The sequence below is a fragment of the Podarcis gaigeae genome (genome assembly GCF_964106915.1).
Source record: "Podarcis gaigeae genome assembly, chromosome: 5".
In the NCBI taxonomy this organism is placed as follows: domain Eukaryota; kingdom Metazoa; phylum Chordata; class Lepidosauria; order Squamata; family Lacertidae; genus Podarcis; species Podarcis gaigeae.
In genome coordinates, this window is record NC_139681.1 from 11,331,105 (window position 1) to 11,619,462 (window position 288,358).

Genomic DNA, 288,358 nt, shown 5'->3' on the forward strand with positions numbered 1-288,358 from the left:
GTACAGTACTTTTAGGAAGCCAAAACAACGTCTTCTTTCCGTCGACTGATAATCTTCTGGGCTGAGGGGAACAGGACCTGAAGTCTATAGTGCAGGATGCCAGCAGCCTAGGAAGTCGCCCCAGGGGTCCCATCTCCAAGCCATGCCAGGGAACGCGCGCTTTGGGTACTTAAGGGGGACCCGGAGTTTTGTGGTTTGGCGGTTCAAAGCAGGGGAGTGAAACCTCCCCCTGGGCCTGGGCTCCCCTTCTGGGGGTCCTCTGGGCGCTTCCCAGCGCTACCCGCAGGCCCCCGCTCCCGGGCCCCCTGGATGGCTCTGGACGCGCGCGATGAGACCCCCAAAACAATGAGACCCTCCTTCCTGCCGCGAAGGAGGAAGCTCCTGGTGTCGCCCCCCCCGCCAGCCCCCTCCCTCTCCCCGCCAGCATTATCCTAAATTGCAGCGGCAGAGCAATCAACAAATAGGTCCCGGGGCTCAAAGGCGACGCCACCCACCTTCAGGCCGCGTCCCAAGGCCTCTGCCGCGCTCAGGTTTCGCCTTTCCAAACAGAGCCTCCGGCCAGCGGGCCTCCCCGGTTGCCCCTCCGATGGCTTGGACGAGCTGACCTCACACCCGGGCCCCGCTTCTGCTTCTTCTTTACCTGCCACTCCCCGAACTTTCAAGGCCGCAAGTTGAGGACAAGGAGTGAGAGTAAGGCGTGCAGAGGGTGGGACTAATAATAATAATAATAATAATAATAATAATAATAATAATTTTGAAGTAGTTTTATCTTGCCCACGGTAACCCAAAGTGACTTACAACCAACCAACCGACCATTCCTTGCTTTGCGTAAAGGGGGCATTCACAGTAATTTTTCTGAGGGGGGCGAAGGAAGTAAAAACTAAAAATAAATAGACAAAGCTAACTTGCATCAGAGAGCAGGTCTTCAGCGGTGAGGCCTGGACAGATCTGGTCTCTGATAAGCTGGTTCTCCAGGTCTGCTGCCCACCTACAGGTGAACATGGCGTCCAGACCAATCTCTGTCCGTTTTCACCACTGACCACCGGAATTATTTCCCTGACTCCATTTACTTCCTCCCAGCCTTTATTAATTGCATTGCTCTGACAATCAACTTCACAGCCTACTGCATTTATCTTTAAAACAAAACGCAACAAAAGCACTCGACCCAAATACCAGGTTAACAACATGGGGCTATGCTTTAGGGCTGTCCTAAAGTACTTCAGCAAAATGGGTATAACGACACTAGGTTACTTTGCAGCGCTGGCGAGACCCCTCAATTTCTTAGGCACCCTCCTGTCCCCTGCAATATGGCAGAAACGTGGAGGATTTTATGCGCATTGGTATTAACAGAATGAAGAAAATCACAATTTTTTGGGTATGAAATAAGACCCAAGTTAGAAATATTATGAGCTCCCGTCTTGGCTGTTACCTTGGCTGACACGCTTTTATTATGAATAAATTTATCGGTAAACAATACTACCCCAATCAAAGCTAAACCAAAACTCCAGACCCCCGAATTGTTTTCCTGCAATCTTGTTTTTTTTTCCCCTACCAGCGAAGACCAGCAGAAAAGGTTTTATAAAAGACCAAGCAAGAGTCTCGTCTTCTGTTTGTTTCATTGGCTAGCTCTGCTTTTCTAAATCTCGGTCCCTGATACAACTTAATTCTTAAAGCACCGAGAGCAGGGCGGGCAGGGAGGCAAGTTTCTCACGAAACAAATGAGAATGGCTACTAGAAACTTTCTCTTTTAAATGAAAAGTGGGAATCTGGAGTAAGGCGGGGAAAAGAGAGACGGCCCCCTCCCCGGTGCGGACACCAATGCCCACCATCAGGATCACGAATAATGGAAAAGTGGCTAAGTAGACGCGCCTCGCTATTGAACTACACATTTCTGACCCCTACTAGGGCAGAACCGCAGGTCCACGTATGTTTGCAGAACTGTAGTCTGAGGAACTTATGTGGGGAGGGATAGGGTGAGCAAACTAGAGCCGAGAGACTTCGGTTGTGCGGGTGGCGAAATGTGCCCCAGGCGGAATGGCTGGCAAAGGAATGTCTCCTCCTTTCCCGTGTTCGACGGGCTGCGCCTGGCGTGTTGTCCTGGGAGCAAGGACCCGGTCCGGCTCCGCGCCGGCCACCCCGGGCCCAGCCGGTCTGTATGTGTGCTTTGTGCGTGGAGGGGTAGGGGAGAGGACGGCCGCAGGAGCCCGCCCGGCTCACTCTCTTTCGCTTGTATGTGCAGAGACCAGCGAGCTGTACCGGAGCGAGGAGGCCGAGCTGGATCCGAGCAAGCGGAGGAGCCCCTGCGCGGGCAGCGAAGCCCCCGACGAAGAGGAGGACGAGGAGGAAGAGGACGAGGAGGAAGAGGAGCTGTGCAGCGAGGAGAGCAGCAGCCACAGCGAGGGGGGCGCCCTCGAGGCGGGAGGCGGCGGCAGCCTCGCAGCGGACGACCTCGGGGCTCACCCGCCGCCCCCGGCGCCACAGCAGCCCGGAGGCGCCTCCGGAGGGCAGCCGCCGCAGCCTCAGGCCCAGGCGCAGGGCCAGCAAGCAGCGGCGGCGGCGTCCGCGCCGTCGGGGAAAGCCAAGCGCAAGCGCCCGGGCTCGGATTCCAAGTCCGGAAAGCCCCGCAGGGCGCGGACAGCGTTCACGTACGAGCAGTTGGTGGCTCTGGAGAACAAGTTCAAGGCTACGCGGTACCTGTCGGTGTGCGAGCGACTCAACTTGGCGCTGTCCCTCAGCCTCACCGAGACGCAGGTCAAGATCTGGTTCCAGAACCGGCGCACCAAGTGGAAGAAGCAGAACCCCGGCGCAGACACCAGCGCCCCGACGGGCGGCGGCGGCGTGGGGGGCGGCGGTGGAGGCCTGCCCGGGGCGCTCAGCCCCCTCAGCCATTCGCCCCCCATGGGGGGCCACGGCCTGGCCATGCACGGCCCGCCGGGCGCCTACGGCAGCCACCCGGCCGGCGGGCTGGTGTGCGCAGCCCAGCTGCCCTTCCTGCCCAGCCCCGCCGTCCTCTCGCCCTTCGTGCTGGGCTCGCAAACCTACGGCGCGCCCGCCTTCTACACGCCGCACCTCTGAGGGACCGACGGGGCCCCCGCTGCTGCCACCAGCCCTTGCGGAGCAGGAGACTTGCGCGGCGCCGGGCCGAGGCAGCCTCACTCCTCGGCCTACGGTCCCCGCGTCCACCCGACGGAGAGAAAAGGATAGGTGCCCTGGCGCCTGGTCCACGGACGATTCTCGCCTGCGGGCAGCCGTCGCGTTGCTCTGAGCTGCGGGACAAACTGGGCAGAGGCCGAAGGAGGCCGCCTCGAACTCTCCATGTAAATAATGCGCGCTGCCCCGTCTTTGCCTGGGTCCCCTTTCTCCTCCTCCACCGCCCCTTGTCCAAGATGCCTCTGCCCCGCAGACTCTCAGGGTGAATCGGGGCGCGGCGTCCCTTCCAGGCGCCGTCGAAGAAATGAGGCGCTCTCCGCCCTCGGGACGCTGCGCTTTTACGCACTTCAGCGTTGCTGTTTTTAAAAAAGGACGAGGAACTGGGAGGAGGGAGTTTAAAAATGGAAAACCGAGGGGACTGTCTTACCGGAAATGCGCTTAAAAAAAACAAACGAGGGAGAAAGAGACAAGCTTTTTTGTAACATCAGTCAACTATGTATATTTCTGGATGTTATACAAATTTTAACTTTATAATTTGTGTGTAAAGTGCGCAGGAAACATTGATCCAAAAGGTATAGAAAGCACTTTGCTGGAAATCTAAATCAATAAAGAATTGATTTAGTCGACTTTGTTCTGCCTGAGCGACTGTTTTTAACCTTTTTTAAAAAAAAAAAGAAAGAAAAAGAGAAAAAACACTGCGGTCATCGCCAGAGTTAGTTGGCGCTGACGGAAGAAGCAAATAATTTAGGTCACTCACGATCCAGCCAAAGTTAAGCAGTTCTTAGTCCCCCGCCCCTTGTGATTGCCGGAAGATTTCAAGGCGCGCGCTCCGCTTTCCCATTGCAACTGTGCAGGCCGCTTAACCGTACATGGATCCGGCTGCCTTTAATGTTTCTAGTTTTCAAATAAGCCCAAAGCCCCACCGAGAAGGCTGCCGCGTCTTCCCCAACACCTCCAGCGTTTCTGGTTTGGAGAGAAGCATATTCCGCATGTAGACTTTTTTCTGTGTGGACGTTATTTCCCGTCGTTTATTCCCCGGCCCCTCTCCAATAATTCGTGTGTGCGTGTAAAGGTTCTTCTCTTGGTAGTTTCCAAAGACAGCGAATATAATGTGTTGGGATTAAATAAGTGTAACAAACCGGTCGTGGTTGTATTTTTTTAAATGTACCAATACTGCCATTATTTGTGTACATAAAATATGTAATCGGCTTCTTAGCCAATATTTGGTTCCCCCCTCCTTAAAACAAGCTGCGTTTCGGGAGCTTTTTCGTTTCCCATTCTTACCCCCACCACGCCAAAAACAAAAAACAAAAAACTCCGCTTTCCCTCTCAGTAGCCGGTGTAATTTAAAAGTCAAACGAGATGATGCATATTATCAATAATAATGATTTGTCATTTAAGCTATTTATGAAAAGCCAGAAAATATTTGGCTTATCTTCCGAAGCTCTGTGGCGCATCGGGAGGCGCGCAGGACGGAGTTCAACCCAGGTCAGTAGGTTTTGCAGCCAGGCCGAGGGGGGCACTTTGCATTCCCTTCCCGATCCCCACAGTTTGGCAATGTTAGCCTTTGGACTTGCGAGGTGCGGTTGTTTTTAGCTTGCAGTGGGGGGAAACGTCTCTCGCAGGCTGCATTCCTGCGCCCTCCAGCTGCCGGCGCGTTTTCGACGGCGCGCAAGATTCCGGCTGGCGAGGCGCAAAACCCCGCCGCGTTATGCAGGGGGCCGGCTGGGCAGCGTTAGTCCTGCTGGCCCCGGGGCCGGAGGGAGCGGGCGAGGGGTCCCTGCTGGCTCCTGGCGTTCAGGTGACAGGGCCTTCCTTTGGGGACGGACGGTCCTTCCTTGGCGCGCGGTGACAGAATTAAACGACTTCTTTCTAATCCCATTAGCTCCTTCCTCTCGTTTGCTTCCTCCGCTGAGCATTTCTGACAGCCTCTTGCTGCCACCGCTGACACTTGAGGAGCGAGGAAGTTATAATTTCTGACAGAGAAATTACAGCTTCGCGCAGACGGCCTCGACGGCTGAGAATGGAAACGGAGCAAGAGGGAGAAGAAGGAGGGGCGCGCAGCTGGCTGGGTCTGCGCTGGGCGCGCTGGGCCGCCAGAGGGAGCAGGAGGAGCGCGTGACGGGGCGAGGGGACCAAGAGGGCTAAGGCCGAAGGAAGGCAAAGAATTCCGCTAATAAAACGCAGAATTCTGCTACTGACATATTCAGACGCGGCTGGCTAGGGAACAAAAAACTATATACAAAGTTGCATCGGCCCCAGGCCGGGCAGCGTGGCCATTGATTAGGGAGGATGGCAGCAGGACTGGATAATGGAAGGAGGAATTCCACCAAGGGCTATGTCGTCAGCGCTGGGTGGGAACTGTTTGTTTGTGATTTTAAAGGTAAAGGTAAAGGGACCCCTGACCATCAGGTCCAGTCGTGGCCGACTCTGGGGATGCGGCGCTCATCTTGCTTTATTGGCCAAGGGAGCCGGCGTACAGTTTCCAGGTTATGTGGCCAGCATGACTAAGCCGCTTCTGGCGAACCAGAGCAGCGCACGGAAACACCGTTTACCTTCCCGCCAGAGAGGTACCTATTTATCTACTTGCACTTTGACGTGCTTTCGAACTGCTAGGTTGGCAGGAGCAGGGACCGAGCAACGGGAGCTCATCCCGTTGTGGGGATTCGAACCGCCAACCTTCTGATCTGCAAGTCTTAGGCTCTGTGGTTTAACCCACAGCGCCACCCGCGTTTATGTTGCCCAAAACAACCCAAAGCAACCTACAAACAGACGCATCAATGCATTGAAACCAAGGGGGCATGCCTTGAAATTTTATTATTTATTAAATTTCTTAGCCGCTTTATCTTGCCCAAGGCAATAATAATAATAATAATAATAATAATAATAATAATAATAATACCCCTCCCCCTTGCAGTGTTCTGGGGTTCTCCCACCCCCCTGCAGCCAATTGGGGGGGGATTGGGGAAGGAGAGGGGGCGCTGCTGCCCCAGCAGGACCCGTTGAGCCGCTGACAAGACTCCTTAGCTGAATCCCACCCTTTACGTGGCTACTCAGAAGTAAGCCCCCCCCAGTTCAAGTGTGTGTGTGTGCGTATTTGTATCCTCAGCAACTCCTAGGTCCAAACTGACTGCCCCCCCTCTCTACGCCCTGTAGCAGCTATGAGAGCCAAGGCAGAAAAGAGGGGCTGGTAAATGTTCTTCATCTGCTCATAATACCAGCACCCAACTGTTTTTATTTATTATGTTTCTATACCACCCTTTATCTGAGGATCCCAAGTCCCACAGAAGAAAGAGCTTTAGAGGGATAGATTTGGGCTGGGTTCTTATGATTTGACTTGCTGCACAGTGTCCCCATCTGCTGCTTGGGAATTTAAACCTCCTTTCTGGTGTTACCTTTAGCTGTGGGCAAGTGCCTGCAACACGTGCAAGCCCCAGAGGATCTGCAACACCAAGGGGATCCCTGCCAGGCTACCACCTCCAATCCTAGATCTGCAGTGGCTCCTTTCCTACTAAGGCTCAGATCTCATCAATATTAGTGGGTTTTGTTGTTGTTTGTTTTTTGCAGTAATGCTACTTATTGGTTGCTCCTGAGCCACATGGTGAATTCATCACCCTGTAGTTATTCAGCTGCTTCTGCCCTTTAATTTTAGGATTTTCCTCGTTTTATTATTCCCCTGCACTCTTTTGGTTACTCTTGCGACAGATTTCCATGTGAACCAACTACTATTCACTATTGTTGGCGCTGGTGCCTTTCCACCGCAGAACCGGTTTGCCACTTTCCTCTCACCTGTATTGAACCTTCGACCTCGGATAGGTGGAATGGAATCCTTAGGAAGGAAGAGCTACCTTCTTTTTTACTCCCCAAAACTGACAGAACCATATTTATTTTATATTATTTATTTTAATGCTCATTTTCAATACACACTTTCCCCAAAACCTTCACTTTTCACTGCAGGGGAGATAAAAGTTTGTGGTTATCCTACATTTCCCTGCACCTTTTGCAGAAGTGTGTGTGTGTGTGTTTTCTCAATGGACCTTTGCAATGCTGTGCAACAGTTATCCGCAGCCACACACCCCTAATAGAAAACATTGCCAGTGCCACAGAAAATGTAGCTGGTGAGTGTCCATCAAAGTGCAACTGTAAAGTGTGGAAATGTTCAGGGAGGCAAGAGAGGATATATTGTTTAATTATATCCTTCCCAACTTGTGTTAACAAGTTCTATAATTTAGCAGAGTAACATTCCCCTTTTTAAACTTGTACAGTGGATAACGTCTTGCCAGGCTTGTTTAAGCCTCTAAAATAAGTTTCCTGGTAATTCCCCTTTATTCCGTCTTAAAAAGATTAGACATGACACCTTGTATAAAAGTATAAAAGAGTTTACTCACACACATTCTGTTCACAGATGGATCCCAGAAAGCAGACTTGGGTTACAAAATATATACACCTGGAATCTATCCCATAAGGAGATAGTTCCTTTTTCCTCTCTTGGCTGGAAGCCTCTCAGACTAAGATGTTGCTTCTTCGAGGAATGGAGTCAGAGAGAAAGTTGTTCTTTTGTTACCTGCATAGGTGAGGTCATGCCCACCTGGGCAGAGGAGGAAACAGGAAGTTCCGACTGGCTGGTCCAGACCCCCCCCCTTTTACTGTATGTCCACTCTAGGAATGTTGTATTTGACTGCTCTGTGTTTCACATCCCACATAACACACCCTTTCAGCTGTACATCTTAACTTGGTAATCTTAGTGTGTTCAGGGTGTTGGTGGCTTGTGAGAATCAGCTGATACTTCACCACACCTCAACCAGTGTGATGCGTCAGCAAAGGATGTGGAGCCCCAGCAGAGACTTCAGAGATTTCCTGCTCCCGGCAGACTGCTTCTTCTAGAGTCCCCAGTTAAGGGGAAAACGGCTCTCCCACACAGTTCAAAGTGACGAAGTAACAAAGTGTTTATTGCTTCCAGACACAAGGCAAAAACTGAACACGATATACAGTTCCTCAGGACTTTGAAGTAAAGATACAGAGAGATCTGCTAACACTGTCACCCTGCTAGTTTATGCTGCTGTGTAAAACCCACAGCCTGGTCCTCTGACTTTCACAGATTCAGAGTCAGACCCTGAGAAGCCAACAGTGCAGTGGCAGGACATAGATATGCAACAGGACATAATAAAAGATTATTATACCTGCCTCTACATTCCTGAGCCAATGGGGATGTGAAGGACTCAGCGAGTCATGCCTTGCTCTGTTGCTATGGTAACCCAGTGCACCTGGTACCCTTATCTCAGAACATCCAGACTTGGGGGATGTGCTACTCCAGACACGAGACCAAGCACTGTGTAATTCAACCCATTGTTCACATTGCACCAACAAGGGGGACTTGCTCTTGAATAAGTGTGCCTAAAGCTCTAGCCACGGTGTTCCTTTAGTCAGCTGACCTTGAAAATGTGCAGTAGTGATAAAAGGGTAAGTAACAACATTTAGCAAAAGCAGTTACTAATCATGATTCCCCCCCCCCCCGATTTCCAGGTAACCAAAGGGCAACAGACGCCAATCTTTTTGTTAGTTGTCCAAAGAGGGCATTTTAGCAGGTACAACTTTTATTACTCCGGCGTGAAAATGTGTACCGTATTTTTCGCTCTATAAGACGCACCAGACCACAAGACACACCAAGTTTTGGGAGGAGGAAAACAAGAAAAAAAATATTCTGAATCTCAGAAGCCAGAACAGCCTGCAATCGCTCCATAAGACGCACACACATTTCCCCTTACTTTTTAGGAGGGAAAAAGTGAGTCTTCTAGAGCAAAAAATACGGTACTTGCCCACAGCCCCTTCATTATCAAGATGAGGCCTCCCCCTCCCCCTCTTCTAGATACTATATTAGATTTAGATATATAGTCAATTGATCCCATTTATGGAGAATTCTGTTGGCTTGCTCAGTATTGACTTCTGCTTCCTGCCAAATCCCCTCCCATGAAGATGTCCACTATTGGATAGTTTGAGTGACAAGAGCCTGCTCCCTGCTATTGATTCATAGCCTATAATCTGAACTATTCAGAGACTAGCAAAATTCATAATGTGCAGGGAGAGAAGGCTAATACATGGAGTTTCCTGCGCGTGGTAAGTTAGGCTGCTGGGAAGTTCAAATGAAATTAAAAATAGCTATAACAACATCCCACATCAGCTAGAACCCATGGCTTGCATGCACCTTAGATTCTTAAATCACAAGCATCTTACATTAGCAGAGGGTGCTAAAAACCTGGAGAGCTGTTGCCAGTCAGAATAGGCAATAGCTCAACACAATATACAGCAGCTTCACATCCTTTATTTTTCTTTTTTTAAAATTAATTTATATTTTATTAAGTACAAATTAGAAAACATACATACTTACAACAAAAGAATATACAAAGGAAAAAGAAAATACATATAACCAAGGGGGAAAAAATAGAGAATACTTTGCCTCTTTTCAAATTTAGCGTTATTTATACCTCTATAAAATGTTATTCACAATAAAGGAGTGAAATGAAAGATAAGATATCAGAAAAAAAGAACAAATAAAAAATAAAGAAGTAAAAGAAAAGGACCATAGGTGAAAATTTTAAAAAGTAGATAAGTATTCACTATACATAGCCGTTTCCCATCCTTATCTACCTTAAAAAGTGTTGTTGCTTTTTAAAAGACTTCCACCGTTTGCCTCACACATTTTTAATAATCCATTCATCAAATCCTCTGTTCTTCATATTTTCCCTTTGGATTTCCTTAATGTCTCACTTTGCATTTTTTATATTATGCACAAGATTATTCTAAACACAACCAGATTTTTATAGTCGAGCCCTGGTTTTGTAAATAATCATTTAAACACTCCCATTGCTTCACAACCATAGTTTTGGATTTTCTCCTTGTTATATCCGTCAGTTTTGCTAGTGCCAGGTCATCGCAAAGTTTCCCCAAACATTCTCTTTTTGTTGGGATGCTGTCTTCTTTCCAATAGCTAGCAATCAAAATTCTTGCCGCTGTTGTCGCGTATAGAAATTAGTTAGTTTTATCTTTTGGCAACTTCACATCCTTACAGAATCCCCCAGAAAACGACCATAGCAACTTTTGAAAAAAATGAATTGAGAATAGACAGGCATTTGAAACCCTGGATTTTGTTACAGGGAACTATATTGTCACACACCACCCCAGTCTCCATGTGGTGTGAAATTGCAGGGGTTCCAGGCACTTACTCAATATTTGGTTTCCTTGGAATGTGGGACAGCAGAGACTGTAGTGTCTTTAGGATACATGGTTTATTTACACTGTGTACATTACAACCTGAGCCTAGGATGGAGCGGCTCACAGCATTAGCTCCCGAAAAGGTCTTGCTTCTCCCATTGCCATGGCTTTGAATTCCAACATAACTTCCAGCTTCTGCCTGCTTTTGGCTCAGCTCACACACACTCCGCTTTTTGTCTTCAAAGTCTTCTTTCTTCTTTGGCGGTCACTCGTAGCTGAGTAAGATTGTTTTCCATTAATGTGGACTTAACAGTGAGTTCGTAGGTGACTGTGGAAGCTAATTCTGGATCCACACATCCTTCCATAGTGGGGACATTTCCAGGCAGGAGTTGATCGCAGTGTGGATTTGCCAAGCGTGCCTTCCTCCTAGCACGTTTCTCCCTTGCGTCCTGGGTTTGAGTGTCTTCAAAGCCCATGACACCTTTGGTAAATGCTGTCCTCCAACTGGAGCCCTTGCAGGCCAGTGTTTCCCAGTTGTCAGTGTTTATACAACATTTTTAAAGATTTGCCTTGAGACAGTCTTTAAACCTCTTTTGTTGACCACCAGCATTACGCTTTCCATTTTTAAGTTCGGAATACAGTGTTACCTCTGGTTACGTACTTAATTCGTTCCGGAGGTCCGTTCTTAACCTGAAACTATTCTTAACCTGAAGCTCCACTTTAGCTAATGGGGCCTCCTGCTGTCGCCGCGCCGCTGTGCACAATTTCTGTTCTCATCCTGAAGCAAAGTTCTTAACCTGAGGTACTATTTCTGGGTTAGTGGAGTCTGTAACCTGAAGCATATGTAACCTAAAGCGTATGTAACCCGAGGTACCACTGTAGAGTAGTAGCTTTGGAAGACAATAGTCAGGTATCCACACATCATGACCAGTCCAACAAAGTTGATGTTGAAGAATCATTGCTTTGACACTGGTGATCTTTGCTTCTTCCAGTACACTGGCATTAGTTCACCTCTCTTCCCAAATGATGTGTAATTTTTTTCAGAGACACCATTGATGGAATCTTTTGAGGAGTTGGAGATGGCATTTATAAGCAGCATCCAGGTGAGGGAGGCAGCCCACCCAATTGCACTTTGGCACAGATCAACTTCTATAGTAATGCTAACAACAGTACTTAGGCCACTTAGTACTTTGTCTCGCAAAGAAATTGGACTAACTAGTTTAATAATGGGATCCTCCATTAGATTTTAACACTTGCTGAATCCAGGAGTCCAGGAATGAGAAGGGACTCGGGTATTGTGCAAACGAACTCCTCAACCAAACTCACAACAAATAATTTCTGTCTTTTGCTTTTCTTTTTATGACAGTTATGGCATCTACAGTTATACTAGCTGTTGATGTGTTCAGAAAGGAAGTTGCAATACAGGAACAACCATTTACCAAATGTGGTCCTGCAAGAATTTGAAGGGTGTTTGTGTGTGTGTGTGTGGAGATTAGTTCAAATCGGAACCTTGGAATGTGCTTGGAAAGTTTTAATATTTCGGTTATATAATATCCCTAGTGGCCCCCAGCATCCATTGGGCAAATGGCATAAAACTAGGCAACAAAACACTTCCAATAAAAAAGATATATATATATAGACTGCAGGAATGTTGTGGGTAGCAGGAGAGGATATATTGATTAAATACTATCCTTTCTAACTCATGCTAGTGAGTTTATTCATACAGCAGAGTGCATTCCCCCTTTTACACAGCAGGCAGCTAGTTGCAGATTCGTTAGAAGAAGAGTTTGGATTTGATATCCCACTTTATCACTACCAGAAGGAGTCTCAAAGCGGCCAACATTCTCCTTTCCCTTCCTCCCCCACAACAAACACTCTGTGAGGTGAGTGGGGCTGAGAGACTTCAGAGAAGTGTGACTGGCCCAAGGTCACCCAGCAGCTGCATGTGGAGGAGCAGGGAAGCGAACATGGTTCCCCAGATTACAAGTCTACCGCTCTTAACCACTACACCACACTGGCTTTCTTAGACTCTCTAAAGTTATATTATTCCCAGTAAGACCCCTTTGATTCCCTAATAAATTAATAAAGACACAACAGTCTTGTTCATTAGTAACAATAAGAAGTTTACTCACCATCAGAGCACAGTGTGATCCCTAAAGGCGGGCTTTAGGCTTGAAGTTACAAGCAAGTAGAAGGAGTGGATGTACCCCATGTGGGTATATCCCTGTGTTGCTGTCCAAGAGAAGAAAAGGCTTCAAGAGAGGGAGATGGCTGTGTGACTGGACCTTCTGTGGGGTCTGAAAGGGTCACGCCCACCTACCTGGTCACATGCAAAGGAAGGATGCTCCAGACCAGGTGTAACAGGAAGTTCAAATGGCTGGACCAACATTCTCCTGCATGTCCACTCTAGGCAAACAGGAAATGTTGTATTTGACTGCTTATGTTACCTCCCACACAGACAACTGCCCACTAGCACACCATCTACCCGTGCGTGACTGCACATATGTGCGGCGCTGGGAACCCAGAAGCGGGGAGCACCCCCCTGGCTCATGAGGAGACTCTATCAACAGCCCAGAGAGGACATCCTCACTGAGCTCCAGGGAGGATTTCCTTGCAAGCCAGAGGCACTTTATTTGCCATGGTTCACCTTGGGACAATCTTGAGATGGACAGTAGGAGACACCTAGCCGATGAAATTAATTCTAAACAATTTACCAACTTGCTGTATGTTTGACTGTATTCTTCACTGTTATGTACTGAAGTTCTCACCCTGGGCCAGCAGGGGGATACTGTAGATAGTTTTCACTCAGGTCCACATATGCAAATAAGGGATTGAAAGTGACGTTCAGTGATTGGATAGTTACAGAAAATGGTTACTGTTGGTTTTTTTGCTTTCGTTTGAGTAAGTCAATGTAGTTGAGGAAGTTTTAGCCATTTCAAGAAAGATAATGGAAAAGAGGGCTTGTAAAGAAAGCAACAGGCTTCTGGGAAATGATACATAATGAATTTAAAAGGATTCCCCAGATGCCTGAAGCTTTTCTTTGGGGGATTATAAGGGCAGAGGTCCTAAAAAAAATGGTTGAATTGTTTATGCATGCCAGAATCATGCCAGCTTATGCAGCCAGAATCCCGTATACGCAGAAGTGGAAAGAAGAATAAGTTCAAACTAAAGAAGAATGGATTTTAAAGTTATCAAACTATGCAGAGATGGAGAAGCTGACAGCAAAAATAAGAGATCCAAAAGATGAACATTTTGTCGAAGAGTGATGATTCTTTTCAGACTGTTTAAGAAAAAAATACAGTCCAATGAAATTGCGACTAGGATTTGAACTATAGGCAATGGAAGGAGAATAAATAAATGATTGTTATGTAAGTCACAATATAATAGAAAATAAATGGTAGTGATGGCAGCAGATAAAGGATTACAACAGGAGTGTCACGGACAAAAGGATGGAAGTCAAAATGTAAGAAATGATTATATTGAAGGTGAATTGAACAATGTTAAACTGTGTGTAAAAAAACCTAATAAAAATTATTATAAAAAAAGAAATATATGGAAAAGTCGGAGGGAAGGGATGTAGTTTGGGCAGGCTAATCAAACTGCTACCCCGTTTGTCTGCCAGAACCTGGGGTCTCCAATCTGGGGACCTTGGTTGGTTGTGTCTGCGCTCCTCTCCCTCTCAGACCATATTGCTTTCTAGATGTGCCAGTTCAGCTGTTCTAATGTCGCAGCCTGCAACATTAGGAAGGCTACACAGGCTACGCTGACTGACAACTTTCACTCAATTAAACAGCTGTGGTATATTTGCACCAAGGGCTAGCACCTTCATGGCTGGTGGAGATAGGATGAGCGTTCTTAAAGGCTCTTGGTGAACAGGGACCAATTTCCCTAGTGGCTAGTGATTATAAGGTAGGATTCACCCTAAATGAGCTTTTTCCCAGCGACAGCAGGTGAAGAAGGGCTGATGACGGCTGATGAACTGATGAGCTCAAGGGGATTAGTAATGAGACCCGGAGACTTTCAGCTTAGTTTTCACTGGTGTGAACATCACTTGTTCCAGCAGCGACTTGAGGTCATTACCAGTTGATAGCTGTTTAGTGAAGTCTCAGAGAGACACTGGTAATACTTTAATCCCTTTATTAAATGACACCGTCAAAATGCAAGGGGAAGACCAAACAGTTAAATATTAAACTAATTATGGAAGCCAGTTGGACTGAAATATTAGTGCAGGGCGGTATATTAAGTCCATCGGGACAGCATGGTTCACACAGACCAGCAAAGAAATATCAGCACAAGTGAGGAAAAAACCTCAACCTGATAAAAGTGATGTTAGCAGTTTAAACCCAGATGTCTGGGGCTTTAATTCAACTGCTGTGAACACTGTAGGGCCTTATCCACACTTAACATTTCCTCCACTCTTTCAAAGCACTTTAAAGCTCGGTTTCCAAGCGCCTCCATTTTAAAAATGACGATTCCGGAGCTTTCCCTGCAAAAAGGAGCAGGTTTCATGGGGAAAACTCAGGGCAAACACCGGGACAGGGAGCTTTTAAGTGCAGAACCATGCCTGGGAAGAGGAGGGCAAATTAAGAAAGAACCTATACACGTGATGCTGACACAAAGACTCTGCACATACACTATGCAAAAGAATGAAAGATCATTATCCCTGACTCCTCTCTCCCCACTTCTCTCTCTGAGGTCCTTCTGGCGGTTTCCTCCCTGCGAGAAGTGAGGTTACAGGGAACCAGGCAGAGGGCCTTCTCGGTGGTGGCGCCCACCCTGTGGAACGCCCTCCTATCAGATGTCAAGGAAATAGCTATCTGACTTTTAGAAGACATCTGAAGGCAGCCCTGTTTAAGGAAGTTTTTAATGTTTGATGTTTTATCGTGTTTTTAATATTCTGTTGGGAGCTGCCCAGAGTGGCTGGGGTATGTATGTATGTATGTATGTATGTATGTATGTATGTATAATAATAATAATCTCCCCTCCAACCTCACAATGCCTTCCACAAAAGTGTCTCACACTGAATGTAACTGACCTGTAGAAAGGACTCTTACGAATTGAAAACAGAGGTGTTATATGCACTTTTGTCATCCATGAAAATGTTTCAATAACATTTTTTTTAAAGAAAGTTAAGTGTGTATAAGCCCTTAGACTGCTGTTGTTGCAGCTAAGCATCAGATGAACAGGAAGAAAACCTGCTCAGAAAGTCATTTATTGCCTGCCATCTTAGAACTATTTTTTCTCCACTAATTTAGATGGCCAATAGCGTCCCTCCATGTCTTTGGGTTTAAGTTTGAGTTAGGGGGTGGGTGCAGTCCTACTTGGACAGACGTTTCCAGAGGGCGATATTTGGGGAATGTTCTTCAGCCCCGTGGAGCCTTCAACATGGGGTTCCTCAGGATTCAATTTTAGCCCCTATGCTGTTAGCATCTACATGAAACCACTGAGTGGAGTTATCCAAAGGTTTGGAGTACGTAGTCAGCAATATGCTGATGATACTCAGCTCTATTTCTCCTTTACATCTGCAGGTGAGGCAGTGGGAGTACTGGAACATTTTCTTGCCTCAGTGGACTGGATGAGAGCCGATGAACTGAAGCTCAATCCCGATAAGAATGTGAGCCCTAGAGCAGATGGATGGGATGTTGCCTGCTCTTTATGCGGTTACACACCCTCTGAAGGAACGGCTTTGTAGCTTATTTGAGGCTCAGGTGGTCTCAGTGGTGCAGAGTTCCTTCCATCAGCTTTGACTGGTGGCCCAGCCATGCCCCTATCTGGAGAAAGCCTAACTTTTAAATTAGACTACTCCAACGCATTATATATGAGGTTGCCTCTGAAGGCAGCAACGTTGGCTGTTGCAGAATTCAGTGGCCAGGCTGTTCACCAGGGCAAGTCAGTTTGAACATACATACAAACTGTGGGACAAGGACAGCCGTGATTTATTTATTTTTAATAATATATTTATTAACAATTTTTTAATTTAGTTACAGTTCCAATAAACGATACAATATAACATATCTTTTAGCATAATCTTCTTAACTTCTTTGGACTCCCTCACATCTCCCGCTCCTGCGTTCCTAGCCAAGAATTTTTTTCCAGCAAATTTATCCCCTGATTTCCATTCTTATTATCTAATTTTCCAATATTATATCTCTAATTTTTGATATCCTTTATTCAAATCTTTAAAAAATTAAATATAACTTAAAGAATTTTCCAAAAATTTGTCTTTTCTTAAATTTAACTTATCTTCATATATCACTTCCTCTATCTTAATGGTGCCCAATTGTTTATATTCTAGCATCCTTCTTAACATTCAAATAGTTTACAATATTTTTGTAGATAAATCTTAAATTTCTTCCAGTCTTCTTCCAGCGTCTCTTCTCCCAGGTCTAAGGACAGCCGTGACTTTAAGGAAGAATGGGAACTTTTTACAAATCATCTAAAAAGACAACAAAATGAACAAGACTCCTTGGCAGGTTTTCAATAAACATACACAAATTTATTGGTTGATAACATGATAGATAGACAATGTAAGGATACGTATAATTTTATAACGTGCAGAGAAAAATATGTGCAGAGAAATCAGAGAGGAGCTGAGGGAAGCCCCTGGTGGGAGGGGGAGGGAGGGATGGAAGGGGGCAGTGGCGTAGTGTGGGGGGTGCAGGGGGGGCCGGCCGCACCGGGCACAACATCTGGGGGGTTAGGGTTAGGGGCCGCAAATCCACGGGTTAGGGGGTGCAAATCCACGGGTTAGGGGGTGCAAATCCACGGGTTAGGGGGCACAAATTACTTGCCTTGCCCCGGGTGCTGACAACCCACGCTACGCTACTGGAAGGGGGGTGGGGAAAAAGGGGGCGGGATAATGTATGTGATTATATGATTTGATAATTTGTTATATTGAAATTCCTTAAGAAAAATTGAAATGTATTCATAAGACAGTTTGAGCATATAATAACAGCATTTGTACGCCATCCATCTCATTGGGTTGCCCCAATGACTCTAGGCATCTGACACTTATCCTGGCCCAGCTGCACTAGGTAAAGGGACCCCTGACCATTAGGTCCAGTCGTGACCGACTCTGGGGTTGTGGCGCTCATCTCGCTTTATTGGCCGAGGGAGCCAGCGTACAGCTTCCGGGTCATGTGACCAGCATGACTAAGCCGCTTCTGGCGAACCAGAGCAGCGCACCGAAACGCCGTTTACCCTCCCGCCAGAGCGGTACCTATTTATCTACTTGCACTTTGATGTGCTTTCAAACTGCTAGGTTGGCAGGAGCAGGGACCGAGCAACGGGAGCTCACCCTGTTGCGGGGATTCGAACCACCGACCTTCTGATCAGCAAGTCCTAGGCTCTGTGGTTTAACCCACAGCGCCACCCGCACTGCACTGGCTGCCAATTAATTTCCGGGCCCAATTCAAAGTGCTGCTTTTGACCTATAAAGCCTTAAAACGGCTCAGGACAGCAATACCTCAAACACTGCTTCTCCCCATATGAACCAACACAGACCTTGGCCTGGGATCATAATCTGAAGCTTTTATTCAAGTGCCTCCTCCATGAGAGGTCAGGCCTCTTAAATGTGCTTGTGGGAGGGGGGGTATAGGTTTTTCTTTGTTTTTATTATGTTATGTATTCAGCAGTTTCATTTTATATTTTTGTGCTACAAACCACCCTTGGATCTTCAGATCAAGAGCAGCATATAAAATAAAGATATAAATAAGCACCTTCTAATCTTGCAGTTCCTTCGAGGATCTCAGGGTAATAAACAAGATCTCTCCTTCACCCATTTAATCCTCTTAATAGTCTCTGTGAGCCATGTCTGTCTGAGAGAATGCAACCGCCCAAGGTCACTCACCTGATAAATACTGAAAATACTGAGAATTGCATGTACATGTTACTGTCTTTTCCAACCAGGGGAGCAACGCGCTCAAGGCAAAAAGCGGGTTTTGCCCATAGCTCTCTGCTGCCATATTCCAGGATTTGTAACTTACTGTGCTATGTCTATTTCCCCAAATCCTTTGACTGTGTCGAACACAGCAAACTATGGCTTCAGAGCAGTACCTGGCTTGAGAGCAGTACATGTGAAAAGGATCTAGGAGTCTTGGTTGACCAAAAACTTGACATGAGCCAACAGTGTGACGCGGCAGCTAAAAAAGCCAATTCAATTCTGGGCTGCATCAATAGGAGTATAGCATCTAGATCAAGGGAAGTAATAGTGCCACTGTATTCTGCTCTGGTCAGACCTCACCTGAAGTACTGTGTCCAGTTCTGGGCACCATAGTTCAAGAAGGACACTGACAAACTGGAACGTGTCCAGAGGAGGGAGAAGGGTTGTTTTCTGCTGCTCCAGAGAAGCGGACACGGAGCAATGGATCCAAACTACCGTACAAGAAAGAAGATTCCACCTAAACATTAGGAAGAACTTCCTGACAGTAAGAGCTGTTCGACAGTGGAATTTGCTGCCAAGGAGTGTGGTGGAGTCTCCTTCTTTGGAGGTCTTTAAGCAGAGGCTTGACAACCATATGTCAGGAGTGCTCTGATGGTGTTCCTGCTTGGCAGGGGGTTGGACTCGATGGCCCTTGTGGTCTCTTCCAACTCTATGATTCTATAGTCAAAACAAAAAAATTTCTTCCAGTAGCACCTTAAAGACCAACTAAGTCAGTTCTTGGTATGAGCTTTCTTGTGCATGCACACAGTGTGCATGCACACGAAAGCTCATACCAAGAACTGACTTAGTTGGTCTTTAAGGTGCTACTGGAAGAAATTTTTTTGTTTTGACTATGGCAGACCAACACAGCTACCTATCTGTATCTATGATTCTATGATACTATGGCAAGTTCTTAAAGAAATGGGAGTGCCTGATCACCTCATCTGTCTCCTGAGAAATCTCTATGTGGTACAAGAAGCTACAGTTAGAACTGGATATGAAACAACCGATAGCGTCAAAATTGGGAAAGGAGTATATTGTCTCCCTGCTTATTTAACTTATTTGCAGAATTCATCATGCGAAAGGCTGGGCTGGATGAATCTCATGCCGGAATTAAGATTGCCGGAAGAAATATCAACAACCTCAGATATGCAGATGACACAACATTGATGGCAGAAAGTGAGGAGGAATTAAAGATCCTTTTAATGAGGGTGAAAGAGGAGAGCGCAAAATATGGTTTGAAGCTCAACATAAAAAAAACGAAGATCATGGCCACTGGTCCCATCACCTCCTGGCAAATAATAATAATAATAATAATTTTTTATTTATACCCTGCCCTCCCCAGCCAAGGCCGGGCTCAGAGCGGCTTACAAGCAATAATAAAAACAAGATGAATGATTACAAACTTAAAAACAAAAATAAAACACAACAATTAAAATAATGGAACATTAAAATATTAAAATGTAGCCTCATCGCAGGAGGAGAAGGAAAAGAAGGGGAAAAAAGAGAGGGGGGGAGGGGAATAGAAATAGAAATATTTCTAATATTTATATAATATATAATAATATATAATATATAATATATAATAATATATAATAATAAATATAGAAATAGAAGGGGAAGAAATGGAGGCAGTGAGAGATTTTACTTTCTTGGGCTCCATGATCACTGCAGATGGTGACAGCAGCCACAAAATTAAAAGACGCCTGCTTCTTGGGAGAAAAGCAATGACAAACCTAGACAGCATCTTAAAAAGCAGAGACATCCCCTTGCCAACAAAGGTCCATATAGTAAAAGCTATGGTTTTCCCAGTAGTGATGTATGGAAGTGAGAGCTGGACCATAAAGAAGGCTGATCGTCGAAGAATTGATGCTTTTGAATTATGGTGCTGGAGGAGACTCTTGAGAGTCCCATGGACTGCCAGAAGATCAAACCTCTCCATTCTTAGGGAAATCAGCCCTGAGTGCTCACTGGAAGGACAGATCCTGAAGCTGAGGCTCCAAGACTTTGGCCACCTCATGAGAAGAGAAGACTCCCTGGAAAAGACCCTGATGTTGGGAAAGATGGAGGGCACAAGGAGAAGGGGACGACAGAAGACAAGATGGTTGGGCAGTGTTCTCGAAGCTACCAGCATGAGTTTGACCAAACTGCGGGAGGCAGTGGAATACAGGAGTGCCTGGCGTGCTCTGGTCCTTGGGGTCACAAAGAGTCGGAAACGACTCAACGACTAAACAACAAACATGTCTATTTACTTCTGAAGCTTCCAGCAGATGAAAGCTCCTTAAAAAACCCCATAGTGTGAGACTGATGCTTTCTATATAACATTTAACAGTTTGCAAGGATGTGAGCTCTACAGCAGCATTAGAAATAAAGGAAATGGATGGAGGTTACATTAGCATCATCACACCCCCATGAATATTGAGACTGGGGCAGGAATGGTTGTTAAAGCAGCAGATGAAGTGGACACCTAGCATCGTTTGCTGTCTCGAGGCGTTGTTAACTCAAAATTTAAACAATTTTAACAACCCTGGAGTACTCCGATTTTTCAAGCTCACACTGGGAGTTTATTAGTCCTGGGAACTGACTTGCAGCTTTTTAATAAAGCAGTTGCGAAAGAGATACTTCCAGAGGAAAGAGGACCTGCTAGTCCTGCATTAAGCTCCAGTCTCCGTAGGCAGAGTTGCTCATCTGAATGTCTTCTCCTCCTGCTTACCGTATTTTTTGCTCCATAAGACTCGTCTGACTATAAGACACACCTAGTTTTTATAGGAGGAAAACAAGAAAACAAATATTCTGAATGAAACAGTGGATGTATGCTTTTTGTGGTTCATGCTGTGGCCACAGACATTTGACAGTGAGTTTGGGGTAGCCCAATGCAAAAATCCTGAGGATCCATGTGGATCCGTGCTTTGTAACCACGTTTTTGCACCATTGCAGCCCCACGAAAGTGGATATGTGATATTTTTGGTGCAGGCTGCAGCCATGGACATGCTATGTGAGCTGATAGTGAATTTGGGGTGACCCACTGCAAAAATCCTGAGGATTCATGGGCTTTTACCTCCCCCTCCCAGGCAGCCTCCTTTATCTCTAGCGTCCCTTATCTCTCTCCCCAATCAGCAAATGATCAGTGACTTTGTTTCAACACCCACTTCCTTCTTTCAAAAAAAAAAAAAAAAAAGCATGATCTGCTTTTTGCCCATGGGCAATTTGGCTCCAGGGACCACACATTTGCTCCATAAGACGCACAGACATTTGCCCTTACTTTTTAGGGAAAAAAAAGTATGTCTTATGGAGCGAAAAATACGGTAAGTGGAGCAGGGGGGTCCTGAATCACGAAAGAGTTGCATGGAATCCTGCCAAACTGTGCAGGGCTTAACCCCCAATCCCCAGCTAACAAGCAGGGGGCGGATCCTGCTCTTATGGCTGAATGCCCATTTCCTGCTGGAAACACAAGATTTCTTGTGCATCAGAATACAAGTGATGTCAGCTGATGGGCAAGTGGGCGTAGTTTGGGGAAAATGGGTCTTGTGGGGCAACTTGGAACTCCCTGTTGGGCCAAGACTAATTCATGAGACTGAAGTTCCCCCCATCCCCACTCCAAGGAAATGCAGCTCTTTCTGAGGAAAAAAAACTGTTCTATTCCTGATAGATGTGCTTTGCATTTTTAAAAAGTCATTCACCAAGATAATCAAAATTTTCAGCTGTCTTCTGAATTTTCAGCACCTTGCTTCTGAAGACATTCATGAACTGAACACTCAGTATAGAATTATGTGCCACTTCTCAATTTATGCAGCACAGACAGGCAGCCCTACACCACGCTCAGCTGCCCTCAGGCTGGTTAGATACAGTGATACCTCGCAAGACGAATGCCTCGTAAGACGAAAAATTCGCAAGACGAAAGAGTTTTTCGTTTTTTGAGTTGTTTTGCAAGACAAATTTCCCTATGGGCTTGCTTCGCAAGACGAAAACGTCTTGCGAGTTTGTTTCCTTTTTCTTTTTCAATGCATTCCTATGGGAATCCGTGCTTCGCAAGACGAAAGAGTTTTTCGTTTTTTGAGTTGTTTTGCAAGACAAATTTCCCTATGGGCTTGCTTCGCAAGACGAAAACGTCTTGCGAGTTTGTTTCCTTTTTCTTTTTCAATGCATTCCTATGGGAATCCGTGCTTCGCAAGACGAAAAATTCGCAAGACGAAAATTAATTTCGTCTTGCGAGGTACCACTGTAGCTATGTTTTAGCCATTCCCCCTCCTGATCAGCATCCTGAATAAATCAGCCTTACCCAGAGTGTTGGGGTGGGGGAGAGAAAGGGGACCCACTTTGGAAAATAAAACAGCAAAAACTGCTACCAGAAAAGAGTAAGAAAAAAGTATCCACCCACACTAAGTAGAATAGAAGCGTAACCACTAACCACCCGACCCCATCCCACTCACCATTCCCTTCCCTCTTTCTTTTTCTCTCTCTTTCTGTCTGTCAGTCTGTCTGTCTGACTTTTTCTTCTATCTAAACCAATTCATGAACCAAGAACCTGTACATTGACCACTAATAATGAAACACATGTTGTAGATATTTCCCCACATTTATTATCCTTTTTTTGTGATACGCAAATGACATGAGAAAACTTGGTATACTTGTTTGTATAACCTTCTTCTTGTTTATAAAACCCAATCATAATTTTTTAAAAAAGTATCCAAAGCAAAACACACTATTTATAAGTGCAATATCCATAAACATTTTCGCAGTCTTTTTTTTGTTACCAGGCCCTCCTTCTCCTACAATAAATACATATTTTGATTTTAAATATTCATTTTCATTTTACATATTATTTCCTTTATATAACCTCTTCAACTCTTTTGTCATTACAAGGCCTTTTATTAATGTCATTTAAAAGAGAATTTACACAGTACGGTCCTGCCTGCTGCGTTGACCCTACCACTCTCCCTCCTGCGAAGGTGCACTCGCCCGGCCGTGGGTCAGGTGTGCTTGTGGTGAATGAGCAAACTCGGCCAATGCATTTTCCTAACTGGCAGTGTAAGTGAGGAGCGAACAGTGAGCTTCCTGCTCAACACTAGCCTTTCACTCTGCTGCTTTTCATGCGTCCAGCTTGATGCTCAATTCTTGCACCCAGAGCCTCAGTAGTCTTGAGCTTTCTTTCAACAGTCTTGCACTAGTGCTCTGCCCTCAGCGGCCGCTGTCCTTTCCATGTGCCCATAGATATTTTTTTCTTTTTTTTGGAGGTGGAATAGGGGAGGGTTTAACTTCAAAAAACCAATATTTCAGTGTCTACTCATGCTCTCTCCACTGGCCCCATTTTGCAAGTCTGCAGATCCCCAGGCAGGAATTAACTTTATTACTATTATTATTATTATTAGAATTTATATACCGCCCTATAACCGGAGGTCTCAGGGCGGTTCACAGAACATAGTTGTTCCTCTTTAGGAGTTATTAACAAATTTACATGCAAATTCTTACAACAAAAATGAAGAGATCTACAACCATCATGAACAAGAGCATTTAAAATGGTACACAAGTAATAAATTTCTCCTTGCCTTGTTCATGTGATGCTAGTCCATAAGGCACGACTTCCCCGTGAAATGAAAATTGTGAGCAAGGCTGACCTCATCCACGAAACCTAGACAATGGCTGTGTGATCATGTGCACTCGAGGGCCAAGGCATGCTTTTAAAAGGAAGCCGTTCCAGCAAAACCTTATGCCCCCAGTTATGGCCACAGAGAATGTTTCTGGCAAAGCACTGCAAAGCGCTTGTATTCTCAGTTAGCTACAAGTGTGCTGACTACAGAAGAACACCTTCTCACCCACAGACAACTGGACAATTGCCGAATCGCAGGAATGAACTCACACATCCAGAATGACATAAAAGCTGCTCAAGGGGAGTTTGTCCTTTGTTGCCAGATGTTATTCTTTCAGGAAAAGTAAATGCAGGTGTTGGAAAAGGAATGTACCAAAAGAAAAAAGAGGGGAGTGTGGGCCCTGTAGCAGAGGGTGGGGAACATGTGGGGTGCTAGACTACAACTCCCATCATCTGTGACCATTGAGTCAAGGTATTAAAAGCTGAAAATGTGCAGTCCACCAAAAAGTAAAAAATCTAGAGTGGTGTTAGAATATAAACAAACCACAAGTCTTCTGTTTAAAATGAGATCAGAACAGTTATCAATATAAGCACACACAAAATTATGTGTACAATTCATCTTCATTGTAAAATGTATTAGATTACGCCAGTTGATCCAAAGTAAACTAGTCCAATAAAATGCTTTGCTCTACAGAGTGGCAGTACTGGCAAACGTCCTTGCAGTTTTGCCATTGACGGCAACTCAGTTTAGTGCATAGTTAAACTGGTTTGCAAACTTTTCGTGTTTTCTTTGATCCATTTGATTCATCGCTTTCACCACCCGCTTCATGGCTGTTCTGTAAGAAGAAAACAAGACAAGATGAAAAGGAGAGAACGAAACTGAGGTTACGCACAAATGTGAGCAGCATTTATGAACATGTGAGCAAATATAAGGAAGTGGGATGTGAATAATTGCTAATCAAGCCTCCACAACACTGCACTGATGACGAAGCCGAGCAAATTTATAATCTTAATTAAATTAGCTACAGAAATAAGTTTTAATTTAGCAATGGGCTCATTAAGAGAAATAAACAAAGCAAAGTCCTTCACTGTAATGATCGCACACCACACCTTTTATGGCCACATTCATTTTTACACAACTGCTTTAGTGAAATTTTAAACACCGAAGTGGGAATATACGGAACATGTACCTCTAGGGGGCAATGTTTATGATCTTCTGCTGTGAGCAGAAAGCATTTTGCACATTAAAAAGGAATTAACCAGAGCAATATAAACAAACAGCAACTATTTTGAAACTATCAAATTAGTTTAACGGAGCCCCTAAACCACAAGGTCTTAACAACAGGCACTGTGCATGCATGCGTCCATTCAATTCATCCCACAAACCTGCAAATAGCTGTTTTTAACAGAACTCAAAGCATCTGCATAAAATCATTTCTGGAAACAAATTTTGTTTCACCCCCCGCCCCCAAGCATAAACTGAAAAGAGTTGCTCAGATCAGAGGGAAGGGCTTTAGCAGCCCTGAGCCCGACTCTGGCCAGGGAGAGTGTGGTACAAATAAAAATGTATTATTTATTTTTATTATTATTCTACAGACCACACAAAGGGAAGGATCTCAATCCATTTCAATAAACTGAAGCCACTGAATCTTATTGCCATACTTATTCTCTATGTGTTAAACTACACAAATTACAGACCGGGTGTGGTCTAGCAGTTAGAGGGACAAAAATCCCACTCAGTCCTAAAGCTCACTTGATGAACTAGGGCAAATCACACTCTCTCAGTCAAATCGACTTCACAAAACTCCTGGCTCCTACATTTCATGTGGTTTTTTTCAAGTATAGGCTCGAAGATAAAAATTACTGTATATATGTCAACCCTTCACCAAGTCAGCTTTAGAATTTCTGGAAATCTCTAGTTTTTGAGACAGGTGCCTAGTTTTCCTACTTGCCTGAAACAGGATGCCCCTAAAGTTTAGCTTCTCCAATCTGCAAATAAGGTAACTGAGACAATTTTTCTATGAACCTGTATTGTAATATTCCAACACAACCATCCCCTCCAGTTGCAAGATGCCTGGCAGCTGTATGGGCGTAGACACCATATGCCCAAGTGTGCTGTTCACATGCATCTTGGCTGAATTCTCACACCCAACTAACTGATGGCACCAATTAGCCATCAGTCACTGACGACAGTCAATCTGCAGATGCCCCAAACTTTGCACACTTCGTTATTCATAGAATCACAGAACTGTAGAATTTGAAGTGATCCCAAGGGTGATCTAGTCCAATCCCCTGCAATGCAGGAATCTCAACTAAAGCATCCCTGACAGATGCTTAAAAAGCTCCCTGTTAGATACCACCAGCTACTGAGCTTGCCATCATATTTCCTGGAAACTAGGACAACAATGGAGATAGCTTTGGGCACGTTTTTGCTTTAAACCTTTTAAAGTTGTCTAAGGGCAGAGGACGCATGGAGCAAATACAACAGATTAAAAGAGGTGCCCCTTTAAGCGAAACTCCTCTGGCTTGAGGAGTTTACAGGAGGCACTGCTATAAAAGAACGACAACTATGTGGTCATGGTTTTGGAGCGGGAATGATATTTAATTGGCAGGAGAAAAGTGAGTCTTTAGCACGGCACAATGGCCTTGGCACTTTCATGTCATGTAGGTTTTACATTAGCAGCACTAGCTTGTGAGATACTGTAAATGAAATGAGATCCCACTCTGATGATCTGTGTGCAATTTCACTTAACTTTATTGGCAGACTAGAGCCTGGGTTTATCACCTGTACATTTCAAGTAATTTGGGACTGTTATATAAAGCCAAGGTTATCATCTTGTTTAGTGCTGCAAACTATGAAACCTATTAAAACATGACAGATTGAATTCCCACGCCTGGCACTAACACACATTCAAAATCATTAGCACGAAGCACAGTAAACTAAAAACAACTTTTAAAATTTATTTTCTAAAGCTGATGTGAAATTCTGCTTATTAGAACTTTATGGCTTATTGACTCCTCAAAATAAGACCAGATAATACAAGATTGTCATGGACAATGTGTTGTTCTGCGAGGAGAAGAAAAGCAAGGCGAGTTTTCATTACTCATAACAACCATTACATCAAGACAAGGAAAGCAACACCATTTTAAAATAATGAACATCCCTCAAAACTGGCTCATTCGGGCTTTTGAAGTTATATAATATTGTAAACACTAGTATTTTTGTTGCAAACAAAAAGTGTTTTGCTTCTCGATTTCATAGCATTTGTTTTGCTCCACTTGGATTGATCACACTTGCTGTTGTTCTGTCACACGGAGGTTGGCTTCAAACAGTCACTGTGGCACAGCTGGAACATGCACTGGTTGCAACATGCAACCAAGGCAGATCTGTACGTCTGGGAATGAAGCTTTCATGTCACCAGCCCACATTTGTGGTAGTGGCTGGCACAGCTGTGGAATGAGATGTGGATACAGCCACAAGGATGTCATTTCAAATCACAGACACTGTGGATGTGTGTGTTGTTTGAAAACAGCCGATGTTTACATATTGGTGCTACTTTAATGTTTGTTGCGCTGGACTCCTTTTAGGAATAAGAGTGGGATAAATAGTAATAGGAAGATGCTGAAACATTAGCGATACATTTTGAATGTATGAATAAATTGTGTTAAAACAACAGGTCAGACAAATGATACATTGCGCACCAGGGCTTCGTTGCAGAAAATGCAATGCCAGATTCCTTGAACAAGAGTGAGCTGGAGAAGAGGGAAATCCCATTTGAGAAAATGTCTGGTGTGCACTGCTCATGCAACTAGATATTTCACACATAATGGACCCAATTCAAAGGGTATGAAAAGTCTCAAAGTTTCCTAACTTTTTTACTCTGAAGAAAGATGGATAGAAGGCCTTTCCTTACTCCATCTCATGTGCAGAGCACTCTAGAACGTTCTTGGCTTTGGCCTGTATATGCCTGTTCCCAAAATATAGGGAAGAAGCAAGAATGGGAAAAAATGGAATATGAGTGAAGTCCCAACTAAAGAAGAATGGCAATTCAAACTGATGGAATATGCGCAGCTTGCGGACCTATAATATAGAATAAGAGAACAAGAAGAATAGATGTTTAAAGAAGATTGGAAAATGTTTGCTGAATATATGGAGGGAAATATTTGAAAACGTGGGCAGCATTAAGATTAAATTCAACAGTGTAAGTAAGTTTTGATGGATGTAATAATGGAATACTGAATGGTTTAGTTTATATAAAATATGCAGGGATTTATGTTATGCAAAATGAACCATGGAAAAAGAAGAAGGGGTCACTGATATTTTAAGGTTGTTTAAATGAATATTCTAAAATATAAAACAGAAAATTTAATAAAAATTATAGAAAACAAAACAAAAGAAGGAGAAAGAATTCTTATTTAGTGACAGACATGAAGCATATATTTTCTGCACAAACATGCTACAGTTTCAGACTTGTTGCTGCCTATTTCTTGGGACCAGATTTCTAAATGATCAGCACCCAGGCACTGAGCAGGTAGTTGCCCTTGTGTATAGTCAGATTTGCAGAGGGGTTCAACATACTGGCTTGCACAGGATTACAGTTTTGAATTGGGAGCGCTTAGCTATTTCGTAAGCATAGATTCCTGTGATCTAAAGAACAGACTCCTCACACAAAGAAGCAATCTATACAACCAGCAAAGCTGTTAGCTGACCAGTTTGGGAATAAGGAAGAGACGGTGGAATCCAACCCTAACACTTAATAGCTCTCTTGGGTATAAATGAAAATAGAAATATGAGCATGTGCCATATTATTCTTAATACCTCTTATGCTCCATCCCATTTTCCTTTAAAAAAGTAGAATGTTTTATGTAATCAATGAATGCTATTGTATTTATTATGTATCGTATGCAACTGAATATCAGATGTATGCATAAGCTGCTACTTTCTTCTGTAACATTGTCAAGGAAACCCAGCACTTCCACAGTATTTTGCAGTAGAAATAATGCTTGATAAAAATGTGTATTAAAAACAGATATCCATTACTTTAAGGCAAACACAAAGCACAGAGATATGGAATACATACAATGTGAAATAAAGTCCAATCACCACTGTTCAAATGATGACAATGATGTTACCAGTAACATACCTAATATGGACAGCACAAAAACTAGCTGTTCTTATGTAGCAATATTCTATGAATCAACACAAATAATTTTGAAATAAATATTATCGTTAACAGTTTTAATACTGTGTGTAACTTCATATTTTTGACTCAAGTGACATAATTTCAGATTTCCAGCAACAGCGTTTCTGGTACCAAAACCTGTATTTTCCTTGAGATTGTATATAAAAGGCACACTCTAAAGAAGTAATTGCATTGCAGGGGGTTGGACTAGATGACCCTTGGTGTCCCTTCCAATTCTATGATAAAAACAAAACTAAATTAGCAGAGCAACAAACAAGATAGGCATTATAAGCAAAGTAGCCTCTTACTTATCAAAAACTTTCTTTTCCAGGCGGGAGCGAGAAGTGTTTGCCTGCTGCTTCAGGTCTGTAAGGTTTGCATATTTCTTTTTCTTCCCTTTCTTTTTTCCTCCTTTTCCACTGTACCGAGAGGATCCCAGATCAGCCCCAGTGGCTGCTTCAACTTCTCTCATGAACTCTGGGTCTTGCCACTCTAGACAAAGGCAAAAACACCAACAAGCGTTTTATTGCTGAATTTTCAGAATGGCAGAACCGAATTCAAAATGGAGGCCGAGTCAGAAAAAAATCAAACCATTCCACACTGAAGAGATGTCATCTAGAGCAGCTTCCCTCAACGTGTTGCCCTCCAGGTGTTTTTGGTGAATGACTTCCATCAGCGCAGCTGGTGTGAGCTACATCCCAAACATCTGGAGGGCACCAGGTTGGGGAGCGCAGATGAACCTTTGCATTAAGTGCAAATGGAGCTCTAGAAAAATTCCAAGGCAAGAAGCCTAGAAGGGCAAAATTAAAGCACTCACTTGCAGCAGATGGATGACACAGTTTACTTTTTTTGAAGTAAAGGAATACAAAGCAGAACAATTCAGATACAGGAACTATTAATCCAAGATTAACAAAAACTAAACAGTTTATCTCCCAGTAAATAAGAAGGCAGCACAGACACACAGTTTAGGAACCCTGTGAATGGAGCGATTGTTTAAACACAACAAAAAAACGCTGGCGTTCAGTAGAGATGAAATGAGCATTTGAGTAAAATGAAGGAGCAATTTAAAAGCCTTTGAGAAAAATCGATAGCGTGCCAGGAAGAGCAGCCTTTTTGAGCACTGATGGGCCCCTAAAGCTCTTCATACATTGTTACTGGTTTAGCAGCAGGGAAAAGAAAATTACACAGTTTGCAAGGGGTAGGGCGGAATCAATACTGTAGTTAGTAAAGAGATACTATTTCACATCTGACTGGCCAGGGGCTGCCTTCACTACCTTGTCCTGATACCTGTTTGTTAACAAGTCACTAAGGGTTGGAAAACCAGATATTCTTCAGGGCTGACACAAAAAATAGGCACTTAATTTGCTCCTCTGTGTGAACTATTGTAAAAGGATGAACACTGCAGATTAGCAGGTCAGCCTAATCCCTCATGATTCGTCGTTTCAGGAGAGCCTGAAGCTCCGTGGACACTTGGGCTAGGATGTAATATTTTTAAAGAGTCAAGAAACAGAAATCAAGGCTTCATCACTATTAGACTGCAGCATGAGAATCGCTTTTGCTTTCAGTTACCTGGACAGGAAGATATAAAGGGCACAAGAGGGGCCTCAGAATGCTTCGCCTTTTACTTTGCCTTACGTCCTAGCTCTCTATTTCTAGTACTGCAAACATGGTAGATGCCATTATTTTCAGGGGACCCAGATTCTGAAAAAAGGGGATATGCTTTCTGAACCCTTGAGGCCAGTGTCCATTTGAGGTAGGGTCAGGTGTCTTAACAGGTGGAGCAGAGCCAGCTGATTCTATTTTGCTAGACATTCTCCTCCCTTGCAAAGACACCAAGGACCACGTAGAACAATTGCTGCCTTATTCTTGCTAAACCATCCCTTTAATTGGCCCGATTGCACTGGCTGCCAATTAGTTTCAGGGGCCCATTTCCAAGTGTTGGTTTTGACCGATAAAGCCTCAAGGGGCTCATGACCTCACTACTTCAAGGACTGCCTCTCAATCAATCGACGTATGAACTGACCTGGCCCCTGAGATCCATCTTCAGAGGCCCTTCTTTGTGTGCCCTCGCCACAAGAGGTCCGGAGGGTGGCAATACGATGATGGGCCTTTTTTTGCAGCGGCTCCACATTTGTGAAATTCTCTCCCCAGGGAGGCTTGCCTGGCGCCTTCCTTACACACCTTCAGGAACCAGGCGAAAACATTCCTCTTCAACCGGGCCTTGGGCTGACTAACATCCTATATCCTTCTAAATGTGTTTGTCGGAGGGGTTTGATTTTGTTCTTGCTTTTATTATGCATTTTGTGTTTTTATCTTTACGCTCAGAACCACCCGAGATACAAGGATGAAAGGCAGTAAAGGTAAAGGGACCCCTGACCATTAGGTCCAGTCGTGACCGACTCTGGGGTTGCGGCGCTCATCTCGCTTTACTGGCCAAGGGAGCTGGCGTACAGCTTCCAGGTCATGTGGCCAGCAGGACTAAGCCGCTTCTGGCGAACCAGAGCAGTGCACGGAAACGCCGTTTACCTTCCCGCCGGACCTATTTATCTACTTGCACTTTGACGTGCTTTCGAACTGCTAGGTGGGCAGGAGCTGGGACCGAGCAACGGGAGCCCACCCCGTCGCGGGGATTCGAACCGCCAACCTTCTGATCGGCAAGTCCTAGGCTCTGTGGTTTAACCCACAGCGCCACTCGTGTCCCTTGAAAGGCGGTAGGCAATTTTTTAAAAAAACAGAGAAACAATCCAGGAGTGGGAAACCTTTTTGGCTCCGTGGGTGACATTCCTATCAAGAACTGCCTCATAGGCCAAATTTGACAGGTGGCGTCACCACAGAGCACCTCTCAATCAATTGACATCACAAATGATTTCAGGGGATTTGGTAGTGGTCACCACGGCAGTGCTGAAGGGAAGTTTCTTTCCTTCCTTTCAAGGGGAAAAAACCTTCCCGTTGGCAATGTCTTGCTTTATTTCTGCAATGTGTGCAGCCAAACAGATCAGTCTGGGTGCACAGGGGGAAAAAAATCAGATTAAAAAAAAAGGGATTTTTTTTTATTTAAATAGGATTTTAAAAGTAAAATGCTTTTGGAAGAATAATCTTTCTAAAGATAGTTTTCTATTTAGGATACATTATAGTCCAAAGGCTATTCATCAGGGAATAAGGATTTGTTTTAAGCTTTTCATGTGTGCTAAAACTCAGTCTAAGTTTTTTTTTTTTTTAAAGTTAACCACATCAGTTAATAAACATGGATACATATGCCATAATGTTATTGCTTTAGCTAAATAAATTGTTTAAACTGTTATTAAGGAAATGATTGTTTTTTCTCCTTCCAATAAAGTACAGCAGAAAAGTTGTCCAAATATAAACAGTTAACATATTAAACCTCACAATAATTTCATAATTATCTGTCTATGTATTTCTAATGGTATAAGCAAATCAGTAATTTTTGATAGAACTGTAAAAACTGCTCTGAAAATTTTATTATTCCAAAAATGAAACTATCATCTGGTTGTAAATATTAAGATTATAGAGCAAGAATGAATCTTTCCGTAAAAAAATACATGATTTAAATCAAGTCTTACTGACTAGTGATTTAAATCAACACTATGGTCCAGCTCCGAGGGCCTTCTGGCGGTTCCCTCACTGCGAGAGGCCAAGTTACAGGGAACCAGGCAGAGGGTCTTCTCGGTAGTGGCGCCCGCCCTGTGGAATGCCCTCCCATCAGATGTCAAAGCGATAAACAACTACCTGACATTCAGAAGACATCTGGAGGCAGCCCTGTTCAGGGAAGTTTTTAATATGTGACATTTTAGTGTATTTTTCATCTCTGCTGGAAGCCGCCCAGAGTGGCTGGGGAAACCCAGCCAGATGGGCGGGGTACAAATAATAATTATTATTATTATTATTATTATTATTATTATTATTATTAACCCTCTCCTCCAGCCCAATCAGCTAACACAGGCATAGGCAAACTCAGCCCTCCAGATGTTTTGGGACTACAACTCCCATGATCCCTGGCTAACAGGACCAGTGGTCAGGGATGATGGGAATTGTAGTCCCCAAAAAAAAATATCTGGAGGGCCAAGTTTGGGGATGCCTGAGCTAATGTCAGTAGCGATGAGAAGTTGGGTGTGGTTTGGGGGAAATAGCCTCACGGGCCAAACTAGACCTTCTGGCAGGCCAAAACTGGCCTGGGGGGCCAGAGGTTTCCCACTCCTACTTTAATCCAGATCTGAATGGCATTTGTGCTGCAAGGCCTCAGGCACAGGGACCCTTTCAGTTCTGCTACTGAGGATCTGATAATTTAGTTTCTTTCTTGTTCCAATTATGACTTTGACGGTAGCTATACTTAGGCTATGAAGTGTAGGAAGGCAACATTTCACCTGAAATTAATTTGTTGACGTTTGTGCACTATTATCTGAAAGCAGCAAAATAGTCATTTCCTTTGGAATTTAGAAAATGGCTTATTGCTACACAAAATATAGAGCTTTCATTTATGAAAAGCATTTTGGGTACAACCAAAAGGCTGTCAAAAAAGGTATCAGTAAAGATTACTTGTCCTTTCTAGCACCAGGAATAATCTATTTTTTCTCTAAATTTCCACCAAGGATAAATTCATGCTTTAATTTATAAATTAATATTGTCTGGCTTCTTCTCCTTACTCCCCATGGTTATAGTCATATTCAAAGGTAACTTTGCACATATTTTAAACTCAATAATCACAGACATACAAACCTGGTTGCTTTTCTTTTTTCTCAAACTCTTGCTTTGCTTCTCTCTCTCTGTCTTCTTGATCAATAGGAGTCCCAGAATCATCCCGGGGGATTATTTTTCCATGAAATGGGCACTTCAGAAAGAAACAATGATATTTGTGCTGTTACACACACATTCTCTCTCTCTATATATATATATATTTATAACAAGTTAGGCCTGATTAGGAACATTTTTTGTAACTTATGGACAGAACAGAGAAGCTGCAAGTGGGTTTATTTGAGATACACGGCTGTGCTGACTGATTCATATCATTCTGGATATGGGAATATCCCAACAGCAGGTGGTCATGAAATCCAGGGAACTTTGCTCTGCTATCACTGGAACCACAGTTCACCTCAGTTCTGAAAACTCCTATTTGTAGTTCTCTGAAATGTTTATTTGAGCCTAGGGTTTGGTACAAATTCTCCGCACTCAACATACATGTAATGCACTCCAAGCTTTTTCAACCACCTGCAAATTCCCAATATACAAAAACCACTAAGAAAGTGAAAGTGAAATGAAAGGGTTTTTTTTGAGTATCTTTGGAAGATAGAGAGGTAGCTTTGAGAGATATGAATTTGTGGATTCACTTAATTTCCTTCCTTCCTTCCTTCCTTCCTTCCTTCCTTCCTTCTTTCCTTCTTTCCTTCTTTCTTTTCTTTCCTTCTTTCTTTTCTTTCCTTCTTTCTTTCTCTTACTCATATGTGCATTTTCTTTGGAGTATGTTGCCTGCCTTAACACAAAGTACTTTCTGCTTGAAAATGTAAGAATGGTCTTAGTGGATCAGGCCAAATATCCAGCCTACAACCTATAAATGTGTCTGTTCCTTCTGGGGAAAAAATCTGGTCATCCCGACTTGAAGGGCAAGGCTAAAGCATTTGCTCTACAAAGAAAGGCCTTAAATTATTTGTGTTCTTAGTTTTGGGGTGGGGGAAAGGATGTTTAAAATGAGATTATACTGCAATGACCATCAATGTGGAAAATCTGAATACAAACTATTATCATAGTAAATGTGCAATCATGTGCATGCCTACTCAGAAGAAAGTTCAACCAAGTTCAATAGGATTTAGTCCCAGGCAAACAAGTACAGGATTGCAGCTGTAGTCTTTAAGAAGTGATCGGACCCTTCATTGTTTTGCTGCTGCAGAGCATAGCTATCCTCCCAGAATAGTTTTTTATTTTAAAAAACTACCTTGCTTTTCCTTCTGCAAGAATGCTAAAAGTACCTACATTTCAAAAAAACAAACACCCCACAAAAACTAAACTCATCAACAAAACGCAACACCAAACTCCAAGATTAAAACAACTACAGTGGTGCCCCGCAAGACGAATGCCTCGCAAGACGAAAAACCCGCTAGACAAAAGGGTTCACGTTTTTCGATGCGCTTCGCAAGACGAATTTCCCTATGGGCTTGCTTCGCAAGACGAAAACGTCTTGCGAGTCTTGCGATTTTTTCCCGCTTCCCCCCCTTTTTCTAAGCTGCTAAGCCGCTAATAGCCTTTTAGCCGCTAAGCCGCTAACCCTTTAATAGCCGCTAAGCCGCTAATAGTGCTAATCCGCTAATAGGGTTGCTTCGCAAGACGAAAAAACCGCTAGACGAAGAGACTCACGGAACGGATTATTTTCGTCTTGCGAGGCACCACTGTAATGGAATTCCTTCACTCTTTCAGAGCAGTAGAACTTGAGGTCATTCCCTCTTTTAGGAAAACAGAGAAGCATTTCTTCAAACAGTTCTTTTATGGCTGGATTTAAGTTTAATATACCAAACTGAGGACTTGAAATTCTTCATATTCAAAGTCCATTTTGGCATTCTCAGTGATCTTACACCACAAATCTTATGGTCAGAAATATCCTGAGTAGACATTATAGTGGTACTGAATTATTCAGCATCAAACTGTTAAAACGCTGTGCCCAGGTCCCCAGTCCTTTCCAGTCTGCAAGTCTAATTTTGCTCCATGCTGGTCTGGCAGCAACAAGATTATTTTCCATCATTTAATCATGAATTACGAAGGCAGGCTTTTAGAGAAAGGAGACCTAATTCAATTCCAAGTAATGCAACAGGTGTACTATGTGGGACTTCATTTTGGATTACATTCAATTCTTCCTTTCTGGAGTTTCCCTCAAACTGCTGCCTCATATCTCTGGCAAAGCACATTAAAGTTAAAGGTAAAGGGACCCCTGACCATTAGGTCCAGTCGTGACTGACCCTGGGGTTGCAGCGCTCATCTAGCTTTATTGGCCGAGGGAGCCGGTGTACAGCTTCCGGGTCATGTGGCCAGCATGACTAAGCCGCTTCTGGTGAATCAGAGCAGCGCACGGAAACGCCGTTTATCTTCCCGCCGGAGTGGTACCTATTTATCTACTTGAACTTTTGAACTGCTTTTGAACTGCTAGGTTGGCAGGAGCAGGGACTGAGCAACGGGAGCTCAGCCTGTCGCGGGGATTCGAACCACCAACCTTCTGATCGGCAAGTCCTAGGCTCTGTGGTTTAACCCACGGCGCCACCTGTGTCCCCTGCCAAGCACATTACAGTATTAATATTTTAAAGAAATGGCAAAATAGGACCAAGTGGAATGCTCTAGAGGTGTTATTAAGCACCCACCTTAAATCTATCCTGCCTTTCACAAAGTCCTCCATTAGGCATTGGTGCCCGGCATTTGTGTTTCACTGGCTCAAACTTGCCAGCAAATGTTATACACCTGCTCTTCAGCATCTCTGCAACTTCTTTGTTTTCCACTTCCTCTTCCATTTCGCTGGGTGCCCAGAAGCGATGCTGAGAAGAACATCTAGAAAACAGAACAGTTACATCAGTGTTTTGCCATGAATATAAACATAAATTCTAGAGAGACATTTTAACACCTTCTCCTGATATATGACATACGCTTTTAAAATATCTAAACACTGCTTGGGCTCAAATTCCTAAACAACTTTGATTTTTTAAAACATCGAATATATTTAATTCAGCTGCAAGCTAAAAAATATATAATGAAACTACTATCTCAAGAGGACTGCAAGTGATTCACTTCTCCATAAGCAGCTTCATCACATATTTTGTAAGGTTAATTTATCATTTTGTGTTTTTACGTTGTAAATAGCCTTGTGATCTTTGGATGAAGCATGGTGTATAAATTAAATAAAATGAATTCTAGAAATGGATCAGGTTATGTCAGAAACACTGTCTGTCATCAGGCGGCTCACAAAATTTGCAAGTGTGCAGAAAGTTTTTACATTTCAAGGTTTCAGTAAAAATGAGCAGATAAGGCTTGATGCGTCACAATTTAAGAGAGGATTTTTTTTTTACATATTTTAAAAGAAAACATGCAGTATATTTACTTAATAATCTTCCCAGAACCTGGTTGCTCTTGGCCCCAGTAGAAAAGATCTAACCCAAACGGTACGACCGGAGCCTTGGCTTTTTCTTCTTCAGACGTATTGTTGGGTGCCGCTGGTTCAGAATTTCTAGATTTGTAGGATAAAATACAAATGATGAAGAGACAACAGTTACTATCCAGAATCATGTAGGCTGTTTATGTTGGCCAGATTTAACATGTTTCCCTCGGCGGTAGTGAGAGGAAGATATTTAGCTATCCCAGAATCAGAGCGTCTCTGCAAATGCAGTAAAAAGGAACTAGATACTTTAGAACATATATTCCTCTCCTGTGATTTTGGCAGCTATGCCAGAATACAATTGTATGAGGCCCTAAAATTCAATAAACAGACTTTTACTCAACCAACTGTTCAGGACATGCTGGCGGACAGCGATGATCAAATTACTTTAATAGCGGCCGAATTTTTAAGAGCTGCCCATGAAGAAAGAATGGGCCATGATAAGGAGACTTAGTGGTTGTTAATGGTAGGTGATGATGTTGCGTTGTATTATTATTTTATATTATATTGTATTATGTTATTTATATGTGGTGTGTTATGCCTAATAAAGGATTTTGATTTGATTTGATTACTATCCAGAACGACAAGAAACATTCAACAATTGGCATCCACTTCACGTTAGACCTACTTCAACTTTTAGCAGGTCAAAATGCTGTGAAAAGCAAATACTTTACTATGACAAGGAATTAACGATTCACGAGAAGACGTGCATAACTCTTAGATGATTTTCCAAGGTACTTGAACAAGAAAAGCTAGGAACAATACAACACAAACCAAGCAAGAACCGCGATGCTGATTAAATATTGCCTTTGTCTTTAGAAGTCTAAAACAGTGTTATACCACTTTAAGCAGCCATGAGTTCCCCCAAAGAGTTATGGGAACTGTAGTTTGTTAACAGGGCTGGGAGTTGTTCAGAGACTCCTACTCCCCTCATGGAGCTACAATTCCCAGAGTTCCCTGGAAAGAGGAATTGACTTTTAAATCACTCTGCGAATTGTAGTGCTTTGAGGGGAATACAACCAGTGTTAGAAACTGAGATATGAAAGCTAGGAGCTGAATGGCACCTTAAAACTGAGTTATGGGTGCAATAATGGAATGTCAAGGTCTTGTCCAAGTCTTGTCCAAATGAAGAGAACAAAAAGAAACATAACCTTTGGCAAAAAGAAAAGTGGAAGCCGACAGTAAAGGTAAAGGGACCCCTGACCATTAGGTCCAGTCGTGGCCGACTCTGGGGCTGCGGCGCTCATCTCGCTTTACTGGCCGAGGGAGCCGGCGTACAGCTTCCGGGTCATGTGGCCAGCATGACTAAGCTGCTTCTGGAAACCAGAGCAGCGCACAGAAACGCTGTTTACCTTCCCGCCAGAGTGGTATCTATTTATCTACTTGCACTTTTTAAAGTTCTTTCGAACTGCTAGGTTGGCAGGAGCTGGGACCGAGCAACGGGAGCTCAGCCCGTTACGGGGATTCGAACCGCCGACCTTCTGATCGGCAAGTCCTAGGCTCTGTGGTTTAACCCACAGCACCATCCGCGTCCCTTAGACAGTAAGGGATGCTAAAGAATAATTTGAGGAACAAATTGCTAAAAACATTGAGACCATCAACAGTAAGTTCTTTAAATATACAGTGGTACCTCAGGTTAAGTACTTAATTCATTCCGGAGGTCCATACTTAACCTGAAACTGTTCTTAACCTGAAGAACCACTTTAGCTAATGGAGCCTCCTGCTGCTGCTGTGCCGCCTGAGCCTGATTTCTGTTCTCATCCTGAAGCAAAGTTCTTAACCTGAAGCACTATTTCTGGGTTAGCGGAGTCTGTAACCTGAAGTGTATGTAACCTGAGGTACCACAGTATTAGTAGGGGTGTGTGTGGAGCAGTTGGACCTTAGGATGACAAGAGAGTCAAAGGTGTGCTAGATGAGGTTAGGGAGATTGCAGAACTGAATGAATTCTTTGTGTCTGCCTTTACTATTGGAGCCAGAGTATATCCTAGTGCTTGAACTAACTTTTGTAGAAGAGTCCGAGAAATTAAGTTCTGGAACTAACAGGCAAAATAAAAGCATTCACCTGGACGTTCTCGGAGAACTCAAATGTATAACAGTTCATCTTCTAACAAAAACATGTAACTTGTCCCTCAGACCAGCCCCCATACCCAAGGACTGGAAAGTAGCCAATGTAACACAGTTAACACATAGTTAAACCATTGAACTTGCTCCAAAAAGAGGCAGTAAAGAATACATTACTGGAAACCAGAGGAGGGGCAGAGTGCTCTCGTGCTCAGCCTTTGCTCAAGGGTTTCCCAGAAGCATATGGGTAGACCCTTTGAGAACAGCATGCTGGACTAGGTAGGCTACAGGCCTGATCCAGCAGGCTCTTACGTTTTTAAAATACAGGTAAGGGTATGTGTGATGCTGTACAAGGACTGCAAACTTAAACAGAAAGTTGTATGTGCTACTCAGATGGTATGGCATGAGGCCTCGAAGGGGGCAGGAGATTCAACAGCGTATGCATTCCATGCTGGAAATTGCGGCAGAGCTGAGGAGAATTGGGGAGGAACCCAAAGACAAACATGTTGCAGCCCTACTGCTGTGCTGCCTCTATGAATCATGCAATGCCCTAAACGGCCTCAGCCCAGTATACCTGAAGGAGCGTCACCACACCCATCGTTCAGCCCAGACACTGAGGTCTAGCGCCGAGGGCCTTCTGGCAGTTGCCTCACTGCAAGAAGCAAAGCTACAGAGAACCAGGCAGAGGGCCTTCTTGGTGGTGGTGCCCGCCCTGTGGAACGCCCTCCCATCAGATGTCAAAGAGATAAACAACTACCTGACATTTAGAAGACATCTGAAGGCAGCCCTGTTCAGGAAAGTTTTTAATGTGTGACATTTTAATGTATTTTTAATCTTTGTTGGAAGCCGCCCAGAGAGGCTGGGGAAACCCAGCCAGATGGATGGGATACAAATAATTATTATTATTATTATTATTATTATTATTATTATTATTATTATTATACCTGTGAAACCAGACCTGACCCAAGAATACGTTCAAGGCAGGCTGATTGATGAGTACAGCCACAGGAGGGAAAACAGGGCAGGCAAGAAGACTGAGGGACTAGAGACAGTTCAGAGGATCCCCTTCCCGACTTCCGGTCGGCGCCAGCGTTTAATGGCGGTCTTAGCCTCGAGCTCCGAGGCAAGACTGCTCTGTAAGTTCGGGTCTGACCCGCTACGGCGAGCGGGGGACCCCTAAAATCACAGGCGCTGAAGCTTGTGAACAAGGAGATTCGGTGGGCACCTTTGCGCCCCCCGGTATCGTGAAGGAGCCTTTTTAAAGGCTCCGGAGCGGCATCGGGTGTGAGCGCGGTGCTGAGGATCGCAACCCAGCTTACGGAGTGAAGCCGCGTCGCCATTGACGGAGAGCGCCGATTCCTTTCTGAAACAACCGATTGGCAACATTACCCGTGAGTAAGATCTGCAACTAAACGGGATTCTAAAAGCAATTTAAGAAAATTCGGCTGAAAACGGGAGAGGTAGAAAATAAGGAAGCCAGCCCTCCCGGAACTGCACGACCGATCGAGCAATGGAAAAACAAGCTATTTTTAAAGGGAACCTTTCTATTTAAGAAACCTTATTGAACTCTTGATATTGGAAGAAATCCCCCCCCCCCACAGGCAGGTGAAGGGGGGAAGAGGACTGTGTAAATCTAATCTGCCAGAGGACAGGGGGTTGGAAAAAAAAAAGTCTTCCGCTGCCGAAGCCTCTGATCAGGCTGCCGGGGGAAAAAAACAAGCGCCAGGAAAGTGAGCTGTCAGAAAATGAGCTGTTAAAAAGCTGGTGGATATAGAGGCTAAACTTAATTGAAATAAAATAACGGGACTTTAGGTAATTGAACTTATAAGATATTGGATTTGAAACAAATAAGACTTTTGGCTGGACTTTTGCTTGGTGGAACTTTGCATTGGCTACTTGTTTCCCTGTCTTTTGTGTTGCTATTGTCGCCATTACTTGGATACAATTTCCCCCTCTAGAGGACTAAAAGAGAGAAACAGTTGCACTGTGATAGAGACAGAGAAGTGGGATTTTCCACTTGCAACTTTCCTGTGGGAACGACCTTGAGTTATGAGCACTCCACAGGAGGAAATAACAACAAGAAGCAAATCAAAACAAACTCAAAAGCAGACCCAAAGAAGAGGCTCCACATCAGGAGCTACAGCTGTACAGGAAAAAGGAACAACAGCATCAATGGAATCTATGACACAGGCACTGCTTAGAATAAACAAGTCTTTAGAAGCACTTACCAAGCAGTCCACAGAGAACTCTAGGAAATTGACAGATAATTCTAAGAAATTGACAGAGCTGACAACAAGACTAGATCTGAACACGACGGCAATTGCAAATAATACAGATTCTATAAACCGTCTTGTGCAAGAATCTACAGAAACGAGAAAAATAGCCGAGAGCGCAAGGAGCACAGCCGAGGACACCAGGGGAAAGTTTGTACCCATTGCAAAGAAAGTCAACGAACATGATTCAGCTTTGGCCTTTTTGGAACTAGAGAGGAAAAATAAGAATTTGAAATTAAGATCAGTACCAGAGGAAGAACAGGGTAACCTGGGAGACTTCCTGACAGATAAATTCCAAGAATTTTGGATTGATGAATTAGGAGGGGAAGAGGAGCAGGAATTTGCAATCACTTCAGCCTTCCGGATTGGCAGAAAACAAGGCAAGAAACCAAGGGATTGTTTAATCACCTTAAGATCCAAAGAAGAAAGGGATAAAATACTGAACCTACATTTCCAGAAGGCCCTGATTGTTAAGAATTCCCAGGTACAGATCTTCAAGGATATTCCTAAGCACTTCCTAGAGGTGAGGTCTCAATTTAAGACTTTAGCAGATTTGCTGAAAAAATACAATATCCCATTTAGGTGGGAATTTCCACAAGGATTGTCCTTCAACTTCAAAGGGAAGAAAATTAAGATCAAAACAACTCAAGATAAAGACCAATTTTTGGAGAAATACTTTGAGGACTTTGAGAAAGGAACTGTAGAAGAGAGGGAAATACCAGATATAGCAAATCTATCATTTGGACTTGCCCCAGCACCTGCTGACGAGGAACAAGAACTTGGAGCAGTCGGCGGAAAAGCAGCCCAATAACAGAAATGTCTCTGCAATTTTTGAGTTGGAACTGTCACGGCCTGAACCATCCCCGAAGAAGAGGACAGGTGTTTCATATATTAAAGAAAGAACATCTAGATATAATATGTTTGCAAGAAACCCATATTGCCAGGATAAACAGAAAACTTTTGATAAATAAAAGATTGGGACAAGAATTCATTTCTTCTGACAAAGTTAAGAAAAGGGGAGTTGTGATTTATGTGAAGGAAAAATTAGAACCAAAATTAATTTTCAAGGATGAACAAGGAAGATTTCTGGCAGTGGAAATTCAAATTCAAGGAGAAAAAATTCTGATTGTAGGAGTTTATGCACCTAATGAAGGGAAGGCCGAGTTCTTCAAGAAGTTGCATGAGACGTTAATGGATTTTATGGACTTTAAAATAATACTTATGGGCGATATGAACGGAGTAGTCTCCACAAACATGGATAAAGCGCAGAGACAAACTATTTCCAAGGATGGGAGACTGCCAAAGACCTTTTTTGAACTGACACCATGGACTTGATTGATATCTGGAGAACAAGGAACCCTCTAGAAAGAGAGGGGACCTTCTTCTCTGAAGCAAAAATGACATGGACCAGGATTGACCAAATATGGATTTCCAGCAATCTGGCACCAAGGATTAAAAAGACAGAAATCTGCCCAAAAACTTGTTCCGATCACAATGCAGTAAAGATGGAAATGAAGCTGACAACAACTGGAACCTTCAGATGGAGAATGAATGACACCCTGTTTAAAGATGAAACAATCTACAAAAAGGCCCAAAAGACATTGAAGGACTATTTCGAGATAAATTTAAGATCAGAGGTGGAAAGAAGAATAATATGGGATGCAAGCAAGGCCGTGATGCGAGGTTTCCTGATTCAGCAAAACTCCATAAAGAAGAAACAACAGAATGAGAAGAAGGAAAAAATCTGGAATCAAATAAAAGAAGGAGAGAAGAAATTGAGGTCTAAACCTAAATCTCAGGAGATTCTAAGAGAAATAAAGTACTATCAGACTCAATATATGGAACTGGTGAACGAGGAGATAGAATGGAAAATAAAACAAATGAGGCAAAAATCATTTGAATCAGCAGATAAATGTGGGAAATTGCTATCATGGCAACTGAAAAAGAGACAAAAGCTGAACACCGTGACATCCCTAGAAGTGGATGGTAAATTTATCAATAAACCAAACGAGATTAGCAATTGTTTCCAAAGTTATTTTAAAAAGTTATATGCTCAAGGGCCAAAGAAAGAACAAGAGATTTAAGAATTCATTAAAAAATATGGACTCTCAAAGATTTCTGAAAAAAGCAAGAGGACTTTAAATGAGAAAATTACAGACCAAGAAATAGAGGGTGCCATTCAAAAAATGCAACTGGGAAAATCACCAGGTCCAGATGGACTGACGGCCAGATACTACAAAGCATTGAAGGAATGGTTAATACAACCATTGAAGGAAGTATGCAACCAAATCTTAGAGGGGAAAAAGGCTCCCGAATCGTGGAAAGAGGCATTCATCTCACTTATACCAAAGACAGAAACTGAGAAACACCAAGTTAAGAACTACCGCCCTATATCTTTGCAGAAATTTTAGCAAAAAGATTTAAAAAAGTGTTATCAGAGGAGATTCATAAAGACCAAACAGGCTTTCTCCCAGGGAGATATATGTCAGACAATGTGAGAAATATTATAGATATATTAGAACTCCTGGAGATGGAGATAAACAGAAAAGCAGTGTTGATCTTTGTGGATGCGGAGAAAGCCTTTGACAATATTTGTTGGACCTTTTTAAAGAGGAATCTCCATGGGATGGGGGTAGGCCATAACTTTGAAAATGGTATAAGTGCAATATACTCTGAACAAAAGGCTAAATTAATTGTGAACGGTATGGTTATGGATGAGATTCCAATAGAAAAAGGGACACGACAGGGATGCCCAATATCCCCTCTATTATTTATATCTGTCCTGGAGGTATTATTGAATATGATCAGAAGGGACCAGCTGGTAGAAGGGATAAGACTCGGAACTAAACATTATAAGTTAAGAGCTTTTGCAGATGATCTAGTTTTAACTCTCCAACAACCAGAAGCCAGTACGAAAAGAGCTTTAGAACTTATTGAAATATTTGGTCAAGTGGCAGGTTTTAAATTAAACAAACAAAAGACGAAGGTGCTGGGGAAAAATCTAACGAACGAGGAAAAAGATAGCTTTCAAAGAGAAACCGGTTTAGAAATAACAAAAAAGGTGAAATACCTGGGGGTGAACTTAACATCAAAAAATGTGAACCTATTTAAAGATAACTATGAGAAATGTTGGTTGGAGGTGAAGAAAGATCTCGACATATGGTCTAGGTTAAGACTCTCCTTGTTAGGCCGAATTGCTGTTATTAAGATGAATGTATTGCCGAGAGTGTTGTTTTTATTTCAGACATTACAAATTTTGGACAAAATGGACTGTTTCAAGAAGTGGCAGAAAGATATATCTAATTTTGTCTGGCAGGGCAAAAAGCCCAGAATAAAATTTAAGATTCTAACTGATGCAAAGGATAGAGGGGGCTTTGCCCTGCCGGACTTAAGACTTTATTATGAAGCAGCAGCTTTTTGCTGGCTGAAGCAATGGCTACTTCTTGAGAATACAGACATTTTAGATCTAGAAGGATATGATAACAACTTCGGTTGGCATGCATATTTATGGTATGACAAGGTAAAAGTGCATAGAGGCTTTAAAAACCATATTGTCAGGAAAGCTTTGTTTAATGTATGGAATCGTTATAAAGATTTGTTGGAAAATAAAACCCCCAGGTGGTTGTCACCCCTGGAAGCTAAAGCGGTAAAAAAACTTAATATGGATTCAGACTGGCCAAAATACAGTGAAATTTTGGAATATGATGGTGAAAAGCTCAAATTACAGAGCTTGGAGAAATTAAAACCTAAAGTCAGAGACTGGCTACATCACCAGCAGATTAATGAAACGTTTAAGCAAGACAGGAAAGTAGGATTTCAGAAGGAGAGGTCAAAGTTAGAAACGGAACTATTGGAGCCCAATACTAAGAATTTGTCTAGAATGTATAATTTGCTGCTGAAATGGAACACCCAAGATGAAACAGTTAAATCAGCAATGATTAAATGGGCACAAGATATTGGTCATGACATCATGTTTGCGGACTGGGAAAGGTTATGGACCACAGGCATTAAATTTACGGCATGTACTGCCTTAAAAGAGAATATAATGAAAATGATCTATAGGTGGTACATGACCCCAGCCAGGCTAGCAAAGATATATCATTTGCCCAATAATAATTGCTGGAAGTGTAATGAATGTGAAGGAACTTTTTATCACCTTTGGTGGACCTGCCCAAAGATTAAGGCCTACTGGGAAATGATCTATAATGAAATGAAGAAAATTCTTAAGCGGACATTTGCTAAAAAACCAGAGGCTTTTCTCTTGGGCATGGTCGACCAAATGGTACCAAAGGAAGACAGAACATTCTTCATGTATGCAACCACAGCAGCAAGAATTCTACTAGCAAAATATTGGAAGAAGCAAGAACTACCCACTCTGGAAGAATGGCAGACCAAGGTGACAGAATTTATGGGACTGGCAGAGATGACCGGCAGAATCCGTGACCAGAGGAGAGAGACGGTGGAAGAGGACTGGAGAAAATTTAAAGTTTATCTTAGGAACTGTTGTAAAATTTCGGAATGCTAAAATGTCAAGGGATATAAGATAGAGAATTATAGCTGTTAAATCTTAAATTTAAATAAAATATAAAGAGAATCAGTTATGAATTGGAATGAAGGATTGCTAGAAATGCTGTTTTTAAAAAAAAAATAAGGGTGCAGTGAAGGGAAGGCTTGGGGAAGTCGTGTTATGTATGTTATTGTATGTTATGTTTTAGTATGTTATGTTATATCATTGTATGTAATGTTATGTTTTTATTTTGTTATATTTGTGAAAATGAATAATTTTTTTTTTAAAAAAAAAAACAGAGGATCCCCTTCCCCTCAAAAAAGGGAGACAGACAGGACTGCCTCCTCCCTGGATCAACAGCATCTTCTCCACAGCTTTACCCAAAGTCTCCTCCTCTGCCATGAGGGTGAACTTAGTTTAGCAGCTCAAACTTGACCTTGCCCTTTTGGTGGTGGCAATCACTAGCTCCCGGAGGCATCCTAGTTGGTGGGGGCAACCAGGGCAAAAATCCCAAACACTAAATAAAACCTCTTCTCTGCAGGAGAGGAGCAAGGTCAATGCTCTGTAAGTATTAAGGCCTTTGTTTTGGACGTGAAATGCAAAGGGTAAGATTGCCAACGGAATATTGGTCTCCTTACAAGCTGGCAGCTGGAAGATGTAATCCAGGCAGTTTATCTTGGATCATTTTCCATGTTGCAGCTGCACAGGTTGGGTCAAGTTCCTCATCGTTTCTTTTAGGTTGGGAGGTTGCTGCAGATGCTCTTCCTGTCGCAAAGGGTTTTGAAGGTGGTACTGGTTCCAACCCTACAAAAGAAAAGAAAAATAAGGGTAAGCACACATTTGCTGACACATACTGTATGAAGGAAACCTATGTCTCTGAAAAGTAACATCTGGTCAGTTTGTACAGCACGTTTCAGAAATGGAATACTGATTAAGGCAAAATTCTGGTCTTCACCAAAATACTAACTCTAGCTGTATAGGACAAAATTTCATTTGTACCCCAATTTCTTTAGAAAGTCCAAGAAAAAGCACCACTGCCCAATTTAGACTCCACATTAACAAATGTCTCCAACCAAATACTTTTCCCTCTCTGTCAGCAGCAGAAAATACAGAAATACAGCGTCTGATCTAGCATATCTGAGAACTTGTGACACTGTAAGAGGAATGGAAATAGAATTGGAAGAGGCCAACCCAGGGGACACTCCTAACAGAACCCTCTTGTTATACAGTGATGGGACAACAGTTAGTGTTCCAAGACCTGTATTTGCCACTGTGGTTGCAGCTCCAATAATAAGGAAGCCAAATGACAGCGCCAAGGAGTCCTGAACTTTGTCTTCTGCCAGTTATGGAACTGGTCTGGCCACCATATTATGTTGGCTATTGTTACTAGGTTAAGCATTTTGTGATTTTCTATGCCAGGCATAGGCAAACTCGGCCCTCCAGATGTTCTGGGACTACCACACCCATCATCCCTGACCACTGGTCCTGTTAGCTAGGGATGATGGGAGTTCTAGTCCCTACACATCTGGAGGGCCAAGTTTGCCTATGCCTGTTCTATCCAATCCTTGTTTCACTGCATATAGTGAGACTGCCCACAACAATATCCCTTTTGTTGCTTTGGTAGGAGAGTCCCATGGACTGCAAGAAGATCAAACCTATTCATTCTGAAGGAAATCAGCCCTGAGTGCTCACTGGAAGGACAGATTCTGAAGCTGAGGCTCCAATACTTTGGTCACCTCCTGAGAAGAGAAGACTCCCTGGAAAAGACCCTGATGTTGGGAAAGATGGAGGCCACAAGGAAAAGGGGACAACAGAGGACGAGATGGTTGGACAGTGTTCTCGAAGCTACCAACATGAGTCTGACCAAACTGCGGGAGGCAGTGGAAGACAGGAGTGCCTGGCGTGCTCTGGTCCAGAGGGTCACGAAGAGTCGGACACGACTAAAAGACTAAACAACAACAAACCAAACTCTCTTCAAAACAATGGGCTCTTCTTTGCTACCTACTATCATTTCCCCACCCCCCAACTTTTCAACTTCTGCTAAGTTTGAAAGTGTTGTTTATGCAATGAGATGGGGTGGGAGACGCTGACATGCAACTCTTTTCTCTCCAAGGATGACCCACCCACCCCCAACCACCTGCTACTGTTCAGGACACACTACAATCCCACATATGGGATCTACTCATGAGTAGGTCAAGTCACTGGATCTTCTAGAGCTTGGAGCCCCCGCTCCCTTTGACTGATGATGGCTTTGGTATCAGAGACCTCAGCTGAAGGGCCAGGTCACCACCCCACAGACACCACTAAAGTCAATTTCAAATGAGAGAAGCTTCTATGGGGAGGAAGGCAAATGGGCTGCAGAAAGACTTTCAAAGACCAGCAAGTTACATGTAAGTGCAATAATTGTCTCTTTCATGGGCTTTGGCAGTCTCCTATTTTTTGGGGGAGGGAGGAGACTAGAGAACTTTTAGCTAATGGAGGGGTAGAGGCTCGGTCAGTTGAAGATAATCTGTTTCCAGTAAATTAAACCAAATTCCTTCTAATAATTAGGCATCAAATTAATTTTGATTACATAGAGTAAAAACAAATACTCAAAGAAAAACACTCTTTTGGGGCAGAAAGCATGTCTGTACCAGAAACAGAACAAAGCTCGATAGCTAAAGCTAATCCCCCATCCAAACCCCTCCGTTTTCAAATATCCTTTATATTATCACTACTACAATACCCTGGTTCAAATTTATTGCAATACTTGGTTTTAGGAAGATTTTTTTTTTAAGTCCAATCTCCTGGTGGTGTTTGTTGTTGTTTAAATTGACCAAATGGCACCTATTTGCCTGAAGCAATAAAGTAGACAGCGTTAAAGAGATAAATCAATAGTAGGAAATAGAGAGGCTGGGATTTCAGCTGAAAGTTAGGCTGCTGAATGCTGACATTATTGATTTTAGCTAGTTCAGCTGGCCTTGTAATTAAAATGTAAATTTGAGAAAGAGATTGTGTCCTGACAGAAATGGTGGGATTAAGGGGAGATAAAAGCTCCTCAATGAGAATTCAGAGAAAGTAAAAGAACAGGTTTCATCAGCCATTTGGACTTAGGAGAATCAGAAGTAGGTAGCAGTATATATTTAATTGAAAAGGGGGGGGGGGGAATCCCACCGAACTAGAATGTAAATAATATGAACAAAAAGATTTGAAGAACAGGTTTTGCTCCCTTTCTTCCATTCTGTTCTGCGCATAGCCCTTGCTAATCCAAAATACATGTCTATCAACACAACATGGCACACAAATGACTACTTCAGGCATGCCGAAGGGCAAGCGTGTGCTGAAGAGAATTTTTATTACCTTTTTCCTTTTAACATAAACATGTATGCACATACATGCACACACACTCCTGACCAGAAATGGATTTTCATACTTCCCATGAAGCTAGTTACATTTTTCTTTGGCTCTTGCCCACTGTTGTCATTTTACCATTTATCCTAAACGATTTGGGTGCTGAGTTATGATGACTGTGTTACCAAAACAGGGCTACTGAGGCAAGAAAGGGATATCACTATGTCAGGGAAGTCCCAATGCATTACTACTACTACTAGGTAAAGGTAAAGGGACCCCTGACCATTAGGTCCATTCGTGACCGACTCTGGGGTTGCAGCGCTCATCTCGTTTTATTGGCCAAGGGAGCCAGCGTACAGCTTCCGGGTCATGTGGCCAGCATGACGAAGCCGCTTCTGGCGAACCAGAGCAGTGCACAGAAACACTGTTTACCTTCCCGCCAGAGCGGTACCTATTTATCTACTTGCACTTTGACGTGCTTTTGAAATGGCATGTTGGCAGGAGCAGGGACCGAGCAACGGGAGCTCACCCCGTCATGGGGATTCGAACTGCCAACCTTCTGATCAGCAAGTTCTAGGCTCTGCGGTTTAACCCACAGCGCCACCCGCGTCCCACTACTACTACTACTACTACTACTACTACTACTGCTTGCTGAAATAGGGGGGAAATAGGAAGAACAAAACTAAAGGAGGAAACCAGCCCCCCGCACCCCCCGTCCCCAAAAAATCCCTGTATAATGGTGATTGGGTATTCTATGGCCACAGAATGCTGAGTATCTGGTGAGGGACAGGAGGAACAGAACAGAGTGGACTTTCTCCAAAAAGGCATGGGTGGCCGGCTGACGCTCTCAACAGAAGCACTCCACACTGTAACCGTTCCTTGCAGCTCCCGCAATAGTTTGGTTAAAAATGTTCTGTTGGGAAAATCTTGTTTGTATGTGCATGCACGAACACACCATGTGGTATTATATTTACTGAAATCATCATTCCTAGTGAGGGGCAGATGGGGCTCGACCATCTTGAAGGTGGCCCATCTTGGAGAAGGAAAACTGTGATCCTAAACCTCTGCTATGAGGGAGGCAGGTGGCGCTGTGGTCTAAACCACTGAGCCTAGGGCTTGCCAATCAGAAGGTCGGCGGTTCAAATGCCCACAACAGGTTGAGCTTCCGTTGCTCAGTCCCAGCTCCTGCCCACCTAGCAGTTCGAAAGCACGTCAAGTGCAAGTAGATAAATAGGTACCGCTCCGGCAGGAAGGTAAACGGCGTTTCCGTGCGCTGCTCTGGTTTTGCCAGAAACAGCTTAATCATGCTGGCCACATGACCTGGAAGCTGTCTGCGGACAAATGCCGGCTCCCTCGGCCTATAGAGCGAGATGAGCGCGCAACCCCAGAGTCGTCCATGACTGGAGCTAACCTCTGCTGTCTTGCATGATATCTTCAGGAGAAGGAAAGGCTAAGGTAAGGGTAGGCAACCTAAGGCCCGTGGGCTGGATGCGGCCCAATCACCTTCTCAATCACTAAAGCAGAACCAGTAGGGCTCCTGTCTCACTAACCTATTTGAAGTATTTGTCAAGAAGCAGTTAGATAGAGGTGATCTGGCTGATAAAGTATACTTGGACTTTTAAAAAGCATTTGACAAAATACATCACCATATATTTCATCCGACTCCTGAATTAGCTTAGTAGTCATGGAATAAGAGGAGAGAGTTTCTTGTGTATCAGTGAAGAACCAGGAAACAAAGAGTATGAATAAATGGATAAGTCTCCCATTGGTGGGATGCAGAAAGTTGAGTTCCTCTGGATTTAGGTTTGATGAGGCCCTAAGCTGCTGAAGGTAATGGGGCCCTTTATATGTCCAGCTGTCCTTTGTCAACAACAAATTGTCGCTCTTTTTTTGTGTTGAACATATGCTATATAGTAATTTATGGACCTAATAGGTATCTAAAGCCATTTGCACATATCAAAGTAATTTGTTTTTTTATCTTATATTTTGGAAATGGACATTCAGTTTTTGTTTTCCTTTGAATTTTTGGGGGGACCCCAAGAGAGTGGGGACCTAAGCTGTAGCTTGTTTAGCTTATATGTAAATCCAGCACTGCCCTCAAGGATTCATATTGGGACCTATGCTTTTGCATAAATGATCTAGTTAAAGGTGCCAAGGCACCCAAATTTGAAGCTAATAATGCATTGTTCAGGGTGGTTAAAACAAAAAGGGTCTGTGAGGAGCTCCAAACAGATCCCTCCAAACTGGGTGAATGGGAAGTAACACGGCATATGCAATTCAATACAAGCAAGTTTAAAATGACGTACACTGTGACATAAAATCCTATTGTCACATATATACACTAATGGTGCCTGAAAGAGAAGTAACTGACCAGGAAACAGATGTGGTGATTGTATTGGATAGCTTTGATGAAAATGCCAATCTAGTGTGTGGCAGCTGTCAAAGAGGTGCAGCACTGACAATGAAGTGGATGTTGGTTTCTGCTTCCTTCACTGAGCAGCGAAGTGCTTGTCACAAGACAATGTTTACATTCCACAGTCAAGTGCTGTTGGGTTTTCTCACGGGAAAGGAGACTGGATGTGACGGACACTGGTTTCCTGTTTTTCACTGTTCTTTGCAGTTCAGTGTGATTCTCTCCGTGCTTTAGAGGAGAGAGGATGCCTTTCTCTGCTCCGGCAGAGGGAAGATGTTTTTCTGTAAATTACCAGCTTTGAAGTGTAAATAAAGTAATATAGAGCATGTTGGCACGTACTTTTCATCATTCCGCTGTGCACTGGACACTGCTTATCACCAACAGTGGAGACATCAGGATCATACTCCATCCAAACAGTTTTTGGCAACAATACATGTTTAATGGATAGTGCACTCTGAGCACGCAATTGGTCCACCATGCAGAAATTATTTATCAAGTAGCACCTGAATGAGTCCCGTCCCCCCTTATACGTGGTTCTCTTGTAATTTCCAGCCTATTTGTTTTAATTACTTTGACAGAAGTTTTATTCTTTATACAATGTCCTTAATCATATGTTCTCCTTTGTATGTCTACAAAACCGTGTCTGTACATCACATTGTTTTGTAGCTATACAAAGGAGTATACATGTTTAGGGAAGTTTTTAATATTTAATGCTGTATTGTTTTTAACACTTGATTGGAACACTCTCCTGCGTGTGAGTGTCTGAGGGCCCTGCTCCTTCTTGCCACTCACCATCTGGCCTGGGGCGGGGCCTGAAGCCTCATAAGGACTGCTGTGCTCTGCTGCCCAGGAGGACTCTCCTGCATGTGAGTGTATGGGGCCCTGCTCCTTCCTGCCACTTACCACCTGGCCCAGGGCAGGGCCTGACGGGCCTCACTAGGACAGTTGCTGTTACTGCTGGAGGGGTGCAGAGTGCTTTTAAAATGTTTTAAAATTTTTATTTTGAATTTTTTGTATGTGGGGGGGTGGCGTGGGGTGGATGTTTATTGGGCCTGGGAATTTGTTTGATTTTATGTTTTTGTAATTTTTGTAATTTTTATTGTTTTTTGTTTGTACTGTTTTATTTGTATTGGTTTTTTTGTTTTTTTTAAAAAAAGGGGTTATTTTGTTCTTAAGGGGAGGGGTCAGGGCTGCCGGGGAATGGGCCCCAGCCCACAAAATGGCTGGGATATGTTTCACAGGGGGGAATGCACTGGGACAACCGATCTCAGGGATCACGGGTAGGAGGAGGAGTTACGCTAAGACCAGACCATGTCATTACAGAGGAGGCAGGTTTAGTCGTTGTCTGAGGACTATTCCTGCCTCCAGGTCTGGTCCTGACCGGATGGATACTAGAATCAGCAAGGGATACCCACATGACCTGAAAGTGTTGCTGTGCAACGCCAGGTCAATGATTCATAAGACCACTGCCATCCATGACTTGATCATGGATGGAGGATTTGACCTGGCATGTGTAACAGAGACTTGGTTGGATGAAGCAGATGGGCCTGTCCTTGCCGCTGCTTGTCCACCAGGTTTCTCTTACACACAGCAACCCAGGTCATGTGGACGGGGAGGGGGGGTTGCAGTGATTTTTAGGAAGTCATTAGTTTGCACCAGGCGTCCTATTGGGAAGACCCAGTTTTCTGAGTGCATGTTCTGGAAGTTGGGCAATAGGGGCAGTACAGGATTCCTTTTGGTGTACCAACCTCCCCGCTGCACCAAGGATTCCCTGTCTGAGCTGCTTCAGGTCGTGGCGGATGTTCTCCTGGAGACACCTAGCTTGGTCGTCCTAGGGGATTTTAACATCCATGCCAACACGACCTTACAAGGGGCAGCTCGGGACTTCGTGGAAAGCATGGCCTCCATGGGGCTGTCCCTGAATAAGTCTGGCCCAACCCATAGCCGCGGACATGCCTTGGACCTGGTGTTTACCTCTACGGATGTTGGTGATCTGACACTAAGTAAAAGTGAAATGAAAGAAGTGCCATGGTCAGACCACTTCCTGGTGCAACTGGACTTCTCTGCGACCCATCCCCTCTGCAGGGAGGTGGGACCGATTCGGATGGTCCGCCCCCGCCACTTAATGGATCCAAATGGTTTCCAGAGAGTGGTAGGGGATGCTTTATCCCATGTTGATGGCCTTTCAGCCGATTCCCTGGTGGCCCGCTGGAATGTGGAGTTAACCAGGGCTATTGACTGTTTGGCTCCGAAGCGCCCTCTCCGATTGCATGGAGCCCGGAGAGCCCCGTGGTTTTCCACGGATCTGAGGGCAATGAAACAATCGTTGAGACGGCTAGAGCGCCGGTGGCGGATAACTCATTCCGAATCTGACCGGACACAGGTTAGAGCTCAACGTCGAGCCTACCAAGTGGCGATAGCGACGGCGAAGAAGACTTTCTTCACCGCCTCTATTGCATCTGCAGAAAACAGCAGCAGGAGACTCTTTCAGGTGGTTCACAATTTAGCGGAACCACCTGTAACATCGGGGCCCAGTACGGGCCACATGTTCTCCTGCAATGATTTTGCAAATTTTTTTGCAGATAAAATCGCTCAGATTCGGGAAGAAGTAGACTCCACCGTGGGAGCAGGGCCGGGGCGGGAGAGTGCTAGAGTCCTGTCTGGTCAAGTTGTGTGGGATCAATTCCAATCTGTTACCTCCGAGGATGTGGACAGGCTGCTTGGACGAGTGAAGCCAACCACCTGTCTCCTGGATCCTTGCCCATCCTGGCTTATAAAAGCTAGCCGGGAAGGACTGGGCGATGGGCTTCGTGGGGAGCCTTCCCAGACCTGCTGAAAGAGGCGGTTATTAAACCGCTTCTTAAAAAACCATCTTTAGATGCGGCCACGATGGCCAATTATCGCCCAGTCTCAAACCTTCCATTCTTGGGCAAGATGATTGAGCGAGTGGTTGCTGAACAACTCCAGGCACGCCTAGAAGAAGCGGACCATTTGGATCCCTTCCAGTCGGGATTCAGGCCTCATCATGGGACTGAAACTGCCTTGGTCGCACTGGTGAGAGCTGGTCGCACTGGTGAGAGCTGTTGGTCGCAAAGGTGAGAGCTGTTTCCTAGTTCTGCTGGATCTCTCAGCGGCGTTTGATACCATCGACCATGACATCCTTCTGGACCGTCTTGAGGGGCTGGGAGCTGGGGGCACTGTCATACAGTGGTTCCGCTCCTTCCTCCTGGGCCGTGTTCAGAAAGTGGTGGGGGGGGATGAGTGTTCAGACCCCTGGGCTCTCACTTGTGAGGTGCCCCAGGGTTCTGTCCTCTCCCCCATGCTTTTCAACATTTACATGCAGCCGCTGGGAGAGATCATCAGGAGGTTTGGGCTGGGTGTTCATCAGTATGCAGATGATACCCAGCTCTACCTCACTTTTAAATCAGAACCAGTGAAGGCGGTGAAGGTCCTGTGTGAGTGTCTGGAAGCGGTTGGAGGATGGATGGCGGCTAACAGATTGAGGTTGAATCCTGACAAGTCAGAAGTACTGTTTTTGGGGGACCGGAGACGGGCAGGTGTGGAGGATTCCCTGGTCCTGAATGGGGTAACTGTGCCCTGAAGGACCAGGTGCGCAGCCTGGGAGTCATTTTGGACTCACAGCTGTCCATGGAGGCACAGGTCAAATCTGTATCCAGGGCAGCTGTTTACCAGCTCCATCTGTTACGTAGGCTGAGACCCTATCTGCCTGCAGACTGTCTCGCCAGAGTGGTACATGCTCTGGTTATCTCCCGCTTGGACTACTGCAATGCGCTCTACGTGGGGCTACCTTTGAAGGTGACCCGGAAACTACAACTAATCCAGAATGCGGCAGCTAGACTGGTGACTGGGAGCGGCCGCCGAGACCATATAACACCGGTCTTGAAAGATCTACATTGGCTCCCAGTACGTTTCCGAGCACAATTCAAAGTGTTGGTGCTGACCTTTAAAGCCCTAAATGGCCTCGGTCCAGTATATCTGAAGGAGCGTCTCCTCCCCCATCGTTCTGCCCGGACACTGAGGTCCAGCTCCGAGGGCCTTCTGGCAGTTCCCTCACTGCGAGAGGCCAAGTTACAGGGAACCAGGCAGAGGGCCTTCTCGGTAGTGGTGCCCGCCCTGTGGAATGCCCTCCCATCAGATGTCAAAGCGATAAACAACTACCTGACATTCAGAAGACATCTGAAGGCAGCCCTGTTCAGGGAAGTTTTTAATATGTGACATTTTAGTGTATTTTTCATCTCTGTTGGAAGCCGCCCAGAGTGGCTGGGGAAACCCAGCCAGATGGGCGGGGTACAAATAATAAATTATTATTATTATTATTATTATTATTATTATTATTATTATTATTGGAAGCCGCCCAGAGTGGCTTGGGAAACTCAGCCAGATGGGTGGGGTATAAATAATAAATTATTATTATTATTATTATTATTATTTGATTAAGGACATTGTATAAAGAATAAAACTTTTGCCAATGTAATTAAAACAAATAGGCTGTAAATTACAATTCCAACAGAACCGCATGTAAGGGGGGGGGAGTGGGATCTGCAAGAAAATGTTGCAATGGATCTTCTCCTCTCATAGGAATATGAGGGAGTTGCCCTGCTAGGTTTATTATTTAGTGAATTTCTGCAACCCTAGAAATTTCTCCAGGCATTCTGACCTTTCAGTCTTGCTTATCAGTGGCCCCTTTTTGGTTCCATTTCTGCCTTCACCTGTCACCTGAGTTTGCTAGTAAGAAGAAGTGATAGTCTGCACCCTGGAAAATTATTGATCTACTATTGCATATTCAGTATTGCATTACATACAGAGGTACATAATTTTTTTTACACACAACAGTTTTTTGCCTGAGAACATATCTATCTATTGTTGTTACAACTGTTGCCTGCATGCTCTTTAAACCCACTCTTTCACAAGTCAAATCTCTCTTGGTGTCCATTTACGTATGCATTCCAGACAGAGGAAGACTGGGGTGTCAGCTCATATGATACAGGCATACAAAACAACAAGCAAACTGCAACACTTAAAAATGGTGCAAGTGTAAATTAGGTGCAAGTGTAAATAAGGATTATACAAATGAGAGGTCATTAAAAACCCTGGTAATGTTAATTTGGCATGACACCCCTTAATGGGTTATGTCTTCACACTTCAGTTGTCTAATCACCTAAATTCTTTTACAAATTTACATTTTATCTTGCACATGGAAACTCACTCCTCCTCTCTCTCTTATTATAATATCTATTCAAACTCTCAATTCTTGCCTTAAATTGCTGTTAGAATGTACTTTTTGACATATTAAAAACTATGTAACTTTTTACCTTAGTGGGGGGGAAAACCCCAGTGCAAAGCAAAAAATAACTAACTCAAAACATATATTTTGTCCTTTAAATTAAGACTCTGACTTGACGTATTTGAACACTGACTCACCAAGAAAGTATTGCATAGGTCTGTGGGTTTGTGCATGTGTGAATCGGGATTGGTTAGTACAGGGATTGTGAACTGATGGCTTTAGACACCAACACACTCCCCACCCAACCATTGCACAAAGAGCCCAACCATTTTTAATTCATTTATTTTTTAAATGGTTTAAGTTGTAAATAAAACTTGCCTGCTTGGTATCTCATCTTGAGTCTTTTCTAATGCTTGGGCAACAATAAGTACCGTATTTGAAGCAGGGGTGGAAAGCCTGTCTCTGCTCCATACGCTGCTGGATTGCAACTCGCATTAGTCCTGAGCACTGAACATGCTGGGTGGCAATGGCGGGAGCTTCAGTCCAGCAGGTATGGAGGGCCATCCCTTATTTAACGTACTGAGCCAATAACTCTATATTCCCTGGCTAATAAAACTTGTTTCCCCATGGTTCAGGAGCCCTGCCCAATTAAGTTAAGGTAAAGGTAAAGGAACCCCTGACCATTAGGTCCAGTCGTGACCGACTCTGGGGTTGCGGCTTTATTGGCCGAGAGAGCCGGCGTACAGCTTCCGGGTTATGTGACCAGCATGACTAAGCTGCTTCTGGTGAACCAGAGCAGTGCATGGAAACGCTGTTTACCTTCCCACCGGAGCGATACCTATTTATCTACTTGCACTTTGACGTGCTTTCGAACTGCTAGGTTGGCAGGAGCAGGGACTGAGCAACGGGAGCTCACCCCGTCGCGGGGACTCAAACCGCCAATCTTCTGATTGGCAAGCCCTAGGCTCTGTGGTTTAACCCACAGCGCCATCCGCGTCCCCAAGCACCACCTGCGTCCCCTTCCCTCTTATTTGTGTTCCCTTAAAGAAGTCCTAAGCACATTCTTTCTTAAAATATTCCATGTTCTATTCAAGGATTAAAAGAATGAATTTCGAAGAATCCTGTTTCAATATGGATTGTGGTCATATAATGCTAGTCCTTGGAATCATAATACAGTGGTACCTCGGGTTAAGTACAAAATTCGTTCCGGAGGTCCATTCTTAACCTGAAACTGTTCTTAACCTGAAGCACCACTTTAGCTAATGGGGCTTCCTGCAGCTGCCGTGCCGCCACATGATTTGTGTTCTCATCCTGAAGCCAAGTTCTTAACCTGAGGTACTATTTCTAGGTTAGCGGAGTCTGTAACTTGAAGCGTATGTAACCTGAGGTACCACTGTACATGTACTTTAATATTCTATCTTTTATTGTAATTTGGGACATCACCTTCTTCTGATCAGTTTACTGGGGTATTCAGATGAGACTTTGGTTATGAACTGTTTACCATACAAGGTCCTATATATTACTGAGCAAATGGCTTTTTTTATTATTGCTATGTGTACTGAGCTCATTTTCTTTGGATAAACTGCAGGGTCCACTTGCCTACTTTGTTGTTGTTTATTTGCATTATGTGTTCCAATCTGAAGACCATGATGAAGATATTTCATTCATTTAGAAAATAGTCCATACTTTATTGTACATGTCACATGTCTTGTTTATAACTCTCATGTGCGTACACAGTGTGCAATGCTGTGCATGACTACATTCGGTCCTAATTAATGCTTGATGGCGGTAACTTTATTAAAACAGTCAGTTTGCGCAACACATTTCCAACACCCATACCAATGAAAACTCAATATATCTCAATGGAGGGTGTAACTGAAAAACTAGAGAGAGAGAGAAAATAAAAAGAATAAATCAACATATCAGCCATCTAGACAGGAAGCAGAATTCACTGATTGAAAAATCACAATGAAACAAAGACTAACACTGATTTAAATCAAGTTTCCCATTATTATTGTTTACTGAATTTATATACTGCCCTATACCCGGAGGTCTCAGGGCGGTTCCTATAGGGTGGCATTCACTGTGAGTAGAAGCCCTTCAGAAGAACTACCACCTGAGCTTTGCCCCCTTTCCCCACGCTCTCTGAAACTGGCTCGAGGGGGTGGGGGTTGAAGAACCCCCAGATCACTGTTGGGAGGGGGTGGGAAGGACAGGGAGACAGTTTCATCTGGCAAGCTCAGTGGTAAAGTCTGCTTTTGATGAACAAATTCCTATTCCCCACAAATAACCCAGAGACGCATTTTAAATAAAAGCACACATTCTACACATGTAAAAACACCAGGCAGGCCCCACAAATAACCCAGCGGTGTATTTTAAATAAAAGGACACTTACTACTCGTGTAAACACACGCTGATTCCCGGACCGTCCGCGTGCTGGATTTAGAGGGCGATTGGGCCGGATCTGGCCCCTGGGCCTTAGTTTGCCGACCCATGGTCCACTTGATGGAGTACTCTAGAAATAATCACTGTCACTTGAAGTCCAGGTGATCTCAATGGCTAGGAGTGCCTACATCTGCTTCGGTTGGTGAGTCACCTATGGTCCTTTCTGAACACAGATAGCCTAGCTACACATCCATTATTTATTATTTATTTATTTCATAAAATTTAGGGAAGCTTTTAATGTTTAATAGGTTATTGTATTTTAGTGTTCTGTTGGAAGCCGCCCAGAGTGGCTGAGGAAAACCCACCCAGATGGGCGGGGTATAAATAATTATTATTATTATTATTATTATACACTGCTTGATTGGAAGAAACCTCTATGTGGTTTACAAAAGCAGTTTCTACTGAACTGCTTTCAACAGAAGTACAAAAACCAAGACTATCGAGATTTCATGTATGTGTGCATATGTTTCAGTCACTATCATGTGCCACTTCGACGCACAAGCCACTTGTTAAAAATCAGCACACATAAGTGAATACGAGTCTTATTTTGGTTAATGTGTCCTTGGAAAACAGCCCTATTTCTTCAAATGGGCTTAGACTGCTAGATATATAAAGCACAGGGGATGTCAGCCAGAATCTTGACTAAGCTCTAAGAACAGGAAAGGGCTGATGAGTGTGAAAGCAAAGATTTCATGGAGGTAGAAAGCTCTAAATGTCATTGTTAAATTAGGGCTGCAGGCTTTAATTGATTAATTGGTGTCATCAATCAATGAAAGCCTTAAGCACACCTTAAAAATGTCCTCAGATTAATCAGTGAAGCTGAGAATAAAGATTATGGACTCTTCAAGGGCCTGCCATATTGCTGTCTTCCTCATACCACTACCAAATTTGATGAAAGAAAATAAATTAATTAAAAGCAGCCTTTTTCTTCAAGTCTGTATCCAAAGTAATCGGGAATATTATCCAATTAAGTGATTAAGTATTAAATATCACCTTTAATCCCAAAAATCTTTTGCGCAATACACTGCAAGTTTTCACCCTTAAGAGAAATCTCAATTTCTTCTAGAATCTTCAAAACAAACCTTAATTGAAAAAAAATCTCAGTGTGTATACTCATTTAAATGTGATTCATTAATCAACTGGTTGGAAACAAAGGCAAGAAAGCATTTAAAAGTTCTTTATGCAGCTGATATCCACATATTAAATATGAACACTTATCAGAACAAGAATATTGGAGCTTAACTCCAATATTGGCGCTTACTCCAATCCTATGCACACTTACCTGGAATTAAGTATCACTGAATAGAGTGGGATGGAAGTGAGAGCTGGACCTTAAAGAAGGCTGATCTCCGAAGAATGGATGCTTTTGAATTATGGTGCTGGAGGAGACTCTTGAGAGTCCCATGGACTGCAAGAAGAACAAACCGATCCATTCTGAAGGAAATCAGCCCTGAGTGCTCACTGGAAGGACAGATCCTGAAGCTGAGGCTCCAATACTTTGGCCACCTCATGAGAAGAGAAGACTCCCTGGAAAAGACCCTGATGTTGGGAAAGATGGAGGGCACAAGGAGAAGGGGACGACAGAGGACGAGATGGTTGGATAGTGTCTTCGAAGCTACAAACATGAGTCTGACCAAACTGCGGGAGGCGGTGGAAGACAGAAGTGCCTGGCGTGCTCTGGTCCAGGGGGTCACGAAGAGTCGGACACGACTAAACGACTAAACAACAACAACAACGAATAGAGTGGGACTTACTTCTGAGTAAATGTGCACAAAAATGTGCTCTGAAGATTCCACAAGGGAACAATAAGAAAGATTGAAATTTTACAAAGAAGAGTAGCAAACATTCCAGAGAGCAGAGAGAGCCGGCTAGGCTTTGGAACGAGTGACAAATTTAAACTGAATTTATCATTTTTACTATTCTAAAATTGCAGTCACAAAAACTGAATGCCATGTGATTAATAGAACTCAGGTCACTAAGAAGCTTTTCGAGACCATATAGTTGGAATAAAGACAGAGGAGTTAAGGTTATTTTGGAAGTTAATTTTAGACAGATAAAGAATCAAGTATATAGAATTTTAAGGATCATTAATAAACATGCACATCTTAATGGCAATTCCATTCTGACTGGAATCTGAAGACATGCATGAGAGCCAAAGAAGCTGTATTAACTCACATTTCACATTGGGGTGGGATAATTAACTCCTTGGGTTTGGGGGGCTATGACATCTAGAGATTTTCCTGAGCCAAATAATTTGAGCAAATGTGGTGCCAAACTCTGGCACATTAAAGATTGACAAAACATGGCTTGCTTATGCATGACCAGTCTTGAGATGCTGAATAGATGCTTAGGTGACAAACAGTCAAAGATTGCTGCTGCTCACAATGTCACTATGAAATGTTGCAGCCTGTCCTTTCTGCAGTTATGTTACAAACATCCCTGAAAAAACACTCATTACTGGAAGAAGTTGTTTCAGTTTATCATAGCATTGTTTCAGCAAGTCCCACGGTATTCTAAAATATGAACCAAAAACACGCTCAGCAGTCAAAGCTCTAACTGTTTCCAGATTAAAACATTTTCTTCCTCTGTGATATACCAAAAGCTGCTAAGCTCTGAAAAGCCACAGACCCACGGAAAAAGAAGATTACAAATAACTGGAGATAAACACAAACAGTGGCCTTATACAATGAGGGATGTGATCTAAAATGCATGTGACTTAAAAAAAAACAAGGCTTTAAAATAAAAGCCAGGAGAATATTTTTTTTCTCAACCTTTGTATGAAGTTTTGTACAGACACCCTGGTTTATTGGTCCCCTGAAAAAGTGGCATGACCTGCAACAAGTAATACAAATTCTACACTGCTCAATCAGATGGTTGTATCCTGTTCTGTGCACCTGAGTAAACAATTATCCTGTGCATGGACACACACACACAGGTGCACACACGTACGTACGCTGCAATTCTTGGTTCAAAGCTACAGTGAAATATGAGTGAATAAAATAAGCCTCCTGGCCTGACCAAAGTTGACTCCTAGAGGATTTCTGTTTTTGTAAAGTCAGTCTTGCTCCCCCTATCTATGTACTGATTTCCTCACGGCAGTCGGAAAGATTACCCACCCCACTGATCGCTTTATTACCTTGTAATGGCTGTTTATTTGCTTTAGCGCAGTAGTAACATGCAGTGATGAAGCTTTTCACAGCTGAGCAAACTCACCGTATTCATTACGAAGGTGGTCTGGAATGTAGGGCTCATAGCCCTCCTTTTCAGGCACGTCGACAAACTCATCCTCCTCGTCACTGTCATCTGTTGCTTTCATCTATGAAGAAGAGTCAAAAGCACTGAAGAAACACGGAAAACACCCAGCGGCCACCCCATGTGAACATCCCTCACATAAACGCTTCGGCTACAACAGGCACCTCTGAAGATCTGCCATCCGGTTTTATTTTCAGCGTTAACCAGAACACTGTATGGAACATACAAAGCACTGTTAAAAAGAACATTTCAAGTACAGTATTTACTGCCTTCTCCTGGAAGGGGATGAAATCTTCCATCCTACTTACGCATGAACTTTACTGCTGCTTCGTGTTTTGTCAGGAACTGGGTTTCCTCAATAAGCAATGTAACATAAACAAAGCCTGAGGTGAAGGTACCCCATACCGTTTGGTCCAGTCGCGGACGACTCTGGGGCTGCGTGCTCATCTCGCTCTATAGGCCAAGGGAGCCAGCGTTTGTCCGCAGACAGTTTTCCCGGGACATGTGGCCAGCATGACAAAGACGCTTCTGGCGAACCAGAACAGCGCACGAAAATGCTGTTTACCTTCCCGCCAGAGCAGTACCTATTTATCTACTTGCACTTTGATGTGCTTTTGAACTGCTAGGTGGGCAGGAGCTTCTTATCGGCAAGCCCTAGGCTCTGTGGTTTAGATCACAGCACCACCCGCGTCCCTCAAACAAAGCCTGAACCATCAATTTGATTGTGTGGGGCTTTGTGCACCTACCTTGCAGAAGCAGCCTTAGGAAATCATTTACAAGCAACATTTTACTCCCGTGTATTCCCATTACATCTTTTAACTACAAAAAATTACTTAAGCACTGCAAAGGAACGCATGCCTGCAAGGAGTTTCTGACTCTGAGATTTCATTTTTTAAAAGTCTGTCTATTGGCTTCCTAGAAATAAAGTGAGGAAGAAGCAGGTAAATTAGCTCGGCTGCTCCTGCCTTTCACTGATTTTAGCCAATGAGAGAAGTCAAAGTCGTGATTGACAAGTTAGCTGTTTCAGTATCAGGCGATAGGAAACCCCAATTTCTGAAGAGCTGCTATTTCCCCCTCCTTTTTTGTGCAGTTTCTATCTCTGTTTTTGGCACATGGAATCTCTGTAGTTTGCCCAAGCCCAGCACATCTGTCAGCCAGGTCAGGGAAAACTATGTACATTTGTAATTAATATAGTACAACTTTATTTATTCTAAAGGTTTTGGGTATCACTCCACAGAAAAGCAATATAATAAATGGGGAGAAAGTTTGGAGGTGGGAGAACAGGAGAGAGGCACAAATACAAGATGGGTGACACCTGGCTTGAGAGCAGTACATGTGAAAAGGATCTAGGAGTCTTGGTTGACCACAAACGTGATATGAGCATCAGTGTGACGCGGCAGCTAAAAAAGCCAATGCAATTCTGGGCTGCATCAATAGGAGTATAGCATCTAGATCAAGGGAAGTAATAGTGCCACTGTATTCTGCTCTGGTCAGACCTCACCTGGAGTATTGTGTCCAGTTCTGGGCACCACAGTTCAAGAAGGACACTGACAAACTGGAACGTGTCCAGAGGAGGGCAACCAAAATGGTCAAAGGCCTGGAAACGATGCCTTATGAGGAACGGCTAAGGGAGCTGGGCATGTTTAGCCTGGAGAAGAGGAGGTTAAGGGGTGATATGATAGCCATGTTCAAATATATGAAAGGATGTCACATAGAGGAGGGAGAAAGGTTGTTTTCTGCTGCTCCAGAGAAGCGGACACGGAGCAATGGATCCAAACTACCGTACAAGAAAGAAGATTCCACCTAAACATTAGGAAGAACTTCCTGACAGTAAGAGCTGTTCGACAGTGGAATTTGCTGCCAAGGAGTGTGGTGGAGTCTCCTTCTTTGGAGGTCTTTAAGCAGAGGCTTGACAACCATATGTCAGGAGTGCTCTGATGGTGTTTCCTGCTTGGCAGGGGGTTGGACTCGATGGCCCTTGTGGTCTCTTCCAACTCTATGATTCTATGATTCTAAGTGATTTTGAGTATTCTGGGCAAGCAAAGTTTAAGAGTTTGGCTAAGTATAATCTGGACAGAGTTAGGCTTTGCCTCTTAACTTTGTATTGGGCTTCTAAGAAAAGTGATAAAAGTGAGAAGTGTGTAGAAAACAGAGGGTTATTTCCAAAACATTTAAGGTTTTCATTATTATGATTTTCTTGTGACTAATCTCTGGAAGCCTTTTCTGGCTGAAGAGTGGTATAAAAATGTTTTATTTTTCTGCTAGTTGTGTAGTATGCCAAAAATATTGCTGCTTGAGCACAGTGGAGTTTGCTTGGGTTCTTGAGGCAATGAGATGTATTCACAGGTTCGTAAAAAATTGGACTCATGAAACCAAAAACAATAAATCTTATTTAAAAAAAAATAGGTGGGGCAGCGCTGGGAAAGTCTCCCTTTGAATATAAGAGCAACCTAACTGGATCAAGCCAAAGGTCCATCTGCTCTAACATCTTGCTTTGTACAATGGCAGCCAGAAGCACCAGGAAACCCTGTTATCTGTCTCTCCTACTTCAGCATACTCAGATAGACTGCCCCCAAACCTGAAGTATAAAAGGTGTCCATCAAATGGATATTTAGCAAATGTTGCTACATAGAACCTCAAGGTTCACAAGCAGTCTACTACTGAATAAGCTGAAGCTGTTGAGGCTAATGGCAGGAAAATGCACAGTGTAAAGAATTATTTTCTCTTAATCTACTGCTCCTTTTCATTGGAGGATCCAGAGTTCTAACATTGCAGAAATTAAGAAAACTTAAAGAGTACCATTAAAACATTTGCACAAGGTAGTGTTTAGAAAGATATCCAAAATGTAATCTCATATATACCCAAATCTGTGCCATGCAAACCTTTGTATGTTTACTCGGAATTCAGACCCACTAAGTTCAATGTGGGAGTTTGCTTCATATTACAGTGGTACCTCTTGTTGCGGACGGGATCCGGAGTTCCGGTCAGATCCTGAGGTTTCTGCAACCAGAGGTGCACATTCTGCGCATGCACGCTGCGTGCAGAGCGCTTCTGCGCATGTGGCGAAACCCAGAAAAATACTTCTGGGTTTGCCGTTTTTGCAACCCGAAGTTTACGTTACCCAAGCGTAACATAAGCCGAGGTGCTACTGTAATTGTGTTTGGAATGTACGGTTGAATCTGGATAGTTTGAAGGATATCAACACAAATTCAGCACAATCAATGGATCAATGCAAGTTCACAGTTTTGTATACACTTTGGTTCAAGCCCCACTAATACTTGATTAACAAAAACCTAGAGCTGCCTCCAAGTTTCCCCCTCCTTTCATCCTAGCAGCCATGAGGCATCTTTCCTGTGGTGGGTTCACCTGATATCAGGTACTCCCTACAACTTATTTTCTGCAAACTATTACATAGATTAAAAAATTAAAACATTGTCCAGTAGCACCTTAGAGACCGAAGCCTCTCCTCCTCCCAGGAGGGAAGGAATTGTGAGCGGGAGACGATTCCCGCGTCATGCAGGGGCCTCTCCGCCTCCTGCTTCAACTCCAGGGCTGGCGTGCCACGCCCCTCCCCGGTTGGGCACCCAATAGGGAAGCTCAGCGGGGGCGTGGCTTGCTGCTCAAACGCAGCCGCGCCAGCCATCCCCGCCATTGCACACACATTTTCTTCGAGTCACCCACCCTCCACTCCCTTTAGATTAGCTGTTCCTGAGACTTTGCTATGGACCTCTGGTTGGTCGCCCTGTTTAACCAGGGGGCCTGGTAGGAGTTTTTTTCTAATTGGCTAAATTGGCCCAGCCTCTTGGTTTTTTTCGCCTACCTCGTAGCAACCGTTACAACTTTTTCGTGATATTTGGCGGTTAGGCATTGGAATGTGTTGTTGGTGTATTCTGCTAAAGGAATCCGGCGGTCGTGGATCCTGTCCGATGCCCGTGTGGCGGGGGGCCATGGCACGACCCTCGGTGAGATCAGGAGAGAGCCTATAGTTGGATTAGCATCAACAGGCTCCCCCTCTTGGTGGTTAACCCCTCCTCAGACTCACCCCTCTTCGAGTGGGTGGAGTCTAATGTTCCGTGGTCCAATGCCTAAGCCAATACCTTCTCACATGCTGTAATCAATAAAGTTGTGGCCTTTACCTTACCCATTAACCTTACATTCTGTGTCCACGTGTCTTTATTCCCCAAGCATGGATCGGGTCCTCGAATCACAACTAAATTTGTTCTAGGTATAAGCTTTCGTGTGCATGCACACTTCTTCAGATACTCTCTTATTACACAGTAAGTGCAAATACAAAATGTGAACGCTTTCCAAAAAGGCAAAGGCATGTCTCAGCATAGGCATGCTGTGCAGGAACTAAAGTCCAGGCACTCATTAAGAATTTACTGTATAGTTAACTTAAAGTACAACTCTATACATTTTTACTCAAAAGTAAGTCCCTTTGTGTTTAATGGAGCTTACTCTCAGGTAAGTGTATCTGAAGAAGTGTGCATGCACACGAAAGCTCATACCTAGAACTAACTTAGTTGGTCTTTAAGGTGCTACTGGAAGGAATTTTTTTATTCAGGTAAGTGGGTACAAGATTGCAGCCTTGACTTTCTTGTGAGGAAGAAGAACTTAAATACTGGCAGTCCACCGCATTTAATGTCATTTTATAACAGAGGAGTATAAAAACCAAAAGTTGACACACTAAATTAAATTATTATCATTAAAATAAAATATATTTTATAACATTTTAAAACCCTGTTAATATAATTCAGTGATTTTGCTGCTGGGGCAGAAACTGGAAAGTGGCAGTAAGCTTTACTTTTTTACTGAGCTATTAAGGAAAATACTAACTGTATGCTTTTCCTTACTACTTTACCTGTCAAGGTAAAAAAGTGAAACACAAATAAATAAAACTTAAGCAATTTTAAATGAAAGCATGTCATTCTGCTTTCTGCAGTCCCTCACCCCCAGTGGTAACAGGCCTAAAGTAACTCCTTAAGAATTTCCAACCACCATAGTATAGTCTTGCAGGAAGAATATATACAAGAGGCATACTGTACATTGATTAAACTGAATTGGGGGGAAATGTAGCTAATAGGTAAATCTTATATCCACTATCACTTTGTGAACTCACTGCGTCTCACTGGGAAACATCCAGTGCAAAAACAGAAAGAAACATACAGTAGTGCCTTTTAAGTCTCTAACCCAGAGAATTCTAAGCAATATGAAAGTTCAGGAATTATGCAGTTTAATAAATATATAAACTAGGGGCAGCCTCCCATCGGCTGCCAAGTCCCCACCTCTCCCTTAACACTTCACCTAAGTCCACATTCCTTCATAGCTCCTCTGTATCCCTCAACCCATGACTTACTCCAACTTTTGCTGTCGTTTAAAACCTGCCTTCTCTTTTGCTCCCCCGCCCCCTACTAAATAGTAGGCTGCTAAACTCTCAGGCTAACATTCATGCCAACTGTTAGTCCTTAAATTGCAAGAGGAATACGGGATTTCCCACTGCTGCAGGATCTGAGACCACTGAGGCTGAACTATGATACCTAGTCGATGTGGGACTGCCCTTGAAGAATATTCAGGAACAACAGTTGGTTCCAATGGTTGCTGCTGGGCTGTTGATAAGGGCCTGTTATTTCATCGATATTTGATATGCATTTACTCCCAGTAGGTTTCCAAGTCCATATCAAAGCTCGAGTTATTGCTTTTATCCTCTCCCTCCCTTTTTTTTTTTAAAAAAACCAACCCAGTTATGTTTATTTGACTTACAGCATACAAGGAAAGCTAAAAATTGCACATGGAAGCTTAAGCCCTTGCTCTGAGGCACAAATATGCCTTTGTAGACTTGGCTTACAGTTGTAGAGGACTCTTTACTTCTGTATCTAATAAAGGTAAAGGGACCCCTGACCATTAGGTCCAGTCGCAGACGACTATGGGATTGCGGTGCTCTTCTCGCTTTACTGGCCAAGGGAGCTGGTGTTTGTACGCAGACAGTTTTCCCGGGACATGTGGCCAGCATGACTAAGCCACTTCTGGCAAAACAGAGCAGCGAAAGGAAACGCCATTTACCTTCCCGCAGGAGCGGTACCTATTTATCTACTTGCACTTTGACATGTTTTCAAACTGCTAGGTTGGCAGGAGCAGGGACCAAGCAACGGGAGCTCACCCCCTCGCGGGGATTCGAACCGCCGACCTTCTGATCAGCAAGCCTTAGGCTCTGTGGTTTAGACCACAGAGCCACCCACGTTCCTTCCATATCTAATAAATGGTAGTAATTGATTGTGACTAGTCTCTCCTCTGCATAGACTGTGGTGCAGAGTTACTTTTTCAGACAGTGATCTGCCATATTCTAGCTGTCCAGCCTAGGAATGCATCTAATTGTGCATGCAGAGGCAGCCTTACTTACACACACACACACACACACACACACCCCCCTACCTTTCATTTCCTACACTGGATCAAGCCCCTGAGCTGCTGCATTACTCATGAACCAACAACTAACCCACACTTTTATAAAACATACTGTGTTTTTAGAGAGAGAGATGAAGATTTTTGGGAAGAGGATGTTTGGAGACTTTTATATAACAGTAACTTAAGACAAAAAGTAAGGCGTGGTTTAACACTAAATTCAGAAGGCGTTCTTTCCTACTCTCTTTTAAACATTTTAACTTTTACCTGGTGATGAGAGAAAGGCAATTCACCTATAACAGTTATCAAAGTTTCTCCTAGCTTAACTAATTATAGGATCGACATTAAACTCCAGTGCTGAGTACATTACTTTTTCCAAACTAGCTGAGAAGACTATATATCGAGATGTAACAGCTTCTGTCAAATAAATTAGAAAATAGAACTCTGAGGGGCATAATTACTAGGCAATTCTTTTATAGAGAATTTTTTTTGTGTGTGTATTTCATAGGAAAAGTTTTAACTCAGAAGTATAAAAAACCCCTTTCAAACCAAAAGCAAAAACAGTCAAATTCTCCTTTATTAAGGACCACTGACAAGCAAAGCATCCATGTATGATGGCAGAATACAAATAATTTAAATTGTGTACGGTTTTGGGGAATACGGCAAATGTCTTTCTTAAGGTTGCCTGTTCTGTAATTGGTGGGCAAATGTGAAAAAGTCAACACAACGTTTCTAAAGACGTTCCCAGATTTTATTTCACATGGACACACAGAGAAGCCAGGCTAAAGAGGCCTCAGTCAAATTCCTAGTGCAAGAACCTGAACGGAAACCAGAGGCGTCAACACTGCTGCACACCTGCAGGTTCCCAAACTTTGAGACCCTCGCAGAGCTCTGCTGAGAAGAGAAATAATAAGATGCAAAGTCACTTTGTTTAGGCACAATCCATGAGCAGTGCATTTAGGCACTATAGGAAGCATTAATCATAGGAAACTGTAATTTTTGTTATCAGTCCAACACTAATCAAAAGGGAAACCTGTCACTAGCACTGACCTGTGAAACGTCCCAATTATACTCTTTGGAAATGACAGGAGCACTTAACTTCCTCACTGAGTAAATGACGACAATCAATCACGTTTGAATAACAATGAGCCACGGAGCTGAAAATTATTTTTTGTATAGAATCTACCCAGGAATTTATGAAAGGTGAAAAGCAACCCAAGGTTTTAGGGCCATTATAGCTTTCAGCTAGTGCAGTGCATATCAAACACTAAACAGAATTTATGTGTTTTAATTTTCTAAAAGGTAGATGTGGACTTGGTGCTACAATGCATAACATATAATGCCAGGTTTTAAATATGAGGGTCATTTTCATAAAATATTATGCTTATTGTCTGCACCCTTGAATTCACTGAGGAATTTATTAAATTCATATTTCCTCTAAAAAATATTTAACTGCTTAGCTAACTATGAGAAATTAAGCCTCAGCTCCTAGATAGGAAAAGATTCGTTTTTGTATCCTTTTAAAACAAGTCACATTTTTCTTCATTTGTAAGTAAGCAAAGATAAGTGCTTAAAAGAGGCACGTAAAAGGAGGTAGTAATGAACAAAGCTACTTTACTATTTCAGTTTGCAGCATCGAGTTCCCTTTCTTTCCATAAAAATCTGCTTACTTGATGCAAAATCCTGTACTGTGTAGCCAGAAAAACCTAATGCCTAGGATTCCACCCCTAAACAGCAGGTTTGTGTCAACAAACACTCATAGGGCTTCAGTTTCCCTCTGCTAACTCACTGTACTTCAGCCAGCCCAGCACTCCAGTTCTGACTCTCTTTACCGAAAGCACACACTTGGCAGCCACCCTTGAGGGCCAGTAAATCCTTAGCAATAGTCCCTTAAAAAGTAGTCCCCAAATCCATTAAGAAGCACTAAGTAATGAAGTAAGTAAAGCTCACACTCCATCCAGCTAAGATGAATAAGCAGGATTTAGCTGGTGCATCCCTTGCGGTACAACAAACATGGCTGAAGCTCATCCAATGCACATCAGAATCCACATCCAGCTGTCAATTCTGCCAATCCACACAGCATTCTTTTCAAGAGGAAGTGCGCCCCCACCTTGAGGCAGCTAGTTAACACATAAATGCCTTTTTAAGAGCAACTACAGTGGTACCTCGGGTTACAGACGCTTCAGGTTACAGACTCTGCTAACCCAGAAATAGTACCTCGGGTTAAGAGCTTTGCTTCAGAATGAGAACAGAAATCGCACAGCAGTGGCGCGGGAGGCCCCATTAGCTAAAGTGGTACCTCAGGTTAAGAACAGTTTCAGGTTAAGAATGGACCTCCAGAACGAATTAAGTTCGTAACCCGAGGTACTACTGTATTGTGGAGCACTGGGACAGTCACTTTAAAAAGCCCCTACTGTACATTTACTTTCAAATATAAACCAATAAAAATTATGGTTCAGGTGACACTCATTTAGTTTCAAACCATTATGCTTGCCAGTATAAGGTTCAATTTGGCCACTTGCAATTTTTAGCTTTTACAAACAAGTGTGTGTGTGTGTGTGTGTGTGTGTGTGTACATACACATATCTCCTGGGTTTTGTCCTACTCCTAGAAAAACACAACTGTTTAAGGAATTATTTCCACTCCTTAAAACCACTATCCAGAATGAGGATGGAAAGCAAATCACAACTCACATAGAGACTAAACTGGTTGTTCTCATCACATTACTTGTGAACAAAACAAGCAGCTGGGATCCAACGAAACAGTTCAGTTAGTGCATGGACTACTGGCTGTGCAACTGAACTCGCCCCAGGTCTGTTCTGGGGTTTTCCCCAACCTCCCAAATCAGATTTGGAGAGGGCCTGGTGGCAGGTGGTAGAAGAGAGAGAGAAATTTCCATAGCACAGTCAGAATTCCTTGCACTAATGGAACTGCTTCGTCGAATACAGCCCTTTATAATTTTTAGTGGAGAGCTATTTAAATATGAAATACAGTTCTCCTATATATTTAGCAACATTTCTTTTCAAATATCCACAACCTAGCTCAAACCTTACTGTTTTCTGCTAATCAAGCTTCGGAGGTTTTCTAGCCCACCAACTTATTATTGTATCCTCCTTTGGAATCTTAATAATATTTCCCCAAATGTTAATATAATCTCATTATGTGTTCTTCCCACTGAATAACCAGGCACCTCCTACAATTATTTCCTGTGATCTTCCCCCACCCTCCATGGCAGCTGGTGCTACTGGGGGGCATGTCCAATGAGAGGTGGCAGGGCCGTGGCCAAGTTCTTCTGGTTTTCTCCCCATCCTCCTTTGCAAAAATACTGTGAATATAACATTACAGTTTTGCAAACAGCAGTTAACTGAACTACAGGGTTTTACTTTGCTTCAGAAGAGGGTCTCCAATGACACAATCTTCCAGTGTGGTTTCATGCCACAATAACTGTACATTGCTCAGACGTAAGCCACACTGAATTCAATGGGGACCGCTCATAAGTATGTAAAAGATTGCAGCCTGAATTGGTTAGTCTTAATGGCGCTACACATGGGGCGTGGGTGGCGCTGTGGGTTAAATCACAGAGCCTAGGACTTGCCGATCAGAAGGTCGGCTGTTCGAATCCCCGCGACGGAGTGACCTCCCGTTGCTCAGTCCCTGCTCCTGCCAACCTAGCAGTTCGAAAGCACATCAAAGTGCAAGTAGATAAATAGGTACCACTCCAGCGGGAAGGTAAACAGCGTTTCCGTGCGCTCCTCTGGTTCGCCAGAAGCGGCTTAGTCATGCTGGCCACACGCCCCGGAAGCTGTACACCGGTTCCCTCGGCCAATAAAGCGAGATGAGCGCTGCAACCCCGGAGTCGGTCATGACTGGACCTATAATGGCGCTACACAAGATGGTTAACAAGGGGCCTAATAAATTTCTAGACTTATGGGGGCAATATTATGCCCCTTCCCTAGCTTATTAACTTTTTCCATAATGTGAAATAAAATGGAGAGGTATTAAGTACACTAGAACCGGAACACCACGGTTAAAATCAGCTATGCCCCCGAGCACAGCTGAAACCAACCACCGCCTGATGGCAAACAGAGTCTCTCTCCCTTCCTAGTTCTTCCTCTGAAAATAGCTCCCTCATGAAGAGACTAGGGCTAGAGGGTGGAGCCTATGATCAATCTTTTGATCAATGTGCAGTGGCCATATTGCCAGAGACATAGCATTTCTATATTCACTTTTCTTTCTACTGCAAATAACTCTGCTTCTGGAGCCGACTCTGGAAAAAACTGTATTATACAAGCAAAAGCAATGGCCAAGAATTCACAGATCTGGTGAGGTGCATGTGTATATAACAAGAAGCTACAGCTAATTGTTCACTGCATCTGGGCTCATTAACATTTTGTTGCCAGATTTCTTGTTCTGCCTTTCTGAGCACTTTTCATTCCTTTCCCCCCAGCCCGAGAAATCTCTTTCTTTCAGGTATGGCTATGTGGCAGGCTTGGTTTTCCTTCCTCTAACATGATGTAAGGCCTCCTCAGATAAGTGAACTCTAAACTTCATTTGTCTTTCAGCAGGCTTGATGACTATGCATTTAAAAACCCATTTTATCTTATAAACTAAAAATTAAATGTACTCAGCTGTGATGGTCATCATTGCATCTGCTATTTATATGCTAATACCCTCACTGGAAGATCTTGCAAATTATTCCACCTACCAATATTTCATGTGCATCTACTCACAGTCAACTAAATATTTTTTCCAAGAGGAGAGAGGATTTTTTTTTACCAAGGAATTAATACTTACTGCAGTGGAACCAATTTATATGGGCAACTTTATGTGAATGCATTTTGAATTCAGCCATGATGTAAAATATAGTCAAGTCATCTTAAATGAAGGAAAACTACAATTTGTGTAACCAAATCACGTAGTGTTCATTAGCAGAGTATAAAAGCCTTTTGGAATGACTGACAATATAGGGCAAAACAAGGTACCTTGCTGGAAATGAGATTTTTACAACTTCTACACCTGTTAAATCATAAATGTAAATGTCACATTAACCAATCTGTAAACAATTTGCTTTTCTCTTTCTTAAAACTGCAGTAAAACACTGGGCTAGGAATTCACTGTGAATTCAGAATACTACCTACTGTATTTGTATGCTGCTTTTCTTGTACAAAATTAAAAGACTGCTCTCTTAAAGAGCTCTTTATCTGCATAGGCAACCCCCAATTTGCACCTGGGTTGTATTCCAGGTCATCGCGCACAATAGCGAAACACCCATAAGCTGGTTCCACCTCCTTTTCCAGCCACTTCCAAGTTTCTGCGATGCACACATGTGCAGTCGTGCATCAATTGGAGGCACGTATATCTGTTGTTGCCTGTAGTATATATCAACAATGTATGGAGAAGGGTGGTGATGGTTGCAGAACTTCCAGGTCGGCTTTATGGTACTAGAGCTTGTTCCTCTCAATGGGCAATCAGTGTCTGACCATTACAGTGGTACCTCCGGTTGCGGGTGGGATCCATTCCGGACATCCAGCCGGATCCTGAGGTTTTCGCAACCGAAGAGACCGCTTCTGCGCACGCGGTAGTAGAGCGCTTCTGCACATGCGCGCGTGTGGCAAAAACCCGGAAATATACTTCTGGGTTTGCTGCTTACGTATCCTGAAGTTTACGTAACCGGAGGGCTACATAAGCAGAGGTACGATGGTATTTCCCTTTCCCCTTCCCTTCCCTATTAAGCCTATTAAGTAGCTCCAAATTTGTCCAACAAGATCCTGTTGGGAACAATTTTATTGCTTACTGAGATAAAGGAGTATTGTATGCACTGCCTTGCTTAAACACAAAGCGCTAAAAAGTATTGTTACTCCTCCTCCTTTTTGCTATGAGTTAGTTCTATGGTGGGGTTCTAATTTTTATCAGACAAAAAATATATAACTTTCTTGATCATCCATGTAACCAGGAAAAATGAGGTTGTATCCAATTAAGTTCTACTCAAGAGAAGGCCCACTGAAATTAATGAACCTAAGTCAGTCATGCCCATTAATTTCAATAGGTCTATTTTGAGTAGGACTAGCATGGAAGACCGGGCACGATCCAGCAAAAAGTGACCCACTTATACCCATGTTGAGATGAGCAAGATGTTTAAGCAACATCCTGAAATTCTGTTGCTTTGCCTAATTATTTCCCTAGGCATGTTATGTTGCATAAATGTTTTGATTTGGCAAGCTTTAATTACCAACAACATCGTTTAAGTCAGAAAGAGAAGACTGCCTAGAACTGGAATGTAGGCAACTTTGGTTAATGTGAAACAGACAAGAGGCTGGTTTTGAGATCTGAGCTAGAAGGAGGATAGGAATGTTGGGACCTCTATAATGTACTTTAAATTATTCCGTCAACCCCTGCCGTTTACTCCTATGAAAAAAAGTGTAGCAGTTGAGGACACCACTGTAATAGACAAGATCTCTCCCCTCGTCTCTACTGAGAACATACCTGGACTGTTTCTTTAATCTATCCATCACAGAGACAAGCATCTTAATAATTTTCTTTAAAAGTAGGCTGCAGTGGGAATCATCTGCTGTAAAAGGCAGTTAGGGCTATGATCTGCCCCCTGAATATTAGTTCCCTAAAATGGACCGCGAAGTTGAGCAGTGTAATGGGGTACTGTAAGTTCTCCCATCCACCCAACTTGATTCAGGTTGCCCAAGATGGCAACTCCTCCCTGGGCCAACACTCTCCTCACTGAAGAAAAACCACCTGCAGCCAAAAGAAAAAGGAAGGGGGGGGGGCAGTCAAAATAAACCTGCTTCCTTCACAGAGGAGGAGCTTCTAGAGACTGGTAGGTAGAGAGAAACAGGTTTCAGCAGCGACCCAAGCAAGGAGAAAAGTCATCAACCCCAGAAAGCTACGGACTGAGATGGCACCAAGATGCAAATCTCCCTCCTTTGGGAAAGAGCAAGGTAAAAGGTAAAGGTACCCCTGCCCGTACGGGCCAGTCTTGACAGACTCTGGGGTTGTGCGCCCATCTCACTTAAGAGGCCAGGGGCCAGCGCTGTCCGGAGACACTTCCGGGTCACGTGGCCAGCGTGACATCGCTGCTCTGGCGAGCCAGAGCCGCACACGGAAACGCCGTTTACCTTCCCGCTGGTAGGCGGTCCCTATTTATCTACTTGTACCCGGGGGTGCTTTCGAACTGCTAGGTTGGCAGGCGCTGGGACCGAGCAACGGGAGTGCACCCCGCCGCAGGGATTCGAACCGCCGACCTTTCGATCGGCAAGCCCTAGGCGCTGAGGCTTTTACCCACAGCGCCACCCGCGTCCCACAAGGCAAAAGGGCAGAGACCACAAGGCAAAAGGGCAGAGGGAGCAAGACTCTAACCTAGGAATAAAGAAACTTCCATTCCTCCCCCTCCCAATTTTTTTTTAAAAAATGCTTTATTTTTCTTGCCTTTGCCTACCCTCTAGTGGACACTGCCACAGTAACTCCAAGTTCTTTTATAGCCAAGGGTTATTTTTTTGGATTAAACAGCCTTTGCCTGCTGCTCCCTTTCTCTGGAGAATGAGGGAAGACCACCCCTTGTTTTCCTCTTGCTGCATTATTAAATGCTGTGCACCACTGGCTTAAGAGTCAAACAAAGGCTAGCCTTCTGGAGCCAAGAGCCCAGCAGAGCCCTACAGAGCTATCTGCTCTGGCCCTTCCTGTGACCTCTGACCCTTCAGAGGTAGCATGCTACATAAAAAATGGGTGGAGAATGTCAGCAAAACCACACAACCAGTTCGCGGAAACAAAGGTGCAAGGCACACCTAGAACCATCCTCTACCACAAATGCAAACCCATCCACACGACGCAATTATTCACCGGTGAAATACAAGCCATGATGTGCTACAAGCAGACAAATAATTCTAGTTCACTGATACAACACAGCCAAATCACAGGCTTCAAAAGAAGGTACCCACACATACAGACAGTCTAAACTTGCCAAGCGCTTAGACAAGCTTTGAAGACAGATGCTTCTTAGGAACTACAAACCTGGGCAGAATGCCACCTTCATGCATCTATTTAGCTGTGCCACATTTTCTTCCAAGGAAAAGCCTTGCGCACCCGGCGGGAGGTCTCATATTATAGCCTATGTTATGCAGAGAATTCACAGAAAATTATTTACTTGTGTTTTTATGTTGCATTTTATTCTGAGAACCACCCTGAGATTTTTCGATGAAGGTGGTATATAAATTTAAATAACAACAACAATTATTACAGTCAGCACGGGGGGGGGGAAGCTTCTGCATGTGGTTTTTTTTTTTTTTTTAGACTAGGACTTGCCAATCATAAGGTCGGAGGTTCGAATCCCCACAACGGGGTGAGCTCCAGTTGCTCGGTCCCTGCTCCTGCCCACCTAGCAGTTCGAAAGCACGTCAAAGTGCAAGTAGATAAATAGGTACCGCTCTGGCGGGAAGGTAAACGGTGTTTCCGTGCGCTGCTCTGGTTCGCCAGAAGGGGCTTAGTCATGCTGGCCACATGACCCGGAAGCTGAACGCCGGCTCCATCGGCCAATAAAGTGAGATGAGCACCGCAACCCTAGAGTCGGTCACAACTGGACCTAATGGTCAGGGGTCCCTTTACCTTATGAGATATTTTGCATTTAACACTTTAGCCTTATGAAAATCTTTGGGAAAAGATTCATGCTATACATACAGATAAAAACATTAGTTAAGAACAACTAATTTAAGGTACTGTCTAGAAATGAGTGCATTTTCAATTTAAATATTGATGGGAGCTATAATATTCTATTCACCACAAACAAACACATTCAAATCATGTGGGCAGAAGCAACTCCCAGCATGCTGGATGTGCTCCCTCTACTGGCCACCTGAAATAATTTTAGCTACATCCTAAACCTAAAAAATATTCAGATAGAAGCTGCATTGATTTCAACAGGATCTACTACTGTGCTCTGAATTGCCTTAGAAGCAAACAAAAACAAAAATCCAGTTCCCAGAAAAATTGAGAGGGAGAAAAAAGCACAATGAACTTTGGGGTGGGGGAAGGATTCAAGTCTAATTTAAAACATCTTCAAAAACACAGCTCTCAGCAAATGCTAATATTTATTTTCACTAAAAGAGTATATGAATTCATGCCAGTGTTCACATGTGCCCAGATAGAGACTTGAAATCTAGTGCTGGCCTGACCTGGTCATCCTTTGCAGAATCTTATTGTATGTAAGTCTAAGGGCCTAGAGCCAACACAGTTTTGGCATATGCAGTGCCAATTTAAAAAGATAGGTAAGGTTCAATTCCTACATTTCAACAGATAACGGGTAAGAAAATTTAACCATGGCTTAGCATAGGGCCCAAATTGACAACCTAAAATTATGAGCATCGCTTCATCTGCCAGGACATTTTACCGCCCAGAGTGCCTGGGGAGGCCCGGCCAGATGGGCGGGGTAGAAGTAATAAATTATTATTATTATTATTATTATTATTATTATTATTATTATTATTATTATTATTATTATTATTACCACTACTACTGAGACCTTTGTGAATCCTGAACTTAGTGCTCTGTTTACAACATATGGACTTGTCAACTGTGTTCTTATAAAGATCTCTGTGGCAAGAATGATCCACCATCACATACATTCTGTTTTCACCACTGTCATAACCGCACCCCTTCATTCTGCAGTTTCTTGCAGTGAACAAATAGTAGTATTGCCCTGCATGTGAAGAGGGGTTCCTCAGTCGAATTCCCTTTTGCTGGAGACTCAAATGTCTGAACATTTTTTGGGTAGATCATAACTTCTTTCATACGTCAGTGAGAACTTAGTGATTTCTATACAGTATTTTCTTAGACTTGCTGATCAGAAGGTTGGTGGTTCGAATCCCTGCAATGGGGTGAGCTCCCGTTGCTCAGTCCCAGCTCCTGCCAACCTAGCAGTTCGAAAGCACGTCAAAGTGCAAGTAGATAAATAGGTACCGCTCCAGTAGGAAGGTAAATGGCATTTCTGGTTCGCCAGAAGTGGCTTAGCCTTGCTGGCCACATGACCTGGAAGCTGTATGCCGGCTCCCTCGGCCAATAAAGCGAGATGAGCGCCGCAACCCCAGAGTCGGTCACGATTGGACCTAATGGTCAGGGGTCCCTTTACCTTTACACAGTACCTCTCTATGCGTATACCAAACAGGTGGGAAGAGGGAAGTAGGACTGCAGCTACTGGCCTCAAACCCACCCACCCCATACCCACATGTTCAATATGTAAGCGCATAGGCTCTCCTTTCCTACGCCCTGTCTAATCTGTGTTACTGAGAAGTGACTTCAAATTTATTTTAGACATAGAGGACTAGTGTGTCAACGGCTCCTCAATTTTAGGACCAAGCTCAATTGGTCCTAAATTGGCTGCCCATAGCCCTCTTTAGGCATTGCGGCCCCTCATATAATGACAGGTAGAGTGTGGGTACAAAAATGTGGAAGCAAAAGTAGAAGTTATTAAAATGTAGTTTTAATAATCATGGAACATTATTCTTTAAGAGTTCACACTATGGGAAACCCTTCACTAAAAGACTAACTAAATTGCGTGTTGACTAGGACTAATGCATGGCTGATTTTATGATATGTGAAATTACCCAATACAGCAGCTTTAGGGGACAAGTGAAATCAGTTACCCTAAGAAAAGCAATTTGATAAAAAGATGAGACCACTTTGATTTTTCTACAGCAATCTCTCACCCCATCTCAGTTACCACTGTGTTCAGTATATATTGCTCTGTGTTCAGTATATATTGTTCAGTATATAAATGCTCTGTTATTTAAAGACACAGCAAGTTATGAAGCTCAGAGAGAAATCTAGATAATTAATACAAAGCAGGTTCAAAGATATTAAGTTTTATGAAAAGTTTAAAGAGATTTTAAAAAACAATTTGCATGTTAAATTTATAATCCCACCTTTTATTGCAGCGTGATTCTGGCATGAGTTACAAACAGTTCAAGACAATGAAAGATCCTGGTCTCTAGAAAGGAACCCCTCCCCCCCCATAACCAAGGTATATATACAAGACTACGATATGCCATATTGAGGCCATATTGCGACATTATGTTCTAAATTCAGGTCACGTATTCCTCAAAATATACCAGAAATATTTAACTTAACTCACCATTGTCATCTTCCCGTCTTTAAAACCAATATTCATTTCCTTACATTTCACTGTGGCACGCTCCAATTTGTTTTTAAGATCAATGGCTTGTCTTAGATGTTCATCATTTATTCCAGCCCTTGTGAACAACTATAAAATAAAAACTGCAACATTAGCTGACTTGGCATTCACATACATGCCAAAATGTCATGCACATTTGGCATGCCATGGGAATTTGTAATACAGATAACTCGCAACTTATGCACATTTAATTTATGCTGCTTAATAAAAAGTAAAGGTAGCCACCGTCACCACCAAACTCATATTAGGGAAATACATTTATTAGATGAGATGGTAAATAATGTGGGGGGGGGGGGTAGGATCTGGTTGTTTATAATGTTGTGAGCTTAGATGAAAATATTGGCGGGATGCTCATCCAATGTGCAGATGACTCCTAACTGGGACAGAACTGGGATTCAAGATGACCTTAACTGATTGGAGAACTGGGCCCAAACTCACAAAATGAATTTCAGTAGGGACAAATGTAAGGTTCTGCACTTAGGCAGGAAGAACCAGCTGTAGAAATATAGGATGGGGGACACCTGGCTTGCCAGTAGTACATGTGAAAAGGATCTAGGGATCTTAATAGACCACAAGTTGAACGTAAGTCAACAGTGTGATGCAGCAGGGGGAAAGCTAATGTTATACTAGGCTGCATCAACAGAAGTCTAGTGTCCAGGTCAAGGGAAGTACAGTGGTGCCTCGCAAGACGAAATTAATCCATTCCGCGAGTCTCTTCGTCTTGCGAAGCACGGCTATTAGCGGCTTAGCGGCTACAGGTATAAACTCGTTCCCGCAACTGCAAGCCTCGACCCCTAGGGAGCATCTGGCCATTGCATAAGCCTCGTCCGGCCTCTTAAGCAGTCCCTCCTGACGTGCTTACATAACACAAGCCCTGACCGCCGCCATCCCAGCAACCCCGGAAGATAAGATCTGCAGCAAGCACCCCGCACCTCCGATCCCGGGGCGCGCTCAGCCAAAGCGTCCCCGGACAGGGAGAGAGCAAGGCCCAGAGGGAGGAGTCTCCGGCAATGCCATCAACGGCTCCGCCACAGCTCCAGGTCCTGGAGCCCTCCGGCTGCCGACTGCCTTTACTGTATTTTGCTGCAGGAGCCTCCACTGCACCAGGATCCTCGCGCGCTCCCTCCATCTCTCCATGCCTTTTAGGTGAGTGGCATGCTTGGGCTGACTTTGGACGACCCACAGCGGGGCTTCCCTTGGCCGCGCGACCGGAGCTCGCCTTTGCGGTCACTTTGACAGGCGATGGCGCCACCCTCAGCCTCGGTTCGGGGGCACCGGCTGCTGGCAAATGGGTGCCCCCTTCTTCCCTTGACAGGGATCATCTCCCCCCGCTTCCTTGGAGATGGGCAGGCAAAACTTTTCATGTCCCCCCCCCCCGCCCAGTCTGCCGTCCTCGGGATCTAGCGGTCGCTGCTTTTAAAGCCCCCGGGAAGGCAGGCGGGGGGACGCTTCTGAAGGCCGGCGGGGGGCGAAAGTCTTTGCTCCCCCCGCCTGCCTTCAAAAGCCGTCCGGGATAGCGGGAAGCTATCAAAATACAACAGAGTAGGAGCCAAGTAACTCTGTCTTACCACCAGTGCTTACTTTTCCCAATCCAAAAGAACAATGACTGGCTAGATTTTCCTGTTGCATCTGATTAAGATCCTAGTACCCAGGATTACAATAAATGTCCATTTTCTGCCTTAACTAGCATTACTGTACTTGTTAGGGAAATTATAACGCTGACTGCACCATTAAGAAAGCACACACACACAGAATCTTCTCTCCACTGGGTTAACTTTTTGAATAGAAATTTATGAAAGCTTTTTAAAGCGTGAGATTATGAAAGTTTTGGTTGAAATCAGAGGAGATGGAAATAAAGGAATGTGTGACACCTCCCTCAAATACTGAACACAGCTCAGAAATAAAACATCAGTATAAGTTTGCAAGGCTCCAAGTTCACAAAAAACAATGCTAAATGTGCTTTCAATTCAAGAATATTGAAGTTAGTGTAGAGCCCAGGGGAACTAAAACACCACATGAGCATATTAGCATTTTGACACACAGAGAATAAACAAAATACAGAATTTATTTTTATTCTCAATGGAAGAGTTTTTCCTCACCTGAATCCATGACTGAACAGAAGGCATGAATTTGTTACTGATGAGCTTATAAGCATCTGTAGCGTTATTTATTATAGCTGTATTGTCTTCATTCTCCTGCAATTTCACATCTAGCAGGGGAAAAACAGACAATGAGCAAATGCATATCAGATTCACAGAATGTTTTGGTACTGTATTAATTTATTTACTTATTTATTACATTTATATCTCACCTACCCTCTAACCTCAAGGTGGCATACATTGGTTCTCTTCTCTTAGCAGCCTCCAACTTAGTAGGTTCGCCTAAAAGCAATAGGATATTTCTCCACACAATCTCTCCTCCCACCAATCTGGTTTTACAATTCAGTGGTTGCCACCACAAGAGTTTGGTGAGTAACTAGACGCTTAAATAACTATTAGTAATACTAATACATCACCTTCCACACATTTCTCAAGGCAATGCACAAAGTACAGTAAACAACAAAAAACAACAAAGAAAACAGCAGCAGATATTTTTTTAAAAAGCAATATGAAGTAGACACTCATGCTATGGTGCTATGCTATGACCTATTCTGCTATGGCTAGACACTTGAAATAAGGAAGATACTGAAAAACAGTAGAAAAAAGGCCGGAGGATCTCTTGATAGGTCTTAACTTGAAATCTGTGACTTCCAACCTTTTTTTCAAGCCCTACTCGCAAAAACCAACAGTCAGAGGAAAGCAGGCCAGGAGAAATATATTTTCCACCCAGGAACAGCAACATGCAGTGGTACCTCTGGATACGAACGGGATCCGTTCTGGAGCCCCGTTCGCCTCCTGAAGTAAACGTAACAAGTGACTGCGCGTCTCCAAGCATGACATCATTTTGAGTGTCTGCGCATGCGGCAAAACCCAGAAGTAACATGCTCCGTTACTTTCAGGTCGCCGCAGAGCGCAACCCAAAAATACTTAACTTGAAGCTACTTCAACCTGAGGTATGACTGTACTTATAACAGATTCTAAATACGTGGTTATTAGCTGACAAGTGAAGATGATCATTTAAACTTTAATTAAAAGCAGTGTATTGTAATTAATGATTACGTTCCACAGAATCCCAATACCTGTGGCTATTTCAAGATTGAGACTGTATTTATGAGATCCAAGACCGTGGCTCCGAACAAAGGTGGCATAGTCATCTTCTCCACTGGCGGCAGCAGAAGTCAATTCGGAATTTAAAGAGTCTTCCATGCCTCCATTCTCCTTCATTTCGCTATTCAAGTCTTTTTTGTTACCAGCTTTCGGAACCAGAGAGATGGAAGGAAGGTCCTTGCTGCAGCAAGGCTGCTCATTATCGTCAAGGAAATGTGCCTGTTGAGCTGCTCTCTCCACAGAAGAGCAGGAAACAGTTTTGTCCAGTTCAGCCGTCCTCCAATTGACTGTTTCCGTGTCATTTGCCATGAAGTCAAAGGGATCTGGCATCAGAAGCTGAAAACAATTCTCCATCTCGGTCAGCACAGCTTCGATTTCTTGTGACATATCTGTCAAGTGGTGGTAGTTTTAAAATACTGCCATAAAAATACAGAAATATCACATACACCAAAATAAGTTTGTTCCCACAGAAGTCATTTTTGGACAGAGTTTAGTCTACTTTTTGCCTATGAAACTCTTTCATAACGCTATTAAATGTTTTCATATGTATTTTTTTTTATCTTGTATTTTTATTATGTGAACCGCCCTGATATCTACGGATGAAGGGCGATATACCAATTTAATACATAATAATATAAATAAATAACTACTTTCCTTATTAAAATTACTAGTACAGTCGAACCTCGAAAGTCGAACGCCTTGCGAGACGAACATTTTGGCTCCCGAATAGTTTGTGCTTCCTGCAGCCAATCGGAAGCAGCACCTTGGTTCCTGAACATTTCGGAAGTCGAACAGACTTCCGGAATGGATTGCATTCGACTTCCAAGGTACGACTGTATTGACATCTTCAAATGAAATTAGGACTAATGAACCACCCATTAAGGCACTAAACTCCACTCACCTGCCATTTCCCTCTCAGCTTTTTTGGCTTTTTCTTTGTAAATATTATCCAACCTTTTTTGTTTCTCTTCATCTCTCTTCCTTTCTGCTAGAGTTCTGGCATTTGTATCTTGAAAATCTACCTACAGAATTGTAGAATAAATTTTATTATTTTTGCCGTTGCTGAAAACGTATCGTGCATGTCAAGACAAATTTTCTTCAGTGGTCAACATCTGAAAGGAACCGACTGCACAAAATAATACTTTCAGATATTTCTAAAGCATCTGTTTTTGAGCTAACAATAAAAGCTTCTTCTCAGAAGCTTAGGGCAAATCTCACAGCAAGTCCTTACTAGAAGTAGCACAAGGTGATACTAATACAGCTTGTGTTCTATGTGCATGGGAAGGCACAAAGATTTTCTTAAGCCATTCCGGTTTAAGAATACTTACCTTTTTTGTTTCAAATACTTAAACGATGCAAACTTTCAGTAGAAACACACATCTGATGCAGGAAATTCATTTTTCAGTGTCGTGTTTGTTAAATAATGAGTATTTTAGTATTACCAATCAGTCTATGTGCAGCAGCACTTTAAAGTAATATAATATGGGTCTTTCGTCTACTTATTTATAAAGAACCATATATTTTTTTTGTTCACATTTAATATATTTACGTCTGCTAGCAATGAACTAAACATTTCCAACACTTTATTCGTATAAAGCCACTAAGCATTCAATCAAGAAAGTGAATATTTAAGTACCTTCTTATTCTGTTTTAGGAAATGGAATCCTAGTGAAAGTTTCTTGTAGGCCTCTCCATATTTCTCATGCCACTCCTGTACAGATTTAATGGCAGCTCTTTTTAGCTTTTGTGCCACTTCAACCGGTGGGGGAAGTGGCTGATCATAGTCTGTTTCCACTGTGAGCTCCAAGAACTCTTGGAAGTTTGAAATGATTAAAGTCCTAAACTGATGGGAACGGGTAAAGAGTTCATCCACAACTTGAAATGCTGACAGCCGTATCTCTGCGTGCTCTTGATTCAACTGTGTCATCAGCAAGTGATAAACATGAGTAATATGCTCATCCGAGGACCTTTGGGAAAGTAACCAGCATGATTAGCAGAAAAGCAAATACAGTACCGTCAACAGTGAAGTTTTTGTTTTTTTAAAAGTAACACCCAGGACAAGAAGAAAACTAATTCTCCCCAATTGCTTAACTTACTTCTGAACAAGCATGCACAAGATTGCACCCCCCGCTCCAAATAATAATATAAAGAACAGCAGACAGCCACCATGGAAACGTTTGTTTTTAAAATAAAGATTCCCAGATTTGCTTTTTATCATATTCTTTTTGAAAGAAAGGTTCCCAAATTTGCTTTTTACAGCAGCTGGGATTTTTTATGCACAAAAACAGAAAGATGAAGAAGTTCCCACCAAAGGAGGACGGATAAGTAAAGAGAAGGACTATGTGGAATCAACAAATTTAACAGCTAAAATAAGAGAACTCAACAACGATTGCTTTATGAAAGAACAGAAGCCCTTTTTGGACCATTTAAAGAAATATTATAGTATAATGAATTCGTGAGCAGGGTTTGAACCATAAGTAACAGAACTGGATGAGAAATTGTTGCGTTATTGTGATGATAATAAAAGAGGGGAGACAAGGTGCAGTAAAGAGGAGGAATAAAACACACCATGGAAAAATTACGGTAGATGGGAAGCAGAGAACAAGAAAATAAGCGTATTGGAATGATGTGAACTTTTTGGAAATTTAATAAAAATGTATCCAAAAAGGAAAAAAGAAAGAAGAGGAAGGAAAGGTTCCCAGATGAAAATGATGGACTTTGCAAAACTGGCCAAACTGACAGGAAAAATCCCAAACCAGCATGATCAAGTATTCCAAAAGGACTGGAGTAAATTGTAATTAACCATTGTAAGCAATTAACATCGCTAGTAGGGGTTGTCTGAAGGTTTGTAATGAGGATTTTCCTACCATGCTATATTTAAATTTTGAGTTATTCTGCAATGAGTGCAATTAGAACTGGGAAACGTACAAAAGGCAAGGATTATAGTGTAAAGGTTGATTTTGAAAGCCATGAGGCGGGAGGCTCTAAAGAGCCAGGGAAGTAAAGTGGATAATAATGATGTGAATGTATATTATTAAATGGAAATATAAAACAAAAATAAATAAAATAAAGGGGGGGATATTCTACATTAAGAGGTTCCTACTTGCACATCTTCTTCAGCTCCTTGAGCTTGGCGGGGTCCAGGCGCGGCTCCCCCGACGTCGTGAGCTCCTCCACCAGCTGAGGCAGCTTGCCGTCCATTTCTGAAGGGGAAACCCGGCTGCCCGAAGGGACGAGGGCGAAGAGAGGGGCGCCTTTGCTAAGGCAACGAAGCCGCGGTTCTCTGCTGCCCTGCGGGGCGGGCGTCGCCGGCGCCTCGCCCGGAGCCCATTCCTTTCTGCGCTGGGAGACGCAGGCCGCGGAAGGAGCCGGAGGAAGGCCTCGGCCTCTCCCAGCCGCCGAGCCCGCCCCCTTCGCTCGCCTGCCCGCTTCGTCAGGCTGCCGGGAGAGGAAGGCGGGGCGGAGTCCGGAGGGGAAGGGAAGAAGGGAAGGGCTGCCCCCGCCCTCCGGTCGAGCCGCGGCGGCCTCAAAGCAGCCGGGAGCTGCTGGAGGGCGAGCGCCGGGAAGGACGGGGGGCTGCTGCTTCTTCTTCTGCCGGCTGGCTTCACCTCAGCTTCGTACGGCTCGCCGGCTGCGGCTGTTGCCGGGCGGAGATAGTCGTGTCCCTTTATCGGCAACCTTGAGGCTGGATTACAGCCGCACGTTCTGTTTGGGCTGCCCTTGCTGCAGAAATTCCAGTTCCAGGAGGTTGGAAGCTAAGGCTGGTGCCCCCTAATCCATAATTCTGTTGCTAAGGCTGGTGCCCCCTAATCCATAATTCTGTTGCTAAGGCTGGTGCCCCCTAATCCATAATTCTGTTGCTAAGGCTGATGCCCCTTAATCCATAATTCTGTTGCTAAAGATGATGTCCCACAATCAATAATTCTGTTGCTAAGGCAGATGCTCCCCTAATCAATAATTCTATTGTTAAGGCTGATGCCTCCCTAATCAATAATTCTATTGCTAAGGCTGGTGCCCCCCTAATGCATAATTCTATTGCTAAGGCTGTTGCCCCCAATCAATAATTCTGTTGCTAAGGCTGTTGCCCCCAATCAATAATTCTGTTGCTAAGGCTGGTGCCCCCTAATCAATAATTTTGTTGCTAAGGCTGGTGCCCCCTAATCCATAATTCTGTTGCTAAAGCTGATGTCCCACAATCAATAATTCTGTTGCTAAGGCAGATGCCCCCCTAATCAATAATTCTATTGTTAAGGCTGATGCCTCCCTAATCAATAATTCTATTGCTAAGGCTGGTGCCCCCCTAATCCATAATTCTATTGCTAAGGCTGTTGCCCCCAATCAATAATTCTGTTGCTAAGGCTGTTGCCCCCAATCAATAATTCTGTTGCTAAGGCTGGTGCCCCCTAATCAATAATTCTGTTGCTAAGGCTGATGCCCCACAATCCATAATTCTGTTGCTAAGACTGGTGCCCCCTAATCAATAATTCTGTTGCTAAAGCTGTTGCCCCACAATCAATAATTTTGTTGCTAAGGCTGATGCCCCCCTAATCAATAATTCTGTTGCTAAGGCTGATGCCCCACAATCCCCAATTCTGTTGCTAAGGCTGTTGTCCCCCTAATCAATAATTCTATTGCTAAAGCTGACGCCCCACAATCAATAATGATGCAGGCCTGCCAAGTGTCCCTATTTTCCAGGGGCAGTCCCAGATTTGCAGAATCCATCCCGGTTTCTGATTTGATCCTGGAATGCCCTGCTTTTCCTTAGGACGTCCCTATTTTCATCAGAGGACGTTTGGAGGGTTTGGTGGGATGTCCCTATTTTCATTGGAGAAATGTTGGAGGGAACATCTATATTCATCAAGGAAATGTTGGAGGGTATAAACCAGGTTGCGCAATGTCATAAATCATGCTTGCTCTCAACTTACCCTCCATGCTGCTCCCACACTTCCCCTCAGTCCTTCAGGCCAAATCCCAATGGGGAGAATGGGGTGCCTGGACCAGCAATAAAGCCTCATGTTGTACTGGCCCTATATTGCCTTATTGCTAGAGAAATCCTCTTGTGTTGACTCATGCTTGTTTGCAGGCTAGTTAAACCAGACTTTCTTGTCCTTGATGTTCTCCATTGTGTTAAGACTGTGGCTCCCATGCCAGCTGCGGATGATGGGAGTTGTTATCCAATATTTCTGGAGAGCAGTAGCATTGAGAAAGTCTTCACTAAACAGCGTTCTACCAGGCCGGAGCCAGAGTTGAAAAGGCCTTGGCTCTGGTTGAAGACCACTTTGTTGTTGTTTAGTCGTTTAGTCGTGTCCGACTCTTCGTGACCCCATGGACCAGAGCACATCAGGCACTTCTGTCTTCCACTGCCTCCCGCAGTTTGGTCAAACTCATGCTGGTAGTTTCAAGAACACTGCCCAACCATCTCGTCCTCTGTCGTCCCCTTCTCCTTGTGCCCTCCATCTTTCCCAACATCAGGGTCTTTTCCAGGGAGTCTTCTCATGAGGTGGCCAAAGTATTGGAGTCTCAGCTTCACGATCTGTTCTTCCAGTGAGCACCCAGGGCTGATTTCCTTCAGAATGGAGAGGTTTGATCTTCTTGCAGTCCATGGGACTCTCAAGAGTCTCCTCCAGCACCAGAATTCAAAAGCATCAATTCTTCGGCGCTCAGACTTCTTTATGGTCCAGCTTTCACTTCCATACATCGCTACTGGGAAAACTATAGCTTTTATTATACAGTCCATTCCCAGGACCACTAGGGTGTTGCTATTTATGGACCTTGAGGCTCTCCGTGGGGCATACCGGGAGAGGCGGTCCCGTAGGTACAAGGGTCCTAGGCCGTGAAGGGCTTTAAAGGTCAAAACCAGCTGGAAAAGCACTGGGTGAATATGCTCCCATGGCAGATACCCCGTGAGGAGCCTTGCTGCAGCATTCTGCACCCGCTGGAGTTTCTGGGACAGCTTCAAGGGCAGCCCTGCATAGAGCGAATTACAGTAGTCAAGCCTGGAGGTGCCTGTCGCATGGATCACTGTGGCCAGGTCGGGGCGGGAAAGGTAAGGGACCAACTGCTTGATGCGGCGAAGGTGGAAAAATGTTGCCTTGGCTTTTGCTGTAACCTGCGCCTCCATGGAAAGGGAGGCGTCAAGGATTACACCCAAACTCTTAACGGAAGGCAATCGCACTAATTGGGCCCCTGCAAGAGAAGGGAGTTGGTCTCTCATCCCCATGCCATTCCTACCCAGCCATAGGACCTCTGTCTTCGAAGGATTTAGTTTCAATTGGCTCCCACAAAACCATCCAGCCACAGCTTCCAAGCATCTGGTCAGTGTGTCCGGGGCCGAGTCGGTGTGGCCATCCATCAGCCATCCACTGATGAAGTAGGGAGTGCTAATGACATGGGATGTGGGGGTTGTAAACACAATTGTGACTTATGATGGTTCCAGTATTGAAAAACGTCAAAGCAAGTTTCGAAAATAATAATCCTGTTGCACAGATTTTGAAAAGGCACCCTGGGCTCCTTTAGGAGGAAGGGTGGAATATCGATTTAAATAAACTTAAAGGGTACATCTCAACAGTGTACGGTGAGGAGCATACCGATTCTGAGCAGGAATGGGCTGCTAAATTATTTGTATTTCAGTGCATATCGAAGGTCAGTGCTGCTTCCCCTTTAAACGATGCTCACCTGGATTTCAGTGGAATATAAAGCAGAGTTCACAAATCTTCACCAACTTTTTTCCCACTGCAAATTGGCACTGAGTGGACACAATTTGAAGCAAAGAGCAATCTTGAACCGTCTATTCATCACTTCTTTTCAACTACAACACCATGCCACCCAGCCTGTTTTATCCCCAACAAACATCTCAGGTTCCAAAGTAACCACAGATGTCTTGCAGCATACCTGCTGGGGGAAATTTCAACATGTCAGTGAATGAGTATTGTCTCCTTAATCATGCTGCAATTCCAAACTCGTAAGAAGAAACTTGAACTTTTAAGTTATTCAGTCTTACTCTGGTGACACACAAAAACCTCCCCTGTGCTGCACCAGTATTAAAGATGGCGAATGGCTCCTGTCTCCCAGTTTAACCTACTCCAAATGCATGCAGTGGAACTGAATAGCGCCAACTGTTCTAAGAAATAGCTGCTATGTTTTATACTTACATGGCACTGAGGTTAACAGCAGACCTTTAACTTGCAGTTTTTCCTTATGTCCTTGGTGCATGATTAATCTAAAATTCCTGACCCTTCAGGCCAAGGAACACAATGTGCCTTCACTAAAATGCTTTAATTCTTTAAAAAATAGCAAAAACTTTTGAAGGCAGAGTTAGGGAGCCCATAGATCATAGATGTCAACTTTCCTTTTTTTAAAGGGAAATTTCCTTATTCCGAATAGGATTCCTCGCAAGAAAAGGGAAAAGTTGACAGCTATGCCATAGACAGCCCTCCAGATATTTTTAGACCTCAGGGATAATGAGAGCTCTAATCCAGGAACAACTGGAGGGAAACAGGTTCCCTCACCTGAAAGTACTTTGTACATGGTCTTGCAAGCTTATGACAGAAATAACGGTGATTAAAAATGGCCTATAATCTTCACGGGTTCGTTCAAAAGCCCTGTTAAGTCATTCAGTAGTCCTTTACTCAGAGGGGTGTGTCTGCAAAGCTGGGTGTTTTAAAAACAAGAATTTAGCCAACTGTTCTCTCTCGATTTGTTATAACAGATAAATCTCAAGAGATGCAGAGCAATTGAGCTAAGCCAGGCTGCAAGATAAGTGAAATTGTGGAATTTCGCCCCCTTTCACAGGTAGATGTACCTGGAGCAGTGCCCCTTCTCATTCTGTAAAATATTACATAGCTACAGTCCGTTCCCTCCAGCAGCAAATGTTGTTTCCCCCTGTGGGGAAACAATGTTTATCAGAGATGCTTCACTGCCAGAGAAACACCAGTTGAGCTACTTGTTTTTAATTAACAGGTTTAAAATGGGAACTTTTAAAATCTTGAAACTTTAAAAGTGTTGAAATTATGAACTTTCACCAAAACAGCCAAAAGCATAGCATTGCGATACTGTGACTTCAACCATCTGAACTGCCAAAAAGAAAGATTTCAGCTAAGTTTTGGGTGACCAGCATTTGTAAACATAAGACTTGGGCCTTCCAATGCAAAAAAAAAATCAAAACTGTTTAACTCAGCCATTCTTCATGAGAGTTTTCTGGCTTAGGGTTACATTCAGATCTGGGCTTGTGGCTTATCTGACTTGAGACAAATCACAAGCTGTAGCCAAATATTAAAGCTAAAGATCAAAGCTGCATCAAGTGTGTTCTATTTGTTTAAATCACTGCTTGTCTATGATAATTAGAAAATCAAGACTCCCTACATTAGTCTTTCACTTAGAAACATAGATTCTGTATTTAATTTTGTGATCATGTGAGTATCCCAATTCCACATCTAAATGTATCTCCTAGCCCTTCCCAGAATTTTGAAGGTGTACTGGATCAAGTGTTTAGAAGAGATGAGCACATCTCTCCCTTTACTTATTGATAGCTGTTCAGATTTCAAAAATACAGTATCTGTATAATCCAATAATCAGACAAGTATCCAGAAAATACTGAGTTGTCACCAGTATTAGGTAAAATATCTGTAATGTGACCATTTTAGTAGTGAAGGTTAACTCCCCGCACCAATTCCTAGTTTCAAGAACAAATTAACATTCCACTGTCAACTAAGGAAAAGAAACAATGATTATAAAAGGGTTTGTGTTTACAGTCTTTATTAGCTAATCAACATCAACATGCAAAAATAAATGCTAAATACAAACTTCTACCATATGTTTTTTTCCAACTACAATGGTTTTATTTGGAGAGTGATAAGGATGTGATTTGCAGCTGTTAAAACTGAACTAATCTCTTGTGTAATGAATACCCTAAAATTACATAATTAATCCTGCAAGGCATCTTCAAAATTTGCCCAACACTTAAGGTTACCAGCTGATCTTTATGTGAGTACATTCTCAAAGTAAGAAATAAGGCAGTAGCACTAATGGTTTGATATTGAATCCTATGCACATAGTAACTAATAAATGAAGAATTTTAACACTATGGTCAACTGGAAGAAGGACAGACATACAAGCAGTGCATTGTGCCTGTAATGTTTTCAGTTACTTCGTATTTATGCAGTCTTCCCAAGATGGTCAATGTGTGGAGGGTTTTTGGAAGAGAATAAACCCTTGCAGTACTTTTCAAAGAACTCCTAACTGATCCAGTTAAATCAGCCTTGTGTTAGTGTTGTCGTCAAGCATCTACTATGGCCCATGGGATCATTTCAAAGGCAGAATGGAAGAGGATTTCAAACAAAAGGGTCTTAGCCAATTGCTAACACAGAAAAAGGAAGCACACAGACCTACATCACACTTTGACATTGCAAATCTATTTCCAGTTTATGTGTCTCATGCTGACAACCACATTTGAAGGGGAGATGCACGTGTGTGCGTGCACACACTTGAGGCCACAAGGTCGACACACATTCAGAGGCCGTGACTGGCCCCAGTTCCCTGGTGCATGTATCACAGTTTTGCATATTTGGCCCCTTCAAATAATAAGTTCTTCCATACATGGGCACATATTGGTGATGTTGAAAACAGGTCTGGAAGTGTGAAATGGCCCTTTGAGGTTCACTGTAACTTTTTTCTCATGTGAAACTGTCCATTTTTTGAGCTGAGTTTTTGCTGGATGATTATTTGAGAAAAGTCCAATTACTGTAACAAAATCCAAACATTCAATATTTGTTCCCTCCAAGTACAACCTTTTAGTCACACTTCCTCAGTTTCTAAGAGTGTATATTGTTGTTCATTGATCTTTGGTCGCAATAAAAAAATGCCACCAACCAATCTGATTCCCACCCCAGCTCTCTTAGCCACACTCAAGATCTTTCTCTACAAGTCATGCCAAAATATATTATGTCAAATTCCAGCGGCACTTCATTGTATGTACGAGGGAATTACATAATGTAGACCTTCTCAGCTTGTGAGAAGTTGAAGACTTCTTTGGTTCTTGGGCAAACTACTTTATCATCTTGACGAACAGAAAGCAAAGACTGAAACAAAAAGAAGAAAGATTAATTATGATAGTCCCAGAGTGAAATAATGTGTTTATCCATTCTTCAGTTTCTGTTATCTTAACTGCAAAGTTTTAAGAGCTGACACAATCCAAGACTCCACACTGCTATATACATACACTAGCCAATGTCTGTTCAGCCTTTTCGTAATCCTATTTTGACTGATTTTTTATTATTATATACAATATTTATATATTGCCTAATCAAATTTTATTTGGGTGGTTTAAAGGTTTAAAACAAGAGACGTGCTAACACAGAATAAAACTAGGAAATGCATAAAACCCATGTAAAAATTTGCAACAAGTTAACATTAACATAAGAATCTAAAAAGCAATAAAATATAAATATTTAAAAGCTCGGGAATATTTTTAAAAGGTTTCACAATGTAGGCACCAGGCAAGTTTCTCTATGGAGGGCATCCCACAACTGCAAAGGTCCTGAGTTTCCTTTGATGGGAATCTAGGGAAGGGCATTGAAATATGATTTTAAGTTCTGGAATAGGTACATGTAGGAAAAGGTGATCTTTCTGGTAAACTGTCAGCCAAAGCCAATCAGAGCTTAAAACGGTTCATAACAACCCTTTGAACTGGACCTGAAAATGGACTATAAAGCTGGTGAAGTTGGTGAAGCACTGGTATATGAGCATTATCAATCTGTCTCAGTTGCTTGCTGCTCTGTGTTGGAGCAACTGAAGATGCAAGACAAACTGAAGTTTATGGACCATCTTCAAAAAAATCCCCCTGTACAATGCATTCAGCAATCCAAACAGGAGGTTAACAGGTATCAAAAGTTGTAGCAAAGCTATCTTTGTCCACAACCGATACATCAGCTTAAACTAATAAAAGGTATTCTGAGCTACGGAGTCTACTTATGCCTCTAGTGACAATGAAAGAGTAGACCAAAACTACATGTGAGCCCTTAAGGCAGGCATGGCCAAACTTGGGCCTCCAGTTGTTTTGGGACTACAAATCCCATCATCCTTAGCTAACAGGACCAGTGGTCAGGGATGATGGGAACTGTAGTCCCAAAACAGCTGGAGGGCCAAGTTTAGCCATGCCTGCCTTAAGGGGAATGTAACCACCTGTAGTCCACATGAGCACCACTCAGCCAGGCAGACAAACCACCCTATCACAGCATTCAGTGTTGGCTAGATTGAGTCTGAGGTCTCAGGGCCCATTACTGTGCTCAAAACCAAAAAGACAACTAGATGCAGGAGAAAACCCAGAGAGAATAAATTCTCAAAGTGCCAAAATGTTTTTATTATGCTCAACATATTCACTAAGAAGTTATTTCATCTGGAGCGTCTTAAACTTTTTAAAATTAACCCGCAAAGATAATTTTCTGAAGCTTTGTCCTCTGCTGAATTCAACTAAAGGCCTAAGCAAATTATTGAAGGCTTTTGTAGAATTCAGCAAAGCAGAAAGCTGTACAAGTTAAAGTTGGAAGGTTCAGTAAGTTCCTACATTGGCTCCCAGTTGTTTCCGAGCACAGTTCAAAGTGTTGGTGTTGACCTTTAAAGCCCTAAAGGGCCTCAGCCCAGTATACCTGAAGGAGCGTCTCCACACCCATCGTTCAGCCTGGACACTGAGGTCTAGCGCCGAGGGCCTTCTGGCAGTTCCCTCACTGCAAGAAGCAAAGCTACAGGGAACCAGGCAGAGGGCCTTCTCGGGAGTGGCACCCGCCCTGTGGAACGCCCTCCCATCAGATGTCAAAGAGATAAACAACTACCTGACATTTAGAAGACATCTGAAGGCAGCCCTGTTCAGGGAAGTTTTTAATGTGTGATATTTTAATGTATTTTTAATCTTTATTGGAAGCCGCCCAGAGAGGCTGGGGAAACCCAGCCAGATGGGCAGGGTACAAATAAATAATAATAATAATAATAATAATAATAATAATAATAATAATAATTATTATTATTATTATTATTATTATTATTATTATTTCCAACCCAATTTAACGCCATTATCTGTTTTAGGAAGCTACATATATCACAATAGTTTAAAACATCTATGGAAATACACTTACATTGTATCCATACACATATCCATTTGGAAGCATCATGGGAGGATTATTTTCATTCATCACATCTCCTGAAATCTTGCAGACTAGTCGGGAGTTGGCACAATGTGCCATTGGCAGAGGCTGAGCCAGCTTATTTAGGGATTTGCTACAAACAGGGCAGTCAGGGTTTTTGGAACTGCCATCCTCTTTATAACATTGTCTATTTAAAAGTGAGTTAAAGGATAATAGATAAATTACATATTTGAATAATAAACACCAAACAGAGAACTTTTTTGCTACAGAAGACGGCTTTTAGGCTTATATGAAGAAAGTGGATCTGCAGGTGCAGATGTTCGTTTTATTTTTGTATACAGTGGTGCCTCGCAAGACGAAATTAATCCGTTCTGCGAGTTTCTTCGTCTTGCGGATTTTTTCGTCTTGCGAAGCACGGATGCACCCTGGTACTGTATTATGAACATTATTACAGTACAGTACAGTACTCCTTTTATAATGGGATAGCGGGCAAAGCAAAAAGCGGGTCGCTCCCCAGCAGGAGTTGTTTCCCCAGCCTGGAGGATCTGTTGCCGGGAAGAGGCAAAGACACCCCCTCCCACCTCCCCACGAAAACAGCCCCCCTTCCTCTGTCGCCAAGCCTTGCCACGTCTTCGCTCCGCCAAACCGCGTCCCACATCAAAGCCCCAGCCCGCTCCTCTCCCTCTCTCTCCACGAGGTGCCAAAGGAAGTTCGAGCCCAGGAACCGAGGGCGGACGCACGAAGCTCCTGGCGCGGACTCTCCCTTGCTCCCCCGTTACCTTGCGCCACGCCGCCGGGCTCCCCACAGTCTCGGCAGCTGCTCCCGGCTTCTTCCCACCCCCGCAAAGGCGCCTTCGCGGTGGCCCAAGCGCAGTGGATGCCTCCTCCTCCTCCTCCTTGGTCCCCTCCTCCTGCCTTTGCGCAGTTAGGGCAAACTGGAGCAGCCACGTGGGGAGGGGGAGAGAGAGAAAGAGGCAGAGGCAGCGCAGAGACCCAGCCAGATCCGCTGGATCCCAGCCCATCTGCCTCCTCTGTGCCCTCTCCAGAAGAGGATCCCTCTGGAAAAGGTAGGTCGCTCCCTCGCTTGCTCCCTGCCAGCCCAGTTCCCGCTTTAAACTTGGTACAGTATTAACGGTTTTAAGAAAAAGGAAACAAACTCGCAAGACGTTTCGTCTTACGAAGCAACTCAAAAAACGAAAAACTCTTTCGTCTTGCGAGTTTTTCGTCTTCCGAGGCATTCGTCTTGCGAGGTACCACTGTACTTCTGAGCCTCCTAAACCTGTTAAATTTTCAGCTCACTAAAAGCGGCCAAGACACCCGATGGCTCAGGGCTTGCTCAATTTTTTTTACCGAGCGTGTAAAAATGCATGAGTCTTTTCTGATTCAGATATTACAAATTTTTTTTAAATAAAATCCCAATTTATATCAAGATTAAGAGCCTGTGTGTCATGCAATCTGCATTTTGGAGAACACAAACAATGAAAGATGGCTGCTCTGTTGTTTTTTTAAAAAGTATTCAAGGCATAAACATATGTCTTAAATTTGGGCATAAATTTGCCAAACGCAGATTGTCTACAAAAAACCGAATTTTTAAGGACCAAGTTTCAGCATCCCACTCTGATGCACTGAAGGATACGGTGTTTTTATAGCTGAAAGCCCGGCCTGGAGTGTTATAGTAAAGACAGAGTTGTTCCCCAGCTGATGCAGCCTGTAGTTATCATATCTAAACTGCTGGATTAGCATCCTCCACCGGGCAGGGTCCAGAAGATCCTGTGGGGGGAACACAGAGACACAAAAGTGCAAAAGGCAGACTGTGATATTTCAATAGTTTCAAAGTATTGGGAATGTAATTATGTACTGCAACCAGTTGAACCTGGAATTTTTTTGTGCATCTCAGTTTTAATACTTTCAAATAGGCCAGCGGGGAATCACAACCGTTCCCAGCTGTCAATATCGAGAAGCAGATTAACAGAACATTTTGCCAATAGCAACAAGCAGGTTAAATGCATGCTTGAAATCCTCAATATTTAACAATGGGCATCAATTTAGAGTCAGTAAGCATTAGCGCATCAGTACACTGCAAAAAAGAAAAAAGAAAAAAAATCCTCTGCCCATCTTTTTAGCTTAATTAAATTGACACATACCTTGTAAGGAGAGATATGAGTATCTGAAGGGAAGGCCAACATTCCCATCACCTGTCGTACCTCGTCCAGTTGATTTCCTTCAGCCTGGCTGAAATGCTTCCTTGCATGTCTGAAATTCAGAACGCAAAATTACTCTGCTTGCATCTCAACGTTTGCTTTATGTTCTTTTTAAGAAGTACCAACCCTTACCTGCAAAGAGAAACATTTTTCGAAGCAAATCTTACAACCCCAGGAAGTTTTCTCACTTATCTATGAAAGTACTACATTTCTGAGCCACAAAGTTTATTCCAGAAGAGAATCCAATGAACCATGATCATCCACCAAAACACATTTTTTGTTGCAAGTCCTGGGGAGTGTCTGATGCATTGTCAAGAGACTGAGGGGTGTGTACACCCCCCCATCTACAATGTCACCACCATAGCAAGAATGGTGTGGAAACACTTTTGACTTTCATGTAGCAGTGTTAGGGCTGATGAAAACCAACATGCTGTCAGGTCCGCTGTTGCAAGAACAGCAAGAATTGCTGTTGTGGCAACAATCAGATGCCAGAAGAAGAGTTCTGGCATTCTGAACATCAGCTGGTCCGTTCAGTGCAATCATCTCACAACCCCTGCTTTTGATTCTGCATGACCAATACAGCTAGTATGTCACCAGTCTTCTTCCTTGCAGCACCCCTTGTCCTGGGATAAGACGGTGTTGAGTAAGAAAAACAAAAATTTGCTGAATACAGGTCACTCACAACATAGGCGCAATTAACTTGCACACATTCGACTTTATTGGCATTTTAAAAATATTTTTAAAGAGGGCAGAAAGAGGGTGGGAATCTGGGAAGAAAGACTTTGGCAATCCCAACTGCAATTGAATAAAACGTGTGTAATGGTTATAGGGGTTGCTCGTGCGTAAGTTGCCGCCACTCCTGGCTAGGTTACCTGGTTGAACCCTTTCTGTCTGGACAGCCCTTCACTTCGTGGCTGTCTCAGTCGCTGGCAGAATCCGTCAGTGGGCGTTTCTTGAACTTCTTCCAGCAAAGAAGTTCTTTGATGCCATGTCTCTGCCTACTCTCCCTGCGCGGAAGTCTTCTGCGCAGGGTGGGTGTGGGCAGCGGAGGACCCGTGCTCTCCCCGCTGGTCTCCGGCGAGGAGTCCTGGAGCCCCCTCGCCGATTCCCCCATCTGCCCCCCTTCACCCCTGGTGTTACGCTGATTTCCTTCCCCAGCAGATGGGCTGCCTTTCTCCCTGCTAGGACCCTCTCCAGCATCGCTCTGGAGCCTTGCCTCCGCCTCTAGTTCCGATGGCAGTTCCCTGACAACGTGTTTTGGTTTTTACACACTATCCCTGGAACATACCCCCATGTACCGTAAGTTGTGAGTTGCCTGTATTTTAAGGCATTAGTTTAGAGACACAACATGTCAGTTTGACAAAGCAGTAACGGTGCTGTACAACAGCTCTAAAATGGTCTAAAGGAAAAAAAAAATCTAAGAACACAGAGTTACACTAATACACAGTGAGTCGTTTATCTAACTCCAAAAAGCAGGACTCCCTCAATACAAGGCCCGATAATAGGTGTTTAGCTAAGGTTATCTGAGCAAATTCATTCTACCTGCTGGCTTGCAGCTAGAAAAGTCACATATTCTAATGGCTCCTCCTAATAGTCTACTGTATTGTGCCGATTCGATGACTCATCATGCAAACTGAGCTCTACACATTCATATCAAAGTTCCAAGGGTTATATCGCACAACACCAACAAATGGCAAAGAGGGAAGAGTGATGAGAGACTGGATCAATTCTCAATGGTTCCCACAGTTTACTTTTATCGTATTTAAATCAATCTGCAACCTGAGATACAATTGAGAAGGGGAAAATATTGATCCTCATCACAGTTTGAGTAACTTGGGATAGTTAATTACTAGCCCAATGGTGTTCAAGTGTAGTAGCTGACACCTTCTTTGACATCATGTTCTATGATGGAACTTATTTCTACCTCATCGCCTTTACATTATCCTACCATCTACAACACTACTAACACCAACACTGTCCCTAGCAGAAAAATATGATGGCAAGTCTTAACGTATCATGCAGCAAAGGCCTTTCTAGCTGTCTAATATTTCCAGTTTAGGTTTGGAAAAGTTTAGCTTCTTGGACCATGGTCTCTGCTTCCTTAAGGAAGGATTTCTGGAAAGAGATGTGTTGCACCTCAAAGTGGTTGGCAAGAATATGTTTGCTAAGTCTCACAAACCTGATCAGGAGTGCTTTAAACTAAATCTTGTGGGAAAAGAGGACAATAGTTGGTTGATGGGAACACTTGGTACTGGGGATAATAGCTTCACTGACGCACATGAAACTTAGGTTGTGCTCCAGAAACCTGCTAAAGGGCAGGAAACTACAAGGAGGAAGCAGCTGGAGGGAATGACTTGTATCTATATAAACGCACAGGGTATAGGAACCAAGCAAAACAATTTTGAGCAAATATGGTCTAATAGGCATCACTGAAACCTAGTGGGATGAGACTCATGACTGGAATGTAGAAATTGAGGATTATAACCAGTACAAAATTCTGCAAATCCTATTTCCATACCTGACAGCATCCAGTCTCTTGTTCTGTCGAATAAGTTCAATGAACTCCTGAATCCTTAGGCTGAACTCCAGACAGCTCTAAGATTAAAGAAAAGACAGGATCTTAGATGTGGCCACATTTAAGCTGTGATCTTAGACATACTTACTTTACATTATGTTACAGTGAAATCAATAGGAATTTTGAATTGATATATTTAGGATTAAGGTATATGCAGTTCTATTCGTTGGTGTTTATATCAATAATGATGTGCCACTAGATTATAATATAATATAATAATATAGGTTTGAGTTGCATAAAAACAAATCTATTTGCACCTCAGAATTGAATGCTATTAAAAATCCTGTTACTATGACTAAGGTCTCATTTCTAGCCAGTGTTACCTCTCTGCATTTTAAATTTGAATTTTGTGCCATAACTGAAAATACTTTCTGAGAAGCAACAATCAGAAATAGGAGGATCTGCATCTTTCAGTGAGACCTCTTTGAACAGGAATAAGTTATTATTCCACACTACTTAATTAAGTTTAAAGAAAACCAAAAGGCATTTGTTCATTGGGGGGGGGGGGGATTAGATGGACTGAGGTCATCCGCAGGTTAAATGTTTACAGTACTTGGTGATAACAGATCAAATTACTTCGTACTGAAGTTCCCTTAACATTTGTTCATTGTAATGCGAAGGGCTTGTATTAAAACTAACCTTCACTTAAAACTGATCCTAATGTTCTCTTTTTATATACAATCATTAATCAATTGCACTGCAATATTATCCATGTGGCTAAAGTTTTTTAAAATATCAGTAAATGGGGGCGGGGTGCTTTTTTAAAAAAAGTTTCTTTCAGTTTAAAAATGCAGTCTGCTTACATCAAGGCAGAGTTAAAATACCCTTCCCCCTCTGCATGTTCTGGACTACAACCTGTACCAGCCCTATCTGTTGACTATGCTATATGGAGCTGATAGGAGTTAGTTGCAGTCGAAAGGATCTGAAGGGCACCAAGTTGCAGAAGCAAGAGTTAAGGAACACAATGCAATGTGTGTATTTATGCATAAATGCTACAACTTGCACTGGACCAGACATTATCACATGTCTGTACTGCTATGGCAGCTCTCCTCCTTCACACTGCGGCAAGTTAAAGTTTCAGGATCACATATCCTGCAATTTTATAGTTAACTGCACTATAGTTAACTGCATACTGCACTATAAAGAGGTCCCCTCCCCCTATGAATTTAAAGGACACTACACATTCATATTCTGCTCTCTTCTGCTTATCTTGTAGTAAACCTTTTCCAATAAAACATTATGTAACGATTGTATGCCGCTGAAATCCTATACGCCAAAGTCGACAGGACCTTGGGCAGTAAGGTTTCTGCATGCAACTAGACTGCACCGAGAATTTGCAAAACAAAGAGCTGGTGTGGCAAAGCAAATGTTGGCACTTACCATGGCAAGTTCCTTCTCTGGAGGGAGAAAGGGGATCCTGTGTGGGTTATCACTGCCCACTTCTCCACTGGCAGGAACTCACCCTTTTGAGAGGGCACGCCTGGTGGGCGGGAAAACCCCCTCACCAGTTCAATTTGTGCTTAAGAAAGTAACTGTATAGCCAAAAATTAAACAACTTAACAGGACAGGGAGGGAAAGGAACACAACTTGTCAGGAGAAAGGAACTCAGCTGTCCCACAGTGGGATATACCACTCTGTTCCTGAGGCCCAAGAAGAAGAAGAAGGAGTTTGGATTTGATATCCCGCTTTATCACTACCCTAGGGAGTCTCAAAGCGGCTAACATTCTCCTTTCCCTTCCTCCCCCACAACAAACACTCTGTGAGGTGAGCGAGGCTGAGAGCTTTCAGAGAAGTGTGACTAGCCCAAGGTCACCCAGCAGCTGCATGTGGAGGAGCAGGGAATCAAACCTGGTTCACCAGATTATGAGTCCACTGCTCTTGTAAGGCAGCCCAGGTGAAGAAGAGAAGAATGGTATGGGCTAAAGAATAAGCGAAGGGAAAACCGGGGTGGAGGGAGAGGGAGAGAGAAGAGGCCCCGGAACATTGGTGGTGGGGGGCCCCAAACCCCCGTTGATCCTCAGCTCAGTGACAGTGGTCACTTGGGAAGACTGGATCCCCTTCCTCCCTACAGAGAAGGAACTTAACACGGTTAAGTACCTGAACTAGATCCTGATGGGCCTGCACACATCTAGAGAGTATCATTCCTTCTCCCTAGCAGACCTGGGCTTTGAGCAGAAGGAAGGGAGGACCACCTCTTGAGCCTTGTGGAGGTTGGAGTTAACCATTGGGATGAAGGTCTAATCACAGCGTGACAGACTCCTTCGGAATAATACATAACTCCTTGTGGACAGAAAGGGCTGCAATCTACAATACCTGCCGGGCTGAGGTGATAGCTGCTAGGAAGAGAACCTTCCAGCTCAGGAACTTCAGAGGTACCATCTGCAGGTGCTCAAAGGGGTGGGGGAGACCAGTGAGCACCTTCAGTACCATATGGAGGTCCTAGGTGGGGAACCTGTGCACTTTAGTAGTACAGTGGTACCTCTGGTTACGTACTTACCGTATTTTCGCTCTATAAGACGCACCAGACCACAAGACGCACCTAGTTTTTGGAGGAGGAAAACAAGAAAAAAAAAATTCTGAATCTCAGAAGCCAGAACAGCAAGAGGGATCGCTGCGCAGTGAAAGCAGCAATCCCTCTTGCTGTTCTGGCTTCTGTGATAGCTGTGCAGCCTGCATTCGCTCCATAAGACGCACACACATTTCCCCTTACTTTTTAGGAGGGAAAAAGTGAGTCTTATAGAGCAAAAAATACGGTAGTTCGAGGTCCGTTCTTAACCTGAGGTACGCCGTTCTCATCCTGTTCTCTTCCTTAAGCAGAGTCTGTAACATGAAGTGTATGTAACCCGAGGTACCACTGTAGTAGTAGGAGGAGGAGGAGGAGGAGGAGGAGGAGGAGTATACCACCCTTCATCCAAAGATCCCAGGGCAATATTAGCAGCACTGCCAAGAAGCATTTGACCAAGGAGAAGGAACTCAGAGGGGCTCCTCCTGACCTAAACACTGAGGCCAAGGCTGCTACTTGTCTGCTAAGGGTGGAAGAGTCCTCTTCCAGGCTACAATGTCCATTGTCTGCCCTGCCCGGGTTCCCAACGACTCTTCTGATGAGTCCACAGAGAGCTTCATCCTCCTAAGCAGCTCTCCTCCTGGGCAAAAAACCCTTCCATCACTTTTCACCGCTTTCTGAAACCTTCTCCCCATCATGGAAGGTCCAGAAGCCTCCAAGGGCTGTAGGCCTGAAAGGAAAAGAAAAGGGATACCCGAAGGAAGAAGAGGAGAGATCGATGGTGCTAGGAGTAAGCGAAAAAGAGGCAGGCAGAAGAGGAGCGGGAGTAGAAAGATGATCCAGGAACAAAGCAAACAAAAGATCAAAGGGAAATGCCTTTCAAAATGGTGTTCCCACCTTCTCTCTTTTGCAGTGCCTGGAGCTCCCGGCAGGAGCAACCTTCAGTGGAGCTAGCAGGAAGTTGAATTGACTGGGGGGGGGGTGCCCTGCCTGCCCACCAGGTGTACCCCTCAAAAATTTGACTTTCTGCCAGTGGAGAGGTGGGCGGTGACAACCCACACAGGATCCTTTTCCTCCTCTACAGAGGAAGAACTTATCATGGCAAGTACCAATGTTTGCTTTACACCACACCAGCATGTGGTGGGGCAGAGCCGCCCTGCTAACTTAGCACTGCTACTTTTTACCTAGATGGTGCTGGGACGGAGTGGAGGCTGTGTGTGAACACCAGCAGCCTCACTGGTAAAACTGCCTTGCCACATTCCCATCCAGGTAAAGAACAGGGGTGCCGGTACTGGGATCTTGGCTCTGCAGCACCACAAACACCACTTCTGGCTAAGACACAGCCATGGATCAAGAGGTACCTGGTTTCAATCATCGTCTCTGCCAAGAACTCCTTAGGTGGCCTTAGGGAGCTGAAGTAGACAGTGGCTTGCCTATCTGCAATGTGTAGATAATGTTGACTTACCTTAGAGGAATGCTGTAAAAACAAGGATTACCTATGTTAAGTGCACTCAACACTTTTTAAAGCACTATAATTATTTTAAAGCAAGGAAATGTAACTGCATGTGGTTATGCTGCCCAGAAACGAACTTCTACCAAAGACACCTTTCCCCAATATGAAATTACATCTGTTCGCACCCTTCAATTTTCCTACTATAAAATTTGAGCTTCGCTTACAGAAAGCTTCTCAGTAGAATACAAAATTGTAGCTATGTAAGCCCTGTACTTCTCCATATACTTGCCCAAGTTATTTTTACACACAGGATTTATAAAACTTGTTTTGTTACGTAAAGGTAATTTAGTAAGTATACTTTAATCAACTGGAAACAAATTTTGCCCATGATACGGCTTCATCACATGGGACAACTTCTAAGAATCAAGCTAGATTACATTAAATGCATTTTTTACCAATACAGTTCCTGGTGGTAGTGATTATTGTTTATCCATTCACCTCTGCTCATTCAGGCATAATTTTTTTGCAACCTATAAAGGTTACATTAAATTAAAGCATCATCCAGTTTGCATACCTTCATCTTCCTGAGCCTAGATTTGTTATCATGACACCAAGCTAAGCAAGTCATTGTTTCTTGTCTTTCCAAGGATTCTTCTACTTCTTTGGCAGTCAGGAACATCTCAATATTTACCAGATCCTAAACAGAGATAGGAGTGTGGGAGAGAGAAAGAAAAAGTGAGACGACGTAGTTACTCACCAGAGCCAGAAGAATGACACCATATACAGCTTTCGTTAATATAACTAACAAGCTTTTCAAGATGACCCAAACATTGAGGTTTTTCCTTTTTGTGGGGACAAGGGAGGGATTTGCAGAGCACCAACATAAAGACAGTCAAACTCCTTTTCCTTAATGAAGAAAGATTTTTATCCAAATTCTAGTCAATGTCTATGAAATAAAAAAATAAAAAAATTATACTGGGCAAAATCTGAAGAGCTATTTTAAGTACACTCAAGGGCTTGGATGTGTCTAGGGAATCTTAGCTTTTTCCCTTTGAGGAATAGACCCCAATAATCTGTCACAAACTGCTTTTCAAAACTTCTTCAGTGTCAAAGAATGTTTGCCATGTACAGTGGGGGGGGGGGGCTGCTGTTCAAGAAGCATAGCTAAAGTTCCCTGAACATGTGGAACTAGCTTTGGTTCCAAGCTTTTAAGTATTTCCTTTTAAAATAACCTGATTTAAAATACTGGAATTCAATACATACGGAAGTCTACATCCAAACAAAATGAACCCCTGCCTCTCTATCAAACACGTTCAGTTAGTCTGCTTTCCTATACAAAAGAACAGAGGCAAAGATGTGCGACTTGGAAGTCAAGCACTGCAAATTACACAATACAATGTGCATTTCTTAATGCCAAAAGCTATTTTCATTGCATGGAAAAATAACCCTGCTTCTGGCAAGTTTGGGGCACTTTACCTTCAAGTCCTGACCTGTGTCTAGAGGACCATACAAAATCTTAATTCCACAACTGTTCACCAAAGAAGAGAAATTTTGTAAATTGGAAGCATGTGAATCAGAAGATTAAAGACTTTGGATTTTTCTCCAGAGTGTCTTCAGCAGCAGAAGGTTTGAAATAATTAAGCTATAAGATACTACAGGTGCAACAAACAAGTTATTAATACAAGTACTGTAATATAGTTACTGCTTAAAGAAAAATTAAAGAAAAACAATAATGAGGTTTAGAGATCTCTTCTTTGAGAGCACTTTTCAACTCTTCCCCTTCTTTAACCTTGGGGCTGTCGACACTGTATAGGCCAATGAGAATTTTTATATATACTGTATATTTTGGAAACTTGTTTGTTTTCTAGGCATTTGGACTCCTCTTATGATATTGAAACCAAATTTTTGCATGATGATCCTGAGACCAAGAAGCAGGTTTTTGTCTAAGTGGATACAATTGGATTCCATACTGAATCAAGATGGCAGAATGAGCCTTTCAAAGAGGAGCAAAGGAGTGGCAAGGCTGCCTGGAGTCCCATCCGCACCTTTTTAGAGGTGTGAAATCCTGAAAGATTCAAAGGGTGTTGCCCCTTCTGACTGATATGCTCTGCATTCCTAGTCAGCAAAGATGACTGTGACCCTACATACCAATGTGGGAGAAATTAAAAGAGACCTATTCTGTGGAAAAAGCACCTAAGGCTTGTGAAAATTTTCTGGCACTCTGCACTAGTAACTACTACAACAGCTGTTTTTTTCACTGGAATATCAAAGGATTTATGGTGCAGACCAAAGATCCAACAGGTTCTGGAAAAGGAGGAACTCTGTTAATAACCAAAATCAAGACCTTGTACCAACCACTCAATATTCTCAGTGGAAAGGTTACGTTAAGTAATTTGTTTGAATGTTGAATTTGTCTGGAGACAATGGATAAAACTGACACCATTAGATATACTGCTGGATAAGTGTTGAATGGATATTGTATTTGTATAAAAACCATTAAAAATTTGTTTCAAAGAAAAGGAAGAAAGAGCTTTTGGGGCATAAGATTTGAAGATGAATAGAGTGAATACTTAAAACACAGTATTCATGGAATTGTTTCCATGGCAAATAATGGTCCAAATACAAATGGATCCCAATTCTTCATCACCTATGACAAACAGCCACACCTGGACAAGAAATACACTATTTGGGAAGGTAATCAAATTGCCAGTGAGCAAGAATACTTTCCACCCCCTTAACGACATGTTAAAGATGTTACAATTCATGCTAATTCCTCTGCTCAATAGCTAAAAATGCCAATGTAGATTTCTGAAGGACTGGCTTGAAAAACTGCTGGTAAGTCTTTGAAGACAGATGGAGCTTGTGCATTTTCTCTTGGGATTATGGACTTCCCAAGCTTTTCGAATTTCAACATTTCACAGGACAAAAAGCCACTTTTTGATGTGTGAAATTGTACACACTTAAGAAAGCTGGGTTCACTTTTTAAAAAATAATAAAAAAAGAAAGAAAGGAAAAAAACGAGCCTTTCAAAACTGCCGATTCTTTTTGGTTTCTTAGAATTCCCAATGCCCAAGTAAGAAGCTGCTACTATTCTATATCTGATACAGTCAGATACAGCATTGGTACTTAAAATGGTATATGAACTGCAGTTTCAAGCAGCAAGCCAGGAAAATGTACAATTTCTCTCCAGTATAAAACCTTCCTGTACTTGGAAACCGAAGGACAGAGAGGAAGACGCAAGCTTATTACTCTCTTTGATATGCTGTAGTCTTCCATTTGTTGGTTATGTTTGGTTTTTGATAGCTGATCCCGTCAGGCATAGGGTCAAATACGGAGTGAAGAATGGGGGAAGAGGCATGATTGCAGGATTGCAGAGTTGGAAGCGACCCTGTGGGTCCTCTAGTCCAACCCCCAGCAATATAGGAATAACACAAGGCAGTGAACATAGTTTGCTTCCGCCTTGTGGTTTACCATGCTTTACCATGCCTGACCCTGACAGGAAGCTGCCTCCATAACATCACCCCCTCCCCCAAAATCAGGATCTAGTCTCCCAGGCTTAAAGACTCAGCAGGCACCCCAGCACTGAACGATTGCCTTTGAGGTCTCCACGACAACCTTTCATTTCTCAAGGAAAGTGATGTCTTCCAGATAAGCAGTAGTAATAACAATCTAATAACTGGAAGTAGCCGGGGGGGAGCAGATAGCTATCTAGATTCCAGACAGTAGCAAATAAAGCAGCCTTTTGTACTTCATCACAGCAAATACCAACCTCAATACCGCTTTGCCTGGCCAGCTTCACAGCTGTATTGTAATAGCCACATCGCAAGAGATGCTCCACCATCATACGATCCATGCGTTTTTTCTTCCACATGTTAGCAGCAGCTGGTTGGTCACTGCTGTGCTCCTTGAGATGCTCAATCCTGCGCTTGCATAGTTTTGCACTCTCGTCTTCAGCCTGGATTGATTCCACTGCCTATATCAAGAAACCCCTGTTCAGTCAGAAGTTACATTGAACAGGTCGGTACTCCACATTTCACATTTTCTACCATGTAAATGTAGAAAAATATATACAACCTACTAAGAAATACAACACCAAATACAACACCCTCACCCCACCCTGGCAACTGTTAGAATTCCTGCTCCATGATTGCAGTCATGGGATTTTTGTCTATCACATGACGGTGTATGTTTTGACTCCACAGAGTGGGAAGTGACGGAGACAGGATGTTCGTGTCATTGTGTTCCGTGAAGTGGGACTATCATCCTTTGTTCTTTTTCTCTTTGCTGTCTGATGCTATAGAGAGAGAGGGAGCCATGTTGCAGTGCTCCGTGTGTGTTTATATGTAAATAAAGTAGATTAGCCAAAATGCTGAGTTGCTGAGGTCTGTTACGCAAGCTGCGAAGACTCTGCGGATCCCTAAGAGTGCCGATGTCTGTTAGCATTGGTCGCTGTGATGTTCAGGCAGAAGAAAGCTTTTGAAGCTCCCGAATGATCAACCAGGATAGAGAGAACATGCCAGTCGGGCATGTGTCTCTGCCAGGGTCCTACTCGAGAGTAGGATGAGCTCCTGACAGCAACAGTCAAGTCACAGTATTAATGCATAGCTGAAACATATACTATTCTAACCAGGACTATGGGACACACACAAACAGCCATTATAACCATTTACCACTTATTTGTTAACATCCTTGTAGTTAACGAAGATACTGGAGGAATCAACTGTCATACCATGAACGTGCAACTGTTTAACAAAGGAAGATGAGGCTTCTGACAAAGGGCAGAACATGACTTTTCATTAACACACGGTGCTTATCTTGCAGTCATCATACACGTATAGTTAAAATATTGGTGGGACCAGAACCTCGTGAAATGTTCCCATCAAAAATTTACAACCCGAATCTAATGCAAAGGTAGACACATCTCACTTAAATCAATGGGCTTAACTACAGCCACAATTGTGCTGAATTATGGTCCAGAACCTGTGCAACACTATGTACAGTCGACTCACAATCTGCACACATTTAACTTGCACGACTGCAACTTCAGTGCTTGGTGGCCAACCAGCTGATATTGCACAAATTAAGCACACGGAAGGACGAGCTTAAAAGCTCTCAGGCTTGCATACTGGGTTCTGGGAAGGTACCACATGGGCTCTGGAAGGCTCCTGCAAGACCTCGCAGGAGCCCCCCAGAGCCTGGTAAGCAGGCAGAAGAGCTTAAAATCTTTAAAACTCTCCACCTTGCTGGCGTGGGGGTAAGCAGAGCCAATACATGATTTTGGTTTTATATGCAAAAAGGATTTGCATTTTTCCAACCTGGTTTGCTCCTCATTTTTTCTGCATAATGTTACTTCTGCGTTGAGTTCCTTGTTAGGTCATTTGGGGGCTGAAGAATATTAACCTTTTTAAACAAACATTTAGAAGTTAAGTTTTCATCAAAAATAAATCTGTAGCTTCCTAGACCGTTTAAAAGATGACACCACTTAGTAAGTCCTTGTGTTTATGATGTAATCTCTTTCTTGGCATAGCTCCTAAAGAACATAAGAGTAGCCTGCAGGATCAGGCCAATGGCCTCTCTAATCCAGCATCCTGTTCTCACAGTGGGCAACAAGACGTCTTATCCTCCCATGGTTCCCAGCAACTGGGATTCAGAAGCTTTGCTGCTTCTGACTGTAGAGGCAGAGCATAGCCATTGTAGCTTGTAGCAGCTGAGAGCCCTCTGCTTCTCCACGAATTTGTCTAATCCTCTTTTAAAGCCACCCAACTTACCTTCCTTTTCAGAACACTGAGTTTTTCAACTACTCCGTCAAGGAGACTAACCACAGAATCCACAGCTGGGCAGCTGCTCAGCGTCTTCTCCAGCTCTGCTACAACCATAGTTACGTGGCTAGTCTCTCGGTCAATGTTTTTCTGAGCAGCTCGGAAACGTTTGTTCAGCGTTTCGTATGGCACCTTTAAGAAGAAGAGAAATTAAAACAGTGTAAAAAGTGTTTACATCAAAACTCTTGTGCTTTCTATTTCTGTTTAGGAAGACAGGAAGCATCCATTGGCCCACTGAGCTCATTACACCAGCCTTTGCCCAGTACATTTCCGAGCACAATTCAAAGTGTTGGTGCTGACCTTTAAAGCCCTAAACGGCCTCGGTCCAGTATACCTGAAGGAGCGTCTCCACCCCCATCATTCTGCCCGGACGCTGAGGTCCAGCGCCGAGGGCCTTCTGGCGGTTCCCTCATTGCGAGAAGCAAAGCTACAGGGAACCAGGCAGAGGGCCTTCTCGGTAGTGGCGCCCGCCCTGTGGAACGCCCTTCCAGCAGATGTCAAAGTGATAAACAACTACCTGACCTTCAGAAGATATCTTAAGGCAGCCCTGTTCAGGGAAGTTTTTAACGTGTGATATTTTACTGTATTTTTGGTTTCTATGGAAGCCGCCCAGAGTGGCTGGGGAGGCCCAGCCAGATGAGCAGGGTATAAATAATAAATTATTATTATTATTATTACTACTACTACTACTACTACTACTACTACTACTACAGCACATACTCCAAGCTGGAGAAGCCTGGTCTCCACTGATAGACAACAACGTTCCATAGATTTGAAGGTGTGTTTTCCAGTCCTTCTTGGAGATGTTTACTGTATCTTATGTGGAAAACTCTCAACAAAAACTTTTAAATAGATTTTTTAAAAACCCAGTTGGCTCTCCCTCCATAAAGGTGTTCTAATCACTGTATCTCTAGCTGCAGGTCTCACTCAATATGTCAAAGTACTTAAAGCACTCAGGCATTTGATATGTTCTATGTAGTATCCTTTGCTGGATTAGTCTTGATCAAGTATCTAATTAAGCAGATATAAATGTCTGTAAAGCTGCCTTCCAATCCAGAAGCTGCAATCTGAGTTTAAATTTTGTGTTCCACTTACTTCTGATAGTCTAAATTAGGTGTTTATATTCCTCAGCATATGAAATGCTAACATTTAAGACTTATTGTGAAAACCACAGTGCAGGGCTCCTGCAGCACGTCAAGTGGGTCTACCACAGTGAGCACACATCTGAACCAGATTTTGCCTCAAGCTATATGCATTGCTTGAGGACGCGGGTGGCGCTGTGGGTTAAACCACAGAACCTAGGACTTGCCAATCAGAAGGTTGGCGGTTCGAATCCCCGCAACGGGGTGAGCTCCTGTTGCTCGGTCCCTGCTCCTGCCAACCTAGCAGTTTGAAAGCACGTCAAAGTGCAAGCAGATAAATAGGTACCGCTCCGGCGGGAAGGTAAACTGTGTTTCCGTGCGCTGCTCTGGTTCGCCAGAAGCGGCTTAGTCTTGCTGGCCACATGACCCAGAAGCTGTATGCCGGCTCCCTCAGCCAGTAAAGCAAGATGAGCGCCGCAACCCCAGAGTCGGTAACGACTGGACCTAATGGTCAGGGGTCCCTTTATCTTTACATGCATTGCTATGCTGCCTCGGGGCAGGAATTGAATTCCTCCCAAAAGGCTACAATGCTATAAATGCTTTAAATTTATTGCTTTCACTCTGAATTTATGGGAGATTTAGAACAACTTTATATAACATCCACAGGAATGGTTTGCTTGCTAGTTAAACATGAGATGCCACAAATGATTAAACAGGCATGAGCATAAGAGTCAAAATGAAGTTGGACCACAATCAACATCTAGGCTTGTACAGCAGCTTTTGTAGGAGCATAATGTGCAGGGCACCTTAAATGCTTAGAGCCTAGAGCTACTTAGCAGGGATACTAAAAATAGAGACTAGGTAGATAAAACATAGGTACTGCCCTTGTGACCCAACTATGATATATTAGAACAAAAGAGACAAAAGATGCGATAATTTTTTCAGAAGTTGGAATCCTCTTATTTAATAGTGTTTGAAAATAAATTCAGTGCTCTTTATTCAAAGTTTTGATTCAAATTATAAGTAACTGCAACTATAAAACCACAATTAAACAGTACATTTTTTACATTTAATATATTTACATTTACTGTATCTTTTAAATGTATGCATTGATAGAAAACTAATAAACTTCCCCTCCATTCATATTTGAAAAACAATACAGACCATTCTTTCTTTATTTGCTTCCTGAAATCCAACACACTCCAAAGAATTCTTTGTATTTATTTGTCTTGACCTTGTCGCTCAATAATCCCAGCCTTCAGAAATTTGTCTAGCTGAAGGGCAGTATGAACTACGCAAACTATTATGCTAGTACAGAAGTGCCAGCAAATACCTTTTCCTCCAACTGTTATAAAACAGTTGCCTGTGGGTATAACACAGCAGACATAAGAAACCTAACCCCTCCCTCCTAAGTGTTGTTGTAACCAAGTATTTGCCTATATAATCAACTTTTAGCCAGATTTTTGAATAGTGCTTCAGATAAGCACCATTATATATCGAGGAGGAAATGGGATGGGATGGCAATGAGAAGCCATGTCCCTCCAGGGCATCAGCTGGCCACCTTTATGGTGGCTGTGAATTCGGCCTCTGCGTGAAAGGAAGCCTACACATGTAGAATGTTGTCACAGAACTGCCTCCCCTTCATAGACACAAGGCCATGGGAGAGGGGAATGGCTAGTGGGAGCATGAAGAATGGTTTCTGAGCACAATCTCACTATTCCTCCTATGTTCACCCACTGCACAAGGTCACCCATCTAAATATCCCTATTATTCTTTTCAGAGTGGATTAAAATACCATAATACCACTGCTGAGCAAAAAATGGGAGAGAGGATTTCCAGTTCCTCGACACAAACCCAGAAGCTGTTCCAACTGTCTTACAATCCACCTTAGTGCAAATCCCAGAGGATTCAAAAATATTCCACACGCCAAGACAACCAACATCAAGTAGCGCCATCTCTGTTTTCCCAGTACAATGATTTTTGCATCACAATGCAATTGTTTCATATCAATGGGTGTAGCTGAGCCTCTCTCTATCTGCTGTTAAGACAAGACCTCACACAGGCTGGGCAGAACCTCTGCACCCTTAAAATGCTTCTGTCAACTTGAGTAGAGGTTAAACTACAGGGAGCCCACTGAGCAGCATATGCAATCTGAAGGCAGCGGGATCTGGAGAACAGAGAGAATGGACTATGCTGCCATGGGAAATGAGGTAATAGGATCACACAATGAATAGGATCAGCCCTACAAGCTGTTTTATCTATTTATTTAATGTATTTTTTTTTTAACCACCCTTCATCAGAGGATTATACTGCAGTGCACACAGCGTTCGAAACTCCCATTGTTCTAGGCGCATTTTGTGACAGGGAATTACATAAACGCAAGCAGTTTCTGAGCTCTGGGCGCAGTACTGCGCCTAAGATTTCAGATTAAAATTGCCACTGTGACTCAGAAGTAAATCCCAACCAAGTTCAATGGGGCTTCCTCCCAAATAAAACGTGCATGGATTGGGAACCTGAACACTTTCTTTTCTTTTAAACCCAACATGCATTGTTTAGGTTTTAGTTGCCTTGTTTAATGTACTTTAAATGTATGGTGTGCTTTTAATTTGAAATATACTAGCCAGTTAGTTATGATGGTCTAAGTAGTGCATGTTCAAGTGTTATCTACCCTCAGTCACATAAAAGGTAGAGGGACCCCTGACCATTAGGTCCAGTTGTGGCCGACTCTGGGGTTGTGGCGCTCATCTCGCTTTATTGGCCGAGGGAGCCGGTGTACAGCTTCCGGGTCATGTGGCCAGCATGACTAAGCCGCTTCTGGCGAACCAGAGCAGCGCACGGAAACGCCGTTTACCTTCCCGCCGGAGCGGTACCTATTTATCTACTTGCACTTTGAAGTGCTTTCAAACTGCTAGGTTGGCAGGAGCAGGGACTGAGCAACGGGAGCTCACCCCATCGCAGGGATTCGAACCGCCAACCTTCTGATCGGCAAGTCCTAGGCTCTGTGGTTTAACCCACAGCGCCACCCGCGTCCCCTCAGTCACATAGCGATGCTTAAAATCAAAACAAATTTTGGAGCGGGATCATTGAAAGGCCCTTAAGTCTTAGGTTTGTGAACTGGACCCTCAAGGTGGGTGTCTCTGCCATTAGTTGCACAGGCCTTTAATATGTGTTAATTGTGGTGCCAAAAAGATATGTTTATATGCAGTGCTTTTTTTTCTGGGGGGATGCGGGGAGATGCATACCCCTAAACATTTTATGAATCTAAGTTTGGCCTCACTGAGGGGCAGTATTTCAATATGAGTGGGAAAATGAGAGTACCCCTAAACATTTTTTAAGGGGGGAAAAGCACTGTTTATATGAAGGAAAGGGTGTGTGGGGAGAATCGAGGGCTTCTCTGCAGAGTGGAAGAAAAGGAGGGCCTTTTGCTGCCTCCCCACTTCCAGCCACTCTCTGAATACTGCAGAAGGGACCCCCTTAAGAATATGGCGGGGGGCGGCGGCAGGGGAAGCATAACTTTTGAAGATGAGGACTAGACCATGTGAAATGCTGCAGTTCATTCATTTTCAGCTTTGTATTCTTGTTATAAAAAAGGGTGCCTAGACATTCCATTGTTGCACCCATAACCTAGGTTTAAGGTGCCATTTGGCTCCTAGCTTTCATATCTCAGTTTCTAATACAGAGTGCACAGTATGAATAAAAATATTCACACAACCTATGAATACAATTAGTAAAGTGCAGAGGATTCCCCTGCCATAAAGATGGACATTAACAGTTCAAATAAAAATATTGTCATTATAGGAACAAAGATAAAAAAATTATATGATATACACACCCTGAATAAATTTGCTAGCTGTTACTGCTAAATTTCATTTTTAAAAAGCATAACAAATGTTTTTACCTTTTTATTCAGCCATTCTCCAAGACGTTCAGAACAACATACATAGTTGTCTGAGTGATTTTATACCAACAGCATGGTGAGAATGAGAACATGACTGCCCCAACATTACCTAATGAGTTTATTGTCAAACAAGGATTCGAATTTGGGTCTCCTAGACTTGGTTCATTCAACTATACCAGGGAATGAAAATCTGTGGCTCCCAGGATGCTGCTCAACAACATCTCGAGGGCCACAGATTATCCACCCATGAACACATCTTTGCCACTGATAATGTAAAGGGGGTGGGGAGGAGATGAACAAGGCAATTGATTACTCAACTTCCAAGAACTGGGTGAGATGGGAATCAGCTAAAACAACCTAACATCTGGATAGGGTGGTGCCACTCCAGAGCAGTACTACACAGTTAATGGGATATAGGCAACACTAATTTAATTGTATTTCATTATTTTATATGTAAGCTGGCTTCCAGAGCTTACATATAAAGACATGCTTGATCAAATAAATGTAGATACAGCATTCTACCCATAAACCTAGACCAAAAGACCCCCTCATGAAGCAAAATATCTGGTAATAAAACTGAATTTCCTTTGATTAATCTTTTTTTACATAAAAAAATCCAAAAAATGGCATCACAAATATTGCCATTATCAAAGATAAAGTAAAACCTATACATAAGATAAGCAAGAAAGGGAAAACTACAAAGACAATAAAATCAGTGCTATATATGTAAATAAATAAAATTACAGACCAAGTATGACTAATGCTCCAAGCATTCATGCCACTTCTATCAAGAAGAGAGATTGCTGGGTACCAGCTTGGGGGAGTGCAATGACCTACAATGTTTTGCTTCCCTCCACACAACTGGTTTGTCAGAAGGAAACGGTATTGTATTCCTTTCATTGCTTTCTTCAAACCACTAGGCCTGATTGTCCACCACCATTTTCTTAATTTCTGCTCCAGATAGACAGATCAAACTAAGTTTCTAGACATATGTAACATTTTTAAATTTCAATATATCATTACCACTAAACCTTTTACATTTTATACACTGTTGGGCATTTCACTCGTTTCACACAATCCTCTTGAGATTCTGGAACATACTGCAGCATGTCATCAACTGAGATCACTATAGGAACCTAAGGAGCATTGACGAACGTACTAGAACTGTATTTGTCAAGTAACTGACAACACAGATGAAAAACCAGGAAAGATGTAAAATGAACTGAGTTCCTTTATGTGTGGACTGTTCAAAGAAAATGCCCAAAGCGGAGATGTTTCAACTGCTGCTTGCTGGATGGAGCACGAAAAGGATATTGCTTTGCTTTCTGCCTACTTACTCCTCCTTGCCCTTTTCTACCTAACTGTAAAGTATAATTAACAAGAATTAGCTATTGTCTGATTATTTTATCATGTTTGTTGCCTTATTTTAATGCTGGAAACCATTTTGTGATTTCATTTTCAAAACTAAAAAAGCAACGCATCAGTGGAAATATATGTGCATGTGTGTATACACACACACATATATACACTCAGCAATCCCACTGTGTTTTCACTTCTGAATAGTTTTCTAGAATATAACACAGTACTGTAAATAAATAAATGGTGGTATTCATCAGTAGAAAATCTGAACGATATAAACAGCAATTCTAACAGTAACCGATGATAACCACCAAGTAAGCAGGTTTGAATTGTTCAGTTCATTTCCTTAAATGTAAACAGCAGCTTAAACCAGGCCAGGGCAGTCCAACAAACTGCCCAAGGGCTGCATGCAGCTTTCGGCAACATTTGGCACATGCCCCACAGCCCTCGTGCTGCCTTCCCAAAGCCAGGTAAGTAAGGCTCTGGGCTTTGGGCAGGAGGTGAGAGGACTCTAGGACACTGTTAGAGCCCTCTCACCTCTTCCCCAGAGGCCTCTCACCTCCTTCCCAAGCCTAATTAGCAGTTTCCCAGCTTTGGGAATAAGTTGGAAGAGCTCTAGGACACGTTTCCTTCCAAAGATCCCACATCTTGCTTAGCTGGCTTTGGGAAAGCACCATGAGGGCTTGCAGTAAAGGTAAAGGGACCCCTGACCATTAGGTCCAGTCGTGGCTGACTCTGGGGTTGCGGTGCTCATCTCGCTCTATAGGCCGAGGGAGCCAGCATTTGTCTGCAGACAGCTTCGGGTCATGTGGCCAGAATGACTAAGCCGCTTCTGGCGAACCAGAGCAGCGCACGAAAACGCCGTTTACCTTCCCGCCGGAGCGGTACCTATTTATCTACTTGCACTTTGATGTGCTTTCGAACTGCTAGGTTGGCAGGAGAAGGGACCAAACAATGGGAGCTCACTCTGTTGTGGGGATTCGAACCGCCGACCTTCTGATCGGCAAGCCCTAGGCTCTGTGGTTTAACCCATAGCGCCACCCGCATCCCTGAGGGCTTGCAGGGAGGTTATCAAATTTTGGCCTCAGTCCTCCCCCCCCCCCTTTGCATATGACAAGGCCCATGGGTTCTAAGTTGAAGTACTCTTGCAGCCAACTTGGCTTGAAAAGTTGGGTCACCATTAAACTGTTCTCACTAATCCAACACTGCAATAACTGAAAAAAGTGTATTAATTCTGATGTTTAATTCATTAGCTGGAATAGACAACTAAAAATCCTTAGTAAAAGGGGTATTTTAGAAAAGCCTTATGCAAACAAATAAGTATACCTGGTTTTAAATTGACTTCACTCAACATTCATAACCCCACTACGAAATAAAAACACATGTCCTCTGAAGCTATAACACAATGACCAATATCTTTAAAATGGACTGTAGTTCTTCAATTTCCCTTCTGTTCCTAATGGACATGGATTTTAAAAAGTTTGTAAAGCTCAAGCAGGAGATCATGTTGATTCAGCTATATGCTTTAAAAAAGAGGAAAGGTGCAGAAGAAAGGGAAAACAGACAGAAGATGTTATCAATATATGAGAAGTTCAAAGAGAAAAATGAGGCTTGTTTTTTTCCAGTCAATTGTGCAATTTTTACTACACATACCTAAGAGATGAGGCCTTTCCAGTTTTCATTTTCTATCACTAATCATGACGGAACAAAAAAAAATCCTTCCAGTAGCACCTTAAAGACCAACTAAGTCAGTTCTTGGTATGAGCTTTCGTGTGCATGCACACTTCTTCAGATGACGGAATTATTTCCATCCCAGCTATAATCATGACGGAATTATTTCCATCCCAGCTATAAGGCTCCTATATACAATATGATTTACTCACCTTATGACTATACTATGATTCAAGCCAACATACTTTTGACATCACTATTGTGTACTAGGAAGAGCTACACCTTTTATTAATAGCTCTCTTCCATTAAAATGTTTGTACCTTGTTATCAAGATCCTCCATTTAGGCCTTAAGACAAAGGCCATGCCAATGAATCATTTGCCTCTTTTCTGCATCAGTTTAGTTCTAAGGAGCTTTCCCCAGGTAGCCCTTGGCCTCCCTTTCTGTATATCAACACAAGAAACATGCTCTTGGAAGCAACCTTTTATTCCCCCCCTCTAATTTATATTTATTCTTCTTCTAGTCTGTCCCTGCCTCTATGGAACCCTCAAGATTATTCCAAGCATTAGCTGGTCAAAAATAAAGCCTTTGGGAAAAAGGTGCTCATTGAGCAGGTGGTTACACTTGGATTTTGGAATTTTCCATAATCTGATTTCCAGCTGCATTTTGTTACTGAAACAGTATTCAACATCCTGGTGTAGGCAAATAAACGTCCTATTAATGCTTCTGGACCTCCTGGTAGTTTTTGGCAACTATCAAACTGGTATCCTGCTCAATGTTTAAAGTGAGGAGTAGAGGTACTACATCTACATGAGCAATGGGGACCCTGTAACCCTCCATATGTTGTAGGATTTAACTCCTAGCAAGCGTGTCCTATGGTAAGGAACATCAGGAACCACGGTCCAACATCTGGATGGCCATATGTTCCTCCTAATCGTAATGAATGCACTGAAAGTCATCTAGGAGTTTGGGGGCCAGACTCTTTGGGAGCTGGCGTACAGCTTCTGGGTCATGTGGCCAGCATGCCTAAGCCGCTTCTGGTGAACCAGAGCAGTGCACGGAAACGCCGTTTACCTTCCCGCCAGAGCAGTACCTATTTATCTACTCGCACTTTGACATGCTTTCGAACTGCTAGGTTGGCAGGAGCTGGTGACCGAGCAATGGGAGCTCACCCCGTCGTGGGGATTCGAAGCGCCAACCTTCTGATCGGCAAGTCCTAGGCTCTGTGGTTTAACCCACAGTGCCACCCGCATCCCTTGTGTGTGTATATACATACACACATATACACTGCATATACACACACACACACTGTATATCATGTATATATATATATATATATATATATATATATATACACACATTTTTTGTGTATATGTACATGTATATAGTGTATACATATATATAAAGTCATATATATATATATATATATATATATGCTCACACACACATATACAAACACACATTGTATATATACACACACATTGTAATTAGATTATATATATATATGTGCGTGTGTATATATTTGTATATCTGTGTGTGTATATTTGTACATATATACACACATCCGTGTCTAAATACGCATACACACACACCCCCACGATAACAAGAGAGGCGTCTCTCGTTCTCTGGCCCCCCTTTCCCCCGCTCCTCTCGGGAGCGCCTCGGAGGCCCCCGGCCGCGTAGGTGCGAAATGCCGGGAGGCGTCTCCCCCCGCCAGCCAGGGAACGGAGGCCTGGGAGGAAGCGCCTCCGGAGGGGCCTCGCCGCGGAGAGCGGCCCACCCACCTTGAGCGTGGGGTACTCCTGCACCTTCAGAGTCATCGAGAGCTGAGCGGCCGACTCCTGCACCGCCATCTTGGACCGAGCACCAAACGCCGCCGCCGCCTCCGCCCGCGCCGCTCCTTCTCCTCACAGAATCCTGAGGGAGCCTTCGGTACCCCCTCGCGAACTGCACCCTGGGAGAGAAAGCTCTTCCGCCTCCCCCCCCCCCCCTCCGGCCTTCGGATGACAGACGAGTCCAGCCCAAGGGCCCTCGCTCGCTTCCTTCCTTCCTTCCGCTCCCCCCCCTTTCCCCCCCTCAAATGGTTCGAGCCATCAGCGCGACGCGCTGACGCAGGGAAGCAAGGCAGCCAATCAGAGCGCTCCTCCGACACCCGTTCTTCTCTTCTCTTCTCCGTCTCTCTCTGTTTGCGATGTTTTCTGCTTTCCGAGCAGGAATCTGTAAAAGCAGGTTGGGTTGGGGAGGAAGTGACGCGAGGGGAGGGGCTTGACGAATCGAGGCGAGGCTTCGGGTTCGACCTGATTGACATCTTCCGGTCGCTGCGCGCCGTCGGCCAATCCAAGCCGGCGGTGGGCGGGACTTTCTAGACGTGGAGTCTGAGGCGGCGCTTTCGAGTTCAGTTTGGCGGTGGCCGCTCAGCGAGCGAGGCGGCTCCCTCGATGGTCTCCTTCGTCGAGCAGCAAGGACAGCCGGCCTGGTTTGTTCCACAATTGTTTCTTCCGGTTGGAGCGACGGGAGTGTTTCTGAGCGTGTACAGAGTTGTTTTCTTTCTAGGCTGGGGGAGGGGAGAGTTTCTGTGTGTGTTTAATGGCCTTAATGGGTTTATTAAACTTATATACTGCTTTCTCATAGTGATTGGTGTGTGTGTGTGTGTGTGTGTGTTTGTGTTTGTGTGTGTATAAAATGAAGTCAAATGTTTTATACGGAGGTTTTTTTTTTAAAAAAATACTTTATTAAAACCTTGTCATAGTTCAGTAAGATGAAAGAAACAAATCGAAATAAAATGAAATGAAAACACAGAGAAAGAAGAAACAGCAAAGGGAAGAAAAGAGGAAAAATAAAAAGGACTTCTGATTTTCTGTCTATTGGTTACATAAATGAAATTGTTCCAAATGCTCACTTTAGAATGATATCCAACAGATCTACTTTCTGTTAGGCAATATTTGCCCAGTCTTCCAACCCAAATGACTCAGATTAGTTCATTTTTCTTTTTACACAAAAAATCCAAAAGGGGGTTCTCTATTGTTATTAATACATTTCAACAGTGGTTTTTCTGTAATCAAAATTAATTAATTTGTATACTGCCCTATAGACCTGTAGTTCTCAGTGTGGTTGCAATATAAAATCACAACATAAAAACACAAAATGCATAATATCAAGAGCCCACTGTGAGTGTATATTAAAATAAGATTACACAATTCTCTTATTATTTATTCATTAATTTGAATCCAGTGCCATATCTTCCTGTTGCATTTACTGTGGTTTTCCATCCTGTTTTTTAAAATCCCTTCCATTTATGTTTCTTCCATTTCCCTTCCCCTAAAAAGTGCCAGAGGTTTGATAGCTTTTTCCTCTGAATTCACTCCAAGTCGTGCACAGAGTACTTTCTCTCTCAACTCTGTCTCTGCCAGATCAGTATATCTCTTCCGCTTCCCATCCATGCCTTCTTTCCACCTCTGCAGCATCACAACTCTCATTTCTCTAAGCACCTGTGGGAAGGACTTTTCCACTTCACCTGCTGTTGCCTCCAACTCTACCATTTCATGTTCCTGTTCTGGCACTCCTTTTTCCATATTGAGCTTTGAAGTCTTGGTGTCCTCTTTTCGCCTTCATCCAGGCCTGGGCAATGGATCACAGCTTGTCTGCCTACTTGGCCAATGGCAGGTGCGCTGTGATCTCTGCCCCTGGCTTCACTCTGGTCCTCATCTGCCCCATGGGCTTACTTATGTAACAAAGAGTTAAGTGTAGTGATTACTTTATTTTCCAAGTAAACACACTGATCAGTGGTCAGGTTCGCTGACAGGGCTTAGCAAGCAAGTGTTGGCAAGTGAGTATGTCGTACATTGTCAAGAAGTCCAGCATGCATCAGCAGGAATAGGTTGCGTGTAATGACTTGTTTATGGGACACGGGTGGCGCTGTGGGTTAAACCAAAGAGCCTATGGCTTGCCGATCAGAAGGTCGGTGGTTTGAATCTCTTGACGGGGTGAACTACCGTTGCTCAGTCCCAGCTCCTGCCAACCTAGCAGTTTGAAAGCACGTCAAAGTGCAAGTAGATAAATAAGTACCACTCCGGCGGGAAGGTAAACAGCGTTTCCGTGCGCTGCTCTGGTTCGCCAGAAGCAGCTTAGTCATGCTGGCCACATGACCCGGAAGCTGTACGCTGGCTGCCTCGGCCAATAAAGTGAGATGAGCGCTGCAACCCCAGAGTCGTCCGCGACTGTACCTAATGATTGGGTCCCTTTACCTTTAATGACTTGTTTACAATATAATACTATAAATAGGCAACACACATGAAATCTAATTTAGATTGTTTCTGAATTGTGTGACAAGCAGTTAACAGTTGTGCAAGTGCAATAAATTTTAAAAAATTAATTCATATTTGATACCTTCTATCTTTACGGATTACAGAGCACATACAAATTGTATTATTATTGTCTCAATAAAACAGCAATTTACGCTTGAGTATTTTTATACATTTTCTTACACATCTACCATATCCTTCCCCCGAGACACATCCTAACTATGGAAAGCTCTGCAAAACAAAATATATTACCGTGTGGTCCCATCTCATGTGAGGGTTCTGCCCCAGAAGCAGTACACTTTTGCAAAACCACACATAGCCAAAAACTGCTGGCTCTCAAGGGAGGGAACCACGACCCCAAGGCCCTCCCCGTGTCTCCACTTTCCTCACTCCTCCATAAACAGTTAGCAGCATTGAGAGGACCGTAGCAGATTGATTTTCCTCTTTTCCTCCTGTAAAATTAGCAGCCTCCTACAGCTGTGAGATGAGCAGGGAAGCAGTGCAACGCAGACAGAGGGAGAAAGAAATCTGGCTCTCTTGGCTGCAGTAGGGAGGAGAGAAGCGTGCAGAAGCTACAGCTCCACTGCAGATCCATGGTGTCAAGCTCAGTACCAAGGAAAGCAAGTTATGGGGCCTCAAATATCCAGATAGCTAATCAGGCCTGCAGAACCAAGTGTGCACACTGACAAGGCTATCCAGATAACAGGCCTGGCTAAACCCTCACCACCCATTCAAGGAAAATAAAGTCCTTGAAGGCTGAACAGGAGGCAGAGCAGCTCATGAGCATAGCTCTGTCAATAGTACTGACCTTGAAACAGGACGTCCGACAGGTTCCTGGCTCGTGGGTGCACAGGCAGCAGCTGAGAGGCTGGCTTGATGTCACCTTTTGCCAGCAGCACACCCCTTCTGAACCGCACAACCCCCACTGCCTCCTCAAAGGGCATGTATTTCACAGAGACCATTTCCTGTGCAACCCTGTCCCCTTTAGGGAAGGAAAGAATATGAACGAGGTATATTCCCCAGAGGAACGCGGGTGGCGCTGTGGGTAAAACCTCAGCACCTAGGACTTGCCGATCGTATGGTCGGCGGTTCGAATCCCCGCGGCGGGGTGAGCTCCCGTCGTTCGGTCCCAGCTCCTGCCCACCTAGCAGTTCGAAAGCACACTTAAGTGCAAGTAGATAAATAGGTACCGCTTTATAGCGGGAAGGTAAACGGCATTTCCGTGTGCTGCGCTGGTGCAGGCTCGCCAGAGCAGCTTCGCCACGCTGGCCACGTGACCCAGAAGTGTCTGCAGACAGCGCTGGCCCCCGGCCTCTTAAGTGAGATGGGCGCACAACCCCAGAGTCGGTCACGACTGGCCCGTATGGGCAGGGGTACCTTTACCTTTTATATTCCCCAGGCAGGAGGGAGGAAAAGGGTCCAGAGGTCCAATCCAGGTAAGGACCTTGGCTTCTGTCCCCTATACATGGGAAACCAAGAGGGCACCAAACACAGCCCTGCTTTAATAGTGGGAACAACATTCCCTAGGCAGTCTTGATACAGCCACATGACCATGTGCTCTCTATCACATTTGAATAATTTAGTAATATTTATTTCTGCTTTCAGTAAGCAAAAGCAGCTGCATATTAACTATCATCTGTATGAATACAGAGACTGAAAAGCACCAGTGACAAATGCAAATATTCAAATATTTCCAAACTGGAGTTCCGGGCACGCAAGTTGCAATGGCATCGTTATGTGTGGAAACAATATAATAACATTGAAATCATTTTCTTGATAGCTTATTTGTTCTAATAATGTGGTAAGACATTGAATAGATGGCGCTCTAATAGGAAGAGTAGGAGTTTATAATTAGGCTGTGCGTTCTCATGTTGCTCAAGATAGGATAGTTACTTCATGTTTAGTTAAAATGTACTAATATTGTCAATAAAATATTGTCTTGTTTAGCATATCTAGGACATTATTTTGATTTCCCAACATAAACATAGTGATTGTTTTAAAAAGAGCAGCAGGCTGTTTATACTGGCCGAATCTGACAATATAATTGATGTTTCACATTTATAGCTTGGTATTTGGGGCTCAATAAATCATCTTCAAAATGTTGCCGGTAAGATTGGGAAAATGAGAAACAGAACCTGAAATTGATAGGTTTATCTATCTCTCCCTGTGCCATCCCCAGGTTCCTGACTGGCCACAATTCAAAGTTTTCTGCCCTCTTGGCAATGTGCTCAGTTCCTTGGCTAAGGAGCGGAACCACATGCTGTGCTAAAGTGATACCAACCTCTAAGTTTTGATTACTTAGATCACCTGTCTTTCCATGCCTTCCATTAACTGTTTATTGCCTGCTGTCCACCAATCTCAACATTAAAGGCTTTGGAAAGAATCCTCCTTTGAGTTCTTGTTCTTTTGCAACTGGCAGCCAGGACTTTAACTCAGAACTTGAGATTCTGGCCATGCATGGACCTCCCCCCCACTTTCTCAACCAAGCCTGGAGATTTTTATCCTGACTTTGGGGAGTGGGGAGTGCTTGACCAAATAACAACTATGAGCTGGTTCTTCCTCTAATATCCAGCAGATGGTGCTGGCATAACATAACTCAGGTGACTTAGTTTTTTAAAAGGGCAGGCTCAGCCTTCTTTCAAAATCCACAAACCCCAAAGACTCTGTTTTCCTAGATCATAAAGATTAAGCGGTTGTCAGGGGGGGGGGGCAGCTGAAAGTTTCAGCTGTCAGTGCAGATTTAAAATGTCTAAAATCTAGGCTACTTGAGGTAAAGTGCAAGGTAGTGCACAAACCTATAGGGTAACTGGCACTTTTAAAAGTGTGCCCTTGCCAGTAAATGAAACAGAAATAAAGTAATAATAATAAATTTTATTTATATCCTGCCCTCCCCAGCCAAAGCCGGGCTCAGGGCAGCTAACAACAATAAAACAGTACAACAGTACAACACAACACTCTAAAATCATTCATTATAAAATTAATTCAAATCAAACCAATGGCAACCATAGGGCCAGAGCTCCACGAAAATTGCCAGAGGAGGGAGTCAGGCTGTGCTCTGGCCAAAGGCCTGGTGGAACAGCTCTGTCTTGCAGGCCCTGCGGAAAGATGTCAAGTCCACACACCAAGGAGTGACGCGTTGACAATTTCCCCCAAGTGCCACCCTCTGTCCCTGACCAGAGAGAAACGAGCGCAGCCATTGAAGGAATGTGCCCTGGATCCCCACGTCGGCAAGGCGGTGGTCCAGAAGTTCGTGATCGACCATGTCGAAGGCTGCTGACAGGTCTAGAAGAATCAGCAGCCCCGACCCGCCTCAATCCAGCTGCCTGCGGAGATCATCTGTTAGGGCGACCAGAGCCGTCTCAGTCCCATGACCTGTGCGGAAGCCGGACTGGAATGGATCCAGAGCCGATGTTTCATCCAGAAACACACCAAGCTGTTCAGCAACCACTCTCTCAATCACCTTACCCAGGAACAGAAGATTCAAAACCGGGCGGTAATTGGTTAGATCTAAGGGATCTAATGATGTTTTCTTTAAGAGCGGGCGCTCTTAAAAGCTTTTCAGTAGCATTACTAAGAGTGCTGACCCTCCAAGTGTCCCTGTTTTCCAGAGACAGTCCCAGATTTACAGAAACCACCCCAGTTTCTGATTTGATCCCAGAATGTCCCGCTTTTCCCTATTTTCATCAAAATTTGGTTTTTCTCGATGTTGCAGGGTGTGGAGTTATGTGACCCCCGAGCCAAGGAGATAAGTAACTATACAACCTTTAGAAGACATCTGAAGGCAGCCCTGTTTAGGGACGTTTTTTTCGTGTGTTATGTTTTTTATATGTTGGAAGCCGCCCAGAGTGGCTGGGACAACCCAGTCAGATGGGTGGGGTATAAATAAAAAAGTTGTTGAATAGGATATCCCTATTCAACTGGACACTGAGGTCCAGCACCGATGGCATTCAAGCGGTTCCCTCGCTGCGAGAAGCCAAGTTACAGGGAACCAGGCAGAGGGCCTTCTTGGTAGTGGCACCCGCCCTGTGGAACGTCCTCCCACCAGATGTCAAAGAGAAAGATAACTACCAAACGTTTAGAAGACATCTGAAGGCAGCCCTGTTTAGGGAAGCTTTTAATGTTTAATAGGTTATTGTATTTTAGTGTTTGTTGAAAGCCGCCCAGAGTGGCTGGGGAAACCCAGCCAGATGGGAGGGGTATAAATAATAAATTATTAATATTAATATTATTGTTATTATTTTCATCGGAGAAAAGTTGGAGGGTATGTGAGTGTACAAAACTGGACTCTCAGGAAGAAAAGCAAGTTGATTGAATTTGAGCCACGCCTCTTGGCTCAAATTGGCTCCTACAGAAGCTAGAGTGAATTATAAAGGTAAAGGGACCCCTGACCATTAGGTCCAGTCGTGACCGACTCTGGGGTTGTGGCGCTCATCTCGCTTTACTGGCCGAGGGAGCCGGCGTACAGCTTCCGGGTCATGTGGCCAGCATGCCTAAGCCGCTTCTGGTGAACCAGAGCAGTGCATGGAAACGCCATTTAGCTTCCCGCCGGAGCGGTACCTATTTATCTACTTGCAATTTGACGTGCTTTCGAACTCCTAGGTGGGCAGGAGCAGGGACCAAGCAACAGGAGCTCACCCCGTTGCGGGGATTCGAACCGCCGACCTTCTGATCGGCACATCTTAGGCTCTGTGGTTTAACCCACAGCGCCACCCGCGTCCCTATAGGGTGAATTAGCCAGGCATATAAATTTGGAGCCAGCTGCACCGAGAGCTAGAAGGAGCCCCAGCTGACAGAGCTTCTTGGCACCAGCCGACAATGCGTAAAGCGGGGTAAGCAGTTGTGCGAGTTTGGTAGCAGGGCAAGGAGGTCAGGGCACCCCACTCTGCCCCTTCTTTCTTTGACATTGAGAAAAACCAAACCCTCAATAAAGTCAGTTATACTACAAAAACAATCATGCAGGTAGAAAGCCAGCAAGGGTGTGGGGACTTTCCAGTGTTTTGCATTGTCAGTCACAAGTTGAACTATCACCTTTTTGGCAAACTCCACAGCTGTGCTTAAGAGACAGCAAGTGCCACACTCTCTGGGTACAAGCTTGTTTGCTTGGGGGCTTGGCACTGTCAGATTCACGTATAAGCTAAACAAGCTATAGCTTAGGGCCCCACTCTCTTGGGGGTCCCCAAAAAATTAAAGGAAAAAAACCTGGAAATGTACATTTCCAAAATATAAGATAAAAAACAAATAACATAAAACCTACATACAGCAACAGTGTTTTGTGTTGCGTAGGCTCCTATGATGTAAGTCATGGGCCCCACCTGCTAGCCTGCTCCCTAAAATATCACTGGTTTGCTCATTTCTATATATCTGGTGCCTACATTCTGCATGTGCAGATGGCTTTACGATACGATAATCTTTATTGTCATTGTCCCATGCAGAACAACGAAATTGAAAAATCTACATAAGACATTCAAAACCCCAAAAGCTTGCTATCCCAGCTATCCCAACCTGGTTAGCCCCCTAAAAACTCTGATACCCCATTTTTAAATACAATGTACAGACTCCTTACACTGCCTTTAAAACCAAAATTGCATTTGGGTTTCTCAGGCTGCTAGTCCTAGTTTTTATAACCCTGTACCTTCTTCCAGAAGGCAGAAGCTGATAGCTATTAGGTCCATAAATTACCATATAGCATATATTCAACACAAAAAAACAGTGACAATTTGTTGTTGACAAAGGACAGCTGGACATATAAAGGGCCCCGTTACCTTCAGTAGCTTAGGGCCTCATCAAACCTAAATCTGGCCCTGGGAAAGCTAACACAGGTGTTGAGAAGGCAGGTGATTACCCTGACCTGCCCTCTCCACCCCACCGACTGCTCCTGAAGATGGGAAAGTTGACTTCCATATTCCTGACAGCTTTACATTATTTTTTTTTTTTTGAAGTTGTTTGGGCATAAACAGACATTGAGACTTCTGTTGTGAAGGCCTCTAGCATTTTAAAGTAAATATGGTGCTGGATTTTTCAAAATACCATGATCAAATAAACAATATGGTATGTTAGAGGACGACGACAAGGTGTTGACGGATGAGGAGGATGAGGAGTTAGCAGATGTTCATGGCACTTTTGGCAGCAGAGGGATAGAAAGAAGAACAAATTATTACTCAGGCTTCATGGTAACAGAGACCCTATTCAAGAAACATTGCATAGCTTTCTATGGCTTTAAATGTTCTGAAGGAAGCAGTTTGGATTTGAGCCCTTGGCCTTGATCCTCAGATACTTATGAGATGTTTCATGTAACTCAGACAACAGTAAATAAAAAAATAAGAAGTATAATGACAGAGGCATCAAATTTGTAAATGGATTTGCATCTGTTCTGAATGATGAATGGGAAAGTACAGTGGTACCTCAGGTTACATACGCTCCAGGTTACATACACTTCAGATTACAGACTCCACTAACGCGGAAATAGTATCCCGGGTTAAGAACTTTGCTTCAGGTTGAGAACAGAAATCGTGCTCCGGTGGCACGGCAGCAGCGGGAGGCCCCATTAGCTAAAGTGGTGCTTCAGGCAAAGAACAGTTTCAGGTTAAGAATGGACCTCCAGAACGAATTAAGTACTTAACCCGAGGTACCACTGTACATCATAACCTATCCTGTCTCCATGTACCCTTCTATTCTGCCTTGGTCAGACCACACCTGGAGTCCTGTGTCCAGTTCTGGGCGCCACAATTTAAAAAGGATATGGACAAGCTGGAACATGTGCAGATGAGAATGAACGAGATGGTCAAGGGTCTGGAAACCAAGCCTTATGAGGAACGGTTGAAGGAGCTGGGTAAGTTTAGCCTAGAAAAGAGGAGACTGGGAGGAGATATGATGGTCATCTTCAATTACAGTCATACCTCCGGTTGCGAACGCGATCCGTGCAGGAGGCACGTTCGCAAGCCGCAAAGTTTGTAGTCTGAAGCGCTGCGTCTGTGCATGTACGCGACGCAATTCAGCACTTCTGCGCATGCGTGTGATGTCATTTTGCACTTCTGCGCAATTGTAAGTGCCGAAACCCGGAAGTAACCCGTTCCGGTACTTCCAGGTTCAGCGTGGTCCGCAACCTGAAAACACGCAACCCACAGCGTTCGTAACCCGAGGTATGACTGTATCTCAAGAGCTGCCGCATGGAAGATGGAGCAAGCTTGTTTTCTCCTGCTCTGGAGGGTAGGAACTAAACTAATGGCTTTAAAAGAAAGGAAGATTTTTCTGATGATAAGAGTTGTTTGACAGTAGAACGGACTCCATTGGAAGGTATTGAAGAAGAAGAAGAAGAGTTTGGATTTGATATCCCGCTTTATCACTATCCGAAGGAGTCTCAAAGCGGCTAACATTCTCCTTTCCCTTCCTCCCCCACAACAAACACTCTGTGAGGTGAGTGGGGCTGAGAGACTTCAGAGAAGTGTGACTGGCCCAGGGTCACTCAGCAGCTGCATGTGGAGGAGCGGAGACACGAACCCGGTTCACCAGATTACAAGTCTACCGCTCTTAACCACTACACCACACGGGATTCCTTTCTTGGAGGTTTTTAAGCAGAGGTTGGATATCATCTGTCATGGATGCTGTTATGTACTGAAGTTCTCACCCTGGGCCAGCAGGGGGATACTGTAGATAGTTCAGGTCCACATATGCAAATAAGGGATCGAAAGTGACGTTCAGTGATTGGATAGTTACAGAAAATGGTTACTGTTGCGTTCTAGTGGAGCTCTATATAAGCAGGCTGGCTGAACTCTTCAGTTCAGTTCTGTTCTGGCCTGTGAATAAACAAGAGCTGTTTGAAGAATTGCTGTGTCGTCTGATATGTTTACCCACAACTTAACAGATGCTTTAGTTGAGATTCCTGCCTTGCAGAGGGATGGACCAAATGATCCTAGGGGTCACTTCCAACTCTACAATTCTAATACTATTCTTATGTAAAACTGAGGGGTTTTTTTGCTCGTTTGCAAATAAAAGTTAAGTCTGCACTTCTGTGGTACTCTACTAGTTTAGAGCTGTTTTCAGTGTTTTTATTGCAAGTACACAGATGGTGATATTTGATTTCCTGTCAGATTTAATGAACACAAGACAGGAGGAATAAGAACATTTGTTTGTTCAGCAAAGTTCATTGTGTGACTTTTGATTCATAAAGTGCTTACCGTTGTGTTGCTGTTTTATTTGTACAATGTGGTTATATGTTTAACCAAATACAGATGTTAATCATGAGGAATTTTGCAAATTACAGATTGCTAGGTTCCTGTAGCGGGTTTAATCAATAATGTTTAATGATATTGTATATTTTGTATTGTGTATTTCATTGTTGTACACCACCTAGAAATGTGAGCATGACAGGTGGTATATAAATATCCCTAAAGAAATATATGCAATGTCCACAACAAAACATCATTGAACAATACTGTAATGGTTCTAGGGGTTGCTCGTGCGTAAGTTGCCGCCACTCCTGGCTAGGTTGCCTGGTTGAACCCTTTCTGTCTGGACAGCCCTTCACCGTCAGTGGGCGTTTCTTGAACTTCTTCCAGCAAAGAAGTTCTTTGATGCCAAGTCTCTGCCTACTCTCCCTGCACAGAAGTCTTCTGCGCAGGGAGGGTGTGGGCAGCGGAGTACCCGTGCTCTCCCCGCTGGTCTCCGGTGAAGAGTCCTGGAGCCTCCTCTCCGATTCCCCTATCTGCCTCCCTTCACCACTGGTGTTACGCTGATTTCCGTCCCCAGCAGATGGGCTGCCTCTCTCCCTACTGGGACCCTCTCCGGCATCCCTCTGGAGCCTTCCCTCCGCCTCTGGCTCTGATGGCAGTTCCCTGACAAATACTTTCCTTTTTTACGCCCCTCAGCTGCAAAAAAACTGTGTCTCCCAGTTGCCTGGCAGTGACACAGCAGGCAAAGTCAATGTTTTTTGAACCCTTAGCCCTTGCCCAGTTGAAAAGAAAGGCCCTGAGCAGGGCCTTAGGTGCTGAGCAGGTCCTTAGGAGCGTTTTTCCTAATGTTTAACTGTAAACTAAGAGGAAGGTGATGTTGAAGCAATTGCTTATTATTCTGCTCTTCCTGGACCAGGTAAGCAATAGTTTGCATTTCTTTTTTCAAATATGCTTTGCAATTATTATTACTGAAAACCATTTTTCCTAAATTTTCTTTAGAGGTAATGCTCAGTGGGTCAACCTTTCTTTCATTTTATTCCTTTTGCACAGGAGAGGCACTTTTCCCACCACCATGGCTACTCCAAGAGATGCAAATTAATGGATACATAACAAGAAAAGTACTATGGAATAATATCTCAGTACAGGATCACAGCTGAGAGACTCTTATATGGACAAAGACAGAAACATTTATTATTGTGTAAGATGGAGGAATGCTTGTTGATTTTTTTTTTAAGTATTTGTTAAGTTGTGGGTGAACATATCAGATGACACAGCGATTCTTCAAACAGCTCTTGTTTATTCAGAGGCCAGAACAGAACTGAGCTGAAGGGCTCAGTCAGCCTGCTTATATAGTGCTCTAGTACAACGTAACTGTAGCAACTTTCTAAAACTATCCAATCACTGAACGTCACTTTCGATCCTTCATTTGCATAACTATCTACAGTATCTCTCTGCTGGCCCAGGGTGAGAACTTCCGTACATAACAGTATTTATGCATTTTTAATAATTTGAGACACCCACTTTCCAGTTATCTTCATTTATCCTACATTCTTCGGCTCCCCCGCACCTACCTCTTAATTAATCCTTGGTTATGCTGCATTTCCTTAATTACCACCCCTCTTCATGGTTGTTGAAGTTATTGGGGGCAAAGTTGAGATGTTTGATTGGAGGAAAAACCATTGCTGACATTTATTATAATAATTAGAGAACCCCTTTTGGTCTTTTTGTGTGAAAAGGAAAACGAACAAATTTGAGAAATTTGGGTCTGAAGATTGAGAAAATATTGCTTAACAGAAAATAGAACAGTAGGATGTCACCCTAGACTGGATGTTTTGAATAATTTTGTTTACGTAACTGATAGAGGGAAAATCAGAAGTCCTCTATTTTTCTTTCTTTTCTTTCCCCACTTTTTTCTCCTTTCTTTTCTTTTCCTTTTCTTATTTTTCTTTTTATTTGGTGTCCTCTGCTCTGGGTTTATTAGGGTCCAAGGATTACACACACACACACACACACACACACACACACACCTAGTGGATGGTTGCTGGCTGAACTCTTGAGAGGCAGGGCAGGAAAGACCATCCAAAGTGAGAGAATGAGAGAAGAAAAGAAATCTCTCAGGTGAGAACTGGGAGGGTCCCCCACTTTCTGTGTGAGACAAGGGTTGTGCTTCTTTTGAGAGAGGACTCTGCATTTTCTTTTCTCTTTCTTTCTTTGGTTTTGTTTTTATTTAGATTGGTTTCTTTCATCTTACTGTATTATGAAAAAGCTTTAATAAAATATGATGTGGAAAAAAGAGAGAAAACATGGAGGTTACAGCTTGTAGAGATCACAAATGGTGAGGTACTTAAAAAATCAGGGGAAAGATGTAAAGAAGGGTTTAAATAAAAGCATGAAAATAACTACAATAGAAAAAACCAGGGGAAAGATGTAAAGAAGGGTTTAAATAAAAGCATGAAAATAACTACAATAGAAAAAATCAGGGGAAAGATGTAAAGAAGGGTTTAAATAAAAGCATGAAAATAACTACAATAGTACCTTGGGTTACAGATGCTTCAGGTTACCGATGCTTCAGGTTACAGACTCCGCTAACCCAGAAATAGTACCTCAGGTTAAGAACTTTGCTTCAGGATGAGAACAGAAATTGCGCGGCAGCAGCGGGAGGCCCCATTAGCTAAAGTGGTGCTTCAGGTTAAGAACAGTTTCAGGTTAAGTACGGACCTCCGGAACGAATTAAGTTCTTAACCCGAGGTACCACTGTATGGGGAAAGTGAGTCCACAGGTAGAAGTTTTAAATCATCCGAGTTTTTTCAGAAACAAAAAACAAAATAATACATCTGCATAGAAAAGCACCGGTACATTTTTTTGGACAACATGGTGCAACATTATGATTAATGTACTTCTTTGTTTTATACAGAAAGGTGTTTCATGGTGGTGATTTTGAGAAGCTACATATCAACGCTCTGCAGGTATCTGCCCCAATTCTGAGACCAGGAATTTTTGTATCAATTAAAAATATAGTTGCCTGCTGGGTCAGACCAGTAGCCCATCTAAGTCCAATTCAAGGTGGCAACCCATTGAGGTGTCGGGAATTCAAGCCCATATCAGGAGAAACTGGCAACAATCCCAGGCACCCGGCTTGATTCCCTGTTGATCTCTCTGGCTGCATTCCCCAGCAAGCGCAGGCTAGGTCTCGATCGGCGATTCTTCTCAAACGTGAGAAGAACACACCCCCTCTTTCCTGCCCCCCCTGGCAAGGGAAAGAGATAGACAGAAACGTATTTACATGCTTTTATTTCTGTCTTTGCAGCGTTACAAAAAACATGACTGCTCTCTTCAAACTCCAGCAGTGTAGTAGCAAACACTTCCTGCACTTCCTGGACAGGAACAAACGGAAGAGCTCATATTACACTCTGAGCTAATTCCGGTGCTTCGCACTGTGAATTGACTGTCCCTCTGTTTCCCACGGGCAGTCCCAACATTCCCATCATGTTTACTTTTCAAGCTAGCACTTTGCAGCAGCATTGAGGCTGTGAGTGGCTGCTTGGCTCAAGGTTACCCATTTGGTTTTCATGGCTGAGTGGACCCTGGCTTGGTCCAAGACTATCACTGCACAACACTGTCTCTGCTTTGGATGCGGAAGATCTAAGGTTCAGTCACCAGTATCTCCAGGTATGGCTGTGAATGTTCGAACTCTGAAACTATGGTGGGCTGCTGTTAGTATAGATGCTGAGCTAGATATGGACCAGTGATCTGATATTCCTGTGACCTCTTGTTAGAGAGGGTGTGGGGGGAAAGTTCAGTTCAGTTCAAATCTTTATGAGAGACAACCTGATTCACGCTTCTAAGAAATTGTTTAAAATCTGCTCAAGAACGAAGCAGGACATACCGTATTGTTCGCTCTATAGGACGCACTTTCCCCCCTCCAAAAATGAAGGGGAAATGTGTGTGCATCCTATGGAGCGAATGCAGGCTCCTTGGCTTCAGCGATAGCAACGCGAAGCCTCCGAAGCGCAGAGGGAGAGTTTCCCCCGCACTCCAGAGGCTTTGAGGTTGCTTTCGCTGAAGCCCCCAGAGCGCAGGGAATGCCCACTGCACTCCGGGGGCTTCAGGAAGCTATCTGCAAGCCTTCGAAGCACAGCAGGAGGTCCCGCTGTGCTCCGAAGGCTTGCGGATAGCCGCCTGAAGCCTGGAGAGCGAGAGGGGTCGGTGCACACCGATCCCTCTTGCTCTCCAGGCTTCGCTTCACTGGAGAGGCACTGCACAGTTTCCCCTCTCTGCACAGCACCCCTTCAGCGAAGCCGGAGGAGAAATGGAAAGGGCTCCGTTTCTCCTGCCACTTCGCTGAAGGGATGCTGAGCAGAGAGGGGGAGAATTTTTTTCCCCTGTTCTCCCCCTCCTATGGTCCGGTGTGTCCTATAGAGCGAAAAATACCTTAAGACAGGGGTAGACAACCTAAGGCCCATGGGCTGGATGCGACCCAATCGCCTTCTCAATCCGGCCCACAGACGGTCCAGGAATCAGCGTGTTTTTACATGAGTAGAATGTGTCTTTTAATTAAAATGCATCTCTGGGTTATTTGTGGGGCCTGCCTGGTGTTTTTACATGAGAAGAATGTGTGCTTCTATTTAAAATGCATCTCTGGGTTATTTGTGGGGCATAGGAATTTGTTCAATTTCCCCCCCAAAAAAATATAGTCTGGCTCACCACATCGTCTGAGGGACGGCGGACCGGCCCAAGGCTTGAAAAAGGTTGCTGATTCCTGCCTTAAGATGTTCACAGCCAGAACCAGAATGAGATAGACTGGGATAGATTTGTCCATTCCTAGCGACGCATGGAACTTCCTCTTTTGTTTTTTCTTGTGGAATGAACACTGTATCTTCAGAAGCCCAAGAGTGTAGGATTGTTTGTGTACCGTATTTTTCGCTCTATAAGACGCACTTTTGCCCTCCTAAAAAGTAAGGGGAAATGTGTGTGCGCCTTATGAAGCGAATGCAGGTGGCTCTGCTCGGCGCTCCCTTTAAAGAGCCACGTGGAGCGTGTGTGCGGCTCTTTGGGGCTTCTTCCCGAGGCTGCCCTTCTCCCTCCTGTGGAAAAGCCCCCAAAAGCTACATACCTGCCACACGCTCTTTAAAAGGAGCGCGGTTCTTGGGGGAGCCTTAGCCGCGCCCAGCCTCTCCCAGGCAGGGGATGAAGGGTCCCCTTGCCTGGGAGAGGCTGCGCGCGGCTAAGCCAGAAGCCAGGCTTCTTATTTAACCGTGCACAGCCTCCGCAGGCCAGCGGGGAGCCTTCATCCCGCTGCCCTGCGGAGGCTTCGTGCAGCTATCCCTAACTTTTGCGGGAGGTGGGGGAAGGGACAGAGCGTGTGGCTCTGTCCTGCCCCCCACCTCCCAGAAAAGCCCCCAAGAGCCGGGGAAAAGCCTGCAAGCGCCGCACACATGCTCCACGCGGCTCGTGAAAGGGAGCACTGAGCGGAGCCTGGGATGCATACAGGCTCTGCTCAGCGCTCCCTTTAAAAAATACTTTTTTTCTTGCATTCCCCCTCTAAAAACTAGGTGCGCCTTATCGTCCGGTGCGTCTAATAGAGTGAAAAATACGGTATGTGTAGTGGAGCAGAGTATCAAATCACAATCCGTAGGACATTGAGTTATCTAATCATAACTCTAATGTAGGCTATCACCAACCATTTGCTTTTGACTTGCCTAGTGAATAAAAAATCTAGATGTAGAGTAAGAAAAGAACAAAAATAATAGTGACGTAGATTTAATTTTTAATTTAGCAGAAAAAAGATGTGCATGTAAGCATAGAAGTCACTGAACAAAGAAGTATTAATTGCTCTCCTTTAACAGAACTCTTCAGCATTTATCTGCACTTACGGAGGAAGACAGCAAGTGCATTTGATGTGGTTAATGACAACTGATTGTATAACAAAGTTGCATATTTCGTGCTATATAAATGCTGTTTACTATTAAGCCTGGATAGATTGTAACTCAGTAGGTAAAGGTCCTTTTGAGATTTATCCAGTTATTAATTTTGTCTCACTAATTATTCTCGTTGAGCATATTGCACATATAAAGGTTGCATGATTTTTCTTTTGTCTTTTGCACAGTACCTTAGAAAGGTGTTTAGATTGGGCTTGGTTCCTTAGTGTTTTGCCTTTAATATGTTGTCATGATAGGAAAAGGAGGAACATTTTGTACAGCTTCCGCTGACCCAGCCAGGAATGCAAAGATGACGATCCAGTTAGTCTGGCATCTATTCCAATGGTTAGAATATCACACTATTGCTTTCTGAGGCTAAGATTATATGTCACTCAGTCTTGTCAAAAATTCTATGAATATTCAATGAGGATTTTAATGTATTGTAATCAAGGAAGCAATTTCAGTAGAGAAATATTAAATAAGTTGTCATCTCCTCACTTTAAATGCATTGTTTTGCCCATGAAGTGACCTTAGGCAATTTTTAAACAGTGTTTCTCTTCTCTGTTTGGCTTACACCAAATAAATTATTTTTACCTAATGGGAATAAATTCTGATTTAATACATTCATAAAGGACGAGGTAGTTTTCTAATAAAACCAGGTTTTAATATCTCAGTTTGTTTTTGCAATTTACACTGAAACAAAAATGTAAGTCCGTATATTTAGTCTGACACTTGGATAGCTGAAGCTTGCAGTGTTGTGCTTCCTTCATGCATCCCAGCTTTGCTTCAATGACATTTGCATATTTAAGCATACATGATGTTTTTTAAAAAATTATATGTTAAATTGTACCTCTTCCAATGAAGTATAGCTTAGCTTTCCTTTAAATTTTGCTTCCTGGTTTTCATATAAAAGGGTGCAATTTTGCTCAACAATATTCATTCTGTTAATTTTCAACATACAGTGGTACCTCGGGTTAAGTACTTAATACATTCCGGAGGTCCGTTCTTAACCTGAAACTGTTCTTAACCTGAAGCACCACTTTAGCTAATGGGGCCTCCTGCTGCTGCTGCGCCACCAGAGCACGATTTCTGTTCTCATCCTAAAGCAAAGTTCTTAACCCAAGGTACTATTTCTGGGTTAGCGGAGTCTGTAACCTGAAGCGTATGTAACATGAAGCATATGTAACCTCAGGTACCACTGTATAATGATTTTTAAAAAGGGAAGATTTGTGTATTGAAACTGTCTTAGAATATTTGGATTTCCCACTAAATGTACATATGCTTTATGGTTATGTAAGCCAAAACGGCAGGCTATAAATAGATATGTGATTCTTTTGCAGTATTTGGCCATTCCCCCCCCCCCACGTAATTACGCCCGACCACACCAGTTTGGATGCTGAGTTAGTGGATAGGTAGTGGGACAGGGGCGGCACTGCGGTCTAAACCACTGAGCCTCTTGGGCTTGCAGATCAGAAGGTCAGTGGTTTGAATCCCTGCAACGGGGTGAGCTCCCATTGCTCAGTCCCAGCTCCTGCCAACCTAGCAGTTCGAAAGCACACCAGTGCAGGTAGATAAATAGGTACCTCTATGGCGGGAAGGTAAACGGCATTTCTGTGCACTCTGGTTTCCATCACAGTGTTCCGTTGCACCAGAAGCAGTTTAGCCAAGCTGAAAATATCAGGCACAGAGTCAGAGATGCGAGTCTCCAGCACCAGACTGGTCTCCTCCTCCACCATAAGGGATATCCCTCGCAGACTACTGCCACTCAAGTAGCCTCCTGGAAGTTGGAGCTGGCATGCTCCTACCACCACCAAAAGCAGTAGGACAGACTAGCCTGACTAGGAGTAAAGCAGAGCAGTTGCCTTGCTGCTACTGCCAGCACCTCTGCCACTTCTTGGGGCACCATGGCTGCATAGATGTGCTCATCTTATCACTGTATGTGGTCTGATCAGCTCCAAATAAAAAGGGCTTCCCTTATGCAGCCGGATGAGCCTCTACCAATATATGACGATTTAGTAGAACCTCTAAAACCAACACTAGCTCGGTCCCCCACAAAGCATGGTAAACAGTTTTTCCATAAAAATGGTTTGATGAGGAGTGCAAAAACTTCAAGAATCATCTATATAATGAATGGTTGGCATACAGAGCATCAAATGACCCCATGCCAAATAACCGTCTTATCACTCTCAGGAGAAGTTACAAAGCCCTATTAAAGGAAAAGAAGCTCGAGGCAGAAAGAAACAATTGGAACAACCTTTTGATAGCTGCAGAGAATAGAAATCCAGCCTCTTTTTGGCAGTTAATTTCCAGATACCTGGGTAGGCCGCTTGCAAGAATAGAACCCCACATCTCAGCGGACACTTGGGAACGATACTTCGCCGATCTGTATGCAGCCCATGATGCCTGCGGAGATACGGTGGAGCCGGAAGTACTGCCCGATTGGGACCCAGTTACATGCCCTGAAACTCTCATAGATCGATTTAAAGCAGGCAAGGCCCCCAGTGATGACCTTATATCCATTGATGCCATCAAAGCAAATAAAGATTGGTGGATCCCACTTTTAGCAGCACTTTACACGCATATAAACAAAACAGCAAAATTTCCCTCAAGCTGGAGCTCTGCGTTGATTGTATTAATACATAAGAAAGGTCCACGTACAGAGCCGAGCAACTTTAGGCCAATCAGCTTGCTAAATGTCATTGGGAAGATTTACTCGGGGTACCTGCTAAACAAACTATTGAAATGGATGGAGGACGACAATATCATTGCCGATGAACAGGCGGGTTTTCGCCCTGGAAGATCTACCATAGACCAAATATTAACCTTGAATCACCCGGAAAAGTAGGTTCTTCATGTGGCTTTTATTGACCTTAAGCAGGCATTTGATCAAATCTCTAGAAAGCAGCTATGGACAAAACTGGCTGCTACAAAGATCGATCGTCGTCTCCTTCATCTGATTATCAGCCTCCATACAAACACCTTTCTGAGAATCAGGCTAGACAATAAAGGCCTAGTCTCCAACCCTGTTACCACCACTAGAGGGGTAAGACAGGGTTGCTTATTGGCCCCAGCATTGTTCAGCTTTTACATTAACTCACTGGTGACTCACATGGCCAACTCACATGCATTCCACCCCCCCAAATTAGCAGGCCGATCTCTGAATGTTCTTCTGTATGCGGATGACGCCGCACTTCTTGCCAGATCCCCTATTGGACTGAGGAGAATGTTGCAAGCTCTACATGAATACTGTGATCAGCATGAGCTCCAACCCAACTATGCTAAGACCAAGATCATGGTGTTCTCTGCCCGACCGAGACTCCATCGATGGTCGATGAACGGGATTCCCCTAGAGCAGGTTAACTGCTTTAAATATCTGAGACAAGGAATACGGTCAAATAGGTCTTTTCTGGCCCATAGAGACTATATAACAACTAATGCATCTAAAGCAGCCATCCAGATTAGATCTCTATATGCTAAGAATCAGGCTCAATCAGTGAAGATAGCTTTGAGACTCTTTCAAATGAAAGTCCTCCCCCTTCTTTTGGTGGGCATCTCTTTAGGCTCCCGTAGGGATTTTTTGAAACTGGATTCTATTCAAACGCGATTCCTTAGAGCCATCCTTAGGATTCCCCCCTCGGTAGCGGGTGCGGTTATGAGATTAGAGGTCGGCTGGCAAGCTCTACGGTATGTGGCCTTGAAGACGAAGCTCTAGCTATGGCTCAAGCTTTGTTTTAAACCAGTGGGTATTGCCCCCTTGATATTGAGGGACGATTTCCAATCATCGTGGGAAAGGGAGGTCATCAACGAGGTTCAATCCTGCGGATTGTCTCACCTTTACTTTGAGTCTATGACGTACAATCAAGCTAGAGCTGTGGTCTCCCGGAGACTGAGTGACATTGCCAGACAAGAGGACATAGCCCAGGTAAAACCAGGGATGTTCCTAGGGGACCAGATTTATCGGACCATACCAGCCCCCTACCTTGCAGAAATCCACTATGTGGAATACTGCAGACTTCTTACAGCGGCGAGATTAAATGTCCTCGACTCTGCGATATTGTGGGGAAGGTACAGGGGAGTACCATACGCCCAGAGAACCTGTCATTGTGCCATGGGTGTGGCTGAGTCCACCGAACCCATTCTCTTGACTTGCCCTTCTTATGCAGAGCTTAGACAAAACTTTATAGACCCACTCCTATGTCAATTTAGCTTCCTACCCGGAGAAAACAGGTTTTATACTTGCTGAATAATGTCACTAGAGCTATACCTTCCTTGGTGGCCAAATTTCTTTTTTTTTTAGCTTTTAAGTGTCGCAAGTCTATAATTGACTGTATTGATATGGGGCTATCTGTTTAGCCCATTTTAGTGTTGGCTAAGTTCCAAAATCTTTCTGGATGTTTTAACTGTGTATTGACAAATGTATTTTTTTTCTGATTGACGGTCGAATAAAAGGTTGATGATGACTAGCCTGACTAGGAGTAAAGCAGAGCAGTTGCCTTGCTGCTACTGCCAGCACCTCTACCACTTCTTGGGGCACCATGGCTGCAAAGATGTTTCCTGCTGGTGCTCATCTTATCACTGTATGTGTCCTTGTGCCCTGTGTATTACCGTATTTTTCGCCCTATAGGACGCACTTTTTCCCCTCCAAAAATGAAGGGGAAATGTGTGAGCATCCTATGGGCAAATGCAGGCTTTCGCTGAAGCCTGGAGAGGCTCCGCAAGCCTTGGGAGCTCACAGGAGTTCCCGCCAGGCTCCCACAGCTTGCGGAGAGCGCCTCTATCCCGAAGCCTGGGGCGCGCTGGGCAGTCGCGCCCCGGGCTTCGGGTAGCTCTCCGCAAGCCGTGGGAGAGCTCCCACGGCTTGCGGAGAGCAGCCTGTTCCGGGGGGGAAATAAATTTCCCCCCCTTTATTTCCCTCCCAAAAAACTAGGTGCGCCCTATGAGCCGGTGCACCCTATGGGGCGGAAAATACGGTATATTATTATTATAATATTTATTTATATATACATACATACCCCGCCCATCTGGCTGTGTTTCCCCAGCCACTCTGGGCAGCTTCCAACAAAAGATTAAAAATATCAGTCATTAAAAACTCCCCTAAACAGGGCTGCCTTCAGATGTCTTCTAAATGTCATATAGTTGTTTATTTCTTTGACATCTGGTGGGAGGGCGTTCCACAGGGCAGGTGCCACTACTGAGAAGGCACTTTGTGTATGCATGCTGCTTGTGGACTGTGTACAATGTACACACTCACACACTCACAAAAGGCAAAGTACTACTAAACGAAGACACACAAACATGGAAGATACAACATAGTTATAAATAAAATGTAAACCTAACCTGAAAAACAAGGGTAATTTTTTTTGGGGGGGGGGAATCAGAGGATTAGGCTTAGGGTTAAGACACAGCCAATAAACATTTTTTATATAAAGGTGGGATTGGGACAGCATGGGAAACAAACATAAAAATGGGGTGTGCAGGGTGCTAAATTATAAAAGAAGCTGAATACAACTTTGTTGTCGTTTAGTCGTGTCCGACTCTTCGTGACCCCATGAACCAGAGCACACCAGGCACTCCTGTCTTCCACTGCCTCCCACAGTTTGGTCAAACCCATGCTGGTAGCTTCGAGAACACTGTCCCACCATCTCATCCTCTGCCGTCCCCTTCTCCTTGTGCCCTCCATCTTTCCCAACATCAAGGTCTTTTCCAGGGAGTCTTCTCTTCTCATGAGGTGGCCAAAGTCTTGGAGCCTCAGCTTCAGGATCTGTCCTTCCAGTGAGCACTCAGGGCTGATTTCCTTCAGAAGGGATAGGTTTGATCTTCTTGCAGTCCATGGGACTCTCAAGACTCGCCTCCACCACCATAAATGCATAAATACAACTAGCTTCAAGCTATTTTTAATGTTCAATGAACCAACAAAAGAATGGAGCCACTGGGAGAGGCCTGTGATTTTTAAAGTCTTCACCAGCCTTGCCCTCCTGATTGAAGAGTGCTGAATGAGTTTCTAGTCCTTAATTTGGAAGCTGGATCTGTCAGTGCTCAGAGTCTGGCTCTCCTCCAGGCACCCTTCTCTATAGTATTGCAATTAATAAAGGGAGATAGGCTGTCTTGCTTTCTTTACAGAGTGCTTTGAACTCTGGGTGACATTCAAGAACTCTGGGTGGATCCAAATTGCTCTGGAGTAGAATGCAAGGCAGCCTCAATCCACTCTGGAACAGCTCCAGTTCGGTCCACATCATCCAATTTAATTCGGGATTCAGCTGCACAACCCTGTCTTATTTGTATAGCTTTTGTTTGTGCATTTGATTTTGTTTGATGAAAACAATAAAACAGCAACTTAAAATGGTTCCTTTTGTTTCCTCAGTCAAATGAGAAAATTATGAAAAGTTAATGTGGAAAATGCTCAAAGCAAATGTTCTTATTAGAGGGTTTTAAAAGTACTCAGAGAAATCTTGATCCATGAGTGATTTGATAGTAATTCACTTTGACAGATTTTTCTCATTTGCCAAAAGGCAAATGGAAGCTACTCAAATAAACCTTTTATGTAAGAAACCAGAGAGATCTTGAGCAAAATTAACTGAAGAAGACTGATAGTTCTGTCCCATCCTTAAGTTATAGCAACTGGACAAGGATAAGATAATTCCCAAATCCTCTTGCACTGATGGAATACAAAACTGCATGGCACAAGATAGTGATAGTTCTACACTTTGGGAGGAATAACCGGCAGCACAAATATCAGATGGGGGGCACCTGGTTTGCCAGTAGGACATGTGAAAAGGATCTGGGGGGTCTTAGTAGACCATGTGTGCAGAGGATGAAAAAGGGTCTGGAAACCAAGCCATATGAGGAATGGCTGAAGGAGTTGGGTATACAGTGGTACCTCGCAAGACGAATGTCTCGTAAGACGAAAGAGTTTTTCGTTTTTTTAGTTGCTTCGCAAGACGAATTTCCCTATGGGCTTGCTTCGCAAGACGAAAACGTCTTGCAAGTTTGTTTCCTTTTTCTTAAAACCGTTAATACCCAGGGTGCATTGCTTGAAGAGGTGCAGTTGTGACTTGACTTCGAGGAGCAACTCATAGCAACTCATAACTTCTTTTGCAGCCATTTGGTAGGTTAAACTTTTAAAACGAATCCGTGCTTCGCAAGACGAAAAATTCGCAAGACGAAAAACTCGCAGAACGAATTAATTTCGTCTTGCGAGGACCACTGTAGTTAGTTTGGCAAAGAGGAGACTTGCCAGAGTGGTGCATGCTCTAGTTATCTCCCGCTTGGACTACTGCAACACACTCTATGTGGGGCTACCTTTGAAGGTGACTCGAAAACTGCAATTAATCCAGAATGCGGCAGCTAGACTGGTGACTGGCAGTGGCCACCGAGACCACATAACACTGGACCTGAATGATCTTCATTGGCTTCCAGTACGTTTCCGAGCCCAATTCAAAGTGCTGGTGCTGACCTTTAAAGCCCTAAACAGCCTTAGTCCTGTATACCTGAAGGAGCATCTCCACCTCCCATCGTCCAGCCCGGACACCGAGGTCCAGCACCAAGGGCCTTATGGCGGTTCCCTCGCTGCGAGATGTGAGGTTACAGGGAATCAGGCACAGGGCCTTCTCGGTAGTGGCGCCTGCCCTGTGGAACGCCCTCCCAGCAGATGTCAAGGCAATAAGCTAAGGTTACCAGACATCCCCATTTCCCAGGGACAGTCCCCGTATTTACAAATCACTCCCCATACAAAATCCATTGAAGTTGAAAAGTGTCCCTGGATTCATTGAAAAAAATCTGGTAACCTTACAATAAGCAATTATTTTACTTTTAAGAGACAACTGTTTAGGGAAGTTTTTAATGTTTGATGCTGTATTGTTTTTAATATACGGTTGGAAGCCGCCCAGAGTGGCTGGGGAGACTCAGCCCGATGGGCGGGGTATAAATAATAAATTATTATTACTGTATTATTATTATTATTATTATTATTATTATTATTATTATTATTATTAGATAGGATAGCCATCTTCAACTATATCAAGAGCTGCCCCATGGAAAATTGAGCAAGCTTGTTTTCTCCTGCTTCAGAGGATACGACTGAACATCAGAAGAACTTTCTGACAGTGAGAGCTGTGTGACAGTGGAAGGCAATAATAATAATAATAATAATAATAATAATAATAATAATAATAATAAAAAATTTTATTTATATCCCGCCCTCCCCAGCTGAAGCCGGGCTCAGGGCGGCTATCAACAATAAAATAATACAACATTCTAAAATCATTTCATTAAAATTAATTCAACTCAAATTGATGGCAACCATTGGGCTAGAGTTCTGTGAGGATTGCCAAAGGAGGGAGTCAGGCTGTGCCCTGGCCAAAGGCCTGGTGGAACAGCTCTGTCTTGCAGGCCCTGCGGAAAGATGTCAAGTCCCGCAGGGCCCTAGTCTCTAGTGACAGAGCGTTCCACCAGATCGGAGCCACAGCCGAAAAAGCCCTGGCTCTGGTTGAGGCCAGCCTAACCTCTCTGTGGCCTGGGACCTTCAAGATGTTTTTGTTTGAAGATCGTAAGTTCCTCTTTGGGACATACCAGGAGAGGCGGTCCCGTAGGTACGAGGGTCCTAGGCTGTATAGGGCTTTAAAGGTTAAAACCAGCACCTTAAACCTGATCCTGTACCCCACTGGGAGCCAGTGCAGCTGGTATAGCACCGGGTGAATGTGATCTCGCAGCGAGGACCCCGTAAGAAGTCTCGCCTGCACCCCTGGAGTTTCTGGGTCAGTCTCAAGGGCAGCCCCACGTAGAGCGAGTTACAATAATCCAGTCTGGAGGTGACCGTCGCATGGCTCACAGTGGCTAGGTCAGGGTGAGAGAGCAGTTTGACCGTCGGATGACAGTGGAGGTTTTTAAGCAGAGGTTGGAGGGCCACTTTCCATGGTATTTCCGTTGAGATGCCTGCACTGCAGGGGGTTGGACTAGATGACCCAAGGGGTCCTTTCCAACTTTACCATTCAATGATTCAATGAGGGCTGTAGTGTTGTATGGGGCACACGAGAACAGACGGTGTGTGGGATGAGGAATCTGGTTCCAACAACAGTTTCTTGGAGAAGAGGAGAAGCCTGGAGAAGAGGAGGTTAAGGGGTGATATGATAGCCATGTTCAGATATATAAAAGGATGTCACGTAGAGGAGGGAGAAAGGTTGTTTTCTGCTGCTCCAGAGAAGCGGACACGGAGCAATGGATCCAAACTACAAGAAAGAAGATTCCACCTAAACATTAGGAAGAACTTCCTGACAGTAAGAGCTGTTCGACAGTGGAATTTGCTGCCAAGGAGTGTGGTGGAGTCTCCTTCTTTGGAGGTCTTTAAGCAGAGGCTTGACAACCATATGTCAGGAGTGCTCTGATGGTGTTTCCTGCTTGGCAGGGGGTTGGACTCGACGGCCCTTGTGGTCTCTTCCAACTCTATGATTCTATGATTCTTCTTCACTGTCTCTTCCCGGTTACTGGTGACACCATTGACTGTGCATTTAGGCTGCAATGTTAGGGGGAGGCAAATGGGAGAGATGGGCGAAAAGTCATGATTGGAAAATAACCATTGGCAATGGATCAGATGCAGTGGCTTTGCGGCTTTGCCGTTTTATTTTATTTTTAAAAAATGCTTTTTATTAAATTTTCCGCAAGCAACAAATAAAACAATCTTTTACAATCTACATTTTGTGTCATCTTATTTACACTGCGTATATTCACACCCCGACTTCCTTCCTTCCTTCCCTGCTTTGGTTTTCTTAATATATATCTTTTCTTGTAGTTTCTTGTTCACCTTCTATACACATCACAGGATTTATGTTAACCCTGCCGTAGTTTTTAAACTTCTACAGTTAGATCTTATATATACCACAAATTTACCCCACTCTCCTTCGAACTTTGTCCCTTTTTGGTCTCGAATTCTGTATGTCATTTTAGCTAATTCTGTATATTCAAAAAATTTGGCTTGCCATTCTATTAATGTTGGGGTCTCCTGTAATTTCCATTTTTGGGCCACAAGTATTCTAGCTGCTGCAGTGGCGTATTGAAGTAATTTATGATCTTCTTTTTTTACTTCCTTCCCTATTATCCCTATTAAGAAGATTTCAGGGGGGGTTTTTGGATATGTGTACTTTGCCATTTTAGATGCACACTTCACATTTCCAAAAAAAATTCATTGAACCATGCAGGGCATAGCAGCAATGGTGGTTCCTACAGACATTGGGACAGCCATTATTGCATTTATGGGACTACATGTAACATTAAAAAGGCAGGGAAAGTGTCTAATAGGGGTGTAAGAAGACTGCAGCTTTAATTCTGACCTGTCTTTGACACAAGCAGTGCTGTTTCAGTTTCTACCGCAGGAAATATTGGCAATAATTTGCATCTGGTTCCTGCTGGGCCAAAACTTGCAAACTGCAAAGAGAGCCCTCTTTTTTTGAGGTGCTGTTGCTCACCTGAGATTCAAGCCCTTCTCCTGGCCACCATATTCCTGGCGTACTACTTCTTTGAGTCTTCATATTAACTGTTTAATTTTCCCTGTTGTTATGTTGTGTAACACGCTCAGTATTGAGACTCAAGGCCCTTTTGTCTAATGTTCAAGAAGTGTTCCTTAATTTATAATGCAAGTGTTAGTCCCTGTTATGATATTAAAGTAGTTACAGCACTTAAGTCCAGGCAAAAATTATGGTTAGGTGTTTAAGGCTGAAGCCTACTTAATGGGGAGCCCAAAATGATTGTGTTCTTTCCTTAGTTAAAAAGACGACCTATGCATGAAATTCAACAGTGATAGCAATCAGTTTTATGCAGGGGGATGCAAAAAAATATGTGGTGGACATGCAGTAAAGTAAAAGGCTTTTGGGAACTGATTTACAACGAACTTAAAAAAAAATTTAAGTATACTTTCCCCCAAAAGCCTGAAGCTTTCCTGCTAGGAATAGTTGGCAAGGAAATAAAAAAGAGGACAAAAATCTGTTTCTATATGCCACAACGGCCGCTAGAACTATGTTAGCCCAAAGCTGGAAAATGGAATTAATACCTACTATAAATGACTGGCATATCAAGATGATAAATTATGCTGAACTAGCTAGAATAACAGGAAGACTAAGAGACCAGGATGACCAGAAGTTTCATGAAAATTGGAACAAATATCTGACGTATATAAGAGATAAGTATAGAACTTCGATGACTCTGGCAGGGTTGGAACAACTCTAACAGTGTTTGGTAAATATGTAAAGGAGATAAAACACGTAACTTTAGAAATTATCTGATACTTACCAATGAAGTGAAGGGAAGTCCGAGGCTTGGCGGAGCCCAAAATAACTGTGTACTATATATATATGATTCTTGTAACAGCTATGTTATATGCAACTTATGTAATCTAGACTGTATATATGTATAATCAATGGAAAACCAATAAAAATTTATATGAAAAAAGAAAAGAAAGAAAGAAAACAAAATCTGTAAAAAGTACTTTGCTTTGTACATGAGCAAAGTAATGTTTACAGACGTTTTATTTCATCCTTACATAAAACCCATATTGCCGTTACTATTTTATGTTGATTAAACAATTTCCTCATTAGTGCTAGAGTGTTTTCTAATTAAGCATTAATTAAGCTATTTGTTTTTAATCTCATTGTTCAGGGGTAATGGCTTAAATTACTGAATTGCTGAAAAAGTACAAGAGATTTTGGTAACACATAAAGTGAACATAGTTGGTCTGTGAAATATCTCTAACTGTACGTTTATTTCACCATGCCAATTCAAAGATGAATAGTAATAAGTCAACAATGTCTCATTTTTGTCCAAGAATAAAACTGGAATGACTTCACATTGCTATTGGGTTGTGTTCCGTGTAAGTCAGTGGTGGCCAAACTTGGCCCTCCAGCTGTTTTTGGACTACAACTCCCATCATCCCTAGCTAACAGGACCAGTGGTCAGGGATGATGGGTATTGTAATCCCAAAACAACTGAATGGCTAAGTTTGGTCACCAATGATGTAAGTCCTACTCAGAGTAAACCCATTCACATTCATAGGCATGACTTTGAGCCATCAATTTCAATGGGTCTAGTCTGAGAAAAGGTTGAAGGCAGTGGGTGTGAAAAAGCAGAGACATCACCTTGCCAACAAAGGTCCATATAGTAAAAGCTACGGTTTTCCCAGTAGTGATGTATGGAAGTGAGAGCTGGACCATCAAGAAGGCTGATCGCCGAAGAATCGATGCTTTTGAATTATGGTACTGGAGGAGATTCTTGAGAGTCCCATGGACTGCAAGAAGATCAAACCTCTCCATTCTTAAGGAAATCAGCTCTGAGTGCTCACTGGAAGGACAGATCGTGAAGTTGAGGCTCCAATACTTTGGCCACCTCATGAGAAGAGAAGACTCCCTGGAAAAGACCCTGATGTTGGGAAAGATGAAGGGCACAAGGAGAAGGGGACGACAGAGGATGAGATGGTGGGGCAGTGTTCTCGAAGCTGCCAACATGAGTTGACCAAACTGCGGGAGGCAGTGGAAGACAGGAGTGCCTGGCGTGCTCTGGTCCATGGAGTCACGAAGAGTCGGACACAACTAAACGACTAAACAACAACAATGAAGAGAAGCTAGACATCCTCTTGATTGCTCAGTTTAGAACATCTGAACAGCTCCTCAAGAAGTACAGAAAGGTATTGATGAGGTAAATCTTAAGAAAGCAGTGATGGGAGGTATGGAGCACACAATGTTAAGAGATAACTGGAGGAACCTAACACACCCTATAAGGGCCCAGTCGCCAGTGCCAGATTTGTCCTGGGAGGACTAGGATCAGCCAAGACATCAGCTTCATCCATTGGGTTCCTCTAAACCAGGCATGGCCAAACTCAGCCCTTCAGCCGTTTTGGGACTACAACTCCCATCATCCCTAACTAATAGAACCAATGGTCAGGGATGATGGGAATTGTAGTCCCAAAACATCTGGCGAGCCAAGTTTGGCCATGCCTGCAAACAGTGGGCTTCTCTGATTTTGTGAATGGAGTGCAACAACAACAGCAAAGAGAAAGTGTGCCCCAAAATGAAATGATTAGTAAAAACAACATACAAAATGCATTGCCTGTGGAAATGTGTATATTGCAGGAGAAACGCAAATTGAAGAGCTGCAGAATTTTTGTGAGGACTTCCTCCCCCACTTTTAATGGCAAACTGCTGTGGAAAAGCAACAAACAGAACTGGAAAAATTAGAAATGGAGAAAGGCCAAATTTGAGAGATTCATCCATACCTAATTGCAAAAGCTGCAAACAGTGTATTTTACCAGCTCCTTGTGTGCTGGGGGCCGCGGCTTAATTTAGGATGCTGGACATGAGATTGTAGTTTTAAATGTAGTATTTTTTAAATATTTAAATATTTTTAGTATTATGTGTGTGTGTGTGTGTGTGTGTGTGTGTGTGTGTGTGTGAAAGAGAGAGAGAGAGAGAGAGAGAGAGAGAAATTTAATTTTTAAAATGTTTTACTGATGTACATTCTTCAACGTAAACTACTTTGAGAGACAGTCTTGCCTGAAAAGCTGTAGAGTTGTACAGCACCCTTTAATTCTTTTTTATTTTATATACATGCATATTTATGTATAGGGTACATAAGGATAATCCACTGGCTCTTCTTTGCTCTTTGCTAGTTTCTGGATTATACGATACTACACTACACTAGCTAACATGATGCACAATCTATCACATGTTCTCTTTAAGAAGCCTTTTGCTACAAATCTGCTAAATACGCAACTCTTCAGTGAATTTATGCACATAATTTTTTGCAGAGCACTTTCTTGTGACTGGGTCTTCTGCTTAATTCATACATATAGCAGTATGACAGCCCCTTTCAACACTGTATATAAACTCTTGTCAGAGCATTGAGCCATTCAGAAATCAAGGAATTCCAAAGGGGCTGCGGAAAGAATCCATTACCGATAATACAAAAGTATTTTCAATGCTAGGGCAGTGTTCTGGCACATACAGAATCACCTCACCCCGTCAGATTATCTTCCTTGCTTGAAGATTTCACCGACGGAATTAGACAGATTGGACGGAAAGCTCAAAATCGAGGTGTTGGATTTGTCAGGTACTGATGTCAAGCAATACAACCGTTTATTCTCATGTGCCATTTTTAGAGCCTTTTGTTGTTATTTTCGGATTTTTGCATGTTTCTCCAGTCCTCAAAATCATTGGTGGCTAAAAGGGCGTAGCCAGGATTTGGGGGGAGGGGCAGAACTTCAGATTTCTATTGATTATTATTGATTTAGGAAGCAGCTCCTCCCCTTGGCTACACCCATGGGAGGCTATTCATTTTTAACTCCCCCCTTTTGTTTTTAAAGAGGACATTTCTAGCCTGATAAAGGAATGGAAACTGTAGAAGAGGCGAGGACTCCATTTTTGTACAAGAAAGTTGGAAGGTGTGCCCTGATCAGAGGAGTAGCTCATTAAACAAAGCAAAATAAGAAGATAAAAGTAAAGGGACCCCTGACTGTTAGGTCCAGTCGCGGACGACTCTGAGGTTGCAGCGCTCATCTTGCTCTATAGGCCAAGGGAGCCGGCCTTTGTCCGCAGACAACTTCTGAGTCGTGTGGCCAGCATGACTAAGCCACTTCTGGTGAACCAGAGCAGCGTACGGAAACACCGTTTACCTTCCCGCCGGAGCGGTACCTATTTATCTACTTGCACTTTGACGTGCTTTGGAACTGCTAGTTTGGCAGGAGCTGGGACTCAGCAACGGGAGCTCACCCCGTCGTGGGGCCTTGAACTGCTGACCTTCCAATCGGCAAGCCCTAGGCTCTGTGATTTACATCACAGCGCTACCCTAGTTAGTTAGGCAGATAGCAAAGGGGAAGTTCCTGAAGGGATTCCTGTCCCATATCTATGAACCTCCTTTGTGTTAATTGTGTTAAAATAGATGTTTCTTATTGTTTCTGGATCTCTCCTAGCTCCTTGCAAGGGGGGGGGGCACTCTGTTGCAACAGAAAAATAAAGATCTGCCTTGCTTTCACTGCATCCTGCCTCCATCCATTCATCTCTTAGCAATCATGGACTTAGGGCAGGGCTTGGCCCATGGGGGTCCTCTAACCAGCCCATGGATTTATAATGAACTGGAAAAAATGTTGAAATATACATTTATTAAGAAACCAGAGGCCTTTCTTCTTGAAATAACAGGTTTGGAATTTCCCAAGAAAGATGTTAAATTATTTTTGTATGCCACAACGGCGGCTCAAATATTACTTGCTAAAAATTGGAAAACACAAGAACTACCAACAGTGGAAGAATGGCAGATGAAGATGATGGACTTTTCGGAGCTAGCTGACCTGGCTGGAAGAATCCGCGACCAGAAAGAAGAAGAGTTCCAAGATTATTTTTTTTAATCATTCATATGAATTTCTGTACCCACTCTAGTCTCTGCTTCTCAATTTGTATTGTATTCTTTTATGTACTGTGGCTTGCCGTTGTTTTATTGATTATAGTTTAGAAATTATTTATTGTAACTGTTGAGTGGATTTCTGTTCAACTTTTATATGTTGATATTATTATTATTTTATACTATCCCAATGATTGTTGAATGTTACTTTTGTGATGTAGGTTGTTTGTTCTAAAGTTATGTTTTATTATCACATGTACTATTGCATTAGATTGTTATAAGATGTACATTTGTTTGTTTGTTCAGCTTGTAAACCAACTTGAGTGTTGTAAGACAGAAAGACGGTAAACAAATTAAAAATGAGGAGGAGGAGGAGGAAGAAGGACAGGGTATAAATTTTAATAACAGCAATGGTAGCAATGACGATGGTGATGATAACCGCAATTGCCAGGGTGTTTAAGGAGCTGGATCTTGAAGATAGTTAATTCCACTCTTGATTTGTGATAACTATAATCAAACCTGCCATTCTCTCAACTTAAGTTGGTCTTGGAGAACAGTGATATTTGGATCCCTTCCAATCTACGTAGTTTGTGGCCACAGCACTTTTAATATGCTCAACAAATTATTCAGATTAATGATTTTTTGGGTTTTCTTCCTTCAGATTCCTTTGTGCATGAACTGATTTTTAAAAAACCCCACACAAAACTCAATTCAGTAGAAAGGTTTGCAAAAGAGACCCTTCAACAAATTGTAGCCAATTAGGAATTTTGAGGTTGACTGGAATGTAAACAGTATTCTGTTAAATTGAATAGCATAATGAGTCGGCGAATCTTCGGGCACCTCAAGAGTGAAATGGTCTCTGATGGTGAATGACGAAATACATAAGATCCTGGAGTGTGACTTAATGAAGAACCTACGACTTCGCCTCATAAACATCTCAACAAACCCAGTTTCGGATATTCTACAAATCAGCATGCTCCTCAGACCTTATCTAGGTAAAGGTAAAGGGACCCCTGACCGTTAGGTCCAGTCGTGGACGACTCTGGGGTTGTGGCGCTCATCTTGCTCTATAGGCCAAGGGAGCCGGCATTTGTCCGCAGACAGCTTCTGGGTCATGTGGCCAACATGACTAAGCTGCTTCTGGCGAACCAGAGCAGCGCACCGAAACGCCGTTTACCCTCCCGCCAGAGCGGTACCTATTTATCTACTTGCACTTTGATGTGCTTTCAAACTGCTAGGTGGGCAGGAGCAGGGACTGAGCAACAGGAGCTCACCCAGTTGCGGGGATTCGAACCGCCGACCTTCTGATCGGTAAGCTCTAGGCTCTGTGGTTTATCTAGTCAAGCACAATACCACAAATAGCATACAAGAGAAATCAAATAGGCTGGTTCGATGGGCAATGTAAGGATGCAAAGAGAGATCTGCTAAGGGCTATTAGAATCTATCGGGGGAAATCTTCCTTATTCGCCATTTATTGTGGCTGTGTGCATGTGTGTGTGCGTGCACATATTAAATAATACCATTTCCCCTTTCAAATAAGAGAATTTTATTCCCTTTTTTCCAGACCTTTAAGGGCAATGCCTACTGCATATTCAAAATGTCTGTAACTTGATGACTGAACACTGAGATAAATGACACATTAGAACGCTCCAAAATGGCTCCAATGAAGGATCATGAGAAATATATCTGGTGACAGGCAAAGAAAAGGTTTGGGGATATATGAAGCACTGACTTTATGGCACTGCATCTAGGTTATAGCTAGCTTTCTGGTTATCAAAACATGAATGGCAGAACGAAAATAGCCATTCAGGGAGCGAACCTGTCACAGTTTAAGCCCTTGTAACTCTAATTTACATCAGTGTAGTCCTACACATTTTTCTGGGAACAAATGCCCTGAACTCAATGGAACTTACTCCTGAGTAGACATGTCTAAACTTGGTCTACAAGTTATGCTGTATAGGATTGCACCTTAATAATGTTTAACTCAATGTGGATCATTAATTTGCAACAGTGTAAATTAATGCAGGGACGCGGGTGGCGCTGTGGGTAAAAGCCTCAGCGCCTAGGGCTTGCCGATCGAAAGGTCGGTGGTTCGAATCCCTGCGGCGGGGTGCGCTCCCGCTGTTCGGTCCCAGCGCCCGCCAACCTAGCAGTTCGAAAGCACCCCCGGGTGCAAGTAGATAAATAGGGACCGCTTACTGGCGGGAAGGTAAACGGCGTTTCCGTGTGCTGCGCTGGCTCGCCAGATGCAGCTTTGTCATGCTGGCCACGTGACCCGGAAGTGTCTCCGGACAGCGCTGGCCCCCGGCCTCTTGAGTGAGATGGGCGCACCAACCCCAGAGTCTGGCAAGACTGGCCCGTACAGGCAGGGGTACCTTTACCTTTACTAAATTAATGCAGAGGCAGTGGAAGACAGGAGTGCCTGGCGTGCTCTGGTCCATGGGGTCACGAAGAGCCGGACACAACTCAACAACAACAACAACAAATTTAATGCAGAATTGTTTCTTTCCTATAGTACAGTGGTACCTCGGGTTACATACGCTTCAGGTTACATACGCTTCAGGTTACAGACTCCGCTAACCCAGAAATATTACCTCGGGTTAAGAACTTTGCATCAGGATGATAACAGAAATCGTGCACTAGCGGCACAGTGGCAGCAGGAGGCCCCATTAGCTAAAGTGGTGCTTCAGGTTAAGAACAGTTTCAGGTTAAGAACAGACCTCCAGAACGAATTAAGTTCTTAACCCGAAGTACCACTGTAGTGATAAACCTTTTAAACTAAAGGTTGTCTCTATAATAGGAAGTATAATCTATTCCTATTTGCAATGAGCTGACTAGTGGTAGATCAAAGGTGACCTGAATCCTTAGTCAATTAAAAAAATTAAAATATAAAAAATAATTAGATGATCCCCTATTCATTATTACAGTATTCCCAAAACTTGTAATACTATGTGTTCTGGAAAGTATTGTGAAATCTGGTGATTGATATTGCTGGAACTCTTTTTGCCCTAACACAAATTTATTGACATAATTAAAAAAAAACCAAAAACCTGCCTCTTCCTGGGCATCTAACAAAAACTGCTTTCTCAAGCTTTTGTTTTGCATAATACAAACAGCAAATGAGAGGCACTTGGGTGGGTGTGAGTGTGTGGGTGTGTACAGAGTCAGGTTTTATTGATGAACAGCAAAAAAATTACACATTTTGATTTCCTTTATTGCTGTCTCCTGATTGAAACTGAAAGCAATACAAAGGTATTTTAAAGCTGTTGACTTGACTGATCCTGCTCCGATACTCGTGCAACAAATGTGAGAAGCTTCCTGAAGGCATCAGATTAGAAATCAATGGCTACATCTCCAGTCAGGTAAATTATTAGGCCTTGAAGTGCACAGCCATTCTGAGAGTTAATTGTATTCTTCTATAGTATAGTGTGTACTGCATTATGCGTCAGCTGACCCAGCCAGGCAGCGGAGCTGAACTGAATACTTTGTTTGACATCCACCTCCTCAGCTTTTCTCATAAAGCCCATACAATCTAATTGGAGGCAGTTTTGCTTTTCTTAATATATATATATTTACGTACTTTTTACATACATAACTGATGCTCTAGGGCAGTGTTTTTCAACCTTTTTTGGGCAAAGGCACACTTGTTTCATGAAAAAAATCACGAGGCACACCACCATTAGAAAATGTTAAAAAAATTAACTCTGTGCCTATATTGACTATATATAAAGTAATTCTCTTGAATGGGAATCAAATAAACACAAAGAAAGTATTTTATAATTACTTTATTATGAAATAGTAAGTAAACAGAAATATGAAAAATTATAAAATACTTTATTTTTAAATCTTTCGAATTTTTCAATTTTTCCCACGGCACACCAGGCAACATCTCGCGGCACACTAGTGTGCCGCGGAACAGTGGTTGAAAAACACTGCTCTAGGGAACACAAAAGGTCTCCTGATTAGAGTTGTCTTGCAGTCCTCTTACTAGTTGTCCTAGAACAAAAGCAATCTCTTACTTAGAACATTGTAGTTGCCTTAATAATAAATGAAAAGAAATGACTGCACTTTTAGCAGAAAATATAATTAAAATCTAGTAGGGTGATTTGAGCAAAGGCCTCCCCCCCCCCACTTTTTAATTTGGAGCTGGTAAGACTGATACATTTTTATGTGTAGACCTTGTACCCCCTTCCCTTGCCAAAGCACTTTTTATATTTCTAAAATTTATCTCTTTCTCTTAAATGACCTATAAGTGGTTCCTTAGGAATGTGGAAAGGAGTTTGCTTCTCTTTTAGAAATTTCTGTTACCAGATGCCAACTTTGTGGCATTGTCTAGTATTTGGCTTTTTGGTGCATTCATACAATTGCACTGAGATAATTTATTCCGGTCGGAGACCAGCTTATAAAACACACTTGGGGGTACAGTCACAGGAGAAAAATAGACAATTAAAACAATGTACAACAATAAATTTAAAAACAATGTACAACAATGAACTATCCCAGGGAGTTGACCCAGAGTCACCCATGGAACCGAGTTTGGGGATTTTCATGAAGGGCTATTTTGAGTTGGGAGATGGTCTGCACCTACAGATCTGTACACAGAATCTGGCGACCATCCAGGTCATCTTCTGATCTTTGCCTGATCGGAAGAGGTCAAATTTTTGCTTTTGCGGGAGGTCGGCGAGCCTCACCAGTAGGGGATCAATGATCTTACTACGTGCCTCTTCATAAAAGGGATATCTAAAGAACAAGTGTTCTGGGCTTCCTATCTCTCCCAATGGACAGGTGCAAAGTCTCTGAGCATATGGTACTTTTCTAAAGGCTCCTTCCTGAACCGGCGAGGGTGTTTTTAGTCTTCTTCTTTCTCCTAGCCCTTGAAATCAATTGCACTGATTTCAAGGGCTAGGAGAAAAAAACACAGAGGAGTAGGCAGAGAAAGGCCCAGGTATGCCCTGTTTTTAGGGGGAAATGCAACAAGCTGATTTGCCCACTCAGCAGTTGCACTGTCAGATGCCCCCACTTGCCAATTCTGCCAACTACAATTTACAGTGGGAGACTGTGTGTGTATGTGTGTGATTATTCAAGGGCACTAACTTGGCTGTTGACTCAAGTCCTGCTGAAAGTAAAGGAGGTTGTACAGCGGCAATATTCCCTGTTCCCTAATATGCAGGACTTGCCTGCCAATTCCAATTAATTCTGAGAATTATCAGGGGTAGGAAAGACTTGCCCACCCTGCACGTGACCTCTTCCTTCTTTGGCGATCACTCGTAGCCGAATAAGATTGTCTTCCATGAACACGGTTTTAACAATGAGTCCCTAAGTGACTGTGGAGGCCAATTCTGGATCCACACATCCTTCCACAGTGGGGACAGAGGTTTCCAGATGGGAGTTGATCATGATGAGGGTTTGCCAAGCGTGCCTTCCTCTTAGCATGTTTCTCCCTTACGTCCTGAGTTTGAGTGTCTTCAAAGTCCATGACACCTTTGGTAAAGGCTGTTCTCCAACTGGAGCGCTCGCAGGCCACCATTTTCCAGTTGTTGGTGATTATACTACATTTTAAAAAAGATTTCCCTGGAGAGATTCTTTAAACCTCTTTCGTTGACCACCGGCATTACGCTTTCCATTTTTAAGTGCGGAATACTATAGAGTAGTTGCTTTGGAAGACAATCATCAAGCATCCACACAACATGACCAGTCCAATGAAGTTGATGTTGAAGAATCATTGCTTCGACACTGGTGATCTTTGCTTCTTAGTTAGTTCGCCTGTCTTCCCAAGTGATGTGTAAAATTTTTCAGAGACACCGTTGATGGAATCTTTCGAGGAGTTGGAGATGGCGCTTATAAGTGGTCCACGTTTCACAAGCACACAGCAAGGCCGGTAGTACAATAGCTTTGTAAACAAGCATTTCGGTTTCCCTGCTGCGAATGTCCCAGTCCTCACCCTGCGCTTCAATCGTTGCACTTGCAATTTCGGCATCAATGTCGGCCCTTGTGGGAAGATAACTGCCCTGGTTGTTGTTGTTTAGTCGTATCTGACTTCATGACCCCCTGGACCAGAGCACGCCAGGCATTTCTGTCTTCCACTGCCTCCCACAGTTTGGTCAAACTGATGCTGGTAGCTTCAAGAACACTGTCCAACCATCTCATCCTCTGTCGTCCCCTTCTCCTTGTGCCCTCCATCTTTCCCAACATCAGGGTCTTTTCCAGGGTGTCTTCTCTTCTCATGAGGTGGCCAAAGTATTGGAGCCTCAGCTTCACGATCTGTCCTTCCAGTGAGCACTCAGGGCTGATTTCCTTCAGAATGGATAGGTTTGATCTTCTTGCAGTCCATGGGACTCTCAAGAGTCTCCTCCAGCACCATAATTCAAAAGCATCCATTCTTCGGCAATCAGCCTTCTTTATGGTCCAGCTCTCACTTCCATCCATCACTACTGGGAAAACCATAGCTTTAACTACACGGACCTTTGTTGGCAAGCTGATGGGCTTTATGTGTGTTTATGTACCTAATGATATGGTTTTTTTCTGTAGATGTGTGCTTTTTCGTTTTCGTTTAGTTTTGTTTCTTTTGTTGTTTTTTCCCCCTTTTCTGTGTTTTTTTTGTATATTCCGGTTTTTTTTTGTTTGTATAGTATTCTTTTGGATTCAATGTTTATAATTTTTGTTATGATTCTGCATTGAAAATAAAAAAATTCAAAAACAAAACAAAAAACTACACGGACCTTTGTTGGCAAGCTGATGTCTCTGCTTTTTAAGATGCTGAAGGTAGCAGAAGTATATGTGTGTGACTGCACCCGCGGCGAGCCTCTTGCGCTTGCCAACGGGACGCTTGGGGTCGAAGAGCGCCTCCCCGCCGCGCGCTCCCCTGCGCGCGCTCCCGCCTTCCCGCGCTCCCTCCCGCCCCTTCTGCTTTCCGGGGACTTTGGCGAGGCAGGAACCAGAAGACCAACGCCTGCCTGCCTGCCTGGAGCTCCTCCCGCGCCGCCGCCGCCGCCTCCTCCTCCTCCCGGCCTCCGTTCTTGGCGAAGCGTCTGGGCCGCTGGCGAGCGGGGAGAGCGACGGCGCCGCCATATGCGCCGCACTGCGCCCCAGACGCCGCCGCCGCCGCCGGAGGAGCCGTGCCCCTGACAGCGCGGTTCAATGGGCAGCTCCCACCTCCTCAACAAGGGCTTGCCGCTCGGTAAGGACCCGCCCGGCCAGGCCCTGCCTTGCCTTTGCCCTGCCTTGCTTGCCCGGCCTGCCTGGGTCGTGGCGCGGCCGGCGGGCGCTTGGAGAGGCCGGCGAGGCTCCCTCTTCCCTTCCCTCCCCCCCCTCGCCGCCGCGCGCGCGCCCGCCGCCCGCCGGGCTTTGTGCTGCGCGGCATTGTGAGTCTCGGGGCGCCTTTCGGAGGCGCGAGCCGGGCCCCCCTGCGCTTCTCCGCCGGGCGCGCGCCGGCGCGCAAAAGGGGGCCGAAGGGGGGACTTGGAGAGGCTCCAGCGCGCGCGCGCGGGGCTGGTCTGCGCGGTAAGAGGGGGAGGCGGCGAGGAGGGGCGGGCGGGGAGGCGGCCCTGGCTTCCCCCAGGGCGGGCGAGGGGGTCGGGGCCGCGGCTGGAGCGGGAGAACAAGGCCCACCCGCCGCCTTGCCCGGCCAGGCTGCTTCTCCGCGCGCGCAGAGGTTGCCAGGCGCGGCGGAGAGGAGGAAGGAAGTTGAGCGGGGACGCCGTGTCCCTGTTATTGCAGCCTCACGGACGGGAAAGGGTGGTTCAAGGCCTGTGGGGTGGCCTTCTGGAGTGGGTGGGCGGGCGGCCCCGCGTGTGCGTGTGTATGCGTGGACCCGCGTGCAGCCGGCGGGCTTCTGGTCCGCCGACGTTCCGGAGGATGCGTTTGTTGTGAAAGGGCCGCGATGGCAACCTGCGCCAGTGGCGTAGCGTGGGTTGTCAGCACCCGGGGCAAGGCAAGTAATTTGCGCCCCCTAACCCGTGGATTTGCGCCCCCTAACCCTAACCCCCAGATGTTGCGCCCGGTGCGGCCGGCTCCCCCTGCACCCCCACGCTACGCCACTGACCTGCGCCCCCAAGCCCCACTGGCTGGGCTGGCCTTCCGTCTCTGCTGGGATGCTCCGCTCTTCCTAACCCTGCAGCTAGGATGAGATGTTGACACCGCATGGATGGAAAGAGGCTGTAGAATGTAAAGGGGTACCATTCCCGACTCGTAACTCTTTGTAATAGATGGCATGCTGTAAAAGGCAGCGAGGGGCTGGCGCTGCCCTTTTGGTTAGGGAACAAGGCAGGAACCGTGCTTTGAAAATAGGGTTTTGTGAGATACTTTTGCCAGAAAGACATTCACTTTCCTGCCAAGATGGAGAAACTGCAAGCAAATCAATCCCCGTTTAGTTAGTTTTCAAAAATGAAGCATGATGAATCGGGTGGAGGGATGTTGTTGTTGCGTGCCGCCGTCCCCTTCTGTTTTTTGCAATGAAGCAAAAGAAATTTGGTGATGGTGTTTTTGAAGCTGAGCGACTCTGCTGCACCATGGCTTATGATATGATTCATGCACCTTATACTCAGCAGGGCCTGTGTTCTGTGATATTATCGAGTTCAGCCTCTTCGCAAAGCGAAGGAACAGAAAGAGCCACGCTGGTTTAAACAAATAATTCGCAGCAGTTTGGAAGGATCTCCTAGCATGGCATACTTTCAGGCTGTTCAGTAAATAACAGTTGAGGAACTCCTCCAGCTGACAAGAGAGTGCTTGTCTAATTCTAATCTGATTAAGTGGTGTATCTGCACTGTTACACCGCTAACAGTGCACAAGGCTAATATTAGCAACACAGTCGGCATAGCTGCTTTAAAAATACTGCTCTCTATAAACAATTCTGATCAATCGCTGCAATGAACATATTTTATACTTTTTGTGTGTTAACAAGCTTTGTTATTTATTAGATAAACTGGACAGATTTATCTACTACCTTTTTTGCACATTAGCAGCTTCCTGTATCAAATAATGCGCTTTTGTTTATTTATGTTCTAATAGAGAAAGTAATCTTCATGCAGTGATTTAAAATTCAGACTTTGCCCTAGCACTCATTTTATTTTATAAAATGTAGACACTTGTTATATTAGGTTGGGCTATTATTGATTAAACATAGGCCAGTATCTCCACAGAAACATCTGATCTGATGCTTTTGCAGTTATATACAGCTTCATTTTAAAAGCAAGTTTCAAGAACTGCTTTTTTAAAAAAAAAATTACATACGGCATAGTTATAAATGCATAACACAACAGTATCAAGCTGCTTCTTATAAATTCTTGCTCCAAGAATATTATTTTTTTTAAAATTACTATTGAAATGCAGATTCTGATCTTTTTAAAGGAGATATGTCATAATTGCTCATTTTTACATGAAATATGGTGTCTAGGACTAAAATTATTAATATGCAGATGCCATAGGTAAACTCCTAATGGTTTTCGTGTTGCAACCAATTTGTCACATTCACAAGAAGAAAATCTGTCTTCATTTATGTTTAAGCAGAGCGCCCCAAGAATACCTTAGGAAAGGATTCCATATATCTTACTATTTATTGGGTAGTTGTTACCTAAATACTCAACGTTCCCATTTATTTTGTAACTTACAAGAACAAGTTAATAGTTTCATATTTTAATTGGTGCATTAAATTACAAAAGGAAATCCCTTATTCACTACAGTAAAATGGCCTGGAAACATAAAATATGAATGCTAGAACAACTCATTGCTTTATCCAGGATTGTATTAGCAGATGAAGTTGTCAAGAACGATCGAGATATTAAAGGATGACAAAGCATCTTGTATAAGGTAGCACTAAAAAAGGAGAAGGAAACAAATGCAAAAAGGGAAAGAAATATAGTTTGGTATAATAAAGGAAATCTAAATCAATGCAATGAAAAGCATTCGAAGAAGGGTGACTCCACTATTATTATTTTTTAGAACAGGCCCACATTTTCTTTACAGCTAAGGTCGGTTCTTCTAACTACTCAAATATTTTGATGATGTGCAGAGCACGAAAATCTTGATTTCTGGAGGTTATGTTCAGCCACCCTTTTACACAACCAGCTTGATGCAGTCTGCCTCTAGAATTAAACTGGCATATCTATTATAGCCGAAAGAAATTGTTGAACATCGTTAGAATTGGTTTCAAACCTTTACCACTGATCAGAAGATAACCCACGTCCTTTTTAGTTGCTGAATTGGCTGAAGTTGGATGCACCCCACCCCCGAGACTGAATCAATCTTAAGAATGACTTTCACTGCCTTGATGTAATGATTCTAGACATTGTGCAGGGTTTTGAAACTCTCTAGCATAACCATGGATCTGGAAAGGCGGGCTGAATTTCTAAAGCAAACCAGATTGGGAGTAGAGTAGCTCTTGCATCAAATATATTAACTAAAATTTCATTTGCAAGATTACCATTCCTACTTTAAATGCATGCTCTTGTCCTAATGCAGAAAACGAATTATTTGACCACATAATAAGTAGGACACCGGTGGTTTTCAGACTCTGCTCCTTAAAAGCTTATCAAGGGTTCTAAATTGGCAATGGCAGACAAGTTGCTCAAAAGAGAGCTTTTCCGTCATTACCAATATTCTTTGCAATGTGCAGTCATGTGGGGGCAGTGGGGTTAGGAGCAGAACACCCTCTCAGTTGTGTTGAAAAGGCTCCTGGAAAATACTTCAGAATCTTTACAAGCAGGGATTCTGTGGGGTTACTCAGCAGAAGAATTACTGTGCAAAGATTTACTGTATTTTTTGCTCTATAAGACTCACTTTTCCCCTCCCAAAAAGTAAGGGGAAATGTGTGTGCATCTTATGGAGTGAATACAGGCTGTGCAGCTATCCCAGAAGCCAGAACAGCAAGAGGGATCGCTGTGCAGCGATCCCTCTTGCTGTTCTGGCTTCTGAGATTCAGAATATTATTTTTTCTTGTTTTCCTCCTCCAAAAACTAGGTGCGTCTTATAGAGCGGAAAATACGGTACTTGGTCATTTGAGTTTTGAAAGCCATTTATGCAGGGCGTGAATGTTTTTTCTAGCAAGACCTAGAACAATATTGTCCCAAGTCAAGGTCAGTAGATCCATAGTGGACTGCCATGAAAATCTATGCAAAACACTTTTGATTGGAATTGGATTTTCAGTGGGACTGGACCGGTTTTCAAAAGAGCTGGCCAACCCAGCTGAATTGTAAGTTTCCAACAACAATAACAATAACAAAAACCGAATTTCCCAAGGGGCAAGGTGAACTGTGCAACTTCCAAAAGGAAATGATTATTTTGGAAGCTTACAGTTCCTATGGAATTTCTGGATGAATCTGCATTCGAAATCCGGAGTGGAGACTACATTTCCACAGAACTCATGGATCATTTTCTGCTCTTCTCTTTTTTGCTAGACACTCCCAGCTGTGGCTGCAGTTAGAGAGCTCCAAAAATCAGCAGCAGGTCTGAATAGCTTGAGTCGGGACAGATAATGAATAATAGTCCATTTTTAAAAACTGCATTTTTGCGCTGATGGTCAGTTGCGCACTAGGGACTTGTAAGTCAAGGGTGATAACGTTTGGGCTTTTATTTCACGGTCCAGATGCACTTGGCCACTAGGCTTGCAGCATTTCAAGATTGTAAAATCCTGCAGTAGTTGGCAGCGGAAGGAGCACTGCAGTCAAAACCCAGAGCTTCTTAAAACCTCCTGTGCCCGGCCAATATTTGTTTAACGAAAAGGTAGTAAAGCGTTACACATGCAGGTTGCAGCAGAGTCTAGAGCAGGAGGAGAACATGAAAATCCAAAGTTGGAACAATAACTGTAGTCAGTTGATTCTATATTGCAGAACAAGGTCATTTGCATTTGGGACGGCTTCCAGCGGAACATGAGAAATGAGTCTCTGATAAATCCTCATAAGCCTTATGGGGAAAATGTCTTTAAAATGTTAACATAATAAAAGTACTAAGAATTATTCCCATTCCTTCTCCTGTTTTGCGATGGAAGAAGTGGATGAATGCCTTACAGTCGTACCTCGGGTTAAGTACTTAATTCGTTCCGGAGGTCCGTGCTTAACCTGAAACTGTTCTTAACCTGAAGCACCACTTTAGCTAATGAAGCACTATTTCTGGGTTAGTGGAGTCTGTAACCTGAAGCGAATGTAACCTGAAGCGTATGTAACCCGAGGTGCCACTGTACTTACTTGGCCAAACCTTTTATTAAGCATTACAAATACAGGCCATCATAAAACAGCCATATATACAATTTTAAAATATATATAAATAAACAGCCATGTAAAAATATGTAACAACAAGGATATTCATTAGAGTGGAGGATGAAAACCAACTTTTGAATATGTGTTTTATTGTGGAGTCATAATCTTGTTTTAAAAATGTTTAGGAAAATGAATCAAAGGCCTGGATCTAGATTTTAAAAGCATTTCTTTTACCCTGGCATTTTATAAAAAAGATACCTTGTATTGGATATGAACTTTTGTATATCTTTGGATAAGTACTAACTTAAAAAATGGCATTTAAAATAAAAGGGAAGTGGGCATGATAGAGGTCTATACAGTTATGCATGGTTGGGAAGAAATTGGCGGATAATACCAGAACCTGGGGTCATCAAAACACATCGATTGACCGCAGTTTCATAAAAAAGGAACAACTTTTTCCAATGTTTCCAAATTCTGGAAATATTTGCTATAGGATGTGGTGATGTCAATTAGCTTAGATAACTTTTAACTGGGCAACTGGGCAAGTCCAGCTGCAGTGTGCAGTTCAGTTGCTGAAGTACAACAGTCGGACAGGACTTTTGCCCTTTTTCAGGTTCCTGAACGCATCTGGTTGGGCCACCGTGGGAAAGAGGAAGCTGGACTGGATAGATCTTTTGGCTCCAGCAGGGTTTTCCCCTACGTTCATGGCATGCGATGTGACGTGGGGTTGGGAGAGGCCTGCCATTCAAAGGATGAAAGTATCCATTCCACTTGGCACAGCACAAACTGAGTAGTTCGCTTTGACTACTGCAATGTGCTCTATGTGGGGCTACCTTTGAAGGTGACTCAGAAACTGCAATTAATCCAAAATGCGGCAGCTAGACTGGTGACTGGGAGTTGCCACCGAGACCATATAATACTGGTCCTGAAAGATCTGCATTGGCTCCCAGTACATTTCCGAGCAGAATTCAAAGTGTTGGTCCTGACCTTTAAAGCCCTAAACGGCCTCAGTCCTGTATGCCTGAAGGAGCATCTCCACCCCCATCGTCCAGCCCAGACACTGAGGTCCAGCTCTGAGGGTCTTCTGGCGCTTCCCTCGCTGCGAGAAGTGAGGTTACAGGGAATCAGACAGAGGGCCTTCTCGGTAGTGGCACCCGCCCTGTGGAATGCCCTCCCAGCAGATGTCAAGGCGATAAACAACTATTTTAATGTCTGACGCTGTATTATTTTTAATATTCGGTTGGAAGCCGCCCAGAGTGGCTGGGGAAACCCAGCCAGATGGGCAGGGTATAAATAATAAATTATTATTATTATGATTATTATTATTAACCTTGAACATGTCTGAAGTAGCACTCTGGGTCCTGTAAAAAAAATGCAGCGTCCTTCAACAATTATGGCTAGTACAGTTGTACCTCTGGTTACGAACTTAATTTGTTCCGGAGGTCCGTTCTTAAGCTGAAACTGTTCTTACACTGAGGTTCGCTTTTGCTAATGGGGTGTGGCGCACAATTTCCGTTCGCATCCTGGGACAAAGTTCGCAACCAGGAGCAGCTACTTCCGGGTTAGCAGAGCTCGTAACCTGAAGCGTTTGTAACCAGAAGCGTCCGTAACCAGAGGTACCACTGTATCGCAGTGCTTGGATTCCCAACTGGGATGTGCGAATGTACTGCCATCTGATAGGACAGAGATGAATTCACAGCCTGCCAGTAATTTCAGCACCTGATTTCTGCAGGTGGCGTGGCCATTGGTGATGCATGCAACCACAAATGCCCCTTCATTCATTCCCTAACCCATGCAACATGTTTTGCTCTCTTTTCAGAGTTCACTGGCATTGAACCTCAACAGATTTCCAGGTAGCATGTGCGCCGTGCCATATTCTTTTCATCAGTATTTTAGCCAAGGAGAGAGAGGAAGGCTGAGTGGGTTATGTCCGAGAAAAAGAAACCTACCTGCATAGCAGTCTTTTGTTATACATCATTAGTTTCCTCTCTCTTAAGATGGAGGGATACACGGGGAATGCCAGATTTCGGGGGCACAGTGCTGGGATAAAACTGCCACAAGAATAAGTATTTTCCCTATCCAGATTGGCCTCTGTCTGTGGGGAAAATGGTGCCTACGGCAGCATCAGCTTGCAGTACAATGTGCTGTGACTCATTTTTCGAGCAGCTGATGGAGAGCGGTCTGCAGCAGTGTTGCTGCTGGTCCACATCCAATGCAGCAGCTGGCACAGAGAGAAGGCAACAGTACTGCATCTGTCCTCTGTGCTCAGAGCAGCTGCCTTGGATTGAAGAATGCAACATGTTGGCCTGCATGAATTCTGATATCAGTTTTTGAGTTCCTAAACAAGACAGCTTGCCTGCTTTGTCATATAGACGTTTTGCCAGGACTGTAACCTTAGCCCAGGGGTCGGCAACATTTTTGGGGCATGGGCCAGTTTGCGATCCTGCAGACGTCATGGTGGGCCGGTCTGTGTGTGTGTGCGCACTCATGCACGCACGCATGCACAGTAGCCATTTCCAGCATTCCTGGGGCAGAGGAGGCAGGCGCAGCTTCCCATTGGCTGGAGGAGCTTCCTGCAGCCAATGGGAAGCCGCCCAGCTTCGCGGAAGGCGGTCCTGGCTCTGCTTTGCGCCGGTTTAGCGCGGCACACGGGAACCAACCGAGCGGGCGGCAGGGGTCCATGGGCCGGTTAAATGAACCCCATGGGTCTTAGGTTGCCTATGCCTGCCTTAGCCGAAGCAACGTGGTTTGGCACTGATAAAAAGCCTGTCTTCAGATTATTCTGACATTAAAAATATAATAATTAAATTAACAGAGATTAAATGTGTTATCTTCGGCTTAATGTTGTACATGTGTGCCATTATTACCAATTCCCTTCATTCATTTAATCTACTTTGCAAATAACTTTAATGTTTGCTGCTGCACATCTCTTCTCATATCATTGCCTTTCCTGTTTATAAGATGAGATAAATAATTGGATTTGCTGGCATAAATTTTATGTGTGTTTTTATGCATATTCTGGAGGAATATTCAAACTGGTACAAATGGAGGTGGTGCCAGCTGGTCACTAGATCTGGAGTTGATGATTGCTGCTGCTTTTTGATGGTGGTAGTTTTATCTGCAGGATTGGGCTTTTAGGGCTTTAAAACCAATAAAGTTAGTTGAATGCAGCCCAATGTATTTTATATCCACCTTCTTAGGGGAAGAGAACAGAGGGGAAAGCTTAACGATAATGGGTTCATTGTACTGTTTGTGTAGGAAATAACTAATTCAGGACGAGGGCTGTTTGGGAGTGCAGTAGATAATCTTCTTGATTCTCCAGTGTACTGTAAAGTTTCTGAAACATTCACAATGGGATTAGATTCACCTCAGCATTTTCAAAGGATCACGTATTAGTTTCCAGTAGCTTAACCTTTCTGCTGTTTTGTCTGTTCTGACCAAGATGAAACATTTTTTTATTAAAAAAAAACCTGTTTTCTTTGTAAACAAAGGAAAACATCTCTCCTGTGAAAGTGGAAAGATGAGAACTTGGCTATATATCCACACATGCATTCATTCATTCATTCATTCATTCATTCACTCATTCATTCATTCATTCATTCCGATAGTATAGCACTTTCCTGCCAAGTCTTCACCTACATTTCTGCAAGGCTATTCCATCCAGGAACATTTTCCTTGTTCTAAGCATCCCCTGAGAGTGAGATTGACTAGATCAAAAGCTTGTATATGGTCTAGTCCGGTAATGGCCAAACTTGGCCCTCCAGCTGTTTTGGGACTACAGTTCCCATCATCCTAGACCACTGGTCCTATGGGAGTTGTAGTCCCAAAACAGTTGGAGGGCCAACTTTGGCCATCACTGGTCTAGTCAACTTTGCACTCTACTTAGTACTTATTGTTGTTGTTGTTTAGTCGTTTAGTCCTGTCCGATTCTTTGTGACCCCATGGACCAGAGCACGCCAGGCACTCCTGTCTTCCACTGCCTTCTGCAGTTTGGTCAAACTCATGCTGGTAGCTTCGAGAACACTGTCCAACCATCTCGTCCTCTGTCATCCCCTTCTCCTTGTGCCCTCCATTTCCCCCCTCTGTTTCTTTAGTTCTTTCTGCTCCCTCACCCTGCCCTCCATTGTTGTATGTTCTCTGGAAGGGAAGATGGAGCTTTCTGTGTGCTGCTGTTTTGATCCATAGCGATCTTTTTTGTGAGTGACTTTACCCCCTTGTCCCTTGCCTTAAATCCGCCCCCAAGTTTTTTTTAACCCCTTAAAAAGGGCCTTTCTCCTCCCTAAATAAAGCTCAGCAACTTAGAGCTGACCCCTTTTTAATTCTGAAAGTAGATCGTAGTCTCTTGAGAGTAAGCCACCCCGATCTACAATGTTGCTGTTTAGTCGTGACCAACTCTTGGTGACCCCATGGACCAGAGCACGCCAGGCACTCCTGTCTTCCACTGCCTTCTGCAGTTTGGTCAAACTCATGCTGGTAGCTTCAAGAACACTATCCAACCATCTCGTCCTCTGTCATCCCCTTCTCCTTGTGCCCTCCATTTTTTCCCTCTGTTTCTTTGCATTGCTCGTTTAAGAAGGCCTTCTTGTCTCCTTGCTATTTTTGGGAAATCTGCATTCAATTTCCTGTATCTTTCGCTATCTCCCTCGCATTTTGCTTGCCTTCTCTCCTCCGCTATTTGTAAGGCCTCGTTGGACAGCCACTTTGCTTTCTTGCATTTCCTTTTCATTGGGATGGTTTTCGTTGCTGCCTCCTCTATAGTGTTACGAGACTCCATCCATAGTTCAGGCACTCTGTCCACCAAATCTAAATCCTTAAACCTGTTCCTCACTTCCACTGTGTATTCATAAGGGATTTGATTTAGATTGTACCTTACTGGCCCAGTGGTTTTTCCTACTTTCTTCAGTTTTTGCTATAATTTTGCTATAAGAAGCTGATGATCTGAGCCACAGTCAGCTCCAGGTCTTGTTTTTGCTGACTGTATAGAGCGTCTCCATCTTTGGCTGCAGAGAATATAACAATCTGATTTCGATGCTGCCCATCTGGTGATGTCCATGTGTAGAGTCGTCTCTTGTGTTGTTGGAAAAGCGTGTTTGTGATGACCAGCTTGTTCTCTTGACAGAACTCTATTAGCCTTTGCCCTGCTTCGTTTTGATCTCCAAGGCCAAACTTGCCAGTTGTTCCTTTTATCTCTTGCCTCCCTACTTTAGCATTCCAATCCCCTATAATGAGAAGAACATCCTTCTTTGGTGTCACTTCTATAAGGTGTTGTAAGTCTTCATAGAATTGGTCAATTTCAGTTTCTTCAGCACCAGTGGTTGGTGCATAAACTTGGATTACTGTGATGTTAAAAGGTATCGAGATCATTCTATCATTTTTGAGATTGCATCCTGTCTCAATCTTAGTACTTATAATGAACTGCAATGGGATGTTAAGACAGGAACAGTCTCTTTCCGACAGACGGTGGTACCCATCTGTCTCAGGAGACAATGGAGGGCGTGTGCCTTCAGGGATTGAGAGTTGCAGGACCTGCTGTGGCCGTAGGGCCAACACAAGGGAGACCTGTTTTGTTGCAGTGGGACAATTGAAGGCTGTGCTGGTGCAGTTGGACTATGGCTTTTCTTCTGCGCTCCTCCTAGTGGTCATTTCTCCTCTGCTTACTGCTGCGGATACACAACCTGACGTGAAGGAGGCACAAATTTCCTGCATAATGTCTCCATGGTTGTTAAGCTAAACTGGAGCATCAAGGAGGAATTTATGCCAGTTGCATCGGTCCTGTATTCCACCCCCTTGTTCTGCCCGGACACTGAGGTCCAGCTCTGAGGGCCTTCTGGTGGTTCCCTCATTGTGAGAAGTGAAGTTACAGAGAAGCAGGCAGAGGGCCTTCTCGGTAGTGGCACCCACCCTGTGGAACGCCCTCTGGTGAGATGTCAAGGATGTCAAAAATAAATAACTATCTGACTTTCAGAAGACGTCTGAAGGCAGCCCTGTATCAGGAAGCTTTTAATGTGTGATGTTTTACTGTGGTTTTATAATTTGTCACTGGGGCAACCCGGTCAGATGGGTGGCCTATAAATTATCATTATTATTTATGGATGGAATAATTAATAATAATAATAATAATAATAATAATAATAATAATAATAATACAGTCATACCTCAGGTTACAGACGCTTCAGGTTTTGCTTTTTTGGGTTGCGGACCGCCGAAACCCAGAAGTACTGGAACGGGTTACTTCCAGGTTTCGACAGTCGTGCATGCGCAGAAGTGCTAAATTGCGCTATGCGCTGAAGCACCGAATCGCAACGTGTGCAGACGCGCTGCTGCGGGTTGCGGACAATGTGGGTTGTGAATGTGCATCCCGCATGGATCACGTTCGCAACCCAAGCATCCACTGTAATAATAATAATAATAATAATAATAGTTTTTATTATTAATCTGTGCACAGCCAGGTGGGAAGGTAACTTTACTGTTTCAGTGATGCTCAGTGTTTCTTAAGCTGTGTTTTCTGTTACTTTACTGAGGAATGAGAGCACATAATTAGCTGACACTTAGAATAATAAAATTGTAGAGTTGGAAAGGACCATGAAGACCCCCTGCGATGCAGGAAACTCTGCAAAAGCCACCCAACCTCTGCTTGAAAACCTCCAAGGAGAATCCATCGCCCCCAAGGGTGCCCAGTTCCACACCTGAACCACTCTTACTGTCAGAAAGTATTTCCTGATGTTTAGTCGGGAATCTCCTTTCTTGTACAGTGGTGCCCCGCAAGACGAATGCCTCGCAAGACCGAAAACCCGCTAGACGAATTTCCCTATGGGGTTGCTTCGCAAGACGAAAAAATCTTGTGAGTCCCTACGGGTTTTTATCGCTTCCCCCCCTTTTCCAAAGCCGCTAAGCCACTTAACAACTGATCCGCTGATAAGCCGCTTAACAGCTGATCGCTAGAAGCCGCTAGACCGTTGTAGCGCTAATCCGCTAAGCTGTCAATGGGCTTGCTTCGCAAGACGAAAAAACCGCTAGACGAAGAGAATCGCGGAACGGATTCTTTTCGTCTTGCGAGGCACCACTGTAACTTGAATCCCTTGGTTTGGGTCCTACGCTCCAGAGCAGGAGGAAACCAGCTTTTTCCATGTGACAGCCCTTTTGGATATTTGAAGATGGCTATCGGTGCATGTTATTCCCCAGCTAAAGAAACGCAAAACAACAATGATGATGTCACCTTTCCCCATATCTTTGTAGCCTGGGGCAATTCGTAATTAGCCCAGACAAAGATATGAATGATGTATTACATGGTTGTAACAGTCAGTTTGAACTTTTTAAAGTATGCGTGAGAGATGAGAAGGCCGGTTGTTGTTTTTTTCCTTTGCCGGAAGAGCCCAAAATTGCTTCTTCCTTTTACAATCAATGTTTTTGATGGCTCTGAGGCTGATCATAGAGTTGTAGAGTTAGAAGGGACCCCTAGGGGTCATCTAGCCCAACCCCCTACTACGTTGGAAATACATAGGTGTCGTACCCAAGTTACACTGAAGTTATACTGTGGGGTGGAGAATCACCTCAACCCTGAACAGAGGGCTGGTTTCGAAGTCTGATAGTATCAGTTGTGTCTGTAGATGCATGCTTGAAGTTGCTGCATTGTTAAACATTCTTCTCATAGTCTTAATAGATAAGAACTTCTTTTTTGTGTGTGTGAACGCTGCGAATTCAAAGAAAGCTATGCATATTGGGAGGGCAAAGGTGCCTTTATGATTCCAGAGAAGCTGAAGTAGTCAGTGCTGCAGTAGTTATCAGTGATGTTGATTCAGAGCCTGCCTGAAAAGTGTAGCAGGATAGAGCATGGCCCATGTACTGAGTCAGATTTTGGCCCAGCTAGCCTAGGGGTGTCTGTTCTGCCTGGCAAAAGCTCTAAAAGGTCTCGGGCAGAGCTTGGTACTGGCAAAATGTGTATCATCATCAACCTTTTATTCGACCGTCAGTCAGAAAAAAGTACATTTGTCAATACACAGTTAAAAACATCCAGGAAGATTTTAGAACTTAGCCAACACTAAAATGGGCTAAACAGATAGCCCCATATCAATACAGTCAATTATAGACTTGCGACGCTTAAAAGCTAAAAAAAAAAGAAATTTGGCCACCAAGGAAGGTATAGCTCTAGTGACATTATTCAGCAAGTGTAAAACCTGGTTTTCTCTGGGTAGGAAGCTAAATTGATCTATAGAATTTTGTCTAAGCTCTGCATAAGAAGGGCAAGTCAAGAGAATGTGTTCGGTGGACTCAGCCACACCCATGGCACAATGACAGGTTCTCTGGGCGTATGGTACTCCCCTGTACCTTCCCCACAATATCGCAGAGTCGAGGACATTTAATCTAGCCGCTGTAAGAAGTCTGCGGTATTCCACATAGTGGATTTCTGCAAGGTGGGGGCTGGTCCCCTAGGAACATCCCCTAGGAACATCCCCTAGGAATCTGGTCCCCTAGGAACATCCCTGGTTTTACCTGGGCTATGTCCTTAAGTCTGGCAATGTCACTCAGTCTCCGGGAGACCACAGCTCTAGCTTGATTGTACGTCATAGACTCAAAGTGTGGCAAAATGTGTAGTAGACCTCTGTGTGTTCGTTATTGGGGGCTGTGGTCCTGTGTTCTGTAAGGTGCAGGATCCCCTGGTTATTTATAAAGGGTGGTATATAAATGTAATATATAAAATAAATGGAACACAGGTGGACGTAGGAGTAAAAATACCTAATTCTGTGCATAGTTGGAGAAATTTAATAATGTCTTAACACAAATAATGTCTTAACACAAATAACATTTAAACTACAGTGGTACCTTGGGTTAAGTACTTAATTCGTTCCGGAGGTCCGTTCTTAACCTGAAACTGTTCTTCACCTGAAGCATTACTTTAGCTAATGGGGCCTCCTGTTGCCACCACGCCGCCAGAGCACGATTTCTGTTCTCATCCTGAAGCAAAGTTCTTAACTCGAGGTACTATTTCTGGGTTTGCTGAGTGTGTAACCTGAAGTACCACTGTATAGCTAAATTATTCCTAAACTTTGTTCTACTGAGAATCACTTTTCTGGTGTCCATCCTTTGCAAACCACCAGATTTTCCCCCACTCCCACACAGGAGAATGTCTGAAAGCCTGTTGAACAAATATGCTGCTTTCTATTCTGGTGCAGCTTCACTGTACAGTGGTACCTCTGGTTACGAACTAATTTGTTCCGGAGGTCCGTTCTTAACCTGAAACCGTTCTTAACCTAAGGTACCACTTTAGCTAATGTGGCCTCCTGCTGCCGCCGCACGATTTCTGTTCTCATCCTGAGGTAAAGTTCTTAACCCAAGGTACAGTTTCTGGGTTAGCGGAGTCTGTAACCCAAGGTGTTTGTAACCCGAGGTACCACTGTACACTGAAAGAACAAAATGAACGGAAAGTGGACTCAGTAGCAGATAGACACAGTTAGGTTTGTTGCTGCTCCAGTTCTCCGAAATGCTTGCTGTAGTTGGTCCCGTGACGAACTAAGTGGATGGGTGCTTCAATGGCCTCTAGGCGATACCTATATTGTTGGGGTGGCCAGTAGTGCTGGAATATACACCTGTACCACTGCCAGACTCAAAAGAAACCTTCAGACCACCAGCATCTTACCACATTCGTCTTTTAAATAAAGTATTGCCGAAGAATTGATGCTTTTGAATTATGGTGCTGGAGGATACTCTTGAGAGTCCCATGGACTGCAAGAAGATCAAACCTCTCCATTCTTAAGGAAATCAGCTCCGAGTGCTCACTGGAAGGACAGATCGTGAAGCTGAGGTTCCAATACTGTGGCCACCTCATGAGAAGAGAAGACTCCCTGGAAAAGACCCTGATGTTGGGAAAGATGGAGGGCACAAGGAGAAGGGGATGACAGAGGACGAGATGGTTGGACGGTGTTCTCAAAGCTACCAGCATGAGTTTGACCAAGCTGCAGGGGCAGTGGAAGACATGAGTGCCTGGCGTGCTTTGGTCCATGGGGTCACCAAGAGTCGGTCACGACTAAACGACTAAACAACAACGTTGTAGATCGGGGTGGCTTACTCTCAAGAGACTACAATCTACTTTCAGAATTAAAAAGGGGTCAGCTCTAAGTTGCTGAGCTTTATTTAGGGAGGAGAAAGGCCCTTTTTAAGGGGTTAAAAAAAACTTGGGGGCGGATTTAAGGCAAGGGACAAGGGGGTAAAGTCACTCACAAAAAAGATCGCTATGGATCAAAACAGCAGCACACAGAAAGCTCCATCTTCCCTTCCAGAGAACATACAACAATGGAGGGCAGGGTGAGGGAGCAGGGCAGGAGTCAGTTTTAGCGACGCTAAGGAAAGGGAGCCAGAGATTGACCGTGATCTACCATAACCTGGTGGGGATCTACCAGTAGATAGCGATCCACCTGTTGGACATCCCTGTTGTGGATCATCTGAAAGCATTCTGAGGATGCTGATCTGAGCTAAACAAGAGATATCTAAATTTGGTCTTAGCCAAAAGACCGGGAAGCATTGAGTAACCCACAGCAAGTCCTTAAAGCAAACAGATACCATTGTGGCCTTTCTTTGAAGATGCTGCAGAATTTCCTGATGTTTATGAAATACTTACCTCCCTTTATGTTAAGCCTCTTTCTCTCTGTCCAAAGGGGAAAGATTATGGCCAGCCGAGTTAAAATTATGCTGTTTTGTTTTTTTTTGGGGGGGGGGGCAGCAAAATATTAATTCCCTGACAAGCTTTCTCATACAGTGGTGCCCCGCAAGACGAATGCCTTGCAAGACGAAAAACCCGCTAGACGAAAGGGTTTTCCGTTTTGCGATGCGCTTCGCAAGACGAATTTCCCTATGGGCTTGCTTCGCAAGACGAAAACGTCTTGCGAGTCTTGCGATTTTTTTCACTCCCCCCCCCTTTCTAAGCCGCTAAAAGCCTTTAAGCCGCTAAGCCTTTAATAGCCGCTAATAGCGCTAAGCCGCTAATAGGGTTGCTTCGCAAGACGAAAAAACCGCTAGACGAAGAGACTCGCGGAACGGATTATTTTTGTCTTGCGAGGCACCACTGTAGCTATATAAATCAATTCCTGGATTTGGGGGTGGGTGTTGACTAGATGAGCCTTGGGACTCCTTCCATCTCTACAGTTTTATGATCCTAAGTTTCCCAAAAGGAAACCGTGCTGTAATTAATAGCAGAGCATGAAGAGGTTTTTATAAGGAGCTTGATTTGAGATGTCAGATTGCTTCTTACGTGAAGGTAACAGGCAGTTCTGCAATGCATCGGCCGATGGTTAGGTCTCCATGTGCCAAGCTAAGCTACTCTTCAGCCACCGCAACCGGCAAGAAGAAAGTAACAACGACAACAACAATTTATTTATACCCCGCCCATCTGGCTGGGTTTCCCTAGCCACTCTGGGTGGCTTCCAACAAAACACTAAAATACAATAATCTATTAAACATTAAAAGCTTCCCTAAACAGGGCTGCCTTTAGATGTCTTCTAAAGGTCACTTATAAATGGGTAAATAAGCAAATTTTGCAACCAGAGTTGCACTCTTTTTATACATCTACTAAGAAGTTAGCAGCCCACATTTTCACAGCCAGAATGGAAATGTAGGATACCGGCTTTTTAACAGGCAAAAGCCTTCTGCCGGACTTGACATCTTTCCGCAGGGCCTGCAAGACAGAGCTGTTCCACCAGGCCTTTGGCCAGGGCACAGCCTGACTCCCTCCTTTGGCAATCCTCACAGAACACTAGCCCAGTGGTTGCCATTAATTTGATTTGAACTGATTTTATAATGAATTGATTTTAGAATGCTGTATTATTTTACTGTTGTTAGCCGCTCTGAGCCCGGCTTCGGCCGGGGAGGGCGGGATATAAATAAAACTTTATTATTATTTATTACTCTACCGAGCAGGCTGGCGGGTGAGGAAAGTCTTCCCCTCTTTTGCAGCGAACATGGAAAACCCAAGTTGACTGATGCCAGTGGAATGGAGAGATCCACTCCTCTTCCACCAGCAAACTCGCTTGCATGGGATTCCTTGTTGCCTGTGGCTACCAGGTTAAAGGGGGGGGGGGAATCTCTGCTTATGTGGGGCTTCCGTTCCCAACCACTTCACACGTCAGCAGGGCGCATGCAAGTCTGTCCTGTCCCCTTTCAGTGCTGAAAACAGTTGTGCTTGTGTTGATCAGGCGCAAGTGGGGAGGTTGCCTATGGAAGTCTGCTTAGAAGTCTACACTGAACTGAAGGCGTCTGAATGGAATATGGAGCAGCCAGACCTTCTCTAAATGTCCATTGTGTGGGGATGAGGATGCACAATCACATAGAACCATAGCTGTTTGTGCAAAGGCAGGGCCAATGTAGTTCATGTGACGTAGGGATGTGGTCAGCAGCGTTTTCCCCCTCCCCACCTTCTTTTACTTATGGGAAATTGCTGATCAGGGCTCATGCAGATCAAAGAATTCCAATTTAAGTAAAGGTAAAGGGACCCCTGACCATTGGGTCCAGTCGTGGCCAACTCTAGGGTTGCGGCGCTCATCTCGCTTTATTGGCCGAGGGAGCCAAGCGTACAGCTTCCAGGTCATGTGGCCAGCATGACTAAGCCGCTTCTGGCGAACCAGAGCAGCGCACGGAAACGCCGTTTACCTTCCTGCCTGAGTGGTACCTATTTATCTACTTGCACTTTCACGTGCTTTCAAACTGCTAGGTTGGCAGGAGCAGGGACCGAGCAACGGGAGCTCACCCCGTCGCGGGGATTCGAACCGCCGACCTTCTGATCGGCAAGTCCTAGGCTCTGTGGTTTAACCCACAGCGCCACCCGCGTCCCTAAAGAATTCCAATTAGCTTTGTCTAAAACGGCCTGACAAGATACCTCTTTGCAGCTGTGGCGTATCTGAATAAGAACACAAGCTGTCAAGTTTCTTTAGAGTTTAGATTTTAAATGCATTAAAATCTTTGGAGTGTCTTAGCAGATGTGGCACAAAACAATCAGCGTGCTTGGATTTTGAGACCCCCCCCATCAAAACAGAATATACGTTTTGATGATTACATAATCATAAATGGGCACAGAAAGTAAATAGGTCAGCGCTATATTCAGGGTTGGCTGATTTTAATCAAGGAGAATTACTTAGGTTATTTCAATAAGAAAATAGAATTAAATAATGAATTTAAATCATTTCACGTACAATAATATGTATTAATTGCTTGCTACGGCAATGAAGATGTATTAGTTTACTAGTGTAAACTAATCCATTTTCGTTGCCGTAGCAAGCAATTAATACATATATTATTGTACATGAAGTGGTTTAAATGCATTATTTAATTCTATCTAGAAGCATAATGCAAAATCTCTGGTCTGCAGCAAACCTTGTGTAATGCACAGTTATATGTGATGTAGAGAAAGGAAGGAGGTGTGAGATGGAGAGTTTTCTGTCTGGTTTTCTTTGAACATACAAGGACATCAAGCCAGATCACTGACTTGAAGAGCCAGAACATAGCACAGTTAAATGTGTTGGATAGTGCATTGAGTGCCTGTAACTTCCCCAGAGGGAGGCTGGTAATTACTAGGTAAAAGCCGTCCTTCAATATGAAATGCAGTTGCTTGGAGAAATATTCCCCCCACAGTGTTTTTTCCCCTTGTGCGCAAAGCAAGCATTAATGCAGCATGTTTGATAGAGCTTGGTTGAAGAGATGAATTGTGGATTTAATAAAGGGTCATGAGCCCATACAGCAGAATGGTTCCAAACATGTCTTTTCTGATGCCCTCTCTTAATGGATTTACGGTGGTTTAGATTGATTATGAGTTAAACATCTGGCTAGTTCAGATGACAACTTTGAGCTAGGCTAAGAACTTTGAGAACTGAAAGAAGAAAAGTCACTTGATCCAGGGACAGTCCACATACATATTGACTATTATTCTGACCTCTTTTTCTTAATGGCGACGGGAACCATTCATAATGTAAGAATATTCTTCATAACTGTTAGCAGGGCAGTGGGGTGGGGTAAGTGAAGAGAAGCGACAACAGTTAACTAGAACATTGTTCACCACTCCTGCTCAGATTGCACAGAAAAAGCATTTTGGTTCCTGAAATTCATCCTGGGGCCCAGGCATCATCACTTGGCTGCAAATGGCTGATAGGCAGGGGCAAAATGCGCCTTGCTAATTTCGAACAGTGATTAGATGGCACATACGACAGCAGCCTCCGTCAACCTGGTGCCATCCAGATGTTTTGGGATGCAGCTCCCATAAACCCTGACCCTTGGTGGCTGTGGTTGATGGGGGAAGATGGGAAATACAATGTTTACAAAGGCTAGTAAAGGTAAAGAGACCCCTGACCATTAGGTCCAGTCGTGGCCGACTCTGGGGTTGCGGCGCTCATCTCGCTTTATTGGCTGAGGGAGCCGATGTACAGCTTCCGGATCATGTGGCCAGCATGACTAAGCCGCTTCTGGTGAACCAGAGCAGCCCACGGAAACGCCGTTTACCTTCCCGCCAGAGCAGTACCTATTTATCTACTTGCACTTTGACGTGCTTTCGAACTGCTAGGTTGGCAGGAGCAGGGACCAAGCAACAGGAGCTCACCTCTTCGCGGGGATTTGAACCACCGACCTTCTGATCGGCAAGCCCTAGGCTCTGTGGTTTAACCCACAGCGCCACCCGTGGTGTTCCATAGTAAATTCTAGTGCCTTTCCATTTCGTACATGGTTGCCTGGCTCTACCCCACTTCCTTTGATTTGCAGCACTGCAGGGCCCAGTTTCACAAGAATAACCTCTAGCACTTAATCACAGAAAGCTTCAGAAAGCTGGGCTGTAAGTGATTTTAATAGGCTCAGATGGCATCAGGGACTAATGGTGGGGGGGGGGTACTAGATGATTTTAAACGTAACATTTTTCTTTTTATCTATTCTGCCACAAATAGCAAGTTTAGCTAAGGGGGAGATGAATCACAGCGAAAGCTTTACTACAGAGAAAACCTTCAGAAGTTGATGTCTCAAGAAAAGGAAAGTTTGTCTCCCTCATATCAGATGAATTAGCTCTGAGGTGGCTTCCGAATGTGCCGCTCAAAATCACAAGTACAGAACAGGTTTGATTTTGGGAAAACGCAGATTTTATTTTATTTTTTTGTAAAACAAGCTAGGATTGGCCTGTGTAATAATAATATGATCCTTCAAGATGCCATTCCGCTGCTCCCTAGCATTTCTGCTCGAGTCATGGATATAGAAACCTAGGTGTAGACCCTGGTCGAACTGTGCAGCTCTAAAACCAGTTTGCATGTCTGAAACCATTTCAGGCATTGCAGTGTAGCCGTCATTATTCAAATCAGCTGATTGACGGGAAAAGCGTTGAGCAGGTGGGGACTTAATTCCCTTTTCTGAATAGTTGGTGGATGCCATTATTCCTCACAGTGAAAACAAATAGTTCAATATGTTTAAAGTTATTCATATATTTTTTTTAAAAAACAACCCTCTGTTCAAGCTGTGTTCGAACTTGTTCTGAGGTGATAGGATGAGCGCCGGTTTTTAGGAAATGATGCCAACAGAAACAAAAAGAGTGCAGTGATTGACGGGTACGGATATATGAAAGTCATGCCCTCTCCTTTCGTTGGCAATAGAGGGGAAAACTTTGCTTCTTTTTATTTATCTCTTCTTGGTTCCTTTGTGCTATTTATCTGAAAATTTTGGGAAGGAATTTGGAATACCCTTGAAGAGACCCTGCTTTCATGTGGCCGTATGTTAGCCAAAACATAAATGTAAGTAAAATTATACTTGTGCTTTTCAGTCTTTTATTCAAAAATCTGTGCAGGTAGATTGGAGATCTGAGCTGAACTTTCAAAGGATCAGTAAGACCATGACTTCTCCTTACTTGCAGTGATAAATGCCTTTGTAGTGTTTTCCATATTTTAGTGGGATGGCAGAAGAAACCTTACAAGTGTGTTCTCCTGCATGGTATTGTGTGTTGTGAAGCTCTGTGTCGGGAGTCGCAAACTTTTTTTTGGACTGGTGGGCACATTGTGAATTTTGAGAATGCTTTGGGTGCCAGTCACAAATGCGGGGCATGGCAGAACTAAATTAGATAAGAGTACAGTCATTGACTCGGGTGGCACTGTGGTCTAAACCACTGAGCTCATGGCTTGCCAATCGGAAGGTCGGTGGTTTGAATCCCAGTGACGGGGTGAGCTCCCGTTGCTCGGTCCCAGCTCCTGCCAACCTAGCAGTTCGAAAGCATGCCAGTGCAAGTAGATAAATAGGTACCACTCAAGTGCCTTTGCAGGCAACTTGCAAGACGGACACTCACAAGACAGGTGTCAACTGTGCCTGTTGCGCTGCTTGCTTGCTGCTAACATGAACACAATGACAGGGTCAGTGTTGGGGCAAAACCATCAAGTACCTCCTAGGTTCCGTAACAACAAGTATCTTGTCTGTTAGCTGTTTTCCTACGTTTTGTGGAGCTTTTGCAAAAGAAGAAGCTAACATCTGGAGCGCTTTAAACAACCACCGTATTTTTCGCTCTATAAGACGCACCAGACCATAAGATGCACCTCGTTTTTGGAGGAGGAAAACAAGGGGGGGGAATTCTGAATCTCAGAAGCCAGAACAGCAAGAGGAATCGCTGCGCAGTGAAAGCAGCAATCCCTCTTGCTGTTCTGGCTTCTGTGATAGCTGTACAGCCTGCATTCGCTCCATAAGACACACACACATTTCCCCTTACTTTTTAGGAGGGAAAAAGTGAGTCTTATAGAGCAAAAATACGGTACTTGGAATAAGAGATTCACCCAGGTTATCATTGTTTTTAAAGCACCCAGATGTATAAGCAGCAAATGATAAATGATTTACAACCTTCAGGTGTTTGGAAGAATTGGTAGCCTAGTGGGATGAAATTAAGAGATCACAGGGAACATATTACAAGTAGGAGTGCAAGACTTTTCTAAGTGTCTAGCATATGTTCTGTGCTAGCAATGCCATCTCTAAAAAGTATTTGTTTTTTAAATGTTTGCATAATGCATGTTAATTTCAAAACAAAAAAAACCATAGTTCATTTCATGTTAAAGCAAAAGTAAACTAAAATTCAGCCTCTTAAAAAAGCAGTGCCCACAAGGAAGATTATGAAGATTAAGAATCCTAAAACATTTGTGCACGATAACTTCTATAGAAGTGAAAACATTGGACTCCATTCTGTTATGTTACCCTTCATTTCACACACTTGCTGGTTTGTAATTTATAGGGTTACTCATAAGTGTTGTGCTTTTTTGGCATTTATATATTTTTCAGAAAAAGGAGAATTCAAGCATTTGTTTTGAGGAAAAAAGAAAAAAATTCTTTGGACTTTGCAAACAGATGTTAGAAAATGAAAGGTAGGTCAAATGTTGGGCCTCCAAATCATGGATTTGCAGAGGGATGCAGTGAGCTATGTAATTATAGTGGTCTGTGGAGAAGTGGCGTACAAATCAGTTTTAAATTTAACTCTAAATTGTGCATTTCATTCCATTCAGACATGGGTTGAAATGATAGTGGCCAAATCCAGAGAAAGTCACTCAAAGCAATAGGACCAGTTAGTTGCAACTAATTTATGCCCCATTAATTTCAATGGAACTTAATATAACCATATAATCCTATTCATATTTACTCAGATAAGCTTGCATATTTCACACAGAGGGCGCCACTACCGAGAAGGCCCTCTGCCTGGTTCCCACTTCTCACAGTGAGGGAACTGTCAGGAGGCCCTCAGAGCTGGACCTCAGGGTCTAGGCTGAAGAATGGGGTGGAGATGCTTCTTCAGGTATACAGAGCCGAGGCCATTTAGGGCTTTAAAGGTTAGTACCAACACTTTGAATTGTGCTCGGAAACATACCGGGAGCCAAAGTAGATCTTTCAGAAACTGTGTTATATGGTCCCAGTGGCTGCTCCCAGTCACCAGTCTGGCAGCTGCCACATTCTGGATTAGTGGTAGTTTCCAAGTCACCTTCAAAGGTAGCCCCACATAGAGCGCATTGCAGTAGTCCAAGCAGAAGATAACCAGAGCTTGTATCACTCTGGCGAAACAGTGTGCAAGAGGTAGGGTCTCAGTACCAGATGGAGCTGGTAGACTGCCGCCCTGGAAACAGAATTGACCTGCGCCTCCATGGACAGCTGTGAGTCCAAAATGACCCCAAGGCTGTGCACCTGGTTTTTTAGGGGCACAGCTGCCCATTTCAGGACCAGGGAGTCCCTCACGCCTGTCCGCCCCCTGTCTCCCAGAAACAGTAATTCTGTATTGTTGGGATTCAACCTCAATCCATTGACCATCCTCCAACCATCTCCAGACACTCACACAGTTCCGATTAAAACCAGAGCTGGAGCTGGGTGTCATCCGCATATTGGTGGACACCCAGCCCAACCCTCCTGATGATCTCTCCCAGCAGTTTCATATAGATATTAAAAAGCATGGGGGATGAGGACAGAGCCCTGAGCATACAGGCGTCCATATACCAGCCTGCCATTACCACTTTCTGGACATGGCTCAAGAGGAAGGAGCGGAAGTCCAATTCTCAACCCTCCTAGATGGTAGGATACCGTGGTTGAAATGTAGTAGGATTGCATCCTATCTCCCTCTGGATTTGTGCTATTATTAAGAGAAAACTACATTTTAAATAAAAAAAAGCATACGATTTTCAGTATTCAAATTTTAAATATTTAGAATAGCGCCTAAAACATTTGCTAAAGAGCCTTGCAATTATGCCTTTAATGCACTGTTCGGAATTTAATCGGAATATAATAAAATATAATAAAACCATCCAATGTGCTGCATTAAACCTAAGCAATAGCATAAGGGGTGCTATCGTCAGATCAAGGTGTGGTGGGAATTTTGTTGTGAAGAGGTTTCGCTTCAGGAATTTGTTGATTTATCTGTTCTGTATCAGAAAACAAAATCATTGCTATGAGCCCACAAAATTTATTGTAATTCCACTCACCCTTAATTCCCTGGCAGGGGGGATGGGGCGCACAATTTTGTGGTTTATCTCGGGTGCCAAAATGTTTTGGGCCATCTCTGTATGTTGGTGAAAAATTGTTCTTGTCCTTGATTTTTACCAAATATCACATATCAAGAAAAGTTTTTTGTTTTTTTTAAATCTGTTAAATGGTTAACAGTAGGACGGTTTGCAGAATATCTTGAATAGGCTGACAGTGCCCTAAACACTGCAAAAGAATGTGAGAGTGGTTAAATATTACCCTTGGATCATAAACACATGCATGGTAGGGCTGTGCTAGTGGTCTGCTTCATCAGTGGTCAGTAGACTAAAGGCTGTTTAATAATTGCATTGTTAGATACATAATTAAAAATACATTTGGAAGACATTAAGGGTTTAACTCAGGCATAGGCAAACTCCGGCCCTCCAGATGTTTGGGACTACAAGTCCCATCACCCCTAGCTAACAGGACCAGTGGTCAGGGATGATGGGAATTGTAGTCCCAAACATCTGGAGGGCCGGAGTTTGCCTATGCCTGGTTTAACTTCATTCCCTATGTACAGGAAATTCAAAGTTAAGCCTTCTCACTGGATCTTTAGTTCCTACAGCTGCAGTAAAGTTACGAAGGTCATGTGCTGTATCTTTATGTTCCTCCCAGTTCGTACGGCACGTTTTAGTGCATTTATGAAATCGCTACCCAGCCCCTCCATATATATATTCTGTTGAGTTGTATATATTTATAAACGTACACACATGCACACGCTACGTCATTCTTAAACATCGCTGTTGCTCCTCCCAAATGTGTTCTACAGACCTTACAAAGAAATTGCTTTTCAGATGATAACATAAGCTAATGCCACCCTCTGCTGTCAATCACAGTTTGCTCCTCTTGGTGAGTGTGGGCCATTCAGCCGTTCTTGCCTTGCACTGTTTTCCTTTCTGCTTTCCTTCTATAACAGGGGTGTCAAACTCAAATTCATCGGGGGCTGCATCAGCAGTTTAGTCACCCTCAAAGGGCCCGTTGTATCTGTAGGACTCAATATAAAAACAAGTGGAGGTTTCCTGAATGCATGTAAAGTGGAGGTTTCCTGTGTAGAACAGCCGGCGCCGCTAGAGGGCAGATGTTCTCTGGCTTGTAGGCTGCCGCGCATGCGCTGAAGAGGCGACTTTCTTGTGTCAAAAAAAAGAAAGAAAAGAAAGCGAGAATAAAAGGTGAAGGCCGCCGGAGGCTACACGGGCCACGTGACGAGGTCTGGTGGGTCGGATTCGACCCGTGGGCCTTGTGTTTGACACCCGTGTTCTAGAAGGTAGGCTCAAGTGCACTGGCAACAATCTTCGACCAACATGAAAAAGTGTGTGTGTGTTGTTTCTAACTTTTGTCTTTAATAATAATAATAATAATAACAACAAATTTTTATTTATAACCCGGCCTTCCCGGTTTAAAAACTGGGCTCAGGGAGGCTAACAGCAAATATAAAGCATTGATTAAAATGCGACTTAAAAACAGCATAAAATGCAACATAAAATGCAGCATCAATATCAATACAATTCAAAAATTCAGGGGGCATTTGGGGGTGGGAATTAGCTCACTCTATGGATAGGTGTTAACCTAAAGCAGCAGGGACTAAACCAGGCATAGGCAAACTCTGGCCCTCCAGATGTTTGGGACTACAATTCCCATCATCCCTGACCACTGGTCCTGTTAGCTAGGGATGATGGGAATTGTAGTCCCAAACATCTGGAGGGCTGGAATTTGCCTATGCCTGAGCTAAACAATGCCATGTTACCATCAGCACTTAATTTGTCTTCCTGTTCTGCTCATTTGCAGTTGGAAAGTAGATTCAGTGAGAACTTTTTAAGTTTGAACTTGCTGGCTTTTGCAGTTGTCAGACCCTTAATGTTGTCTTACTGTATTTTTTTGTTTGTTTTTTAATTTTTTAGTAAAAATTTGAACCCGAGCCCAAGATACAGAGCTTGCACAGTGGATAAGAAGTTTTAAAAGCTTTGGTTCAAGATTGCAGGAGGCTGAAAGAAAAATTAAAGACATGAGAAGGAGGATCAAATGACAGGTTGCTGTGTTGACTTCCAGCACTGAAGATTGTAAATAGCTGAGAAGTGGAATTAATGACTCTGAAACTGAAACCCAGTTTAAGAAATGTCAGGTTGGTAGGGGTTCCTAGAACTCTGGAACTAGCTTACAACTGTTTTTAATCAACTTTTGACTTTGTTTTTAAGGAAATGCTTGTCCAGCTATGGAAACTTAAATGCTTGCTTGTGGCTAAAGTTCTATTCTTAATTTAATTTGATTTTCGGTTCTTGCAAGTTGTGTTGCAGTGAGGGTTTGATCTGCATCCTATTTATGGCCATTGTTGTGTTGGGGACTTTTCAGACACAACCCTAAGCTTACTGGAGTTCCCTGCTACATCTGAACGTAGAGGAACTCTGGTTAGCTCAAACTGGTTTGTTCAAACAAATGAGGATATATCCATGGTTAATTTTCATCACTGGCTATAATTGAAACCAGCAGTGGGAAATAGTTTTTTGTCAAGCACCACATTCCCTTGGGATAATTTTGTTTGGGGGCTTTGGAGCCAAAAGTGATCCCTTTCCTTTCTCTTAACAAATAAATAAATGTATTGATACTTATTCAAAGATATACAAAAACACCCCCCCCATTACAAAGCATCTTTGTACGATATACAGTGGTGCCTCGCAAGACAAAATTAATTCGTTCCGCAAGTCTTTTCGTCTTGAGAGTTTTTCGTCTTGCGAAGCACGGTTTCCCATAGGAATGCATTGAAAATCAATCAATGCGTTCCTATGGAAACTGCCTTCAGACCAGGTCCGTCTGTCCCCCGACGTCTTCTGAAGGCCGGCGGGGGGCGGGGGAAGTCTTTGCTTCCCCCCACCTGCCTTCCCGGGACAGCGGAGACTTCTCTGCTGTCCCGGGGCGATCTTAAAATGCTGGCGGGCGGCAGCGCTGCCGCCCGCCAGCATTTTAAAATCGCCCCGGGTCAGCGGATGAATTCTCCGCTGTCCCGGGGCGATTTAAAAGCCCCCGGGAAGGCAGGCAGGGGGAACAAAGACTTTTGCCCCCCGCCCGCCTTCAGAAGAGGTCCAGAGGGCTCCCCAAGCGGCGAATGTCTGCCCCGCGTGAGGGGCGCTCTGCTTAAGAGCGCCCCTCGCGCGGGGCAGCAGGCTGCTATCTGCAGCCTAGGCGGGAACTCTTCTGAAGGCTGGCGGGGGAGAAGGGCTTTTCTTCCCACCGCCAGCCTTCAGAACAGCCTTCTGAATGTTGGCGGTGGGGAGGAAAACCTTCCTCCCACCGCAAGTCTTCAAGACAGGTCCGGGAACAGAGGAGAAGCGCTGCGCACCTTCCCCTCTGTTCCCGGACCTGTCCTGAAGGCTTGCGGTGGGAGGAGGGCTTTCCTCCCCACCGCCAACATTCAGAAGGCTGTTCTGAATGTTGGCGGTGGGGAGGAAAAACCCTCCTCCCACCGCAAGCCCCGGGAACAGAGGAGAAGCCCTTCGCGCCTTGTCCTCTGTTCCCGGACCTCCCACCGCAAGCCTTAGGACAGGTCCGGGAACAGAGGAGAAAGCGTGCTGCGCTTCCCCGCTGTCTCTGGAGATTTCCCTATGGGCTTTCGTCTTGCGAAGCAAGCCCATAGGGAAATTCGTCTTGCGAAGCCACTAAAAAATCGGAAAACACTTTCGTCTTGCGGGTTTTTCGTTTAGCGAGGCATTCGTCTTGCGGGGCACCACTGTACAGAGATAAAGCAGCTGCTTAGTCAAAAAGAGAGCAAAAAAAGGAAAAGAAAGAAAAAAGTAAAGGATAAAGAAGAAAATTAAAGTACTTCTGGCTCTCTGTCCTGCAGCTACATATGATATTCATTCCTTAAGACCCAACCAATTCTAGTGTTCAAAACTCCCCTTGTTCTAGGCGCATTTTGCAACAGGGAATTTCATTAGGGCAAGCAGTTTCTGAGCTCCGGGCACAGTACTGCACCGAAGATTTCAGATTAAAACTGCAGAGTGGAAGGAAAGGGCGATCTTTTTCTGCCTCCCCACTTCCAGCCACTCTCTGAAGACTGGAGAAGAGACCCTCTTAAGAATATTAGGGGGGTGGGCAGGAGAAGGACTGGGCCATGTGAAAAACGAACATAATATTTTTGCTGCAGTTTATTCATTTTCAGCTTTGTATTCTTATAAAAAAGTGTGCCTGGACATTCCATTGCTGTGCCCATAACCTCGGTTTAAGGTGCCATTTAGCTTCCAATTTTCCTATCTCAGTTTCTAACACTGAACCATTCTATCTTCTATAAACCAGTCTTTTTTCAATCTACAAATCCAGATATTACAAGTTCATTTTCTCTTCTGAGCAAAAAAGTCCATAAGAAAATTCCAATCCTTAACAAACGTCCGTAATGATTTTTCTCTTAATTAAACATGTTAACTTTGCCATCTCAGCCAATTCCGGTAGTTTTAACAGCCATTCTTTTATAGTGGAGTAGGGTTGTGTCTTTCCATCTTGGCTCATACAGTGGTATCTCAGGTTACATACGCTTCAGGTTACAGACTCCGCTAACCCAGAACTAGTGCTTCAGGTTAAGAACTTTGCTTCAGGATGAGAACAGAAATCGTGCTCCGGTGGCGCGGCAGCAGCAGGAGGCCCCATTAGCTAAAGTGGTGCTTCAGGTTAAGAACAGTTTCAGGTTAAGAACGGACCTCCGGAACGAATTAAGTACTTAACCCGAGGTACCACTGTATAGCAGTCTCGCCACTGTAACCTAAACCTTTTCCTCTCTCAATTTAGTCCTCCCTCTTCTATCTCATCCCCCTCCCTGCCCATGAGATTAGGCCAAGGGGGGCAGTTGGGCCACTTCTGGCTTAAGTGAACTACAGTTCCCAGAGTTCAAATGTAAAATAATATGGGATTGTGGTTAGTTTAACATTAGAAGCAGATGATTCAGATCTGCTCATGGCTACTACAAGACAGACGATGCAGTAGAACAGAAGCCCACAGCTTTGTGCAAGATTGTTCGCATAATTTGTGTAATTCGATGAAGATGTCAGCCCAGGATGTGGCAGCTGTGAAAAGGGAAAATTCCATTCTGGGGATTGTTAGGGAAAGCAATCAGAAATAAAATTGCCAATATCGTAATGCCATTATACAAAACTATATACAGTTCTGGTCGCCTCTTCTCAAAAAGGAGCTGGAAAAGTTTCAGGGGAAAAGGCCAGCAAAACGATGAAGGGCAGAAAGGGACTTTTTGGGGACTTTTCAGTTTTAGAGAATAGACAAGTGAGAGGCAACACGATAGACGTTTATACAATTGAGCCTGGCATGGAGAAAGTGGATAGAGAAAGGGGAGCAAATTGGGATTTGTATTTAATCAGTTTTTCTTTTAAAGAAAAGAACCAAAGGAGAAAATATTTGCGCTGGGAGTGGGGAATGGAGAGATTGACGCAGTGGAGAATTTTGTGGGGAAAGTATTCCACAAAAAGCGCACTAGCCTCATTTCCCAGTATATTACTTAGATTGGGAATTAATGGCACACTGATAACCCGGGGGGTGGGCGAGAAACTATGCAAGTCCTTTCCACTTTGCAGAAACTTCCCTGTATAGGTTTGTGGCTATTTACAAGGTTTATATTAAGAAAAATGGTAACCTGTTTCGTGGAGAGAACCTGTTACATTCTTTGTGCTCTTTTCGGCAACCCAGGTGCTAGACAAACCCAGGTTTTAAATTGTCAGTGGTGAATGAGTAAAGGTAAAGGTAAAGGGACCCCTGACCATTAGGTCCAGTCGTGGCCGACTCTGGGGTTGCGGCACTCATCTCGCTTTATTGGCCGAGGGAGCCGGCGTACAGCTTCCGGGTAATGTGGCCAGCATGACAAAGCCGCTTCTGGCGAACCAGAGCAGCGCACGGAAACGCTGTTGACCTTCCCGCCAGAGCGGTACCTATTTATCTACTTGCACTGGCGTGCTTTCGAACTGCTAGGTTGGCAGGAGCAGGGACCGAGCAACGGTACCCAGATTCTTTTCCCTTCTACCTGCTTCTGAGAAAATGAATCACCCAGGGATGGTGATTTGGTCCTCTAAATCAGTGTTTTTCAACCACTGTTCCGCGGCACACTAGTGTGCTGCGAGATGTTGCCTGGTGTGCCGTGGGAAAAATTGAAAAATTCGAAAGATTAAAAAAAAAGTCAAATTTTCGGCCACTAGGCTGGCGCCGGACTGTGTCCATCCTATTTTCCACCCCTCCTGGGTGGGGATCAGATGGGATCGGATGAGAGCGAACAGGCGGTCCGCTCTCAGCCGATTCCCCATAGAGAGCAGCGGGGCTCTGACATCTCCCTCTCCGCACACAGTGGTGGTGTGCCTCGTGATTTTTTTCATGAAACAAGTGTGCCTTTGCCCAAAATAGGTTGAAAAACACTGCTCTAAATGTTGCTGGACTACAACTCCCATCATGCTGCCAAGGGCTGATGAAAGATGTAGTCGAAGGATATCGGGGGGGGGGGGCGCAGATTCCCCATCCCCACTGTAGCCCAAGGGTTGCAGAATAATAACAACCCTGAGGGATAGGATGGACTAAGAGACACAGAGATATTCAAGGTTGTGCACTGTCAGAGGTGGGATTTGAACTTGCCTTTCCCCGTTTTGCACAAGTCTGCAATAGCTATATTTTTGGTCTTCAACAGGTGGGTCACTCTGATTGACACCACAACCTCCTTTTAGAGCGAGAGGGAGACAAAGGGGAGCGTCATTCTAACTGGCGTCATTCCGTATTTTAGATTTGTTTGTCGGCCGTTAAAACCCTGGGTTTTCGTTTTGAATGGTTGCATTATTGCTAGGCTCTTGGGCCGTAAGTTATTCCTGTGTCCCTTATGGTCCTCCAGCACTGTCTGTTCTTACTGATAGCACTGTGCTCCTGCTACTGAAGGCAGCTGTTTCTTAGGCAGCCTGTATCCTCCATGTTGCTGTTTTTTAGTTCTATGTCTCTGGACAGTCCTAGACTAGAGCCTGTGATATGCAACTTTCCATGATGCTGTCTGTTCCACAGATCTTTGCGGGACTTCTTACCTGAATGACTGTGAACAAAACTCAGTAATTTTGTGTGTGTGTGTGTGTGTGAGAGAGAGAGCACACCATCTGTACAAACTTTGACAACTAAATAGGAAAATAACTATTAAAAACATCCAGTGAAGGAGACAAAACACCCGGGTTGCAGTACCCACTGCTGCCCCATCAAGCCAATCCTGGGGTAATTGGAGGCCATCCCTGATCTCCTTTTGCTTCGCCGACTCTGGGGTTGCGGCGCTCGTCTCGCTTTATTGGCCAAGGGAGCCGGCGTACAGCTTCCGGGTCATGTGGCCAGCATGACTAAGCCGCTTCTGGCGAACCAGAGCAGCGCAGGGAAACACCGTTTACTTTCCCGCCGGAGCGGTACCTATTTATCTACTTGCACTTTGGCGTGCTTTCGAACTGCTAGGTGGGCAGGAGCAGGGACTGAACAACGGGAGCTCACCCCGTCGGGATTCAAACCGCCGACCTTCCGATCGGCAAGTCCTAGGCTCTGTGGTTTAACCCACAGTGCCACCTGCACCCCCCACCTATCCTCGTGCATATCCCAGGCATTAGCCTATATTGAGTCATAAGTCGTCTTTATTGTAAATTGAACTCTTGGGATATTTGGCAAACTGACATTCTTTTGACAGAAGGATTCTTGGTCAGGTCATTCACATGTGTTACCCATCCTAAACATGGCAAATTGCAGAATACGAATCGCATTTACAAGGTTTGCCCAGGTATCTTAACAGCCCTCAAATCTAGCTAGGTTCCGAAAGCACTGTTAAGAATCCACGATTAGCTCTGCTTAACCCAGAACTGCATGTTTAAACTATATTAAACTGAAACTATGTTGAAAAAATTCCCCAAACCTAGCTCTGGGAATGACAGATTGAGGAACTACCTCTGCTCACTTGGCTTCATGTCCAGCTGAGGTGGTTATTATTATTATTATTATTATTATTATTATTATTATTATTATTTCTCTATGCTGCTTCTTATTCAAATAAATCCCAAAGCAGCTTACAAACAAAAGATAAAAATAACATAATGGAACATCACAAATACAGCATAAATTGTATAGAATACTGAACACATCATCAGTAAAACATTCACAAATCACAAATAAAACAATTTACCATCTGTGTAACACTATTAACAAAACAACTAAAAAATTAGCTAAACATCACAGTTACACCAAAAATCATAGTGTAAGATTCACAAAGCACGACAGCATTCATATCTATAAAACAACGTTAACATAATAGCAAACAAAACAAACAAAGCCCTGTTGAATTTGTACCTGGGTGTCTTCCTCAGTTGATTAGAGCCTGGTGCTGAGAACGCCAAGGTTGCAGGTTCGATCCCCGGATGGGATAGATGCATATTCCTGCATTTCAGGGGGTTGGACTACATGATCCTTAGGTTCCCTTCCAACTCTACAGTTCTATGATTCTGTTATTCTCAGGAGCTCAATGAAATTGGGAAAGTTGGGCATGGTTGGGTGCGGTGCTGATTCTGACCATCTGTTGCCTCTGGTTCCGTAAGCTTCATCAACCATACCTGCTTTTTCCCTATCAGAGTGTGATTGTAGAAGACCCATAAAACCGCTTGTGCCTGGAGTATTCTTTCTTTTTACAAATAAGCAAAATAAATTTTGTTCTTATTTAATTAGGCTGGTTTTATATCATAGTGCCACAGATCAGTGCATTATAGCACTGCAGGAAAATCTCCCCTCTGGTCATAAGAATTCAAAATGAAGCTTTTAAAGTGAATAGTCTTCACTAATTAAATGTAATATAACCACAAACAGGAATATCACCAATTGTCCTCTTTGGTTATTCATTTTTCTTCATTCTGTCATGTATGCCAGCTTATTGTGCGGCAAAGTATGTCCGTGGGTTTTGGGGGAGGGCAGTGAGTGTTAAATAACGACTAGGTCTCATGATAGGAATGCTAAATAACGACTAGGTCTCATGATAGGAATCCTACTAAAATATCATTTACAAGAGCTGAAGCATCTCTTTATTGCGAGGCTTGTAAATAAGTCCACCCAAGTCCTTAGCCTGCTTGCCCGCATGTGCCATTATGGGCAATGTTTCAATGTCTAGTCACCTGAAGGGTGAGACCAGGGCTGGGTTTAGGTTTGATGAGACCCTAAGCTACTGAAGGTAATGGGGCCCTTTATATGTCCAGCTGTCCTTTGTCAACAACAAATTGCCACTGTTTTTTGTGTTGAATATATGCTATATGGAGGGACGCTGGTGGCGCTGTGGGTTAAACCACAGAGCCTAGGACTTGCCGATCAGAAGGTCGGCGGTTTGAATCCCTGCAACGGGGTGAGGTCCCGTTGCTCGGTCCCTGCTCCTGCCAACTTAGCAGTTCGAAAGCATGTCAAAGTGCAAGTAGATAAATAGGTACCGCTCCAGCGGGAAGGTAAACGGCGTTTCCGTGCGCTGCTCTGGTTCGCCAGAAGCGGCTTAGTCATGCTGGCCACATGACCTGGAAGCTCCCTCGGCCAATAAAGCGAGATGAGCGCCGCAACCCCAGAGTCGGTCACAACTGGACCTAATGGTCAGGGGTCCCTTTACCTTTATATGCTATTTGGTAATTTATGAACCTAATAGGTATCTAAAGCCATTTGCTTGTAACAAAATATGTATTTTATCAAAGTAATTTTATTTTATTTGTTTTTTATCTTCTATTTTGGAAATGTACATCCAGGTTTTTTTCCTTTAAATTTTTTCGGACCCCCAAGAGAGTGGGGCCTTAAGCTATAGCTTGTTTTGGTTATACAGTCATACCTCAGGTTAACAGACGCATCAGGTTGTGCGTTCTTGGGTTATGGGCACGCCGAAACCAGGAAGTACCGGAATGGGTTACTTCCGGGTTTCGGCGCTCACGCATGCACAGAAGCACTAAATCACGCTATGCACAGAAGTGCCGAATCGCAACCCGCTCGCGCACAGACGCGGCGCTGCAGGTTGCGGGCGCTGCGGGTTGCGAATGCGCCTCCCACACGGATCGTGTTTGCAACCCGAGCGTCCACTGTACGTAAATCCGGCACTGGGGGCGAGTGGCTCTGTACACGTAATAAGTGCAACAAAAGAATATTCTTGGTGACTCTTTGTATCGTGTCTTTGCAATTTCACTATCCTGAAGCACATAGTCTGGGATTTGAGGTGATTCGGTTATTACCATTTTCTCATATGGCTTCAAAAGAAGTCGCTTTTAAAGGTCTGCCAGCGACTAAATGCCTTTTTTCTTTGCTTCAGCTAGTCAGATTTCAGTCTCTCTGCCACCGCTTTACTTCCGATGACCTGTAAGCTGCTCAAGAAAGATATTTTGTTTACATTATTTCACTTGGAGATGTAACTTAGCATGTGTATAAAGCACCGTTTCCCCTTTTTGTTTCAGGCATTCGACCACCAATCATGAATGGGCCCATGCACCCGCGTCCCTTGGTAGCACTGCTGGATGGCCGGGACTGCACAGTGGAAATGCCAATCCTGAAGGACGTCGCCACTGTTGCGTTTTGCGATGCACAGTCCACGCAAGAAATTCATGAAAAGGTGCAGCTGAACATTTATTTAAATTACCCGTCTAGGAAGTACCACATTTTTCGCTCTATAGGACACACCGGCCCATAGGAGGGGGAGAACAGGGGGGGGGGGGAATTCTCCCCCTCTCTGCTCAGCGCCCCTTCAGTGAAGCAGGAGGAGAAACGGAGCAGAGAGGGAAAATGGTTCAGCGCCTCTCCAGCGAAGCGAAGCCTGGAGAGCAAGAGGGATCGGTGTGCACCGACCCCTCTCGCTCCTCAGGCAGCCATCCGCAAGCCTTCACAGCGCAGCGGGAACTCCTGCTGCACTCCAAAGGCTTGCGGATAGCTGCCTGAAGCCCCTGGAGTGCAGCGGGAGTTCCCGCTGCGCTCCGGGGGCTTCAGGTGGCTTCAGCGAAAGCAACGTGAAGCCTCCAGAGCGCAGGGGGAGCCCCCTCTGCGCTTCGGAGGCTTCACGTTGCTATCGCTGAAGCCAAGGAGCCTGCATTCACTCCATAGGACGCACATACATTTCCCCTTCATTTTTGGAGGGGGAAAAGTGTTTCCTATAGAGCGAAAAATACGGTATTGTGAACACCGTGTACCACTACCATTTTCCCTATATTCTGTGCGGCACCTGAAAGGATAATCTGAAATGGCAAGCTGTTTTACAGATAATGCGCAGAGCCCTGCACTGTGTTCATCCTGGCAAATCTCAAACATGATAAAAAACAACAACAACCTTAAGCAGGCTTCCTCAACCTCGGCCCTCCAGATGTTTTTGACCTACAACTCCCATGATCCCTAGCTAGCAGGAGCAGTGGTCAGGGATGATGGGAATTGTAGTCTCAAAACATCTGGAGGGCCGAGGTTGAGGAAGCCTGACCTTAAGCTTAACTAATACAGGCATACCTTGGAAGTTGAACGGAATCCTTTCTGGAAGTCCGTTCGACTTCCGAAACCTTCAGAAATCAAAGTGCGGCTTCTGGTTGGCTGCAGGAAGCTCCAATCGGACATTCGGCTTCCAAAAATAGTTTGCAAACAGGAACAGTCACTTCCGGGTGCTTGGGAGACAAAATGTCCGAGTACCAAGGCATTCAAGATCCAAGGTACGACTGTAAATATTTAGGACTCTCAGATATCTGGGCTCTGGTGGCATGCCCTTTCAGACTGGGGAAACCAGTATCAGGTGCTTTCTTTCCTAGTTGGTTGGTTGGATGGTTTGGCGATTGCTCCAACCATTTGCAACAATAACAGGAGAAGGGTTCTAAACTGAGCTAGGGGTTATGAGTGCAAAACCAGTAAGTCTGCTTTGTTGATGATCCCTCTAGGTCTTCCAAGAGTCATGTATGTGCTTGAATGATTTCAGGGACGGGGAACCAGAGGCCAAATGCACCCCTCTGTACCAGTTCCTGGCCTTCTTGGTTACAGGGAACCAGGCAGAGGGCCTTCTCGGTAGTGGCACCCGCCCTGTGGAACGCCCTCCCATCAGATGTCAAAGAGAAAAACAACTACCAGATTTTTAGAAGACATCTGAAGGCAGCCCTCATTAGGGAAGCTTTTAATGTTTAACAGACTACTGTATTTTAATGCTTTGTTGGAAGCTGCCCAGAGTGTCTGGGGAAACCCAGTCAGATGGGCGGGGTATGAATAATAAATTCTATTCTATTCTATTCTATTCTATTCTATTCCTCTCAACTCTCCTCAGGCCACAGCCACTCTCAGCACCCTCTTGTACTGCATTTGCTTTCCCAGAATGCATTCCTGAACTGTGATTAGGGCCTGTTACTTGCCTGGATAAAAGGGATGCGGGTGGCGCTGTGGTCTAAACCACAGAGCCTCTGGGCTTGCTAATCAGAAGGTCGGCAGTTTGAATCCCTGTGACGGGGTGAACTCCCGTTGCTCGGTCCCTGCTCCTTCTCGCCTAGCAGTTCGAAAGCATGCCAAAGTGCAAGTAGATAAATAGGTACCACTCCAGTGGGAAGGTAAACGGTGTTTCTGTGCGCTGCTCTGGTTTGCCAGAAGCGGCTTACTCATGCTGGCCACATGACCCGGAAGCTCCCTCGGCCAATAAAGTGAGATGAGCGCCGCAACCCCAGAGTCGGCCACGACTGGACTTAATGGTCAGGGGTCCCTTTACCTTTACCTTACTTGCCTGGATGGAGGATAGAGGATGGAAATGGGGTTTTGTGTTTATAAACCTATGACTTCTGTGTGGCTGGAATATAGCCCACTCTACAAATATCAGCGCCGCATGGTCCCTCTGTGTTCCTTTTTTTGCCTTTGGCACTGCTCACCACTAGCCTGCAACTCCCAGAAGCTTGCCTTTGAGGAAGACAGTTGCCCTCAGGCTGAAAATAAGACCCATCCCGATTTATAGCAATGCTGGCCTTGCAGAGAGTTTCTTAGAGGCTATTGGGACAGTGTACATTTTTTTAAACATATGAAAATGTGTTGTAAGAACGCTAAACATTTGCTTTTTGGAACAGCCCAACACAGAAATGGCTAGTGTCTCTGCAGAATAAATTTGAACTAGTATTGAACTATAGATCCGGATCTATCTGTGAAGTCTCATAAAAATAAATAAATAAATTGGTTCCCTACCAAATAAATTAGTGGAATTTCTATAAACTGCTAATGGCTGACCTTTTCAGAGAAATGTCAGGTTTGTTTCCTCTAATAGATGGAAGATTTCACCAGAGATGTTGGCAGCATCTCATAGGATAACTTGCTTCAGATTATAGCTCGTCAGAAACACTCAAAGGTTTCCACTCCAATATGGGCGACTGACCTTTAAATCCAAGGTTACCATAGGTCAGACCTCATTTTTCCTGAAGATAAGCACATTCAGTTTCCTAATTCAGTGAAGGGAGAATGTTCAGCACTGCGCTATTTCTCCTATCTAGCTTTTTTATTTGGGCAGGCAGGGGTGTGTGTGCAGGGAATCAGGGCCTTTCAGACGAGATGCTGCTTCAAAGTCGTAGAATTGTAGAGTTGGAAGGAATCCCTTCTAGACCAACCCCCTGCAATGCTGGGGTGTAGACAATAGACTCACTTTCAGGTCCACTAACACGCCTGATCGCCAAAGAATTGATGCTTTTGAACTATGGTGCTGGAGGAGACTTTTGAGAGTCCCGTGGACTGCAAGAAGATCAAACCTCTCCATTCTTAAGGAAATCAGCCTTGAGTGCTCACTGGAAGGACAGATCCTGAAGCTGAGGCTCCAATACTTTGGCCACCTCATGAGAAGAGCAGGCTCCCTGGAAAAGACCCTGATGTTGGGAAAGATGGAGGGCACAAGGAGAAGGGGACGACAGAGGACGAGATGGTTGGACAGTGTTCTGGAAGCTACCAGCATGAGTTTGACCAAACTGTGGGAGGCAGTGGAAGACAGGAGTGCCTGGCGTACTCTGGTCCATGGGGTCACGAAGAGTCGGACAGGACTAAACAACAACAACCCTTTCCTACATGCGACTCATGGCCTACAGAGGAGCTGGGTTTAAAAATGTTAAAAAAGCTTTGGTCAGATTTCATTACAAGTCTCTGGAATGTTGCAACCCATTGCTTTCAGGAAGTGGTAGACTTTGGGACTGCTGAGAGTGGCGGAATAGCAAAGGCCATAGGTGGCAGACTGCCAATATTTGTATGGAGCTTCTGGGCGAGATCACCCATGGCTACAGCGTGTGATAGTTTTGATATGTTAATGACAATACATTTGTCAGGACTGCCGCTAGGTCCCAGCTCACAGAGGACCAACGCCCAGTGGATATTATATACAAAAGTCTTTATTGAAGTTTAGTTTCCATTTCCAAGCTCTGGGCGCGCAGGCCCACGTCTTAACGCTAGACCGGCTAAGTCCCCTCTGACTCACTGCTCCACCCACACCAGTTTAAGATTCTAGCCTGGCTCCACCTCTTGCGCTGCTCTTTCCTGCGTTGGGTCCTTCTGCCCTCTGGGGTTCCCTCCTTCCTGGACTCCTCTGACGCGGAGCCTCCTGAGTCTTGCCCCTCCCTCCGGCGGGCTTTAGGACCTGGCTCCCTTCCCGGGCTCCCCGCTGTGCCGCGCTCCTGTACATTTGAACTTGGCGCGCGCGCCCAGCCGGTGACTTTCCTTCTGACCGTTTCCCCGCTTCCTGATGTGGGTGTTGCCAAACCTGACTCCTCTCCTCCCTCTGGTGGTGAGGACACTGGTCCCGACTCCTGGGACTCCCCCTCCCCACTGCGCTCTGGTGGAGACGCTGGCCCTGATCTCCAGCTGCTGTTCAGAGACTCCCCGCTGGCCCCTCCCTCTTGAGGTTTCTCCCTTGGAATCTCCCTTGCTCTGGCCACCGGCGCTCCCTTCTGTGAGTCCTCCGATTCGCTAGAGAGGCTTGTGGAATAACTCTGGCCACTGTCACTGCCTGCGCCCCCCTCGTACTCCTCCTCCTCACTCTCCATTTGCTCCCCCTCCTGTGTCTCTCCTTCTGAACCCCTGACATCCATCCCCCCCTCGAAGCCCCCCCTTCCCCCCTCCCCCTCTTCCGGTGCGGGTTCCGGGTGCTCCATTGTTGTAGGGGTGATTCCAGGATACAGCTCGTCCCCTGAGGCTTGCAACCATCGAGATAAGTCCGGGAAGTCCCCCATGGGCTCGTCGACGACGACCTCCTCCGCTTCCATCTCCTGCGCGGTGTGCTCGAAATCTGCGCTCGACCCCAAATCACCCAAGAGCCCTCCTCCCCCTGTTGTTTGATGGGGGTCCACCTCCCAGGGCCCCTTCGGCATGTCTCTGCGCCAGCCCACCTCGGGTTGGTCCTCCCACCAATAAGATCCCCCCGTGCTAAAACCTGAAAGTGATCCCTCCGGAGAGCTGCCTCCCGGAGCCGAGTCCTCAGCTGACGAGAAACCCCTGAAAGTGCTGGCCGAGAGTGTGGGTGTGAACAAACAATCCTCGAAAAAGCCCGCCGGCATAGGCTTGTGCGGGAAAAGTGTGTGGAATTCTTCCTTGAGCAACTGCTCTTCCACTGCGTAATCCGGCACCCACCTGTTGGCGCTGGCCGGGGTGTCCTCCGTGGCGAGAAGATATTCAATCCCGTCCTCCCCCCACCTTGAGTCTAAAATCTCAGTGGCTTCATTAAGTGGCTCCCCTTTCGGCGACCCCCCTTTTTTGGGCGCTTCTCTGAGCGGGTCTGGCGCCTTCCCCGGTGCTTGAAACCTGTGGGGCTCTCTGTAGGGCGTGAGCACTGATCTATGAAAGACCGGGTGCATTCTGGAACCCTCCGGGAGTGTCAACCGGAAGGCCACTGGGTTGATCTGCGCCTCTACTTGGTAAGGCCCTAGCTGCTTGTGCCCTAGTTTCTTCTTGGCTAACGATCTGGCTGGAACTGCTTGTGCTGCCAACCAGACCCAGTCTCCCACCTGGATGTCCTCCCCAACCCTCCTGTGTCGATCTGCCTGCACTTTGTAAGCCTGTTTTGCCAACTCTAACTGCCTCCTGAGCTGCTCGTGGATCTCCTGCAACTCCGCTGCCACTTCCTCTGCTCCCTGTGGCTCCCCCTCCCGCACTGTGTCCAGACCCGGGAAGGTTCTGGGATGCCTCCCGTAGTTGGCAAAAAATGGGGTCACCCCCGTGGACCCGTGCTTCGTGTTGTTGTAGGCAAACTCGGCCAACGGTAGATAGTCCACCCAGGTCGATGGCTGCTGGTTCGCGTAGCATCTCAGGTACTGCTGCATGATGGCGTTGACCCTTTCCGCCTGCCCGTTAGTTTGCGGGTGTCTCGCCGACGCCAGGCTGACCTTGACGTTCAGGAATCCCATCAGCTTTTGCCAGAAGTTGGAGATGAACTGGCGCCCCCGGTCGGACAAAATAGACCGTGGTAGGCCGTGCACCTTGAACACGTGGTCTATGAACATCTTAGCGGTCTGCTCGGCCGTGGCCACCTTCGCGCACGGAATGAAGTGGGCCATCTTGGTGAACAGGTCCACTACCACGAGCACTGCCGTCTCGCCCCTTGAGCTGGGTAGATCTGTGACAAAGTCCAGGGCTACCCTCTCCCACGGTACGAACGGTGTCTGTAGCGGTTCCAACAGGCCCGCCGGCGGCTGGTGCACAGGCTTAGCCCTTTGGCAGGTGTCGCACCTATTGACATAGTCCGCGACATCCCCCCGCATCTTAGGCCACCAAAAGTCTCTGGCTACTAAGTCCACCGTCTTCTCCTTGCCGAAGTGCCCCGCGCTGGGCGCGTCGTGCAGCTGTTGCAGGACCTTCGCGCGGAGGCTGTCTCCTGGTACGTAGAGGACTCCCTTGCGTAGGAGCAGGCCGTCTCGCACTTGGAATTCGTCTCCCCTCGCCTTGCCACTGCACACCTCCTCCATCTTGGCTCGGGCGAACGAGTCTGTTCGCAGCGCGCGGCGCACCGCGTCCAGGTCCACCGTGGCTGACGCGCATGCCCACGCCTGTGGTGTGAAAATGTGCTTGGCCGCCGCCGGTGCCTCTGCCTCCAGATACTGCGGTTTTCTGGACAGCGCGTCCGCCAAGACGTTGCTGTTTCCTGGGATGTACTCAATTCTGAAGTCGAAATCTGCAAAGAACTCCGCCCAGCGGATGTGTCGCTGGTTCAGGAACCTCGCCGTGCGCCAGTACTCCAAGTTCTTATGGTCTGTGCGGACCTGCACCGTGTGCTTGGCTCCGACGAGGAAGTGCCGCCACGCCTTGAAGGCTGCATGTATGGCCAGCAACTCCCTGTCCCAAATGGTGTAGTTCTGCTCCGCTTTGCTGAGTTTTCTGGAGTAGAAAGCGCACGGCCTCCAGTCCCCCTCGTGGTCTTGCTGCAACAGAACGGCTCCCACGGCCCTGTCTGAGGCGTCCGTCTCCACTCTCATGGGCCTGCTGGGATTTACGTGCAGTAGGTTCTCTTCGGAAGCGAAGAGCTGCTTGAGCTTCTGAAAGGACTGCTCTGCCTGCTCCGTCCAGATGAACCTCTTCTTCTTGGAACTGAGGGTGTCGGTGATGGCCGCTGTCTGCATGGCGAAACCCTTGATGAACTTGCGATAAAAGTTGGCAAAACCGACAAACCTCTGTACTTCCTTCCTATTGCGTGGGCTCTTCCAATTCAGTACTGCACGTACCTTGGCACCGTCCATAGCCAGTCCCTTGTCGGACAGTTTGTAGCCCAAGAAATCCACCTCCGTCTTGTCGAACTGGCACTTCTCCAGCTTGGCGTACAGCCTGTGCTCCCGCAGCCTCTGCAGAACTTCCCTAACATCTCTCTCGTGAGCCTCCGGCGATTCCGAGAAGATTAGGATGTCATCCAGGAAGCAGACGCACTTCTTGTAGAGGAGACCCGCCAAGACATGATGCATGAAGGCTTGAAAGCAGTGGGAACCATTTTTTAATCCAAAAGGCATAACTCTGTATTCATAAGTGCCCAGCGGCGTAAACATGGTTGTTTTCCACTCGTCGCCTTCCCGTACGCGAATGAGATTGTACGCTCCGCGCAGATCCAACTTGGTAAAGATGCGACCCTTCCTCACCGTCGCCAGCAGGTCATCGATCTTGGGCATAGGGAATGCTGAGGGCTTGGTCTTGAGGTTCAAGAAGCGGAAATCAACGACCAGCCTCTTTTGGGGCGTGTCCCGCTTCTTTACAAAGAACACGGGACTGCCTCCTGCCGCCTTGGACTCCCGGATGAATCCCCGCTTCAGGTTGTGATCTATGAACTCCCTGAGCTCTTGCAATTCATCCTCAGACATGGAGTACAGTTTCCCCGTCGGGAGCGTCGCCCCGGGCAGGAGGTCGATCTTGCAGTCGTAGGGTCTGTGGGGTGGCAGCTTATCCGCCTCTTTCTCGCAGAAGACCTCCAAAAACTCCTTGTATTTGTTAGGCACCGCTTGCAACATGCCCAAGTTCAGCTGTGGTCCATCCTCGTGCCCCTCATCTTCCAAGTCCGCCAGGATGCAGTGTTCTGCGCAGTAAGAGGAGCCGAAGGTCAGTTGCCGCTGGTACCAAGCTAATGCTGGGCTGTGCCTATCCAGCCAACTCATTCCCAACACTATGGGCGTGTCTGACAGGCGGGTGACGTTGAAGCTGATGACCTCACGGTGGTTTCCAATGCGCATCACCATTGGCGGCGTCTGCTGTAGCACTTGCCCTCCCAGTAGCTCCCTGCCGTCCACTGTGACGACTTTCAGAGGTACCGCCGCTGGCAGAAGGGCTATGCCATGTTGCTGGAGGAACTGCATGTCTATAAAATCTGCATTGCTCCCCGAGTCTACGGTGATGGGAATTTCCACCAGTAGCCCATTGGGGAGCTGAAGGGATGCGGTGAGCTGCACTACTGGTTTGGGTGGGAGGGGGTCGGTGGGCTGTAAGATCCCTGGGGATTGCTTCACTGACTTGTCTGGCTGGTCCCCAGAGATGCCATCTCCAGCCAGACAGTGGAGTTTTCCTGCTGCGACTCCCTCTGCTGAATTGCGTCTGTTACTGTCGCTGCGGCTGCAGTATGCTTGTGAAACCGCTGGGGACACTCTTTTGCCATATGCTGAGCACTGTCGCAGATGTAGCACTTCCTGGTTCCTCTAGGAGGCTTCATCTTGACTGCTCCCGGAGTTAGGGCTCCGACTGTGGAGTGAGCCTTAGCACCACCTATCTCCATCGGCTCCTCTCCCCCTCCCAGCGGAGGCATGGATCGAGCGCGCGCCGCCTCCTTGGGGAAGGGAGGCAGTCCTTTCGCTGGCGTGCGTCCCAAATGCCCTTCCTCCCTGCCCCAAGGGCGTCCTTCCAACCGAACCCCAATGGAGAGTGCCCGTTCCACCACTTCCTTGGTGGTTTGGGGTCTTCCCCCCCTTGCGATCTCATCTTTCACAGCTCCGCTCAACCCCTCCCAGAACAGGTCTCTGACGGCAGGCGATTCTTTCTCCCAGGCTAGTACATTCACCAATCCGAAAAAACGTGCATGATATTGCCTCACAGTGGCTTTACCTTGTCTTAGTCCGTGAATCTCCCTCCTAGCGATATCCACATCAATCTCAGATAAAAAACACGCATCCATCACTTTAATGAAGGCAGCCGCATTTTGGAGGGCTGGATCCTTGTCTCTCCATAGATTGCGCAGCCACGATTTTGCCTCCCCCCGCAAATGCGAAATAATAAATCCCACTTTCTCTCCCTCATTTTTAAAGTCTTTGTCAAGCAGCTGCAATGTATAAATCACATCTGCTCTGAAGTTAGGATACTCCTGCAGGTCCCCATTGAAGTGAGATACCAGGCTCCCTCCTCTGTTTCCCAGCCCAATCCCTTCTGGTCTGGTGGCTGGGAGCCTCTGTGTACTTAGCACTTCTAACCTGGTTCGCAGATCCTGGCAGGCAGCAGCTGCTTCCTGTTCTTTCTTTCTGGAAGCCGCAATTTCTGCAGTCAACTGCGTCACTGCGTTTTGCAAACTCGCTATCCTCTCTTCGGTAGTCATTTCCCTGTTTTTCGTGAGCTCGCGAAGCACCAATCTTCACCCCTCGCTGCTTTCCCGCACTCCACGAGGTTGCAAAATTGGTGAAAATGGAGAGGGGACTTACTGTCAGGACTGCCGCTAGGTCCCAGCTCACAGAGGACCAACGCCCAGTGGATATTATATACAAAAGTCTTTATTGAAGTTTAGTTTCCATTTCCAAGCTCTGGGCGCGCAGGCCCACGTCTTAACGCTAGACCGGCTAAGTCCCCTCTGACTCACTGCTCCACCCACACCAGTTTAAGATTCTAGCCTGGCTCCACCTCTTGCGCTGCTCTTTCCTGCGTTGGGTCCTTCTGCCCTCTGGGGTTCCCTCCTTCCTGGACTCCTCTGACGCGGAGCCTCCTGAGTCTTGCCCCTCCCTCCGGCGGGCTTTAGGACCTGGCTCCCTTCCCGGGCTCCCCGCTGTGCCGCGCTCCTGTACATTTGAACTTGGCGCGCGCGCCCAGCCGGTGACTTTCCTTCTGACCGTTTCCCCGCTTCCTGATGTGGGTGTTGCCAAACCTGACTCCTCTCCTCCCTCTGGTGGTGAGGACACTGGTCCCGACTCCTGGGACTCCCCCTCCCCACTGCGCTCTGGTGGAGACGCTGGCCCTGATCTCCAGCTGCTGTTCAGAGACTCCCCGCTGGCCCCTCCCTCTTGAGGTTTCTCCCTTGGAATCTCCCTTGCTCTGGCCACCGGCGCTCCCTTCTGTGAGTCCTCCGATTCGCTAGAGAGGCTTGTGGAATAACTCTGGCCACTGTCACTGCCTGCGCCCCCCTCGTACTCCTCCTCCTCACTCTCCATTTGCTCCCCCTCCTGTGTCTCTCCTTCTGAACCCCTGACATACATTATTACCCTAGGAGCACGGGTGGCACTGTGGTCTAAACCACTGAGCCTCTTGGGCTTGCCGAGCGGAAAGTTGGCGGTTCAAATCCCTGTGATGGAGTGAGCTCCCGTTGCTCGGTCCCTGCTCCTGCCAACCTAGCAGTTAGCAGTTCAAAAGCACACCAGTGCAAGTAGATAAATAGGCACTGCTGTCGCTGGAAGGTAAACAGCGTTTCTGTGCGCTCTGGCTTACATCACAGTGTTCAGTTGTGCCAGTAGTGGAAAGAAGCCACATGACCCAGAAAGCTGTCTGTGGACAAACGCCGGCTCCCTCGGCCTGTAGAGCAAGATGAACGCCGCAACCCCATAGTCACCTTTGACTGGACTTAACCATCCAGGGGTCCTTTACCACCTGGTATCTGGTACCAGTGTACTGGTACCTGGGACCAGTGAATGCTGCCTATTGTTAGTGGACAATAGCAGCTTATCTCCCTCCCCATGTGTGTGTGTGTTTGTCACACAAATATTGTGTGATTGTCACAAACACAGGACACAGCACTGACTTCCCATGGTAAACATGAGATTGGGCGAAGGCAATCAGCAGGAACGCTCTAATTTTGTGCAATGCTTTGCCTTCACAGAAGACACACCCTGCAGTGGCCTTTTTGTGACCGGTGCCCTTGGCACTATTCACAGTTTTTAATTCTTTTATCATTCAAGCAATAAACACGGTGCAAAAAATGTTAACCATTTCGGGTTTTATTTCGTATTTTTGATTTTTATTATCCACATTTTAATTAAACGTTTGTCACAAGTTCAGTAGGGAAGGGAAGAGAGGCATTTTATAATTTATCAAAATGTGAGGACTGGCACCCCCCCCCCCCAAAAGCACTACCCTTAATATGGTACATTATTTTCATGTGTTTTGTACGCCATCTCAAGAGCTTTTAGTGAGCCATCTGGGAGCTTAGGGCTAAAATGTGAAGAAATGAGGCCTGTGAAGAAGATACGATTGATTTGTAAAGTGCTCCTTTAATGCACGTCCTGCTGGGCAGGAGTCCCTGGGGGGAAAGAGTTAATATTTTGGGGGAGATCCCATGCTATGCTTTCCTTTGTTTTTCTGAAACAAGCTGTAGGCTTTCTTCAGCCTCTTGGGTGCAGGTAGAGTTGGCAGCCAAAAGAAGAGGCAAAGGAGAACTTATGCTGAAGAATGGAGAGCAGCCAGAGGTGTGCATTAAGCCTAGCAGCTGATCCTATTCATCTCTTCTGTCTCTGCACAGTGGCTGCAGCAACAGTGTGATGGGAACAAGGTGGAATTGTTGTTTAGTCATGTCCGACTCTTCATGACCCCCTGGACCAGAGCACGCCAGGCACTCCTGTCTTCCACTAACACCCGCAGTTTGGTCAAACTCATGTTCGTAGCTTTGAGAACACTGTCCAACCATCTCGTCCTCTGTCGTCCCCTTCTCCTTGTGCCCTCCATCTTTCCCAACATCAGGGTCTTTTCCAGGGAGTCTTCTCTTCTCAGGAGGTGCCAAAGTATTGGAGCCTCAGCTTCAGGATCTGTCCTTCCAGTGAGCACTCAGGGCTGATTTACTTCAGAATGGAGAGGTTTGATCTTCTTGCAGTCCATGGGACTCTCAAGAGTCTCCCCCAGCACCATAATTCAAAAGCATCCATTCTTTGGTGATCAGCCTTCTTTATGGCCCAGCTTTCACTTCCATACATCACTACTGGGAAAACCATAGCTTTAACTATACGGACCTTTGTTGACAAGGTGATGTCTCTGCTTTTTAAGATGCTATCTAGGTTTGTCATTGCTTTTCTCCCAAGAAGCAGGCGTCTTTTAATTTTGTGGCTGCTGTCACCATATGCAGTGATCATGGAGCCCAAGAAAGTAAAATCTCTCACTGCCTCCTTTTCTTCCCCTTCTATTTGCCAGGAGGTGATGGGACCAGTGGCCATGATCTTCGTTTTTTTGATGTTGAGCTTCAGACCATATTTTGCGCTCTCCTCTTTCACCCTCATTAAAAGGTTCTTTAATTCCTCCTCACTTTCTGCCATCAAGGTTGTGTCATCTGCATTCCACAAGGTGGAATGGGAGATGGCAAAACCCCAATTGGTACCAGTTGTGCCATTGGATGTGCTTATGGCAGTTTTGATCCCTATAGAGTTGTGGGGGTTTTTTTGTTACTCTTTTCGAGAAATAAGGAAACTATTGACAGCAAGAGAAACTCTTGCCAGCCGACCACTTATTGGAGAGCTGATGGGAAATTCTTCGTGACCTTAGATGCCTCTTGTATAAATTGACACCAGATGATGTTTTGGAACATAAAATCTTGGCTCGCTTTGGAGCTCTTTGCATAATACCTATCTCTAGAGTTATTTTACTTCGAAGGATAGGTAGGGATGGGAACTGCCTTTCAGTTGTTTTATTTGTGTTACGCTTTTTAGTAAAAGTTAAAGGATCAGAAAGGAACAACTGTTCTCCACAGTGCTAATAGCTCCACAAGAAAACACTTCCATTGCTTTGCTCTATTTTTCTATTTTGCTTTATTTCCCCAAAGGCTTTTTTCTTGCCTTAAACAACTAGGGTACGCTATTCAGTGAAACCTGATAAATGTCTTGAGATTTGCCATGATGCTAAAAACAAAACCTGCACCTCAGACTGTTGGTGGGCACTGGGTCCAGAGCAGTCAGATTACCAAGTACGTAACATCTTAATCCATGGTATTTTGCCAGGTTAAAGGTAAAGGTAAAGGGGCCCCTGACCATTAGGTCCAGTCGTGACCGACTCTGGGGTTGCGGCGCTCATCTCGCTTTATTGGCCGAGTGAGCCTGCGTACAGCTTCCGGGTCATGTGGCCAGCATAAATAAGCCGCTTCTGGCGAACCAGAGCAGCGCACGGAAATGCTTCCCGCCGGAGCGGTACCTATTTAACTACTTGCACTTTGACGTGCTTTTGAACTGCTAGGTTGGCAGGAGCCGGGACCGAGCTCACCACGTCGCAGGGATTCGAACCGCCGACCTTCTGATCGGCTAGTCCTAGGCTCTGTGGTTTAACCCACAGCGCCATCCACGTCCCTATTTTACCAGGTTAAAAAGGCACAAAGAAAGTAAGTGTAAATCCTGTACACTGTCTCTTCAGAAGTAAGCTCCGTTGCATTCAGAGGAGCTTAGTCTGACGTGTATGAGCACATTGCGTTGCAGCCTGGTTTTCCCATTGAAGTGTCAGGGCTGAGAGAGTGTTCAGCCGTTGGCTAAACTCTTACGCTTCGGTTTTACTTGTGATTAACAATGAATAATAAGTAAGGGCCCATTCACGCTGCCATTTTATTGTGGGTGTATGCAGCGACATGCCATTGATGCTCCTGCCTGGTGTACCTCCCAGGGGGAACTAGCAAAATATAGTAGCATTTGTGAACAGGTCTCTCAAGTGAACAGTAAGTCTCAGGCAATCATTTTGCTACCCATTCTGCTGCAACCGCACCTTGAAATTCTCCCTTGAGAGATGACCAGACTATTGGAGGCGATGGCGGGTACCCCAGGAATTGGGATTCTGGAGGGCGTGTTGAGAACGTAACCGAATTGTGTTTCCCTTTGTTTTCCAGGTACTAAATGAAGCAGTGGGTGCCCTGATGTACCACACTATCACATTAACCCGTGAAGACCTGGAGAAGTTTAAAGCACTTCGAATAATCGTTAGAATTGGAAGTGGTTTTGATAACATTGATATTAAATCTGCTGGCGATTTAGGTATGTCATGAATTCACGTCTGTGAAATTTTATGTAGAAACCCAAGGGGGTTGGTGTTCAAACTTTGCTGACGTGTTTGAAGGTTGCACTTAAGTGTGGTCCTCTTGAAATTAATTGAATAACTCAAGTAAGGGTACTCCAGTTGGTGCTCACAAAAATAAATAAATAAAAATAAATTTTTATTTATATCCTGCCCTCCCCAGCCGAAGCCGGGCTCAGGGCAGCTAACAACAGTAAAATAATACAACATTCTAAAATCATTTCATTATAAAATCAGTTCAAATCAGATAAATTGCAACCATTGGGCTAGAGTTCTGTGAGGATAGCCAAAGGAGGGGGTCAGGCTGTGCCCTGGCCAAAGGCCTGGTGGAACAGCTCTGTCTTGCAGGCCCTGCGGAAAGATGTCAAGTCCCGCAGGGCCCTAGTCTCTTGTGACAGAGTGTTCCACCAGATCGGGGCCACAGCCGAAAAGGCCCTGGCTCTGGTTGAGGCCAGCCTAACCTCTCTGTGGCCTGGGACCTTCAGGATGTTTTTGTTTGAAGACTGTAAGTTCCTCTGTGGGACATACCAGGAGAGGCGGTCCCGTAGGTACGAGGGTCCTAGGCCGTATAGGGCTTTAAAGGTTAAAACCAGCACCTTAAACCTGATTCTGTACTCCACCGGGAGCCAGTGCAGCTGGTATAGCACCGGGTGGATGTGATCTCGCAGCGAGGGCCCTGTAAGAAATCTCGCCACGGCATTCTGCACCCCTGGAGTTTCTGGGTCAGTCTCAAGGGCAGCCCCACGTAGAGCCAGTTACAATAATCCAGTCTGACCGTCACGTAGATAACAGTGGCTAGGTCAGGGCGAGAGAGGTAAGGAGCAAACGGTTTAGCTTGGCGGAGGTGAAAAAATGCCGCCTTTTTTATAGCTGCAATCTGCGGCTCCATGGAAAGGGAGGTGTCGAAGATTACACCCAAACTCTTAACAGATGGTGCTGGCACTAATTGCGCCCCCGCAAGAGATGGGAATTGCCCCCCAATCTCATATCATATCATCCCAACCCAGCCAAAGGACTTTTGACCCAACGTAAAGGTAAAGGGACCCCTGACCATTAGGTCCAGTCGTGACCGACTCGGGGGTTGCACGCTCATCTCGCTCTATAGGCCGAGGGAGCCGGCGTTTGTCCAGAAACAGCTTCTGGGTCATGTGGCCAGCATGACTAAGCCGCTTCTGGCGAAACAGAGCAGCGCACAGAAACGCCGTTTACCTTCCCGCCGGAGTGGTACCTATTTATCTACTTGCACTTTGACATGCTTTCGAACGGCTAGGTTGGCAGGAGCCGGGACCGAGCAATGGGAGCTCACCCCGTCACGGGGATTCAAACCGCCGACCTTCTGATTGGCAAGTCCCAGGCTCAGTGGTTTAACCCACAGCGCCACCCGCTAATGGGAGGGGAGGGGGATTTTTGCCAGTTTGCCCTTCCCTCCTTGCCATGGCACCTTCCATCCTGTTGGAGGATCCCCCCACTCTGGAACAAGTCTTCAGCGTTTGATGTGAGCTGGAGGTTACAGAAGGAAAGGGGGAATATTCTTCCTTTCTTCTGTTAATGGAGGCATGCACTGGATCAAAAGCACATCTGTGAACACAAGGGGCTTCCACTATTTATATTTCATTGCTTTGCACCGACTTAGGCTGCCCCCTCCCATAATAATAATAATAATAATAATTTATTATTTGTACCCCGCCCATCTGGCTGGGTTTCCCCAGCCACTCTGGGCGGCTTCCATAGAAACCAGAAAACACTAAAATATCATAGATTAAAACTTCCCTGAACTTCCCAGCACACTCTTGCTCCTTACATCCACCAAAATCTCTGGCTGCGGACAATGACTCAAAAACTTATGGAAGGTTTTGCTGAGGTAACATTGCTGTGAAGCGTAGCCCAGCTTCATTGCATATTTGTGTCATCTCTGTTGCAGACAGTGAAGGTATAGGTGGTTAACTTGTGGCCTTGCCTCCCAGCTCCTGCTGGGCTGCACTACCCATTAACCCTGACCATGAGTCATGCCGGCTGCGGCCGGTAGAGCATTATTATTATTTATTTATTTATTACAGAGGTACCTCGGGTTACATACGCTTCAGGTTACATACATACACTTCAGGTTACAGACTCTGCTAAGCCAGAAATAGTACCTCGGGTTAAGAACTTTGCTTCAGGATGAGAACAGAAATCGTGCTCCGACGGCGCAGCGGCAGCAGGAGGCCCCATTAGGTAAAGTGGTGCTTCAGGTTAAGAACAGTTTCAGGTTAAGTACGGACCTCTGGAACGAATTAAGTACTTAACCCGAGGCACCACTGTATTTATACCCTGCCCGTCTGGCTGGGTTTCCCCAGCCACTCTGGGCGGCTTCCAACAGAATATTAAAATACAATAACCTATTAAGCATTAAAAGCTTCCCTAAACAGGGCTGCCTTCAGATGTCTTCTAAAAGTCTGGTAGTGGTTCTTCTCTTTGACATCTGCTGGGAGGGCGTTCCACAGGGTGGGTGCCACCACCGAGAAGGCCCTCTGCCTGGTTCCCTGTAACATGGCTTCTTGCAGTGAGGGAACTTCCAGAAGGCCCTCGGTGCTAGACCTCAGTGTCTGGGCAGAATGATGGGGGTGGAGACAGTCCTTCAGGTATACAGGGCCGAGCATGAGATTCTTAACCCAGGGCTGTAGATTCGAGCCCCACATTGGGCAAAAGATTCTTGCACTCTGGGGGATTGAACTAAGTGATCTTTGTGGTCCCTTCCAAATTCTATGATCTGGAGCAGTGTTGGCTCTGGGTTTTGAAGGGCTCTTGGTCAAGGCATCTTCCATGCCACCTCCCATCCACCTCCATGACTCCCAGCTCCTCACCGCCCCACGTCATGGAGGGTTCTTGAGCCCTCAGCAGGTGGCTGAGCATGCTGACCATTGGTGCCAGCCCTGGTCTGGAGGACCACAGGTCAGCTACACCTGATCACAACCTTGGAGCATCCTAGAAACTAAATTCTGTCAACTGAGCCTTGGTCCCATCCCTGGAGCAACTGGCTCCACTCTCCCCTCCCCTACCCAAAGCAAGAGTTTATTCCGCAACCCCTCTTATTTCTCTTACGCTTTTCTGATGCATGACTTGTTTTAGATGGTTGAAGCATCAGGTGGGGGCTGTCCATTTTTTAATCGTTGGAAAGGTGCATAGTTTTGCTTTAGGTCAGGCATAGGAAAACTCGGCCCTCCAGCTGTTTTGGGACTGCAACTCCCATCATCCTTAGCTAACTGGACCAGTGGTCAGGGATGATGGGAATTGTAGTCCCGAAACAGCTGGAGGGCCGAGTTTGCCTATGCCTGCTTTAGGTGCTTAATAGTATATGTCTTTCCAAACATCTCTGAGGGCCAGGGGCTGGTTGAATTCATAAAGATGCTGGGGGGGGGGGGGATTCCGTGGCATTCTGGAGCCACCCCAGGATTCAACACATTGTGTGTTTTATTATTATTTAAGGGATTGCAGTGTGCAATGTTCCGGCTGCATCCGTGGAAGAGACAGCAGACTCTACAATGTGCCACATCTTGAACCTGTACAGACGAACCACCTGGCTTCATCAGGCCTTGCGAGAAGGCACGAGGGTGCAGAGCGTGGAGCAAATCCGGGAAGTGGCTTCTGGGGCTGCAAGAATCCGAGGGGAGACCCTGGGCATTATTGGGTTAGGTAGGCTAAACCTATTGTCCTGCTGTCTGCTCTTTGCGGATAAAGTCTGTTTGTTATTTAAATGCATCCACTGTTGTGGCTTAAGCTAATCGGGACCCTAACAAACTGCTAGGGATGAGGGTATCCTATTTAGAATCGCTGCCCTAGGTTAGCTAGTGCCCTAAGATGTTCCAAACCTATTGTCTGCGTTACCAAGACCAGGTATCTACCCCTCTACAGTGGTACCTCAGTTTAAGAATAGTCCTGTTTATGAATGATTCGGTTTACGAACTCCGCAAAACCGGAAGTAGTGTCCTGGTTTGCCAACTTTACCTTGGTCTACAAACGGAAACCGAACTGTGGAAAGGCACCGGCGGCGGGAGGCCTCATTAGGGAAAGTGCGCCTCGGTTTAAGAACGGATTCAGTTTAAGAACAGACTTCAGGAATGGAGTAAGTTCGTAAACCGAGGTACCACTGTATTTTGCTCAGTAAGGTAAAGGGACCCCTGACCATTAGGTCCAGTTGCGGACGACTCTGGGGTTGCAGCGCTCATATCACTCTATAGGCCGAGGGAGCCGGCGTACAGCTTCCGGGTCATGTGGCCAGCATGACTAAGCCACTTCTGGCGAACCAGAGCAGCGCACGGAAACGCCGTTTACCTTCCCGCCGGAGCGGTACCTATTTATCTACTTGCACTTGTAGCCTATTTATCTACTTGCACACACGAACTGCTAGGTTGGCAGGAGCAGGGACCGAGCAACGGGAGCTCACCCCGTTGCGGGGTTTCGAACCACCAACCTTCTGTTCAGCAAGTCCTAGGCTCTGTGGTTTAACCCACAGCACCACCCGCGTCTCATTTTGCTCAGTAGTTCATTTCTAAAATGTATTCCAGAACCGCCCTGTCACTCTGTAGCAGAAATAAGTTTGTTGAACCATAGTGGGCAAAAGTCTACACTAAGTTTGGGGAGGGGTGGAAGAGTAACAGCGATGTTTTCCTCATGGAACTGGAAATTTCTCTTCTCCATTCCCTGCCCCTATGTTTCATTAGAACTCTTTAAGTTGGACTACTGTGTACGTACTCTGTGACCTCATTCTGACGTAACACTAAACTATGGCTTAGCATAATACGAATGGCCCTCTGGTTTGTGAGCTCCCGTCTCTTCTTCCGCTGCAACCATGAGGAGGAGTAGATGAGAAGGGTTTGCTTCCACTTCCAACTAATTATGTCCACGTGTTATCCTTGGACCCAGATAAACTGGATATTCTTAACTATGGTTTAGGGAAAGAAGCAAACGTCAAACCCTGGTTTACGATTCTGCTAAACCAGTGTTCTTCAGCCAGATGTTGTTGGACAATATCCTCGGCCAGCTTACCCTCAGGTGGGACCCACAATCGAAGAACACTGTCCTAAACCATATTTAAGATCCAGCTTTGGGGATGATGATAATAAACCATGGTTAATTGAAAGCAGAAGCAAAACCTTTTCCTTATAAGACTCACTTTTTCCCTCCTAAAAAGTAAGGGGAAATGTGTGTGCGTCTAATGGAGCGAATGCAGGCTGTGCAGCTATCCCAGAAGCCAGAACAGCAAGAGGGATTGCTGCTTTCGCTGCGCAGCGATCCCTCTTGCTCTTCTGGCTTCTGAGATTCAGAATATTTTTTTCCTTGTTTTCCTTCTCCAAAGAACTAGGTGCGTTTTGTGGTCTGGTGCATCTTATAGAGCGAAAAATACGGTAGTTTAACATTGCATCCAAGCCCCATCTGCATGAATGGGTGGGTTGCTTTATACCTGCCTCAACAATATTTGTTGTAAGACAAAACAAATTCTCTCCCTCCCCGCAGGACGAGTTGGCCAAGCGGTTGCACTACGTGCAAAAGCCTTCGGCTTCAATGTCATTTTCTACGACCCGTACCTCTCAGATGGCATGGAACGCGCTCTTGGACTTCAGCGGGTGACGACTTTGCAGGATTTGTTGTTCCACAGCGACTGCGTCACCCTTCACTGCAGCCTAAACGAACACAACCATCACCTTATTAACGACTTCACCATTAAACAGGTACGTTTCGGATAACGTCACAGTGACGTTAAGAGTTAACATTTACAAAGCAATTTTTGTGTGTTCTAAGAACTTCACAAACATCGCCTTAGAGATACTTACTTACTTACTTACTTACTTACTTACTTACTTACTTGCAGATATATTGCAGATATATTGTGACAGTGTATATTGAGAGGCGAGCGGTTCTGCCAGGCAACCAGGTATCAATTTTGTCTGCCGTCTGTCCTATTAATAGGTTCTACTTGGTGAAGAAATGTCACATCCTACCACTGCAGTTTAATCATGTGGATCTTTGTTTACTCGTGAACCGAAAAGTTGTCTTCCGATAAAATTTCTGCACATCTCAATTCGTAGATTAAGTGGCTACTGCCCCCTTGTGTTCAGTGCTAATACTCACAAGCGTTCCCATCCCAGTTTATTTGCCAGGCTACTGGCGGAGGAGAGAACTTGAAATAATTTTGGACTTTCAACAGAAACGTTTGCAGATCACCCATTCCATTTACAGCCGTAACTTTATTGAACTTACATTATCAGAAGTGGATGCTTGCCAATCAAAACAACCATTTCTTAAAAACCAGATACATCCCCTTGCCAACGAAGGTCCGTATAGTTAAAGCCATGGTTTTCCCAGTAGTGATGTATGGAAGTGAGAGCTGGACCATAAAGAAGGCTGATCGCTGAAGAATTGATGCTTTTGAATTATGGTGCTGGAGGAGACTCTTGAGAGTCCCATGGACTGCAAGAAGATCAAACCGATCCATTCTGAAGGAAATCAGCCCTGAGTGTTCACTGGATGGACAGATCCTGAAGCTGAGGCTCCAATACTTTGGCCACCTCATGAGAAGAGAAGACTCCCTGGAAAAGACCCTGATGTTGGGAAAGATGGAGGGCACAAGAAGAAGGGGACAACAGAGGACGAGATGGTTGGGCAGTGTTCTCGAAGCTGCCAGCATGAGTTTGACCAAACTGCGGGAGGCAGTGGAAGACAGGAGTGCCTGGCGTGCTCTGGTCCATGGGGTCACGAAGAGTCGGACACGACTAAACGACTCAACAACAACAACAACAACAACAACAACAACAACAATTGTTGTATTATGCAGCCACTTCTCTGAGGTTTGGTGATCAGACCATGCACCTGATGTATTGGCAGCTAGTTCATGGAAGCTTGTGCTGCAATAATTCCAATAATCTCTTTTTCATCTGTGAACCTGCACGAGAACATGAGAATTCAATCCATTTCTGGGTCCCCCCCCCCCCCCCCCGCTTTAAGAGGTCTGGCGACTGGGCAGAAGGGCTTTTCAGCTGTGATGAACAGAATATGGAATAGCCACAGGCAACCTCTATTTAGGCAGGTTGCAAAACCACCTTGATCTTAGCAGGCATTTTCAGGGCACATTAGTTTTTCCACGGATTTTTAGAGTTGTGCTTTGATTCCCAGAAAACGGGGTATTAACATTTAGAAAAGCTGCTCTGAGATGTCTTGAGCCCGTGGGACAGAGCCAGGATGTCAGATAAAGAAATATAAAGGCATTAGTTAACCTGTTGCTATCTTGCTGCTCCTGCAATCATATGAGGTACTTCAAATTGTCGTTTTATTCTTTTTTTATATTAATTACAGTGTCAATTCTGTGCTGCAGAAATGTTGGTATGAATGAATGTTCTGATCTTTAAGGTGCCATAAACCTTTTCTTTTCTTTATTGCAACCAGCAGAATTTGCTGCGCAGCTAATTCTATGGATTCTCTGTTGAGGCAGTTCATGATTTGTCTTTTATCTAGTCATACGCTTCACATAAACTGGTTTCTACAGCTTTCTGGGTTTCAAGTTAATTGGGTTTCAGCAAGCAAGAAATCTCAACATTATGGGCTGGCCATTTGTTGAATCACATTAACATAGTTTTATGGATATGTTTGCTTGCAAGTTTCTGAAAGCCGTGAAACTTCTTGATGAAACAGGAAATTGACATAAGCGTATTACTGAAAGCTACAATTGTCTGTGTCAGTTTTATAATTTATTAAATATTTCCGCTTTCCTAAAGGATCTTGGAATGCAAAGGTGTTCTGATAAGTTATTAATATGTCGCTTATTTTTATGTCGACAGCTGTGCTGTTCTACTTGGTACAACTTTTAAGTGTTTCCATTGATATGTTAAGGCAAGTAGAAAATTACATTGTTGCCTCAGTAAGCAAACACATTTTGTTTGCTAATGGGTGCTTGTTTTCACACGTCTCGTTTTTAGTAATTTCTATTCACTTTACCTTAAAAAATGTTGTTTTTTTGCAGTAAATCGGTTCAGTTTCTTGTGAAAGGTAGAGGAAACAGCCTGTGCACTTTCTCCAAAGCCACGGCAGTGCCTTTCAGCGATTCAGTCTTAAATTTCATAAATTGTCATCTGACTTCAGTGCAGTACAACAGGGCACACATTTTAAAAGTCCTGTTAACTAGACGGAAAGTATTTTTAAAGCATCAAACTGCCCATATTTTTAAGGTTTGCTTTCAGTATTGCCTTAGGCAGAGAAGAAGAGTTTGGATTTGATATCCCGTGTTATCACTACCCGAAGGAGTCTCAAAGCAGCTAACATTCTCCTTTCCCTTCCTCCCCCACAACAAACACTCTGCGAGGTGAGTGGGGCTGAGAGACTTCAGAGCAGTGTGAATAGCCCAAGGTCACCCAGCAGCTGCATGTGGAGGAGCGGGGAATTGAACCCGGTTCACCAGATTACAAGTCCACCGCTCTTAACCACTACACCACACTGGCTACATTATAGCATTTAAACATCTATCAAATGCAAAAAATAATCTGTTTGATGCTCCTACTCCTCACCCCCCCGGGCCTTGTTCAGTTTAACCATGATAAAGATGCAGTTTTGCTTGGCTATTTTCACCTTTTAAGCTTGGTTTATAAGAAGATTTTTGTAGCATTTTTCCAGCGTCTAGTAAGGCGAGTGGTCCACTTTTGGGTGTAGGCTGTTCCAATGACGGCTGGTTCCTCTACTAACATCAACTTTATTTCGTGCGTTTTTAATCTTGGCATTTTAACTTCCCGCAGATGCGACAGGGAGCCTTCCTTGTGAACATGGCTCGAGGAGGGCTAGTAGATGAAAAAGCACTTGCACAGGCCCTGAAGGAAGGAAGGATACGAGGGGCAGCCTTGGACGTACATGAGTCAGAACCATTCAGGTGATTCGGTTTCCTGTTTAGTGCCTGTTCTATTGCTAAACAAAAATAAAATGTAAAGGGACCCCTGACCATTAGGTCCAGTCGTGACCGACTCTGGGGTTGCGGCGCTCATCTCACTTTATTGGCTGAGGGAGCTGGCGTACAGCTTCCGGGTCATGTGGTCAGCATGACTAAGCCACTTCTGGCGAACCAGAGCAGCGCATGGAAACGCCGTTTACCTTCCTGCCAGAGTGGTACCTATTTATCTACTTGCACTGGTGTGCTTTCGAACTGCTAGATTGGCAGGAGCGGGGACCGAGCAACGGGAGCTCACCCCATCGCGGGGATTCAAACCGCCGACCTTCTGATCAGCAAGTCCTAGGCTCTGTGGTTTAACCCACAACACCACCTTCCAAATGAAGATTTTCTGGTCCTTCCTAGAGTGTTCCAAGTGTCTCCTATACTTGCATCTCTGGATTATTATCAGAATATGCAGTGACTCAGAATATGTTGTTTCCTGCTATTTATTAAAAAGAAAATATCAATTATGTGCCCCTGGTGACCAGTCTTTGCTCACCTTTGGCCCACTGGTTCGAGTAGCAGCAGCTTCAACTCGCCCTTGGCTAATGATTAGTAGGAAATTAATGGTTCTACACAATCTTCCAAGGGTAAAAGGTGTATTTCGTAGCAAAAATACGTACCCGTCTGACTGCTTGGCCTGTCCTCCATCCATATTCTCTGTCCTGCAGGGCTCTGAGATACTGTTAGTGTTTTTGGATGATGCGTGAGCACCTAACAGCTCCACACAAAAGTTTAGACAACACCTTGATAGCTTCCATGGATTCAGTCAGCAGTGAGGTCGTGAGGAACAGATACTTCAGAGATGCTGTTTGATCCCTTTCCACCCACGCCAGTATACAGCTCAATCATACTTTCAAAATCTGTTTGGGGTGCCAAGATATTGACCTGGTTGAGACTTGATATGAAGGCAGGGAGAAGCTGTTCAAATGTTCCTCTCATATTACCACAGAACCAGCAACTCCAGAACTAACTCTCCCCAGAGTTTACCACAAATACCGTATTTTTCGCTCTATAAGACGCACCAGACCACAAGACGCACCTAGTTTTTGGAGGAGGAAAAGAAGAAAAAAAATATTCTGAATCTCAGAAGCCAGAACAGCAAGAGGGATCGCTGCGCAGTGAAAGCAGCAATCTCTCTTGCTGTTCTGGCTTCTGGGATAGCCGCGCAGCCTGCATTCGCTCCATAAGACGCACACACATTTCCCCTTACTTTTTAGGAGGGGAAAAGTGAGTCTTATAGAGCAAAAAATACGGTAATTATGCTAAATAACCAGGCATCGATATAACTAATAGCACACATAATAAAAGATAAAGGTAAAGGGACTCCTGGCCATTAAGTCCAGGGCTGCCCTCCTCCCTCCTCAGGGAAAAGCCCCCAAGAGCCGCACACATGCTCCACGTGGCTCTTTAAAGGGAGCGCTGAGCAGAGCCGCCCGCCTGCATTTGCTCCATAAGATGCACACACATTTCCCCTTACTTTTTAGGAGGGAAAAAGTGAGTCTTATATAGCAAAAAATACGGTACTTCTCTGTATATCTAGGCAAATGGCTGTCTTACTGTTTTATTACATATATCTTCCTCCAGCGAACTCTAAGGAAGCATCTACTCTGGGCTTTCAAACCCCGTCTCAATACTGTTTCCTCAAATGCACATGTTGTTGTTCCCATTGTCCTCAGCACTGGCTGTGCTGTTGAGAAATGGAAGTCGTGGGTGTTTGCCGTTCATTTCTGGCTGTGTATACTTATTCTTGGGGACGCGGGTGGCGCTGTGGGTTAAACCACAGAGCCTGGGACTTGCCGATCAGAAGGTCGGCGGTTCGAATCCCCGCCACAGAGTGAGCTCCCGTTGCTCGGTCCCTGCTCCTGCCAACCTAGCAGTTTGAAAGCATGTCAAAGTGCAAGTAGATAAATAGGTACCACTCTGGCGGGAAGGTCAACGGCGTTTCCGTGCACTGCTCTGGTTCGCCAGAAGCGGCTTAGTCATGCTGGCCACATGACTTGGAAGCTGTCTGTGGACAAACGCCGGCTCCCTTGGCCTATAGAGCAAGATGAGCGCCGCAACCCCAGAGTCGGTCATGACTGGACTTAACTGTCAGGGGTCCCTTTACCTTTTTATACTTATTCCTAATAAACACACAAAAGCCTCTGTTCAGGAAGATGATGATGATGATTAATTACAGTATAAGATGTACAGTATATGATACCTTTCTTTACTTTTTCTCTCAGCTTTAGTCAGGGTCCCCTGAAGGATGCGCCAAATCTGATCTGTACCCCCCATGCTGCGTGGTACAGTGAGCAGGCCTCAATAGAGATGCGGGAAGAAGCAGCCCGAGAGATCCGGAAAGCTATCACAGGTGCCAGCCATGTTCCCCTCAGTGTTCTTTTACCGACTGTTTTACTGACTGTTCCTTTGGCTTAACAGAGCATGCCGTTCTTCTGTATGTAGAACATCAGTAGTACAGTGGTACCTCGGGTTAAGTACTTAATTCATTCCGGAGGTCCGTACTTAACCTGAAACTGTTCTTAACCTGAAGCACCACTTTAGCTAATGGGGCCTCCTGCTGCTGCTGCGCTGCCGGAGCACGATTTCTGTTCTCATCCTGAAGCAAAGTTCTTAACCTGAAGCACTATTTCTGGGTTAGCGGAGTCTGTAACCTGAAGCGTATGTCACCTGAAGCGTATGTAACCCGAGGTACCACTGTACAAAGGACACCAAACTGGCTCGGAATAACAATTGCTAAGTGTGGCAGTACTAACTTTGCGAACGTTGACTTTTAAGCACGACTCTGAATGGGAACTGAACACCGCTGCGGTTACAAAGCTGGTGGAGCCTCACCAAAGTCAGGTTGTGTGGGGTCATTTTGTTGCGGGAGGTGGTGTGGACCAGGTGCACACCTGATCCTAGGTGTATTACAGTGGGTACCTCTAGTTACAAACGTTCCGGAGGTCCGTTCTTAACCTGAAACTGTTCTTAACCAGAGGTGTGCTTTCGCTAATGTGGCCTCTTGCTGTTCGTGCGCCGCTGGTACACGATTTTCGTTCTTATCCTGGGATAAAGTTCTCAACTTTAGGTAACTCTTCCAGGTTAGCGGCATTTGTCACCTGAGGCATTTGTAACTCAAGGTACCACTTCATAGCGATTAATATCAAACGAAGGAGAGAACTTGCCAAATAATAATAATAATAATAATAATAATAATAATAATAATAATTTTTATTTATACCTCACCCTCCCCAGCCAAGGCCGGGCTCAGGGCGGCTAACAAGCAATAATAAAAACAAGTTGAATGAATACAACTTAAAAACAAAATTAAAATACAACATTAAAATATTGAAACATAAAAATATTAAAATGCAGCCTCATCACAGGAGGAGAAAAGGAAAAAGAAAGAGGGGGAGAGAATAAAATTGGCTCCAAGCCAAAGGCCAGGCGGAACAACTCTGTCTTACAGGCCCTGCGGAAAGAAATCAGATCCTGCAGGGCCCTGGTCTCATGAGACAGACTGTTCCACCAGGCCGGAGCCAGTGTAGAAAAGGCCCTGGCTCTGGTTGAAGCTAATCTAACTTCCTTAGGGCCCGGGACCTCTAGGGTGTTGCTATTTATGGACCTTCAGGCTCTCCGTGGGGCATACCGGGTGAACTGATAACAGCCAATGAAAAACGGCCATTATTAATGTGTCGCGCACATTCGCGAGCATTTTATTTTTAACCTGACGTTATTTGCACATGCGAAGTTTACTTACGCTGCAATATTTAACTGTCTGGCTAGGTCGCATTCCAGACAACCTGAGGAACTGTGTCAACAAAGAACATTTGACTGCAGCTACACATTGGGCCAGCATGGACCCAGGAGTTGTTCACCCAGAGCTCAATGGCGCTGCATACAGGTAAGAAGGTTCTCTCGCAGGCAGTTTAATGGCGTTCCCTTTTGCCGGCTCTAGACAGTATCCACTATGTATATCTGTTGACATGCTGATGGTGAGGTGTCATTGTGAGGCGTCAACTCGGGGAGAAGAGATTCAAAAGGTTTTAACATTTTGAGTCAAATGCCACTCCCATCAAATGCTATTGCTATAACTTCCAAATCTCTTGTGGACATGTGGGGGGTGGGGCAGCTGGTACTCCACAATAACCAGATTTTATTGGGGGATGCTCTAGTGCAGGGGTCTGCAAACTTTTCAGCAGGGGGCTGGTCCACTGTTCCTCAGACCTTGTGGGGGGCCGGACTATATTTTGGAAAAGAAAAAAAAATGAACGAATTCCTATGCCCCACAAATAACCCAGAGATGCATTTTAAATAAAAGGACACATTCTACTCATGTAAAAACACGCTGATTCCTGGACCGTCCGTGGGCCGGATTTGGAAGGCGATTGGACCGAATCTGGCCCTCAGGCCTTAGTTTGCCTCCTCATGCTCTAGTGACTGATCTCCCATGTAGTTGCTGCTAAATTTGGGGGGGGGACACTCCATAACCTCCCCCACCCCCGAGAGGCAGCAACGTTATCTGCAAGAGTGTCAGAATAGTTAACAGCCCTCCTTTAGTAAGCGAGCTATTAAATGTGGTATTAAGCTACTTTTTCCTTTTTTAATGGGATTTCTACTTCTGGCTACCTATGTACACAGTTGCACTCCTTTGCAAGATTTCATTTCTGATTAAAAGCTTAAAAGTTGCCGGTTGGAGATCTTTTGTTCATGTTCATGCAGTCAATGAATCTGACTTCCAGGTCAATAGATATGCCTTAGACAACAGTTGTCATGTGCTACAAGTTAAAGGTAAAGGGACCCCTGACCATAAGGTCCAGTCATGACCGACTCTGGGATTGCGGCGCTCATCTTGCTATATTGGCCGTGGGAGACGGCGTTTGCCCGCAGAGTTTTTGCGGGTCATGGGCCAGCATGACTAAGCCGCTTCTGGCAAACCAGAGCAGCACCCGGAAACGCCGTTTACCTTCCCGCTGGAGCGATACTTATTTATCTACTTGCACTTTGACGTGCTTTCGAACTGCTAGGTTGGCAGGAGCAGGGACTGAGCAATGGGAGCTCACCCCGTCGCGGGGATTCAAACCGCCGACCTTCTGATCAGCAAGCTCTAGGCTCTGTGGTTTAACCCACAGCGCCACCCGCGTCCCTGTGCTACAAGTTACCGTATTTTTCGCCCTATAGGACGCACCGTCCCATAAGGCGCACCTAATTTTTTTTGGGGGGGGGAAATAAAGGGGAAAAAATTATTTCCCCCCCCCAGGCGCGGGGCTGGGGGGGGGGAGGCCCAAGCTTCCCCCAACCCCAGCCCCCACACAGGCAGCTCTCTGCAAGCCGTGGGAAAGGTCCGCGAAGCCTGGACGCACTGAGCTCAGTGCGCGCAGGCTTCGGCATGCAGGCAACTCTCCGCAAGCAGCGGGAGTGCTCCCGCTGCTTGAGGAGAGGTCCGCGAAGCCTGGAGAGCGAGAGGGGTCGGTGCACACCGACTCCTCTCGCTCTCCAGGCTTCAGCGAAAGCCTGCATTTGCCCCATAGGACGCACACACATTTCCCCTTCATTTTTGGAGGGGGAAAAGTGCGTCCTATAGGGCGAAAAATACGGTACTCTTCCTTAAATTTTGTAGGAAAGCTTCTTCACCCACACGCACAATAAAATAAAATAAAAAGTCACACTGGGTCTCAACTGATCTCTGACGCGTGCTCTCCTTTCTCTCAGCAGGTATCCTCCCGGGGTCGTCAGCGTGGCTCCACCTGGCCTACCTACCGCCGTAGAAGGAATAGTCCCCAACGCCATGTCCTTATCGCATGGGCTTCCTCCTGTCGCCCACCCTCCCCACGCTCCTTCTCCGGGCCAGACAGTCAAACCGGAAGCTGATAGAGACCACCCTAACGACCAGTTGTAGCCTAAGAAAACATCATTCCCAGCACGGGCAACTGTGGAAAGCGTGCGGAAAACCGATTGGACTTTGAATAGATGCAAAATCATGAACATACAGAGAGGAGGCCATATTATGTTTTAGAAAGTGGTCCAAAATGCAGTATAACGAGAAATGGTGGGAGATGAAAGATTTGAAAACTTTATTCCTCCATATAAAAATGTAGTTTGTCCCTGTTCAGTGACCTGACTCACTGTTTCTGTGTCCTATGGGTTCTTTGTTAAGCCAGAGAAGTTAGTAGTTTAATTATATCATGAATGTACTTGTCTGTGTACAGTTTTTAGAACATTAACAAGGGTTTGTTTGCTTAGTTGTCAACAAGAAAAAAATATATATATAAGGGAGGCATTCGACAAACCATTTTTGAGATTTGGGATCCTTTTTTTTTTATATGTTTAAAAATGCCTAAAAGCGAAGCAGTTGGTGAACTTCTCAGGACAACGATTTTTCCCATTTTTCTTTCTATGCCACGCAGTGCATTGTTTTTTCTACCTTCTTGTCTTATTTTTTTAGAATAATTTAATAAAGTAAAAACAGTTTCTCCTAATTTCGGCACAAATTCCCCTTATTTCAGAATGAAGACATTTCAAAGAGATTTTGAGGTGCAAAATAAAGTTTTTTTTATAAACGAGCATTATGCTTTTTGTCACCGGTTAATATATATTATTGGTGGGATGCAGAGAGAGAGATTGAGAGAGGCACTAGACTACTGAAAAGTAGCTGCATTTCATTGCCTACATGGATTCCTTCCTGGTAATGTGGTAGGCTAGCAATATTTTGGGTTAAAATCATGTTTGTGACTGTGTCCATTTGTATGAATTATTATTTTCAAGAAATAAAAATTCCAAACAAATACCCTGTGCACCATATATATGTATATATACATATTTATTTCTGCGTGATTGTTCATCTTTTATGAGGATTAAGGGATACTTCACGCCTAGGTTTATCTTCCTCTGATTGTTGTAATGCTTTCTCAGAAGAACAACAACATCATTAAATGCAGTTCTTTTAAATACAGTAATTTACAGCAAGGATAGGAATATGTTTGGTCTTTAGCTCGGACTCCCCGTACTTTGCAGCCGTTGTCAATGCTTAAGGAAAACGGAAGCTGAAATCTAACAGCAAATGGAAAAAGACTGCTTCTACATCCCTGTTTTTACTGACTGGAAAGCTGGAAATGATGTATTGGAAAAGAACAGCTTTCGTTTCATTTTTTCCAACTACGCGAATCGGTTTTCTTACATCTTGGGACATAAAGTTTTGGTTTTGAAAGAGCATTAAATATGGAACACAATCCTACTGGAAATATTTTCATATTTCATACACTCTTCCCTGCCATCCTTTCTTCACCTCAATCAGCCACTGAAGCAAATTATGGTGAAGTAAAAACCTGGTGAAAGGATCACTCTTTATTTTACAGTATTTTCTGCAAAAGGAGCAACCTGCAATACTGTTGGGTTTTGAATATGCTCTGCTGATGCCCATAAATTTTCATTTTTCTTCTTCTTCCCCTTAGATCTCATAATTACATTCCTATCTTTTGATTAAATGATGGCTTCCACATTTTCGCATTATGGCTTTGTCCCTCCCTTTCCTAACTCCCTCTTAACCCTCATCCCTCCAGATTATTTAGATTTCAGACAATCTACTACATATTTGGAAAGCAGCTTGTCTGCCTGCCTGTCTTATTTTCTACAGGCTTTGGCTGCCTCTCAATATATTGCCAGCAAACTCAGCTCAGGGTTCATCACCATTTCTATGCATGGTGCCATTTTGTGTCAAGATGGCGGCCCCAAACGTCACTTTGGTGTGACTTTGCCCGTTTTCGGTCATAGGTTCAACCGCCTCTCAATATATTGTCACCAGGTTTGGCACAAGGGTCCCCAAGTTGGGGGTGGCAAGCATTTGGACACTGGACCCGTTTTGAACCAAGATGATAGACCAAAATGTCGCTTTGGCCAAACTCTGCAGACGGGTACCCAAAGTGGGGGTAGCAGAGGGCTTTGTTGCCACATGGATGCCAGGTGCCATTTTGATTCAAGTTGGCAAACCGAAACATGAGTTTGGCACAGCACCACCTGATTTTTGACATGACCAGTCCAAACTCACAAATTATACTACCTGTTGGAAACAAAAAACAAAACCCTCAAATGTCTTTTGCCTTCTACAAATTCCCCAGGCAGCCCAGTCACTCCCTAAGGTAAAGGGACCCCTGACCATTAGGTCCAGTCGGGACCAACTCTGGGGTTCCGGCACTCATCTTGCTTTATTGGCCGAGGGAGCCAGCGTTTGTACGCGTACAGCTTCCGGGTCATGTGGCCAGCATGACTAAGCCGCTTCTAGCAAACCAGAGCAGCGCACAGAAACGCCGTTTACCTTCCCGCCGGAGCAGTACCTATTTATCTACTTGCACTTTGACGTGTTTGACGTGCTTTCGAACTGCTAGGTTGGCAGGACCAGGGACCGAGCAATGAGAGCTCACCCCCTTGCGGGGATTTGAACCGCCGACCTTCTGATCGGCAAGTACTAGACTCTGTGGTTTAACTCACAGCGCCACCCGCGTCCCTACCCAGTCACTCCCTACTAGTCCTTTTATATCAGGAAGTGTGGAACTGGTTATCATTACACCCCAGAGTCAGCTAAGAAATGGTTTCGTTTGATTCTGAGTGATGGATCGTGTGGTGGTCCTGAAGCTTGTCTGAAAAAAATACTGAACTTTGGCAGGATCTTGCCACATATTTCCTATGTTTCCCGTAAAGGTGGAGATGCTAAAAATATCTAAGCTACTGGTAGTTACCACTAGGTGGCAAAAATACTGTATTAATGTATTGATGCTGAGATATGTTACAAAATCATCTGATTTTGGGGTGCGACACACAACCTATAATTAGAATACAGTATATTCTTTGCAGCCGGCATTTTGCATGTTACGATGCCCAAGACCTATAGAGACAAGAAGGCAGATTTACTTTTATCGTTCATTAGCAACTTGACAAAAGAGAGACTAACCTTTCTTCTGTCCTGATGTGATTTTGCACGTCTTGGAAGCTTGATAGATTTCCCCACCTCCAGAGCGGGAGAAGCAAAATCACCTAATTTCTAGGGTCTGGCTTAACTGTTAAAGGAGAAAAAGACCAACATGTGAAAGTGTTCCATACCCTTGTACTTCTTTAGATACCTTTAAGCATTTTTCTTCTTTCCCATTTAACTTAAAGATACTGTATTTTTCGCTCTATAAGACGCACCAGACCATAAGATGCACCTAGTTTTTGGAGGAGGAAAACAAGGGGGGGTGGAATTCTGAATCTCAGAAGCCGGAACAGCAAGAGGAATCGCTGCGCAGTGAAAGCAGCAATCCCTCTTGCTGTTCTGGCTTCTGGGATAGCTGCGCAGCCTGCATTGCATTCGCTCCATAAGACGCACACACATTTCCCCTTACTTTTTAGGAGGGAAAAAGTGAGTCATATAGAGCAAAAAATACGGTATGTTAAGAGTAAACCTGTCCCAGCTTGTGTGGCTGCAGCAACAACAACGACAACCATCAATCAAGATAGCGATCAAGGCTAAGTGAGAAAGTACTGCACAATTCTTTTGAGACGGGTGCCAGCAGCGGACCAAGCCGATCGGGTGCCTAGGATGGCACACCTGCCCTGCGCCCAGGGGTGGGGCAGCCATCCTTGGGGCGGGGCCAGCGAGGCAGCACACTCTGTGGGGCCTCCGAGGAGTCTGCCTTCCTCCTCCCACTCAGCTGCCCTACAGCTGGGGTGAAGGCGGGCGGACCGTTTGGGGCAGCACAGAGCCTGCAGGCACTCAAGCCACCGCGTCACTCCCAGGAGAGACACGTGGTTCGGGCGCGCTGCAAGCCCCGCAGTGAGTGTCGCCCTGGCATGTTGTCACCCCCTCTGTGGTGACACCTGGGGCAACCCACCCCCACCGCACCCCCTTCCTCCGCCACGACTGGAACTGCATTCAAGGAAAAGGAGGATATTAAAGACATAGGCAGTCAACAAATCGTCTAAGCAGCACAATGCCTTGGGCCCGCTGAATGGTGTTGAGTATGCCATTACTAATCCCTGCTTAATGGTAAAGGTAAAGGGACCCCTGACCATTAGGTCCAGTCCTGACTGACTCTGGGGTTGCGGCTCATCTTGCTTTATTGGCTGAGGGAGCCGGAGTACAGCTTCCGGGTCATGTGGCCAGCATGACGAAGCAGCTTCTGGCGAACCAGAGCAGCACACGGAAACACCGTTTACCTTCCCGCCGGAGTGGTACCTATTTATCTACTTGCACTTTGACGTGCTTTCAAACTGCTAGGTTGGCAGGAGCAGGGGCCGAGCAACGGGAGCTCACCCTTTCTCCGGGATTCGAACCGCCAACCTTCTGATCGGCAAGCTCTAGGCCCTGTGGTTTAACCCACAGCGCCACCCGCGTCCCTACAGCACCACCCGCATCCCTGATACCTTCTTATTGTGTATGAATTGCCAAAGAGCAAGCAGTAATGGGGGGGGGGAATTAAATGCAAAGACTGCAACCTGAAAATGGATATTTTTTATTTATTTAAAAATTATGAATGTGTACGCGAATGTTCATGTTGCCAAGTCACACAGCATTCGCATCTGGCTCCGTGATTTCCAGCTGCTGGAAAAGACACACACTCTTTTGTCACAGAAACGGCTCGTGCTTCACACAAACTGTCCTCCCAGCAGACGTGTGTTCACAAACACGGAATTTGTGAGAGAGGCAGAGCTCAGCATTCCCTTCCTCTGATTCTTCCTCTGTTTTTCCTTAATTGAAAAAGTATAGTTTTAGTTCCACAGGACATTATCGCCATAGCTGTTTCATTTGAGCTAAGCAAGGAAGAGGATGAACTATCGCCCTGCGGGATGACGCATAAAAGCCACCACCATTTGGGACTTCTCTGCTCTTTGCTTAAGACAGAAAACTGGTGACGTAAAACAGTGCTCCCCAACCTTTTTATCACCGCGGACCGGTAAATGTTTGATAATTTTTCCATGTCCCGCCTGTTTTGATTTAATAATTTTAATTTAATTGTATTTAAACATGCCTTCAAAATAAAATACAGCTACACCAAAAAATGAATATAAAGTGATTTATTTTATTTAACTCACTAGAATGCCAAATCAATGAGAACCCTGAGCTTGTTTCTTTGCAACGAGACGGTTCCATCTGAGGGTAATAGACAATGACACCTGAAGTGTGTTGCTTATGTCCAGTTTATTCCGTTGTTTTGTTTTGGTTGCTGTCACTGCAGAAAACCCTGCTTCACACAGATAGGTTGTTGGAAATGGCAATAGGGATTTAAGTGCTGTGGTGGCAATCTCAGGGTATTCCTCAATGACTTTAATCCAGAACATCGGCAGAGTTGTTGTCTTGAACGTAGTTTTAAGGCCACCGTCATTTGCAATCTCCAGCAGTTCTTCTTGCATAGACATGCTAGATTCGCCTGATTTGTTGGCAAATGGGTTGCGGATCCATTCCTTACCAGTTCGTGGGCCTTTTGTGGTTGTGAAGTAGCGCTCAAACTCTTTTAAAAGCAAAGACAGGTGATCGTGCACCAACTGGCAGAATGAATGTTCAAGCTCAGTCTCGCCTACAATCCCTGCTAATGTCTGAAACATGTCCAAAATGCCTCTGTTCATGTGCCGTCCCCACAACTCCAGTTTGGCTTTAAATGCAGCTACTTTGTCTGACAACTTGAAAACAGTTGTTATTTTCCCCTGAAGGCCCAGATTCAGTTCATTGAGCAGGCTGAATATGTCACACAGGTAAGCCAGTTTTGCGACCCATACCTTGTCACTGAAATGTGCTGCCAGCAGTGACTTCTTTTCTGAGAGAAATCTTTTCAATGGCTCTCGTAATTCAAATACTCTGGTTAGCGATTTTCCTCTGGATAACCATCTTATTTCTGTGTATAAGAGAAGGCATCTGTACTCTTCGTCCATCTCCTCACAAAGCTGTTCAAACAGGCGCGAGTTAAGTGCGTGTGCTTTGATGTGGTTAATAACTTTAACGACATCCATCAATACGCTGTTAAATTCCGGTGACATTTTTCGGCTTGCCAGCATTTCCCTGTGAATGAGACAATGCATAGATTCACTCTCAGGTGCAACCTCCTTAATACAAGCAGTTAAACCAGACAGTCATCCAGTCATGGCAGCAGCTCCGTCTGTGCATATGCTGACACAAAAGTACCGTTTCAGTTTTTCTGATATATAACCATCCAGTGACTTGAACAGTTCTGCTCCTGTGGTGTTGGTTGGCAAAGATAGTGCACATAACAAATCCTCATGCACATCCTCCTGATATAGATATCGCACATAAACAAGTAGTAGTGCCTTGTTGTCGATATCTGTAGATTCGTCAACCTGGAGTGCATACCACGGTGATGTATTAATCCTCTCCAACAATTGTGCCTCAATGTCTTCGGCTATTTCCTCAATGCGCCTCGTCACAGTGCTAGCTGACAAAGGCACATGTGCTATCTTTTCCATAGCAGCCTCTCCTAGAAGTTCACGGCAAATGTCTTTAGTGGAGGGCAAGATCAATTCTTCACCAATAGTAAATGACTTTTTAGCCTTAGCAATGCGGTTAGCCACCAAATATGATGCTCTCAGTGCATTCTCCTTTATTGATGTGGTGGCCCTCATAAATATCTTCTGTGCTTCGTGCTCCCGTTTTTTTTTCTTTCAAAATACTCCAGGGGCTTGTCTTTTATGCCAGGGTGCTTGGCGGTTGTCAGGGAACTGCCATCGGAAAGACAGGAGGTGGAGAGGCTCTCAGAAGGCAGGAGAGAGTCAGCAGCGGAGGAAGGCACCAGTAGGGGGAAATCGGGAAGTCTTAAGGAGAGAGAGATGGAGGCATGGCTCAGGGACTCTTCCAGCAATAACAGCGGAGGAGTTTCAGATCCTCCCATAAGCACCCCCACTCCTCGCCGGAAACTGTCGCGCCGAGAATCCAGACGACGCGTTTCCGTCAAGGAACTTTTATGTTGGAATAGATTCCGTAGATGCCCACTGTCGGATTCTACCAGCGACTGACGGAGCCATGCTTTGGGGGCTCCGTTAGAGACAGAGGTTGGCTGGCTAGCCAAAACCTGGAGGGATCAAGCTTTACGCACAAGCAGCTCATTATCCCATCACAGCGGTCAAGTGGCGAAGCAGTTTTGCCTCATTAGAGAGCTTCTCGCCGCAAACTATGCAGAGCGGTTTTGATGCATGGGAATCACCTGTCCTGATAAATCCATATTTCAAATAGGACTCGTGGTATTGTCTGTTAAAAGTTGCATGTTTCTTTGATGTTGAAGGCTCTTCTTCAGTTTGTTCACTGGGCCTTTTTTTCTTCCCAAGGAAACTTTCTAACGCTGTCTGTTTCATACTCATTTTTGCTAATTTGTGGGTTAAAGCAGACACAATAACACGTCAGTACACACGAGTACCGGTGAACAGATAGAAGAGCTAGAAGAGTGATACCTTCTCCTTCTCTTCACTCCACTGCTGCTTGCAACCGCTCAGCTCCAGATGTCACCTAAATCCGAATGTAAATCAAAAAACTATCAACGCAAAAATGTGATCAGTGTTTTAAATATATGACCAGTGTATCAAAATAACTGTGAAATATATATATAAATCACAAAAGATGACTGTGCCCCCTTTCAATACAGAGATGCCAGCGTTCCCCTTTCAACACAGAGATGCCAGCGTGCCCCTTTCAATAGAGATGCCAGTGTGCCCCTTTCAACACAGAGATGCTAGCGTGCCCCTTTCAATACAGAGATGCCAGCGTGCCCCTTTCAATACAGAGATGCCAGCGTGCCCCTTTCAACACAGAGATGCCAGCGTGCCCCTTTCAACACAGAGAAGCCGGCGTGCCCCTTTCAACACAGAGAAGCCGGCGTACCCCTTTCAACACAGAGAAGCCGGCGTGCCCATTTCAATACAGAGATGCCCCAGCACTCCCCCTTTCAATACAGAGATCATTGTGCCATAGTGCTGAGTCTCCTCAATAGCAGAGAACCCCCGCCTCCCCTCCGTGCACTTATGCCTGAACCCGCACAAACACATTCAACCCAGGAGTTTTTGACCTAAATAAGTGCAATAGGCCTGGGTGAATGAAAGGGCATGCTAATAAAACCATTGCTGCTCCTCTTTCCGTTTGATAGTGCTGAGTCCCCCCCCCCCCCCCCGTGCACTTATCTCACGGCAGCTTCTCTTCAGTCCCCGCGTCTCCGACCTCGAGTTCTCGGTCCTCCCGTGGCGCCTCCTCCTCGGCCAATGGCGTGAGGTTTGCCTTTCGGCCAATCAGGAAACGGGAGGACCCGCTCCCTGATTGGCCAGGAGGAGCATCAGTGTAACAATAGCGAATTTTCATTCGTGATTGACTTACAGACCGGCACTGGTCCGCGGCCCAGGGGTTGGGGAACACTTTTACGTCGTAAAAGACCCCACAATGAGGGGATTTCGGCCTCTGTTTCAGCTGTTTCTTTGTGTGATGCAAACTGAGTTGACATGAATGCAGACTCTTCTACACCTAACCTAGAAGTAAAATGCAGTGTACACATAATGTGAGTTGTTACTCCTTTGCCATGAAGTTAATTCTGAAATGCAGTCCTGAGTTTGTCTGCCCCCTGAGAGCTGAAGTGCATTGCAGAAGTCGAGTGGTCTTGATTACTGAGCACCACAGTGGCATATATTTTATTTGTTAGCTGTTGCCTGGCAGCAGTCATTACATCAGGCTGCAGCGGAGGAAGGCAGGCAGGCCTGCGGAGAAACCAGCAATGTTTGATGCCTTATCTGGTTGAATTTTCTATCCCAGCTGGTCATTAGAGGATAGGGTTGTACTCCTCCTGTACGTTTCCAAGCTCAGTTCAAAGTGAAGGAGCGTCTCCACCCCCCCCCCCATCGTTCTGCCTGGACACTGAAGACCAGCTCTGAGGGCCTTCTGGCGGTTCCCTTGCTGTGAGAAGCCAAGTTACAGGGAACCAGGCAGAGGGCCTTCTTGGTAGTGGCACCCGCCCTATGGAACGCCCTCCCACCAGGTGTCAAGGAAATAAACAACTACCAGACTTTTAGACGACATCTGAAGGCAGCCCTGTTTAGGGAAGTTTTTAATGTTTGAACTTTTATTGTGTTTTTAATATCCTGTTGGAAGCCACCCAGAGTGGCTGGGGAGGCCCGGCCAGATGGGAATGGTATAAGTAATATAATTATTATTCAACTTTGTTGCTTGTGGCTCAGATTACCTCAGAGGTTGGTGTGCATTATTACCAGCTTCGACTGGTGTGTCTGTCAGTTATGACTGCAACTGGACTGGGATAGCTTGATGACGGGCTCAACCCACTGGTGACCTGAAGGAGACATTGATGTGACCAGATGACGCTTTGGGTCTCTTCCATTTCTACAATTCTGTGATTCTATGTGAAGCTGCAGCTGGTGCAGAAGTCCAACTGCTGTTAGGCATTGACTACCGACTGCCGGATTGGCCAGATGAGGAAGAATAGTGGGAGACCGCCTCCCCATCCTGACCCTCCCAGAGAGGAGGAAGAGGAAGACAGTATAGATTTACAACAGGGGTTTGAGGGGCGGTCACAGCTCAGAGGCAGATGAGGGGGAAAGTTAGGGAATCATGGGAGAGCCAGAAGAATACCCAGCTGACACGTTGTCATTAGAAAGCATTCGAGACCATCCATCTCCCAGGACCCGGCGAGCCTTAAAAGTAGGAGAGTAAAGAGCTCAAAGACAGAGGGCACGTAGCAGCACCCGTAGAGGAGAGGATAAGAATGACGAATGAAGAAGTGGGAGAGATGGGGTGTGATTCACTCGGGACAACACCATTATCCAACAGGCTATAGCCCAGGCTTCCTCAGCCTCGGCCCTCCAGATGTTTTGAGACTACAACTCCCAGCATCCCTGACCACTGGTCCTGCTAGCTAGGAATCATGGGAGTTGTAGGCCATCTGGAGGGCTGAGGTTGAGGAAGGCTGCTATAGCCTCTCTCTGTATCAATTGAAATAAAAAATGACTGTAAGAAACTTTTCCTTGTTTTTATAATTCCTGGGCAACCAGCCGGGAGCCGCTGACAGCATCCTGACACCGACAACATGTAATACCAGGGTTGTGGGAGCTGCACTGGCTCTCTAAAAGGTTATGGGAGAACAGGAGACTAACGTCCAATACTAAGATGAAGGTCTACCAGACTTGCTGCTTTATGGAAGTGAGCCACAGGCAATTTACAACCGGCAGGAATGACATCTCATTGCTTTCTACATGCGCTGTGTCAGGAAGATTTTGGGCATCACATGGCAGGACAGAGTCTCAAACAAAGATGTGCTCTTCCAAGCCCAGCATGTTGGCACTCCTGTCTCACTGCCTACACTGGCTGGTCATATACACAGAATGGAAGACGGCTGGCACCCCAAGGATGTGCTCTATGGAGAGTTCAGGCCTCAGGCCTGTTGGCAGACCAACTCTGTGTTGCACAAGACATCTGCAAACATGACATGAAGGCTGGCAACACAAACACAACACAAACCCTGCGTCAGCAGAGCCAGACACCTTCACCAGCTGCAACAAAACCTGTCTCTCCCATATCAATCTCTACAGCCACAGGAACTGCAACCTTCAAAACAGTTTGACTTTACCACCAAAGGCGCAGTCCTCCATCGTTCTGCCCAGACACTGAGGTCCAGCACCGAGGGCCTTCTGGCGGTTCCCTCACTATGAGAAGCCAAGGAAACCAGGCAGAGGGCCTTCTCGGTAGTGGCCCCTGCCCTGTGGAACACCCTCCCATCAGATGTCAAAGAGATAAATAACTACCAAACTATTAGAAGACATCTGAAGGCAGTTCTGTTTAGGGAAGCTTTTAATGTTTAATAGGTCATTGTATTTTAGTGTTTTGTTCGAAGCCACGCAGAGTGGCTGGGGAAACCCAGCCAGATGGGCGGGGTATAAATAATAAGTTGTTGTTGTTGTCTCCCGAGACAGACGGATAGTGACAACTGGCTGATAGTACTCCGCTATACATACGAGTATGAAGACCTAAACAACCTTGGCTCTATGTACCCAAATGATTGCCTTATTCACTCTGCCCTGTCCGATAATTGTGATCTGCCACTGAGGCACATTTAACAGTGGTGGAACTGGTTTCTTTCCACCTAATGGGATCGGGCTGATTCCCTCTATAATGAGCCTTAGGTGCCAGCTTAAGACTGTATTGTTCCAGCAAGCTTTCTTATAAAAACAATGTTTTTAATAATATTGTCAGATGACCCATTTTGTACTTCTGTTTCTTTAATATATTTTACTGTGACTTTATTTGTTATGTACTTTTGGTCTGAGGTTCAGAGTGCTGCACTGCATAGATATATTTGCATGTGCATTTGTGATATAGAAATGAAAAAAAAACACCAAAAGACAAATAAAACCTGTAACTAAGAACTTGTTTACTCCCTCCACAATCTGTTTTCCTTCTGTGTCATGGCTATAATCTTGAGGGCAGGGACTGACTTTCTTTTGTGACCCATAAGCCTTTCTTGGCTGAAGAGTGGTATAAAAACTCTTTAAATAACAATAACAACAACAACAACAACAACAATAATGTATAGCATGTTACATGTCCAGCAGAAAAGCACCTATCATTTAAAGGTGGATTGTTGCTATGGCTTGGAAATTATTTCAGTAGGTCACTCTCTCCCTGGACTGGAATCACTCTCCTCTTTCAAGTATTTTAGGGGAAAATCCACCTAGGCTTTTCTCTGTTTTTCATGGCATGAAAAAGTGAACTTAGAGGTGAAACCTCCTCAGCACTCAGCAATGCTCTCAATGTCATTTGCATCTGGAGAGCACATTGGAGGCCCCTGGGGCAACCATCCTTGACTAAAGACATAATTGTAAGATGAATCTTGCTCTGGAAACCTACTCCGGACACAATTGCCAGTTGGCCTTTCGCTGCTCAGAGACTTACAACGTCTCCTCCTTAGTATATGATTAGAAAAACAGTCCAGCAGCAACATTTAAGGCACGGCTGCACAGAATAAAGTTTACCTGGGTTTACTAAGACCGTTACGCATAGTTTCAGTGGCTCACCTTGTAGCAGAAAGGGATGCCACAGCAATAGAAAAGGGGCAATGTTTTTAAATTAAAGCTGATTTCACCTTCTGCAAACCCAGTCCTTGCTCGTTCAGTCAGCTGCCCTTCCAGAACCGCTGAAGTTGGATCTTTTTCTTTCTTTATTCTTATTTTCTTTTCTTTCTCCTAGTATGACTGGGAGCCCTGAAATCCCTTCTTTGCCTTTTATGTTTATTCATTTATGCACTTGAATCAAAGGTTGTCACAAAAGCAACAGGACAGGAAAAAAATGGCACATCTTCTACTGTTGTAGGTCAGCATGTTAGGGTTGCAGTCATAGAATCAGAGAATCACTTAATCATAGAGTTGCAAGGGACCGCAAGAGCCATCTAGTTCATGGGTAGGGAAACTAAGGCCCGGGGCCAGATGCGGCCCAGTCGCCTTCTAAATCCGGCCCGCGGACGGTCCAGGAATCAGCGTGTTTTTACATGAGTAGAATGCGTTGTTCTATTTAAAATGCATCTCTGGGTTATTTGTGGGGCCTGCCTGGTGTTCTTACATGAGTAGAATGTGTCCTTTTATTTAAAATGCATCTCTAGGTTATTTGTGGGGCATAGGAATTTGTTCTTTTTTCCTTCTTTCCAAAATATAGTCCGGCCCCCCCACAAGGTCTGAGGGACAGTGGACCGGCCCCCTGCTGAAAGAGTTTGCTGACCCCTGATAGTTCAACTCCCTACAATGCAGAAATCTCTGCTAAAGCATTGATTGCAGGTGGCCATATAACCTCTGCTTAAAAATCTTGAAGGAAGGAGAGTCCACAACCCCCTAAGAGATTCCATTCCACTTTCAAACAGCTCTTACCGTCAGAAGTTATTCCTGATGTTTAGTCAGAATCTCCTTTCTTGTAACTTGAAGCCATTGGTTTGAGTCCTACTCTCTGGAGCAAGAGAAATTAAGGCTGCTCCATCTTCCATGTGACAGCCCCTTAGATATTTGAAGATAGCTATTGTATCTCCTCTCAGTCTCCAATCTTCCAGGCTAAACCTGCCCAGCTGCTTCTCCCCCCCCCCTTCTTTTTTTCCTCTTCGTTTTTCTTTTCTTTTCTTTTTTAAAACTTTTTTTATTCAAAATTAAAACAAAACATATTATCCAGAAACATATCGTCCTTATTTCCCCCCATTTTTCCGCCCTCCCCCTCCCCCACAAAACCCACCCACCCCCACCCCACCCCCCGACTTCCCTCAGTTACAGTCTTTGGTTTCTCTAAGAATGCTGTTTTCTGCATGTTACACAGTTGTATAGATCCTCAAACTCTTTAGCTGATTATTATCAATAAAAAGTTTGTCAATGTTTATTCAAAACCTGCCAAGGAGTCCAGTTCGCTTTGTTGCATCTTCAAATACTTTGTAAAGGGTTCCCATTCATCTTTAAAGTCACAGTTATCCTTGTCCAGTAGCTTGTACGTCAGTTTTGCCAGTTCTGCATAGTCCATCAATTTTTCTTGCCACAATTCTTTACCCAACTAAACATGCCCAGCTCCTTCAACCATTCCTCATAAGGTTTCATTTCCAGACCCTCGATCATCTTGGTTGCCTTCTTCTGCACATGTACCAGTCAATAAGGAAAATGGGAAATCACTACATTTTGATAATGATGGAAACAGCAAACTAAAAAAAAGATTTCCATTTGCAATAATATAATGGATTGGGGCATTTATTTAAGGAGTCAAGTTGTGCTTGCTTGTTGCAGCAGCTGGTCTCACCACCTGGTGGCTGTGCACATAAACAGCACATAAACAGGCCTGATGCATATACCACTGTTTGCATCTAGGTGTTCCTCCATAGGAAAAGGTACACAGGCCAATGTCCTTGCTCATCTAGTGGACCCGATACACACAACTGATGATGTTAAGTGCATAACTGCAGGGTGTGGGGCTAGGCCCAGGGTCACTGTCAGGGACCGTGCTGAGGAGGGCTGCACTGAGGAAGAATGGTGGGAGCCACCCCCTCCCCCGATCCTAAACCTTCCCAGGAGCAGGAGGACAGTATAGTCTTGGAACAGCAATTTGCAGAGGGGCACAGTTCAGAAGGCAGAAGCTGGGAAATACTGGATGGGAAACAGCTAGGAGAAGAAACACAGGAAGAGAGGGAGAGTTAGCAGATACACAGTCTCTGGACAGCATTCCTCCGCTCAGCGCAAGGTCAAGGAGAGCACAGAAAGTCTCAGAACAGAAAGTGCAGAGGGTATAAACTCAGATTACAAGACTCACGTAGGTTAATAAGGGGGGGGGAGTGAGCCTCAATTGGGAGCACCGCCATTTCTAGGGAGACGTGTTCTTTTCTCTCTCACTGTGATTATTAAAGAATCTAACTGGTAAGACGTTCCTTTTGTTTGATCTTCTTATTTACTGCCACGAGGGAGGAAGCCAATTCCCCGAAGCCTGACACTCACTGACTAGACAATGAGATCCTATTTCCTGCCCACCATGCATTCCATGCCAACATGGGCAAGCGATTCACCTATAAAATTCTTATACTAAAACTATTAATTATTATTGTTATTGATTGTTGTTGTTGTTGTTGTTATTATTATTATTATTTATTACATCTATCCGTTGCTTAAACAAAACAAAACAAAACAAAACAAAGTCTCAGAGTGACAAGCAAAAGCAATTTTAAACCAGAAAACTTTAAAACAAATGAACAATTACAAATTAAATTGTTCTGGAGGTCTGTTCTTAACCTGAAACTGTTCTTAACCTGAGGTACCACTTTAGCTAATGGGGACTCCCGCTGCCACCGCCACACGATTTCTGTTCTCATCCTGAAGCAAAGTTCTTAACCCGAGGTACTATTTCTGGGTTAGTGGAGTCTGTAACCTGAAGCGTCTGTAACCTGAGGTACCACTGTACCTCCAGTTATGAACTTGATTCGTTCTGCAGGTTCGTTCTTAAACCGAAACCGTTCTTAACATGAAGCACGCTTATGCTAATGGTGCCTCCTGCTGCCGCCGCTGCCACGCAACTTCTGCTCGCATCCCGGGGCAAAGTTCGCAACTGGGAGCATCTACTTCCGGGTTACCGGAGCTTGTAACCCAAAGTGTTCACAAGGAGGACGGTACGTAACAAGAGGTTCCACTGTAACACATTAATACAGAAATCTTCTCAGCGGCAGAACATCTGCTTTCAATGCTTGGCCAGTGTGGTGTAGTGGTTAAGAGCGGTGGACTCGTAATCTGGGGAACCGGGTTCGCGTCCCCGCTCTTCCACATGCAGCTGCTGGGTGGCCTTGGGCTAGTCCCACTTCTCTGAAGTCTCTCAGCCCCACTCACCTCACAGAGTGTTTGTTGTTGGGGGAGGAAGGGAAAGGAGAATGTTAGCCTCTTTGAGACTCCTTTGGGTAGTGATAAAGCAGGGTATAAAATCCAAACTCCTCCTCCTCCTCCTGGCATCTCCAGGTTGATTGCTTTCCTGAAACCCTGGAGAGCAACCAGCCAGTGTCGACTATACTGAGCGAAATGGACCAATGGCCAGGCAACCTTTTGTGTCCCTGTGGTCTACCCACCCCACTAAAAGATTATCACCACTGCGGGAGGACTGAGCACACACAAATGTCTTAGCTTGGCTCCTGAAGACTGACAAGGCTGTGGCAGGAGCGTCTCCCCAGGGAGAGCATTTGCCAGGACATGTGCTTGAGCAATCTTATGTGAGGGGAAAACAATGTTTGTGCAATCTTTATTGCAGTGAATGATTTAGGGTTGCTCCATCACCTATTGCAGTCACAGAGCAAAGGCCCCCACTTCCCAAAAATTGTTAGCTCAGCAGCTGAAAGTTATTCTCTTGAAGGTGTCCATGGCCAAATTTAGGTTTGATGAGGCCCTAAGCTACTGAAGGTAACGGGGCTCTTTTTATGTCCAGCTCTCCTTTGTCAACAACAAATTGTCACTGTTTTTTGTGTTGAATATATGCTATATGGTAATTTATGGACTTAATAGGTATCTAAAGCCATTTGCACATAACAAAATAGGAGCCTACACAACACAAAACACTGTCACTGTATGTAGGTTTTATTTTATTTGTTTTTTATCTTATATTTTGGAAATGTACATCCAGATTTTTTTTTTCTTAAATTTTTTTGGGGGCCTCCAAGAGAGTGGGGCCCTAAGCTATAGCTTGTTTAGCTTATACATAAATCCAGCACTGAAGGTGTTTTGTGCCAATAGTGTCCTGCCTCAATGACTTCCTGCTCTCACTTGCTTTTACAGTCATACCTCGGGTTGTGAACGCTGCGGGTTGTGGGTTTTCAGGTTACGGATCGCGCTGAACCCGGAAGTACCAGAATGGGTTACTTCCAGGTTTTGGCACTTGAACATGCTCAAAAGCACAAAAATGACGTCACGCGCAGAAGCGCCAAACCGCTTCACGCATGTGCGCAAACGCAGCACTGCGGGTTGCGGACGTGCCTCCCGCATGGAGGCTATACTGGCTGTACTGTATTTGCAACATCTCATCCCATTGAGCCATTTCCCCCATTAAGTTTCTCTGACCTCAGACTTTTGGGGAAGACAAGCTTTAAAGTCAGGCAAGGTTAGAGGCACGTTGCCTGCATATAAAATCAGTTTATTGTGCCGGTTACTTCACAATTTCTACATGCCAAGTACTTGTAGGCCAAATCAAACAATAATACGAGCAATGGGGTGTGTGCACAGAGTGTGCGCACTAGCGGGGGGGGGGGGGGAGAGACCATCCATAACAAATGGGGTGCTTAGGGGGCTTTAACCCTTTGCCCCCTGCTGTGGTTCAGATCCAGTGCAGTATACAGTGCTACTCCTGAAACTCTGCCAACTCTTGCCTGCTACAGTAGGGTGGGGAAGTGGATTTTTTAATATTAAAAAAATGCTTTTTATTATTTTTTTCACTGAATAAACAAACATACACAATAAGATCACCAAGATAAAAAAAGACAACTACAAACGAAGATATAAAAAAAATAAGGAAAAAATAAGAAAGGGGAAAAAATAAGAAAAAACATACGTACAACCATAAATCCGTAAGTTCTTGCATACGGACTTATGCCACCATATTCTTTAAAGCTAATTCCTTTTCTTCTCAAACAGACTTCCATCTTCCTCTAAGTGGGTCTATTTTAACTACTTGTTAAACTGCTCCTTTTGTGGATTTTTTCTTTGGCTGTGCCGGCTCTAAGCTATCACAGCTGAACAATCCAAAGATACAGTCCGTATCTAAATCCTCTGGTGCGCTGTCCTGAAATGCCTTGTTTCAGCGTTTTTTTGTCCACCTTCAGCATATGACTCCCCCCCCCTCCCCGTCCTCCGGGAGAGAAGTGAGAGGGCTGCATCCTAACTGCCCCCCCAAGTCCTTGACATTGGGGAGTCGGAACTGCAGGCTTATGAAACCTTTTCAGCAGAAGCCCTCGAAGCAAGCTATTGTGAAGGCAGAACTATTTATATCTTCAATGTAACAAAGGCAGAAAAAGCATCCATCAGCTCCAAGACTATTTTCTAGCAACAAACTCTTGCTAACTTTTATGTCACATTAAGGGAGCTAGTTACATAATTAAAAACAAAACAAACCATAACAAAAATGTAAAAAAAACCCCCCATGTAACTCATTGTGAATACTGGTTAGCTGCATCAGGTAACTAAATATAAAGCTGGTTTCAAAGTCAAGATAGACAGACTGTAAAATGCTGAAAGTCCCAACATACCGTATTTTTGCTCTATAAGACGCACCTAGTTTTTGGAAGAGGAAAACATGGAGAGAAAAAAAATCTGAATCCCAGAAGCCAAGATAGCCAGAGGGATCACTGGGCTGCGATCCGGCTTGCTGTCCTGGCTTCTGACTTACCATATTTTTCGCTCCATAAGATGCACTTTTCCCCTCCTAAAAAGTAAGGGGAAATGTGTGTGCGTCTTACGGAGCGAATGCAGGGGGGAGGCAGGCAGGAAAAGCCCCCAAGAGCCGCACACAAGCTTCACGTGGCTCTTGCAGGCTTTTCCCCAGGAGGGAGAAGGGACTGACGCGGCCAGTCAATCCCTTCTCCCTCCTCGCAGAAAAGCCTTATGGTCCGGTGCGCCTTATGGAGCGAAAAATACGGTAGCCACACGCAGCCTCTCTTCCCCCTGCCCAGGAGAGGCTGTGCATAGCTAAGCTCCCCCAAGAGCTGTGCTGCCTTTAAACAGCCCTTCTCCCTCCTCGGGGAAAAGCCCCCACGCAGCTCTTTAAAGGGAGCTCTGAGGAGAGTCTCCCACCTGCATTCGCTCCATAAGCCAGTGCCACTGACTGGACTCATCCACTTCAGCCCCGACTGGGCTAGGCGAGCTGGGTAGCACTTCCAGAGACCACCTTCTGCACAGGAACGGATCAAAGTGCTGTGGACTCACAGCTTAGAGTTGTGAGCACCGGATTCACTCCAAGAAGTAGGCAGTCGCACAGCAGAGTATAGCAGAGCATAAACGACTCGGAGAGCAGCTCTGTAGAATATCTTCTTTTATTTTATCTACAACTATAATACACAACTATGTACAGAGTTAAACTGCACTGAGTGTCTGCAGCTGCTCTTAGCAGCGACCTTATCTATACACACGATCTCTCTCTAACACTCAGTCTCTCTCTCTCTCTCTCTCTCTCTCTCTCTCTCTCTCTCTCATTGATGTGAGGCTGGAGCGGAATAAGTAGAGAGCAGAAACCGCCCCCTCCTCTCTGGAGAATCAGCAGAGAACATCAGCAGATTCTTGGATATGGGAGGGGTGAAATCTCCTCAGTAACACTCTTTTTTCAGTATTCTCCCCTTCGTCCATTTGATATACAAAATCCTTTTAAACCTCAGGTCACCTGTGAGCTTCTGCTGCGGCCACACGTGTTTCTTCAAATGCCTCCCCCTTTTCTTTCTTGTTGGAACGGCTTGCAGTTGTTCCTTAAATATCTCACCTTTGGAAACTGCCATCCATCTTGGTCTCCCTTCTCTTTGGGTACTTTGGCCACCTCATGAGAAGAGAAGATTCCCTGGAAAAGACCCTGATGTTGGGAAAGATGGAGGGCACAAGGAGAAGGGGACGGCAGAGGACGAGATGGTGGGACAGTGTTCTCAAAGCTACCAGCATGAGTTTGACCAAACTGCGGGAGGCAGTGGAAGACAGGAGTGCCTGGCGTGCTCTGGTCTATGGGGTCACGAAGAGTCGGACACGACTAAACGACAACAAAGGCATGGGATCTCACTCAGTAGTTCCTTGAGCTTTCTGAAATCAGTTTGTTGAGCAGTGAGGAGCTGCTACACTGTGTGCTCCCACCCCACCCACCATGTTATCTGTTTCTAAAAGCTTGCTACAGCTAGGATGCCTGCATCTGTTTGAAAATTAAACCCTCAAAAGATCTCCTGTGCTCTTTCGCAAGCCAAATGGTGTGTTTGTTTGTGTTTGCTTTTTGTTTTTCATTCACGGTCTACATTCTCCTCTTGTCCCTATTAAGCAGTCAAGCTTCACATCCATTTCTGTAGGTTTATATATATGAAAAAGAATTGCATGAGACATACATCTTCCTTAATTTTGGGGGTGATACATTTCTGATACGAGATTAATCCCTGAAACAGAATTCCCATAGGAAGTGAACTTTCTTGGGCTCGCAGATCAACATGAGCAAGGTTCTTGCTAGGGAGAGATTGTGTTCTTCAGGAAAAGCTCAACAGATTTTACAAGCTATGACGCAAGCTACAAAGAATTTTAGCAGTGGTACAACGCAGACAGATTTATGGAAGCTGGAGGAATCAAGGATTAAACCCTCTTCTGGCTGGTGTAAAACAGCCTGATCTTTCCCGCCAGCTGGAAAGGGAGATTGTGGTAATGTCCAACCAAAGAAAATTAATCTATTTTCATAGTGCAGTGCAGTCTAGAGATGACGACAGGCAGCAGTTGTGGAGACAAACAAATGGAGTTTATTGCTTATATGCACAGAGGTCAACAAAAAAACAAGGTTCATGAGGACAGAGGGCCACATGTGTTAATTTTCTTATATTGGCGGTGGTGGGAACCAGAAAATGGAATGTAAGTAATGTCTTCACTAACTGGGGTGTATTGGGGGAGGGGCAGAATCTCTGCTGTGTGTGGGACACACATCGTGCTTCTTCTAGAGTAGTTCCTCCATCTTTGATCCCCACCATGCTCTCAGCTCACATTCGTGGCTCCTGGCAGCCACATCCTGAGAAACAGCTTTGACTGGCTGTCTAAACCAGGTGAGCGTAGCTGATGAGTTAAGGACTTGCCAGTGAGTTAGGGACTTGTCCATCCCCTGGATGTGAAGACAGGATCTGGCAGATTGAGCAGGTGAGACCAATAGTGGGCCCAATGCTCCAGAAAGAGGGGGAAATGAGGGGCAGGTGGGGTTTGTCCCATAGCTGTGAACTTACAGATTTGAAAATAAGGGACCAGCCTCGAAAATAAGGGATCAGCAGCCAAAATAAGGGATCAACAATTACTTTGATAAAATACATGGCTTTAGATACCTATTAGGTTCATAAATTACCATATAGCATATATTCAACACAAAAAAACAGCAACAATTTGTTGTTGACAAAGGACAGCTGGACATAGAAAGGGCCCCATTACCTTCAGTAGCTTATTAAAGGGACATCATCAATAAGGGACAGCAGCGGGACATGGCGCTGGGATAAGGGACTGTCCCGCCAAATAAGGGAAGCTTGACAGCTATGGTTTGTCCACCTGGAAATGTAGCCCATCTAGGAGAAAGAATATTCTGATCCTAAACCTCTGCTGCCTTGCGGCTATTCTCATTCTCGGCAAAGGCTTTGGGAGTAAGCCCTGAGGAATAATCCATACTCGTTGCCGTGTGGGTTATCATCAGGAGAAGAAAAGGCCAGGGTGGAGTCCCTAAGGCTGTTGGATGTTGCCTTGCCTGCCTCCTTCCAGAAACTCCTGCAGCCAAGCTGGTGCCAAATGTTTTGCTTTCCTTTGGACCACATCAGCAAGGCCGAGAGGGGCATCCGGGCAGCCCCAGGACTGCCGCACACACTGCCCAGGTTTGCGTCCCAAAGAAGTCACTTCAGTGTTGCTAATGCAGCAAAAACAATGTGGGAGGTAGCAGTTATGAGCTCAACCCAATTGGCATAAAGTATGAGCACTACAGGTCGCCTTTTTTATTATTCACTTTTTCCAATCAATACAAACACCAAACTAAAAAGATACGTACAACAAAAAACCATAATAACAATAATAACACAAATTGACAACACAAATTTAAATACAGTAATATCCCTATGCCTACTCCTTGTTTATCACCACTCTCCCCCCCTCTATTTCCCACTGTTATCCTCCTTGTCACTTAGATATTTGTTCCATTTATATTTATCCATTTATATTTTGCATCGACAAGCAATTCTTTTGTATGAAGCTAATCTGTCCATATTATCAATCCATATGCTCAGTGGAATCTTTTTGCGACTCTCCCAATTCATCAAAACAAGTTTTTTTTTGCTTCTAATATAGTGTAATACAACCACTTTTTTTTGCCCTTTGAGATCTTCCAAGTTTTTGGAATATAATTTAGAATTGAATTCAGTTCCCCTAAATAACAATTTATTTTTATTACTTTTGCTATAAATATCCTCACCTCACTCCAGAATGGTCTGATCGTCGGGTAATTAATCAACATATGTATTAAGTTCGCATTTTTATTTCCACATCTCCACCAATTATCTGCACTTATCACTTCCACATCTCCAGTGGGTATCTCACTGGTCGGATCCCAAAGGACATGCTCTACCAGGAGCTAGATTCAAGTCTGTGTTACAAAGATGTCTGCAAACATGACATTTGTTGTTGTTTAGTTGTTTAGTCGTGTCCAACTCTTTGTGACCCCATGGACCAGAGCACGCCAGGCACTCCTGTCTTCCACTGCCTCCCGCAGTTTGATCAAACTCATGTTCATAGCTTCGAGAACACTGCCCAACCATATTGTCCTCTGTCGTCCCCTTCTCCTTGTGCCCTCCATCTTTCCCAACATCAGGGTCTTTTCCAGGGAGTCTTCTCTTCTAATGAGGTGGCCAAAGTATTGGAGTCTCAGCTTCAGGATCTGTCCTTCCAGTGAGCACTCAGGGCTGATTTCCTTCAGAATGGAGAGGTTTGATCTTCTTGCAGTCCATGGGACTCTCAAGAGTTTCCTCTAGCACCAGAATTAAAAGCATCCATTCTTCAGCAATCAGCCTTCTTTATGGTCCAACTCTCACTTCCATACATCACTACTGGGAAAACCATAGCTTTTACTATACGGACCTTTGTTGGCAAAGTGATGTCTCTGCTTTTTAAGATGCTGTCTAGGTTTGTCATTGCTTTTCTCCCAAGAAGCAGGCGTCTTTTAATTTCGTGGCTGCTGTCACCATCTGCAGTGATCATGGAGCCCAAGAAAGTAAAACCTCTCACTGCCTCCATTTCTTCCCCTTCTATTTGCCAGGAGGTGATGGGCCCAGTGGCCATGATCTTACTTTTTTTGATGTTGAGCTTCAGACCATATTTTGCGCTCTCCTCTTTCACCCTCATTAAAAGGTTCTTTAATTCCTCCTCACTTTCTGCCATCAAGGTTGTGTCATCTGCATATCCGAGGTTGTGGATATTTCTTCCGGCAATCTTAATTCCGGTTTGGGATTCATCCAGCCCTGCCTTTCGCATGATGAATTCTGCATATAAGTTAAATAAGCAGGGAGACAATATACAGCCTTGTCGTACTCCTTTCCCAATTTTGAACCAATCAGTTGTTCCATATCCAGTTGTAACTGTAGCTTCTTGTCCCACATAGAGATTTCTCAGGAGACAGATGAGGTGATCAGGCACTCCCATTTCTTTAAGAACTTGCCATAGTTTGCTGTGGTCGACACAGTCAAAGGCTTTTGCATAGTCAATGAAGCAGAAGTAGACATGGAGGCTGGCAATAGCAACCGCCGTCTGTGGAAATCCCTTGCGGATGACTGCCATGCCTGGAGGTAGTGTACCCACGGCAGTGACCAGAGGAGGAATAACTTCTAGGAGGAGCACAGAGAGAAGAAATGCCACGGTACAGATGCATCAGCACAACTGGACGCCTTCATTTGCCCCAGCTGCAACAAAACATGTCTCTCCTGTATTAGTTTCTACAGCCACAGCAGGAGATTATGTAGAGGGCAAAGGAAGAAAGATAAGATGGATCGGGTGGAGGGGTGGAGAAGGGGAATACCTTCTTCTGGAGGAAGTCACAGTGCATCTGATAATGATAAAAGCTTTGGGGGTAATTTATGTGTTATATACTGAAGTTCTCACCCTGGGCCAGCAGGGGGATACTGTAGATGGTTATGCAAATGAAGGATCGAAAGTGACGTTCAGTGATTGGATAGTTTTAGAAAGTTGTTACAGTTATGCTGTACTGGAGCTATATATAAGCAGGCTGACTGAGCGCTTCAGTTCAGTTCTGTTCTGGCCTCTGAATAAAGAAGAGCTGTTTGAAGAATTGCTGTGTCGTCTGATATGTTCACCCACAACTTAAGATTATGGATCTAGCTCTGCCACTGAATGATAGGGAACCACCCAGTTTCCCGGGGCTACATGCAGCGTCTTGCTCTGAACATCAGCTGTAAAAAGCACAGTAACTTGGAGCAGGCATTTTCAGTAGTGGCAAAGAAACTCCCTTTCATTTCCAGGTGAGGTCAGAAGGCGGGTAAAAGACCTTCCCGTTTTAGAATCACCTTTGCACAGTAAATCCAGGTCTCTGTGTTATCGGTCTATCTTGTTCATCAGTGGTCTTTTCTGTCTTCTTCTTCTTCTTCTTCTTCTTCTTCTTCTTCTTCTTCTTCTTCTTCTTCTTCTTCTTCTTCTTCTTCTTCTTTTGCGGCCTGTCTAGGGTGCCGTTGCAGCCAGAATTTTTATACCATGGTTACAGAAATCCTAGACGGACTCTGCTTTTGCAATATGGTAGATTGCATAATCTTTTCCCGACACAATCATTTCTCCTGATGTGCTTGGACTTCTTCTGTTCATTAACGTGTTCCTTTCACAAAAACGGCTTCTTCTAAAAAACAATAATAATACTATAAACACTTCGCCAGCCAGTTTACAAACTGTGACTGTCACTCATTCAAACTGCTCTCTGTGTATTTGGCTGAAGTTTTCCGGAGATTTATTCTACTTCCCCTGAAATAACCTTTACTTTCTCTTGCTACTCCTCTAGAGAAAAAGATTAGTGACAGACTGACAGCATGTAGTGTAACAGAGGCATTTGCCACCATGATCAGAAAGAGGAAATAGAGAGTGACCTCTGACTTGCAAGTCCTTTGGAATATAACACTAGGATCATTCCACAACCGGCTTCACCACACTAAAGCAGAGATAACAGTGTTCAGCTTGTTGATGATAAATTATGAAATCTGAAATATACTCGGAGTCAAGAGTGGATTTTATGCTCTTTATTCAGCTCATAGTGGTGAGGAGGAATGGAAGTTCCCCCACAATATCTGCTTTATATACATTATTTACACAATGGGCTGCATGTGATTGGCTAATTCCGGGATTCTCCTGTAGGCCAATCAGGTTGTGGATTCACTTCCACCTGGAGCTGGATTGCGTGGCTCCTGCAGACCAATCATACTGCTGCATTGTTCTAGGACCAATCAAACTGCTGCATTCTGAATCCTATTGTTCTAGGACCAGTCAGACTGCTGCATTTTGAATCCTATTCAACTCAGTACACGTTCTTTATGGATTTCGCCTTTCCCCAGAAGCTCTGTATCCTTCAGTCACACCCCAAACCTATGAAACCCTTTTAATGAAGCAGAATTGGCATGACAGCATATTTTAATCTTAATTGAAGAGTTAGTTTTCCTTGCCATCTGCTCTTCTATCATTTATGATGGCACAAGGAACATATTTCGCAACCACGTCAGTAAAATAAAGCCTAAACGACTGAAGTAACGCAATTTTGATTTTGTGCGTCTTCATAAAGAGCCTCATCCAGATGCCAATAAGGACTATTTACTCATTCCTTCAGGCAGAAATGGAAACTTTCTGAAGCTTCAGATATCACCAGGGCTGTTAATTTATTGCGGCAAAAAAGGTTGCTCATAGGGAAACTTCCACTGAATGTAAAACTATCTGCTGCAGCAAGCTAAAAACTGAAGCTTTAACGTTACAAAATATTGGAGGGCAGAGGCAACCATCCTTCTTTTCAATCGACTTTGGGAAACGAATACTTCCTATGTCTCCTTGTCTGGTTTCTAAGAGCCAAAGCAGCAGAAGCGAACTTGGTGGGATTGGAAGAAGGTGCACAGTTAGGTGTTCTCATTTGAGCAATCATGGGGGGTCAGGAGAAGGAGGGTCTTCCAGGACAGGGTTAGAGGCTGAGAGTCACAGGCTGAACACAGACTCAGACAGAGAGGGATCAGAGGTTGCCCTTGCGCCCCACCAGCAAGACCAGGGCTGGATTTAGGTTTGATGAGGCCCTAAGCTACTGAAGGTAATGGGGCCCTTTATATGTTCAGCTGTCCTTTGTGTGTTGAATATATGCTATATGGTAATTTATGGACCTAACAGCTATCAGCTTCTGCCTTCTGGAAGAAGGTACAGGGTTATAAGGACTAGGACTAGCAGCCTGAGAAACAGTTTCTACCCAAATGCAATTTTGGTTTTAAATGCATTGTAAGGAGACTGTTAGGGATGCGGGTGGTGCTGTGGGTTAAACCACAGAGCCTAGGGCTTGCCGATCAGAAGGTCGGCGGTTCGAATCCCCGCGACGGAGTGAGCTCCCGTTGCTCAGTCCCTGCTCCTGCCAACCTAGCAGTTCGAAAGCACGTCAAAGTGCAAGCAGATAAATAGGTACTGCTCCGGCGGGAAGGTAAACGGCATTTCCTTGTGCTGCTCTGGTTCGCCAGAAGCGGCTTAGTTATGCTGGCCACATGACCCGGAAGCTGTACGCCGGCTCCCTCAGCCAATAAAGCGAGATGAGTGCCGCAACCCCAGAGTCGGCCATGACTGGACCTAATGGTCAGGGGTCCCTTTACCTTTACTAAGGAGTCTGTATGGGAGTATATTGTATTTAAAAATGGGGTATCAGTTTTTAGGGGGCTAACCATGTTGGGATAGCTGGGATAGCAAGCTGGTTGGGTTTTGACTATCTTATGTAGATTTTTCAATTTCGTTGTTCTGTATGGGACAATGACAATAAAGATTATCGTATCGTAAAGCCATCTGCACATGCAGAATGTAGGCACCCGATATACAGAAATGAGCAAACCAGTGGTATTTTAGGGAGCAGGCTAGCAGGCGGGGCCCATGACTTACATCATAGGAGCCTACGCAACACAAAACACTGTTGCTGTATGTAGGTTTTATTTTATTTGTTTTTTCTCTATATGTTGGAAACGTACATCCAGGGTTTTTTCCCTTTGATTTTTTGGGGGGGCCCTCAAGAGAGTGGGGCCCTAAGCTATAGCTTGTTTAGCTTATACATAAATCTGGCACTGAGAAGGACAGTCCCAGCCCTGCTGGCTCTGCCCCCCCTCTGACACCCCCACTGAGGAGAGCCCTGCATGTTGCTGAGCAACAGACCAGACAGGCCCAGAGGAGGATCCCACCCCCTCAAATCAGCCTTCCTCTGCTTGGGAGAGACCCAGAGTGAGAGGCTAGAGGGGAAGGGTGGAGCTACTGGTCAGTTTCAGTTAACATCTTAGCTGGAGGACTGAGCTGTGTTGTTGTTTTTCTCTTTGACACCCTGCAACATACCCACGTCTGGGTCTTTTGTTTTCAGTAATATTCCTCCTCTTTTATGCTGTAGTAATATTGCTGTGGGTGGAGCTGTGGTCTAAACCACAGAGCCTAGGGCTTGCCGATCAGAAGGTCGGCAGTTCGAATCCCAGGGTGAGCTCCAGTTGCTCGGTCCCAGCTCTTGCCAACCTAGCAGTTCGAAAGCACATCAAAGTGCAAGTAGATAAATAGGTACCACTCTGGCGGGAAGGTAAATGGCATTTCCATGCGCTGCTCTGGTTCGCCAGAAGTGGCTTAGTCATGCTGGCCACATGACCCAGAAGCTGTCTGCAAACAAACGGTGGCCTATAGAGTGAGATGAGTGCTCAACCCCTGAGTCGTCTGTGACTGGACCTAACGGTCAGGGGTACCTTTACCTTTAATATTGCTATGAGTTGGGGGTGTAGGTTGTATATGCCTGAACTGCCTCCTAATTCCTGGATCCAGTGCCGATTTAACTGTCGGAATAGCCAGGCTAGCTCCCTGGAGAGGAAACAGCCCTCTAAATATGGGCCATTAAGATAACAAAGGAAGTGGCTCTGTGCCAGAAAACAAATGGGTGTTCCCCGCTCCCTCAGCTCGATGGTAGTTAGAAAGACAATGACCAGAGCTGAAAGTTGAGGTATGTAAACTAGAAGCTGGCAGGCTGCAGGCTGGGCAGCTGGGAGACAGAGCTATGCATGGTTTCTGTTGGAATCCAATGCTGTCACTATGGGAGAAGCAAGACCGCCTTAGGGTGTTAAGGCTGTGAACCTTTCTATTGTAGACTCAGTGTAAATAAGCCATATATCACAAAGACACCACAGTCTCTGCTGTGCCTTATTCCCGAAAGGAAAGATGAGCCCATGGAACCTTTGGAGTAAACGCATGGAACCTTTGGAGTCTCGCATCGCTCAGAGATTGGGGTGCCATGCAGAAATATGTTTAAAATTGGCTTATGTTTAAAATATGTTTAAAATCCTGCTTTGGGCTGTCACTGTCAATGCACTTCATCACACACACACACACACACACACACACACACACACACACACCCTATTCAGTTCTGAAGCTTTCATCATTATAGGTTGAAAGCTCAAATCCAAGACTGCTATACAGCAGTCAGTGAAAATACACTTACGGAACAAGAGGATGTAAGGAACCTGGGCAGATAGCAAGTGGTATATTAAGTGTTTGAAATTTGATAATTTTTTATGTTGTGTTATCTAAGCTGCCTTGAATTCACTTGGTTAAGCAAAGTGGGCTGAATTTTTTAAAATTAATGAATACATTCTATCCCCTCCATGCATATAAGAGCCTCACGTTTATTTTAAATCACCCTATTGAATATTTGCAGCCCTCGTTTAATTTGTACATGATTTTACATATTTCCCAACCACTCCTTTATTCAAGTAATCAATAAAGGGATAAAAGCTGTTATATAGTAAATATGTTTTGAAATCAGTATTGTCCTGCTATTCCCTTTAAGGGACAGCAAGGGGGTTCTATGAATTCTGTAAAAGGCAGCCATGCAATGAGAACTGCCAAGTGATGTGTTAATCTGTTTCAAAGATGTCAGCTGCTGAACAGAATGGAATATAATGGGCAATTTTCCTACTCTGAAAACTAAGAAGTAGGGCAGCTTAGCTTTACCCTATATGCATGAGGGCGGGGGTGTTGAAATTTGTGGATACTCTGTTATTTTGCTGGCTTGCTTAATCTTCTGCCTTTACATAATTGCTCAAGGCAGCTCACAATATTGATGAAAACAATTTATAAACAAATAAATTAAACTAAATAGACTCAAAAACCGGAAATATTAAAACAAAAACATTAGAAACCAGAGTACATTCTTCCTTCCCTTTAACTATAAAGGGTTTCCAAGCGGGGTAGTCCTTGAGAGACACCTAAAATCACAAAGAGGGAAAGACTTCTCCAGAAGTGGGGCAGCCACCAAGAATGCCCTGCTCCTAATTGACAACTTAACAGGTAAAGGTAAAGGGACTTCTGACCGTTAGGTCCAGTTGTGGATGACTCTGGGGTTGCGGCGCTCATCTCGCTCTATAGGCTGAGGGAGCTGGCGTTAGTCCGCAGACAGCTTCCAGGTCATGTGGCCAGCATGACTAAGCCGCTTCTGGCGAACCAGAGCAGCGCACGGAAACGCCGTTTACCTTCCCACCGGAGTGATACCTATTTATCTACTTGCACTTTGACGTGCTTTCAAACTGCTAGGTGGGTAGGAGCTGGGACCGAACAACAGGAGCTCACCCTGGGATTCGAACTGCCGACCTTCTGATCGGCAAGCCCTAGGCTCTGTGGTTTAGACCACAGCGCCACCCGCGTCCCTCTAATTGACAACTTAACTCCCCCCAAAGGAGGCATGCAGGGTAGAGAAGTCTCAGTGCATTAAAAAGGTGGGTAGGCTCATATCAATAGCTGGACTTTCTAAGATCATTTGGTCAAACTTGTGGAAGGATTTAAAGATAAGAACCAGCACCTTAAATGAGACCAAGAAATGGAACGGCAGCTAGTTGGCATAGGAGCCAACTCCTAGGGCCAAGGTCCCTTCAGCCTCCTCCAATAAAATATCCCCCCCCCCCATATTTTATTCAATTTAGCCCCCCTTCTAGCTGGATATGTTCCCACAAGGCAATGCCCACCAACTACCAAAGCATTTCTTGTATAATAGGCCAAGGAGAAGATTCTTGGAAATTCTTGTCTAATTCACCAACCTGTTCGGCTCAGGAAATTCATCACTATTTCCTAGAAGATTACTAAAGGCAGGGTTGCCATATGTCTGGAATTTCCTGGACTACTGTATCTGAAAACAGTGTCCAAGCGGAAATCAACTAGATATCCAGGAAAATCCATAGGCAGTGTCGTTTTTGCCGATTTTCCTAAAAAGTAGCTAAAAAACGCCCAAAGCTCAACAACTTTGCCCCCCAAATAAAACATCAACAAGTGTGCACCTCCCCCCCAGAAAAAAGCTCAAAAATTTTGCAAAAAAAAAAAAAAAAAGGCTTTTCTGTCCAGATTTTCACTTTTTGAAATATGGCAACCTGACTAAAGGGTTCTGATAACATGGGGAGTCTGCACAAGCACAGTAGACTCTGTATTGCAAACTTTTGGCCTGAATATATGTCAGGAGTCTTGCAGCAACAGTGGGTGGGCTAAAGTCATGGTCCCTTGGGATTTAACTGAATATCGTTGAGAAGGGCAAGAAGTTATTCCAGATACTGAACCCCGCATCCTATTTTCATTTGGCTACCTCTCTGGTTCCTTAGATTTCAACAGGCATTGCCCACACAATCTCAGGCATATCTTCAGAGCCCATAAAAGCTAGAAAACCCATTTGTTTTTAATGAAGGCTGAGATTGTCTGCTCTTTTCTTTGTCCTGTAACACATTCTACGCTGTTTCAGCACAGTCGAGGAATAACGATATATGCAACAGTTCTGCCTGTTAGTTCCTTAAAAAAAAAAAAATCCATTTCCTTTACTTTCTATAACGACAAAAAAGAGTTATGGATGCGTGAACCTCCCTTAGCTACATTCAGAACTGGGCTTTCACAAATTATTGCACACAGAAGGAGGCAGGGAGGCAGACACACTGGAATTAATTAACATGGGTAACTTAGGTCCCATTTACTTAACTGCACTTCCTGTTACATCATATATCAGTGCAATGAGCCAGTTTTCTGCTCCTAGTGCCCTACCTGTTTCTCCCTGGCAGTAACAGTGGCAGTAAAGCATAGGCAGATTTATTTCCAATAGTAACACAAGCTGTCTTGATATAATTATTAGCATAGCACAGCTCCAAGGATCACATCGCAACAGGCACATAAATAGTTTTAGAATGTCCATATCATTACGTTATAAGGGACAACAGTGACTCAATTTCTGTAGAACTGAAAACAAATGCTTTCTGAATCTGGTCCAGTTAAGCAAAACATTGCTGTAGAAAAATTTATTGCGGAAAACGTTCAAACCTCTTTGATGAATAGCAAAGTTCAAGGGGCTATAAAATAACTCATTTTCTGGAACACTGACACTGTTAAGCTTTTGTTACAGATGCAATTTTGAAGATTATATAAAACCAGTGCTTTTTCCCTGGGGGTATTCAAGGGTACGCAGCACCGGCACCTTTCTTTTCCTAGAAGAAAAGCCCTGTGTGATGGCCTGGGATTTGGACTCAGAGGCTGAACCCAAGGAATCCCAGGCTGCACAGGAGTCCCCACCTCCAGAACTAGCTGAGCCGGGGCTGGGGCTTGTGCCTGAAGTGTCCTCACCTGTGCTGGATCCTCAGGTGCAGGCACCAGCTGAGTCTGCTCTGGCTCCCAAAGTGATGGAGGACCCATTGCCTGCAGGTGCTCCACTCTCAGCCCCGTCAGGGGAAGCTGAGGTTGCCTCTGGGTCCGGTAACCCTCCAGCTTCTCCTGAGCTGCAGAGGCTCAGGGCAGAGAGGCGGAGGGAACTAAGTTCCCACAGGAGGAGTGCTCGCCTCCAGGCCAGGAGAGGCGAGTCACCTGTGGACCGGGGCCGCCCTATGACTCGACTCGGGGCAGATAAAAGCCAGCCAGCCCAGTCCCAGGTTGCGGGAGCAACATTGTTGGTAGCCTGTTCCTGCCTGCACCCTCTCCTTCTCTCCTGCCAGAGTTCCTGACCTCACCCGACTCCCTGGCTTGGACCCAGCCACAGCTTTGACGGACAGCCTCCATACTATACCATTGACCTCGGACTGGACTCGGACCCCGCCTCTTGGTTAGCCCCCAGGACCAGCACACCCTGGTTAAAAGTGTGGCCAGAGTAGGCTTTAGCATATGCGCCGCCGGGGTGCAAAGATCTGCCCAGCGCCCCCAAATTTAGTTTAGCCCCCAAATTAACTTTATTATGATTATGCCAGACACCACGCTTACGCCTTATCTCTTCCTTCCAGTAGCACCTTAAAGACCAACTAAGTCAGTTCTTGGTATGAGCTTTCGTGTGCATGTATCTGAAGAAGTGTGCATGCACACGAAAGCTCATATCAAGAACTGACTTAGTTGGTCTTTAAGGTGCTACTGGAAGGAATTTTTTTTGTTTTGACTATGGCAGACCAACACGGCTACCTATCTGTAACTAGCCTTATCTCTTGTTTACCAAAGAAGGGAGGAAAAATGAAAGAAACTTTTTTATTTGCTCATTTATTTACAATACACTTATACTTAAGTATGCAACACCACGACCCTTAAACTTATTAGTATTGGTTAGGCACCTACTTAGGAGAAACATCAGTCGTGTCAAAGGTGCCGCTGACAGCGCTGCCTCAGAGCAGCGCAGCTCAATACAATACCTAATATTTTGACATAAGAGTTAATTTTGCATGCATGGCACTGTTGTGCATGACAAGTGCCGTCACTGAGTCAGACCCCGTTGTGAATGACAAGCACCACCGCTGTTGCGGTGCGTCTTTGGTAAATAAGCGCACAAAGTCCTTTAGTGAAACAGTAGGCATACTTGGGACGCGGGTGGCGCTGTGGGTTAAAGCCTCAGCGCCTAGGACTTGCCGATCGAAAGGTCGGCGGTTCGAATCCCTGCGGCGGGGTGCGCTCCCGCTGCTCGGTCCCAGCGCCTGCCAACCTAGCAGTTCGAAAGCACCTCCGGGTGCAAGTAGATAAATAGGGACCGCTTACCAGCGGGAAGCTAAACGGCGTTTCCGTGTGCGGCTCTGGCTCGCCAGAGCAGCGATGTCACGCTGGCCACGTGACCCGGAAGTGTCTCCGGACAGCGCTGGCCCCTGGCCTCTTAAGTGAGATGGGTGCACAACCCCAGAGTCTGTCAAGACTGGCCCGTATGGGCAGGGGTACCTTTACCTTTACCTTTAGGCATACATTTCGGTAATACCTAGGTATATATGCATTTTGTCTTTCTAGCTTGATCAAAACTGTTTATTATTTCGTAACAAGTAGATAGTTAAGAGCTTATGCGGCCTCAGCGGCAGGCGCCTGGTGCCCCCCCCCCAGAATTTGGCGCCCGGGTGCCCTGCACCCCTTGCACCCCCACGTAAAGACGACCCTGAGTGTGGCAACTACTATAACAACATCATGGTGAGGTACCAGCACCATTTTCTAGATGAAAAGCACTGTATAAAACATACAGGATTGCTTAATTCTGACATTTTGCAGAAACATTCAGATCAGGCCTATTTCTGTCTTGGGTCAATGAAATCTTGAGTAGCTCACTGTTCTGTACATGTTCATCTATTGATCACATTATTGCGTGTCGAGGTCTCCAAGCCACCCCCCAATAATTCACACATCACACATCAATTTTGGTTTGGGTTTTTGGCACGATTTTGGCCACAACTTTATTTAAATACACACAAGTGAGTGGTTGCTTAGGCATTGGTTCTGACTATCTGTCCTTGCCCAGGGACAGAATTGACTTCTGGATTCCAGCGGAAGCCAGTGAGGGAAACAATTTTGGGGAGAAAATGAAGCTGGGCCTCAGTCCCTCACTTCTCACCCTCATGCTCCTGGTGGCTTGCACGGCCCAAGTCCAATGCGAGCGACGAGGACAAAAAGAATGGCAAGCCCCTGGATTCCTTTAACGGAATTCCCTTTCTGCACCACCATTGGAGGGGTAGGCACTTACTCCTCCACCAACCAATTTGAACCAATGCCTAACCGCCAACCTTACAAGTTGTGAGAATTTGCTACGCAGTAGGCAAAAACCAAATGGCACCAGCCAGTCAGCCAAATGGACAAAATTCCTACCAGGCCCCTGCCTCAAAGCTGACGACCCCATGACAGGCATAGCAAGGTCAAGTGAACAAACCCCCCCCCCAATTCAGGGAGGGTGGGCGGGTGATTTGGTGCAAGCAGCCAAGAGGACGCCCAAAGTTGGGCGTCCAATATTTAAAACCTCTGACCCCTCCTTCAAAATTGGCAACAAGCAATTCTCCCCAGCGACCCAATTAACCAGTGGCGTAGCGTGGGGGTGCAGGGGGGGGGCGGCCGCACCGGGTGCGACATCTGGGAGTTAGGGTTAGGGGGCGCAAATCCACGGGTTAGGGGGCGCAAATTACTTGCCTTGCCCCGGGTGCTGACAACCCACGCTACGCCACTGCAATTAACCAATTCACTGCCTGGGTCAGTCCGCAAATCCGCCCAGCAACACTGGGGGGCTTGTATCCCCAACCGCAAGACGTGCTCTCTGCTAGGGAGAACATGTTTTGTCATTCAAACTCGGTCCACTGTGGTTTGCATTCTGCTGAATCTGTATGATCATGACCCACTATAGCAATTTGCAAAAATAATGTTATTCTGTTTGAGTCTATAGAGGATGGCACAATCACCTGTTACATATTATTATATCCCTTTCTTTATTTTCTTTGCTATTTACCGTGCTGCCGCTGCTATCGAGTGCCCCGTCATCAAGTAGCTATCTGCCCCCAGGGCAGTTTTTAAGCCTTATTTACTTGGGGAGGGAAATGAAAAGAAAAAACTTGAAATCGTTGTGTGAATGACGCAGATCAAGGCAGCCCCGTGGGGGGGGGGAAACATTGCAACACAGCAACAGATCCTTCTTGCACAGCTTTCAATGGACACATGTAGATGAAAGGTTGCCATGGGCAATTGCTGCAAGAGGACTGCAGCATTTTAAAAACAGACCTATATTTTGGATTATGTTGTGTGTGTGAGTCTGGGGCAGGATGATGCTCATGAATGACGATGATGGTGGGAAGGACATGAAACACATGGTTCAGATTACATCTGCCCCCAGCCCCCAAAACCCACAATGAAATGATGCAGAGGTTTGGTTAACTGGACTGGCTGAATTTTTCCACAGTATTTTTCAATGAGGAAACCAACATAGTTTTTGTTATGAGACTCTGACTCTGAGAATGCATTTATAAAAAGCACAGTGACTTCACCTTTCCCCCCTCTATTGAAAACTTTCAATAATATATATATATATATATATATTAAAAAATCTAGCTCCCCCAAAAATTCAAGAACCTTTTTCTCCCCCCGCCAAAGTCAGTAATTGAAATATATGCAGAAGAAGAAAAAAAGTATGCTTTTTACGGGCTGATTACAGCAACACATTCAATACTGTGTGGATTTATTTAGTTTTATATGGTGTATTGGAATAATTGTCTGCTGCAATCTATTGTTTCATGACAGGGGGCAGAGAACAGAGACCTGCTGTTCAAAAACCGAGACCCCCGCTCTTAGAGGGGGCAGTGCTCCTTTGGGGCATAAGATTACCTCCTGTCTGACTATATCAAATGGGTCTGCTCTTGTTGCCTCCATCTTTTCCGTGGGAGCACCCCAGTTGAATATAAACCTTCCTTCTAAGTTGGTTAGCATATTCACTTCATTGATAACTCCTTATATGGCCTAACATTCTGTTCCTGCATTGGCCAGTCTGATGTGTATAAGCCACAGGGACATGAGCAGTGCTATTTTTCTAGAAAAAGAGGTGCCAGAACTCACCACGAACTCACCCTTGTTCTCTTATACAGTGGTACCTCCAGTTATGAATGGGATCCATTCCGGAGGCCCGGCCGTATCCCGAAATCTTCGTAACCAGAGGGACCCTTCTGCGCACAGGAGTGGTGCAATTGAGTGCTTCTGCGTTCGCAACCTGAAAGTTACTTTGCCCAAAGGTAATGCACCCCAAGGGTTCAATGTAATGGCAATGGCGCTCACTTGAGAGGTGCCAGAACTGAGTTCCGGCTGGACAGGAGCACAACATTCTCCCAGTCAGTGCTGCCTCTGAGACGGGAGGTGGTATAAAGCTAACTTAACTGGAATCTGTTCATAGGCTTTCCCTCCATTCAATTCTCTAATCCACTTTAAAAACCAGTGCTTTTTCCCCCCTTAAAAAAATGTTTAAGGGTATTCTCATCTTGACTTATGAAAATCACCATTTTATAGTTCAAATCAGGGAAAATAAATACAGTAAATACAACGAAACAGACGGATCACCATGCTAGATTCCAACTCCTACTTCACACATTAAACGCTCGCTTCCATCTAAGATTCAGGAAACACCGTGACAAGAAATGAGGCCGCCATCAAGGGAACTGACGATTCACCGTGCTAGAAAAGAAACTAAAAAAATATATTATTTTTTAGTTTCTTCTCCTGTTAGATTCACAAAATGTTTAGGGGTACCGTCCCAATTTGGAGTCCTCGCTACGTCTTGTGAGAGTGAATCCCATCATTCAGGAGTGGGGAATTGGTTTCAGCTGGATCCAGACTTTACCCAACCGTGTGGGCAATTTTGAAAGGCGGATGGGCTGCCTGCCTGCCATCGCTATGGCATTAGGTGAAACCTTCTCATTTGCCAGGCAGGGTTTGCAGGGGCCAGCAATCAGCTGATTGGTGGTCCTTGCCAACACCACTTCCTGCCCCTGGGTGGGCCGTTTAGAATCAAACTACTGTACAAAGATAGATAAGCATCACTTCCATTACTAAGCCCACTTCACTCACTTTGTCTCTGGCCCCACCGACCACAGCAAATAATAATAATAATAATAATAATAATAATAATAATAATAATAATAATATTTATATCCCGCCCTCCCCAGCCGAAGCTGGGCTCAGAGTGGCTAACAACAGTAAAAAATAACACCGTTTACATAAAATCATAATCAATTAATTGAAATACATTCTAAAATCAACTCATTCTAAAATCAATTCAAAATCAAATTAATGACAACCATTGGGCTAGAGTTCTGTGAGGATTGCCAAAGGAAGGGGTCAGACTGTTCCTTGGCCAAAGGCCTGGTGGAACAGCTCTGTCTTGCAGGCCCTGCGGAAAGATGTCAAGTCCGGCAGGGCCCTAGTCTCTTGTGACAGAGTGTTCCACCAGATCGGGGCCACAGCCGAAAAAGCCCCGGCTCTGGAAGGATGTCCATGAGGGTCTGTGGCCCTTTGGTTCCCCACTCTTACTTTATCAGATGTTTTCAGCCCTACACAGGTGAGACAGGAATGATCTAGGGCTGCTGCATCCTTAGGAAAATGCTGTGATGCTGGAAAATGCTGGAAATGCCATGCGCACCAACGGTAATTTTCACAGGGGGCCCTCAAACCATAGCTGTCAACTTACAGATTTGAAAATAAGGGACCAGCAGCCTTGAAAATAAGGGACCAGCAGCCAAAATAAGGGATTTTAGTCAACCAGCTGAAATACAAAGTTAAAAGGGACCAGATAATTTGGGAGAGCAGCGCCGGTTTTTAGCCCTTCGTTTCCAGAGGTTGCTGCTCAAGACACCAGCTGATGAAACGCTGCAATTAAATAACTACAAGCAGCAACCACTTTTCGCGCAAAACGAAGTCCAAGCTACGAAGATGCTGCTGCAGTTCTGTATCTTTTCTCTCGTGCTCCATCTGCAGCTCTCAATTCCATCAGGCGGGGCGGGGGGGGGGGAATAGCACCCGAAGTAAACCCGCAGATCAGAGCATCTATGCTAGTCTACCACTACAAATCTGTGGGAGAAGCGCTTGCGATCCTTCCCTTGTAGCCCTTGGAACACCTGCCCACGCCTCCTCCTCCTCCTCTTCCTCCTCTTCCTCCTCTCTCTGAATTGCTTTCTCTGTGGTTGCCCTCACTCTCCTCTCAGCTCCTCATCAATTCATAGGCCATGCCAGGCTGCCCATCTCATCTGGGTCCTTCGGCGGCACAGCCGCAGTACGGCCAAGCAGGAGCGGGACCAGCGGTGACGGGCAGAGGGGAGGTCCCAGGCAGAGACGCTCAGTTCGGCGGCCGAGAGGAGGATGGCGGCGGAAGGGTCCGAGGCTCTCGCCAGTCCCGGCGGGGGTGAGAGGAGGCTGGAGGGGGGCAGGCTGGGCAGCCAAGCAACACAGTTGGAGCCTCCCTCCCTAGCCGGCAGGGAGGGAGGGAGAGGAGCTGCTTCCTTTGAAACCCGGGAGATTTAAGGGACAACCATCAATAAGGGAGAGCCTTCAATAAGGGACAGTCAAGCTTAGTATCAGCCCCCTGGTGTTATCCACATACAACACAAGGATAACCTGCCTCCTAGAGTGCAAAAACCTCAGGATATACCCACAGAGGGAGAGTAAATAAGCTTTGCTTCAATACCTGAAGCAAAAAGCTCCAACCAAAGATGTTCTGTGCTAGCAACCATAGAAGAAGAATGCATAAAGTCTGTTGAAAAAGTATAATTTGCTCTTGGAGTGGCATACAAAAGATGAACAGCTTAAATCTGTAATGATACAATGGGCAAAAGACTTGGGAAATAATATAGAAATGGCAGATTGAGAGAGGCTATGGAAAACAGTACCGGAATTCACAGCATGTTGTCCACTGAAAGAAAATTATATGAAAATGATGTGTAGGTGGTATCTGACACCTGACAAGTTAGCAAAAATGTACAGAACAAGTTCAAATATTTGCTGGAAATGTAAAGAAAATGAAGGTACATTTTAACATAAAGTAACTAAAGTAAAGTAAACTAAAGTACCGGTAACTAACAATTTCTGAGACATGGTGTCAGGGTTTCAGGGACAGAGAGCGAGGGGGAGGGGTCCCAGGGTGACGAGGAAGAGGACGACGACGACCCAAGGTTGTCAGTGAGTCCGTCAAGTGAATCCGAGGATTCCCAAAAGGGAGCCCCCCTGGTCAGGCCAAGGGGCAGTAGAGAGGGAAGCAGTCAGAAGCAGGGGAACAAAGAGGGAATCCCCAGTGGGGGTTGGAGATCGGGACCGGCCTCTCCGTCGGAACGGAGTGAAGGGGGTGGAGTGGCCAGTGTGTCAGAAAGAGCAGAACAGGAAACAGAGAGGGGAAGGAGTTCGGAGCAGAACGTCCTGCCGGAAGGGGAGGAGTGTAGTACCGAGAGTAGCGTAACGGTCGAAAGGAAGGTCAGAAGCAACGTACGCGCGCCAAGTTCAAATGTGGAGGCGCGCGGAAATGAGGAGAGCCCTGAGGAGGAGCCTGGTCCCAAAGCACGAAGGAGGGGGGAGCAGGCGTCAGAAGACTCCGCCTCGGGGGAGTCCCGGAGGGAGGGAGCACAGGGGGGCAGGAAGACCCTGCGGAAAAGGAAGGAGAGGAAAAGGTGGAGCAGTACAAGCCTCTTAAGCTGGTGCAGAGGCGGGACTGACTCAGAGGGGACTTCAAACATCTAAGGGTAACAGATGCTGAGCCACGGAGCTTGGATGTAACGACAACAATGTTCTTCAATAAAACCTTTTGTATATAACTTGGACTGGATTTTGGTCTCTTGTGAGCTGGGACCTCGGGTGGCTCTGACAGTAAGTCCCCTCCCAAAGAACGCAAAATTTTTTTTTTTGCAAAGCTCACAAACGGTGACAGCCATGAGTGCAGAGGATCAGCTGACAGCACTGCGAACTACAGTTTCCGAACTCACCGCTGCAGTCCTTGCGTCTCAGAAGAAGCATGACGAAATGGAGAAGCGCTGCCAGGACCTGCAAACAAGGTGGGAGCGTGCAAACAGGGAAGGGTTCCCAGGGTCCAGATCAGAGGGCATTGGACTTGGAAGGCGGGGGGGCAGCCTAGTCACCCACTTCGATGGAAACCTGAAGCACTACCCCAGTTTCAGAGCAGACGTTTTGTATGCATTACACTTGCTTCGTCATGACTTTAAAGATGAGGAGGAGAAAGTGGGGTTTATTGTTTCTCACTTGCATGGGCCGGCCAGAGACTGGTTGCGCAATTTGTGGCGTGAAGATGGCCCTGCCCGCCGCGATTCTGATGAATTCATTAAAGCGATGGATGCCTGCTTCCAGTCAACCGTAGATTTGGATCTTGCACGCAGGGAGATATTTGGACTGCGGCAAGGCAAAGCCACTGTGCGTCAGTACCATTCCAGATTTTTTGCTTTACTGACTGCGTTACGCTGGGAGAAAGACTGCACACCTGTGAGGGATTTGTTCTGGGAGGGTCTCAGCGGTCCCATAAAGGACGAACTTGCCAGGGGAGACAGACCTCAGACCCTGGAGCAGGTGGTGCAGAGGGCTCTGGCGATTGGGATACGTCACGAGGGACGTCCTTGGCACAATGAGGAAGAACATCAGGTGCGTCCACCAGCGAGGACATCTTCTTTCATCCCCAGGGAGTTCAGTCAGTCACATCCCTCGCCGCTGGGGAGGCAGGGGGAGGAGCCGATGGAACTTGGTGGTGCTAAGGCTCAAGCAACAGCCAGAGCCCCAGTTTCCGGGGCAGTAAAGGCGAAGCCTCCTAGAGGGACCAGGAAGTGTTACATCTGCGACAGTGCACTGCACATGGCGAAAGAGTGCCCCCAGAGGCTCCAGAAACACACTGCAGCTTTAGCTACGGTAGCTGCAGAAGTGATCCAGGAAGAGGAACCTCAGGGAAACGACAATGCCTGGCTGCAAGCAGAATTGCTGGGGCTCAGCCAGGCGAATCTGTAGAACAGTCCCCAGCGTCTTTGCAACCCACAGACCCTTTACCACCCAAGCCAGCGGTGCAGCTCACTGCAACACTTCAGTTGCCAAATGGGACCACCCTAGAAGTGCCCCTCACGATCGATTCGGGGAGCAATGCCGATTTCGTGGGGATGCAATTCGTCAAGCAGCATCGCATAGCGCTTCTGCCCGCCACAACGCCTCTGAACGTAGTCACAGTGGATGGCAGGAAATTGCTAGGAGGGCAAGTTGTGCAACAGACACCTCCCATGGTGATGCGGATAGGAGATCACCGAGAAGTCATTAGCTTCAATGTCACCCAACTGTCTGACACGCCTATAGTATTAGGCATGAGTTGGCTGGAGAAACACAGTCCTGCTGTAGCGTGGTACCAACGCCAGATCACCTTTTGCTCATCGTACTGTGCTCAAAATTGCATCCAGTCCTGCCAGGAGGAGGGGGCTGAGCACCAGCTGCGACTTGGCATGGTGCAGGCAGTACCTAGCAAGTACGAAGGGTTCCTGGAGGTTTTCTGCGAGAAGGAAGCTGACCAGTTGCCGCCCCACAGACCTTATGATTGTGCCATCGACCTGGTGCCGGGGGCGCAGTTGCCAACTGCAAAACTGTATTCCATGTCTGAGGACGAGATGCAAGAGCTCAGGGAGTTCATAGAGCACAATTTGAAGCGTGGATTCATCCGGGAATCGAAAGCAGTGGGGGGCAGTCCTGTGTTCTTTGTAAAGAAGAAAGACACGCCCCAAAAAAGACTCATTGTGGATTACAGGTTCATAAACAGTATGACCAAGCCCAAGGCCTTCCCCATGCCCAAGATAGATGATCTCCTAGCAACCGTGAGGAAGGGGAAGATCTTCACCAAATTGGATCTGCGTGGAGCGTATAACCTCATACGCATCTGGGAGGGCGATGAGTGGAAAACGGCCATGTTCACGCCTCTGGGCACGTATGAATACAGAGTTATGCCGTTTGGTCTCCAAAATGGATCTCACGTATTCCAAGCCTTTATGCATCACGTGCTAGCGGGACTCCTCTACAAGAAATGTGTGTGTTTCCTCGACGACATCCTGATCTTTTCGGAGACGGAAGAGGCCCACGAGAGGGACGTAAAGGAAGTCCTGCAAAGACTACGGGAGAACAGGCTCTACGCCAAGTTAGAGAAGTGCCAGTTTGATGTGACGGAGGTGGATTTCCTGGGCTACAAGCTGTCCGACAAGGGGCTGGCCATGGACAGCGTCAAGGTCCGCGCGGTGTTGGACTGGAAGAGCCCACGCAATCGGAAGGAAGTCCAGAGATTCGTCGGCTTCGCCAACTTCTACCGCAAATTCATCAGAGGTTTTGCAAAGGAGACAGCAGCGATCACGGACACTCTGAGTTCCAAGAAGAAGAGGTTCGTGTGGACGGAACAGGCGGAGCGCTCTTTTCGGAAGCTTAAAAGCCTTTTCGCCTCCGAGGAGCAACTGCTGCACGTGAATCCAGGCAGGCCCATGCGAGTGGAGACCGACGCGTCAGACAGGGCGGTTGGAGCTGTACTCCTGCAAGAAGATCCACATGGAAACTGGAGACCCGGTGCCTTTTACTCCCGAAAGCTCAGCAAGGCGGAGCAAAACTACACCATATGGGACAGGGAGCTGTTAGCCATTCACGCAGCTTTCAAAGCGTGGCGACACTTCCTCATAGGAGCCAAGCACACAGTACAGGTCCGCACGGATCACAAGAACCTAGAGTATTGGCGCACGGCGAAGCTCCAAAGCCAGAGACACATGCGCTGGGCGGAATTCTTCGCGGATTTCAACTTTCGGATAGAGTACATCCCAGGAGATTCCAACGTTATAGCCGATGCGCTATCCAGGAAACCGCAATATCTCGATGAAGCGGCGCCAGTAGCAGCCAAGCACATTTTCGCACCGCAGGCGTGGTCGTGCGCTGCCATCGCAGTAGATCTGGACGCGGTGCGACGCGCGTTGCAAGTGGATCAGTTCGCACAGTCCAAAATGGAGGAGTTGCGCAGAGGTGTGCAGAGTGGAGAAGAGTTCCAACTGCGCGACGGACTGCTAACTCGCAAAGGTGCCCTCTACGTGCCAAGCGACGAGCTTCGCGCAAAGGTTCTGCAGCAGTTGCACGACGCCCCCAGTGCTGGCCACTTCGGTAAGGAGAAGACAATAGAACTGGTGGCAAGGGACTTTTGGTGGCCCCGGATGCGCGGAGAGGTAGCGGATTACGTCGCCAGGTGTGACACTTGTCAGAGGTTCAAGCCAGTACACCAGAAGCCAGCGGGGCTGTTGGAACCGCTGGAAACGCCACAGCAACCGTGGGAGAGGGTAGCCCTGGACTTCGTTACTGACCTGCCCAGCTCCAGAGGGAAGACAGCAGTACTGGTGGTTGTGGACCTGTTCACCAAGATGGCGCACTTCATTCCGTGCGCAAAGGTGGCGACGGCAGAGCAGACTGCCAAACTCTTCATTGATCACGTGTTCAAGGTGCATGGGCTGCCGCAGTCCATCCTGTCCGACAGGGGGCGCCAGTTTGTTTCCAATTTTTGGCAGAAGCTTTTAGGTATCCTGAACGTCAAGATCAACCTTACGTCGGCGAGACACCCACAGACCAACGGCCAAGCTGAGAGGGTCAACGCGATCATGCAGCAGTACCTGAGATGTTACGCCAATCAGCGACCCGCAGCTTGGGTGGACTACCTGCCGATGGCAGAGTTTGCCTATAACAACACGAAGCACGCGTCCACGGGGGTGACGCCGTTCTTCGCGAACAACGGTCGGCATCCCAGAACCTTCCCGGGGTTCGGGGCACCGAGAGAGGGGGTGCCGCAAGAAGCCGACCAGTTTGCAGCGGAGCTGCAGGAGGTGCACGAAGAGTTGCGGAGACATTTGGAGCTGGCCAAGCAAGCATATAAGGTGCAGGCAGACAAAAACAGGAGAGCGGGGGAGGAGATCCAGGTGGGGGACTGGGTGTGGTTAGCGGCCCAAGCGATGCCAGCCAAGTCGTTGGCCAAGAAGAAGCTAGGGCACAGGCAGTTAGGGCCGTACCAGGTGGAGGCTAAGATCAACCCTGTAGCCTTTCGACTAGCCCTCCCCGAAGGTTCCAGAGTGCATCCGGTATTTCACAGATCGGTGCTCACCCCCTACAAGGCACCGCACAGGTTTCAGGAGTCTGAAACAGTCCCGCAATTACACACTAAGTCACAGGAGAGGGAGAGGGCGCCTAGGGCCGAACCACTCAACGAGGTCACAGAAATCCTGGACTCGAGATGGGGGAAAGAGGGGGTAGAATACTTTCTAGCCACAGAGGGCACTCCAGCCAGTGCCAACGGTTGGGTGCCGGGCTACGCTTTAGACGAACCTCTTCTAAAAGACGAGTTCCATGCCCTTTTCCCGCATAGACCCATGCCAGCCGAGTACTTTGATGACTGGCTCTTTACGCCCACACTCTCAGACAGTACTTTCCGGGGTTTTTCTTCAGCCGAGGAGAGAACGCCAGAATCTAGCCCGCCCAGGGGATCGTGCTCAGGGGTGGACACAGAACCCTCTTATTGGTGGGACGAGCAACCAGAGGAGGACTGGCGCAGGAAATGGCTGACGGGACCTTGGCCGGCAGCACCAGACGAGGTACCAATGGAAGAGGGAGAAGAGAACGCTTTGGGTCAAGAACCCGAATTCGAACACTCATACACCGAACTGCAAGCAGAGGATATGGAGGTACACAACCTGTATCCTGCATCCACCTCCGAAGAGCTGCAGCTCCTACAACCTGCACCCGATGGGCGGGAGGGGGGAAGGGGGGGCTTCGAGGGGGGGATGGATGTCAGGGTTTCAGGGACAGAGAGCGAGGGGGAGGGGTCCCAGGGTGACGAGGAAGAGGACGACGACGACCCGAGGTTGTCAGTGAGTCCGTCAAGTGAATCCAAGGATTCCCAAAAGGGAGCCCCCCTGGTCAGGCCAAGGGGCAGTAGAGAGGGAAGCAGTCAGAAGCAGGGGAACGAAGAGGGAATCCCCAGTGGGGGTTGGAGATCGGGACCGGCCTCTCCGTCGGAACGGAGTGAAGGGGGTGGAGTGGCCAGTGTGTCAGAAAGAGCAGAACAGGAAGCAGAGAGGGGAAGGAGTTCGGAGCAGAACGTCCTGCCGGAAGGGGAGGAGTGTAGTACCGAGAGTAGCGTAACGGTCGAAAGGAAGGTCAGAAGCAACGTACGCGCGCCAAGTTCAAATGTGGAGGCGCGCGGAAATGAGGAGAGCCCTGAGGAGGAGCCTGATCCCAAAGCACGAAGGAGGGGGGAGCAGGCGTCAGAAGACTCCGCCTCGGGGGAGTCCCGGAGGGAGGGAGCACAGGGGGGCAGGAAGACCCTGCGGAAAAGGAAGGAGAGGAAAAGGTGGAGCAGTACAAGCCTCTTAAGCTGGTGCAGGGGCGGGACTGACTCAGAGGGGACTTCAAACATCTAAGGGTAACAGATGCTGAGCCACGGAGCTTGGATGTAACGACAACAATGTTCTTCAATAAAACCTTTTGTATATAACTTGGACTGGATTTTGGTCTCTTGTGAGCTGGGACCTCGGGTGGCTCTGACAGATGGTATATAATGAAATGAAAAAAATGTTTAAAATAACTTTTGTTTTTTACTAGGAATTATAGGTACTGAGATACCAAGGGACCATAAAAGATTGTTTATGTATGCAACAACAGCTGCACGGATGCTACTAGCCCAGAGATGGAAGGAATAAACTACCCCAACCAGAGAAGAATGGCAAACCAAGTTGATGGACTATGCTGAAATGGCAAAATTAACTGGGAAGCTCAGAAATCAAGAAGACAAGAACTTGAATAAAGAACGGGGAAAGTTTACAATTTGTTTACGGGACCACTGTAAGCAGGTTAAAACGTTAGCAGGATTTTAACCACACTTGTAAAGTAATGAAAAGTATGGATAATTTAGAAGGATTAAAAATTTGGATAAATATTCATAAGGTAAAGGTAAAGGGACCCCTGACCATTAGGTCCAGTCATGGCTGACTCTGGGGTTGCGGCGCTCATCTCGCTTTACTGGCTGAGGGGGCCGGCATACAGCTTCCGGGTCATGTGGCCAGCATGACTAAACCACTTCTGGCGAACCAGAGCAGCGCACGGAAACGCCGTTAACCTTCCCGCCGGAGCGGTACCTATTTATCTGCTTGCACTTTGACGTGCTTTCAAACTGCTAGGTTGGCAGGAGCAGGGACCGAGCAACGGGAGCTCACCCCGTTGCGGGGATTTGAACCGCCGACCTTCTGATCGGCAAGTCCTAGGCTCTGTGGTTTAACCCACAGCACCACCTGTGTCCCAAATATTGATATGCAGTTGTAAATAATACTGTTGGACCCATGGAAGGGATGGGGGGAAGTCAGGAGATACAGAGTAATCTCGATATTTGGATAGGGAATTGTTTTCTTGTTCTATGTTTATACTTTTTAAAACCAAATAAAAAAATTGTATTGAAGTGCTATACGTTCAGCCTCCTTGGACTTCAGCTCCTCCCTCTCCTCTGCTTTCCTTCAATCTCCAAAGACATAGATGGGTGGAAAGAAGCTTGGCTTAATGAGATGACATTATTAGCAATTAATGGGTGTAACAGGCAACCTGTTTAAACCAATGGGAGGAGTTACATGGGTTTTTAATGAACGTAAGTTATAGTAAACGTTTGTATATAATTTATTTATTTTTCTGTTACAAGTTTATTTGAAACATGACAACTGTGACACTTTTTCCAGAGGGGCGTCCTAGTGGCACCTTGTCAAATAAGGATGTCTTCTCCAGATAAGGTAAAGTAAAGGGACCCCTGACCATTAGGTCCAGTCGTGACCGACTCTGGGGTTGCGGCGCTCATCTCGCTCTATAGGGCAAGGGAGCTGGCATTGGTCCGCAGACAGCTTGACTAAACCACTTCTGGCGAACCAGAGCAGCGCACGGAAACGCCATTAACCTTCCCGCCGGAGCGGTACCTATTTATCTACTTGCACTTTGATGTGCTTTCAAACTGCTAGGTTGGCAGGAGCAGGGACCGAGCAACGGGAGCTCACCCCATCGCGGGGATTTGAACCGCCGAACTTCTGATTGGCAAGTCCTAGGCTCTGTGGTTTAACCCACAGCGCCACCCGCATCCCATGCTTCTCCAGATAGTGTACAGCAATTAAAATGTACACAGTGTATAACTGCTTTCCTAAAGCATATTTGTAGTGACAATATTTTCCCTAGGCACCTTTGGTTTTCTTCTTCCAGCTGAGACGTGCGCATATGGGTGAATTAGAGGGGAGTGCTTTCAGTCAATACTTCAAAAAGCCATCTGTCAAACAATAAAACTTACAAAAATGTGCTTCTCATCTAAAACTCTTCCACCAGAAAGGTTTTGTCTTGGAAGCAGTTTGTCCTTAGCTTCGGGGCATGAAACCAAGAACAAAGACATGAACAGTCTTCAGAAACCTTGAACTGATGGCAATAACGTAAGGTTCTCTAAAATCTTGTTTTATCTGTTCGGCACCACAATTTTAATAGGGTTTCTTTTTTTATTAATTCTCATGAAACAGTGAAAACGTTTCAAACAAGGACAAGATGCATTCGGCTCATCTAGTCTAAAGGTTGCAATCAGCCTTGGACCAAAGGGACCTAACGTCTGGCATAAATAGCAGCAAGCACTCTGGTTTCTTCCTTTTCTGTGGCAGAACTGCTCAGCTGCGAGAACAAGGAAGGGCTCTCAACTTTCCAGGGCTTCACAGGAAACACCACCCAGTAAGTGTGAAATATTTGTATGTATTACTAATGTACATTCCTGCTATCTTAGCTGCTGTTTTTAATTCGGTCGAATTCTTAAAGTAAAGAAGTTTTTAAAATAATGTTAAAAGTTATTGTTTTAAACAATCATAGTTTGGTGTTTTATTATCTAATACCTTGTAAAATGTGCCCTAATTTCTGCATTATGGGACCTAGCAGCTAGATTATGCCTTAAATCTGCATGTACTAACTCCAACCCACAGTTTTATGTGCCATGAAGCAGTTTTTAAACTCAATTTTCAAGGGAAGTATGTCTCTGGGCAAAATGACATGCAACTTAATATTTTAAAACATATATACCATACGCACCGAAACAATTGCTAACATAATTGGGCCAAGATGTGATTCCAATAAGACTGAAAAAGCAAAACTGTAAACGGATCTTGAAAAAACATGTCACCAGAAACATGTTTCATTTTCCAATCGGAAACATTTGTTTGGGGTACTGTTACAACTTCAACTTATTTGAAAGTCTTATGATTCTTAAATGCAGCAGAGTTTTTGGCAGTTGACTTCCTGCATGCTCAGAGTCTAACTGTATCAAGCTTTCATTTATTTAACCCACAGAGACGAACGTGGAGGGTTTTCCGCACGGGCGAGGAAATGGAAAACTTGACGGCTGTCTCCAGCTCCTATAGAATCATCATAGCATTGCTCTTCACTGTTCTGAGCTTTGTTAATTGTTTGCCTCTTGAGGAAGACTCTGTCTGCACAGCAGAAGAACTTGCAAGGTACACCATTGTTTTCACAGGAAAGTGGAGTCAAGCATCGTTCCCTAAGCAGTACCCTCTGTATAGGCCTCCAGCACAATGGTCGTCACTTCTGGGTAAGTCAAGCTCGTGCAGTTACTAAAGGCAAGCTAACTCTCTAAAAACCGTACCATCTTTTCTTTTCTTTTCTTTTTTTTTTGTAATCAAGTTACGTCTAAGTTCCTATGACTGAGAGACCCAAACATGCACTCTCAGCAAGCTCCGTGTTATACAATGTGGGGCTGGTTTCTCCGGCTAGCTTCTGTTTCCAATTTTGCTGCAGCTAAAGTAAACAGCATACCTTACTTCTTTAAACATAGCTTGTTCCACTTCAGAAAGCGAGGAGAAGGAACAGCATACAGCATATTATTAAGCAAATCTAAACCAGACTCCTGCCTGCTGCAATGTCTTCCCTTCCACAGGAGCTGCCCATAACTCTGACTATAACATGTGGAAAATGAACGAGTTTGCCAGCAACGGGATGCGTGACTTTGCCGAAAGAGGTGAACCCTGGGCATTAATGAAGGAAATAGAAGCAGCTGGGGAAAAAATCCAAAGCATTCACGGAATATTCTCCGCTCCTGCCATTGCCACTGGCACGGGGCAAACGGCCGCAGACCTGGAGGTCCACCCTCGACACCCGCTGGTAAGTAGGGGAGATGCTCATTGGCCTATTTTTGGGTAAAAAGATAAATTTAAAAATAGAGCCATCACCTGATTAAAGAAATGGAAGTCGGTTACTTAAAACGAGTGTGTTATTCAATCAGTTGCTTTCCACCCAAAATTGCATGCAATTAAAACAATGGTTTTCAATAACCGGGCATCCTTCAATTTTAGATGTGTACGTCACAGCAAGCACCTTTCTGGAGAGGCATGTCGTTGTGTGGCTGTCCGCAGGGGGAATGCCTCTTTTAAGATGGTTCCTGCCACCTTCATATGTTTTTTTTAAAATATAAGTAGTTATGAAATATACTCGGGGTCGAGTGTGGATTTCATGCTCTTTATTCAGCTCATAGTGGGGAGGAGGAAAATGAAAGTTCCCCCAAACTGCTTTATATACATTATTTACACAATGGGCTGCACGTGATTGGCTAATTCCAGAATTCTCCTGTAGGCCAATCAGGCTGTGGATTCACTTCCATCTGGAGCTGGATTGGGTGGCTCCTGCAGAGCAATCATACTGCTGCATTGTTCTAGGACCAATCAGACTGCTGCATTTTGGATCCTATTGTTCTAGGACCAATCAGACTGCTGCATTTTGGATCCTATTAATTGGGGTGTCAACAGGCCCATGCAGAGCTTGTGTGATGCCCTGGGCGAGAGTCTTGTTAGAATAAAGTTATAAACTCAAACAAACAAACAAGCAAACAAAAAAAAAACAGCCTGCTTGGTTACATAAGAGCAAGGTAGCTCAGATAAACCAATTTGTTGCACCAGTCATGTGGCTCCGACAGCCCAGGACATGCGCCACTGTGGTAGCGGGAGCGCCTAATCAGATCCTAATCTGCTAGTATGCAGTAACACAGGTCCAGATTTTACTATCAAAGTCTAGCAGCGCATTAAGTCCCCAGCCAGCTGGGAGGTACGGGTCCAGTGGAAGATTTAGGAAAGTGCAACAAAATTGGTCATGCTGGGCATAGAGCCTTGGGGTGGCGTTGTGGTCTAAACCACTGAGCCTCTTGGGACTGCCGATCGGAAGGTTGGCGGTTCGAATCCCCATGACGGGGTGAGCTCCTGTTGCTCTGTTCTAGCTCCTGCCAACCTAGCAGTCTGAAAGCACACCAGTGCAAGTAGATAAATAGGTACCGCTGCGGCGGGCATTTCCATGCGCTCTGGTTTCTATCACTGTGTCCCGTTGCGCCAGAAGCGGGTTAGTCCTGCTGGCCACATAACCCAGAATGCTGTCTGTGGACAAATGCCGGCTCCCTCGGCCTGAAAGCCAGATGAGTGCCACAACCCCATAGTCGCATTTGCCTGGATTTAACTGTCCGGGGGTCCTTTACCTTCACCTTTTTTTACCTTGGGGGTGCCGCAACTCTGACAGGGTGCTCTTGGCATGACAGCCTAAGTTTGGCAGGTCGCTGGCAGGGCCCCCCAACCAACTTAGCCCTCCAAGGCCTATCACAAGTGTATCCAGCTGCCCCCCTCCCCCTGCATAGGCCTGAGGGTCAATTGAGCCATCTAACTGATTTGTCAATCAAAGGTTGCAGCTCTTGGAAGCATGGGTGAAACTGCGTGAGCAGATGCCACCTTCCTCTTTTCACCCACTGCAGATTTTGAGGGTGGAGCAGAGACTGCCAGGAGGAGGAGAGGAAGGAAATGTCCCATCGCATTAGAAGTCTGCTCTACTCTTGCACAAATAGATTTGTACACAGCCCAATATGCGCATGACTGAAATTTGAAGAAGAGTCTCTTATATAAGCACCGCAGAGTTTAATATATTTTGCTCAAGAGGGCCGCCAAGTATGATGTGGGAAAGGGCCGTATTGTGAGATAATAAATAATAATAAATAAAGTAGATTATTTCTAAAACAGGATTACGACAGACCCTCCAAGTGTCCCTGTTTTCCAGTGACAGTCCTGGATTTACAGAAGGCATCCTGGGTTCTGATTTGATCCCAGAATGTCCCGCTTTCCCTTAGTACATCCCTATTTTCATCAGAGAAATGTTGGAGGGTATGGAGTTATGCGACTCCTGAGCCAAGGAGATACAACCTTTAGAAGCCTGTATCGGGATTTTTTAAAATGTTTAATGGGTGGCATATAAATAATCAACTTTTTATGATTATTGAATAAAACATCCCTATTTCCATTGGAGAAATTTTGGAGGATATGTTATGATATTACTGTTACACTGGTTTATTTACATGTGAAGTTGTGCTGCAATAATCTAAGGAGGCTTAATCTAACGTGCTTAATTCGGGTTCTGAAGTAAGCCTTTTCTTTTTTTTTTTAATTGCTAGGTGTCCATTGCGGTGCGAATTGTGCCCAGCCCTGACTGGTTCGTGGGCATTGACAGTTTAAATCTGTGTGAAAAAGACCACTGGAAACAGAAAATATCTTTGGATCTTTTCCCGTATGATGCTGGCACTGACAGCGGCTTCACGTTTTCCTCCCCCAATTTTGCCACTATCCCACAGGATCCTGTCACAGAGGTAAGTTTCTAAGCCGTGCCTTGACTGGTCAAACACACAATTCCATTCAACATTAGTGTGATCATTATTTTATATCACAGCCATAATTGTGATGGTAGCATAGGGACACGGGTGGGGCTGTGGGTTAAACCACAGAGCCTAGGACTTGCCGATCAGAAGGTCGGCGGTTTGAATCCCCGTGAAGGGGTGACCTCCCGTTGCTTGGTCCCTGCTCCTGCCCACCTAGCAGTTTGAAAGCATGTCAAAGTACAAGTAGATAAATAGGTACCACTCCGGCGGGAAGGTAAACAGCATTTCCGTGTGCTGCTCTGGTTCGCCTGAAGCGGCTTAGTCATGCTGGCCACATGACCCGAAAGGACATGATGTGCCATAACTTTATTATTCCACATTTCAGCTGAACCATGCTCTGCTGTATTGTTTTGTAGTGGGGACGTTCCGTCAAAGAAGTGTGAAGCGACCCAATCAAAATTATTGTTTAATTGATTAATCTACATTAATCAATTCTACTTACTCAATTAATTCAACTTAGTTACGTAATAATGAATTCTAGTGAAAAGAAAGCTAATATGGAAATTAAATTTGCTGGCATTATTTGACTGTTGGCTTATATTTTGAAAAATTATTTATATAGAAACCTTAATGTTTAATGATACAGGGACTCTGCTTTTCATCCATTTATTTTTCTATAAGACCTTGATGGTGTAATCAGGGGTGTCTCCCCGCCCCCCCCCCCCCGCCTTCCCAGTTCCACCTTTTCCATTATAGATGCATCGTAATAAAATTTTAAAATCCCCAAAACACACAAGAGCAGATTTGACTTAAGCCAGGGAGGTTGGGATCATGCCTGTTTCCTCTGTCCCTCAGTCTCTACGTTGTCTATATTTTGGGCAGTTTCTGCATGTGTTGTAGAGGGAAGTGTGGGGCAGATGGCGCTCATCAACAGGGGAAGGTAACTCATTTGGGAGAGGGAAAACTCTAGTTCTAAACCTCCGCTGCCTTAAGAGATATCTTTGGGATGTTGTCATGTGGGCGGTCCAGGATCTCCATACACACTGCTCAGGAAGTGACCTGGCAGGTCACTTTGGCGCACTAATCCAGCAAACACAATGCGGGAGGGAGCAGTTATGAGTTACTGCTGGTCTCTGCAGGCACAGCAAGTGCTGTGAATCTCAGTGGTTCGACTTCACCCCCACAGGCGCACTCCATTGTCTCTCGAGACAGACGGATGCCAACGACAACAAGAGACGTTCATTGGACATCTGTATAGAGGTCAAATCACATAAGCCTCTTTCACAAGAGCACTACCTCCTGATTTTAAGAGTTAGCAATTGAGGGCATCAAGCGATGCACACAACTCTTTGTATGTAGGCTCCCAGTCAAATGTGATGTCATAAAGTATGGGGTTTTTTAAGTTACAGATAGGTAGCCGTGTTGGTCTGCCATAGTCAAAACAAAAAAAATTCCTTCCAGTAGCACCGTAAAGACCAACTAAGTTAGTTCTTGGTATGAGCTTTCGTGTGCATGCACACTTCTTCAGATATCTGAGTTAGCAATTGAGGGCATCAAGCGATGCACACAACTCTGTGTATTTGGGTTCCCAGTCAAATGTGATGTCATAAAGTATGGGGTTTTTTTGTGACTCCAAAGCAAGTTGATCACTATCCTAACTCTCAAACCCAGTGCATATTCTGCAGTTGACACCTTGTCTGCTGACAGCTAAGTTGCAGCAGTTCTTACTCCTTGCCAAGATCCCAAATCTGGTGTTTCAGACCACACTGGTCTTTGTTTTTACAAACCTATGGATTATAGCCGCCCTTCTAAACCCCTTTGCAGTTATCTGAATCCTTTTGCATCTTGCTGTCTAAAACTGCCTAGTATCTCTTTGGAGAGCATGCTATGCTGCTTACGATCAATAATCCCTCTTCCTGTCCCTACCAAATTCTACCCCTCTTTTGACATTTCTCTAATGCTGTTTTTAAAAGAGCATTCCAGAGGCAAGAGCTTTTTTGCCGCAACAAATAGGTGCAATTAATTTTTTTTCTTTCTACATGGTGCTCCTGCCATGCACAGAGGTCTGCACTGTTACCAAAAAAGGAGCAATGCAGCAGCGAGTATTTTATATAATTGACTTTTTATTTCTATCCTTTGTATATCGTAACTTTGTTTTATTGCTATGGCTGATGGCTGACGCAAATAAAGATTCATTCATTCATTCATTCATTCATTCTTTGGGGCACAAGCCTGGGCAGTGCGCATGGAGGTTGTTAAGTTGTGGGTGAACATATCAGACGACAAAGCGATTCTTCAAACAACTCTTGTTTATTCACAGGCCAGAACAGAACTGAACTGAAGGGTTCAGTCAGCCTGCGTATATAGAGTTCCAGTACAACGTAACTGTAACAATTTTCTAAAACTATCCAATCACTGAATGTCACTTTCGATCCCTTATTTGCATAACTATCTACAGTATCCCCCTGCTGGCCCAGGGTGAGAACTTCAGTACATAACAGAGGTTTTGGGCTCCCCAGACCACAAGACTGGCATATATCTGGCCAGAGCCAGTGCACTCTCCTAGTCTATACTGAGAGCTATACTAATAGTTCTCTGACTGCTTGTATTTATGCAGCCAAAACGTGCCATCTATTCACCAGCAGATTTGATGGAACCCCAAGATTTGTAAAAGATCAAAAAGAAACCTTTAGGGAAAAATGAGAACTGAGCGTGTTCAATGGGTGCAGATCTATGATGGATGGTGATGGGACAGAAAATGGAAGTGGTGGAACCCTGCACAGGAGCAACCCACACTGCAACATTTTGCTGCAGATTCCCTTTGTAAATTGGTATCTTTTGTATATGTGTTTCAATTCACAGATCACTTCTTCCTCTCCAAGTCACCCAGCAAACTCGTTTTATTACCCCAAGCTTAAAAAATTGCCACCTATCGCTCGAGTAACCATGATAAAAGTGAAAAGAGGCAAACTAGGATTTCCTCCTCCTCAGCCCAATGTGACTGCAATCAGGAATGAAATTGATGATTCTGTTTCAGGTAAGTGTTTAACACTTTGATAACGTGGACTGTTTTGCTATAAGTATGTATGTAATGTGAAAAAAATGAATGCACAGGGAGATCATATGGAGAAATGGCAAAAATAGATTTATATAGATAATCCTTGTGGGATAATTAATAAAAGCATTGGCTGGATCCCTAGATCCAAAGTGCAAGGCTAAACATAAAGGTAAAGGGACCCCTGACCATTAGGTCCAGTCATGGCCGACTCTGGGGTTGTGGCACTCATCTTGCTTTACTGGCCAAGGGAGCCGGCGTACAGCTCCTGGGTCATGTGGCCAGCATGACTAAGCCACTTCTGGCGAACCAGAGCAGCACACGGAAACGCCGTTTAGCTTCCCGCTGGAGCGGTACCTATTTATCTACTTGGCATGCTTTCGAACTGTTAGGTTGGCAGGAGCAGAGACCGAGCAACGGGAGCTCACTTCATTGTGGGGATTAGAACCGCCAACCTTCTGATAGGCAAGTCCTAGGCTCTGTGGTTTAACCACAGCACCACCCACGTCCCTTAAGGCTAAACATACTCTCCAGCAAAAAAAGAGCCCCCAACAGACTTTAAAAACACAGAATCATGCAGCAAAGTTAAGCAATGGAATAATAGACCTTTTAAATATTCTGTTCTAGCTGCTTATTATGCTTCCCCTTTCTATCCCTCTCACAATGAACAGACCATACCATTAATAAGTTTGAATGCTTTACTTACAAACACTGAAGGTCAGAAGGTCAGATTCACGTGTTATTCCATGCAGTGGCAGGTAGGCAGAAATCTTGGGATACAAAATATAGTGAAATAGCTCTAAGTACATGGTCTGAGCTTGTAGTGAGCTATCTTGGTGAGTTCACATGGTGAAAAAAGAACAAAGAAAGGAGGGGACTTAACTTCCTTCCAGGAGAGGGATGTTACCCAGCTGAGCCTAGGAATGCAATTTTGTGGCCTTAACCCCTTCATGCATTAACCAGCCCTCAGCTTGCTAGTTATGCTTGACTACAGTTTCCCACACAATTTCCCTTCTGCAAGTGGTAGTGAAGTTTACTTCCAAAGGAGTACAGTGGTACCTTGGGTCTCAAACTTAATCTGGAAGTCCGTTCCAAAACCAAAGCGTTCCAAAACCAAGGCACGCTTTCTCAAAGATAATGCAAAACGAATTAATCCAGGCTTTTAAAAACAACCCCTAAAACAGTAATTTAACATGAATTTTACTATCTTAACAAAACCATTGATCCATAAAATGGAAGCACTAATCAATGTACTGTACTATAAAATAAATAAGACTGTATTGTAGATGATAAAAAATAAAAATATTTTTTTTTCTTACCTGCACTGATAGTCAATGTTTGAATGGGGGGCGTTTATCCACTTCCGCAGTCACACAGTCAATCTATCAGAATCTGCATAGCTGTCAACTTTTCCCTTTTCTTGCGAGGAATCCTATTTGGAAAAAGGAAATTTCCCTTAAAAAAAAGGAAAACGTTGACAGCTATGGTAGCTGAACTGGGTTCCACAGTCACAAAAAACAAATTAACCAAAAAAGCCTCAAAAACCAAAATGCAAAATAAATAGCAATAACAAAAGCGCCAAACTTAATCCGTTTCAGAAGTCCGTTTGACTTCTGAAATGTTCAGAAACCAAGGTTCTGATTGGTGCAGGTGTTCCAGAAACAATAGCCAACAACTGCATCGGATGTTCGGCTTCCGAAAAATGTTCGAAAACTGGAACACTTCCAGGTTTCTGGCGTTTGAGTACCCAGGCGTTTGAGAACCAAGGCATTTGAGAACCAAGGTACCACTGTACTGGCTAGAGTGGAATTTCATCAGGCAGGTCACATGAAGTGCTTTATGCTGATGCCACACATCTGCTGGCAGATTGCTGCCACTGCCCGCTGGACATTCATATGACCAGCCACAACAAAGCTGATTTTAAAAAGCTGCAGGTTGTGCAATGGTACCACAGGCATGTGGAAGGATGGCTTTTCTGCAACCAGCCCTCACCGAGTGTGTTAAATTATTTGACTAGATGAAAGAGTGACCATTAGTGCCTCTGCTTTACTTTGGTTAAAAACTGTGCAGACTACTGCTTCATTCATACCTTAGGGCAGAGGTCCTCTCACAAACACCCCTGGTCCATCTGAGAAGTTTCTTTTACCTTCAGCTAGTAAGTGTTTGGGGATGTATAAACCACAGAGCTTAGGGCTTGCCGATCAGAAGGTCGGCGGTTCGAATCTGCGCGAAAGGATGAGCTCCCATTGCTCAGATCCTGCTCCTGCCAACCTAGCAGTTCAAAAGCATGTCAAAGTAGATAAATAGGTACCACTCTGCAATAAATAGTGGTAGATAAATAGGTACCACTGTTGGATAAATAAATAAATAGATAAATAGGTACCACTGTTGCTCGGTCCCAGCTCCTGCCAACCTAGCAGTTCAAAAGCACGTCAAAGTGCAAGTAGATAAATAGGTACCACTCCAGCGGGAAGCTAAACGGTGTTTCCGTGCGCTGCTCTGGTTTCGCCAGAAGCGGCTTAGGCATGCTGGCCACATGTGCTGGAAGCTGTATGCTGGCTCCCGTGGCCAGTAAAGCGAGATGAGCGCCACAAGCCGAGAGTCGTCCGGAGCTGGACCTAACGGTCAGGGGTCCCTTTACTTTTTAGTAAGTGTTTAGTTAAGGTGCTTACAAATTCACCCACATGTTAAACAGCATGGAAATTGTAATCACCACCAAGGAAGTAAGCATATTTTGCAACACGTCATGTACGCTTTCCCTTGGACTTTCAGCCCCAGTGCTGCTTATGTTCAGTCAGAGTTAGCCAAAACTGGCATCATAATTTATCATTCCCATGCATTATGGTGCTTGAGTGAACTTTCAAGGGCCTTAACTCTTTCCTTACACCAATGGTTGTTTGAGCCTAGGATTTCCATGCCTAGGAATTTCCTAAAAGGAAATTCAAGGCAATCATTTATGCATATTATACCTTTAGAAAGTGAAAGCATTTAGCACACATTCTCTTAGGAATCTTCATAGTTTGCCAAGTAGTTCATAACAGCAACAGCAACAGCAACAGCAACAGCAACAGCAACAGCAACAGCAAAACAGCAACAGCAACAACAATTTATTATTTATACCCTGTCCATCTGGCTGGGTTTCCCCAGCCACTCTGGGAGGCTCCCAACAGAATATTAAAAATGCAATAAAACATCAAAGCTTAAAAACTTCCCTCAACAGATGCCTTCAGATGTCTTCTAAAAGTCAGATAGTTGTTAATTTCATTGACATCTGATAGGAGGGCATTCCACAGGGCGGGCGCCACTATCGAGAAGGCCCTCTGCCTGGTTCCCCGTAAGCTCACTTCTCGCAGTAAGGGAACTGCCAGAAGGCCCTCGAAGCTGGACCTCAGTGTGTGGGCTGAACGATAGGGGTGGAGACGCTCCTTCGGGTATACTAGGCTGAGTGTTATATGGTCTCGGCGGCCACTCCCAGTCACCAGTCTAGCTGCCGCATTCTGGATTAGTTGTAGTTTCTGAGTCACCTTCAAAGGTAGCCCCACGTAGAGCGCATTGCAGTAGTCCAAGTGGGAAATAACCAGAGCATGCACCACTCTGGCGAGGCAGTCCACGGGCAGGTAGGGTCTCAGCCGGTGGTCCAGATGGAGCTGGTAGACAGCTGCCTTAGACACAGTATTGACCTGCGCCTCCATGGACAGCTGTGAGTCCAAAATGACTCTCAGGCTGCGTACCTGATCCTTCAGAGGCACAGTTACCCCATTCAGCACCAGGGAATCCCCCACACCTGCCCACCCCCTGTCCCCCAAAACAGTACTTCTGTCTTGTCAGGATTCAACCTCAAAAAAACTTTCTGAGCCTACAATGTATTCCATTGTTGCTTAACTTTGAGAGTGAAGGAGAAGCTAAGATAGGAAGCCTGATGCAAACCTTGGACTATAGACCACTGCTATCAGAAACAGTGAACTGAGAGATCAAAAGAGATGTTAGAACAGATCACTAGAGCAGGGGTAGGCAATCTAAGGCCCGGGTGCCGGATCTGGCCCAATGACCTTCTAAATCCGGCCCATGGACGGTCCGGGAATCAGCATGTTTTTACATGAGTAGAATGTGTCCTTTTATTTAAAATGCATCTCTGGGTTATTTGTGGGGCATAGGAATTCGTTCATTCCCCCCCCCCAATATAGTCCAGCCCGCCATATGGTCTGAGGGATGGTGGACCGGCCCATGGCTGAAAAAGGTTGCTGACCTCTAGGCTAGAGGAAAGAAGCCAAACTCAGCAAATTCTCTCTCTCTCTCTCTCTCTCTCTCTCTCTCTCTCTCTCTCTCTCTCTCTCTTTCTCCCCATAGACAGACTATTTCATATATATATTGTGACATTATGTTAGGGAAAATAGGGGAAAACACTATGGAAAACACTTGTTGCGAATTCTGACTGGAAAGACTATTTCATATATGTGGAAATTTCAGTTAGTTTAATACAAGTCACCAGATCTTGAACAATGCTGGCACTCAGAGTGTGCTGGTGCTTACTTTTAAAGGCCTGCAAGACTTGGGGGCCAGGGATATCCCCACGTATTGTCAGAGACCTATGGCTTAAACCTGGCTTGTTTGAAATTAACCACAGTTTGCCAACACAGTGTGATAGGAATTTTATGGTCTTAGATATATGGTAATGTTCATAAGTGTACCAACCAAGCACGGACATAGATCAGCACAGGAAGACCAACCTGGAACCATTTTGATTCCTAAACTGAGCAAATGTTTTCTCTGCAAGGTCAAAGTGGGAAACCTCCCCATTGTCTCTTTCCTCACAAATCCTGTCTTAAGGGCACATTTAAGATATGAACAGGGTGTGAGCCTGTGACATGGCCCAGGAACTAAGTATTTATCATTACAAAAGATTGGCAATCCAATCAAGTAACCTGCCAGACAGGAGATAAACAAGGACAGGAGAAAAACAACATTCAAATTTCTGTTTTAAGACCGCCTTTTCTGTGATGTAGATATGATGTATCTGGGGGGGTGGTCTTGATCTACAGGGTGGCAATTTCAAAAGTCTTTATAAGGCCTTGCACTCCATTGTTCTGGGTCCTCCTCCTCTCCTGCGTGTGAGGGGAGCACCCTGTTGCAACAGATCAATAAAGATCAAGCTTATTAGCTGCTTTGCTTCTCAGTATTCTCTGGTTGGCCTCTGTTATTCTCTCCTACCAACAGGGAACCTATGTAAGGACTCTATATGGGCTCTTGGATACCCCATAAGGGAAAAGGGCAATTTTTGTTTACAACAACATCATACCATAGCTGAGGGAAAGCAGGAAGCTTCCATCACCTTCTCCTGGCCTCGAGGGACAAGGATGGGGGCAGGATGCTTGATATTGTTCATGTAAACTTGGCTACTGGATCTGAAGCAGACGCCTATTGCTTTATCAATTTCCTGTATATTGCAGAAACTCCCCTGGATTGTGAGACATCGCTGTGGTCTTCTTGGGGCCTCTGTAGAGGCACGTGTGGACATTTAGGAACTAAAAGACGAACTCGGTATATACGTCTACAGCCGGCCAATAATGGAATACCCTGCCCAGAGCTGAATGAAGAAAAAGAATGCGACCCGGATAACTGCGTGTGAGGGGGACAATAATTTAGATAATTTAAATATAGGATACACTTGGTTAACACCACCTATTCCGGTTAATATTCCTTATTTTTCAGAATAGTTGTAATATTTTGTTGAAATGTTTTTGCTAAACTTGAGTTGCTAGATCAGTGTTTCCCAACCTTTTTTGGGCAAAGGCACACTTGTTTCATGAAAAAAATCTCGAGGCACACCACCATTAGAAAATGGTGTGCCTATATTGACTATATATAAAGTAACTCTCTTTAATAGGAATCAAATAAACACAAATAAAGTATTTTATAATTACTTTATTATGAAATAGTAAGTAAACAGAAATATGAAAAATTATAAAATACTTTATTCAGTGAACCTGTGAGGGCCCGCCCTTTGCGGCAGCCGATTGGCTGCCGCCGTGGGCAGTGAATATTAATGATGTATCATTTTTGTGCTTCATGCTGTGGCCACAGACATGTGATCTGATGGTGAATTTGGGGTGACCCAATGCAAAAATCCTGAGAATCCCTGTGGATCCATGTTTTGTAACCACGTTTTTGCACCATTGCAGCCCCAGGCAACAGTGGGTGTGTGATTTTGGGGGGGCAGGCTGTAGCCATGGACATGCTATGTGATCTGATGGTGAATTTGGGGTGACCCAATGCAAAGATCCTGAGGATCCATGTGGATCCATGTTTTGTAACCACATTTTTGCACCACTGCAGCCCCAGGCAACAGTGGGTGCGTGATTTTTGGAGGGCAGGCTGTAGCCATGGACATGCTATGTGATCTGTTGGTGAATTTGGGGTGACCCAATGCAAAGATCCTGAGGATCCATGTGGATCCATGCTTTTAAACCACATTTTAAGTGGGGAGGGAAGGAAAAACACAGAACGGACAAGGAGCACGAGAGGGGTGTGCAGAGAAGCAGCTGGCTAAGAATGCAGGAGAGGGGTATAACGGGGAGGGAGGAAAGGAAGGCAAAAGTTTTCCCTCACCTACTCACCCAAGCCAGCCAGCTCGCACGCTCTCTCTCTCCCTCCTGCCTGCTTGCCTGGAGGGGAGGGGCTTTCCCTGCTCTTTGTTCCGTTTGAGCAAGCACAGCAAGGAAACAGAGGCGGGTGGGCAGTAAGACCCTGAGGCAAGTGCGGCTTGTGCTTGCTCAGCAGCTTCTTCACGGTGCTCCGCGGAACGGTGTTCTTCATCCCGCCGGCGGCGGCTCCCTCTCTTTCCTCTCAAGCAGAGCGGCCTTCCTGCTCCAGCCGCGCCTGCGCCTGAGGAGTTTCGAATCTGCCGCCGCGCGCAGGGTGACGTCACGGCCGCCGCCGGGCCAATCCGCCTGCTCGGCCCCGCCTCCCTTCTTCTCGCCTCCCTCACGAGAGGAAGCGCCTCCCTCGCGCACGGCGGATGCAGCCTGAGCAGAGTCCCCTCTCGCTTAGAGCAGTGTTTCCCAAGCGGCACACGAGGCAACGTCTCGCGGCACACTAGTGTGCCGCGGAACACCGGTTGGGAAACACTGTGCTAGATAGAAAACAGCCTTTTTATTATGGACTACTGCAGTGCCACCTGGTGGCAGAAACATTTCTCAAACGTATGTACTACAATTATCAGACATGCATATCAGTTAAAAAAAAAAGTAAAGGTCACTACTTTTAAGAATTAGAATGTGTTCTTTTGACATGTATTTATATGCACTGTACTCCTCTGAATTATTTTGCTGCGATTTTTGACATTTATGGTGTGTTATTTGCAAACATATTTAATGCACACTTGAGAAAACAAAGCAAAAAACCAGACAGGAAAGGCAGAGAATAAAATACAAGACCAGTATCCTCGTTGGTGTACAAAATAAGAGGCGTGAATTTCTCAGGGATAAGAAGAATGCCCCGTGACAAAATAACTTGGCTAGCCATTATCACATGTTTATGTGTGGAGAGAGACAAATACTATGGTCTGAATGCCGTAACAAACCATAATTCTCTTGTTTGGCTGCTGGCTGGCATTGGTTTGCTAAATCACCTAGCACCAGCCAACTCCTCCAAGCCATCACTGGACTGCCATTTTTATTCATTTCATTCATTTGGAAACCATACCTCATCAGGTAAGATCCTCAGGTGTTTTCAACAATTACATTAAAGCATCAAAATAACACATCTCATATTAAGACCCTTTGAACTGTCAAACAACAATCTATACAACAGAACATCAACTGCTACATCAATTTCTAGGGCTCAATTCAGCAAACCCAACCCTAGAATCTCCAGACCCAATCTGACCCCCAAACCCAAATTGCGATCCGGAGGAGGGGGGAAACTTTGGAAATCCAACTGGCTTGTATTAGGAAACCCAAAAGGGCTGCAACTTCCTTGGTCCCCCCCCCCCCCCCACATGGGGACACGGGATTTGGGAGCAAACTGCACTGGTTGAGACATTGGTTAGGGTTAGGGTTGAGACATTGGTTGATGGACAAGAAAGCCTTTCCTGGACAACCTGAGGCAGATCCTGCGAAACAGGCCACAGGCTGACCAGAAGACCAGGGGGTTGGAGGACAGCTCCTGGCACTCAGGGTTTTGGTGGTCTTTGGAAAGGGCATGAGGAGCACTGCAAGCTGAGAAGTGGTGCCCCATTGCTCTCTGCCCAGTAGGCCAATTTTCCCATCAATGGAGATTTCATTCTTTTGTTCTACCATATGCTCACGCAAGAGTTGGGCAGTGTTCCAGAATCCTACAAGAAAGAAAGCAAAATGAAGAGAAAGTGGGGTGGTGGGGAAGAGAAAAGAAAAATAATCCAATAGGTTTGAGGTTAGGGTTAGGGTTAGATTTAAGCTTAGGGTTAGATTTAAGCTTAGGGTTAGATTAAGCTTAGGGTTAGTTATGTGTTAGGTTTAAGGGGCTAGGGGATAGACTTAGTGCTAGGGAATAGAGTTAGGGTTAGTGGTTAGGGTTATGTTCTTGGGTTAAGTGTAGGGTTGGGGCATTGGATTAAGGTTTGTGGCTGGGGCTGAGGACTGTGGTTCATGTTAGGTTTAAGACTAGGTTTAGAGTTGGGGTTAGGGTCAGGATTATAGGTTGGGTTAGGGAACAGGCTAGAATGAGGATTTGGGGGTAGGTTTAGGGCATGGGCTGGACCTGGCCCAATTGCCTTCTAAATCCGGCCTGCGGATGGTCCAGGAATCAGTGTGTTTTTACATGAGTAGAACGTGTGCTTTTATTTAAAATGCATCTTTGGGTTATTTGTGGGGCAAAGGAATTCGTTCATATATTTTTTTCAAAGTATAGTCCGGCCCACCACAAGGTCTGAGGGACAGTGTACCGGCCCCCTGCTGAAAAAGTTTGCTGACCCCTGGTTTAGGGTTAGGAATTAAGGTGAGGAGTTAGAGTTATGTATTAGTGTTAGAGGTTAGGTTTAAACTTTTTCTTAGCCTTAAGGTTTGGGTTAGGCACTCGGGTTACAGGTTACATCTGGTTGGCCATTGTGACAACAGGATGCTGGCCTAAATGGGCCATTGGCCTGATCCTGATAAGGCTCTTCTTATGTTTCCACTGTGCTTCATGTACATAGTTTCTGACCAGTTCAAATTTTGGGCATGTTTCACAGGGTTCATAGACATCACTCCCCATAAACGGTTATCCAGGACAGTCAGCTCACCCCATCGCGGGGATTCGAACTGACGACCTTCTGATCGGCAAGTCCTAGGCTCTGTGGTTTAACCCACAGCGCCACTCCAACCCCCCGGCCATCTTAGTAGCTCCTCATATTTTAGCCATTTTGCATATGCTAAGCGTTGAGAAAAGTATTTTCTTTTTCTTTTACAAACACATCCCATGTAAAAGTGAACACATCTCACACGCTTTACTGAAATCAGTATCAATGGTGATCATTACATACCCAAACTCACATATATATTGTTATGTGTTTGGGTTCCAGAGTTTGTGGGTGAAAGGGGACCCATCATTTTTGAATTTACTAAAAGATAGAATTAACCAAGGTTTGATTAAACTGTGCCAAATGCTGAACCCTTTATTAGTTGATGCTAATAAACCAGGCCAGCTTACCATAGCCCATGCAACTTAAGGCCCGGGGGCCGGATGCGGCCCAATCGCCCTCTCAATCCGGCCCATGGACGGTCCGGGAATCAGCCTGTTTTTACATGAGTCAAATGTGTGCTTTTATTTAAAATGCATCTCTGGGTTATTTGTGGGGCATAGGAATTCGTTCATTCCCACCCACCCCAAAAAATATAGTCCAGCCCGCCACATGGTCTGAGGGATGGTGGACTGGCCCACAGCTGGCCCCTGGCATAGCCACTAAGATGGGCCATTAAAAGGAGACCAAGACTGGTGATGGCCCACCAAGGAAACCATCAGAGAGTGAAGGCTGCCAGGCCAAGGAGGGATAGGGCCCCTTCTCCAGCTGTGTGTTGGTGGGCAAAAACAGGAAGGGTTTGGGATTTAAAATCTGGATGATGTAGCTGGAGGAAACAGTTTTCACTGGGTTAACTGTTAAGTTGTGGGTGAACATAGCAGACGACACAGCGATTCTTCAAACAGCTCTTGTTTATTCACAGGCCAGAACAGAACTGAAGGGTTCAGCCAGCCTGCTTATATAGAGCTCCACTAGAACGCAACAGTAACCATTTTCTGTAACTACCCAATCACTGAACGTCACTTTCGATCCCTTATTTGCATATGTGGACCTGAGTGAAAACTATCTACAGTATCCCCCTGCTGGCCCAGGGTGAGAACTTCAGTACATGACATTAACAGTGAGGGAAAGAAGGCAAGGCCGTCTTAGGCTGTGGCTGCTCTGCACTCCCTCCGTCTAGACTAAGATTGTATATATGTGTAAATAAAGCCATATGTCATAAGCACACCACAGTCTCTGCCGCACCTCATATGGAATCTGGGAACCCTGGAATCTTGCACCGCTGTGGAGACAGGGGTGGCGTGTAAGAATATCATTTCTCAATATGGCTTTCTCTTCAACTTTGGCTTCAGAATACGAGTGTATGTGTACTAAGGGTGCAAATACATTTAACCAGGAAGCAACCCCTCCTTAATTGAATGCGAATTCTGCTTAATATCTATTTTTTTGAGACATGGCTTTCCCAGTATGCTTTCCGTCAGATTTATTTTTTTAACTACAGTGGAGATACAGCAGAGGGCGCCATGTTACCTTAAAATCAATACCCTTTTGCGGTAGACTCGATGCAGACCTTCATAACTGCGAGAGACATTCTGATCTCATTTCTGGAGTCATGTAGTAAATCTTGGCTGTTTAATATCCAGGGGAAAGGGTAAACTGAAGCTACAGGATACGTTGTGTTTAGAGTCTGTGAACATTTCTAAAAGGTCACTTCCCCAAACTAGCTATTGTAGAATGGGCAATCTAACCCAACTGTCTGCATTGCATGAAGCACAGCTAAATCAGTTTGCATGTAGAGAACTCCATAGCTGCAAATTATTTCTTTTCTTTATTTAAAGGAAGTGAAGCAAGTGCTCCTTTGCATGTATGTATTTACTTCTTGTGAAAGATTGTACTTTCTTGGGCTCCATGATCACTGCAGATGGTGACAGCGGCCACGAAATTAAAAGACGCCTGCTTCTTGGGAGAAAAGCAATGACAAACCTAGACAGCATCTTAAAAAGCAGAGACATCACCTTGCTAACAAAGGTCCGTATAGCTAAAGCTATGGTTTTCCCAGTAGTGATGTATGGAAGTGAGAGCTGGACCATAAAGAAGGCTGATCACCAAAGAATTGATGCTTTTGAATTATGGTGCTGGAGGAGACTCTTGAGAGTCCCATGGACTGCAAGAAGATCAAACCGATCCATTCTTAAGGAAATCAGCCCTGAGTGCTCACTGGAAGGACAGATCCTGAAGCTGAGGCTCCAATACTTTGGCCACCTCATGAGAAGAGAAGACTCCCTGGAAAAGACCCTGATGTTGGGAAAGATGGAGGGCACAAGGAGAAGGGGACGACAGAGGACGAGATGGTTGGACGGTGTTCTCAAAGCTACCAGCATGAGTCTGACCAAACTGCGGGAGGAAATAGAAGACAGGAGTGCCTGGC

General features: G+C 44.9%; 5 protein-coding genes, 2 long non-coding RNA genes and 1 pseudogene across 24 annotated transcripts in view; 5 read left to right on the forward strand and 3 right to left on the reverse strand.

The window, feature by feature from the left end:
• Positions 1–3,612, forward strand: part of NKX1-1 (NK1 homeobox 1) — a gene marked incomplete at its 5' end in the record, with an annotated part of 7,196 nt that extends 3,584 nt beyond the window's left edge. The window contains one exon of the mRNA XM_083738632.1: positions 2,240–3,612. Coding sequence (XP_083594758.1) covers positions 2,240–3,075 — 836 coding nt within the window. The 3' untranslated portion in view covers positions 3,076–3,612. The remainder of the gene's footprint in view (positions 1–2,239) is intronic.
• Positions 3,613–22,837: 19,225 nt separating this feature from the next.
• Positions 22,838–87,401, reverse strand: UVSSA (UV stimulated scaffold protein A). The gene is made up of 13 exons (XM_083738344.1): positions 86,616–87,401; positions 85,149–85,479; positions 84,414–84,534; positions 83,485–83,901; positions 82,406–82,515; positions 80,247–80,375; positions 62,678–62,780; positions 46,670–46,835; positions 37,137–37,262; positions 36,406–36,589; positions 33,785–33,896; positions 29,359–29,542; positions 22,838–24,703 (listed from the first exon to the last, which is right to left on the reverse strand). Exons 1-13 carry the CDS (start codon positions 86,711–86,713, stop codon positions 24,610–24,612), a joined length of 2,175 nt encoding a protein of 724 aa, XP_083594470.1. The 5' UTR covers positions 86,714–87,401; the 3' UTR covers positions 22,838–24,609.
• On the reverse strand, positions 22,838–180,736 carry LOC310844418. Its single transcript, XR_014564107.1, has 2 exons — positions 180,637–180,736; positions 22,838–23,622 (listed from the first exon to the last, which is right to left on the reverse strand). It is a non-coding gene; the product is annotated as an uncharacterized lncRNA (long non-coding RNA).
• MAEA (macrophage erythroblast attacher, E3 ubiquitin ligase) lies at positions 92,250–120,452 on the reverse strand. 6 transcript variants are annotated; one of them, XM_083738480.1, is made up of 10 exons: positions 119,991–120,448; positions 110,147–110,329; positions 108,148–108,351; positions 104,953–105,075; positions 104,391–104,402; positions 100,366–100,442; positions 97,791–97,899; positions 97,283–97,416; positions 95,638–95,833; positions 92,250–93,588 (listed from the first exon to the last, which is right to left on the reverse strand). In XM_083738480.1, exons 1-10 carry the CDS (start codon positions 120,057–120,059, stop codon positions 93,493–93,495), a joined length of 1,203 nt encoding a protein of 400 aa, XP_083594606.1. In that variant the 5' UTR covers positions 120,060–120,448; the 3' UTR covers positions 92,250–93,492. The 6 variants fall into 6 exon arrangements, with proteins under 6 accessions (XP_083594606.1, XP_083594609.1, XP_083594608.1 ...); XM_083738483.1 differs by lacking the exon at positions 119,991–120,448 and adding an exon at positions 116,216–116,277; XM_083738482.1 differs by lacking the exon at positions 119,991–120,448 and adding an exon at positions 113,134–113,244.
• Positions 105,082–108,140, forward strand: LOC310844386 (peptidyl-prolyl cis-trans isomerase-like 3; annotated as a pseudogene). The gene is made up of 2 exons: positions 105,082–106,701; positions 106,909–108,140. The product of its transcript is annotated as a peptidyl-prolyl cis-trans isomerase-like 3 (transcript).
• Positions 113,352–156,103, forward strand: LOC310844411. The gene is made up of 5 exons (XR_014564100.1): positions 113,352–113,489; positions 131,726–131,873; positions 133,590–133,641; positions 155,205–155,575; positions 155,904–156,103. It is a non-coding gene; the product is annotated as an uncharacterized lncRNA (long non-coding RNA).
• On the forward strand, positions 158,871–223,490 carry CTBP1 (C-terminal binding protein 1). Of its 11 annotated transcripts, none has more exons than XM_083738461.1 (11): positions 158,871–159,139; positions 181,410–181,492; positions 185,027–185,247; positions 193,574–193,728; positions 207,589–207,733; positions 211,239–211,445; positions 213,267–213,481; positions 216,533–216,663; positions 218,949–219,076; positions 220,492–220,609; positions 222,421–223,490. In XM_083738461.1, exons 3-11 carry the CDS (start codon positions 185,241–185,243, stop codon positions 222,602–222,604), a joined length of 1,290 nt encoding a protein of 429 aa, XP_083594587.1. In that variant the 5' UTR covers positions 158,871–159,139; positions 181,410–181,492; positions 185,027–185,240; the 3' UTR covers positions 222,605–223,490. The 11 variants fall into 11 exon arrangements, with proteins under 11 accessions (XP_083594587.1, XP_083594583.1, XP_083594582.1 ...); XM_083738457.1 differs by having other exon boundaries at positions 158,880–159,139; positions 222,418–223,490; XM_083738458.1 differs by lacking the exon at positions 158,871–159,139 and adding an exon at positions 159,199–159,462 and having other exon boundaries at positions 222,418–223,490.
• A 45,849-nt stretch (positions 223,491–269,339) lies between these two features.
• On the forward strand, positions 269,340–282,432 carry SPON2 (spondin 2). Of its 2 annotated transcripts, XM_083738506.1 has the most exons (6): positions 269,340–269,667; positions 270,277–270,535; positions 270,881–271,104; positions 273,422–273,613; positions 276,485–276,659; positions 282,125–282,432. In XM_083738506.1, the coding sequence occupies exons 2-6, from the start codon at positions 270,313–270,315 to the stop codon at positions 282,301–282,303; spliced, it is 993 nt and encodes a 330-aa protein (XP_083594632.1). In that variant the 5' UTR covers positions 269,340–269,667; positions 270,277–270,312; the 3' UTR covers positions 282,304–282,432. The 2 variants fall into 2 exon arrangements, with proteins under 2 accessions (XP_083594632.1, XP_083594633.1); XM_083738507.1 differs by lacking the exon at positions 269,340–269,667 and having other exon boundaries at positions 270,259–270,535.
• Positions 282,433–288,358: the final 5,926 nt, after the last annotated feature.

What these genes read in the sequence shown, in the direction of transcription:
- MAEA (XM_083738480.1), bottom strand. Translation starts at nt 120,059, where the DNA reads ATGGCGGTGCAGGAGTCGGCCGCTCAGCTCTCGATGACTCTGAAGGTG. An exon ending in TCAGTGTTCTGAAAAGGAAG is followed by an intron (nt 108,352 to 110,146) that starts GTAAGTTGGGTG and finishes TTCTTGATATAG; the next exon opens with GCAGTGGAATCAATCCAGGC. An exon ending in AAGAGACTGGATGCTGTCAG is followed by an intron (nt 97,900 to 100,365) that starts GTATGGAAATAG and finishes TCTGAATTTCAG; the next exon opens with ACATGCAAGGAAGCATTTCA.
- CTBP1 (XM_083738453.1), top strand. Translation starts at nt 159,100, where the DNA reads ATGGGCAGCTCCCACCTCCTCAACAAGGGCTTGCCGCTCG. An exon ending in CAACAAGGGCTTGCCGCTCG is followed by an intron (nt 159,140 to 193,573) that starts GTAAGGACCCGC and finishes TTTTTGTTTCAG; the next exon opens with GCATTCGACCACCAATCATG. An exon ending in CGCAAGAAATTCATGAAAAG is followed by an intron (nt 193,729 to 207,588) that starts GTGCAGCTGAAC and finishes TTTGTTTTCCAG; the next exon opens with GTACTAAATGAAGCAGTGGG.
- SPON2 (XM_083738506.1), top strand. Translation starts at nt 270,313, where the DNA reads ATGGAAAACTTGACGGCTGTCTCCAGCTCCTATAGAATCATCATAGCA. An exon ending in TCCACCCTCGACACCCGCTG is followed by an intron (nt 271,105 to 273,421) that starts GTAAGTAGGGGA and finishes TTTAATTGCTAG; the next exon opens with GTGTCCATTGCGGTGCGAAT. An exon ending in AATTGATGATTCTGTTTCAG is followed by an intron (nt 276,660 to 282,124) that starts GTAAGTGTTTAA and finishes TGTATATTGCAG; the next exon opens with AAACTCCCCTGGATTGTGAG.
- UVSSA (XM_083738344.1), bottom strand. Translation starts at nt 86,713, where the DNA reads ATGGACGGCAAGCTGCCTCAGCTGGTGGAGGAGCTCACGACGTCGGGG. An exon ending in TCCTAAAACAGAATAAGAAG is followed by an intron (nt 84,535 to 85,148) that starts GTACTTAAATAT and finishes ACAATTCTGTAG; the next exon opens with GTAGATTTTCAAGATACAAA. An exon ending in AAAGGCAGGATAGATTTAAG is followed by an intron (nt 33,897 to 36,405) that starts GTGGGTGCTTAA and finishes TTCTTTCTGAAG; the next exon opens with TGCCCATTTCATGGAAAAAT.